The sequence below is a fragment of the Mya arenaria genome, chromosome 11 (assembly GCF_026914265.1).
Source record: "Mya arenaria isolate MELC-2E11 chromosome 11, ASM2691426v1".
In the NCBI taxonomy this organism is placed as follows: domain Eukaryota; kingdom Metazoa; phylum Mollusca; class Bivalvia; order Myida; family Myidae; genus Mya; species Mya arenaria.
Window position 1 is genome coordinate 69,694,893 of NC_069132.1, and position 245,892 is coordinate 69,940,784.

The window sequence follows — 245,892 nt, forward strand, 5'->3', positions numbered from 1 at the left end:
TCATCCTGGTATATGCGCACGCCATGTATCTAACATTCCTCTGTTAAAAATATAATGTACGATGCTCACCAAATCAAATGTTATTTTCATTTTAATTTATTTGGTGTGGAGATACGAAGCAGACACGAGCAATACTCTAACCCTGGACCGTGTCAAGGCAGTTACCTAAATATCTACCGATAACGATAATGTTATATTTGTGAAATGTTTGTTGTTTGGTTGTGTTGTGGGCCTCTCGTTTTGTGTTTTGGCCTTGCTAATTGTGGCTTTAAATATGACCTGGGGTTCAATTTTTGGCTAGTGTGTATGCAGCTGTAGTTGCCATTGTTATATTATTGTTGTGACATTAACCTTGCACTTTAAAATTTGTTATATGTTCGTTGCTTTGATAATAAAAACCGGTGGCTCATGTTATTGCTATCATTTATGAAAGATGTAGTCTATGAGACACATGCATATAGTCAGACATAAAATATAAAGTTCACGCCTTGGACCAAGTTAAGTTAACTTAGCATAATTTGCGAATAAAAGTTTTACTTCCACCCTTCGATAGATGTATGAGATAGAAAGCAAGCGTTAGTTCTTTGGCATATTATTGTGATATTAACCTTGGGCAGGCGTGGTTAAAGCACGTATCAAATGTATGCTGGAATGAATACAATCAATGTTTGATAACAAAACGACTGCGCTGAAAGGGTGTTGGAAATACAGAGATGACATGAAATACAAGGCTCAAACCCTGGACCAAGTATTGTTACCTTGACATTGAGCCGGTATGGTTACAACACAAGTTCTGAATGGTGATTGGACAAAGGCAGTTCTTTTAATGCTCTGGTTTTGATATTAATATGGTGTGGTCAACCCTTGCCCGTAATCAGGATCGGTGTCATTGAATTTGCATTCATGATGGTGTAAATTGTAATATTATTGGTGCTACTGAAATTCCAAAACAAAAGAGAGGGGATAATTATATTGAGAAAAATATTCAGTGGGATTAGTTATTAGAGAGAAGATGTGAGTTCCTAATAGGGATGACAGTGATGAGAAAAAGCAGCTGGACGAGGCTTCTTGTTGTTCTGCTGTTTCAGCTAATGAACTTAACATTACAGAAGCTGCAATAAGCCAAACATGACAATACAGCAGTAAAGGTAATTTAACACATGACAATTACATAGGGTGGTAACATTTGAGACATTTAAGTATGGAGTTTTTAAGTCAGGAACAAATCATCCTTTGCATTCGTAGAGCCTCGAAGGGGATGGCTAGAGATATAATTAGAAGAATGTGGTCACACTGGACTGTATTATGAAACAACTTGAAATAGTAGCATTTTGGAGTAAAGGGATCTTGTAAAAAGACAGTATTATTCTTGTCACCTAAAGCCTTATGCATGAGTCAGTGCACACACTTGCTACAAGACTTGCAGTTTCAGTTGATAAGTTGATAACTTGCATGCACTAACGAAATCTGACAAAATACATTAAACTTATGTTGGACGCTGGATTGAAGAAAGAATTAATGCACCTCATAATATAACTGAAATATAGGCTTACCAACAATAAACAATTTAAACGAGAAGTAAGAAAGATTGAAACAAAAAGGAAAGGCAATAGCAACCCAGAGCATAAGAAATACTGTAAACCAGTAATTAACACGCTCAAGAAAGAATGAGAGTCTTTTGAGTAGAGTGACATTAAGGACATGCTAGAGACTTTACATGCTAAGATTGACATACTAGAAAGAGAGAAGAATAGAGATGAAGAATCTACACGTTAAAATGATGGTATAGTTACATGCTAAGATTGATGTGTTAGAAAGAGAAAAGGATGGAGATGGTAGCAACCAAGATGATGGTATAGCTACATGCTAAGATTGATGTATTAGAAAGAGAGAAGGGTGGAGATGGTAGCAACCAAGATGATGGTATAGCTACATGCTAAGATTGATGTATTAAAAAGAGAGAAGGGTGGAGATGGTAGCAACCAAGATGATGGTATAGCTACATGCTAAGATTGATGTATTAGAAAGAGAAAAGGATGGAGATGGAAGCAACCAAGATGATGGTATAGCTACATGCTAAGATTGATGTATTAGAAAGAGAGAAGGGTGGAGATGATAGCAACCAAACTGATGATGGAATTACCTGCTAAGATTGACATACATGTACTAGAAAGAGCGAAGGATAGAGATGGTAGCAACCAAGACGACAATGAAGATACATACTAAGTTTGAAATACCAGAAAAAGAGAAGGATAAAGATGGTAGCAACTAAGAAGATGATAAAGAATTAAAGATACATGCTAAGATTGACATACACATGGCTTCCGTTAAAGAAAGTATGGAAGTATATTACTCAGAAGAGTACAATAATGTCCATAATTTCGAGAAGAAAACGTCCAAAGTTGAAAGCTTGGAAGTTCAAATATCGTGTCAATATATATCACTATATTATGGTCAAAATTTCAAGCAGTATATTGAGGTAAAATGAATTTTTATAATATAAATCTGGCAATTTAATGTTAACATTTAAAATTTTAATTTAACATACTAATGAAAATATAGTGGGAATAATTATTGAATTCGGCAGACTTAACCTCCCAAATTTCAGTGAAATACTTCCAATAATGATACACAGGAAGTTCATACTCTCAGTTTCAAATTCTTAATGGAAGCCCCGCATGCTAGAAAGAAAAAAGTGAAGAGATGGTAGCAACCAAGATGATGATGGACGAAAGAATATATGCTCTAAAAGGGGAGTCATATCTTCAGGTAAGTATTCGGAGGAAGAGATGTAGGAGCAGTAGTAAGAGGAAAATATTCACTTTTACACAGGAAGTTTATGCCAACTTGCCATCTTAAATTACTTAACCGTCTTAACCATTCTAGTAACTGCAAGAAAAACGGACATTGTAGGCAAAATTGCCCAAAGGATTAGTGCCTAGGCTGTGCGATCGAACCCAGGTACGCAATTTACAGGTTCCAAGTTAGTTGATGAAAGAAATGAGGTTCCTATTTCTTTATATTTCTGCTCTTTTATGGAGGTGTGTCAGTTTACAATGAAAAATTGTCAAACGATGAATTTTAACCCCTTGATCATATTTTAAATATTGGGTGTTCTGATGAGAACACATATTGAGGTTATATCATGTGAAGTTGATATGAGTATGGGCAAAGGCTTACCTCAATCTGTTTTCACATTCTTGTCTTTTTCTTGAATGACAAGATTCTCACTTATCTGTCACCCACACAAGTGACAGTTATTACAAAATTATTCAATTAGCTGTTGAATTATTGCAAACAAAAACTTGAACATATATTTATTTAAAGAGTGGTTTAATCTATCTCATTGTAATGGGTATTAGAAGCATGCCATCAGAGTTAGGTTGGGTCAAAGGGAAGGATGGTTGTATTGTATTTAGACACTTGTCCTTGTAGTTATCATTGTATTTCATGATAGTGTCGGACATCCTGTCAGTGAAAAAATGCGAGGCTGCTACAAGAGCGCTTTTAAACAACCGTGTACCATTATGAAGATCGAGAAAAACACACAACATCATACAATCCGCTATCTTGACCTTGATCTTGACTCCACCCCTCAAAAGTAATCTCTATAGCTCTATAGCTCTTCACATAAGCAACCTACACACCAACTTTCATTACTATACATCAATGCTAGCTTTGGTTTTGGGGCGGAAACTAATGTTTGACGCCCGTTCGCTCAACGACAAACCCATTCTAATAACCTAGTTTGCGTTGAAAACCTCGTTTAAAAGAATAGGGCGTATTTATCACCGTAACTAAGATGAGAAGAAAGATGAACCCAGTAGTGACATCATTGAGAAGATTTGACAGTGATTGTTGGCAATGGATTGTATTGGGATTTGACAGTGATTGTTGGCAATGGGATTGTATTGTTGTTTGTTATCAAATTTTTATTTATACTAGTATCGGTCACCAGATACATTTGTAACTCGTATTATGTAATATTGACTTAATCATAGGTTCATGTTGCTCTCCATTATGAGATAATTGCACGAGGATGTCCATAATGGCATTTAGTACGTGTGCATGTCCTTTTCATTCACTTTGTATTCGTGTCATACTGTTCAGTTATGACAATGCACATAACATATAACTGGTACGTATTTCATCAACAATAATAGTTCTTTAAGTTATTAGCCAGACTAATGTCAGGAATATATTTCTATTGCAAAAGTACCTTAAACATGTCGCTTTTATTGTCTCTAGTCTAATACTTCAGTCCGGATTTCGGTTAACTTCGATTAAAATGAGGGAAGCTCATTTCAAGTTAATTTGTATTTTGAAAACACTTAAACTATTTCTATATTCAATTGACACTTTATATTAGCAAACACATTTTGTTATCTACGACTCCGTTCACTGACAAAAAAGTTATTCCAAAAGAAAAATATCATTCAAATATCCTGGTGCTCACTGACTCCATTTTATAACCTTGCTACATATCTTACCCCCAGCATTATATATTTTCTCACAGATAGACCACAATAATAAACGGACAAACAAATATATTAAAACTAATAGTATATATACAGGACATAGCTACTAAACATCGTCAGATTCCACAAAGCGCTACTTTCTTTTTCATTCTGGACGGTTTCATCTTTAAGGGGAGCTCACTGCGTAGGAGAGCGACGTTTCAATAGAAAACTGTTTACTGCTGTTTATTTTTCTTTGGGTTCAAACAAAATAAGATAGACTCTTCTTTTGGAGGTTGCTGTTAAAAAAAATTTTATTGAGTAGCAGACAGCACAATTTCCCCGTTTTACTCTGTTAATTTTTATTGGGGATAAATGTTCGAGATGATGTGACACATGGATAAAAAGTCGGTAATAAGATTTTTAAAATATTTTTTTTATTATATTATGTAGGTTATTTATCAGTACAGTTCATGTTTTGTATACCGGATTTGACTACACAGATGAATGGTTTCTCGCTTTCTGTCCTAAATCTGATTATTCGAATTATGTTTGCCTTTGGCATTCATTTACATATAAAAAACAAAACACATTTTTGTAAAAGGAATTTATTCAAAATGGTTCAAAAAGTGTTGTTCCGTTAAACAGTTGACACTTTTGGGTTTATAATACAGTCAGTGTATTCAAGGGATTGTTTCAGCGCAGATGTTGGAATGAATTACTGATTTTTTTATTTTTTTTAACAAACTCTGTGCTTTTCAAACATTGCATGCTAGCTTTTTTATATAAAGTTAAAAGGAGCTTTTAAATGGTAGACTGCGAAAGGGGTGAGGCAAAATATACATTGTAAGTGCTCCTATCATTTATTTTTTGTAGTTTTTAGAATGATAAAGTAATGCATGAATATATTTCTCTTGCATTTTTATATGATTTTCAGAATATTGTTTTGATAATTTGTGTCTTAAAAGTATTACAATTCAGGTGCAAATCTGATGACTAAATATAGAATCATAAAATATTATACTTGAGCAGTCATTCAATACAAATTTGATTAATCTGATTTTCTAAAATTGATTAAACAATAAATTTCACATTGAAAGAACTGGAATGTACTATTTTATTTACATCACTTTTTGATGAATTAAATTGGCAAAATATTCATAACTGTAAAGCGTCACTACATAGCGAGCACTTTTTCTATGCTAATCATTTTTGACACCACATCAAAAGTTATTGCACAAGTAATATTAATAAATATATAATGATGTTATGACAAAATTTTGACATCAATTATGATTGCAAACAATTGTATTGTATTTAAATGTGACATCTTGAGTGCAAGACTGCAAGGTAATGCAGAATATTCGTATTGGAATACCCCTCTCAGCTAGTTTTGATATCCTACAGAGATTAATGACCCTTGTAGCGTTGGCCCATAAGGTCATTCAACCAAAATTTATGATCTTTGCTGATCTGGATATATATTTGCTTTGTTCAGTAAAATTAGAATTGTTTGATATTGTTTTTGTTTGTTCAAGAATATTACTTATTGCTGTGGACTTATTTCTGAAATGGGGAATTTGAGAGGCATTATTTTGTCCAAAAGAAAAGGGTCTGTCGCGTATGGAAGTAGCCAGGAACTAAATATGGCAATTTGTGAAGGGTAAAATGCCCCTGCCGCAATGTACATAGTTTAAATTTTCAATATGAAATGTTCAGAGAAAAAAACAACGTTGTTTAGTGCAAAGATAAAATGTTTACTTTGTGTTTATTGTTTACTTTGTAAAAAAAAGTTATCACAATAGTGTCTCATACCGCCATATACAGCTGTTTAAATACCTGTGCACATGTGTTGTATGTAAGAGCTGGGCACTTGCATTTTAAAGTAGCAAATGGTTTAAACATTTCACAATCTTATAGTTTAAATATAACATGAAATGAGTTTGTCGCACAAAATTAAAAAAATAAATACCTAACTAACATGTACTTACTCCTTGCATGTATAAATAAAAATAAAACATTTTGTGTATGTATGACACATGTATCATTTCATGAAACAAAATATTTATAGAAATTAGGCACAATAAAAATAAAGTTGTGGTTCCTATTGCATTTAGACAGGCAATGTACATTGTAAGGAAACTATAATATTTGGAAAATTATTCTTTTGTGTAAAAAGCATGTATATCATGTATGGCCTTCAAATTTTGTGGGCCTGACCAACCTTTACAAATTTTTGCTGAAGACATGGGTCTCAGTCGCGATTTTTTTTGGTTTGGCTATATTGATATACACTATTTTAAGCATATCTAGCACTTTGATGGTGTGTTCTTTTTATCCCCCCGCCTTGAAAAGGCAAGGGGATATAGTAATGGTAGGCGCAATTCGGGTCGTGCGTGCATGCGTCTGCGTCCGTCCGTCCCACATTCATTTCTTTGCATCTCCTCTTCCATTTCGCGATTTCTACCAAACTTTCACAGATTGATGATCATAAAGTGAAGCAGTGCATATTGTCAGGCTTTTGCGATTCGACCATTTTTGAAAGAGTTATAGCCCTTTGTTTATTTTACATTTAAAATTGGTTTCTTCGCAACTCCTTATAAGTTTTTCATGCGCTTTCTACCAATCTTTCACAGATTGATGACTATATAGTGACGCAGGGCATATTGTCGGGCTTTTACCATTCGGCCATTTTTGAAAGAGTTATTGCCCTTTTTTTTACATTTAAAATTGATTTCTTCGCAACTCCTCTTATGTTTTTCATGCGATTTCTACCAAACTTTCACAGATTGATGACTATAAAGTGATGCTGCGCATATTTTCGGGCTTTCACGATTCGACCATTTTTGAAAGAGTTATTGCCCTTTCTTTATTTTACATTTAAAATTGGTTTCTTTGCAACTCCTCTTACGTTTTTTATGGGATTTCTACCAAACTTTTACAGATTGATGACTGTATAGTGATGCAGGGCGTATTGTCGGGCTTATGGATTCGGCCATTTTTGAAAGAGTTATTGCCCTTTCTTTATTCCTGAGAAGCTACTCTTACCATTGATTGGCTTTCGTTACAAAAAATGTCCCCATGAGGCGGGGGATATAGCTGTCTGTGACTGCTCTTGTTACTATTCAAACCATTGACTAGATTTGTGTGATTTCATAGATTAATTCTAAATAAATTAATAAACAATACCTTCAAACATTGTTCATTATTTTATTCTCATAATTTCATCATAATCCACAAATATATAATATGGAATACATAAATTTACTATAAATGAGGATTTACATTTATGATATAATGTTGACATACACATTCCAACAATAATTAACACAATTTACAAGTGTAACGTTTCTTCCCTAGCTAGCTCGGACACGCTACCTTAAATTAAACTATAAACCTATTCTCGGACTGCATTGTCCCAAAAATTAAGTATGAAATTAATATTATATACACGTGATTGACAATGATTGCTTACAAAACCGAATGATTAGAAATAATTGGTATGGTTCAAGAATCAACGTTCAATTATCCCAAAAGCAAGAATGAACAAACAGAAACACTACAACAACTTTGCTATAACTTCAAACAGGACCAGCATACAAAACGCTTTTTCACAAGGTTATTTCTCATTTATATTGTGTTTATAATTATCATCATTGTATTCATATTCAATCTCATCATTTCATCATTTTATAAAGTTTCATGTTTTATCATGTTTTTAGGATCTCAAGATGTTTCATATTTTTAGATTTATGTTAACAGTATTTTATGTACAGTATCTTATAGTTACATAAGTACTGTCTGTGTTTAACCAAATTTCAATACTTTTAATCTCAAAGCAAATTGATTTTACAACTGAAAGGTCTGACTGACCATCTGGCTTTGACAATATGACATTTGTACAAATATTTCATTACTGGTCCAGACAACTATTGTATAACACTATTTAACAATTACTGACAAGTTATTACCTTATTATGCAACAACGTCTGTCTTTTCGAGTATTTATTCTTGGTTTGAACATAGGCCATCAGACTTGAAATATCAACTGTTTGGCTCTCTTCAAACCAGGTAAGAACTTTTCTTATATTATTCTTAAGTAACTTTGTCATGTTTTCTTACATATTGAAATATATAAGTTCTGTTCTTTTATTTTAAGTACAAGTTTTATTTAACATTTAAAGATAAATTATATTTTAAATATTGACTGTTAATATAAGTTTAACAAGTTATGTTCATATATTGTTACAATTAATATTAGTAATGTACTGTTGTTTCATTATCATTTTAATACATTACTGGCATGTAACTCTGGCTAATGAACACATGTATGTTTTAACCAATTCCCTTTTTATTAAGTACCTCTCAACAAAAATGCTAAGCGAGTTTTATCATAAAAGATACTATTTTATAAGTACAATTTATCAGTGTTCATTTACCAGAAACTGCCAATTTAGTCATTATTGTTTTCATGTATATTCACTAATAATGTAAAATAAAGAGACTTGAAATATCAACTGTTTGGCTCTCTTCAAACCAGGTACCCTCCAAACCAAAGCACAAGTGGTCTTAACGACAATAATATATTAATCAGCCAGGACTTTGACATACAGTCAACAATAACAACAACTAACCCACGAACGGCTGAAAACTGGTGAAGAATCCAAAATCATAAAATTGACCACTTGTTGCACATGCTGAGGGTGCCACATACAAGATCACAAGGACCAGTCGAAGACACAAGACGTCCGTTGGTACAAGAACGTGAATCCATTCAAGCTCTCCCATCCAAGGAAGAAAACACTATGGCCGAACGAGGACAAGAAGTAGCCAGGCAAGCCGAGGCAGACCCTGGACTTCAAGCCGGGCCGGAAGGAGCTGCCAGAACACAAGGTAGGCCTCCTTTTAAAGTGGAGTTAGTTGGGAAATATGATCCCACTGTAGATGCTAAAACTTGGGTGGAAAGGTTCGAGTATTTTGGCCGTGTTACTCAAACCGATATGGCATCTCTCGCCAAATTTTTCGGCATGTATCTTGCAATAGGTACTGCCTTTGATTGGTTTACAACATTGTCCGATGACATAAAAAATGATTTTAATACATTAAAAACAAAATTTATACAACGTTTTGGTAAAAAGATAGACAAGGTTCAAACATTAGCTGATTTATTCCACATGAGGCAAAGGTCAAGACAAACAGTTAGGGATTTTATTTATGAGGTGCATACAAAAGCACACACTGCCGACATTTCCCAAGAAAACATTTTAAGTGCAGTGAGTGGTGGATTACTACCACATATTAGGGCTGATTTAAAGCGTAATCCTCCACAAACACTTGAGGGATTAATTGAAACAGCAGAATTATCTGAAAACGCATATGCAATTAATCCACCACAAATAAATTTCTCTGAACAAAGTCTTGCAGAAGTAGTCAAAAACGCAATAGGTAATGTCAACATGGCAGAACTGAAAGAACAAGTTGATATTTTGGCGGCAAATCAAGCAGAAATATGCTCAATAAACAAATACAATCAAAGCAGTAATCAATTCAACAATAGAAACCAATTCAGATACCAAAACGCCACCTCACAACATAACGGAACAACTCATTTCAATCAGGACTCAAGGCACAAAAACTACAACAACTTCTCACCTGCATACAACAACCAATCAGAATGTAGAGCCTGTGGGAAGGCTAAACCTCATACTTTTGCACAGTGCTTTGCAAAAACCAAAGTTTGCCATTTTTGCGGCATTAAAGGCCATATTAAACCTGCCTGCTTGAAATTGAAGCAGCAAAATAGAAAATAGGGATACTCGCCTGCCGGTGGTAAAAGGGGGAACCACATGGATAGGCCAAACGTAAACAAACTACAAAACTCTTCTACAAATAGAACTTTCAAAACAAACAAGATTATTCTAAAGCCTCAAAAGCAACAACACCTTGAGAAAAATGAAAAAATGAATTCAAACACAATTCCATCTATAGCAAATGTGTCAAGTAAAACTTCTTTAAACAGTAATTCTATTGTTGTACAAATAAAAGATGAAGAAATTAAAACTTTAGTAGATTCAGGGAGTAGTTTATGTTGCATTAAGAAATCCCTCTTACAAAAGCTGTGTCCAGATCTGAAATCATTCAATAAAAGCAAATATTCACATGTTAAAGGCATAAGTGGAAGAATGATAAAAGTTGATGGTACTGTAAAATTGACAATCACGATAGGAGACAAGGACTTTGAACATGATTTTCACATTTTTGATGATATTCATCACTCTTTAATCATTGGAATTGATTTTCTCCAAAAACATGAATGTACTCTGAACTTTTCAAAGTCACAATTTGAAACCAACACTGGTGATCGAATAATAGGCTTTCTCTCAACCTTCAAAATTGGTCTAGTAAGACTAACTCAGTCTGTCAATATTGCACCAATGAGCGAATGTCTGGTGCCAGTTAGATTGTCAAAAATTGCTAATGGTGAGGTAGCACTTGTAGAACCAGTGAACTCTTTAACAGATAAGGAGATAGGATTAGCAAAATCTTTGATTAAATCAAAGCATGGTAGAGCTATGTGTAGAATTTTAAATCCTTTTCCATGTCAGAAATATGTTGAAACAGGTACTGTCATTGGCAAATTGGTTCCAATTGATGAAACTTCAATTAGTGCTCCTTTTCAAGAGGATGACAGTAATGACAATCATATCAGGGACAATGACAATGTTGACATTGACAACAATATAGGAGTAAATTCAACCTCTCCAATTGACAGTGATGAAATATTAAAAACTTTAGGAATTTCATTAGAGGACTCTGATGTATCTCAAGACGAAAAATTAAATCTGAAGAATTTTATTGTCCGGAATAGAGATATGTTTGCATTAGACACATCAGAACTAGGGTGCACCAAATTACACGCTCATAAGATAGAAACAGGAGACGCACATCCTCAAAGACAGTATCCTTACAGAGTAGGGCCTGATCAAAAGAAAGAAATTGAGAGTCAAGTCAATGATATGCTAAAACATGACATCATAGAACCTTCAGATTCCTACTGGGCTGCACCTGTCATTCTTTGCAAAAAGAAAGATGGAACATTCCGTTTTGCAATTGACTACAGGAAACTTAATGCAGTTACAGTTCCTCAAAATTATCCTTTGCCTAGGTTTGATGATGTTGTTGATTCGGTGAGCACCAATCAATCAAAAATTTTCTCAGTGCTAGATTTAAAAGCTGGATTTCATCAAATTCAGTTGGACCCTGAAACAAAGCACAAGTCTACTTTCACTTGTCACTTAGGAAACTACAATTTCAAAAGACTTCCCTACGGCCTTCGAAATGCGCCGATTGCATTCCAAAAACTTATGTGTACAGTTCTTAGAGATATCAACTTCAAATTTACATTAGTTTATGTTGATGACATTTTGGTGCATTCTGCCAATGTAAAAGAACATCTAGAACATTTAAAAATTGTCTTTGACCGATTGCGTGAAGCAAATTTAAAGTTGCAACCCAAGAAATGCAAACTTGCTACACATAGGGTAGAGTATCTTGGTCATTTTTTCTCAAGTGCAGGTATTGAAGTCAATCCAAAAATAATTGAATCCGTAAAAACTTTTCCAGTTCCTAAAAATCAGAAACAGGTCAGACAATTTATGGGACTATGTAATTACTACCGCAAGTTCATTCTCAACTTTGCAAAGATAGCTCAGCCTATGTATGAGTTGACAAAACTTGATAATTCTTTTAACTGGAATGATAAGTGTCAGATAGCATTTGATACATTGAAGGACAAACTAACTTCAGCTCCCATACTTATTTTGCCAAACCTTGACAAACCATTCATTGTTTCAACTGATGCCTCGAGTTCAGCTATAGGTTTTGTGTTAGGTCAGGTTGACAACAAAAACAGAGAAAGAGTCATTTCATATGGAGGAAGAACTTTACATAAAAATGAGCAAAATTGGCCAATTTATGAAAAAGAATGTTTAGCATTGGTGGAAGCAATCAAACAATTTCGACCATATTTATCATCATCCAAATTTACAGTTTATACCGACAACTTTGGCGTCAAACACTTTCAAAAACTTAAAGATGTCAGTGGTAGGAAAGGTCGATGGGCAATGTTTTTGCAAGAATACAATTTTGAGATTATTCATAAATCAGGTACAAAGAATGCCAATGCTGATGCATTGAGTCGAAGAGACTATTTGCCTATGAATGAACAAATTGACCATAACTCAATACAGGTGAATTGTTTAGATTCAAAATATTTACAAGCCGAGCTATGTTTTGATGAAACTTCATTAATAGCTGCAATGGATATTGCAGATGACAACGAAGATTTTAAGTCTTTAGATATATCGAGCATGTTCAAAGAAAAAATCGACTTGTCAAAGGATCAGTGGGAATGTCCTGATACGAAACCCATTCTTGCCTATTTGGTAAAAAATGAACTACCTGAAAGTCTTGTTGAAAGTAGGAAGGTCATCATTATGTCAGAGCAATATTTCATACGTGATAAAATTCTCTATCATATCTATGACCCAAGCTTAAAAAGACATAAAAATCAGTCACCTTCATGGGCACAGGTTGTTTTACCTAGGAAGCATAGGTCAAACGTCATGAAATCTTATCACGAACAACACGCTCATTTAGGATTTGAGAAAACATATCTTGCAATTAGGGCAAAATATCACTGGCCAAAAATGTACCGTGACGTAGAAGAACACGTGAGCAGTTGCTTAGAATGTCATAAAGCCAAACGCAACTATGATAACTCGACACCACCATTACATCCAATTCCAGTGCCTCCTCATAGCTTTTATAGAATACATCTTGATATAGTTGGACCACTACCTCCATCGAGTGAAAACAAGTTCAAGTATATACTAGTAGTAGTCGACTCATTTTCAAATTGGTGTGAAAGTTTTCCAATGCGAACTCAGGACTGCTGTTGAAGTTGCAAAGATTTTATTTGAAGAGATCATTTGTAGATATGGAGCTCCTAGGATAATTGTCACAGACCGAGGGTCAAATTTTCTTTCAAAGTTAGTGTCTGCTGTTTGCGAAAGATTTCAAATAACTAGGCACCATACATCTTCATTTCATCCACAAAGTAACTCAGTTGTAGAAAGGGTTAATGGATTCTTAGGACAAGCTCTTAGAACTCTGTGTATGGATAACCAAAACAATTGGGCAGAACTAATACCAGCAATTATGCTAAGTTTCAGGAACGCTGTTTCATCATCAACTGGGTTTACACCTTATCAAGTTTTGTTTGGTAGACATATGAATTTGCCTATTGATATAGCTCTTATTCCTAAGGAAGACTTTGCCTGTAAATGTCAAGGAATTTGTAGACAACCTAAATGAACAGCTGAAGCTTATGAACTTGATTATAAATGCAAACAGATCTGGCCAGCAAATAAAACAAAAAGAATACCATGATAGGAAAGCAAAAGACCCATCTTATGTCAAAGGTCAACAGGTCATGTTAAAAAAGGAAAATGTCAAAGTAGGGCAATGTAGGAAATTGGCACCAAAATATGTAGGTCCATATGAAATTATTGAGTTAGGTCCCAATTACACCTACAAACTGAAACTAGTACACACGGGAAAAATTGTGAAATCATTGGTCAATGCTTCTCGTCTGAAGAAATACCACATCCCATTTGATCGGTATTCAGATGAAAACATTCAAAATGTTAGGGAAAATATTATAGGTCAGACTGGAGACCCTGAAATTGATGTCAGTGGCGATAGTCCAGATGATGATAATGTTCCCACAAACAAAGTAGAGAGAATACTAAGATATTCTCATCAAAATGGAAAGAAATGGTATAGGGTTAAGTTTGAAAACCTTGATAATTCGCACAACAAATGGCTTCTTGCGGATTTAGTCCCAGAAGAGATGCGCAATACCTTTCATTTTACATATACGTCTAAAAATAAAAGACGTAAGACGAAAGTATTTAAATATAGAAAGTGAACTGTCTTATTTTAAACAGTTATTTTAATTTTCAAACCATTTGCCTTTGGTTTGTATATATCATATAATTTATTACACATATGATGTAAGTTCACTACATTAAGCATGGTATTAATAATTTAGTAATCAACTCCCAGAATAACTGTGAATAGGCAGACATAAAAATGTCATATTGTGTAGTTAATACCAGGTTTAAAAATTTGATTGACCAAACATTTCATTATTTATATTTTAAGTAATGAGCAGGCTCATGAAATATAGTGCTAAATGACGTCAAATAATGATATGTAAGCTCAAAATTATTTTGAATATGGGTATTTTCTACTTGCAGGCTATGTCCTGTTTTTCCTGACCTTATGTCTGCTGTGGCCAAATTCACATGGGCTGATGATTGAGACCAGACTAAATTATGGGACTATTTTTAAACCCATGCCTGATTTGTTTAGTTCTTCAGAACATTGGCAACACACTTTTGTCATTGATTTAAAAATACCAAACTTTCAACATGATGATCAACCAAAATGTAAATGTCCTGAAATTGCTGCTGTATCAAAGCATTTAAGTTCAGTTCATAATGATACAATGTTATATGTTGATACGGTTACCAACAATATTTTGGATATGGTTCATGTTAGTGATAAACTACCCTCTCGTCGTAGACGCAGTTTATTACCTTTTGTAGGAAAAATTGCATCAGGTCTTTTTGGTCTGTCAACGTCATCAGATGTTCAGAAAATTGCAAACAATTTAAACGCTTTGCATAAAAATAACGATAAATTAGATGCATCTTTTAAACATCAAATTGATATAATGAGTTCATTTATGGCTACATCTAATGAAAGATTCAATAATGCTATTACTGGTTTGAAAAATAATCATGACATGATTGTTCAAATGGAAAACTCTTTTGAGTCATTTTCAGATAATTTTGAAGAAAAGCAGTCTTGGCTCTTTGCAAAAGTCATTGACCAATCTTACAACTATAACTTTATCAGGAATAACTATCAAAATTTATATTTAGGTTTTATTACATTGCTACAAGGTAAATTATCTCCGCTTCTCATATCACAGTCTGACATGAGCAAAGCATTGAGACTTGTAAAGTATACTTTATTAGCAAATAACCCTAGTTTCAAACTTTTACATCAAAAACCTTCATTTTATTATAACCATGCTGATTTTTCATTACACAAAAGTAATCATGCTATTCTCATAACCGTAAAATTTCCTATTTCGTCATTAGCGCAACCTTTCAAACTGTATGAAATTATTCATTATCCACTACCAATTAATAACACTGTAACACACTCAACTATGATTGAGGATTTGCCAGCATACATTGCCTCCAATGAGCAACACTATATATCTCTACCAAGAAACATACTTTCAGAATGTGACAAAAGCAAGCACTTTACAAACTGTCACATAAATCTTCCAGTAATACCGATTACCAAACCTGATTGTGCACTCTCAATACTAACATCGAAATAAAACATCAGTCAAGAACAACTGCAATTTCAAATTTGTACCAAACGCTCTAAAGCCAACTTTCAGACAACTCAATCAAACTCATTTCCTAGCTGCAAACAATTCTCACACAACAATTCATTGTGGAAAACAAACACATGCTTTGGAAAAATGTCATTTTTGTTTATTCCAAGTTCCATGCAACTGTACAGTTACCACAGACACTGTCATTATACCACAACGAAACACAGGGTGTCATACATATTCAGGCTTCACAACATTACATCCAGTCAACCTTATCATGCTACAACACTTCTTTGATGAAAAAGCAATAGCAGACATACAGCCAAACACCACATTTCCTCAACCACTTAACATTACAATTAAACCATTCCACATCTATGAACATCAATTTCAAAACCTTATTGCCAAAGACAAAGCCAACAACTTGAATCTTGATAAAATGATTTCTGCTGCTAAAGAAGACAAAATAATATATAGTGATTTAGCTGAACCTTTTCTGCAGGACTTTACAACTGACAATGAAACTTCATTTTCTGCTGCAACTGCATTAGCACTTATATCCATAACATTCTCTGTTGCACTGGCCATAGCTATGCTATTTATGTACAAAAAACACAACAAACTTATAACAGCACTGTTACTTGCAAACAACGTTCCAACCGTTACCAGTTCTAAATTACCTTCATTTCACTACACCGACCAACCCGCTATAGCTACAACAACAACACAATCCCCACTTGCACATTTCCATGAACATTTTCTGGAATTTAATGAATATGTCATCTGCACATTGGCAATACTTGTTTTTGTATATTTCATATACAAACGTATCAAACCATTTAGTCGTCCAGTTCTATATCTGGAGATTTCAAATGGAAAACACTGTGTGTTTTGTCCAATTTTGTATTTACCAACATGTGCCAGAAACTGTGTAGCTACTAAATCTACACTTACCCCATCAGTTACCATTAAGTTAGGATTAAGGTCAGAACTCATGATTCAACTGGAATGAATTACACATTCAGGTCACAAACCCGTCCATTCAACTCAATCTACCACATTCAGTCAAACTCAACCCAATCAATGCATATTCTGTTTACCGCATACTAAATAATGAAAACCCTTATACACTGTACTTATGGGTAACACATAATCAGTTTTGCATCCCAATAGAAATAGGAGCGAGTCAGGTCCCATCTGCTCCGATGGAGTCAAATGAGGCAAAACCATTGCTATACCCAAAAATCAGCGAATAAAAAAGAACCAAGCCTATCTATCTACCATCTGTATAATTTTGTGCATTCATTTTAACATCAGACAATGTTCTAACCAATTACATTTTTTCTTTTTATTAATCAGTGTCATTTTTTTTTTCATATTATTATATTTTTAATTTTTTTTTTTTTTATCACAGCCAGTTTTAGCATCGAGTCAATTATAATGTTCTCCACATGAACAAGGAGGCCTAGCCTAAACAACATTTTAATTTTAATATGCATGTATTTAAATAATATGCATTTCAATTAACATTGTTATAGAATATGTGCTGAGTGCTAATGGTATAAGGCCATAGTTCTTAGTCATAGTTTTGTGACATTGTATTCATTACTTATATTCAACATGTTGATTGTTGATACTTGCAGATGGAAATATCTTTATTTCTTCATATGTACATATGTATAAAATTCTTATATTATTATTCTTTTGCATTTAACTCCTCTGCCCTGTAATTCATTTTACTACTACACATGCATTGTGAACTGTGTTCAATGCAGGAGCATTGCTTTACTGGGCCAGAGGATGTTTTCACAAGGTTATTTCTCATTTATATTGTGTTTATAATTATCATCATTGTATTCATATTCAATCTCATCATTTCATCATTTTATAAAGTTTCATGTTTTATCATGTTTTTAGGATCTCAAGATGTTTCATATTTTTAGATTTATGTTAACAGTATTTTATGTACAGTATCTTATAGTTACATAAGTACTGTCTGTGTTTAACCAAATTTCAATACTTTTAATCTCAAAGCAAATTGATTTTACAACTGAAAGGTCTGACTGACCATCTGGCTTTGACAATATGACATTTGTACAAATATTTCATTACTGGTCCAGACAACTATTGTATAACACTATTTAACAATTACTGACAAGTTATTACCTTATTATGCAACAACGTCTGTCTTTTCGAGTATTTATTCTTGGTTTGAACATAGGCCATCAGACTTGAAATATCAACTGTTTGGCTCTCTTCAAACCAGGTAAGAACTTTTCTTATATTATTCTTAAGTAACTTTGTCATGTTTTCTTACATATTGAAATATATAAGTTCTGTTCTTTTATTTTAAGTACAAGTTTTATTTAACATTTAAAGATAAATTATATTTTAAATATTGACTGTTAATATAAGTTTAACAAGTTATGTTCATATATTGTTACAATTAATATTAGTAATGTACTGTTGTTTCATTATCATTTTAATACATTACTGGCATGTAACTCTGGCTAATGAACACATGTATGTTTTAACCAATTCCCTTTTTATTAAGTACCTCTCAACAAAAATGCTAAGCGAGTTTTATCATAAAAGATACTATTTTATAAGTACAATTTATCAGTGTTCATTTACCAGAAACTGCCAATTTAGTCATTATTGTTTTCATGTATATTCACTAATAATGTAAAATAAAGAGACTTGAAATATCAACTGTTTGGCTCTCTTCAAACCAGGTACCCTCCAAACCAAAGCACAAGTGGTCTTAACGACAATAATATATTAATCAGCCAGGACTTTGACATACAGTCAACAATAACAACAACTAACCCACGAACGGCTGAAAGCTTATAAACCAATCACAATATATCAGCGAAACCCACAGTCCTAAATGTATAGCTTTTACGGGGAATCAAACCATTGACCCTGTTCCGTCTGTATCGCAATGATCCAGGCTTACTAAGAGGCCAAAAAGAAACCCCACGGATGTCCGAACCTGGAAACTAGAAGCTGTAGCGCAATGCTTCACTTTAATTCTCCTAGCCTCCAATAGTTCAGAACCCGCCCTAAACAGTACAAAAAGATACTTCAAAGCTTCCCTATATATTAACTTGATGTTCTCACATCGGCGTCGAAACCCGAACTAACTATTTCTATGCATTCCGCTTCTTATATACCCTAACATCACGTGACCAAAATGGAATGGTCCATTTTAACAAACACGATGGGCGAAACCATTATATATAACTAACGTTACAGAGTAGGGGTGTCAAGTTTATCAAACTTACGAAAAAGTAGAAAACTATTAAGAATACAACTTAGTTCGTATTAATTAATTATTTACTAGCTAAATTTAGACATTTAATACTAAAACCATAACATTAGTATTAAATACACGAAATCATCATAAAGAAGTCCTAGCGATAAAGCGAAAATCAAATACTCTACAAAATTTACTAAAACAGAAATGATTATTTTCCGGGCTCCGGACTACATGAATCCATGAACATTACACAAGTAAACTGTATCACCAATTAACCTTGTTCAATTAAAAGTGGCACATGTTTAATATTTCAAATAAATAATATATATTTTATTTAATATTCAAATTTAAACTTTTAAGATGCACTCTTACTCTCAAATAAGGTATCGCGATTAAATCATTTTTTTTAATATTCCAAAAAGGCTGAATAAATGTTGAAAACAATGGTTCTTAAGAAGGACACCAAGTTAATTTGAAAGAAATGAGCATAAAACACGGTATTTCTACCTTATGAGACTAACGTAGACCAAACTAAATCTAGCATTCACCAATCATTTAATATTTTTGTGTTTTCAGTTTTTGAATATATGGTTACAATCTTGTTAGCAGTAATTAATGCTTTTCATAAATGCATTATTTAGTAAGTAGTTAAAGGTTTATCACATTCAAAATTTATGTTTGTTATCCATGTGTATGTATTGATTTTGAATAAGAGTGTGACTTTAAAATTTCATCAGTCGGGTACCCATTACTTTTATAAAAAAGAAGAAGAAATTACCAGGCAAGTTGTTCATGTTTGGGCTAAAAAATTCAGTTCAGTCAGATACCTGTAACTCAGACAAAATTATTTCATTATGGCCTTATCACTTTTACAATTTCAGGCATTTACTGTGTGACATAATCCTTCATGGACACCAAGCGACTTCACAGTGATTCCTTCTCGGTAAGTTTATCCGTATAACATTTTATGATTAAAGGAACTTTTCTTTGGAATTAAAGAATGGATCGCATATTGAGTTCATTATATTAAGTTGAGCTGTTTTGTCATTTAATATGAACGGGTTATTTAGTACTGTGTTTGGATCCGGGAAGGTTGTATTCAACTTGAGTTTACAGGTTAAATTAACCTACTCAAGTTGAATACAATCTTCCTGGATCAAAACACAGTACTAATAAGGCCTAAAAAAATACATTTGGTTCAGGTTACCCGACCCTACCCAGTGGTCAAAATTAGCACAAGCCCGCAAGCCCTGCACTGGTAAAATGTCTTCCGGGCTTGCTCAAATTCTGAATTTTATATAGCAGGGCTTAATCAAACATTTGATGCCAAGCAATTAAGTTTAAGAATTCAGGCTTGTTCATCCAAAAGTCTAATTTTGATGACTACCTACGGACGGAATAGGCGGCGACCCTACCGTTTCTATAGTCACTTTGAAAAAAAATGAAAAACTAAAGAAAAACAATATTTTTTTTTTATTTTTTTTGGTAATTTCTTTTCAATTTGTAGTTGAAAACCTTAAATGCTTATGCAGAAGATAACACCATTATCCAATGATTAAAATGAAATTCTTATATAAAGCCTTAGAAATTAAAAAAAGAAAAAAAAGCCTACCTACCCTTCATATTTTTGAAAAGGATGTAACCATTACCAAACAATTTATTTTTTAGGCCTTACCTGGTTTTTGTAGATTCGGATTTCACAAGTCAAGCCAAGTGAAATCAAAATCAGCCAAAAATATTATGAGAGTCAAATAAGACAAGATCAAAATGCAATACTTATTACCCTTGATTACACACGTTACTTGTTACAATCACTGAAAAACACTTAAATAAATAATAAATTACATTTTAATGATGCACTTTTTTTGTTTTATGACCACATTTTAACGCTGTGCAATGATTATAAGTATCTTCCCTGGCAGAGAGTGTAAGATAGGTTCATCCGACCTGAGCGTAGGGTATTTTGCTGAAACAAGGTTTACCGAGTTTCCGCATTAAAACACCTTTCGCGAGGGTCTGGATGAACCTATCTTACACGAGCGGCTATGGTAGATGCTTTTTCTCCCACCTCAGTTAAACAAAATTAAGTAAAAATGTATTTTTTGCTGGAACTCTTTTGTGCTTAGTGAAAATAATTGCGTACAGATATATATGCGATAATTCGTGGTTGTCATGGATATTCGCGCAGTGATTCAGTGTATGTAAATGGTCTGATCGGTCTTTAAATAGTTCTAAGAAGAGTGAAGCATTTTTCTTGAAATGTGCGTGAAAACTGTTTTCTGGTGACATTTGAAGCGAGAAATGATTAACTAGCGTTCTAAATATTGCCACAAGACAAGGTTTCCATGAAGTGCTACAGACGACAGTTTTCAACAAGGGAGGTAATTACAATGTGGTGACCATTAAAAGAAGTTCCATACGGGCATTTTATCTTCGCCCGTGGGCAAGATAAGAATTTCTAGCATGGTTAAATTAATGGATCTACTTATCTGAGGTGGGAGAAACTTATTATGACATGAGTTCACCAGGGTAGGATAGGGCCATCTTGCGCTAGGTCACAAAAACAGGCAAGTGTATTTGTGATATGTATTGCTTGAAAATTAATGATGCATGTATATATTATAAATATTATATGTGCATTTTTACTTGAATGTAATATCATAATAATTATATAAGAATGATATTAATGGAACTACATGTAGTTTAGTATTAATACCTAACTACATATAGTTCCATTAATAACATTCTTATCAAATGTTACATAATGTTTTCATATGAAATGCATGTATAATGAGCTTTTAACAAACGCCTAATTAAGGAGAAATTAATATACATGTACAAACATGATAATTATGTAATAAGTAAAAGAAAAGATTTTGCAATAATATCTTATTCTTTAAATTGCCTTGGAAAATAAAATCATAATTATAAATGATCGTATGATGTCTGCCCATGATGTGTCGGATTATATTCATTATATGCTTTTTCTATTAAAATATATGGGAACTCACACCAATTTAATTTCACCATTTTTTATATATGATGTTGGTTGTCCAGTTAGTGCAGTGGTTAGGTGACCCAGGTTAGATTCCTAGCATGGGCGCATGTGACTTTTGTTTGTGATCACCAAGCCGAATAAGTGGTTAGGGTACTCCAGTTTCCCCCACAATACAAGACCACACTCTCATATACCATGGTGCCAGCAAGAGTGATTAATATAATATTGTAATTCTTTCTTTCACAATTGATGTAAAATATATGGTTGATTAGTTCAACTACTATATAAAATTTCAGGGTGAGTTCCATCACCAGAAGAAGAAATCATGCCGGGTAACGAGACTAAACATCTTGGTCGGCATTGTCCTGTCAGTTGGGCTGCTGTTGACGGCATTGAACGTGTACGAACTTCAGCAGATGCGCGAGGAACACATGTTACACCGAGATGATCATCCCATAACGATTGTTGAAGGCAGTATGGGCCGAAGTCCAAATAATTCCCCCGTGGTCTGGATACTTGGAAAACATGTGAGTGCTTGATCTCAGAAGTTCAGCTTTATTTACATAATGAAGCTTCGAAACAAGAGAAATTCCTTGTGATTCTTAATAGGTTCCTTCCCGAATTTTTTTAAACATTTAAAATACCAATTTTATATCAATTTATGTATTGGTATCAAAAGCAAGAGGCCTAATTATTCACTTATTTATATTTTAATATTTAATTTATATGCTGTTTAAAATACAGATTCAGTCATTTCACTTGCTTGATACATTTTTGGTATATTTTTAATGATCAAACATTCAGTCAACATGTTTTTATTCCACACAGAATGGCTATTAAACATCTGTTAAGACTGTATTTAAACATCCGTTTTATAGTTTGACAGAATTAGTTCTTTTTTTTAGTATTTTTTTCCATGTGGACGATAATTTATTTCCTCACATATTCACCATGTTTTATTTCTTCACAGATCAACATGTTTATTTTCTCACAGATGAACCATGTTTTATTCCCTGACAGATGGACCATGTTTTATTTCCTCTAACATATAAACCCTGTTTTATTTCATCACATATAGCACATTTTTTATTTCCTCACAGATTGACCATGTTTTATTTCCTCACATATTGACCATGTTTTATTTCCTCACAGATTGACCATGTTTTATTTCCTTACAGATTGACCATGTTTTATTTCCTCACAGATGGAAACTGGCTACCTAACACATGTGAAGACCGTGTTTGAACGCCTCGGTTTCCACGTAACAAATGGTGAAGATGACTGGGATGTGTTGTGGGCTCATGATTACCCGTTTATCACCATGAAACACATCATGACTCGACTACAGCCTCATCAGAGGGTTTGTTTGAGTATTTTTTGATTGCTACATTTAGTGATGTTCCAATACTCGATTTTAATTGAAGATTGATTGATTGGGCCTGAAATTGGCGACAATCATTTGTATTTGGTCAAAATTGATCGTCTATTCAACGAACGAGTTGTTTTTCTTCTTTCCTCTTGTTATTTGCGTTTGGTTAATTTCAGCCAATTTTCTCCTTTGAGTTAATTTACTTATTCAGAAGTGTGCAGTAGTTATCATTAACAATATAACCGAAAGCAACAACAACACTAAATAACTTTAAACAAACACATAACATAAGCATTACCCCCCATAGTTAAAGAAAGCAAGTTATTGAACAAGAATAAAATTACAATTAAGGTGATGTCAAAAACAACTGTTCTATCGATAATCGGTTCCACTCAAATAACCAATTATCAAACTGGAACCAATTACCAACCCTAGAACATAAAATGATGATCTTCAATACTTGAGTTGGGACTGGCAAAATGACTTAATTAAATTGAAGTCTGGGAACAATATAAAATGAAATCGTAACAACGTTTAAATTTACACTTTGTCGCCGTCTTTTCAATGCACATATCATACAATCACTTTATCGAATTAATATTTCTGAGAAGTTACATCATTTATTTCTAAGAGCTTTATCGGCCAGTTTTGGCATAGTTTATTAAAAATTTAGAAGTAAAACTTCAAACCGATTTTATTTGTGACACTAAGCTAAATATATTTATCTGAAATTCTCAATCGATATTTTGATAAAGGCACAGTGTTTAAAGATGGTCCCATTTGTATTCATGTTAAAAGAAATTAACTGAAATAATAATAATAATTTAAAATTTAAATTATGAACGGTATATGCAATTAGACAATACCAGCATAATATTATAATGTGATTGTATCATAAACCATGATAAATGTTTTCCTGAAGTTTCTTTTGAAGTTTGTATAATTTAGGATCCTAAGAAGCAGTTCATATATCAGTTGTCGTATGTCCATCAACACGACGTTTCCTTATTTACTGCCATTGTGATATATAGTGTATGAATTACAATACTTTACTTTTAGACTATGATTAATTTAAAACGTATGCTTTAATGACTTCAGATTAATTCTCTGATGCCTCTGAAAGTTCATACTTAAAATGACATATCTGTCATATTTACCACACACACATACTTAAAGTTGAAGCTAAAAGGTTAATAAGTTGAATAGTTAAAAAAAAAAAGGTTTGCATAATTTTCATGTTATTATAAAAAAGTCAATTTTTTGACTTTGTGTTTGTGTGTGTCCTGTCTGTCTGCCTGTTTTTGAGTATGATTTTTATCTGTGTGTGTATGTGTCTGTCTGTCTGTGTTTGTCTGTGTCTGTGATAAGTAATGAATAGTTTGTGTGGCATTTCCATAAAACCCTATTTTTAGACATGGGTATGTAGCTACATTTTTTTAATATTTTCTATTGCCAGTTAAAAAAAAAGGCTTAAATGTTTGAGAGTGGGAAGGAAACGCCAAACCAACTATTCATCATTTGTGGCCTTACGAGGTAAATTAAACAAAGGCATCTATATTTCAGGTAAATCATTTTCCCGGGTCGGGGTTTATCACCAATAAAGGCCATCTGGCGACCATGCAACTGGAGGCGTTTCCACGATGTTTCAGGGTTCCAAAAGACAAGGAGAAGCTGTTGGAATATGTATGTTTGAATTATGATGAATATATGAAACATTTACATGCAGTGTGCATTTTGCCTGCTCAGTTTGACAACACACATGATGCCACAGCAAAATAAAACTTACCGTAAATGTCCTATTTTTTTTAACAATAAGTTAACATACCAGCCTTTCAATTTTAGATTTATTAGAATTGTAATAGACTAAAACATGCATGCCCCAAATAGACACACCGAGGGTGTTTTTGTAGGTCTATTTTTGGATTCCATGACATGAACATTGTAAACCTTAATGTTTAACTAAAAAAAATCTGATAAATTCTGATGAAAAGCATTCCTATGGCTGCCATTTTAGGGCACCTGCTGACTTCATGCATTAAAGGAAAAAACACACATTTTTGTACTCGATGGCAGTTGTGATAAACATTGCCACATTGCCGAAATGAATATATTAATATATTGAAGCATAAACAATTGATTTACACAGAATGGGATGTTTACAGATACTGCATGATTGTTATTTCATCTTTTTGGCTACAATTTAGAGAATTTTAAATAATTGCTGATGGGGTAAAAGGGTTCTCTTGAAGTGCACGGGGTTCTCAAAAAGACATGCACCCTGCGCGTTTAAAAGGACATATACGGTATTTATTGAAACATGCACCCTGTGCATTTAATAGAACACATACAGTATTTATAGAAACAATAAGCATAGTAAATATACCAGTATTATAAATGACTTTCAATTTTAGATTTAATGGAGAACAATAAAACTTAAATTTAGAAAATTTTAAAAGATTCATTTTACTGATGATTCGATCTAGTATATTTGATTTATAGAAGGCATTTATAATGGGCAATTTGAAATTTATCAAAATAGATTGCCTTTTGGTGACGAAAAACTTTTTTGCTTAGGAAACAATTACAGGTAGTTATTGTTAAAAAAACTTCCAAGAAAATGTTACAGTAATATTCTATATATAAAGTTGAAGGTTATTATAATGCATCAATGATTTCATTAATTAACTTTTACAAACATTTTTTTTTTGTAAGATTTCTGTCAGAATGCCCAAAATCGTAAATTGCAAAATCTGTCAACTAAGTAACAGAAAAGAATAGTGCATTATCTTAGGACAGCTCTAATTGGAATTTATTACATGTTTTAGCAAAGCTTGTGATAATAGTTGTCATGTTGCAAGAAAATATGTCACAAATCTAAACCAGCATGTCTGGACATTTGAGTGATGGTTTTATAATAGTTTGCAACATGTTGTCAAAAGGAAGACCTAGATGTGTCAGGTCATGTCATGCATTGTATAATTAATGTTGTGTTAAAATTACCTAATAAATTAAGGTCTTACTGTACTAAGGAAAAGGTTTTGTCAATGATGAACTGCTATTTAGAGGAAAAAGTTCTTCAACATTAAACTATATGTGGAGAATGGTTTCTTCAATGTTAAACTGAATTTTGCTCTTAAAAATTAAACTAACTGTACTTGGAGAATGGTTATTTCAATGTTAAACAATACTTATGGAATGGTTTAATCAATGTCACTAAATGTTAAACTCCCAATACTTGGAGAATGGTTTCTTCAATGTTAAACTGAAATTGGAGAATGGTTTCTTCAATGTTAAACTTTAAGGAAAGGAACTTTATTAGTTAATTCTACCGTTCCAATCCTTTATCTTATATGTTTGTAACAAATGCTGTATTGTTTTTTTTGCATAATAAATATGTTTAAACTAATGTTAAACTGAAATTGGAGAATGGTTTCTTCAATGTTAAACAATGCTTGGAGAATGGTTTCTTCAATGTTAAACAATGCTTGGAGAATGGTTTTTTCAATGTTAAACAATGCTTGGAGAATGGTTTTTTCAATGTTAAACAATGCTTGGGGAATGGTTTTTTCAATGTTAAACAATGCTTGGGGAATGGTTTTTTCAATGTTAAACAATGCTTGGGGAATTGTTTCTTCAGTGTTAAACAATGCTTGGGGAATTGCTCTTCAGTGTTAAACAATGGTTGGGGAATTGCTCTTCAATGTTAAACAATGGTTGGGGAATTGCTTCTTCAATGTTAAACAATGGTTGGAGAATTGCTTCTTCAATGTTAAACAATGCTTGGGGAATTGCTTCTTCAATGTTAAACAATGCTTGGGGAATTGCTTCTTCAATGTTAAACAATGCTTGGGGAATTGCTTCTTCAATGTTAAACAATGCTTGGGGAATTGTCTCTTCAATGTTAAACAATGCTTGGGGAATTGTCTCTTCAATGTTAAACAATGCTTGGGGAATTGTCTCTTCAATGTTAAACAATGCTTGGAGAATTGCTTCTTCAATGTTAAACAATGCTTGGAGAATTGCTTCTTCAATATTAAACAATGCTTGGAGAATTGCTTCTTCAATGTTAAACATTTTTTTTATGCTTGGAGAATTGCTTCTTCAATGTTAAACAATGCTTGGAGAATTGTTTCTTCAATGTTAAACAATGCTTGGGGAATTGCTTCTTCAATGTTAAACAATGCTTGGAGAATTGTTTCTTCAATGTTAAACAATGCTTGGGGAATTGCTCTTCAATGTTAAACAATGCTTGGGGAATTATTTCTTCAATGTTACCGGTAAACTGAATAAGGGAATGGTTTCTTCAATGTTAAACTGAATTTGGGAATGCAGGTTTCTTCAATGTTGAACATTATACTCGAAGAAATGCTTATTCAATATTAAACTGTACATGGAGAATGGTTTCTTGAATTTTAATTCATGTCTACAATAATAACGTCTTTTGTATTTTTATAAATAACCTGAAAGGAAAAAAACACGTGAACAAACTTACAGCGGAACTGTTTGAATGCAATGTAACATATTGTAATGAAAGTCGAAAGTGATCACTCGATAAGTAATCAATTAGTTAAAGCACTTGAAACAGTTATTATTTGTCCAAGTTGGGATAATTTGGTATTTTCATTCTTATAATATTTTATAGCTCTTTTATATGATACTAAAACATTATTGATAAATATAAATTTGCGCTCATTCTTTTGTTGAATTATTTATTTCTTAGTAAATAGTGTGGCAGGGCAATTGACTTTACTACTAGCATTAAAGAGACTCCGAGAGCGTTCACAGATTGTATGTTGGCAATGATATTTAAAAAGAACAACATTTTTCAAATTCATTTTATTATATGAACAATTAGTAACCAAACCACAACAGGTAAACATGCATTTTATTAATTTGTGGTAAATCTAATACTGAAATAAATTATATTTGAAAAATCTTTGTTTTATGGCAAAATAGAGAACTTACTACAAGTTTATAGCTGTTGCATTCTAAATAATGAGCAAAAAAACACTAAGAGACTTTTGGTGATGTTTGAAATCTGACTCTATAAAACATGAATGAGTCACTTTCATTGAATATTTTTCAAATATGAAAAACACTTATTAAAAGGACTAAAAAATCTTATTTGTTAATTCCCTTACAAAATGCTATATTTGTACGCATTTACTGAGATAAACTGTTGGCCCATTTATTTGGTAAATACATACTGGAACCACTTAAACTAGCTTAGTGATTGATATTATATTTTGTCTACTGAGCCTAATATAAGCCTTTGCTTAAAAATATGGTTACACCTGATTTAAATCAGTTATGGCTAATCCCATTTGAAGCAATATGATTTTGACCACTGAGTATTTTGTAAAATTATTAAAAATAAAAAGTCACTCTTACGATATTAAACCAAATTGAATGAATATGTAACTTTTGACTAACAAATAATTGTCAAATTTCAGGCCAAATCACATCCAGAAACTATGTGGGTCCAGAAAAATAACAACCACCGAGGAGTTCGGATAAAACAGCTGGATGGTTGGTATCAGTTCCATCATGCATGTATAAACTTACACATAGATTTAATATTTAGCATAGAAGAATATATATAAGGCCATTTAAAAAAAAAAAAAATCTGAATTGTTGATAAAAAAAAGATCTTAAATTTTTAGGAATTCACAAATAGTTCATTTTTTTACTCCCTCAACTTTATTTTATTTGTCAACAATTGAAAGAAATATTATGCAAAATACACATAAAACAAAGATTGACTTTCGAAACTGGCCCCAGATTCTATAGTTATCTTATATCTTTGTATGAAGGTAAATGTTAGAAAGCACAATTGTATACTGGGGAAATATGAGTGTAGGATGATATCCCCCCGGATGATTGCCCCCCCAGACATTAGCCCCTAGGACCTTATCCCCCCGGATGATAGCCCTCCCAGACAATAGCCCCCCAAGACAATAGCCCCCCTGCATATATATTAATGACTTTACATATATACACTCTTTTAAATTATTAAAGTAAATAAAACATATAATGTCATTATCGCATTAAGGATTATCACCCTATTAAATAATTAAAAGTCAATGCAAATGATAATTAAAGGTGAGAACTTACTGATCAAAGATTATTAAATAAGTGCTTAGTCAACAAATAACAGAGAAAACAATTAACTTTTAAAATAATAAATGTTTCATTGTAAAATCACATGCTTTTTCCGTTTATTTTTCACTATTCATGATTTTTTTTCATTGATTTATGCCTTTGGGTTGTTTCATTTTATAATAAAAATCATTGTTTTGCAAATTTGCTTAAATAACCTGGTTATAATATGCATTTTAATATTGGGGGGGATATCGTCCTTTTTTCACTAAGACGGGGGCTATCTTCCGGGAGGGCTATGGTCCTAGGGGCTAATGTCTGGGGGGGCAATCATCCGGGGGGGATATTATCCGTACCTCGGGAAATATACAGCCATGTGATGTGCATTAACTAAGTTTCATGGGTGTGTAAGTTTATTTATACTCGCACTCTGGAAAAGACCATTAGGCTTAAGTGCTCTGAAAGGAACATTAGTCAGCATATAAGGTTTTTGGAGCATTATAAGTGCACAGACAGTATGTAACCCTGGTTAGAGCTACCCTGGTACTTTAACGTGCACATGTGTATAACACTGTCACACAGGACCTCCATTTAACATCCCTCCACGAAGAAAATAAGTAATTTTTAAGTGGTGCAGTGGGAAACGAACCTGCAACCCCTGCATTGACAGTCAAGTGTGTTACCACTAGGCCACTGATTCGGCACAGTTTCACATGAACCATGGTTACAGGTCATATTACAGCCTTGCCAAGGGTTATTGTCATTCCATGGCACACTTCACACATCGCCCTCTGTCTTTGGGTCAACCATTTATTGTCCTATTAGCAATACATCTGTATAGATATTGTCACATATAAGCCAGACCTGTTGATTGATTATCATTTGTGCATGCTGCGTTATTATCACAAGTTAACTACTGACTGTCGGCAGTTTATTACCTCTTTCTGGTCAATGTCTATTAGATCTAGTTCCTTGTCAGGAATATTGAAAAAAAGAAAATTGATCACAGTGTCTTTGCATTTCCATGATGTGATGTTGAAATGAATCATTAAGATTAATAATATATATAAATGTACTTGATATCTCAAGGCCTTGGTGCTATTTTTCCTCTCTCTTTTTTTTGACAAATGAGCTTTACCAAAAACATTACAGTGCAGTAAAGTTTTATCTGAAAATATTTTAGGTGGTAAAAAGATCTTAAATTAATTGTTGAAACACCACGAACATCTCAATCAACAAAATTAATTAAAGTAATTAAATGAAGGTAAGGTAAATATGTCTTTCTCAAGTTCATCATCAGAACTCTCCATTTTCTCCCAAGTCTGATCATAATGTTAGCTGAAACATGATTTTACAGCATCACCCATATGACCATAACTTTCGGCAATCACTAAAAAGTACTAGTGATGTCAATGACGGTCATAGCAGTCATAGCGTCCATATCCTGCCATGCAGGGAGTGGGGAGGGGGGAGGTTGTAATTCCGCTATCTTTATAAAATTGTCAAAAATAATAGTGTTTAATTTCTTGAATAAGACTTGGGCTAAACTCTGTTTGGTATAAAATAATGACCATTTCTTACTTAAATCATAGAAAATCAGTTTGCGTTTTTATCACATCACCTTTTAGACATGAAAATTCAGTTTATTCAGGCTTCACTGTATGAAATTGGTACCGAGACTTAACTTATGTAAATTGTTTGTTTTGTTTTTGCAGAGCTTGACTTTGAGTCAGAGGGATCGTTCGTTCAGGAATTTGTTGCCAAACCACTTCTCATTGATAAAAGGTTCGTATATATTTACACATGTATTGTACAAAAAATAATAGAAATATCTGGTGAAAGCTCTTTGGCAATTTGCAGACTGCGCTCTATTTGGGGAGAGCACAAAAAACATCTTTAACCTGTTTTTTTGGTTTAAACAATATTTATTTCGATATAATATTTACAATTAAACCGGATTTTTTAAAAAGCGCTTTTGTAAACAAAATAGCTTAGTTTATTTATGGAATGAGAGTGCGAAACAGTCACCTGGTTTTAACAGCTCATATTACTAATAGATTGAAGGTTTTCTGTGCAAAAGATATCCCACAACAGTGCTGTCCATAAAGCAGCTAAATTCTGGCCACAGGGAGCTTCAAAGGCCTGTCATGTAACATGATGTTGAATTATTACTGGACTTAGAATGCTCTTGATCTAACTGCTTAAAGGTGAATATCCACAATATTACAAGTAATGAGGACAGTCTGATGTATAAACATTCTTTTACCATCACTCACACAAATATATGAGGCCAACGTAGTTAATTTATCTAGAGATATTATTATTAATCAATGGATACAGCTTACTACCAAACAAGGTAATTTACAAACAAATTTATCAGGGCTTCATTAAGTGCTGCAACACTGATCATGGAACTTGTGTATCTGACAGTGAAAACAATGTAAACACAGATTTATATTTTTTTTAATTAATATAAGAGGAATGCCAATCTCAGCAAGATTTGCCTTTAAGGATGGTGCCCATGTTTTATCTGTTAGGCAAACTTAAGTTCTATTATAATTGAATATAACTTACAACATGGTGGTGGATGACACTTATATATTGTTATTTGTTTCTTTTTTGAGGTGTGATTTACTAATGATTAACCTTAAAAGCTAATTGGTAGTTATGTGTCTTTTGATAAAATGGGCTATATGATGGAAAGTATATGTGGCAGGAGGGCTGCAGCAGATGGTTTCCGCTAAGTGATCAGCAATCTAACTTGAGGAGGTTTTGTCTGATCATCACCAAACTTTTGACGCTATATATGGACAGAATATCTTGGCAAAGTTTGATAACCAATGTTACCTCAGTCTCCTCAGAGTTATTGCCCAAAAATTATACAAATTTACTTTGTACCTCTTGCCAGAGGTTTATATTTGAATGTATGACTTCTGGCCCCATTTTCTCCAAACTTCTTAAGCTTAACAGGCTTAAGTAGCCAAAATACATACTTAAATTGGATGTTGATACATGAACAATGGTTTATTGTGATTATCATAAAGATAATTCCTTTCTAAAAAATAAAAACTCTCAAAGAAGTAAATATAACACAAATTAATGAAAAACAAAAATAGTGAGCTAGCTTAATCCTGTTATAAAGGACTTAAGAAGTTTTGAGAAATTGACAACTGGGCTTGTCCCTGTAATTTTCATTGTATTATCAAAAAGCAAACAGTTATAATTATGACCGGCATTTTTTGTTATAATATTGCAGGAAGTTTGACATAGGTGTGTATGTAATCTTGACGAACCTTAATCCATTGAGAGTCTACATCATCAATGATGACGCCTTGTTCAGGTAAGACGTTGTATGGCATTCAATTTATAAAGTGCTGATGTTAAGGTGTTTCCTTAAATTGTAACTTCTGAAAGAGACATTTGATTTAAATTTTGAATCCATAATTTAAAAAATAGTATCAGTGACATTAACAGGTAATAGTTACATCATTAAATTGCAATGGTGTTTTGAAACCTAAAACAATATATTATATTTGTAAAAAAGCCAAGGGAGATAACCAGATTGTCCAAAATCAGAATTTAAACAAACTTTTCAATTATAATACTATCCAAAATAAAGGCATTTTTTTTTAAAGTCGAACAGCCCTTCTACCTAGAATATTTTTGTGTTTGGTATACCGTTACGCAAAACACTTTGAGCATGGATTCATTTCAGAGAAACTAATTTCCCATGTTTTTGCCTTTTTCTAAATCTCAGGTTTTGCCCGGAGGAGTACTACCCCTTTGATAAGAACAATGTGAACAAGTATGTGGTCCACGATTCCTATACTCCCATGTGGAAGGTGGGTTTAATCTTTACAAAGTTTATTCACACTATTATAGAACTTTTTGTTCCAAATATCGACTACTCCATCATTTATTTATTTTTTTTTTACATAAGTACAGTTATATTACATAACAATCATGAAACTCATGAATATTATACAGTTATTGACTATTCAGCCATTGAAAATGATCTGATATTGGCTATATGTGTCTTGATCAAAATGGCTTTCTGCAGTATATATCGCATCATTTTCAATGGCTTGTCAACATGTGTTTTGTTATGGGACAATTTATTATTAAGATGCCAACTCGTGTTTTATCCCATTAGCTCAAAATTTGTTGTATACCAGCTTCATAATCATCTTTATATATCATTACCTGCATCAATGAATTTGAAGAGGAAACAAAGAACCAGCCCGTAAAAACATTGAATTTATTAATAGAATGATGTTCTATATTTAGATTAATATTATATTATCTGTCAGGAGAAATGAGAGACAGTCTATTTATAGAGAATGTAATTAATATGCTTAGCTGATGTTTTTGAAATTTAATATCAATCTTATGACTAGCAATGGCTGACTTAAATAAGGACACACAAATTTGATATATTTTTTTGTTTCTTTTTGTCTAATAAGCTCATTGATGCGATGCACTAAGCCTATTTGTGTGACTGTTTTAAACTCAACTTTTGAATGGTCAGATTATTTCTATTTTAGATTCCTTCTCTGAAATCCATGTACACCGACCAAAAGTACAGTTACAAGGAATCTTTCAACAGGCATATGATAAATTCAGGTATTTTATGGTCTAATACCAGGGTAATTAATTTGTCACCTTTGCAGCATCATTCACACATAGAGATAACTTTGACTGGCAGCATCATGGTTTTCGTTCAGAGGCTGTATTCAATCAGCATCTTAGTGAATATTTTTAACTTAGTGAGAATTTCGTAATTTTTGACATTGATTATTTTAAACTGTTATTGACCCCCTACTTTTCATCAGATTTACTTATATGCATATATTGTTTAGACCATTTTCTTGCTTATTTTCATATTTTTGGTGTACAAACACAGATCTTTTTCTTAAAAATCAAATTAGAAAAAAGGCAATTTTTCACTAAGTTGAAAATTGTTACTAAGATGCATATTGAATACAGCCACAGATCATTAACTTTTGAGCAACTTGGTGTAGAATCCCCATCAAAGTAATTCTATTTGATAATCTGTAAGTCATAATTATGTAAAATGAAAGAAAAACATAGTTAATAACACCATGTAAGCAATGTTACATGGAAAAAATGTTTAATGATGCTCAGGTGTTGATATAGGGCCATGCTGGCTCTCTTAATGTTTATTAAAGAAATGTTTATTTAAATATCCAGTGATACAATAATATTTCTATGCAAAAATTTGCTAGCATTTTTGCTCGTCCATTTTTTTTGAGAATAAAGTCATTATCATTATTGTTGTCCTAGGCTTGAAATAACTTGCAGTGTGGCAATAAGTAAAAAATATTCAAGGTTTTCAAATGAAAACTTGGTACATATGTTGCCAACAGCAAAACAAACTTTGACAGCAATGCCCATAACTCTGGTTTTAATTACTATTGAGTTAAACCCTTTATGGCATAAAAAACATTAGACAAGCATTCGCATTCATTTCTTAGGGCTCTTGTCAGATATTGCTTCTAAAACTGATAATTATTATTAAATTTTCATTTAATGTGTGAATGTAAATACTTCTTATCTTCCAGGTTACAATGTTACAAAAATCTGGAGCGATATTCATGAAACAATCCAGGCAGTGTATCTGAAGAAACAAGCTGTTTTGATACAAGCAGGCACAAAATATAAATCAACAAGGTTTGGATGATTTCAGAATATAAATTAATTGTATTAAATGCCATGATTTTGTACACTTTACATCCAGGCTCTAACCATATTGCTTGCATTATGAATATTTTATGTCTGAAATGTTTTTTGATTTTGTTTTTGAAAAGTTACAGAAATGTTGATATATTATTTACATCTATTATGTTTATTCATGTGTTTTGTACGTAGATGTATTCTATATATATACATGCACATGATTATATTTGTGCATTTTGTATATGAAATAAGTACGTATGTATCATGTACCTGTACATGTATTCTGTATATGAATAATGCCTATGTATCACCTTTATGTATATGTACATGTATATTGCATAATGCTCTAAAAAGGATTTCTATTTAAAGTGTAAATATGGTCTTTAAGGTCTTTAAGGTCAAAAATCCTTTCCTATAATAAGTATTTTATACATTCCAGGAACTTTTTTGAACTGGTGAGGTTTGACTTTGTGTTGGATGAAGACCTGAAACTCTTTCTTATGGAGGTAAAGACTGTGGCCAGTGTTTTAGCCCATTAGGATATTTTGAACATAAAAATACTAAGAAAGCCATGGTTTAAATCACCAGCATGTTGTTTTCCAATGATCAATAATTCAAATTAGACTTCATGTACATTTCATACTTGTTTGTTCAAAATCAAATGAGCACTGTCATAAAATTGAACTTTTTCATGTGTTTCCAGGTGAATATGTCCCCAAACCTCTCCACCAACCATTTCAAGGGGAATAAGCGGCTCTACCAACATGTCATGTATAATGTGCTTAGGGTCTCTAGAGTTGCTTCCCTTGTACATAACCATTTTCACAATAGGTACTTTGATTTTACTTTATAATACAGAGTTTTGTCATTTTTTATGCTCACTGCATTGTCATATTGGAATTTTGGAAGGAGCATCAGGCCATTGTGTTAAATCTTGATTATTGTTAAAGACATAACAGAACAATAGTTTCTCATTATATGCTTGTTAAACCATATAAAAACAAGGTACAGTTGAACCCTCTTGGCTTGAACTCCCTGGGACCGGTGCAAATACCTTTAACCTCGTGTAATTCGAGTAAAGCAAGACAGCTTATCTTCCGTTTTAAGAAATTGGTCCTTTACATTCAGTTTGAGCCAACGAGGAAATCAAGCCAAGCGAGTTTTAGCCAATGGGGTTGGACTGTATATGACGGACTTTGATATCATGCAATTTTTACAAATTGATTATAAACATACATGAATTAATATCACAGTATTTTGGGTATAAGGTTCTTTGTTTTATGTTAACTTTAGTGACAATGATGCTGATGAGATGTTGGCCTCTGACAAGGAAATCACGGTGTTTTCCGAGTGGTGTTCAGCATCAGAGTGTCAAGGGACGACGAAGTGTTCTGTCACGGTAAGGCGCTGTGATTGAGTATAGTCTGCATTTTTTAGCCAAGATTATTGTATGCTCAAAAGAGAGGATAGCTCTTTGATAAAATACAAGCCCTGAGTCTGGACTCCTTAGTCCATATTTGAGGCTAAGACAAATGTGTGAATACGGGCCAACACATGATCTTTATGCTGAAGCAGGAACCATACAAATGAATGATTTTTTTCAATGTATGCTCAGGAGATAGAATAGCTCTTTGATGAAATGCATCAGGATTCTGGTCCCAATATCTTAAATACTTTAAAAGTCAAAACTCAAACTCAATCTCAAGTCATTTACAATATAACATCAAAATTTATTGAAAAAAAAATGTTTTTACACATTTTTTAAACCGCATTCTGTCATTGAATATGTTGATTGAAACCTTTGGTCTAGTTTCCGATGGAAAAATATTCTACAGTCAAAAATGTACTTAAGTACAAATCATTGCCTTTAAACAATTTCTTAAGTATATTTTTTGCTCTAGAATAAGATTTCTTTGAAATATTGTCAAAATCTTTCAAAAACACATTCTATGAGGAAATATGTTTTCAAAAAGTATGAAAAACATTCTAGATATTGAAAAATACAATGCTTTTATGTGGTAAAATGAGTTCAGATTGAGATTTGACTTAAATAATTTTCTGATATATTGGGGCCAGGTGTTTATTGCCCAAGCAGGAACCACTCAAATCAGTGCTTGTGTCTAATATGAAAGCCATTAAGAAGACATTCCAATCTCTGTCTCTGAAAAAAGGGAGCAAGACCTACAGCACTTAATACCACAAAGCCTCTAATAATTATGCATCGATGTAACATATGAACATTAATTTTGATTTATGGCCTCAAAAAAAACCCCTGCTATTTAAAAAATGTAGAGATAGGTTTGCTAAGCAGAATAAAGTTAAAATCATCATCTGAATTGAAATGGATTTGAAGATGTTGCAAACTATGGTCATATATTTTACTGGTCACAATTTAATATTTGTGACAGTGTTTTTTTATCTGTTTTGCAATGTCATTAATAAAGTCTCATGAGAAACCCATTTTCATGTTACAGAAGTGTCGTCTGTGCAGCCACTGTTTGGAGTTGTCTTTGAGGACATCATTGAAGGATGCGTACCTGGAGCATTACAACAAGGGCGGCTGTATGAGAATATTCCCTCCTACAATGGTAAGTCCTTAGTTCTGTTAAGATGCAGGTATTTTATTTGTCTTTGTATCTGATGGCTCAGGAATCTTCCCACCCCCCACCAAGTGATTAACTTAAAAAGGAAACTTGATGCTACTGGTTTCTACTATATTTGTTACAAGTATTGACACCCCAATATGCCTCAAACTTGAAGCGAGGAGAGCCCGTTAAAGAGGTTTTAAAAAAAGCCAGCTTTGCCTCTGGTCACTTTACCCCATTGGAGGCTTAAAACGACCCGTTAAAACCTCTGGGTGAAATGGTTACAACCCTTCAGCTGCTCCGCCAATCACATCCTTCAGTTGTCATTTTTTCATACGGTTCTATAGCAATATTTTTTGCTTTATACAATAAAACTGCTAGAAATATTTCAGACTTTTTCCCTATTAACTTAAAACTTCTTGAAACATTTTGATCTTTATCCCAATTTCTTTATGCAAAAAATCCTAGTTTGACAGGGTTAATTGGCCATTTTTTTTAAATAATTCATAAAACTTAATTGTTTATTTAAAGCTGCACTCTCACAGATTGATTATTTTGACAACTATTTTACTTTTTGTCTTGGAATGAGCAAATTTTTGCGTAAATGTCTGGAATCCAGTGATGAAAGATTGCTGACAAAAGAGCAGATCACAGTTTACCTCTTCTCATTCGAACATTGATGTTTTATGGCGAAAAGCATTACTAAGACTTTAAGAAAAATGATTTTTTTTGCAGTAATTGAAATCTGTTCTAGTGTGAGTTACCTTATATGACTGTTTTGTAGGCATTGTTGCTAAAATCATCTGATTCTAAGGCAGAAAAAAATTAAAAAAGGTTAAACTGTAAATCTGTGAGAGTGCAGCTTAAAGAAAGGATTAATTAGTCTAAACCTTTTGGAGGTACAGCGCACATGTATGCAAATACTGTGATATATTTATAGGCCTGTTAATATATCTGAAGCACAACTATGTGAGTTTTGGATTTCTGAAGAAATTCAGTGTTCTGATTGGCCTGTATATTTCGGTTAGCTGACCAATCTGGGGCTGAGTGGAATCACTGAGGCATGTCTGAGGATAATGATATGATCAGTATTGAATACTGGCCCTGGGGCCGTATTCAATTAGCAACTAAGCTTGGTGGCCATAAACCAAACTCACATGCGCCCAGGCTGGGAATTGAACCCAGGTCGCCTAGGTGAAAAGCGAGTGTGCTAACCACTTTGATAGCCAGACAACCTTTAAATTTGATATTAATTGCCATAGTTCATAAAGTTATATTTTGCATTTTTTATTTAATACCAGGATCGCAGCGCAGCTCTGAAATGGAGTCCAGAAATCGATCCATTCAACCTTCAAAACCTCACTGCCAGAAATAGAGCAATGTACATGTGGTTTATTGGCATGTGCAGAAAGGACCAGTCGTTCTGCTGAGACCTTCAGGGAGAGTTAATTTAAGCATATAAAAAATGTATAAAACGTTTACGCAATATTGAAGAAGTATGATAATTTTTGCATTTAGTTTAAATTGTTTTTGATTTCTTTATACATGTATGTGTTGGAAAAAAATTAGTTCTTTGCTGTGATTGTACAGATGTATTTTAGTCGAAATGCCACATACAGTTTAAGCACCACATATGATTATCCAATTTTTTATACAAAGTTATTTTTCCTTGTCAATTGTTTTTGAAAGCAAGTGTCTTTGATACACCTATTTTTAACGAAAGGTGTGTAGACTTTTGTAGACATGATTTTTTAATTCTATGCAGCAACTTTTAAATAATTGATTTTAAGATATGAATTTTACAATATATATTTTTTTAATTTTGAGTCTGAAAAGACTAGAAATGTTAGTGAAATTTGGCAAAGCAAACACTGAATTAAATTTAAATGTTTCCAACTCAAAATAAATCTTAGATTTTTGATTGTTGTCAATACACATATTTTAATAGCTCAAGTAGCACAACAAAGTAGATCATGTAGGACAATTTTGAAAGCATAATTATACGTGAAATCTGTGAGTGAAAATGAGTCCTGCAGAGGTAGAATTGGCATGTCCATTTCTGCAAAATATTGTGCCTCATTATCAGGCAATAAGATTTAGACCAATATAAAATAATTGCTAAGTTTTCATCCAATCTTTTGTTTTAAATGGTGCCGGAGGTGACATTTTATTTTTATTTTTCTTAGTCATTGGTCGTAACAATTCTCTTTGTTTACAAACAGCTCAGGGCGATACGCAAATATATACCTTAGTTTTTTTATTTGAGTCTATAGATTTTAAGGGGTGACAGAAAAAAGATGGGGCAGGCGGGAATGAAAATCTAGCAATGAATTTATAGTTGCCTTATTTATTTTTTTTAAACTATATCTTATTCAAATTTTACACATTATTCTATTATCCAATTGCTTGTTTAAATTTGGTTTCTGACGATAAAACGGCTGCCTCCATAGGACTCATTTTTATCAGACGCTGTCTCATATGTGTAAACACAGCAGTATAGTGCCGTAGTTGTTAGAATAGTTTCAGATCTCACATTCCTATAATCCAGAGTTGTGATGTTTTTTCGGGTAATTCTTGTCTGTGATTGGTCCTAGCTTTGCAATTTAAAGGGACTCACTCACAATTTTTTTATGAATGCAATGATTTTTATTAACTTTGTTGAAATTGAGTTCTTTTAAAGTGATACTCTTAAATATTAAATGACTGGTGGGTCCTAAAAGATTGACAGTGATCAATGATTGTCTCATGAGGTAGATATACCGTGTTTTCTGCGACTTTTTTTTCAAATTAAACACGGTATCCTTCAAGAACCGTTGTTCCCGATATTTATTCATCCTTTTCCGTACGTCTTATTTTGGAGTACGAGTGCATCTTTAATTTCTTTTATAAACAAACACCCAACACCAAATGCTAGATACGCCCCTGACAAAATTTTGGAATTCGGATATTTACATGAAAAACTTCAGAAACAACAAGTGAAACAACACTTTTTGGCCTTTTTTTTATATCACCTATTAACATCAATAAAGCTCAAGTTTGAAATTTTGAAATATTTTATCTTCGAAATAAGCATTTTTTCACATTAGACATGAAATTAGTTTTTATGTCTGACCCCAGATGTCTTACTTCATAAAACGTGACTGAGTCCCTTAAATTGAAGCTGCATTCTCTGTTGACTTGTCTTGTTTTGTGAAGTCTTTGTTAATTTGTTTCAGCATATCAAAACATTTACCACCTCAGTGTTTGATTGTTTTACATTCATATAAAAGATGATATCTCACTGTTGGATTATGTTTGTGAACAATTTATCATATACTAGATTTTATAGCTCTCATTTCATACAAAACAAAACATGACAAACAGTTATATTAATGTTTTATATATGTACTGTAACCCATAACAATATCATTTTGACTCTAATTTTTAAAGGGACTAGACACCAGATTGACCCAATATTAGCAAATACAGTATTTCGTCAAAACAAGCCTAGAATAATCAATACAAACTACATGTAGTATGAGGCGGATAATACATCATTTTGCATGATTTGAAGAATATTTTGTCGCTGTCACAGCTGAGTTTACCCGTCAAAAAAAAAAAAAGCGCATTCACCAGTTTATAGTGTATATTTAGCATGTGAAAGTCACGTAATTAGTACAGATACATATACAGATGCTATTTTTAAATTTACTGGTATTTTGTGAAGACAAACCCAGTAAATTTCAAATTGGAAAAAAGCTCAAAAACTGTGATACATACCCGGTACATGTGAGTGATGAGATACATCAATAAGTAAAATTCTATGTGTTGTACACAAGTTACTGACAATTCTCTCTTTTTCTTGCATTTGTATCATCTGGTGTCTGGTCTAGTTTACCTACTAAGTTATTGAAATAGGTATTTATTAGCGTTTTTAAATAACAGGTTCTCCAAAGAATATTTGCAGTAATATGGTAATATTTTATCATGATAGCTTTATCCGATGTTACCATTCAGAATGGAGACTAAACTTCATTTTACAATTATTCATTATTGCATTAAAAAAGAAACTCACCTATAATCAAAATATCAAAAAATACTTTTTTCATGTCTTACATTTTATATTTTACAAGATAAAATATCAGATTTTATGTACATTTTTGAATCTCAACATTCTTTGTTTTAATGGCAAACTGCTGTACTAATATATGTTTTTATATGTCTCATTTTGACACTATTTTGTATCTTTATAATATCAATTTGAATTTATCATTCCATTCTGGATGTACCGGTACTTGTGTTTTATGACCGGTTCTTGTGAATAATATTGCAAAGATTCGAGGAATAATTTTTGGTACTAACAGCTTTTGGCTTAGCCCTATGTAATAATAAATACTCTACTTTTTATATAATATATATATATTTATTTATATATATATATATATATATATATATATATAAATGATTTTAAATTTTTTTATCAATGACTTCAAACATTTATTGCACTGGCTTATATTCTTAAGGGTCTGCTGCAAGTCTTCATTTTTAAATCCATTAATATTAATAAATACTTTTTTTGTTACCTTTTTATCATATTTATCAATTTTATTTACATATCACAAATGTATGAGTAAAGCTTATTTCGATTTCAGTTAAACATTTCACATTGTATTACAAATGCCTTTTTTATATTTTGTCATTTCTGTTATAATTATCTGTGTATGCTTTATTTTAAACTCAGATGTTCATATACACATGTATATTGCTTTTTGCCATTTTGAATCATTGTGTTCTGCGCCATATTTTGTTAAATTTACAGTAGTCAAAATTAGCACAAGCCCGCAAGCCCTGCACTGGTGAAATGCTTTCTGGGCATGCTCAAATTCTGGGCTTTATATAGCAGGGCTTGTTCAAAGATGTGATGCCAAGCAGTAGTATATGAATTCGGGCTTGTTCATCCAAGACTAATTTCGATGACTGATTATTACTAATGGATGTTTTTACAATAGATTTGTTTTACATCAACTAAAGCCATGTTGAATTTCAGAAGCTTTAACACTGATGCTTCATTGTCCAAATCTACGCAGTTTATGTTTACTGTTTTATTACAGATTTAATTTAATGCCTCTGACTTCTTCATATATATTTATCTATATTTCGTTTAAGACCAATGTTAGTTTTGTAGACTAAATTTAATTTTATCACTTAAGAATAATGAATTACATTTTTACATGAAGTGAATCTATTAACAATGAAAAGAGTAAGGTAATACTGTTGACTGTGAAAAAATTGTTTTAAAAATGTTTGATTAATATTATGCAAACATATTAATTTTGTTATACATTTGTAATAAAAAAGGAAAATTCATAAGTCCTTTATCTTTGTTTTGTTGTGGAAAATGCTGTTTTATTCTTGTATCCTAACTAAGCTATATAACTGACCTTAACAAATTGAAGGATTTAAAAATAATTTGACACAGATGTTCACATAGGCTGCATGAGCAGGCAGATATGCAGAGTGCATGTTTCAGCAACCTACCTTCAAGGTCAAGGTCAAACTTAGGGGTCAAAGGCTGTTGCTACTTTTATCCATGGTGACGTTGTGTTTTTTCTTGTCCCTGATGAAAGATTGCAATATTACTTGACGAAATATTTTAGCACATTAAGCTAAAGTGAAGCTTGTACTAAGTTCTAGTTCAAGGTCACTTATAGTAGTGTACACATAGGGACATATGACCATTTATTGAGGCAAAAATACATAGCTTTTTATTTGCTATTTTTCCACTTGATTGTGTACTTCTCAAATATGAAGATGCCCTTTCAGCTCTACAGTCTTGAAGCTTATCTTGTTTCAAGTTTGAAGCAATACAGACAGTTATTGATGGATTTTTTTTTACAAAACCTTAAAACTTCATGTGGACACCATTGAAAATGATCGATTCCTAAATCACTTGACTAAGAGTTAAATCATCTCTACCTTGAAATTAAATGTTGATGCTGCTGTTCAATACAAATTTGTTGAATTACTTGATAATCCAGTACCTCCGTTAACTACATATAATATTGTGAAACAGCGCCGAATCATGTGAGATTGGTTAATGGTTTCATATTATAATAAAAACAACTGTCAAAATACTTTGTTAATTTTTATTACAAAATTTATAAATAATCTTAACAATATAGGCTTCAGCAATTGAAGCAGTTTATATACAGTTTATGTTACAAAGCCTCGCAGTGAGAAGAAAAATTCTTATAATTAGTGAAAATAAATATATATAATATATAAGCAGCAATTAAAATATTACAAAAGACGTAAGAAAAGAAAACAAAACATAAAAGTTTGTAGAATTGTGAAATGTAGCTTAAACTGTATAAAATACATGTAGAATTAGGTTCAACAAGAGTTCAACATAGCCAACACTCGTCTATCTGTTTGTTAATTAAACATTTTGGGCATCACTCAACAGTTATTAAATCAAGATATTTGTTTATATGAGCCTTGTACATATGTACCAAGTTTCATGAAAAAACTTCCACAGCAATACGCAGGTTCAGCATTGTTAACAAACTATATTTTGTACCAAGTTTCATAAAAAAACTTCCTCAGAAATACACAAGTTCAGCATGGCTATTGAACTATAATATTTGCAACAAGTTTGAACTTTTATATAAAACAAGTTATAAAACAACAACAATTCCATTAACTTGGCAATAACTTAGCAATAACTTAGCGGAAATTAAAGGCATTGGTGTCTAAAAGTCAGCCTGAATATCACAAGGGCTTTGTCAAAGATATTTAATCTAGCACAAAGTATGAGTTCATCATTAAACATAATATATTATACCTGATTTCTACTTGTACTGGCTCTATTATTATAAATCTCAATAGAATAAATTTATAATAAAAAGGCCGGAGTAGAAAGTTTCTGTACGAGTCTAATTCATACAAAGTACTACATGTGCTAGTATATTTTTTGACTGCATTAAAACATTTATTGTACACTTAATTCTTTCAACTTTGTTTCAAACAGCATTCTTAATTTGAAGATAAAATTTTAATTCTTAAAAATAATTTAAAAGCTGTGAATGAAATAAACACTAGAGTTCAAAGGCTGGCAAAAGTAAAAACCTAGTAAAACTCGCATCAGGCCAGTAGAAAATGGTCATAAATATAGGTTCCTTCATGTATGATTTTTGGTAGACTTTAAATTAGAATATGGAACAAAAGTATTAACACAGAATATGTTGATTGCTCCTCAGCAAAAAACATGTTGACTGTGTTAAATGCTACACTTAAATTTGTTAAATTATTGTAAAATCCCTAAAAAAGAACGAAAGATCATTGTGATATTTAACAGCACAGTGTCAACTGGAAAATGATCTCTAATAGGGGCACTTTTTATTGGTATAGACAGTGATTGCGGTTTGGATCATTGTCTGAAAAAAAAAATCAGTTTACTTAAGCTTTCCAAACCTCTATTCTTTTTGTTCATGAAGCTCAATACCTAGATGCATGTGGATGCTTCACTAAATTACAAAATGACATGGCCTTTTTGACTGTAAGAAAGCGGTTACAAAGGATGGACTAAAACCTACAAAAATATACAAGCCTAAACAAATCGCTGAGCAACAAAACCTTGACAAACAAACAAAATATGTGGACGGATATTCTGTATAATCTAAAACAGTATATAATTATCTTCATTAAATACTTAACTGCAATTTACTATTGATAAACAATAGTGTATCATGGTTGCAATTATTTAATAAATAAAAATAGACAGCTGCTCACAAATACTGAGACATAGGTCATATGATATAATCATAACCAGAAAGCAATGATACAAAAATAAAAAACACACACAAGATGCCCATTTGAATGGAATCAAGGTGCCACTAAAGACACCCTCATTGTATATCATTTGTATATAAATAACAAATTAACCATAGGAGGTAGTATGAGTCAGAGATGGTAAACATTTATTTTTGATATTCTTAAAAGTTTTATACAAAGAAATTATTACTATGTGTGTGTTATATTAATTATATGCTTTCCGGTGGTTTATAGAGATTTATCAGTGAAATAAAAATAATTTCACTCTTTGATCACTGTTTTAAACAGTGAAAATATAAGTTTGATATTTTTTACCGTTTTTGAAATTTTAGCCCGCTTTTATGTCCAAAACAAATTTCAGCACACACTGGGCCTTGACACAATTTCAATGACGTCATTTCCGAAGTGATGCTACATTCGCGTACGTTTTTAAGCATTTTTCTGATAAACTTTAATGAAATGCCATTTTAGATCCTTTATATGCATAATATGCATAATTAATAAAAAGAAAAATTGTCTCAGTGTTAGATAGCAAAATCCTCTTTATATCAAAAATATTTTCACAACTTCTTGTGACTCATACTCCCACCTATGGTCCTAAAATAGACCAATGAAAATACACAGTAATGTAAAATCTTGGACAAACAAATACATGTGGATTTCAATAGATTATTTTGTTAATTGAACATCATAGTTATTTAGGGCAAGCAATCAATGTTAAGCGCATTGTCATTTTCATGGAATGCACACAACATTATTTTCATCAGTCAACGTCAATTTGCATGCCCTTATCAATTAGTATTCAATAACTTGATACAATATGATAGTTCCCATTAAAATATCACAAAATAAAACAATTTTATGTGTGGAGTATACTTCCCACATCTAATTGGCTAATACAAATATCATGTGATCAAATGCTTACCAAATCAAAACAGCAGTTAGATAATGTTCTCTGATTGGCTGCATTCAATGGCTAAAAAGCATTGATTAAAAAAATATACTCTTGGTCCATAACCAAGATTTGGTCTCTATTCTAATATCACAATTATATATATTTGGCACCAAGAATTATAAATTTGTACAATCAAGAGCTGAGAGCATACAGTAAAATATTTGTATGCAGTTCAGCTTTGACGTTTATTGACATAATAATTTGTTAATGCCTGTATTAATCTTATAAACGTTCATGTTTATTTCCCATGTCTATCCACTCCTGTTTTCAATTTGCCATCATGACACCCACCCATCTGAAACATATCTTGTTTCACTGAACACATTTCTTTAACTGAAGACCCCAACCTTTCATGTTCCTTTTCTCATCTCTTATGCCTATTAATTTTAGCTTTTATATCGGAAGCTCTGATTGGTCGAAGTCTTTTAATGGTGTCTTCATCCAAGGTGTTGTGTCGAGGTCTGTGATTGGCTAAATCAGAGTCACATGACGAAATTGAGGAGCTATCTGATTGGTCATCAGGACTATGGTATAGTTCATATGTCCCTCTCAGCACTCCTCCACAGGGTGAGGTGGATCTCTCATTTGGGATGATGTGCTCCCTCGCATACGCAGAATAGGGGCTGTAGGGGCCAGTTTCATCATCCTGCAGACAATCCAGGTTGAGTGACAAGGGCTGAAGTGTAGAATTAGATATATACATAACTATACAACTCATAAATGTATTATCTTAACTTTTAAACAAAACAGGGGGCTAACATATAGCCCTTCATAATTAGGACTCTTAGTTTTGTAAACTGTCATACAGTGGGTGTATATGTGTCCACCTCTCACCCAAGAGGTCATGGGTTCGATCCCCAAAAGGAAAATGTTCTCATGAGTTGTCAAAATTGACAGAACTGGACTCGACCAAGGTGTCCATGGTATTTCTTATTGCAAAACGGGGAAAATGTACAATATACAATATTAACTGTGTTCATATACATTATTAACTGTGTTCAAACAGTTTTACAACAGAAACATTAACATATTGAGAACTGGTTAATAAAACACAGTATATTTTGACATGAAGTTACCAAAAAGAACTGTTAAAATTGGTTTAAACAAATAAAACCCTGTGTTGTCTGCTCCTGCAAGTATGACAAGATTGTCGAGATTTTTTAGATATGAGCTGTCATTATGAAATAATTTGTGTAGCAGATTTCCTTCTATATTTTTCAAATGTCAAAGAGATATAAAAATAGGAGACAATATAACAGACCTCATTTCTCCGTAATGATAACATTTCATTTGTGTTATGCATTTAAAAAGGGGCATTACTTTGCTGGTCCATTAATTGGTACAGTGATAAGTAGTTTCCCTTTGTCAGTAAAAATTAAGTGTATTTATAAATGATTTCGTGAAAAACTGGATTAGTATGCAGAAAACATGTAAATATAGGGAATGAACCATCGGGAACTCCTTGGCCATTTTTATCGAAACAACCTCTATGTATGCCGGTACACCAGTAGAACTAGTTGGTTAAATTTTGAATTATATCATTAATTTAATGTAGTGTTTTAGCTTGTATTTGTTGCTCTGTTTGAATTGATTGCCAGTAAAGTGTATTATTGCAAAGATTTATCTGCAAGTAGATCTTGTAGTAATTCAATTTAGCAGTTAAACTTAATGACTTAACTCATGAGAATCTTAATTACTACGCGATCTACTTGCAGCGGACTTAAAGTATACCGATTTTTGACATTGTAAACCGTACATATACATCCGAGGTTGTTTTCAATAAATCTGGCTGAGGAGCTAGGAATGGGTAATAAACATCATTTCTACGTCAATCATGCCATCTTGAATGCCCTGCTTAAAATGGCAATTTACCGATGAATCTGGTAAGCACTTCACAGGAATTGCCATTTTGAGCAAGGCATTCAAGAAGGCATGAATGCCCCTGAAAGAATTTCAATCCCTAAATAACTTGATGTAACTAACTGTTAACCCATAAAAAATGACATACCCGAGATAAATAGAAGACTGGGTTTTCTGCATTATTCAACAGCCTTGCATCACATCTATACCCACAGGACAAAGATATAAACATGCATGCATAACTACATGCATGATTAAAATAAGGATGTGTCACTACATGTAATTGGGAATTTTAAATGATTATTATGCCCCCCTTCGAAGAAGAGGGGTATATTGCTTTGCACAGGCATGTCGGTATGTCGGTCGGTCGGTCGGTCAGTCGGTAGACCAAAGCTTGTCCGAGTGATAACTCAACAATCCCTGGACGTATGGTCATCAAACTTCACATGAAGGTTGGGGCTGACCAGTAGATGACCCCTATTGGTTTTGGGGGTCATCGGGTCAAAGGTCAAGGTCACAGTGACCTTTAATGGTAAAATAATTTTAAAGCTTGTCCGAGTGATAACTCAACAATGCCTGCACCCATGGCCCTCAAATTTGACATGGAGGCTGGGCCTGACCAGTAGTTGACCCCTATTGTTTTTGGGGGTCATCAGGCCAAAGGTCAAGGTCACAGTGACCTTGAATGGTAAAAGGTTGTCCGAGTGATAACGTGACAATGCCTGCACCCATGGCCCTCAAATTTGACTTGGAGAATTGGCCTGACCAGGAGATGACCCCTATGGTTTTTGGGGGTCATCTGGTCAAAGGTCAAGGTCACAGTGACCTGGAATGGTAAAAGGTTGTCCGAGTGATAACTCAACAATGCCTGCACCCATGGCCCTCAAACTTGATTTGGAGATTGAGCCTGGCCAGAAGATTGTCCCTATTAATTTTAGGGGTCATTGGGCCAAAGGTCAAGGTCACAGTGACCTTGAATGATAAAAGGTTGTCCAAGTGATAACTCAACAATGCCTGCACCCATGGCCCTCAAACTTGACATGGAGGTTGGGCCTGACCAGTAGATGACCCCTATTGATTTTAGGGGTCAAAGGTCAAGGTCACAGTGACCTTGAAAGCAAACTCGACAATTCTTGGACCTATGGTCATCAAACTTGACATGAAGGTTGGGCCTGCCCAGTAGATGACCCCTATCGACTTTGGGGTCATCAGGCCAAGGACAATGTCACAGTAACCTTTAACGCAAAAAAGTTAACAAATCTTCCCCCACTGATTTCTCAACAATGCCTGAACCTATGATCATTAAACTTGACATGGATGTTAAGCCTGACCAGTAGATCACCCTTATTGATTTTAGGATTCATAGAGCCAAAGGTCAAGGTCACAGTGATTTTGAATGGTAAAAGGTTGTCAGAGTGATAACTCAACAATGCCTGAACCCATGGCCTTCAAACTTGACTTGGAGTTGCATCTGACTTGTAGATGACCCCTTATGATTTAAGGGGTCATCAGGTCAAAGGTCAAGGTCACAGTGACCTTGAACGAAAAAAACTTGTCTTGTGATAACTTGGCAATGCCTGCACCCATGGCCCTCAAACTTGACACTTAGGTTTCTGGTGACCAGCTGATGACTCTGGATTTTGAGTTCATAGAGTCAAAGGTCATGACGGTCATAACACACTTTATCCTCACACTTTAATGGTCATAATCTTAAAACAGCAACAAATCAGCTGTCATTTCGGTCCATGCATATTTCATTCAATTGTCCATTTAATCCTGACAACATGGCGCTCAGGGGGGTCATAATGTTTGACAAACATCTCTTGTTGTTAGTTGCTTCGTACTCTAAGGATATTTCTTCTCCTATAACAAGATCAAGCTAAGCTCAGTATTCTTTTAGCTTTTCCTATTCCTTGTAACATAGGTAACATAGACTGTCCTCTACCTTGTTAGTGCTTGTATACCATGTGATAAAATACAGGAAAGGTCATATTTAAAGCAAAATAAGATAACTTTACTATTTTTTACCGTTTAAAAAAACACATAGTGCAGTCTAAAATACATACAGCTCCCCGCCTTCGGTCTTTTACCAGAGTTTGAGAGTAAAGTTCTCAAAACACTTTAACAAACCTTTTCACAAAACCGATACCTGATGGAGCACTGTCAAAACATTGTTTTGGAAACTGACTTGTAAATGTGTTTGAGGAAACTAATCACCTAATCAAACTTCAGTAATAGAACAAAGGCTGGGCTCTTAAAGCGGCAGTCTATGCCTTTTGTTTCATAAAACACTGTTGTCACAACAGGTAGAAATGCCTTCAAGTTCTATATAAACATGAGTGACCGAGACCATTATTTGCTTTTGTGAGTACCAACCGTGTTAAGGCCTTGTTGTGGAGAAGCAGGTACGAGGGCTCCGTGTACCGGGGATGATCCAGGGTCAGTCCTGTAATAATGGAAAAAAAAATCAAACATCTCTTTATAAATTATAATCTATATGTGATATCCAATTATGCTAAAAATTTACTACCCAGTTAATAAATAATCTCTCTTTAAATTCTCATTGAATGCTAATCATAAATTTGGAGTCATTGTTTAGAATTTTAACATAACATGCAAAATTCAATTCTAAAGCTAGTATGACTAAGTAATGTCCTTCATTAGAATGATTTCAGAATCACATAATGAACAATAGGGCAGAGGAGTAAATATCATATCTGTTCGATACTTTTCTTTGCTCTGAGTCGAACAAGAGATATAACGCACCAGTCAATTGTAAGCACTCCCCAGGTCCGGGGGTTTAATGAGGATAGCGGAAGAAACGGGCCATGTTGTAACCTTCCAGGTGGCCCGGCAGTGTGGAGTGAATGCAGTTGTTTCTTTTCACACCGACAATAGTGGGATTGGGCTGTGGCGTTGTGCCAGGAAATTTGAATTCTTTTAACGCGATTTGTCCGTGTTCCATCCAAAATCTTTTTGGAGTTTTACAAAATCTTGTGAGATAATTAAAAAAAGATGGCGCCTCATCCTGATTCTCTCCCAATCTTAAAGGGGTCAATTTCAAACTACAGTATGTCCCCAGGGATGCAGGGGCATTTGGCAGAGATTTTACCAGCAGTTTGTCCCCGCAGGGAGGGGATTAATCTGGGATTGGCTGGACTGAAAGTCAAAGTTCAAGCTTAGTATAATTCCCCAGGCCTGTCCTGTGGGGGTGGAGGCGAGGTTACAACTGACTGGTGCATAATTAACAATTAGTTAATTCTGAGTATTGGGCCAAATGCTATATATGTACATATTGTCTATGGCAACAACTGTACAAAATTGAATTTAAACATCTTGCTTAACTTTTCAGCTCCATTCAAGGTTAAGCCTTTTGCTCGACACCTAAACTGATAAGATGACGCAAAGGCTATGACAATACTTCATTTCTTTTGTCCATAAATCTGAAGTTCCCATAAGGAAAGTCCAAATTTAATATTGTAAATAATTTTAAACTAGATCTCAATTTTTCTGAATTAAGACCCATTTCTTGCAAAAAAATTCACAGTCCCGTGTTAGAACAAAACATTACCGTAAATGACTGGGTATTAGACGCACTTTTTTCCCTCAGATTTTGATGCAAAAAAATGCCTGCGTATAATACCCAGTAACAATTTTTTGAACTTTTTTTCTGATGTCAATTTCAAGCCGAGAGTTTGTTTAGATTTATGTAGAAAGGGATGTTACTCGCGTCATATTGATCGAGTATATACGGGTTAAAACGGCAGTTGAAGATCGGGATACGGTATATCGTAAGACGTTTATAATTTCAACAAAAATATTTTATATTTGGACACCCATAATTATTTCCCAAAATAATTTATTTTGCGTACCTAATTCTCGGACACCCAAAGGACATCAATCATAACTTTCATAGTTACCAAGTTTCACAGACGAAGAATATTGATTTTTATCTTTACACTGCCTGGCTAGATTACCTAACCGTATACACCACTGTGACAATTTAATTAGTTACTACCCATCCTAAACGATTGCCTGTTGAAAAGGAAGTGTGATATATTTATTTGAGGATTAAACAAACAACAAGGGCAATCAAGGGATTAAGAAAACATCGACATGGCATGTTTGTAAAACGATCTGCCAATAAGCTTTCAAACTTGTACCACACTTATAGACTATATGAAGCAATAATCGTACAGTTATACATTAATCCTGCATAGCAATGTCCATGCTCTCCATGAGATCCTCGTGGGCATAACTGTAAGTTATGTGACGTCACACAGTGTGACTCTTTGATCTGAAGCCGATAGAATGTGTTTATTCAGTTCAGTGCATGTATAAAATGGTGTTTTAATTAACTTCATGAAGGATTTACACTTATAGGCGTAATAAATAAGTTTATGACCATTGATTACTACGGATAAATTAATAAGTGGTAAAAAGCAAACATGAAGAAAAAAGGCACGTTAAACAAACATGTAAATAAAATGTAAAAATGATCATTTTCTATGTATTCGGAGAGCGAAAAAAATAATTAATTTATGGTGTCCGAACTCTTGTGAATTACGGTATTCAATATTATTTTGAATAATAAATTGAATTAAACAATAATCAAACTTACATATAAAAAAGCAAAGTTGGGCACTGTCAAAATATTTTTTGCTTAACATAACTTTTCATTCTCGACAGTATGGTTTTAAAGATAACCATCGCCATTTTCACGAAAAGATTTTTTTTTGTCACTGTCAACAAACATGGAGGCTGAAAATGCCGGACGATTTTGACATTTTTTCTATGCGTCTTTTAACCAAAAAAATAGATTAAAAGTTTTTTTCTCGGATTTTTCACAGATTTTTTTCCCTGCGTCTAATACCCCCTATCGTCTTATACCCAGTCATTTACGGTACATCATTAAATCAATAGAGACAGTTTCATTAACAGAATTCTAAATGAATATGGTAGATGCAGTGTTAAATTAAAAAAAAACTACCATTTTTCAATCAAACAAACATAAACAAACAAAACATTTCTAGTACAAAGATATTTATGACATCTCAATATTTCTAATCATCAGCTAGGTGAATTTTATTTTGATAAACAACATACAACAGTTTTAAAGACATAGATTTTTTTTTTTTAAAGCTGCACTCTCACAGATTGAACTTTTTGACAACTTTTTTATTTTTTGTCTTGGAACGAGCCAATTTTTGCGAAAATCCATGGAAACCATGCAGTGAAAATATAAGACTGCTGACAACAAAAATAGATTGCAGATTTTTAAGATTATTTAAGTTCAAAAATTGATATTTTATGCATTTAAAACATTAATTTTGAATTGAAATATGAAAATCTATGATCTGATTTTTTGTCAGCAATCTTATGTGATTGGTTTGCAGATAATTATGCAAAAATTTGCTCTTACCAAGACAAAAAGTAAAAAAGTTGTAAAAATGGTATATCTGTGAGAATGCAGCTTTAATCAGCATTCCTTGTTAAAGAAATCTTGACTAATATATTTTATATATAACTATCTATAAATAGCAAAGACTCCTGACTATTCTATATACACTGAACATTTGTAACTTTGTTGGATTATTAAAGACTATAAATCGGGAGATTGTAATAAAGTTTTGCGATAAATAAGGGAATACATTATATACATTCTGTATACCTGTGAATACCATTTATATATTTTGTAAGAAGAGTAATTCTTATAAAAAAACCTCCCAACAACAACGAGATGCTGATTGCATGAATACAGTTAAAGCTGATGTAGAAAAAACTACGTGCATTTTGTGCGAAAGTTACCTTCTTTTTGCCGAACTAAACAATGTCATATATCTTAAAAAGGGCCTGAAAAGTGCAAATCAAAGTATTGTTGTTCGTGTAACTTGCGTTATTATTTGAATATTATAAAATTGCATGACAAAATTAAAATCCAAACAAAAAGATGAAACCCAGTTAAGACTGTATTTAAAGTAACCCTACATGAGTAGGAAAAGAAGCATTTTATCTCTGTCTAAGCTATTGATAAAGGTAATATATCAAAAACTACAGTTATACAAGTTGAACAAAATACAAAATGGCTGTGTGAATTACTACTGTATTATAGGAAATTGAGATCGGCTTAGTCTATCAGGGATGGTTTTGCAACTTAAAAGAAATCAATCATTTATTAAGTCAATTGTAAAACAAAATTTTAACACACAACTACTGAATTTTAAATGAATCAATTCTGATGAACAGCAATGAAAATACAAAACAATAAAATCTATGTTTTACCTTTGACTGCTTGTGGAGGAGAAGGATGATCGCCTCAAGATATCTTCCATCTGGCCAGACAGAGGCGTGCGTTTCTTGATGTTCTCAATCTCTTTCAAAATTTGTTCGGACTCCTTTGGCGAGAAGATTCTCTCTGAATTGCCCTTGGTATCCAATGCTGGGATGGCTCGTCTAGCCCCTGTCCTTTCTGGTGACCCCTGGTAGCTTCCGTATGGATTAGGTGCTGACCTTGGGTGACCTTGACTGTAACCTGATGGTCTCTCGTCGGGGCTTCTGATATTTGATCCTTGGGGTAACTGGTAAGCATTACATTCTGGTGATGATCTGTTACCCTCTGGGGAATAAGAGCTAGAATCTCCGACATTTGGTGAAAAGCCAAGAGACTGCTGTCTTGCAACTGGTGGTGTTGATTTCAGAAGGGTAGGTGAACATGACCTGCTGTGATGTTTCTCTTCTTCCACTACATCTCTTATTAACTGCCTTCTAAGATCTACAAGATGAGCTCTTTGCTCTCTTGGAGTCATATATCCAGGTGAATATGATGGGCTAGAACTTCTGGAGCCATCTGATCTTGGTGTTACTGCAGGGCTGTTGCCCCTGAGTGGTGTATTCCCTTTGAGAGGAGTATTACCTTTAGTTGGTGTTCCATGTCTTGATCTTTCATAATCCTGTTGTTCTCTCAGCCTCTCAAGTCTGAATGCATCCAATTCAGCTTGTCTTTCATTGTTCCTCAAAGGACTCATTCTAGGAGATGGCCGTGCCCTCACCAGTGTTCTTCCTCTACCTAGTCCAGGTTTTAGCCTTATTCTACACTCTTCAATGTCTTGCTTAGATTTTTTCAGATCTTCTCTATACTTAGCAATATAATCTTTAGCTTTTTGCTCCTCCTTTGGTGAATCAGCTAGCTCATCTGGCAGCATGTTATTTTCTAGATTATCCAACAGCATGTCAGTCTGTCCAATAAAGTAATTTAATTTGGCTTCAAGCAATTCCACTGTTAAACTATTTGGTAGTCCTGCTAAGCCAAGCAAATCCATAATATGCTGACGCTCCTGCTGTAAATCTTCTAAAACAACTTTAAGTTCTTCAGATGACTTTGTATCTATGTTATAACTAGGAGCATTTGATTCCTCATCAATATCATTTACTGGAGATATTTCCTTCTCTTTAAGAGGAGAATCAGGTTCAGTTTGTGTTTCAATTTCTGAAAATTCAACACTCATTTGAGTAGCATCATCAGCAAACCTTGGAGCTGAACTTGCTGGTTTTACATGCGAGGCTTTTATTTTTGGTTCTGTTTGTGGTTGTTCTAAGGATTCAATTGGTTTTTCAATCTTACTAGCTGGATATTTTTGAGTAGCTGGTATTCCAGAAAATGGTCGTCTTGGTGAAAGTACATCAGAAATGGGTTCATTTTCCTGAAGAATTTCAGGGGAAACTGACCTTTCTTCTACTAGCCTCCCAGGAGTTTTAAACTTAGGACTAGTCTCACATTTAATAAAGGGCTTTGTAATATTTGGTCCTCTTTGTCTGGGGTTATCCTGGGAAATTTCTGGCTGTTTATTTTCAATTGGCTCACTTTTCAAAACTGGCAAACTTTCATCTCTTTTATGCCTAACTGGTATTATCTCTTCTTCAAATGGCAGCGATTCATTTATTAGAGTGTTATTTCTGGGTGTTTCAACCTCATCTTCAATAATGTCATCCACTATGCTACCTGTGTCATTGTCACTTCCATCATCATCAATAGGCATTGGATTAATAGCACCTGCTCTGGCAGCAGCTGCCTCTACTGGATCAACAGGAGTTTTGCCTGATGTTATATCTGCTACTTCAGATGATTCAGCTGTGTCCTCACTCTCTGTTCTAGCCCTAGAGTCTGGTCTTCTTTCCCAGACAGATCTTAGTTCATCACCAGCCATTTCCCATTTATGTTCATGAGTTGAACCTGGACTCTTTTTCTCCCCTTTTCCTCTTTTCTTCTTTGAGTTGTCTTCTTTATACGTATTGTTCTCAACAAGCAGGCCAGTATTTGGATCAACTTGAATGCTTATCCTAACAATTTCATTTGGACTATGTGCCCCTGTACTGGATGCTAAACTAGAGTTGATATCATTCTTTCTCTCTTGTTCATCATCAGATCTGATAACATCAGTTGCCTTAGCACTTGCTTCTGATGACAATGAGCGGTCAAGCTCTTTTTCCTCATCAGACCGTACAGTATCATTTGATTTAATTTCATCCTCATCTGACCTAACTGAATCTACTTGCATTTTCTCTTCATCATCAGACCTCAGGTTATCACCAATGTGATGTCCTTCATCTTCACTAGACATGATGGCTTCATTCTCTAAACTGCTTGAGCTCTCTTCAAGTGATGTTTCTGGGTCATTTTTGTTTGGTCCTTGAATCTTTTTCTCTGTTTTCTTGAATTTTCTTTCTGGACTGATGTTATAAGACTGACCTGAAGTTGTATATTCAACAGTAGATTTTTTGTTTGGCATGTTACCAGGTGTTTTGGAAGCTTCTTCAAGAACTCCATCTGGACTAGCACTTATTGCATCAGCTGCTTGGTCTTGTGTTTCAACTGATAAATGCTTTCTGGCCTTAAGAGCTTCCCTTCTTGCAATTCTTTCATCTGAAGCCCTCTTTAGATTTTCCATCAGTCTAGCATGTTCTTTTCTCAGCTCTTCAATCTCTGGCATATTTGGCAATGTAAATCCTGGTAAGTCATTGGTAGCATTAGCAGCTCTTGGAGAAAGTTTAGGTGATGCTTGTTCTGTTTGATCTGATGCTGGTTTTTCAAGCCCAAGATCAGCTACAATCTGTGGTAAGAACTTTCCTGTAAATGGCATCTGGTTAACATTATGTACTTTTTTTGGTCTTACAATTTCTTCTTTGTTTTTGTTATCAGTGTTTGGATTTAAATCTGGTTTGGTGTCCACATGAGCCAATGTTTCATATGGTATGTCTACATGAGGCTCATCATCTTCCTCTCTGTCCCCTTCATAGGACTCTTCAAAACGTTTGTCAAAATTTCTTTCCAGTATTCGAACTCTCTCCAAATCATCTGTTTGTACTCCAGTATCACATAATAATCTTTCTTCTTCCTCTCCATAAATGCCTACAGGCAGCATATCAGATGTGATAATCTCACTTTGTTCTAATGGCTTGATTCTAAAATAAGAATCAACCTGTGTCCCTTCTGCAGAGTGTGCTGGCTTATCTTCTTGCATTTCATTTTCCTGCATTAAGGCATCTTGTTCTTTGTCTGTTTGTAAACCAACAGTAGTTAGATCAGATAATGAAAGTCCAGTCTGAATGCTCATCTCTTGCCAATGTTTGAGAATCACACTTGCTTGACTTTCTTCGGACGAGGTTATTGAAGTGTTGCCTTTATCAACATCTGGCAATTTCTCATTGATTCTTCTTAACAGTTGAGTAGTTTCCATCATTAGTTCGCCTAAATTACACCAATTTCTTTGGCCCTCTGACAATTCTAAGCTGTTTGGGTCCTGAACCCCCAATGCCAAACTGCCCATACTCTGAGCTCTGAATGGAGAGTCCAATGCTGGTAAAATAATCTGATCAGGCTGAAGAACTGTTGAAGAAGGACTACCAATTGTCTGTGATGCATTATCATGGTCACTTGTTTGAATAGCAATGGACACAAGTTCTGGCATCTGGTTAATATTTTCCATTGATGTTCCTCTTTCAACTGATGATGGTTTTGGCATGATAAATTTCTGAACTGTTTCAAGTACTTGCCTGATATGTTCCTGATCATGTATACAATGCGGATCCACTTCACCTTCCGAGCTTGATGAATTTGTACTTGGATGGGAATATTTAAATCTATCTCTTGTTGCAGAATAACCAATGACAAATTCCTCTTCGAACTCTTCAATGGAGGAGGATTTGCTACATATTGATCTCACTATTGCCGATGACTGCTCTTCATCTGATGATCCTGCATCATCTTCGGAAGTTTGATTAGAAATAGAGGCATCAATGTCAGACATTGTTCTTTGAGATAACTGTTCGGTTTGATCTTCATCGGAGTATGCAACTTTTGGTGGGAATATACCACTCTCTGATTCTTGGTCATCATTTACTCCAACTGCAAGCATTCCAGTTGACCTTGAGCGTTGGAGATTTCTAATTGGCATCAACAGTTGTCTGGGCAGGTTGTCTGCTGATACTGATCTCTCTGCTATAGGAAGAACAGATTCATCAATACCAAATCTATGCCTTAGAGGTGCTGAATCCTCTACTTCTGTGTCATGTCTTCTGTTTTGTACAAGACCATCAGATGTGTGACTGTATGTACTCTGAGGTTGTCTATGATCAGAAAGTCCAATGGCTCTTGAACTATGGGAAGGATCACTGCTGGATTTTCCTATTATCTCTTCTATTTCTTCACTTGCAGTGTGAGTAGAAGGTTCGTCATAGTCACTAACTGATTGCATTAAACCAGGTTCATTGTCGTCATCCACAACATCAGATATGACACTTGTACGAGATTTACTGCTCTCGGAGTATGCAGGACCCCTTCCGCTAATGTTAACCTCGCTAGAACTGCAAGCACCTCTGTCATTATCTAAATCTCTATTTGAAGCTGGGTTGCTCCTACTATAATCTCCAATAAACACAAATGTAATACTGTCATTTGAGCAATTTGATGTATCCTGATCTTCAGTAAAATCATCAATATTAGTCTCTGAGAGAGATCTCAAATACTCTCTTGTCTTTTCACCTTGCAAGTTTTCCAGTGACGAAGACCTTTTCCGACCTTGTGCTGTCTCAGAGGGAACATTTATGGTTGGAATAGTGATATCTTGAATGATTTCATTTTGCATATTTTCAAGACTTCCTTGACTCATTTCAACTTCGCCAGGTGAAAGTGGTCTTTCTCCTTCAGAAAGAGAACCATCTGCATCATCAACCTGAGGAGCATTGACATTACTTGGTTTCTGTTTAGGTGATCTAAGTATCTTAGGATTGGAATTCAAATATACTGACAGGCTGTCCAAAGAGGCGCTCCTCTTTATTGGGTAGGGCTTAACAGCAAGGAGAGCACCAACAACTGTATCAGGAAACTTGTTATCCACATTCAAAGCTGGCAAAACTCTGTTAGGTTTTAATGCTTGTGACTGATATTTTACAAACTGATCAGTTGGAATAAGTCCATCGTCATCAAAAACATTACCAGAATCTTTAAACGCTGATTTTGACGAAGGCTGTGCATCAATATCTTGTCTACCATTTATTCTAGTGGGAGAAATATCTAGTCTCATCAATCTGCTGGCATCAGACTGTATAAGTCTTTTATCTGGGTCATACACCCTACTACCTCTAGGTGATAGTGAAGTGGAATTTTCATCTGTGTAGTCTGAGCTGATTGCTGAATCACTCAGGCTTCTGACATGCCTCTGTAATCTTTCAATCTTCTTTTCAATTTCTCGTCTTATATCTTCTGCTTGCCCAGGGAAAGCTTGATTTTGAAAGATGTGATCCACCTTTGACACAGCTGGTGGTGCTGATTGCACAGTTGAAGGTACTGACTCTGTGTTTACTGACACTGTTCGCACATCATTGGGTTGTTTTGGCGATGATGTATGAACTGGAGCTTGCCCAAGGATCGGTGAATCCACAGTCTGTCTAGGTGTTGTTTGAAGCTTGTCATCTTCACAAAAATCTGGTATTACAACATCATCAATATGTTGAGAGGCACTATCTGGGTATGAATAAGCTTGCCTGGGTGATTGCTGTGGAGTTTTGTAATCAGAAGAGCATGAGGAAGTATTACTTTCAGACTGATCCATTGACAAGTACACATCATCTGAAGAGCTCACTGACAATCTATTGTCTTTCTTTGGAGTCATCAGAAGTGAATTGTCAAGGTCAAGTTTTGGTACAGATGATTCCACCTCTGGCTCATGTCTAGCTACTTCTTTTTCTTCAACTGGAGTGTTTTCAAAATTTTCTCCTGATACATTAGCAAAATTTAGATTTTCTCGTGAATCAACAATCTGTGCTTGCTTAACAGTGCTTACACTACTACTATCAGTTTCAATTTCATCTTCCAACGAATAGACTCTTTCAGTATTTTCATGTTCTGAATTTTCTTCTTTGCATAGTAATCCCTTAACACCGTCATCATACAACTGATTATCAGATGTCATAATCTGGCTTTCTAACTCAGGAGGTACAGAATGTTCAGTCCTAGCTGGTGCAGTTAAATAAGTATTGACATCTTGAACATAGCAAATACTTTCTCCTTCTACAGGTAGAATATTAGCAGTCTCATCTGATGGATTGGAAATTTCATTATGCACAGATAAATTCTGACATTGTAGGTCTGGGAGGTCAACAACTTTTGATAAATGCGATGCTCTTGGTGAAATTTCTACACATTCACCATCCTCAGAGTCAGAGGTAAATGAAATAAAACCTTTCCTCCCATCGATTGAGGTAATAGTCCCATAGTCTGATGTACAATCAGATTCATCAAGACCACCAACAGCTTCATCACAGTGATCATTATGGGGTCCATCAGAATAATCCATTACATTATCGGCACTTGGGTAACTGGTGGCTGCTACTACTCCAGAATGTTGTAAATTGCTAGTGGATTTTCTAAATGGAGGATCAGTTTCTTCGGTTTTATTTTCTGATGGCACAACATAATTGACAGTTTCTTCATCCTCCTGTTTTAACTCTTTGAATTGATCACTTTTAACAGCACCATTTTCAACCTCCTTTTCTCTTTCTGAAGAGCTTGTTAATCTGTAGGATTGCTCTCTTACTAAACTGTCATCATTTGGACTTTCAATTCCTGGTTGATAGAATTTAATCTCTTCTGTATGCTTAGTTTTCTTTTTATCTTCAGTTCTTGAAACAGAACTTTCAGTCATATTCACCAATATTCTTTCTGGGATGATACTTGGCTTATTTTGATTTCTAAGAGGATAAGTCTTATATTCTGTCTTTTCTACATTGTACACAATGTCAGTATTGTTTTCATGGACAGTTACTTCGAAAGTCACTGGTCTTTCACCATCAATTTGTTCAACTTGTTGTATCTGTGACTCAGGGAAAGACATGTTCACAACTCTCCCAGTATTATTTGGTGTACTACACTCTGGTCTTGGTATTAGTGTAGCACCTCTACCAGGACTTCTCATATAAACTGAGGCTTGCTGACTTTGTATCTCAGAGAAATCCAATGGAGAAGCACCAGGACTCATTCCCTCAGTTTCCATAACATATGAGAGTTCATCTTGGAAACTAGCCACAGGTCTTAGGTCAGTCTCACTTGTTGACCACATTTCTGTAGGTCCTCTGTCTAAATTGCTTGCAGAAGACGAAATACTTATATTTGACCTTATGCTTGACCTTGGAGTTGGGGTCATACTTCGACTTCTTTCAAGGTCAGTCAAGTTTCTTACAACACCGGCAGAGGAGGTGGAGTTCTGATCGCTTTGTGACCCACTACCTGGACGGTCATTTGAATTCCACAAACTGAGTGGGGATGTGACCATAGTGTACCCATGCTCACAACTGGTATAACTGCCCTCAAGATCTGAGGAATCATGATTCACACTTGAGCTAGCGGCTGGGGCAGATCTAAGTCTTGGATGTGGATCGAAGGTCTGAATGCCAACCGTCCTCCTACCATCTGGACCATCTATGATCTCTGTGACATCTGCCCTTGGTCTGACCTTGCCTAGCAATTGTCCATCCTGTTGCCTTTTCTTTCTATTTGAAATCATTGCCACTTCACTGTTTTCATCAAACACTAAATCATCATCAATATCTTGACTGCCATTTGCAAAACCATTTGTGGCTTTTTCATTACGTTTGTTAAACTTTCCTGCACTGTCTAAAGAGTCATCAGTGTAAATACTGTCATTTTCTGAGCTATCATAATCGTCTGAAGATCGCTTGTTATGGTTTCTGTGCCTGTCTGCAGATTTACTGGAGGGCCTCTTCCGACGCCTCGACCCTGATCCCGGCCTCCCGCTTAAAGTTGTCTGTGTACCTGGAAATAATTAATATAACAGATGATTAATGTTTAAATAAGAAAAGTCATTTACACACTACACTAATAAGTCATTATTTTTTTATACTAATATTCTCATCACATTCTCTTCGTAGTCCTGTATGACAAAATCATAAAGCACAAATTTTTAATGATATTCTTGCTATGAGTGGGTTGTGTAACAGCTTGATAAGCCATAAGGCAATTCAAAATTTATTCTATGTTGATCATCAGGCCCCAATTTCTTGAAACTTCTTAAGCTTAACAGGCTTATGTCGCTTATTTCAATTAGCCAAAATACATACTAATAATGGATTTTGATAAATGAAAAATGGTTTCTTCTAATTAGCATACAGATTGTTCTTATATAATTTCTAAACACTCTTAAAGAAGTAAATATAACGCATACTATAGAACAACAAAAATAGTGAGTTTAGCTTAATCCTGTTATAAGGGACTTAAGAAGTTTTGAGAAATTGGGGCCAGGAACTTGAGTCTATAATGCAATGCAATTTACCCAATAAAAATCATAAAGAATGAATCATATACATTTATGGATTCATTAAAGTTAAAAATTTAACTGTTAATTGTAAATAGGATATATTTCTTGGCTCAAGTTATTGTTGCTTAAACGATCAAACTCTAGAAAATCATATTTCCTTCCTTAATGTATATTATGGTTGAGTTTTTTTTGGTTTTTTTCATATTGCTGGCGAAAAAAAATATCCCCCTCATAACACAAAACATCAGCTAAATTTGGAATGACCTAAATAATCAAAAAGATTGTATGATATAGATACAGAATAATAAGATCAGAAAAATAACAGAAAATACATGAAATATTGCTACAATGAATACTGTTAAACCGTGAACTATATCAATACCTATACTCCTTTGTCTACGTTGGTAAAACAGTAATATCCCACAAACACCAGCAGCAGCTATTGCAACATAAACCCAATGTTGTTGCTTCATTGTTGCTTATATCATGGCTAGAATCTATATCCATCATGCTTGTAAATGCCTGCAGCGAGCGATACCCGTACTTCCATTTATAGGCATTGACTGTTAATTATGTGCAAATCTATCGCATCATTCCAGGTGGTTGCCTTGTCAATACAAGACCCAGCTGATTTATGATGCTGGTATTATTAGCGGACAATTCTTGTCAATAATTCAGATTTCAATGAGACAGGCCACATCGTCCTAGTAACTTTGTTACATTTCTCCTCATTATATTTTCCTTTATTTGAGTTCAAAAAGATAACTCTTATCATCTTATTACGAAAAACGATATCACATCTAAAATTAATGGATATTTTTATCGTAAGTAGATCTACCACAGATCAATATATCGAACATGTTCAGTCTATTAAGTTAAACCCTTTTAAAGCTTCTATTCACTAAATATGCATTTTCAATCTGTAAACCTTCACCGAAAGACAAAAAACTTCAATATACGAAAATGATTCCTTATTGAAGTAGATCCAAATACATCCCTATATCCTTAAGAAATACAAACATTATTCATGAAACATTCAGATACAAAAAAAAAATTCTTTACGAGTCTAGCCATGCAAATATGTTCCACAGTATAATATTACGTCCTTGGCATTGCAGCTTTTTTTGTTTACCCATTACATTTTGTCTGAATGTCTTATAATCCACAGCGAAAACATGTTATCAAGCTTGATAAGTTCATTTCAGTGTTCATTTATAGAAACCATCCCACAACTTCGCCTCACAAGTCCACATACAGTTTCTTAATCAACAGGAAAGAGACATTTAAACTTTAAAAGAATGACCCAACTTGAAGACTTTATTGACATTACTTGCGAACATAAACCAAAAATATCATTTATTGGTCAGATGCATGAGACATTATCATGGTTATACAGAGATTAAAGGTAAAAGCAAATAGAAATAAGGAAACTTAAGCATGTAATGAAACCTTGAGCAATTCATTCAACCTGCTGTTAAATTCTTTAACAGTTAATTCAAATATCTTTCTTATATATTTCAATAACTGCTGAGTTTGTTTTTTTTGGACTACATTACAAGATTAAAGTTTTTTCAAAATAACTGACTATTATCATTCCTATTGAATGTCATTTATTTTTGGCCATAATTGATTGTGAATCGCTTAAAATATCAGCCATTTTTATAAAAATTGTAATGGTATAGTTTGTCAGTGAGTAATGAGTTAATTGCATACAACCAGGTGCTTAAAAAAATAGTATAGTATAGCGTTGTACTGAAATCATGGGCAAATTTCTATAGAGGATCATCCTAATCATGTCAAAGACCTACGATGTCTTTTTGACAGGGTTAGTCGTGAAACAATATGGAACATACGGGGCAAGGGAAAACATTTCCATTGCCATATCGTTTTCTGCGCCCAATTTCGGGTCACGTTCACATTGACAAGTTTCATTTATTCATCGGAGTTGGAAAATTTGGCTACAATATAAAGATTAGTAACCCAATACGGAATAATATGGAGTCACTGCGTCACCAGTCCTGGACCAATGGAGTTGGGTTATTCATGTTGGAGGCGTGATATTATAAGTGAAATATGCACTCTTACTCCCAAATATGATTTACCACAATCTATAATATTGTTTAAATATTCCAAAAAAAAATGAATGAATGAATGTCGAAAACAATGATTCTTATGAGGGATACCATGTTTACTTTGAAAGAAATGAGCATAAAACATGGCATTTTTACCTTATGCATCATGAGACTATAGTTACAGACCCTAGTTAATCTTTTAGCATTCACCAATCATTTAATATTTTTGCGCTTTCTGCTTTTAATTATACAGTTACAATCTTGTTATCAGTAAATAATATTTTCCATAAAATTTAAAATTGCATTATTTAGTAAGAAGTAAAAGGTTGATCAGTCAAAATTGATGTTTGTTATACATGTGTATGTATTGAATTTGGATAAGAGCGTCACTTTAAGGGGTTAGTAGGTGACCAGATATGAGATAATTATAAAGGGCATAGGAAACAATATCGGGTGAGAGCCAAACATGAACCCAAACCAAACTCCGCGCAGTGTTACTTCCCTTGCAGTACAGTAATCACTGCCTTCACAAATATCACGTGATGATAGAAACGGCACGTGATTGCAATTTACAAAATGGACGGAACACCTTTAAAAGAAATTCCAGCAACATGTTTCATTTGTTTAGAAAATAAACGATTTTATTCCATAAAAGGAAAAAATGCAACGGAAGACGAAATCATCCAAAAACTAAGTTCAATATCAGGTAAAAATTTCCGAGATTTCTTTTCCGTACATCCTTCAACACGATATGGACTTTGTAGGGCTTGAATTTGAAAAAAGACCGAACATTTCCGAATGTTTTTTTTAATTGTTATTTTTTTATAAAACATATTATGCCTATCAACTGGCGTAAAGTAATTATTTAAGAAAGGATATAAGAATAAATATATATGATTAAAAAAATGCCATTAAAAGTTTTCATCCAATTTTGGATGAAAATCTTGTGGTGGCAGTGTTACTGTACTGTTTACAAAGGGAAGTAACCCTGCGCGGAGTTTGGAACCCAAACATGGTTTCCTGCCAAAAAGGCTCTTATTGAAACATATTCCCTTATACTGCATGCTATTTATTGTTCTTGAAAATATGGTAAAAAACAGTTTGATCACCAGCAAACCCCATGATAGATGATTAATAGTATGAACTCAAAGCCTTAAAGCCTGAATTGTGTATAATCTCAATTCATTTTGGGGGTGACATAATAACTACTCACTCATTTTTTGGAATGTCTATATCAGATCTGTTACATTGTAACCCCAAACAAAACCTCACGTTGGACTTATTCAAACTGTGATGATATTAATGTTTAAACATATAAAAGCTAAATAAACAGAATTTATCATTATCTATCATCTATCTATATTTCTATACAATTTTAAGGAATTTAAAACAAAAGATAAACATTTGCAAAGGTCACACACCTATAATAAAATACACTTTATTTACCTAATGAACTTTAAAGAATAACCTGACTTTGCACATTTAAAAATGAAGTTCTTCATTGAATCATTCAACTTTATCAGAACAAATATTCCAACAAAAAAACGGCACGAGATTTTTTCTGTGACTAGGAGGTTAAACAATTTTGGGCAGAGCAGGTTTAAGAGATTTGAATGTTTACTTATCACACACAAGGTACAACTTATGTTTGCGTACATTTACAATCTTCCACTGGTAACCGATAATTGAAGAGCCTATGAAATATCTCTTCATGTCATCAGAAAATATTTTGAAAAGCGTTATGAGGGCATGTATGGGACAAAATATTTTCAGGATTCAGAATCTGAGACATAATCTAAGAATCAGGATAAGAATTATTTTAACTACTGCTCCTGCTAGTGATGCTGATTATTGTGTGGCAGATCCACGGTCTAGTGGTAACACACTTAACTGTAAATCCAGGGGGTCGCAGATTCATCTCCCCAACGCACCACTAAACAAATACTCATTGTCTTCTGGGAGAGACTTTAAATGGGGGTCCCATGGTATAGTGCTATACACTTAAGCATGTTAAAGAACCAGGGTAAGCTCTAACCAGGGTTTCATTCTGTCTATACATTTAAGATGCTCCATTAATAAACATAAAATGACTGACAATCTTATCGGAGCACTCACTGAATGGGCAAGGCCCAAGGGCAGGTATAAATAAACTTACACACCACAACCAGACCCCGTATTATTTTGTTATCCTACAAAAAGGGTTAAATGTGTAGTGGAAATATATATACTAAATAAACATATAGCTAAAAAGCATTTTGACCTCAAAAGATTGAAAAACTAGAGATTGCTTTTTTGAAAAAGCGCTTGTCTCCCCTATTGTGTGGTCGTAGCTGAGAAAAAATAAATGATGGACATGAAATTTGTAACTTTGGACTGGAGACAAACCAACAGTGAAGTTTGGTTTATTCGATTATATTAAATAGTGAAGAGAAGAAAGTGTTGTTGATTAATCATGGAAAATGTAAACGAAGTTTGCATTGTATGAAGTTCCTGGGCGCAAGCGTTATTCAATTATTGATCGGAAACCATTTTTCAGCTCACAGTCATCGTGACCATGACCTTTTACCTACTGATCACAACATCAATAGGGATCATCTACATAACCAACTTGCATACCAAGTATTAAGTTCTTGGGTGCAAGTGTTCTTTAGTTACTGAGCGGTAACCATTTCTTCAACTCAAGGTCATGGCAACCTTGACCTTTGACCTACTGATCTCAAAATCAATAGGGGTCATCTACTAGTCATGACCGACTAGCGTACCAAGAATGAAGTTCCTGGGTACAAGCGTTCTTAAGTTATTGAGCAGAAACCATTTTTAAGCTTAAGGTCACCGCCAACGTATCATTTTTTACCTGAAGGTAACCTTGACCTTTGACCTTTTGATCTGAAAATCAGTAGGGGTCATCTTCTAGTCATGAACAACTAGCTTACCAAGTATGAAGTTCCTGAAACCAAAGGATCTTTAGTTATTGAGCGGAAACTTTTTCTTCACTTCAAGGTCATGGCAACCTTGACCTTTGACCTAGTGATCTCAAAATCAATATGGGTCATCTCCTAGTCATGACCAACTAGCATACCAAGTATGAAATTCCTGGTTGCAAGCGTTCTCTAGTTATTGAGCGGAAACAGTTTCTTCACCTCAAGGTCACGGTGACCTTGACCATTGACCTACTGATCTCAAAATCAATAGGAGTCATCTACTAGTCATGAACAACTATGAAGTTCCTGGGTACAAGCTTTCTTTAGTTATTGAGCAGAAATCATTTTTAAGCTTAAGGTCACTGCCAACATAACATTTTTTACCTGAAGGTAACCTTGACCTTTGACCTTTTGATCTCAAAATCAATAGGAGTCATCTAATAGTCATGAACAACTAGCATACCAAGTATGAAGTTCCTGGACCCAAAGGATCTTTAGTTATTGAGTGGAAACCGTTTCTTCACCTCAAGGTCACGTTGACCCTGATCTTTGACCTAGTGACCCCAAATTCAATAGGGGTCATCTACTAGTCATGACCAACTAGCATACCAAGTATGAAGTTCCTGGGTCTAAGAGTTCTATAGTTATTGGGCGGAAACGAAGTGTGACGTACTGACTGACTGACTGACAGACTGATGGACTGACTGACGGACAGGGCAAAAACAATATGTCTCCCCATGAATGGGGGAGACATAAAGATATTACACGCAAATGATTTTTACATGGAAGGTCACCACGACCTTGACTATTGACCTTGTTACCCCCAAAACAATTGGGATCATCTAGAAATCATGACCAACCTCACTTCAAAGTTTGGTGAACCTAGATCAAAGCATTCTCCTGATATTGCACGGAAATATTTTTTTACATTAGAGGTCACAGCGACGTTGACCTTTGACCTTGTGACCCCCCAAAATATAGGAGTTTTCTAAACCTCATGATCAACCTCACTACCAAGTTTGGTGAACCTAGGTCAAACCATTCTCAAGATATTGAGCGGAAATGTTTTTTACATTGGGGGTCGCCGCGACCTTGACCTTTGACCTAGTGACCCCAAAAACAATAGGGATCTTCTACACCTCATGACCAACCTCCCTACCAAGTTTGGTGAACCTAGGTCAAACCGTTCTCAAGATTTTGAGCAGAAATGTTTTTTATATTGGGGGTCGCCGCGACCTTGACCTTTGACCTAGTGACCCCAAAAACAATAGGGATCCTCTACACCTCAAGACCAACCTCCCTACCAAGTTTGGTGATCCTAGGTCATGCGGTTTTCCAGTTATCGATCGGAAACGAAGTGTGACGTACGGACGGACTGACGGACTACCGGACAGGGCAAAAACAATATGTCTCCCCCAGAGAGGGGGAGACATAATAAAAAGCCAAAGATATTAAATTATGTATGATTAAGCTTCATTTTTTGAGAAATGGATTTAATAGGTTAAAGTAATGGACAACAATATTGATAAAAGAATGGATGATATACTAAATGCTTTGTATCTATATATAATACAGCAATTTAGATGATTAAACGTAGATGTTGAAAAAGTACAAAATTGAACAAAAATGATCTACATCAACAACATATATATAATTAAATGCTTTATATAACACTTTCTGCAATAAATGAACCCTATTTGGAACTCTTCCAATTTCAAGCAATCTTAATTTTCTTACAGATATAAAATTTATTTGTTTTCTATTATTTGACCTGTCATCAGATTTGCTGAGCTCTTGAAATTGGCCCAAGAATTTGGCTCAAAATGGTATTAAATATTGATACAAGGCCTGAAGCTCAATGGTTTATGTTGAAGAACTGATTACATGGAGAGTATTGTATGCTTATGATATTTTACATGAAATCTGTACTTTGAGGTCATTTGAAAGTTTAAAGTCTGAACAATTACATAAAGTAATATAAACATTTACAACACTCATCAGGGGCAGTCCCAGGAATTTACATAAAAGGGGAGGGGAGGGGGGGAATAACCTCGAGCATAACCTTTTGACTTGCGCCCCTCCCTCAGAACCGAAATTTATCTAGTATTAAGTGTTGGCACGGGAGTTTGGGGTATTCCACCATAAAATGTTTAACAATTTCTAGTCCGAAATAGTTGATTTTGGGGGTATTTTATTACTCTTTTTCTCCTATATTGAAATAAAAAGTAAACTTGCACAACTTTTTTTTTTTGGGGGGGGTGGGGGGCATTCATGCGATGCATGTTCCATGTGCTTTGATAATTCATAAAATGTCGGGTCACACTAAAGGAATGCATTATGGGACCAACCTTCTACTGCTACTAGTTGGTATTCAAAGGTGGTTCAAATGTATCTTGGCATTACAATAACAGGGTAGCCATAAAGAGATGTAAATATCACATGAAAATTATAGTTCTGTATAATCTTGCATGTTCATGGTCAAAATAGACCCAGTGTACAGCTTAGAATAAACCCTTTCCTGTGCAGAGATGTAGCCAAATCAGGAGCCCCAACCGCTTGAGATTAACAGGAGATGTCTCTAAAAGGACCCCTGCTCCACTATAAGCGCCTCTTTGCCTTAGAAATGAACGCATTAATGATGCCTTATGTGTTTATCAAAGACAATGAAGAAACAAAGAGTAAATCAAGGGCTATAACTTGTATTTAGGTTATTATATATATGGAGTTACGTAACCTAATTGTGTGGTGGCCATGGATATGAACTATGGATGGCCATGAATAAAAGTTACTGTGTGAAGTTTGAAGTCAATTGAATGAACATTATTTAAGATCTATAGTTAAAACCCTAAAACTTTAACCTTTTAATTTCTCAGTCAATCAGGGGCCAACATTTGAATGAGATATGTTACCTAATTTTGTGATGGCCTTGGACAACTGTGTGAAGTATGAAGTCCACTGAATGAACAGTATTGGACTTGCTAAACGTTTTATGTGAAGTATGAAGTGAATTCAATGAACAGTAAAGGAGTTTTATGTTGCCCTAAACTTTAACCAGACACTGGGGCGGGTCAGTGTAGCCCTACTTTTTCTTCTGACAGTCAACTCTTTGTGAATATATATGTAACAGTATATACTTTTACTATAGTAAATTTAATGTGAAACACTGTAAGCAGTTTTCTATGAAATTTGTATAAGGTAATCAATAAACTTTACAACATCAATATAATTTTCTGATCTGTAAAATCATTAAAATGGCGCCTAATAATTGATAAAACCAACCTAATCTTCAAATATCTAAATTTTCAGCTAATGGTCCTCAAATTAAATTGTAAACATGATTCAAATTCCAGAAGTCAAGAAGGGTTCCATTTTAAACTAAAATCACAATATTTATACTCTTACCATTTTGTAAATATATCTCTTTATATATATATATCCAAACTTAACACCGCCGCTAAATTATAATAAAGCCTGAATCTTAATTTCTCGACAATAACAATTAATCAGTTCCAATCAGTGAACACCATAATATCTCCAAGAACACGTTTAACAAAATTTCTCTTGGATGCCATAATAAGCTAATACATTATTGACATCATTATCATGATTCCATCAACGAGCTCAGATAAAGTGTCAACCCTGTCTTTCAAGACATCAGATCAATATGCTAAATCAGGATGTCCAATTAACCCAATTAATAATTAACGATAATCATTCATGTTTACTTTATAGCCCGTTCATGTAGGTAGAGTCATATATTATACTAAATTACTCACAGTTATGACATGAAAAACAAACTTGCGGACCGACGTGCTAATTTTCAACTGCTGATTGAATTAATTTCATTGGCTCAAAACTGGACATTTATATGAATTTTGTTAATTTTTATTTCTTTTCATTTTTATATGAAATATTATAATACAATGTCCTTTGAAATTTTCAAATGCCTGAATTAGTTAAATGAACGAAGAAATGAAAAAGCTTCAAATAGTTTGAGACAAAAGTTTTCTCCCTTGAGTTACATGGGATCTAAACACAAGCTTTCAAAAAAGTGGAAGACAGGGCTTCTCTGCTTTTCTTGGTCAACCAAGGGGTTTAAAATCAACAAATATAAATGCCAGAATGAGAAAATGGGCTTTGCAACAAAATCAAGCATGTGTTCCCAATTTCATGTATCTTTAATGGTTTTCATGTGATAGTCCAATCAAGAGTTTTTTCTCCCACCTCAGATAAGTAGATCCAACAATTTAACCATGCTAGATATTCTTATCGCGCCCACGGGCGAAGATAAAATGCCCGTATGGAACTCCTTTTTAATGGTTACCACATTGTAATTACCTCCCTTGTTGAAGACTGTAGCATCAAGGAAATCCTGTCTTATGGTAATATTTAGAATGCTAATTAATTATTTCTTGCTTCAAATGTCACGATAAAACAGTTTTCAAGCACCATTCAAGAAATAATGCTTCATTCTCTTAAGAATTATTTAAAAAGACTGATTTGACTATTAACATATTCTGAATCACTGCGCGAATTTCCATGACAACCACGTGCTATCGCATATCCATACGCAATTATTTTCACTAAGCACAAAAGAGTTCCAGCAAAAAATACATTTTTACTTAATTTTGTTTAACTCAGGTGGGAGGAAAAGCATCTACCATAGCCGCTTGTGTAAGATAGGTTCATCCCGACCCTCGCGCAGGGTGTTTTGCGGAAAGTTGGTAAACCTCGTTTCCGCAAAACACCCTACGCTCAGGTCGGAATGAACCTATCTTACACTCTCGGCCATGGAAGATACTTATAATCTTGCCTTTTACAATGACAACACCAAAGCTTTTAGACTAAATCCCTGTTTTTAAAGTACCCACCAGGTATCTTTGCCTCGTCAGAATGCTGTCCGAGCCCGTCTGAGTCACCGCCCCGCTGGCTCTGCCGAAGCATGACGCGCTGTCTGGTTGCCCGCCTGGCCGTCGACAACTGTGGACCACTTGGAGGTCTGCAATAACAAATAAAAGATGTAAATATTGCTTACTGGTGAGGTAAACTTGAATGATTTACACATCTTAATTATCATGTTTTAAGGTAAACAAATTTACAGATCTCGTTCAAAGTGGAACTTTTTCTTAACCAACAATTTTTTTTATAGCTAGTGAACTTGAGAATGAAAAAACCTTTTTATATGCCATTACCAGATCCAGTTGTAAGTTTGACATTTGTTTTTTCCTTAATTGAATAACAGTTTTTTTTCAACGTCAAAAGCTTTTGACCTGGACAACAATTATTCTTCAACAATTTAATGACAATGTAAAAGAAATTAAACCTATTGAACTTTTTTATTTGAAACAAATTTACCGAAATTTGTGTTATAAATTTGAAATATATATATGGTCTCTTTTATAATATTTGTCTGATTTAGAGTTCATGAACTAACAGACTTTGAACAGGTTATCCATTTGATGTGCACCCTCCAAATTAATGTAACAATATTGAGAAATATCCGATTGAAACTTAATGGTCTGTAAATACTGAATTTATATCAGAAATTAGTTCTTTACATTCTTTCTGAGCTATAGCAATAAAATATACAGAATATGTATCTGTTGATTCAGAAATCACGGAACTAAAAAAGGGTAAAATTCATGTCAACATTAAGAAGATGGGAATACATGATGTTAATGTGTACTTGACTCTGTAGTAAATACACATACACGAGTTTGAACTTTACCTTTATTATTAAATGTTGGCAAATTAACTTATTATGCTGCTTAAAGCGCCTAGTTTAAGGAATGTTTGGCATGACAATCTCCTGCTAATTGCACTGATGTCACAGTAGGGACAATTTCCTGTTTACTTGTTTATTGGCTCAAAGCCATTTAGTTTTATTATAGAAATGGATTCTATAATAAAACCTCCAAAACTGCACAGCAGGATATTCAGATCAGAGATCTGATAAAACAATTAGGCATAATTGATTAAGATCAATACACAGACATTGTGTATAATACACATTGTTTTTTTTTTTTTGTTTTTTTTTTTGGGGGGGGGGGGGGTCACTTAAAGAAGGATTATAAACTAAGGCCCTTAAATTTAATCCTTTTTTTAAATGTGCCAACATTGGAATTAAGGTTTTGAAACGTGTATGTGAACTTGTTTGTGTAGGTTCCTATTCATGAGTACAGATTTACAATTGTTAGTGAATTTTCACTTTAAAATCATATATTTACACATAATTATTATGTGTCACTTCACTTTAATTTCATGTACTTATTATGCTACTTAATACATTAATCCCTTTTCTCGTGCAGACATTTAGAGGATGGGTAACACGACATTTCTTTGAACTTGTATGTGTAGTTACACAAACTTGAGTAGAGGTTTACCATTGTTGGTGAAGATTCACTTTGAAATCATGTACTTCAATGCTACTTGCATTTCTCTTTTCTCTTGCCGACATTGAGAGGTTTGGAAACATGTATGTGTACTTGTGTGTGTAGCTCTACACATACATGTTAAAGTTGCAGTACAGTTTTACCAGCGTTTGAAAAAAGTCATGGACACGAAGCCTCCCTGACACAGAAATCACCTTCCTGACGTAAACAGAAATCAGGAAGGTGAAATCCTGATATACACAGAAATCAGGAAGGTGAAATCCTGACATACACAGAAATCAGGAAGGTGAAATTCTGACATACACAGAAATCAGGAAGGTGAAATCCTGATATACACAGAAATCAGGAAGGTGAAATCCTGACATACACAGAAATCAGGAAGGTGAAATCCTGACGTACACAGAAATCAGGAAGGTGAAATCCTGACGTACACAGAAATCAGGAAGGTGAAATCCTGACGTACACAGAAATCAGGAAGGTGAAATCCTGACGTACACATAAATCAGGAAGGTGAAATCCTGACATACACATAAATCAGGAAGGTGAAATCCTGACATACACATAAATCAGGAAGGTGAAATCCTGACATACACAGAAATCAGGAAGGTGAAATCCTGACATACACAGAAATCAGGAAGGTGAAATCCTGACATACACAGAAATCACCTTCCTGACGTGCTCTATTGTATGCATGTCATTCTAAACGTCATTTGGAACTTCTCGTCCTGTTTCCATCAAAAACAACCTATAGAAAGTTTACAATGTCAGAAATCTTTACATTTTAACCACACTGTAATTAAGATCGCATAGTAATTTCAATTTAGTAGTTAAACTTATTGAATTTACTCTTAATCTTAATTATTAAATTAAAGCAACAATAAATTCACTTCACTGGCAATAATTTGTTACGAGATACAAAATACACGTTAAAACACTACAATAAATTAAGGCTATCTTATATTTTTTTATGAACTACTTCTTTTGATGTACCGACATATATCCGATGTTGTTTTGGAGGCAAAATGATCGAGGAAGTTAAAATGTCTTAATGTGAACAATGTATCCACCACTGGATGATGTAGTGCCCAAAAAGTAGTCTGCAGGTACACTGCCTGTAGAAGTTATTCGAAACCTCACAATTATAAAGCATTAATGAACTCTAAAACATATTACCTTGATGTAACCACAACTTTAAGAAAAGCATTGTCCCATCCTCCAATTACATCCATTTTTAAAGAAGTATTATTATTGAATTTCCTTTTTATTTTTTAATGCCCCAAGCATTTTCTTGTTTTATTTTACACCCTTATATTTCTGAAGAGCTGGGCTGAAATAATTTACCAAGGCTGTTTGTTTAGAAGGTTTCACTTGTAATTAAAATAAAAGTAAACAAAATCTCATACATTAAAATATTGTCTACACCAATAAATCAATGGCTACACTTCAGAATTTCTACAGGCACACCATAAAATCAAATGTAAATGAGACCGAAAGTTGAAACTGTTCACTTTTTATCTTTATTTAATTGCTGGCCATACAATTGTATCATTAGGTTACAGCCAAACATCAATCAATATGATGATGATGCTGATGGTTGTGGTCCCTTCAAAGATGATATAGCTTCCATTGAAGTAATTTAGAAGGAGATGGTACAATTTGCAGGGCCTGATGATGATGATGATGATGATGATGATGATGATGATTTTAATCACAATGATGATGATGATGATGATGATGATGATGATGATGATGATGATGATGATGAATTTAATGATGATGATGATGATGATGATGATGATGATGATGATGATGATGATGATCATGATGATCATGATGATCATGATGAATTTAATCACAATGATGATGATGATGATGATGATGATGATGATGATGATGATGATGATGATGATGATGATGATGATGACGCTGATGATGATGAATTTAATCACAATGATGATGATGATGATGATGATGATGATGATGATGATGATGATGATGATGATGATGATGATGAATTTAATCACAATGATGATGATGATGATGATGATGATGATGATGATGATGATGATGATGATGATGATGATGATGAATTTAATCACAATGACGATGATGATCATGATGGTGACGATGATGATCATGAGGATTTGCCCCTTGTCTCAGGGGGTGGGGTAAATTTATCCCCATGGGTATTTTATGTCATATAAACATGACATTTGACTTTTAAAAAGTGGAACATTTTTTAGATTTAAACTAGGGAAAAATATTGAAATATTATTGTTATCTATGTTGACAGCAAAAATGCAAAATTTGTGTGGGTAAACAATAACCATAGGTAAACAAACTTTCATGACCTGCAATACATTAAGCCTGTAAGAACAGTTTAAATAAATAATCTCTTTACAGTATTAAATTAAAATTCCCTCCACTTACAATTAAATTACAATCAACATTAATCCGGTATTAATCCACAAAGTAGTATACCAAATCTCCGAGACATAATCCTATGTGGTAATCCCTGTTGTAATTCCCATGATACAAGAATTTTACAAAGGTGTCCTTCTAAGTTTATCATTTAATCTACTTGAGAAGATAATCAATATTCCACCTTTTTTGAATTACACTTGCAAATAAGGTTCATGGATTATGTGCTTGTCAATAATTATTTCAATCATTAAATAAGCTTTTATCTTTACATGTATTTATATTACGTTTCCCTGCATAAAGTGTTGGGTGCTTTTTTTAATTTATCTAATTTATTTAATACTGTAATTTAGAAACATACCCATCATAATATTATTATTATCCCAATAATTTATTGTCTATTAAATATGCAACAATATTAAACCTTACATAAATGTGCCCCTTCTTTGTGTATATAAAGTTGATCGGTCTGTATAAAATCAAGTTTTTATGACGTTAGCGGTCTATATCATGTTTTTGGCCGGCAGGACCTCGCCAAAAATATAATATGAACCACTGACGTCATATTTAAACTGGTGAGTGCGGCTTGCAATTTTATCAACAACTTTTTTTGCTAACGCCTCTGTCCATATACACTTTTGGTGGCTGACTGGCCGGTCCTTTAAATGTCATATGGTATGTAATATTTCTTAAGTATATGCTATTAATATTTCTGAGGCTTCAAAACCTAAAACTATTATTTTGTACATTATTTTTTCAACAAAATTAATTTTCAAGAGGTTCCTTCTTCTTGTGCATGTCAATAACAATCCAAAGAAAATAATAGGTTATTTATTGTTCACGACATTTCACATACATTTTAATCAACCGACCTTATATAATACCAAATAGAATGACCTTATTTCCATGATGATCCTAACAAAAATTATCTTCCAGTCTGTTAATACAAATTTAAGTCATAATATTAAACCGGTCTGGTTAATTAAATTAGGTATATTTTTTTAGTCAGACTGGTTAATCAAATTAAAGTCTTCAGAACACTTTAAGTGTGCCATTCCAAGCACATCTCAATTTCTCACCACTCAATGACAATCTATACAAGTTGGAAAAGATAAAAGGCTAATCAATACATCACAGCTTCCCCATAGGACGTCTGAAATGCTGCAACATCAGGGAAACTGAACAATCAAATATTCCGTCCATTTATGGATTAAATATGCCATAATTACATAAGCAACAGATGGGGCTTTATACAAGAGTTGTCACAGGAATTGAAGAGTGCCCTTAAACAAGAAACTATTAATCAGTACAAAGACACCCATAGGCACATGCCTAAAGAATATTAATAAAGAAAATAGTATATATTTTAATTTGAGTATTTTTCTAAGTGCATATAAAGGAGAGTACGTGTACAACCACCCTCATCCCCCAACCCCCTTCCAAATCCAAGTTTTCTTTATTTCCTAACTGTGAATCCTTATACAGTGAAACAAGAAAGTCTCTGTTTTGTGAGTCTGCATACTTGGTGGTAATCTGCATACTACATTATGTACCCTTGAGCAAGCTGGGTTCACATTAAAAAGCCCCTGAATACCATGAAACAAATTGGGTGTGTGTGTGGGGGGGGGGGGGGGGTGCGGGGGGTTCAGCCTCGTCAAGGCCAGAACATCATAGACTGCACAATGTAGAATATCTTGTTAAATAAATTTTTTATGGAGCCTACCAGTAAATAATAGTGACTACAAAAAAACATGATGAGAAAATTGATGTTACAATAAAAACAACAACAGACAGCAAAGAGTTTACCTTCATATTAGTTCTTTTACTGTGAATCTATTATAATGTGTCCAAGAAACGTGATACAATTATTCACCATATATAATGAAACATGAAACACAATGCCCATAGAGTTGCAAATACTCAGTCCAAGTCTGCAAATGGGACCTTTTCTGTCCACTCTCCAATTCTATTCTCCAAGTTCCAAACTATTCACTTAACACCCATATAAGCCTTCAAAACTTCAACAATGTTCTTGATACAAATTCCTTCAAAACTTGAACCATCGTCTTATCTTAACATAGCATTAACGAAAGCTCGAGATTTTCACAGTTAACAGTAGCTTGGTGAACGTCCAAGAGAACTCTAAACGAAAAGCCTCGTAATATATCACTTGTCTATTATTTCCATTGTAGACTGTGATGTTTATTCACGACTTATTTACCAGTATTCAGAATTCTAATCAATAATGAAATTAAACTTGATTGAAATTCAATGTGACTTTCAAATTCCATATTCTCAGCTGCAACACACCCAATATATCATTTGCATATAAAGCGAGAGATATCATGTTAATGAACATAAAATTCAATTAAAATATCTTCAATGGCGTATATATATTTTGTGAATAAAGTGTAATATATATCCTTATGTCAATGATTCTGTAATAAAATAATAGAACTACTCTAGCGGAAAAATAATGCGAAACGAACTGATCTGATAATCTTGGTTCCAAAGGTGCTTGCAGAGTGCTTGATTAGATTAAATAATAACATTATTGTCAACAGAATTATCGACTTAATTTTTATAATTTTCACGCCAAGTTAGTTGCAACATACCTTCGATAAGGAAAAGAACTCCTTATCCAGACAGAAATTCACTGACACGCTATTTTATCCATAATTATAACAATTGTGACAAAATTTCATTGTTCACCATGCCTAAATTCGATAATTGCTTGCAACGATTTTTGTTTCCAATTTAGAAAAAAAAGAATCTTTCAGCATAAGAAAGCAAGTAGCACTGACCCAAATAATAGCAATATGTGAAATAAATCTTTGAAAAGAAATACCAGTTGTTATTACTTGTCATTAGCGATTTCGAATATTGACATACGACAGGAATGATTGTATTCAGCAGAAACCCCATAACCTTCGATCAAAATCTTCAACACGAGCCGCAATGAAGTTTTTGTCAAAACCCAATATTATCTATCTTACTGATTTTAAGTTTGATAAGGAGGCTTTGTATTTTACAGCCTCAAATGGAAATATGTATTTCAGTTCAATCTATTGTTGGATTAAACCTGAATCGATCTATTGACATAGTTCAGAGGCATCAATCTACAATATGTTGGATTTTCAACAAAAACATCTTAATATCTTTTTTAACAAAGCAATTTCATTTTACAGCTGAAATGAAGTAATACTTTGAAAACTCGGAATGAATTAATACACCTTTACAAAGAAGACTAAAATTTTTGCAAAAGACATTAAAGTGTTCATCTACTTGAAATTTCGATGATCAGTATTTATAGTGTGTAAATAGAATTTTAATGAAGCTTTCATTATTATACCAGATGACATACCGGTATACAAAACTAGTTTTCAGCATGATAATTCATGTCAAAATTATTCTAATAGGCTATCAGCTTTCATTAAGCTTAAAGAAATATAAATCCACAACTTAGATGATCAATTTTTAATATTGACTATTATACTTGAATGTCATCTTGTTTTTACTTTTGTATTTTAAAAGGACTTTAACTCTTCCCTACAATCAAAGCAAATTTTCATCAGGCATTATCTCCCTTGACCTTAAAATGGCGGCAATCTCATACACTTTCAGGAGCAAAATAATAAAGAAAATGAAAACAAAGCTATTTTCTAAGGATTCATCTTAATATGTCTTAACATTTTATTTATTATTTTGTTGAAATCTTTGTTAAAAAAAACTAAATTATAAAACTTTTAATAGTTATTTAGAAGTTTAATACTATATTAAAATATTTTTACTTTACAACAGTATGTGCTTTTGATTTTCATCACATTGTATATGCGTGAGGGCAGTGATAACAGTTCAGCAGGAGAAGTAACCTTTACATGAATTTTTATAATTGAACAGCAAAGGGAAGTAACTGAATCAGCTTTGATAAAATTGGGTAACATCAGACTCCTAATGACACATGTATAAAGTCAATTTACAAATCCAACAATTTTCTAAGTACCTTTCTTTTGAACTTTTTTTTGTCTTGATATTAACTGCTTTATGATCATTTATTGAGTTTAAGGCAAAATTACCATTTAAAAACATATTTTCAGCTTAATAGTTTATATATATAAAATATATAATTATAATATTAAATAGCTAAAGAGATTTCAATTAGTTATATCAAACATGTATACAAAAATGCCCCTTGTTTGCAGCTCTACAACTTACTTTGATGGTAATTTCTCCAGGGCTTCTTGCAGCACCTGCAGTTCTTCATGTGGATCAATGAATGAATCATCAGATGCTTGACTTTCACTGAAATCATCTAGGTCATCTAGAAACTCTGTACTGGTTCCTACTGCAACATCACGGGTCTCTGTCAATGGGCTTCTAACTAATTCAGTTGACAGAGAATTTGTTGGTATTTGAAATATTTCCACTGCCTCATCTTTTGTTGTAACTGTTGTTACTTCACTTCCTATGTTAAAATCGCTGGTCTCTTTCAGTGGGCTGCTAACTAATTCAGTTGACAGGGAATTTGTTGGTATTTGAAATATTTCCACTGCTTCATCTTTTGTTGTAACAGTTGTTACTTCACTTCCTATGTTAAAATCGCTGGTCTCTTTCAGTGATCTGTTTGCTAATTCAGTTGACTGAGAACTTGGCTGGATTTTTAAACTTTCCAATAATTCAGACTCTGTTGTAACATTTGTATCATTGCTGCCGATGTTAACATCATGGGTCTCTATCAGTGTGCTGCTTCCTTCTTCAGTTGACAGGGAACTTGTTGGTATTTGCAATATTTCGACTGCTTCACCTTTTTGTACAATTTTTGTAACTTTGTTTCTAATGTCCACATTGGGGGCCTCTATCAGTGTGCTGCCTTCTTCTTCAGTTGACAGCAGACTTGGTCGTATTTGCAATATTTCAACTGCTTCACCTTTTTTTGCCATTTTTGTAACTTCACTTCCCATGTGCACATTTGGGGTCTCTATAAGTGGGTTGCTTGTTAATTCAGTTGACATTGAACTTGGTGGTATTTGCAATATTTCGACTACTTCACCTTTTGTTGCAATATTTGTAACTTCGTTTCCCCTGTCTATATTGGGAGTCTCTAATTCAGTTGACATTGAACTTGGTGGTATTTGAAATATTTCGACTACTTCACCTTTTGTTGCAATATTTGTAACTTCGTTTCCCCTGTCTATATTGGGAGTCTCTAATTCAGTTGACATTGAACTTGGTGGTATTTGCAATATTTCGACTGCTTCACCTTTTGTTGCAATATTTGTAACTTCGTTTCCCCTGTCTATATTGGGAGTTTCTAATTCAGTTGACATTGAACTTGGTGGTATTTGCAATATTTCGACTGCTTCACCTTTTGTTGCAATATTTGTAACTTCGTTTCCCATGTCTATATTGGGAGTCTCTATAAGTGGGTTGCTTGTTAATTCAGTTGACATTGAACTTGGTGGTATTTGAAATATTTCGACTGCTTCACCTTTTGTTGCAATATTTGTAACATCGTTTCCCATGTCTATATTGGGAGTCTCTATAAGTGGGTTGCTTGTTAATTCAGTTGACATTGAACTTGTTGGTATTTGCAATAATTCAACTGCTTCACCTTCTGTTGCACATTTTGTAACTTCACTTCCCCTAACCACATTGGGGGTCTCTTTCAGTGGGCTGCTTACTAATTCAGTTGACTGAGAACTTGGTGGGATTTTACAGCTACCATTTGTTTCAGCCTTTGTTGTTACATTTGTATTATCCAAAAAACAATTTTGCAGGTCAGGGTTAGAGTCATTTTGATTACTTTCAGGTTTATGAATATAACTTGCATCTCTAACAAATTCAATACTGTCATTATATGTCTTTTGGTTATCTCTTACATCATCATTTTCTGTTTCATTAGAATCTTTGACCATATCTTCAGCAATGTTAACAGAGACTCTATTAATAATACTGTTTGACATCATATTTTCGTGAGAGACATCAAGGACTTCAATATCTTTATCATCATCAACAATCAAGTAACTCTCAGGAGTAAGAGATATGGTTTCTTGCTTGCCTTCATTGTTAATAGGCATTGTCACCATCTCAGCAGCTAATACTTCAGCGACTACATTTGTTTGTTTCTCATTTTTAGCACTTGCAAGTACTTCATTAATGTCATTTACTGAAATTGCATTTTCCTCTGGATCATTTGCATTATGTACTTGTTCAAGTTGTTCTACACCTTCCTTCATGGTTTCTTTTTCACCCAATAAATGAAAACTATTTTGATCAGCATTTTTTGTAAATTGTTCATCACTTTTTGTAAACTCTACCACATTTTCAGCGTTTGTTATACTGGTTTCCCTACCAAGCATATTGTGATTTTCATCTATTATTGTTCTTATATTTCTATTTTCAATTTCTCCATTATGATGGTCCTTTTCACCAGAGACCAGCTCTGAATATGGTTCATTAATTTCTTTTCTGTTTCCTTGGCTAGATATAGTCAAATTTTCACCTTCCTCCATTTTGTGACCTTTTTCCATTTTACCACCATTATCAGCATATATATCTTTTGGAATATCTACCAAGTCACAGGTACTATGTTCAAGGTCAATATCTTGGACTTCTGAGTTTATTTCACATAGTTCAGTTCCATCAACAATGTCTATGTTCGGAAGAGACACAACAGATAGTTTAGAAATTTCTAAGCCTGAAAATGGCTTGAATTTTTTACCAGTCATGGCAGGTGCAGGTCTGGTTTGACACAATTCATGTTCCAATTTAAAGGGAGGATAATCATCCACTGAATCTTCTGACTCTGAATCAGTTCCTTCACTTGCAATATCAATTTGACCGTTAGAAATAATGGACAAATAAGCTGACTTTGAATCCACAGTGCTTAAAGTTTCAGCAGTAATATCATGACAACAAACATCTGATTTTGACAATTTTGAAAGATTAGTAATCCTTTGTCCTTTTAACAAACTAGCTGCACTTTCAGATTTTGACATTACATCAGTATCTGACTTTTCACCTAATGAATCATCTGACATGGACTTATCGACACTAAAGAAATCTGCAGGAAGACTTTGTGTTAGTCTTATATCCCCTTGTTCGTCTAAAGAATCAGCACTGATATCAGAACCAAGGGAATCATCTGAAAAATGACCATCATCCATTGCCTTCTTTGACATCTTTGATTTAATCACAGGTGCATTGGAAACAGCTTCATCTTCATCTGATGCTACAATGTTTTTTCCCTAAATTTGAACTCTCAATAACATCTGCTTCTACTTCTAACTCTCTATTTTTATTCAAATTGTTCTCATCTGATGTTTTAACAGTTTCTGTAGTATGGTTTTCACCAATGTCACCACTTTCTATCCACTGTTCAGAGTCTTCCAAACTTGAAACCATTTCTGATTCATCAAAGGATATAGAGGCACCAAGAAGTGAACTAACATGGCCATCAGTTTTGTTTAGTTCATCAGTGTCCATTTGCTCAGCATAGTCATCAAATGCCTGTGCCATTCCCTGAGAATCTGGAGCAGAATGACACCGGAATTCATCATCATCAAATGTTGCTCTACCTTTCCTCACTCTTTTTTTTACAACAAAAGGAACTGTTCCAAAATCTGCGTTTCTTGGAGACATGGGATCATCTATTTCATCAACAGATTCCGGAACACTTGCAAGACTAGTAGCACTTGTCATCTGTCTAATAGGAGATGCACCAAGTCTACCTAGACCTAACACATTAAACCTGTCTGGAGATTTTGTACCTGATTTTCTTGCCTGAGATTGAGATGGTGATTGAGATGGCGATTTGTTATCATTTTTACCGGTACCTCTGCCTAAAGGTTTTTGATTTTTGTCTTTTTCACTACTCTTTTGGTCAACGCTAGATTTTTTACCTGTAGAAGTATCCGTAATGGGGGCACTTCCAGATCTTTTCTTTGGTTGTATTTCTTTAGCTGGTGACTGGTTCATTCTTTTACTTGTAACTCTTTGAGGAGACTCACTCTTTGCTCTTATATTGTCTCTGAATGCTTTCAATGGACCTTCTCTTGATTTTGGCTCACCCTTATCTCTGGATAGCTTTGTTCTTGGAACAGGAAGAGGTTCCTTTTCCTTAGCTTTAGGAACATATTTAAACTTAGGCTCAGGCGGCCTATATAGTCTGCTTGTTACTTCCTTAGCTTTTGATGACATTTTCAAGTCTTTTTCTATGTCCTGTGCCATTTCATTGTCATGTGATAGTTCTTTGTCTTGAGTTTTTTCTCTGCTTTTGTCATGAGAAATCTTTCCATCTCTGGTCTTTTTAACACCCCTATTATCACTCTGAGTTCTTTCTTCTTTGTTAAAGTCACTCAGTGAACTCTCATGAGATTCTGCACTAGATGACCTTTGAATTTGCCTTGACCTGGGGGAAAATGGAGGCCCCTCAAGATCACCACCCTGAAATTAAGCATTGTATAAGTTAAGGAATATTTCACATCATTCTTTCACCACAAACTCATTTTATCTGTATTCTATTTAGTTTATGCGAAAAACATGATTTTGGGCCGAATCCAGAACAATCACTCTCACTCACACTCAATGAGTTAATCCTCTGTAATCACATAACGGTCGAGATATTTTCGAGTGAAAGGTATATCCATATTCACAGATGTAAGTGAGACTCAAGTGTTTTACGTGAGTGGAACATTTGTGAGTGCTCGGACATTTGTGAGTGCTCGGACATTTGTGAGTAATCGGCTAGGCCACTTGAACCACCCTTGAGGATTGATTGTGAATACGAATTGAATGAGTGTGAGTGGCGGCCTAAATATTCATTTTCTATTAACCAATTGTTTAAAAAAATTACATTCAGAATAATAATTATTTGCCATATCTAACAATAAGGTACTCAAATCTCAAATAAACATATGTTTACAATGTATAACACCACCATGGTCAAACAGATAATCTGATATGATCATGAAAACATACATGTATATGTACTGTATTGGTCACTTGATGAAGTAGAGTGTTAGCGAGGCATGTGAATACGATTAGATTACTTGAGTGTCACTCCCCTTATACCACTCAAGTGATCACTTGAGTGTCCCTTACAGGACTCTGGTTGGAGTGTGAGTAAGAGTGGATGTTCTGCATTCGGCCCTATAACTGAATTTATGAGTTTCAACACTTAATATAGTTGATGTAGTAATAATTACAAGACAAAACAAAAGAGTACCCACCTGAATATCGTGCATACTGGTAGTCTTCTGTGGAGCGAGCCTCAGGGCCGGGTGTTGTAAGTTGGGGTCGAGGAGGGTCATCTCACTTGTCGCGGAGCGGAGGGGGTGGGGCACGTCAGTCTGTACGGATATCAATTCCTCATTCTCCTGGATGTAAACCTCTAGTTGAACCTCTTTGCGATGAAGGTCACGGACATGCTCTGACTGGAAGGAAATATGAAGTAATATCTTAAACCTATGGCAAAAATAGAACAGATTCTTTATTCTGTAAATTGAAGTAATATCAATGTCTGTTGTCATTTTTTTCTGTCCTTTTGTAGTTCTTAAACAAAATTAGTATTAGTATGCTAGTAGTGCATTGTCAGGGATTATTGAAAATTGGATTAATCTTATTGAAGCTCCTTATCAACATAATTTATACACAACAGTGTCTTTCATCTGTTCTTTCATAATAATCTGATAAAAAACAAGTTCTGACAAAAATAAAGATTTTGAAATGCAAATAATATGCATTCATAAATTATACCCTCATTATTCATAATGACTTTTATGACATTTTATGTGGGCACTATACAAGGACAAAACACAAACTAATACATGCATGCACCCAACAGTGCAATGTCATCTAAAACCATCAGAACCTCTAACCTTTTTCTCTTGCTGTGATATGAAAAATAAATGCTTTTTGAATTGAATTTGGATTTGATTGACACACTCAGAAAATATGATGCTAAAAAAGTTACATATGACAAGATATTGCAGACTGTCTCAGTGATTTAACCCCATGTATAAAAGTTATGTACAATATCATAAATCTAAAACTTCCAAAACTTTCTAATGAAAAGTAAAAGCTCAGTAAACATTACATATAGGACATCCCTCATACAACAAGAGATGTTTGTCAAACATTATGCCCCCCCTGAGCGCCATGTTGTCAGGATTATATGGACAATTGAATGCAATATGCATGGACCGAAATGACAGCCGATTTGTTGCTGTTTTAAGATTATGACCATTAAAGTGTGAGGATAAAGAGTGTTATGACCGTCATGACCTTTGACTCTATGAACTCAAAATCCAGAGTCATTAGCTGGTCACCAGAAACCTAAATGTCAAGTTTGAGGGCCATGGGTGCAGGCATTGTCATTTTATCAAAAGACAAGTTTTTTTCGTTCAAGGTCACTGTGACCTTGACCTTTGACCCGATGACCCCTTAAATCATAAGGGGTCATCTACAAGTCAGATGCAACTCCAAGTTAAGTTTGAAGGCCATGGGTTCAGGCATTGTTGAGTTATCACTCGGACAACCTTTTACCATTCAAGATCACTGTGACCTTGACCTTTGGCTCTATGAATCCTAAAATCAATAAGGGTGATCTACTGGTCAGGCTTAACATCCATGTCAAGTTTAATGATCACAGGTTCAGGCATTGTCGAGATATCATTGGGGGAAGATTTGTTAACTTTTTTTGCATTAAAGGTAACTGTGACATTGACCTTGGCCTGATGACCCCCAAAGTCGATAGGGGTCATCTACTTGGCAGGCCCAACCTTCATGTCAAGTTTGATGACCATAGGTCCAAAAATTGTCGAGTTTGCTTTCAAGGTCACTGTGACCTTGACCTTTGACCCCTAAAACCAATAGGGGTCATCTACTGGTCAGGCCCAACCTCCATGTCAAGTTTGAGGGCCATGGGTTCAGGCATTGTTGAGTTATCACTTGGACAACCTTTTATCATTCAAGGTCACTGTGACCTTGACCTTTGGCCCAATGACCCCTAAAATGAATAGGGACAATCTTCTGGCCAGGCTCAACCTCCAAATCAAGTTTGAGGGCCATGGGTGCTGCCATTGTCAAGTTATCACTTGGATAACCTTTTACCATTCCAGGTCACTGTGACCTTGACCTTTGGCCCAATGACCCCTTAAATCAATATGGACCATCTTCTGGCCAGGCCTAACCTCCAAGTCAAGTTTGAGGGCCATGGGTGCAGGCATTGTCGAGTTATCACTCGGACAACCTTTTACCATTCCAGGTCACTGTGACCTTGACCTTTGGCCCAATGACCCCCAAAAACCATAGGGGTCATCTCCTGGTCAGGCCAATTCTCCAAGTCAAGTTTGAGGGCCATGGGTGCACGCATTGTTGAGTTATCAATCGGACAACCTTTTACCATTCAAAGTCACTGTGACCTTGACCTTTGGCCCAATGACCCCCATAAACAATAGGGGTCATCTACTGGTCAGGCCCAACCTCCAAGTCAAGTTTGAGGGCCATGGGTGCAGGCATTGTTGAGTTATCACTCGAACAACCTTTTACCATTCAAGGTCACTGTGACCTTGACCTTTGACCCATTGAGCCCAAAAAACAATAGGGGTCAGCTACTGGTCAGGCCCAACCTCCAAGTCAAGTTTGAGGGCCATGGGTGCAGGCATTGTCACGTTATCACTCGGACAACCTTTTACCATTCAAGGTCACTGTGACCTTGACCTGTGGCCTGATGACCCCCAAAAACAATAGGGGTCATCTACTGGTCAGGCCCATCCTCCATGTCAAGTTTGAGGGCCATGGTTGCAGGCATTGTTGAGTTATCACTCGGACAAGCTTTAAATTATTTTACCATTAAAGGTCACTGTGACCTTGACCTTTGACCCAATGACCCCCAAAATCAATAGGGGTCATCTACAGGTCACGCCCAACCTTCATGTGAAGATTGATGACCATACGTCCAGGAATTGTTGAGTTATCACTCGGACAAGCTTTGGTCTACCGACGGACCGACCGACCGACCGACCGACCGACCGACATGCCTGTGCAAAGCAATATACCCCTCTTCTTCGAAGGGGGGCATAAAAATGTGCTTTTACAATTTCACTTTTGGCTACAATAGTATTTCAGTCTGAAATTGTTCATTTTTTAGTTTCGTTCTAAAATGCCAAGTCAGTAAAAAAAATGTAACACAAAGTGTTTGTCATACCACATCTCCAATACAAGGGGACATACTTGAGGGCCATAGGCATGGTAAGTTCCATGCTAATGGACTGTATTTAAATTGACCGCTATAGTTTCATTACCATAAAGAGATGTCAAATTCGACCATCTGTTTCTTAAGTAAACAATTATAAGTCACAATTTGATACAAAGATCCATTACCATTAACCTAAAAGTTGCCACTGTTTATCCGCGAAAGCCATTTAATTCCTTCCAAATTAATACCCCTGCCCCCCCCCACCCCCCCCTGAAAAAACAAATCATTTAACATGGAGATAAAATAGTGGTCATGAGCAGGAACCTTTACTCTTATAAATTACACTTGTTATAGTGTAAGACCCACGTTTTGAGACCAAAACATTATGTATTAGTCTAAACTTTTTACAACCATTGTGAAACAAGCTATTGCAACATCGTTGTCACAATATTGTGCGAAAGTGTTGTCTTGTGTTGTGGGGGAAAACAGAGAAGCCTAGAAGCCGGGAATCGAAACTGTGTCGCCTTGGTGACAAGCGAGCGCACTACCACTGTGTTAACCAGACAACCGGTATACCTTTTTATAGAATTTTTTTTTTTTTGGGGGGGGGGGGGGACAGGGGGTGGTGTGTCAACAGTCTGGTTATTATATTCAAAGCAAATAGTGCCTATTGAGTATCTTTATCAGGTCATTTAATATGCAGTCAGAAGTGAAGTTGTTGCACTATTTCTTTTTTGGTAATTAAAAAGTACATTTCCTGCTCTAATCTTCACCAAAATTCTATTTTAATATTATCTATATGAGAATATAATTCTAACAGAGTAAACAAGAATTGAAGGAATTCTAGAGGTGTAAATGGGTAAAATGAATCGATAAGTTACTTTAACTACGAAAGTATTTTTCATGAGACCAGGGCCTGGAATTAAGCCAAGTTTATAACAAACAATGTTCAAATATAAAAAAACCCACAAAATTCATTGGGGGAATTCCCATTGTAAACCAGAGGAGTATAATACCTCCAAACTTAAACTATAATTTGAATAGCAGATTTGAAATGATCTATTTTAACATTTATCTTTCGACAATCTTGATTTTCAACACAAGCAGCTCATAATTTTGAATCAGAAAGGAAGTTTAATCAACGCTTGGAATACGAAAGTAAAAATTCATTCACTAGAAGAGATATCAATACAATATACAAATTAAATAAGTTGTAACCACAAACAACTTGTTTTTATAAAGCTCATTTTAAATGGCTTAACTATGGATAGTGATAGGGAGAGTGAGAGACTGTTTTCACTGAGGCTGTCCCGGGTGATGGGGGATATTGGAGTCAACAGCTGGATGATAAGAAGGAGGAGGAGAACACGTTTGAGGATTGAGACTATGTTCAATGTTGGTGGCTCGTTAAATGATATGAATAACACTTATTACACATTTGGCAGTCAGAGTGAGGGCACAACAACGTCTGGGATGGAATCTGATACTGACTTCTTGCGTTGTGATAACAGTGTACATGTGGCTCTTTACTGGGCAACCTGGCAGTATGGAAAGCCAAATCTGCTGGTGTTAAAGAATGAGCTCACTCCTCCTCAACACTGCTACTTACAGAGACTGAGAGATGACTGCCCACTGCCAGCAGTACACGCAGAAGGTCCTGATGATGTGCTAGATAGAGAGGGTCGAGTTTTATTGGCTAATACAAGGGTTCAGTTTCAGGATTTTATACAGAGTTTAAGTGAGTCTGGTGAACTAATCCAACATGGCCCATCAATGTCTCATACTGAAATGCTTGACATTGTCAATGCATACCATTGTAACCAGCTGCCAGAGGAATGCCAGTTCATGTTCCGAAGACCACGCCCTGGACACTGGCCAAGACCTGACACACTAGCCAGGGCCAGGGAGGTTGGAGTCTTCCTAGTGCCACAGGGATACACTGAGAGCCCTTCTAAACAATCAATGTGTAGATCCAAAGCATTCATGATTCCTTCAAAGTTAACCAGTTACCCTTATTCAAAATGGCAGTGGAGGATTTCAACTTCATTGATGGAACGATTGCTAATGTTTGATTTTAGTCCTATTCAAGTGAAAACATACACACTGGTCAAAATAATTAGAAAAACTTTATTCAAGCCTGAGTTTGGGGACAGATTTAGTACTTTTCACATTAAAACTGCAATGATGTTTACAATAGAAAACTATCCAGCTGAGATATGGAGGGAAGACAATATTGTGAAATGTGTGTGTCTACTTTTGAAAACACTAAAACGATGGGTTAAACAGAAACACTTTCCTCACTTTACAAGCTCTGGAGTCAATCTGTTTGTGGGAAAGTTGAACTTGTGGGAGCTTCCAAAACTGTGCAGCATTATTTCACATCTCATCAACACAAAACTGCAGTGTTTATATCGTACTCGTATGGACAATATTGGTTTGAGATTGCTACAGAGCTCTGGTCTTGAAAATATATCATATGAGAATGTTAGTACAAGAACCGAGATCTGTATGGTTGTTCAACAGGAACTACTGATGGAAGAACTTGTTAAGTATACATCAAATATGGACGACTTAATAACTGATAAGTCAGTTGATGACATTGAAAGCCATTTGTTTATTCTACATAGTATGTTAGACTCCCCAAGTGACCTTGAACAGGAAGTAGTTTCTAGGCTGACCCCAATCCTATGCAGCACCCTTGCTTCAATCCTGGCTTCAAGGTGCATCTATCTGGGACAACCAATCACACAGGATATCTTCAACTGGTACCAGCTGTCATTTGACTTAGACCTTATGTCCAGTAGGTTGAAGTTTGCTTCCATGTTGTACTGCAGAGGGCAGTATGAGGAAGCTGCAGAAGTACTGACTTACTGTGAAGGACTGCTGGGGCCAGAAGTGTGGCAGTACTGTGGACATAATGAAAGAAAATGCCAGATACCAAGCACTGAGTTTGGAAACAAGTTGATATTCAACTCAAACACAGAGATGTGGAAGAAATTCACAATGATGTGTATAACCTTCACAAAGGAAGAAATAAACTGTATTCCACAACATCTTGCATTTGAAATGCTGAGAAGTATAGAAGGTGAAGACAGATTACTATTGGACAAGTGGAAGAACAATGTAGTCAGTGACTGTGTCCCATTCCTTTATTACTTACAGCATCTCACATACTGGGAGCTACACCAACCCCAGAGAGCGCAAACAGCGTTACATAACCTATATGAGTATACAATGGGGACGGAACATGGCCACATTGACACACCCCACAACATGCTGGGCCACTGCTATGAACTTCAGAACAGGCTGGACCTGGCGTGGATGTGCTACAACAGATCAATGAAAATCTATGATACAGACAATGTTTCCATTTGGCATGCAGCCAGAATACTTCATCAGTTTTTACAAAGTTGATATAAACATTAATTGAGGTTTTTGATCTGAGCTTCCAAACAGATGGGACCTGGCTTGTATGTGCTACAACAGATCATTTTGAATTTATGACAGATCCCATCTGGCATGTAGCCAGGATACTTCATCAGTTTTTACAAAGCTGATATCCACATTGAAACAGCCTAAACATGATGGGTCACTGATATGAACTTCAGAACAGACAGGACCTGGTCAGGATGTGCTACAACAGATGATTTTGAATTCATGACAGAGTCAATGTCTCCATCTGGGAAGTAGTGAGGACATCAGTTTTATGTGAATTAAAAGACTAAATGCTTATTTTCAATTTCATGTCTCATATTCCTTTTAACCACAAACATACATATACATGTAAATCGAATTTTGTATATAATTATGTGTTTTTTATGATGTATATGGAAATCTTAGTGTGTATATAGTTATGTGTTATTATTATGTATATGGAAATCTTAGTGTGTATATAATTATGTGTTTTTATTATGTATATGGAAATCTTAGTGTGTATATAATTATGTGTTTTTTATGATGTATATGGAAATCTTAGTGTGTATATAATTATGTGTTTTTTATGATGTATATGGAAATCTTAGTGTGTATATAATTATGTGTTTTTTATGATGTATATGGAAATCTTAGTGTGTATATAATTATGTGTTTTTATGATGTATATGGAAATCTTAGTGTGTATATAATTATGTGTTATTATTATGTATATGGAAATCTTAGTGTGTATATAGTTATGTGTTTTTTATGATGTATATGGAAATCTTAGTGTGTATATAATTATGTGTTTTTTATGATGTATATGGAAATCTTAGTGTGTATATAATTATGTGTTTTTTATGATGTATATGGAAATCTTAGTGTGTATATAATTATGTGTTTTTATGATGTATATGGAAATCTTAGTGTGTATATAATTATGTGTTATTATTATGTATATGGAAATCTTAGTGTGTATATAATTATGTGTTTTATTATGTATATGGAAATCTTAGTGTGTATATAATTATGTGTTTTTATTATGTATATGGAAATCTTAGTGTGTATATAATTATGTGTTATTATTATGTATATGGAAATCTTAGTGTGTATATAGTTATGTGTTTTTATTATGTATATGGAAATCTTAATGTGTATATAATTATGTGTTATTATTATGTATATGGAAATCTTAGTGTGTATATAGTTATGTGTTTTTTATGATGTATATGGAAATCTTAGTGTGTATATAATTATGTGTTTTATTATGTATATGGAAATCTTAGTGTGTATATAATTATGTGTTATTATTATGTATATGGAAATCTTAGTGTGTATATAATTATGTGTTTTTATTATGTATATGGAAATCTTAGTGTGTATATAATTATGTGTTTTATTATGTATATGGAAATCTTAGTGTGTATATAATTATGTGTTTTTATTATGTATATGGAAATCTTAGTGTGTATATAATTATGTGTTTTATTATGTATATGGAAATCTTAGTGTGTATATAATTATGTGTTTTATTATGTATATGGAAATCTTAGTGTGTATATAATTATGTGTTTTTATTATGTATATGGAAATCTTAATGTGTATATAATTATGTTTTTTATTCTATGTAAGAAAGAAGAATAAAAAGTGAAAGATACAAAACTTTGCTGAATATTGTTTGCTTAAATCTAAGGAAAGGAATGCTAACTTGGAAATAATTATCTTCCTTGTGGGTAGGTCTTTATGCATGAAGGCAGATGGGGTTAAAATTCTAAACCCATCTTCATCCATAGAGTGAGGAGTTCATATAGTTTATATAGTGTAACCAATTCTAGCGCAACTTCAAATTAAAACAAGACGCCAACGCCATATTAAAGCCGGATTTTTATTTGACGATGAAATTTTGCAAACAGAGGATTTGAGATAGTGACCTAGTATTTTTAGTTTTTGATCTGAGGTGACCCATATTCACAAATGTTTAAGACAACAAGTAAACAAATATTCTGAGCAAGTTTCATAAAGATTTGACAAAAATTAATGAATTTTTATGGCAGTGGAATTCTTTCTCCTAAGGCAGTAACTCTGTAATTAGCTGAAATAGAATTGCAATTCCTATACACTGCACTCCCTCTCATTATGATCTATCACTGTATGAAGTTTTATTAAATTCCATCCAATAGTTTTCAAGTTATGCTCCGGACAAAAAAAGGAAAAAGGGAAATAACTCTGTAATTGGCTGAAAAAGAATTGCGGTTCCTGTACATTACACTTCCTCTCATTATGATCTATCACTGTATGAAGTTTTATTAAATTCCATCCAATAGTTTTCAAGTTATGCTCCGGACATGAAAAAACAAACAAAGGGCAGTAACTCTATAATTAGCTGAAATAGAATTGTGGTTCCTGTACACTGCACTCCCTCTCATTATGATCTATCACTGTATGAAGTTTTATTAAATTCCATCTAATATTTTTAAGTTATGCTCCGGACAAGAAAAAGTAACAAAGGGCACTAACTATGTAATAAGCTGAAATAGAATTGCAGTTCCTTTACACTGCACTCCCTCTTATTATGATCTATCACTTTATGAAGTTTTATTAAATCCCATCCAATAGTTTTTAAGTTATGCTGCGTACAAGAAAAAGTAACACAGAGCAGTAACTCTGTAATAAGCTGAAATAGAGTTATGGTTCTTGTGCACTTCACTTCCTCTCATTATGATCTATCACTGTAAGAAGTTTTATTAAATTCCATCTTATAGTTTTCAAGTTATGCTCCAGACAAGAAAAAGTAACAAAGGGCACTAACTATGTAATAAGCTGAAATAGAATTGTGGTTCCTGTACACTACACTCCCTCTCATTATGATCTATCACTGTATTAAGTTTTATTAAATCCCATCCAATAATTTTTAAGTTATGCTCCGGACAAGAAATAAGTAACAAAGGGCAGTAACTCTATGATAAGCTGAAATAGAGTTATGGTTCTTGTGCACTTCAATTCCTCTCATTGTGCTTTACCATTGTATGAAGTTTTAATAAATTCCATCAAGTAGTTTGCAAGTTAATGTCTGGAAAAAAAATTGACAGCAAAAAAACAAATAACTCAGTAATTAGTTTAGGTAGAGTTATGGTTCTTGAACACTGTACTTCCTCTCACTGTGCTTTACCATTGTATGAAGTTCCAATGAATTCCATCCAGTACTTTTCAAGTTATACTCCGGACAAAAAAAGTAACAAAGGGCAATAACTCAGTAATAAGCAAAAATAGAGTTATGGTTATTGTACACTGCACTTCCTCTCATTATGCTCTACCATTGTATGAAGTTTGATTATCATTGGATAAAAACTCTTGATTTTATTACATAAAATGAAAACTTTAACGCAAAATTGTTAACGCCCGTAGGCCCGCCCGCCCGGTTTTCGCCATTCTATAACACGTAATTTTTTTATGAAAAATCCGGCTAATCAGTATTCTCGTGTTACATTACAGTATTCAATGCATTCACACTACAAAGCCACTTACATTATTTTCCTACATTCATAGATATGCAGACAGGAAAATATCTCACACACAACAAAGGCTTTCAAAACCATATCTTAACATTTACATCCTTAAACTATTGAATACAAAATTTACATTTCACAAAAACTGCACATAAAATATAACAACCTGCAATGTGTCTGATAGCCATGAAAACAACAGGGACAAGATCTGGCCCCAATATCACGAAAATACTTAAGTCAAATCTCAAACTCAGTCTCAACACATTTTACCATATAGCATCAACATTTATTAAAAACACATATGTTTTTTTTTACAGTTTTATAAGCGCATTCTATCATAGAATATGCTGATAAAAGCCTTTGGTCAAATTCCAAGGGAAATATATTCTACAGCCAAAAATGTATTTGAGTACAATTATGTAATTTCTTTATAAAATGCTCTAGTGTATTTTTGCTCAAGAATGAGTTTTCTTTGAAATCTTGACAAAGTCTTTTTATCAACACATTCTATAAGAAAATATGCATCTTAAAAGTATAGAACATGCAAGATTTTGAAGAATATTATGCTTTTATATGGTGAAATGAGTTGAGACTGAGTTTGAGATTTGACTTAAGTATTTTCGTGATATTGGAGCCTGTAGTCAATGGCAATGGCAATGAGTACCTGAGTACTACATCAACTGTCTGAGTGCCCGGGTACTATTTCACTACTCGAAAATTCCAAAAATAAGAAGTATGAGATTCACCAAATGCACAATAAATAGATGACATACAGACAATCTAACAGTACTGGTCCAGTGGCAACAAGACAATGGACAGTTCCTCTAATCCCACACACAAACATACAAACCCCAGAAACATACCACACACAAACATACAAACCCCAGAAACAGACCATACACAATCTTACAAACGCTACAAATGAACCACACACAAATGCTACATACAGACCATGCACAAACAAACATCACAAAGATACCATACCCAAACATACAAACACCACAAACAGTCCACACACACATAAACATACATTCGCACAGGCAAATAATGAAAAAAATAACATTTTACAATTTGATTTCGGAAAAACAAATTCTTATTTTTCACAAGGTTAATCTCAAATTTTCAATATAGCATTTTAAACTGATTTTCAAGGGCCAATAAATATAATACGTAGTGAATTGGGTCAACGAAAATGCTATCATCCATGAATTAAAGAAAAATATTCATTAATGCAAAATGTGCACCAAGAATCAACGTTCTATGTCTAAAACTGTGAGAGTAGCCAAAATAAACAAGGGTAAAAAATAATTCAAGGGCACACAACTCTATGACAAAATGGTGGCACACCACAAAATATATGCCAGGCACTACTCCCTTTCATTGTGGCAATATGTGCACCAAGAATCATCGTTCTATGTCTAAAACTGTGAGAGTAGCCAAAATAAACAAGGGCAAAAAAGAATTCAAGGGCACACAACTCTAAAATGGTGGCACACCACAAAATATATGCCAGGCACTACTCCCTTTCATTGTGGCAATGTGTACCAAGAATCATCGTTCTATGTCTAAAACTGTGAGAGTAGCCAAAATGGACAAGGGCAAAAAAGAATTCAAGGGCACACAACTCTATGACAAAATGGTGGCACACCACAAAATATATGCCAGGCACTACTTCACTACTTGAATATTTATGGGAAAACTTCTTTCGATTACTGGTGTCACAGGTTCAGAAAAGAAAGCAGCCAGTCTGGGGACCAAACCGGGGACCCCCCACTTACAGGCCTGGATTATCCCCTTACATTCTCTCTGACCAGTGTGCAAGTCGGTAGGTTTACATTCTCTCTGCAAACTGGAAGTTTGTCCTTAAATTTCATGACACCAGTACTAGTGCTAATAGTGAACAATTTAACACTGAGAGCATGTTATGATATTGCCAAACATGCAGTGCTGTCATAGTACCAGGTCAGAAAAGGGAACAGTCAGTCCAGGTCTAGAACCTTTAACCCCTTCTTACAAGTCAAGTGATCAAACCACTTAGTCAACTTGCCCCAATAAATCACATACTCCCTGACCTATGCGAGAAAGTACCAGCACACCGGGAAATATCTACATACATTATCCTACTTATGGAACTATTTTACCTGAGTAGTTATATCCTGCAGATGTGCTTTGTCAAGTTCTTTGTATTCTTCCTCCATTTCCTGTATCTTCCTGATTCTAGCCTGGATTTGCTGCTGCGTCTGACCATAGCTGTCTTCTATGTCCTCCTGTTGAAATGCGAGACTTTCCTCCGTCTCACGATACGACATCCTGCGGGAAAATTCCTCCTGATCAAGTTCAGCAAGCTGTTCTTTAGTTGACATCTTTCTGCCCTCTGCAGAATAAATAACATGGAAACAAACTAAATACATGTATTATAATTAATTAACGAGATCAGAAATTGTATTAGATTTAAAGGTTATATTGTAATTAATCACGTGTTATCCATTCTTTTTACATTATTATTGCAGTAAATAGGATCAAGCAATAATAATTGGCAGCATATTATATGTATGTGTATACAGAGATGTATGTGTACATAGAGGAGTGTCAAAAACATTTTTCTTGAGTTTAAAGCTGCACTCTCACAAATTGACAGTTTTGACATGTTTTAAATTGTTAATTAAGCATCAATGCCTTCAATTCAATCATAAAAGATAACTCAAAACAGAACAGATCTCAGTTGTTTAAAAAACTGTTTTCCTGATTTTTACGCAAAAGTTTGCTCATTCCAAGACAAAAAATTAAAAAAAGTTGTCAAAACACAGTTCAGCTGTGAGAGTGCAGCTTTAAATAATAGGAAAAGTTGGTTACTTTTACCTAGGACATGAACTTATTTCTGCAATATTGGATTTGATGGCTTGCATATAGGCATTCATATTGCTAGTATTAATTTGACTAATATAAAAAATACACTTTAAATTATAGAAGACATTACCTCTGAATACTGTCACATCTTTGGCCAAAATCAGCCCATCTTCTTCATCTACCCCCGGGTTAGGCCCCACCCCCATTTCCTTGTGTCCACTGCTTAGCCCATCATCTGACCCCACACAGGTCGTCGTTGTGCACAAGGGATCTGTTTGTATTGATATCGACCCCTGGGACCCCTGTTGTTGTTGTTGTTGTTCTAGTTTTTGCTGTTCACGAAGTTTCTGACGCTCCCCATCTAAATGTTTCTGAACTGAAAGACAGAGCCAAACATTCAGAAACAGATTGCATTTGGACTGTACAAAAACAGAAATAGGTTCTATTACTATTATTGTTACGACACTATTAAATAGCATATGGGAAATTTGAGTCTTCTGTGATCGACAATATACTGACAACGTCTACTTTATTACATGTTTTACAGGTCATGGGATTTTTAAGATGATTTAAGTTTCTCTTAAATCTGAAAATTACTACAGGGGTATTTCTGCTTGTTTCGGTTTCCTTGTAATGAAATTCAAAACATCTCATCTTCAAAATTGAGGCCACAACAAGTTAATCATTTGTTTTACTTTTTTTCCAGAAAAATAAGGAGTGAGCAAGCAAAAACATTTTTTTTAATTTTCAGCAAATCAGTGGCGAAAGCACAAAGCAAAAAAATAATAAAAAAATATATATTTCTAACCAAACATATATAAAAAAGGTTCTCAATTATAAATGAAAGGTTTTGATTGTATTACATAAATATCGCTCTCAATATGGCAATCAGATCCAGTGCTTCACAATCAAGTTTCATTGCCACTGCAACTTAATTACACATATATTGTAAAGACGGCATTCGAGGTGAGTAACTGAGTAACACGCATATATTTAAATACCAAAAAGAACAGTTATTGTATTTATGCCCATCTTAAGTCCAGCCTACTATCACAATAAGCAAAATTAGATAGTTTACGGTTGCCGGATCAGATTTTGTCCAGACACAAGGAAATATATTCTCTAAAAGTTTGCTGATTAGGAATGTATATCATGAAAAAACCTCGAAGTAGACTTCACAGGATTAAATTCTAGGTAAAGAAACTAAGAAAATAGGGGAGATTCAGACGTAAACATGCAGCCAATGAACATTGGGAAATTAATAAATAAAGCGTTTACCGAATTTTATGTGTGGCACATCCATCAAACAATTGATCAACTGGTAGTGGTCTAAATGACATGTATAATGCAAGTACATTTTTAACTTACAAGCCTCCCTCTCCTTTGCAAGACTTTCCCGTGCGAGCTGCAACTCTTCCTTTGCTTTTTCACGTGCACGCTCATTTTCCTCCACAAGTCGTAAAAGCTGATGTTTCTGGTCCTCGATATCCGCACGATGCTGCTCATGCGCTGCGTACATTTCCTCTTCCCGAAGTTGACGAGCCTCTTCTGCACGCTCGTGCTCACTTTTAAGTTGTTCAAGTTCCGTCCTGAAATTGAAATTAATATTTACTTAAAACAAATGACATTTTTACAATAATTAATATATATTCCGATAGTTATAAAAAAAAGAGATTATTATTTGATTTTCAGTGATTAAAATAGATTTATCCATGAAATAAGAACAACTTATGCTAATGTCTTGCTTATATTCACTAGAAGTCTTGCTTATATTCATGTGAAGTCTTGCTTATATTCACTAGAAGTCTTGCTTATATTCATGTGAAGTCTTGCTTATATTCACTAGAAGTCTTGCTTATATTCACTAGAAGTCTTGCTTATATTCATGTGAAGTCTTGCTTATATTCACTAGAAGTCTTGCTTATATTCACGTGAAGTCTTGCTTATATTCACGTGAAGTCTTGCTTATATTCACGTGAAGTCTTGCTTATATTCACTAGAAGTCTTGCTTATATTCATGTGAAGTCTTGCTTATATTCACGTGAAGTCTTGCTTATATTCACTAGAAGTCTTGCTTATATTCATGTGAAGTCTTGCTTATATTCATGCGACTGTGAGTCAAAATGACTTATTTTTATGCTATAATATTTATGTGAAAATATTGCTCATATTCATGTGATAGTCTTAGTTATATTCATGCGACTGTGAGTCAAAATAACTTATATTTATTCTTTAATATTTATGCAATACTAGTGTCTTGCTTATATTCACGTGAAGTCTTACTTATACTTATGCGACTATTAGTCAAAATTACTTATAATTATGCTATAATATGTATGCAATACTAGTGTCTTGCTTATATTCATGGGACTGTGAGTCAAAATTTCTTAGATTTATACTATGATATTAATGCGATAGTCTTGCTTTTATTCTTGTATATTCATGTGAGAGTCTTGCTTATATTTATGGTTTAAAGCTTACGCGACAGTCTGACATTTATTCATGTGACAGTCTTGCTTTCATTCATGTGCCAGTCTTGCTTTCATTCATGTGCCAGTCTTGCTTTTATTCATGTGACAGTCTTGCTTTCATTCATGTGCCAGTCTTGCTTTCATTCATGTGCCAGTCTTGCTTTCATTCATGTGACAGTCTTGCTTTCATTCATGTGACAGTCTTGCTTTTATTCATGTGACAGTCTTGCTTTCATTCATGTGCCAGTCTTGCTTTTATTCATGTGACAGTCTTGCTTTCATTCATGTGACAGTCTTGCTTTTATTCATGTGACAGTCTGACATTTATTCATGTGACAGTCTTGCTTTCATTCATGTGACAGTCTTGCTTTTATTCATGTGACAGTCTGACATTTATTCATGTGACAGTCTTGCTTTCATTCATGTGACAGTCTTGTTTTCATTCATGTGCCAGTCTTGCTTTTATTTATGTGACAGCCTTGCTTATATTCATGTGACAGTCTTGCATATATTCATGTGACAGTCTTGCTTTTATTCATGTGACAGTCTTGCTTATATTGATGCGACAGCCTTGCTTATATTTATGCTATAGACTTGCTTTAATTTAAGCGACTGTGAGGGAGTGTTGCCTAAATTTATGTGAAAGTTTTGCTTTTTATTTATGAGACAGTCTTGCTTGTCTTCATGTGACCATCTATCTTTGATTTATGCGACATGCTTATGTTTATGCTAGCTTGGCTTCATTTGAATGCCAATAATTTCTTTTTCATTATGAAATACATAATTTGTCTATGCTCCTGGAACAAGCCGATACACTAACACAAGAATTGAATTCGTCCAATGTATCCTCCAATTTGGAATTCAGCTTAGAAAACATCCACAAAAATATATTTTTACTGATAAATAGGTCCTTCCACAGCAAGTGATCGTTAAGACACCAGAAAAATATGCCTGGATCTCTGGTTTAATCGATGTCCAAGATTGGTTTTTCCTGGCAATACTTTACTCTTTAAAGGTATGATAGCCTCTCTGTACTGAAAGCTGTTTCTATTATTTCCAACAAGATTGACAGTCCAATTACATAGAATCACAATACACGTTGCAAAAGACATCTTGTATAGAATATTTATCCAATAAAAAATATCAACAAGTGACATTTTTATATTGACTTTTTAAATAACTGCAATGTATATAGATGCTAAACACTTTTCTCATTGTCAATTTTTCAGTAAAAGCTGTTGCAGCAATGTACAGCCGCAGCAACAACAACAACAACAAAGCCAATGGTGACACTAAGTAAACAATTATTGACTTGCTTGATAAAATAAGCTAAATTCATGTCAAATCAAGTCACAATACTTCAGGAAATCACTTTTTAGTCCACATGCAAGTATTTCACATCAATAGGATTTCTAATCTTATCAAAATCTGTTTCATTAAGGTTTTATTTCGACACCAATCACAAAACTTTTCACAGGCGTTTGATAAATTTGAATTAACAGATACCTTTCAATCTTTTACAATGTTATAACAGTCGTTCTGTCAAAGAGCCAATTATAGAATCCTGTTTGCATAAACAAGAAGAGCTAATTGTATACATTCTCTTTTCTCATTTCAAATAAAAATCTAACTGAATTAAAAAAAGACAAAAGATGAACAATAATGTTTTTAATCAAAATCAATAAAGAAATATCCCATGTACCATAGACTGATATACAAGCAGGGTTGTAGCTTGACCAGAATTGACGTGAAGGGTTGGCTGGCTAGTGGGAGGGAGGGGGGGGGGGGCGTTCAGTGTCTTGCTCCAACATGAAATTTTTAAATGCGGGATGCTTTCTACAATATCTTGGTTAAAAATACACTAAAAAACCCTAAAAAATGCATTCCTTTTTCATAAATATCATTCAATTATGTGCTGGCCCTGGTGTATTGTAAGTGCCTAATGGAGCTACACCAGTGACAGTGTCCCAACATTATTGTCAGCTTTGTAGTTTTTGGCTTATCAGCTTGAGTGTAAATATTTACTTAGAACAATACATCTTTTGTCAATTTCTAACCTTGTCTCACCCATATTTGAGATGTTAGCTTAATTCTGTACTCAGTAATGGGCATAAAACTATAATTTCTGTTTCAAAAGTTTACCCAGGTGTTTTAAACAAAACTGAGTAAGTTATCTAATACTTAAGACATTTTCAAAAGAAATATGATCAATATAGTAAATAAACACATAATTTATTATTCAATTTGCATTTCTGCAATATCAACCCTCACAGTTATCAGCTCAGAACATTTGAGTAATTTTAAGATAATTTTCAAAGAAATATGATATCAATATATTAAATAAAATTGATTCAATTTGCATTTCAGTTCTGCACTATCCACTCCGGTTTAGTTCAGAACATTTGAGTATAGGAATCACACTTATTGAATTGATAATGCACCTGAGTCAATTGTAACCAGCCCCCCCCCCTCCCCCACTGGTCTGGGGAATAGCAGGGTCTTTGATTTTTTGTCCAGCCAAGCCCGGGTAAAATACCCACCCTGCAGGGACGAACTGCTGGGTATAATCCCCACCATATGCCCCCGCACCCCAGGTAAGGACCATTCCCAGCTATTTTGGCACAAAGACAAAACCACTGCAAAAACAGCCCATTTCCCCGTCTATCCCCTGTATACCCCGGGACCTTGGGGACTGTGGTTACAATTGACATGTGCATAACAAAATGAAGTTGGTTAAAGTTTATTAGTGTAAATTTACCAAAATATGTTGTTATTTTATTTGCGATGAATGTCATGTACCATTATTATTTTGCTAAATGCTGCTTACAACCCTCCGTATAACCCTTAAACCTGCATAGTGGTCGAGATTATGTTTCATCTACTGGTCCAGCCTCTGTTAAAATCTACTAATTAAAATTATTAACGGCTTTCTGCCAATACAAAATAAATTATATAATACAGCAAATTTGAGAAATACAGTGCCATCCCATTTGACAAAATATAATTTTGACCACTATTATAGTAAATGATAGTTATTCATTTTGCACTAGAACAGTTCTGAAGAAATCATGATTATATTGAGGACAATGGTAATAGGCTTTTAACACTATAATAACTATAATCACTGAATGTGACGCATACTCTTGCCTATCCACTTTTTGAAACAGTATGTGTATTTTAAAAGAGCAAATCACATCAAATGTTGTAAATATATTACATAATCTTCTTTGAGTAATTCCATTAAGGATCAAGCCATCTATTCTATTATTATCTGTCACCGAAAAAAAGCAAAACGAACGCTCACAAAGTGACGAGGGACATATATATATATATATATATATATATATATATATATATATATATATATATATATATATATATATATATATATACATTTATATATCATCCTTAAATACAGGAGCATATACAATTACAACTAAAAAGCACTAAAACTTGAAAGTTAATACCTTAAATATTCAGAGTGTGGTGTAAAATATCGTTATAAATCCTGCTTTTTTACCCGAAAAAATCCAAATATGAATAAAATCTGTTATCTACATGTAAACACTAGACAATATTGGCCTTAGCTCAAACATCCTATCTTTAAACACCTTAAATATCCATTTTAATACCAATAAATGGGCTGGTGGATTTATGATTCCCCACCCTATAACCTACATGGAAGATTCAAAACAAATCCATCTACAAAATTATGAACAAATACAAATGACATAGTTCCCCCATTATGTATGATAACTGAACAAGGCACTATCAGGAATAATCTCTGAGCTGTGAACACTGCTTATAGTAGAAGTCTGTTAGACTGCTGATTTTGCACTTAACTTGGCAGTAATATTGTCTGCCATCAATAGAACAATATGAATTGATAATACTGCAAGACTATAAGAACCCGGTGCCAACTGACTAATTTATCAATGAAACATGCACTAAGAAGTTTAACACTATTAGAAGTTAGTGCAAATTGGAATGAAATGAATTAAACATTTATTCAACAGCTTTGATTTTTGTTTTAAAACGAATAAACAAAACAGTCACCAAACAATTTAATCAGGTTTATAACCAGGCGTACTATGTTTTAAAAGTTCCTGAACAAGAACAACTATGATGACAACAACAAAAAAAAACCCACAAAAAACACCATAACAACAACAATGACCACAATGATGATGGCGGCAACAACAACAAAGATGATGATGACCACAATAACCAGAACAACAACATAAAATTAATGCTAGTACGACAACACCTCATTTTTTTAAATGAGCACTTATGATGTAATGACACTTCAGAGAAAAAACATCAACTTTCCACAAATTTTCCACAAACAGGGTAGACAATTCAATAATAGTTCAGGAGTTACTGTACCTTGCTTGCTCAATCCTCTCTTGTTCACTCTGGTAACGTCGTTCAAGGTCTTGGCTAAAGTCATAAAGTAAAATAACTTAACATAAAACCTGGACACAACAATATATTCAAATTCATGTTAGCTCACCAATTTCCTTGTACATTATACTTGTACTCTTTAAAGCTCGATTATTAAGATAGCTACAAGCTGATATGGTCAGTTTTCTGGACAGAAACCAGTACTGATGTCCCTTTTGACAGCTGCCATATAAACGTACCACTGGTGGGACTCATACCCATGATGTCTTTGGTGAGAAGCAGACAAGTGTTTAACCCGCAGACTACTCTTGTATTCTATCAATTCATATGTGTATGTTAGTTACAAATTTCATGATGCAATGTCATAGAAAACTGGTATTTTTTAAACCTAAATTCAAAACATAATGCTTTTTGACGTTACAATATGCAATTTTTCAACCTATGATACAAAGATAAAGTTAAGTTTTTTTCATCAAGAGAGAGAGAGAGAGAGAGAGATAGAGAGAGAGAGGGAGAAACAGAGGAAGGAAAGGAGAGAGAGAGAGAGAGAGAGAGATAGAGAGAGAGAGGGAGAAACAGAGGAAGGAAAGGAGAGAGAGAGAGAGAGAGAGAGAGAGAGAGAGAGAGAGAGAGAGAGCAAGTTTGTTAAAAATTATTAGAAATAATTAGCATTAGGGTTATAACATGCACTAGCGGATGAAGGTGTCCAAATCCAAGTTTATTTTTAATGTCATTATTGGAGAAATAAAAGTAATACAAAAAGCTCAAAATGCACCATTTCAAACAAGAAATTGTTAAAATCTTCTTGGGGATTTTCAATAAAAATTAAGCTATTTTGGGTGTGTGTTTTTTTCAATCTTAATGATGTTGAAAAATTATTACACTGTACAATATGTTGATCTATTAAGCAAGAATTACTTTTTAAAGTTGCACTATCAGCATGCATAGCTTTACTCTTAATTAAATAAAAATATTTATGCACATCTATGTATGAAAAGCATTAACTACATAATAACGTTTGACTAAAGAAATATAAGGTATAAGGGAGACAAATATATCAAACAAATTTAAATATTGAAACATTACTGATAGAGTTAGTGTTAATTACGTTAATCAAACAGGTTTTGTCTAATAGAATAAGAGCACAAATTGGTATATCTGTTACTCATGGATGTTTTGTCTAACAGAGTAAGCACACATGGAATGCCCCTTTATTTAACTCATGCATCTTTTGACTGACAGACATGTGCCCTTACTCTGACAGTCGAAAGATGCATCATACCATTGGTATGATTGTACTTTACTCATGCATGAGTCAATTTTCACAAACTAAAAATTATTTTTTTATAAAACAATTTGATGCATTTAATATAATACGGTACGGGGCTAGTAGGGGACCCCATATGGGATATATGGGCAGAGCCGCAGAGGAAACCATATCGAATGAGAGCAAAGCTCAAACTCTTATATGGTTTCATGTGCCCGGTATATACCATATCCGGTCGCCTACTAACCCTGAAACGTATGTATCACGTTGACAATCTGTTTAAATGTCTCATTTATTCATCAGAATATTCATTGGAATCGGCGCAATTTTGGTTCAATGTAAATTTGGTGACCCAATATGGAAAATTATGGAGTCACCAATCCTGGACCAAGAGCCTTGCGTAATTTATGTTGGAGGCGTGAGATAGTACTTTATTGTTATATCGGGCTGTTTATGTTGGATGCCTGATATAGTACTTTATTGTTATAGCGAGCTGTTTATGTTGGAGGCGTGAGATAGTACTTTATTGTTATATCGGGCTGTTTATGTTGGATGCCTGATATAGTACTTTATTGTTATAGCGAGCTGTTTATGTTGGAGGCGTGATATAGTACTTTATTGTTATATAGGGCTGTTTATGTTGGAGGCGTGATATAGTACTTTATTGTTATATCGGGCTGTTTATGTTGGAGGCGTGATATAGTACTTTATTGTTATATAGGGCTGTTTATGTTGGAGGCGTGATATAGTACTTTATTGTTATATCGGGCTGTTTATGTTGGAGGCGTGATATAGTACTTTATTGTTATATATGGCTGTTTATGTTGGAGGCGTGATATAGTACTTTATTGTTATATCGGGCTGTTTATGTTGGAGGCGTGATATAGTACTTTATTGTTATATAGGGCTGTTTATGTTGGAGGCGTGATATAATACTTTATTGTTATATAGGGCTGTTTATGTTGGAGGCGTGAGATGGTACTAGGGCTGTTTATGTTGGAGGCGTGATATAGTACTTTATTGTTATATCGGGCTGTTTATGTTGGAGGCGTGATATAGTACTTTATTGTTATATAGGGCTGTTTATGTTGGAGGCGTGATATAGTACTTTATTGTTATATAGGGCTGTTTATGTTGGAGGCGTGATATAGTACTTTATTGTTATATCGGGCTGTTTATGTTGTATGTTGGAGGCGTGAGATGGTACTTTATTGTTATATAGGGCTGTTTATGTTGGAGGCGTGATATAATACTTTATTGTTATATCGGGCTGTTTATGTTGGAGGCGTGAGATGGTACTTTATTGTTATATAGGGCTGTTTATGTTGGAGGCGTGATATAGTACTTTATTGTTATATAGGGCTGTTTATGTTGGAGGCGTGAGATGGTACTTTATTGTTATATAGGGCTGTTTATGTTGGAGGCGTGATATGGTACTTTATTGTTATATAGGGCTGTTTATGTTGGAGGCGTGAGATGGTACTTTATTGTTATATAGGGCTGTTTATGTTGGATGCGTGAGATGGTACTTTATTGTTATATAGGGCTGTTTATGTTGGAGGCGTGAGATGGTACTTTATTGTTATATCGGGCTGTTTATGTTGGAGGCGTGAGATGATACTTTATTGTTATATAGGGCTGTTTATGTTGGAGGCGTGAGATGGTACTTTATTGTTATATAGGGCTGTTTATGTTGGAGGCGTGAGATGGTACTAGGGCTGTTTATGTTGGAGGCGTGAGATGGTACTTTATTGTTATATAGGGCCGTTTATGTTGGAGGCGTGATATAGTTCTTTATTTTTATATATCCTGTCAAATACTTTTTCTATTCTGACATTTTAAAAATAATTTTGATAATTTTTTACTGTGCTGTGCTCCTGTAGAAAATACCAACTGTAAATAGTGTAACGGTTCTATCATCATTTCCCTTCTCACAAATATGTGTTAAATGCACATGTAATGATATAACCAATAATAAATAGTATAGGAAATATTCAGTAAAAAAGAATAGTTCTACAGAATATTACACAAGTTACACTCCACTAAATATGATAAGAGACGCTTACAAAACCAAACAACACTTAATACCCAATACAGCCCCAGCTTTATAAGAAACCGTTCACCAAATATTAATAAAAGCAAAATTATCTACAGAGTACAAAGAACGCCTCCCATGTTAGAAATAGTGAGTGGGGTAAATACTCACCACAAATCTTGGGCAGCATAACTGGGGTTAAACAACAAGAATACAAAGTCATTCACTTTCCTAAAGTAGCATTCATATACTATAAACGAACAATAGAATAGCTCATGGATAAAGACCATGCATCATTATACTAAGAAGCCTAAATTTCAAATTTATTCTTTTAATAGCATGACATGGTCATCTGATCATGAGCTTGAACTCAAATATGGTTTCCTGCGCCCTGTATATCCCATATCGGGTCAACTACTAACCATTTGCAGAGTTTCAATATTAAATGCTTAAATCTTGCAATATCTAAGGCGGAAATTTAACAGGTATGAAATTACCGTAAATGACTGGGTATTAGACGCACTTTTTTCCCTCAGATTTCGATGCAAAAAAATGCCTGCGTATAATACCCAGTAACATTTTTTTTTAAATTTTTTCTGAGGTCAATTTCAAGCCGAGAGTTTGTTTCGATTTATGTAGAAAGGGATGTTACTCGCGTCATATTGACCGAGTATATACGGGTTAAAACGGCATTTGAAGATCGGGATACGGTATATCGTAAGACGTTTATAATTTCAACAAAAATATTTTTCGATTAAAGTTACCGTAATTCACCTAAGAGTTCGGACACTCTAAATATTTGGACACCCATAATTATTTCCCAAAATAATTTATTTTGCGTACCTAATTTTCGGGCACCCAAAGGACATCAATCATAACTTTCATAGTTACCAAGTTTCACAGACGAAGATTATTGATTTTTATCTTTACAATGCCTGGCTAGATTACCTAACCGTATACACCACTGAGACAATTTAATTAGTTACTACCCATCCTAAACGATTTATTGCCTGTTGAAAATGAAGTGTGATATATTTATTTGAGGATTAAACAAACAACAAGGGCAATCAAGGGATTAAGAAAACATCGACATGGCATGTTTGTAAAACGATCTGCCAATAAGCTTTTAAACTTGTACCACACTTATAGACTATATGAAGCAATAATCGTACAGTTATACATTAATCCTGCATAGCAATGTCCATGCTCTCCACAAGATCCTCGTGGGTATAACTGTAAGTTATGTGATGTTACACAGTGTGACTCTTTGATCTGAAGCCGATAGACTGTGTTTATTCAGTTTAGTGCATGTATAAAATGGTGTTTTAATTAACTTCATGAAGGATTTACACTTATAGGCGTAATAAATAAGTTTATGACCATTGATTACTACGGATAAATTAATAAGTGGTAAAAAGCAAACATGAAGAAAAAAGGCAGGTTAAACAAACATGTAAATAAAATGTAAAAATGATAATTTTCTATGTATTTGGAGAGCGAAAAAAATAATTAATTTATGGTGTCCGAACTCTTGTGAATTACGGTATTCAATATGATTTTGAATAATAAATTGAATTAAACAATAATCAAACTTACATATAAAAAAGCAAAGTTGGGCACTGTCAAAATATTTTTTGCATAACATAACTTTTCATTCTCGACAGTATGGTTGTATGGTTTTAAAGATAACCATCGCCATTTTCACGAAAAAAAAAATTTGGGTCACTGTCAACAAACATGGTGGCTGAAAATGCCGGACGATTTTGACATTTTTCTATGCGTCTTTTAACCAAAAACATAGATTAAAAGTTTTTTTCTCGGATTATTCACAGATTTTTTTTCCTGCGTCTAATACCCACCAATCGTCTTATACCCAGTCATTTACGGTAATAGTAATGGTTGTTTCTACTTCATTGATTTTTCTTTTAGAAAAATCCCATAATTTTATTTTTTTAAATTAACAAATACTTCAACAGTAAACTCACTACTACACAAATAATTGATATGATTTAATGTTGGGGAAGAATTTTGGACTATGATACACAACAATGGTAAGATTTACATGTAATGGTAACTTGGATACACAGAAACATAGGTTTGAGAGCATTTCTGTGGTCTATAAAGACATCATGCAATAGTCTGGTTGTATGAATATAAAAGGAACAAAAATGTTATTTTCAGGCCAAAAAAGAAGAATATTGGGATCTGATTACCCAACTGAAACTATTATAAGTCACCACCTTAACATTTTTTTATTTCATTTTTTTGTGGTGGGGGGGAAGGGGGTATAATATTTTAGTCATTTGGAAATGATTAAAAATAATGTCATTATTCCCAAAACACTCATACAGAGTGAAAAATACTATAACATTAATATTATGCTCTATACAGGCATCCATATTAATGACAAATAAATTGTAATACAAAATATTGTTTTTTTGTTCCTTTCATATTCTAAGGAAATATACTGAAAACTATGAAGTCTTACATTACAACATCTGAATAGCGCCGCCGACTGAAAACCAATGTTTACTTTAACATGGTGTAGCCTAAATATGAAACACTGGCGGGAGTTAATCATTAGCTAACAGACAAAACTAGAGCTGTCACAGGAGTGACGAATACCCCCAAATGCCGCCTGGACACAGGAATGGCAAACCATTCCTTTGAATAGAGGCCATAACTCCAAGGTTACTGCACACTGCATCTTCTTTTATCATGCATGTATTGTTTGTCCGGAAACCGTTTTTCTATTTTCGTAACAGTGCACAAAAACCTTTACTCCACTGGCCCCATTTTCAATCACAAGCATTGTCTCCACAGAGGCTGCTTATACAGCAAGTTTCATCACAATATCTCATGCCCAATTAAAGTTATGAAGCAGAAACCATTTTTCTATTTTTAGTAACAGTGACCTTGACCTTGGCACCACCAGCCCCAATATCGAACTTGACCTGTATCTTCTGAAATGTACACCTGTGTACCAAAAAATGTTCAAATCTGTCAAGCCTTTCATGAGTTATCGTCCGGAAACCATTTTTCTATTTTAAGTAACAGTGACCTTGACCCCACCAGCCCCAATATCGTACTTGATCTGTATCTTCTGATGTTACACCTGTGTACCAAAAATTGTTCAAATCCGTTTAGCCTTTCATGAGTTATCGTCCAGAAACCGTTTTTCTATTTTTTAACAGTGACCTTGACCTTGGCCCCACCAGCCCCAATATCGAACTTGACCTGTATCTTCTGATGTTACACCTGTGTACCAAATTTTTTTTCAAATCTGTCAAGCCTTTCATGAGTTATCGTCCGGAAACCGTTATTCTATTTTTAGTAACAGTGACCTTGACCTTGGCCCCACCAGCCCCAATATCGAACTTGACCTGTATCTTCTGATGTTACACCTGTGTACCAAAAATTTTTCAAATCTGTCTAGCCTTTCATGAGTTATCGTCCGGAAATCATGAAAACCGACAGACCGCCCGACCGACCGACAGACAGACAGACCGACCGACAAGCTCACTCCTATATACCCCCTCAAACTTCGTTTGTGGGGGTATAAAAACACGCTGTAATTTTATACATGGATACTGAGTGACTGTATATTCTAATCTAGCAGAGTTCTTTTTATTTAACTGCATCATATGTAATTTTTAAAATGCAAGAAAATTCTTTCTTTAAGTTATCAGATCTTATTATGCTTTCTGTTTTTTTATTTGAATGAGAATGTATTATAATCTTTTAAAGGTAGAAATATCCTGCATTCAAACAACTAATTTATACAGACCACTGTAAACTGTTTAATTAAACAATTTGTTTTAGTATAAATAATTACTTTGGGTATGACCGTGCCAGTTGAGACTGCGGGCTTAGATAGTTTGAGTCATCTCCACCAATGGAGCTGTAGCTGCTCGCCCGAGAGAGCCCGCTGTAGGAGGGGTAGCCTACACCAAGCGTATTGAGGCTGCCTTGACTCTGAAATAGATACAAATCAACTTAACTTGTTTGTAAAACATTAGTGAAGTTGAGTTGCTTTTACTGCAGTGAAAATAACACCAGCAAATATAACGATAAGAATGAGAGGTTTTCTCTTCTTTTAATGCCTCAATCCATACACACATTAGGACTCTGAGCGTTGTTACAAGAGGAAAAAGATATTTCATGGTTCATACAGAATTTCCATTTCAAAATTCCAGTACATTTCCAGGACTTTTCAAGGATAAAATTGATTTTTCCAGGACGTTTTATGCGGTTGAAAGTGTACCATTTTAACATTTAATGACAAAGTATTTATAGTGCATATCCTCAATATTGCAGTTAATATTAACTAACCTTGTAGCTTCAACATTATTATAACCCAGAAACACACAATACAGAGTAAAACAATACATTTATTAACACTTTAATGTTCTTTAACGTATAACATGACACAACAAAATAATCATCATCCGGCATGTCTACAATCAAACAGTCTACAATCTACTTTAAATCACTTTTTCTATTAGAAAGTTCCATGTCCGGAAACATTGTACGGAACAATTTCTCAATATCTTGTGTTAGAATTGTATGAATGATGATTGCAGATGGTATTCAGTGTCCACAAGATCTCAGCATTTTTGGTGTCTGCTTTTAAAACAAATGAGTCAATTGTCATTGGCTTACTTTGACTAGAGGTGGGTGGGGGTGGAATATTCAAACTGGAATCAACATTACTGTTCAAATCTGTGGGTGTTGTTTCATTTTTATTTGATATTGTTCCTTCTTCCTTAAGAAAAGCTATTCCAGTTGATGCCATCGAATCTTTTATTTCTTCGTTCTTATGTTTCGATCCTTGTGCATGCGAGGAAAGGGCACTTTCACCCATGTTACAGACATCAAAATCTTTCAAACAAACAGTACAACGTGCTTTCTTGGGGTCTGTTGTTGATTTTACCCACTTATACTTTTCCATCCATTTGTGTTGAAAGCTACACTTCCTCCCAAACTTCCCCATTGTGACAATTTGTCGACTTAACAATCAAATTTTCGAGTTGGAAGACGCTGTCTGTTCGGCCGCGGCCATCTTGTACAAAAACCGATGACGTAATACGCACCTGCGCACATGATAAATACCGGACCGGACCGTACCGTACCCGGGTCCCCGTATGTCCGAAATTTCTTGCAAATGGCGAAAGTATCGTCAATCTTTTTAGGTTTTTGTCTATTTTCAAGGACATTTGTCAAATTTCAAGGATTTTCAGTTAAATTCAAGTATATTTAAGGCTTTTTTTCAAGGTACCCCTAAATTCAAGTACATTTCAAGGACGAAACCAAATTCCAGGACTTTTCCAGGACTGTGCGAACCATGTATTTGCTGTTCTTACTATTCTTTTTCCATTGCATTTAACAATATATACAACATCTGATTAATATATATGCTTTACAATAAATGAAAATAATTGGAATTTGATATTTTACAATATGTGAAATAAAATTTCCATATATATTTTTGCACAGAATTGCATACTTGTCTGTTTTCCCTGAGTTTGGCAGCCTCAGCAGGATTGTTGAAACGGAAGACCTGATTTCCCCCAAGTATCACATAATCTCCTGAAAACAGGGTAAAATTCAGTGATCTTGCTCAAACTATATACCCGTCTTATAAACGAGTCTAAAAAAATAAACACCAGATCTCATGGGCAAAGTTAGGGTGTCGTCTTATAAGCGGATTGCCTTATAGTCGGGGAAATACGTTAGTTTTTAATTCTAATATTGAAAATTAACATGATTTAATTCACATCACATAAAGTGAAGATTTGTGATTTTTATTACAATAGTTCAAAAGAATAAGCTAAAGTAGTATGTAATCTTTCCAAAAAAAATGAGGTGATTGCAACTTAACATTGAAGATAAATGCTAAGAAAATTACTTATTTTACAACAAATTGTTCTCTACTCAACAAGCTAGAAATTACTTTCCAACTTATGCGTGTTTCTTACCCTGAGAGAGTTTTGTTGGTTGTGTACATTCCTGACCATTGACAGAACACAGGGCCCCCTGGCCGGGCCTCAGTATTACCTCCCCTGTTGCATTCTCTATCGCACAGTGCTCAATCTCTATACCAGGGCCCTCCAAAACTGGAATTGAACAGTGGGGTTTAAACTCTTTTATACAATATAACAAAGTATTTCCATCCATTGTTATATGGACTTCTGCCAGAACCTGATCAGTATAATATATATATAGTTATATTACATTCACAATCAAGTATTATTAGCAGCAAGTCACAGAATTTTGGCTGTTCTATCATGTCAACAACACAGAACAATCAATATGGTGTTAAGCACTTAACACACTCAACACTTAATATCCATCCTTTAAATAAAGATTGCCTTATATAATAACCAAACCACCGACCTATGTCCCTCTGTGCGTCGGCATCCCCTCGACCAACCAACGTCTCTCCCTCCTGAAAAGATTTGCATACTGGCTAAACTGAATTCAATAACCGTTAAAACTGAATCTGAATTTCTTTGCAGTGTTTTATCTATTTTGATTATGTAACGAGAACAAGAGCCCCCCCGGAAGCAACTCGAACACGCGCCTGTTTTTATCACCCAACAATTATTGAAGTCAGAGTTATCAGCTCTCCTAGGTGTGTTTGTGTGTATTGTCTCTGGCAACATTTGTACCAAGTTAAATGTGAATATCTTTAACAGTTCTTGAGTTATGGTTCAGGTTAAAGCTTTAAATTTCATATTGGACTCTAATGGGTTATTATCTGCAGATTCTGAAAACATCCACTCGAGTGGAATAAAACCCTCTGAATCCAAAAGGCAGCATTAATAACCATATTTCATACATGCCATATCCCCCGGCAGGGGAAAAAATCCCCCGGAATTTCGTTATTATTTAATCAGACTTTAACCATGTGACATTCTTGTGTTTAGTTTGAAGCAACCAAAAAATAATACCAACTGAATGTATGTCACTTAATACACATAATTATAACAATTGTATAAGTGAGCTAAGTGCACAAAGGTACTTTTGTGTTATAAAGCATAGTTTTACTCTGTATGATGCAACTTCTTCTGGAAAATCAGTTCCACAGAGTTTATACCTATTGCAAGTTGATTGCATCCCTACAAGAGCAGACAGATGAGAATCAAATCAAATTGTCTTAAAATCTCCATAATTTTGCCCAATATAGAAACAGCTATGTGATTTACTTCTATCAAAATCTGCTGGTATACAGACAAAATTCTTATCTGTCAAATCAGATTCATGATATTTCTTGGAACAATTCAAATTCTACCACCAGTCTGGCAGATCTTATTTGTGGCATATGTTATAACAAATTTCATAAAGATAACAACAATACCATGAACATAATTGTCCAAATTTCTTGAAAAATCTTATGCTTAACATGTTTATTTTATTCAGCAAATTTTACAAAACAATAAACAGTTTATCACGATAATCCTAAACATATCTTTCTTTGAATACACTATTTATACCATAACAAAAATATTATGCCAAATTTTCAGATCATGTTATACCAATTTTAGGACTGTTAAAGAAGTATGTCCAGGAAGATTATTAATACAAATAGTTTAGGGACCCAAATATATTTCAGCTGATCTGTTATAAAACAATGATGATTATACCCGTTGTGTTTTTATAAGCTGAAGAAACACGAAGGTAAAATGTAAGTCGATCCAATAATTATTTTTCTTGAAACAAGAAGCCTAAATACCAGCTATTTCACATACTTTGAGATGAAAGATGACAATGCCAGTGCTGAGAACATCATCGTCCATGCCGACTAGGTACGGGAGTTGAGAGTCGATCATCACCCCCATTGAGCTCGACCGATTGCGTAGTCCTCTGATGCTTAAGTCAGACTCCTGAGGGAAGAGTTTTACAGTATAAGCAACAGACAAGTTCATGTTTGATGGAGAAAAAAATATTGGCATGTTCTTGATGCTCAGTATGTTTTAAAGAATATCTTTATCATCTTACCTGTATTCACAAATACAAAAACAACTACAGGGACAAGCCCACTGGTCGAAAACAAATGTTTACAGGCACAAGGCAAGGTCCCAAATAATAATAAGCCTTTTAAACATTAATGAATTTATCTTTATTGAAGCATTAAAGGTACAAGACACCAGAAGACACCATTGCAAGAAAACAAGAAGAATGTCAACATCTTGAATTACTGCATTTGGTGATTTTGGGACCATCTGGTGTCTAGTCCCTTTAAGATCTAAGTCATTGTCTACTCAATGACCTCAAAACTGTAATACATGAGCATAGCTAGCAAAAATATTAACAAATAATACAGCTACAGTGCTCAATATCTAAGAATTAAGGTTAACTAGAATTCTCGGAATCAGACGTGCCACCAGTGCAGTTCACCATTTTTCAAGTCAAAGTCATCTTGCCCTAATCTAAATGGGAACATGCACTGGCAATGATGTGCATACCAAGTTTGGAGACACTACCACAAGTCATTCAATACTTGTAAGGCCCAAAATGACAGAAGACAAAGCAGACATCAAACTGAGTAATCTCTGTGTCGGCCATGCTTTGAAGGCTTCACAAGGACTACTGTTTTCAAAACATACTGATGTCATCTAATGTCTAGCTATTTATTTTTTCTACTATGAAAAATGGAATGTAAAGCAAATGGATATTTTAGATTCCTGTTGGTGCAAATTTACTGACCTTCATGATATCATGTGTAGAGGACCATTTACCCATCCAGGATTGGATTAGTTGCGCCGCCTACAGTTACCAGAAGCAATATATGATATACACACTAAATGAGGTTATTATGATTAATGAAAATTATATAAATAAACTTAGCTTCAATAAACTTGAAGTTCTGGCAATATTAGGTAAATGGGTGTCCATTTAATTGTGATGAAGAAACAGTACAATCATTTTGGTTGAAGAGACTTAGTAAGATAAAAGACGCTCCACTTCAATGACTAATAACAGATCTTTACAGAAATAGCCCCAAAACTGGTATATATATGGATTTACTCTAAGATTGAATTAAGTTTCTATGATTCAATTCAGTATCTATGATTCAGTTAAGTTCCCGTGATTCAATTAAGTTCCCATGATTCAATCAAGTTACCATGATTTAATTAAGTTACCATGACTCAATTAAGTTCCCATGATTCAATTAAGTATCTATGATTCAATTAAGTTCCCGTGATTCAATTAAGTTCCCATGATTCAATCAAGTTACCATGATTAAATTAAGTTTCCATGACTCAATTTAGTTTCCATGATAAATCAAGTTCCCATGATTCAATCAAGTTCCCATGATTCAATCAAGTTCCCATGATAAATCAAGTTCCCATGATTCAAACAAGTTCCCATGATTCATTTAAGTTTTCCATGATTCAATCAAGTTCCCATGATAAATCAAGTTCCCATGATTCAATCAAGTTCCCATGATAAATCAAGTTCCCATGATTCAATCAAGTTCCCATGATTCAATCAAGTTCCCATGATTCAATCAAGTTCCCATGATAAATCAAGTTCCCATGATTCAAACAAGTTCCCATGATTCATTTAAGTTTTCCATGATTCAATCAAGTTCCCATGATAAATCAAGTTCCCATGATTCAATCAAGTTCCCATGATTCAATCAAGTTCCCATGATTCAATCAAGTTCCCATGATTCAATCAAGTTCCCATGATTCAATCAAGTTCCCATGATAAATCAAGTTCCCATGATTCAATCAAGTTCCCATGATTCAATCAAGTTCCCATGATTCAATTAAGTTTCCCATGATTCAATCAAGTTCCCTTGATAAATCAATTTCCCATGATAAATCAAGTTCCCATGATTCAATCAAATTAAGTTTCGATTCAATTAAGTTCCCATGATTCAATTAAGTTCCCATGATTCAAGTTCCTATGATTCGATTGAGTTCCCATGATTCAATCATTAGTTACCATGATCCAATCAATAATAATTATATAACTGAGCATACCATTCTTATGTCAATGATATAATGCAATCAATATCAGCATTGGTACCAATCTGTAATTGCCTTTTAACTTTGTATATATTTCAGAAGCGCAATTTGACAAAACCATTCCCAATTCAAAATTGCAGAACTTTTTTTTTTAATTCTAGTAAAGCACTAAGTATTGGACAAATGAAGCCTTAAATAAGAACATATATATGGGTGCTTTTCAAAATAATGAGGCTTTTTCTTTTATCTCTCCTAACTTTAATTCCTTTCACTTTTGGAAAGTCTTTTCAGGCTTGTTGAGTTTCAAATGGACGGCTCAATCAGCAAAAAAGTTATGTAAGATTATGTTGCTAAATTTGTCCCCTGTGCACCCAAAAAAGTGTGACATTTTACATGAAGACCTTTATTCAAATGTGTTTTATTTTTTGAAACTGAATGATATAGTATTTTGGTATTGTTTTTTATGTAACTGAATCCTTTCTCATTTTAAAAAACATACTTCAAATAAAAAAATATGTATTAACTTAACCAAATTTTAATGTCATATGACGGACTCCCATTCATTTAAAAAAGAAGATGGAATATTTAATTCACATTGCCCCTCAGAACACTACCATTCCATTTAAGCACTATTTATATTAAATTACTATGTTATTTTAATAACTTTAACCTGTCAGCTTTATATAAATATCATAGTTTTATTATTTCATACATTATTTTGTCCGTAACTCAGATGCATGTCTTATTACTCCAAAATGTCCCCTGTGCACCTTTTTGGTTGTTAGTTGTCAGATTTCTATAATTTCTTCAATAAAATGATATTCTGCTGTATTTCCCAGAAAAGAAAGTTACAACAAATGCAAAAACAGTTTTCAGCCTCTCACATACTGAGATTTGTAGCATCTGCATGGTTTAAAGCAATGACTCCCCTGCTGTGCACCCTGTTTTAGCAGATTTCAATAAAATGTCATAACTGACAAATATGGTGCTATTTCCACACTCTGAGAAGTGTGTATGTTATATTTAGGCATCACTTGATAGTTTAGCAACTTGATGGTAAGTGTGTTATAAATAGTTTTTTTTATTATTTAATTATAAAGCCATGAAATGTTTACTTTTAAAGGTTGATTAAATTAATTTAAATACAGTTTCAATATTGAGGCACATAAGATAACATATATTGTTTAAATATTCTATTTTGATTTTATCATAACAATTAAAAAACATTGAATCAAGTTATTCATGTAATGCTTTTATATGTGCAAGGTATTATATGATTCAATTCAGTGCACAGGGGACATTTTTTTTATAGGGATAGCACATATACCAGATTATAATTCTGTACAGGAAATAAGTACCCTAGTGGAAAAGCTTGTAGTTAAGCTTTCTTTTCCAAAGAGATTACATAGAAAATATGAAAACAAATGAAGAAAAGACTGTTGAAAACATTAACACAATGAAGTCTAGGAAGCGCAGAGAATGACTTAGGAAAGATCAAAAGTTGCAGAAAATGTACGACAGAGATCGAGATACTTAGAGAAAAAGAGCAGAATTTTCCAGGTATTGCTCAAACCCTAAGAAAGAGGACAAATAGATCCTATATATGATTTACAAATAAAAGAAAAGGAGAAACTAAAGAAGCGGAGGCAGAGAAGAAATAAAATGAAGTGAAATGAGGAAACAACAAAAGTCCAGAAAATGACAGACAGAATAAAAGGAGAAAGGTTAAAATGAGAAGGTATAAACACACACAGTCGAAGCAGAATTGGTTCAGAAAAAGCACAACATGCAAAACAACCCCTTCAGAGGGATTCCATGGCATGGGCCTCCACAATTAACCGTCTGGTAAAGAATGCCACACCAAAGTGAAGGTCTTAAAAAAAGTCATGTTGTAGAAAGTTACACAATTGGTGATGTCTGTCAGTCATAGTTACAAGAAAAGTAGGCACACCAACTAAATCAGGAAAAAAATAAAAAGGCAGCTAGTATACACAAGCAATGCTAAGAATATGTGGAGTTGCAAGAAAAGTCTTTGGCAATTTGAGCGCCTAAAAATGGACCGAAGTAAAACCATGTCAAAGCCAGGTGAATTTAAATCCTTGTGGAAACCAAAAGTTGAGAATTTTCTTGAATTTAATTCTTGAATAATGCCTAATAAAATAGATACTATTCTATTGAATAGGATGCCAAAGGCAAAGAGGCATCTTTTAATTTAGACATGTTCACAAAAGTGTTTAATGGTAACAGGTGCATTGAGACCAAAAACTTTATTCCACTCTGTGGACATATTTTATTTCATTGTTTAGAAATTTTGTTTTGTAGGCTCTAATGTAATCTTTCAAACATTTTCAGTATTGTTTCAAGCTTTACTGAAAGTACAGTTCCTCTTCTTGTAAAAATGTTTACCAGGAAAAGTTATTTAGTTACAAAAATAATTACATAATTAAACAAGAGATGTTTGTCAAACATTATGCCCCCCCCCCCCCCTGAGCGCCATGTTGTCAGGATTATATGGAAAATTGAATGAAATATGCATGGACCAAAATGACAGCTGATTTGTTGCTGTTTTAAGATTATGACCATTAAAGTGTGAGGATAAAGTGTGTTATGACCGTCATGACCTTTGACTCTATGAACTCAAAATCCAGAGTCATCAGCTGGTCACCAGAAACCTAAATGTCAAGTTTGAGGGCCATGGGTGCAGGCATTGTCAAGTTATCACAAGTCAAGTTTTTTTCGTTCAAGGTCACTGTGACCTTGACCTTTGACCCGATGACCCCTTAAATCATAAGGGGTCATCTACAAGTCAGATGCAACTCCAAGTCAAGTTTGAAGGCCATGGGTTCAGGCATTGTTGAGTTATCACTCGGACAACCTTTTACCATTCAAGATCACTGTGACCTTGACCTTTGACTCTATGAATCCTAAATCAATAAGGGTGATCTACTGGTCAGGCTAAACATCCATGTCAAGTTTAATGATCATAGGTTCAGGCATTGTTGAGATATCAGTGGGGGAAGATTTGTTAACTTTTTTGCGTTAAAGATTACTGTGACATTGACCTTGGCCTGATGACCCCCAAAGTCGATAGGGGTCATCTACTGGGCAGGCCAAACCTTCATGTCAAGTTTGATGACCATAGGTCCAAGAATTGTCGAGTTTGCTTTCAAGGTCACTGTGACCTTGACCTTTGACCCCTAAAATCAATAGGGGTCATCTACTGGTCAGGCCCAACCTCCATGTCAAGTTTGAGGGCCATGGGTGCAGGCATTGTTGAGTTATCACTTGGACAACCTTTTATCATTCAAGGTCACTGTGACCTTGACCTTTGGCCCAATGACCCCTAAAATTAATAGGGACAATCTTCTGGCTGGGCTCAACCTCCAAATCAAGTTTGAGGGCCATGGGTGCAGCCATTGTCAAGTTATCACTCGGATAACCTTTTACCATTCCAGGTCACTGTGACCTTGACCTTTGGCCCAATGACCCCTTAAATCAATAGGGACCATCTTCTGGCCAGGCCCAACCTCCAAGTCAAGTTTGAGGGCCATAGGTGCAGGCATTGTCGAGTTATCAATTGGACAACCTTTTACCATTCAAGGTCACTGTGACCTTGACCTTTGGCCAGATGACCCCCCAAATCCATAGGGGTCATCTCCTGGTCAGGCCAATTCTCCAAGTCAAGTTTGAGGGCCATGGGTGCAGGCATTGTTGAGTTATCAATCGGACAACCTTTTACCATTCAAGGTCACTGTGAACTTGACCTTTGGCCCAATGACCCCCAAAAACCATAGGGGTCATCTACTGGTCAGGCCCAACCTCCAAGTCAAGTTTGAGGGCCATGGGTGCAGGCATTGTTGAGTTATCACTCGAACAACCTTTTACCATTCAAGGTCACTGTGACCTTGACCTTTGACCCATTGAGCCCAAAAAACAATAGGTGTCAGCTACTGGTCAGGCCCAACCTCCAAGTCAAGTTTGAGGGCCATGGGTGCAGGCATTGTCACGATATCACTCGGACAACCTTTTACCATTCAAGGTCACTGTGACCTTGACCTTTGGCCTGATGACCCCCAAAAACAATAGGGGTCAGCTACTGGTCAGGCCCAACCTCCAAGTCAAGTTTGAGGGCCATGGGTGCAGGCATTGTCACGTTATCACTCGGACAACCTTTTACCATTCAAGGTCACTGTGACCTTGACCTTTGGCCTGATGACCCCCAAAAACAATAGGGGTCATCTACTGATCAGGCCCAACCTTCATGTCAAACTTGAGGGCCATGGGTGCAGGCATTGTTGAGTTATCACTCGGACAAGCTTTAAAATTATTTTACCATTAAAGGTCACTGTGACCTTGACCTTTGACCCGATGACCCCTAAAATCAATAGGGGTCATCTACTGGTCAGGCCCAACCTTCATGTGAAGTTTGATGACCATACGTCCAGGAATTGTTGAGTTATCACTCGGACAAGCTTTGGTCTACCGACGGACCGACCGACCGACATACCGACATGCCTGTGCAAAGCAATATACCCCTCTTCTTTGAAGGGGGGCATAAAATATTACTTGCATTCTGATTTGTCCCCTGTGCACCCTTTCCATTACATAACAAAGTACTAAACATGTATGAATTCTGGTACAAATTTATATTACCATTGATGATATTTTCTTATTTTTGGACTCAATATGAAGTAATAAATGTTATATATGTGATTGTTTGCTGTAAGTTGTTCTCTTAGCCATTATTTTCCATTTGCATCATTACATGCTGTTGAATTTTGAGGAAATTGTTGTGAAAAATGTGATACTGAAGAAATTTTGAGGAATACACTCTATCATATACACTGAAATGTCTTAAGTTGATCACCAATAATTTTTTATTAACATAAAAGTGAATATAAATGCATATTATATTGGCTTTCAATATGTGTCCCCTGTGCACCGAAAAATAGTTCAATTTTGAAATGAAAAATTTGGCAATTGTAAGTTACAATACATTCTTGAAATTTGGTATGTGGTCTATAAAAATGCATCAGGTGAGGTAAATGTAGATTTTTCCCTTATTTGATTCTTGTTTTAATTACAGCAAAAACTTTGTGAGGTAACAATTTATTTTTGGTTTCAAATTTAGAAAAAATGTGTTGATTTTTTTTAAATTTTCTTAAACAACTGAGTTATTATGCACATGACTACACACAGGTACCAATTACTGATTATAAAATTCAGAAAAAGCATCTGATTTATGCTAGGTTCTTGTCATAAGACACTTTTATAAATCAACATATTGTAAGAAATGTTCGCAATATTTGGATTTAAGGTCAAAATATTTTTTGATTTGTATTTCCTGATACTTTCCCAAAGTTATTTCCTTGTAATTTGAAGTATTTACTTTAATGTAAAATAGGTGACAATCATGAAAACTGGGTTTGAATTTTCAACCCGTATGTCACACTTTTGCCTCATTATTTTGAAAAGCACCCATATACAAATGTATGTATGACTTGTTAAGTGCTTTCTTAGGTCTATATAATATAAAAACTACTAATCAAATGAATGAATTAACATCTAACTAGATATTAACATGAATATAATTCAATTGTAAAAGACGCTACTCACCATTTCCTCATTTTCATGGAGCTTCTCCGCTATATCAGCATTGTCTGCTTCTGGAAGACTGACTATTGTCCCGGCCTGCAACAGATACAATAACAATCTGATCAATTTGAAATTTCAGTCAGTATTTTTATACAAGTTGCAACAATATAATTGGTGAAATGTGTTGGTTTTGACTGATGCTGCTGTTGTTGAAGCTACATGTAAGTGAGTATCACAGTTTATGAATTACAATGCTGATCAACCAAAATTGACAACTCAAGAAAGCTTGGGTATTTTATTGCCTTCAAGAATTGAATCAAATCTTGTCAATGACACTTTCTAGTAATGTATTGATGAAATTGTGCTGAATTATGTGAAACAGCAATATTTTTATCGCAAATTTTACATAACTAAAATTGAAAGATAGAAATATTGTTTTCGCACAAAGGATGAAACTAAATGACCTTTAAAGCAGGAAAAATGACACATTTCAATCATATTTTGTTTGAATAATTGACAATAAGTATTGAGTGCAAACAGAATTATAATTCTCATTTAGAATCAAGTGCACATAAATAGATCAGTGATAAACAGTGCATACTAATTGCATCTACAAACTTTCACAACAAAACCTTCTACAAATGTACATATTCACAGCATTCTTCTAAAATAAAAGGTTAACTGGAAAAAAGATACATTTTTTCTTCAATTGTACAATAACTTTTGTAAACAGTAGCATCTCATCTGATATAACACTTGTCTACTCATCACAGTCAGACAAGGGGCATAACCTCCAACAACAATCATTTAAGTCAGAGTTATGGGCCTTGATACAAAAATGTGAACAGTCATCGAAATTAAGACTTTTGGATGAACAAGCCCGAATTCTTATACTATTGCATGGAATCATATTTTTAAACAAGCCCTGCTATATAATATTCAGAATTTGAGTAAGCCCGGAAGACATTTTACCAGTGCAGGGCTGGCGGGCTTGTGCTAATTTCGACCACTGTGTGAACAATTTGTTCCATTTCTAAGTTTTTGTAAATTATTAGAACTTTTTTATTGTTGACACTTATTTAAGTCAGAGCTAGGGAATTTCTTACATGTGTGTGTGAGCACTGATAGAAATGTTTCAAGTGAAAATTTAATGGTTTAAGTTAATAATATTGAATAAAACTAATTAAATGTTATTGAACAAATGACAACAATGGTGATATGACAAATTCATTTGATTTTTTAAAAATAAGAGCAGTTCAGAGTGAAAGCCAGCACTAGTCTGTTGTTGATTTTAGTCAAACTAAGGGCATAACTCAACACTTAATAAATCCAGAGTTATGGGTCTTGCCAAAGATGTGCATACTGTCACTGGACGTAAGATGTAACCAAGTTTCATGTGAACATCTTGAGCAGTTTATGAGTAAAGGCCAAGGTTAAAGTTTTAGCATGCCCTAGTGACAACACAAAGGCTAGTCAATAACTCAATTTTTTGTCATCGAAATTAGACAAGCTAAAAATAATATAAATAATACATTATAACAAACACACAAAAAACAGTTACTGGGTGAGGGCTACATGATATTATGTTCTATAGTGCTACAAAGAGGTTGTTTCCGAATATCTGTTAATACACCCAGGTTATGCAGGAATACCTTTTCTGTGTTTTGGTCCCCTGATAAACTTGGGACATACAAAAATATGTCCCCTATTTCATCATGCTGAAAGTTGCTTGGCTGAAAGGTTTAATATTATTTTGTGCATGAAATATTTCCTAAGACTATGCACAAAATTTTCATAATTATATGTTTTAGTCCCCTCAGTTTCTTAAAATGCTGCCTTCTTTTTTAAGAAAGGAAAATCATACTGACCCTTAAAGATTATTTTAATAATGATTATTCACTGTTAAAATTCTGTCATTAATTAAGGTTTATCAACAAATACACTCAAGTATCTCTTAAAAATATTTACACAATCAGAGGATAAAACTGAGCTACTCTCACTTACAAAAGTATAATTAACAATATCATAAATGGTGATGTTTGTTTCAAGGTGTTTAGCTGACAGATCCATTGCACGGTCTTTTACGCATCATTTAAGCTTGCAATAAGCAAGCAACAAATGCAAAAAGCTCCAACATGAAAGCTTAATAAATTCATTGCACAGTCTTTCATGCATCTTACAAGCTTACAATTAGCAAACAACAAATCAAAAATGTGTGCCAATGGTGATGTTTGTTTCAAGGTTTAACATCTTGACAGTGATAGATCCACAGCATGGTCTTTCTTGCAAGCTTGCAATTAGCAAGCAATATTTGCATAAAGCTCTAACATGAAAGCACAACAGGTTCATTGAATAGTCTTTCATGCATCTTTAAAGCTTAGAAAAAGCAGGCAACAAATGCAAAAAGCTCCAACGTGAAAACTTAATAGATTCATTGCAGTCTTTCATGCATCTTTTAAGCTTGCAATTAGCAAACAACAAATCAAAAATGTGTGCCAATGCACTCTTAGTCTGTAAATATTTAGTTGCTGTTTATTTGTGTACTGTAACTGGCAACCTGTGTACCAAGTTTAATATGAATATACTGAACAGTTAAAAGTTTTGTGCACATTGACAACGATCATAAATACTAACACTAAGGCTATGACATATAACCTTGATCTGTTTTTGTTTTAAAAAATATGTTACAATTGAAACAAACTAACCTTCTGAGCTGATGCCAACATTCCATGGAGTCTTCCAATTTCCTTCCTGAGTTCTCGAATCAGCGCTACATTGCTGTCCTGCGACAGAAAATTATTAAAAAGAATTGACATATTGATTGATTCGTACAGTCACTGTCAGTATAAGCACAACTACATGGATATTTTAGACTGTTTCTGAGTTATAGCCAACAGTAATGTTGTTCTACAATACCTTTGCCGTAAATGCTGAGACATTCATTAATGAGAAAAGAGCTAAGAAAAAGTTATAACCCTTTCAGAGCCAAATTTGTTGTGAAAAGAACGTATTATATTGTCTTATATCAAGTCAAGTCAATATTTGTTTATTGTTGGATATCATGTAACATTTAAAACACAAGCTAAGTAAAGCGTTTCTTTTATCCTCTACATTTCCTAAGCTCTTTACCAACAAAATTATTTAAAACAAATATTAACAGGATTCATCTTAAATAATAAAGCATGTGTAACCAGACCTTAAAATGTTATCTAACGAATAGTTTATATATATATTTATATATAGAGATATATAAAAACATTATCATCATTATTACCTCGTTTATGTGTGGTTTGTTGATGATATTTTTGGCACGCTGGGCGTATCGAAGTGTGCTAATACTTTCACTGTAATACTGGCTGGCAGGAGTAATGGCTAAAAAGTAGGTAAGGGAGGTAATTTCTGGCTATACAAGTTATAGCTTATATGGGTTGCCTCCCTTTTGATATTTAGAAACTGGCTATAAAATCATAATTTTTACCAACATCAAAATAATTGTATATGTGTTCTTTTAAACAATCTTGATTTGGAACAATATATAAAATTTAAGATTAAGTGTTTTTTAAGAGAATGTTAAACAAGTTTCAGACTTAATAAGTTAATGTGTCAACTTTATTACCAGGAATATCATCTTACCCAAAATATCCTTTAATATACCAGTAATGAAAAACAGACAGCTCACTTACTGGCAATCATGATGGTTTTAGCGTTTCCCCCGAGGCTGTCTTTAAGCAACCAAGTAAGGACAGAGTCTCTATATGGAATGTAAGGCATGCGTTGTTTATTTGGTCCTGGGGTGGAGCTAGCCTGGGACTCCCCTCCCCCACTGGCAGAAAAACTCTGGAGTGAGCCCATGTCATCTGTTTCCCAAGACAGGAGTGATCGCTCAGCTGAAATAGAGAGTACTGGTAGTAGAAATAAAATAATCTAGCTTTGTGTAAGTTTGATAAAGTTTGGCACAGTACAAAATTAACTTTCAATGACTTTATTTCAGGCATAGATTTTAGAATGTATGCACAATTATATGACTTTTGATCTTAAAATGTGGCCTTGACCTTGAAGGTCAGCAAATGAGGTCTTTGGTCTGTATAATTGTGGGAAAAATCACTTGAAATTCTCCAGAACAGGACAATTTGTTCTACTTAATGGCAAAAATATTCCAAATTCAAAATAATGTTACAGTTTGGGTGTACTGACTTGCTGATCTGAACTTTTATGAAAGCGGATTGAACAATTCTAAAAGCAACTTAACACTGAGTGACCATTAGTCATTCACAGATGGGACAAAACAATGATATGCTGGATACCATTTGGCCATGTTGTCAACAAACATACAGCATAATACTTTAAAGTTTCACTCTCACAGATTTACCATTTTTACAACTTTTTTATTTTTTGTCTTGGAAAGAGCAAATGTTTGCGTTCATATCTACAAACTAGTGATATAAGATTGCTGGTAAAAGATGTGATCGCAGATTTTCATATTTCCGTTCGAAAATCAATGTTTTATGGCTTAAATGGTTTAAGAAAAAGGCACAAAACACCATTTTTGAACTTAAATATAAAAGTTTGCAATCTAATTTTTTTGTCAGCAGTCTTATATAACGGGTTTCCATGGATTTTTCGCAAAAATTGGCTCATTCCATGATCGAAATTAAAAAAGTTGTCAAAACGTTCAATCTGTGAGAGCTCAGCTTTAAGATCAGAAAATTCACTTTAATATTATGGTACTTTCACAGATTTAATCGGAATTTTAACTTGTTAAGTCAATTTTTCTTTGTAAAATATCTTTATCAATTCTCAGAATATATAACATCATTGTTACTCAGGGATTATGATAAAAACCTGTGAACACCAGATACAACCATTAAAAGGAGGGTCTCTGACTTCTTATAATGTGACTGTTGTCACTTTAAGACATCATAAATGAGAAAACACCTTTATTTACTTTTATTTCCAAATATTTTTATTCGTACATTTTTAAAATACCGTCCATTTATTGTTCTTTGATGGGACCCCACACTTGGGAGTTGAACACTTTGAATATGACACAAACCATTAAACCCATGTGAAAATGACAGTGTTGTAAAATAAAGCCCATTCACTGTCTGTTTAAAATCTTTCAAAAGTAAACAAGTGAAATATTCTGGCAGTTTTCCTGTCTCAGTGACAATGGAATAAATACTTCAAGAGATTTTGACTTATGTCGAAATTATGTAAGTGAACTGCAAAGTATGTTAGACATTTTAGCATTGTAAATATATCCTTGAAAATCTGTAGATATTTTGACTACCAGTAAATCCTACATATTTTCATTAAGGATTTTAACACTAAAAGGTTACAGACATGGACTGAAAATATGAAGTCATTCCATTGTTTATCAATTTCTGTGAACGGAAATTTGGTGGTCTTAAGAAAAAATGGAATTTCAGCACTTTTCCCAAACGATTGAGATCTCTTCTATTGAGAGATATCTTATATAAATGAATTGAAGGCATTGGTAACAAAAACAGCTGATTCTGAGACAAAATGTACAAAAAAAGTGAAAACTATCAATCTGTGAGAGTGCAGCTTTAAAGCATTAGTTAAATACAAAGTGGTCATGAAGACTAAAAGTATTTTTTCTCCATTTCTGTGGGATAACTGTAATGTTATATTTAACATATTTTACTCCCTTTCATAAATGTTTTACTTATGCCCCCTACAGGTCCTCGTTCCAACTCCCTGTTATTAACCCATGACCTTTTTATACATGCCGGATCTATCCCCTTGAGTTTATTACAACGTTTTGTTTAAAAAGTTACATAAATCTGTGCCAATATTGACAAAGTATTTAAGACATGGGTTTGTGGGCTTGGATCTATATAGGGACAGGAATGTATGCCAATTGCTTATCAATTTGTAAGTGTAATTTAGCAAACATGAAGTGTTTACTTAAAAAGTTGATACAATGAGAAATAATTGGACTGTTTCTCACCCAATATTGTACATTACCGCATTAAATTGCTTTTATTAGTACACTATATATAGAGGGGCTTTTAACAGTACAATAACTCCGATCCTCTGCATGATTTTTCACCATGTTAAATGATTGTTTAACTACAACAAGAAAGCCATTGAATGAACACTTTTACGTGCCAATTTGCTTGATTTTTTTGTGAAAGGGGCATTACAAGCAAGTTATTAAAACCAGAGTTATGGGACTTGCTTTACATGTGCACTATTTTCTCTAGCAACATATGTGCCAGGTTCCGTTTGAATGTCTTGAACAGTTTCTAAGTTAAGGTCAATTATGTTAAGGTTTTGCATTTTATTGTGTGAGTGGTATTTTTTTTAAAAAGGTACAAAATATTGTGCAGAATTTTCTCCAGCAACATATGTACCAAGTTTCACTTGAATATCTTCAACAGTTTCTAAGTTATGGTCAAGGTTAAGTTTTTGCATTTAATTGTTGTGTTTTCAATAAAAGGGCATACATCAAAAATCATTCAAATTAGAGTTACAGACCTTGATTCACATGTCAGTATTTTCGGGCAAAATGAATACTGAATTTAATTTAAAACTGAGTCTCATAGACTGGTTGTTTTGACAACTTTTTCTTGGAATGACAATTTGAAATGGAATAGATATTTTGTGTAAATGTCTGGAAACCAGTGATATAAGACTGCTGACAAAAGAGCAGATCATAGTTTTTCATATCTAATTTTGAAAACTGATGTTTTATGGTAAAACACTTTAAGAAAAATGAAATGTTGGCAGATCTGTTGAGTTGTGAGTTATCTTATAGGAATAAATTGAAGGCACTGAAGCCAAAATGAGCTGATTCTAAGACCAAAAAATAAAAAAAGGTTAAAACTGTGAGCATGTGAGAGTGCAGCTTTAAGTTACAGCCAAGGTTAAAACTGTGAGCATGTGAGAGTGCAGCTATAAGTTACAGCCAAGGTTAAAACTGTGAGCATGTGAGAGTGCATCTTTAAGTTACAGCCAAGGTTAAGACTGTGAGCATGTGAGAGTGCAGCTTTAAGTTACAGCCAAGGTCAAGACTGTGAGCATGTGAGAGTGCAGCTTTAAGTTACAGCCAAGGTCAAAACTGTGAGCATGTGAGAGTGCAGCTTTAAGTTACAGCCAAGGTTAAAACTGTGAGCATGTGAGAGTGCAGCTATAAGTTACAGCCAAGGTTAAAACTGTGAGCATGTGAGAGTGCAGCTTTAAGTTACAGCCAAGGTTAAGACTGTGAGCATGTGAGAGTGCAGCTTTAAGTTACAGCCAAGGTCAAGACTGTGAGCATGTGAGAGTGAAGCTTTAAGTTACAGCCAAGGTTAAAACTGTGAGCATGTGAGAGTGCAGCTTTAAGTTACAGCCAAGGTTAAGACTGTGAGCATGTGAGAGTGCAGCTTTAAGTTACAGCCAAGGTTAAAACTGTGAGCATGTGAGAGGGCAGCTTTAAGTTACAGCCAAGGTTAAAACTGTGAGCATGTGAGAGTGCAGCTTTAAGTTACAGCCAAGGTCAAAACTGTGAGCATGTGAGAGTGCAGCTTTAAGTTACAGCCAAGGTTAAAACTGTGAGCATGTGAGAGTGCAGCTTTAAGTTACAGCCAAGGTTAAAACTGTCAGCATGTGAGAGTGCAGCTTTAAGTTACAGCCAAGGTTAAAAAAATGCACTATTCTGAAGAATACAACAACACCAAGAGTATGACAATACCTCAACTTCATTTCTTCACATATCAGATGAGCTGATATATATATCAGGGACTTTTAAATCAACAGGTTCCAAAAGACAAAGACAATCCCTCTCCAAACTTCCTCCACCCAACCCCACCCCAATTACATGTACGCCCTCTCCTCCTATATCCCATCCCCCACCCCTACCCTCCTACTCCAAAAATGAACTCGAATGAAAATAAAACTTCTGCGCCAATTATTTCCTTAGGAAAATGGTTATTAGCTTTAAGGTATATACTTTTGATCTATTCTAAAAATATTTATATTTCAAATACTAATTCTTAAGCCTAAAAAGCGGAAGTGAAGAAATTCAGTATTTTTTTAAATGCTAATATTTTCTACTTAATCACAAGAACCTGATAATAATAACAATAACAACAGGATCTGTATAATTAAGTCTCACTTGAGTCATTCCCTTAATAATCAAACTTATAATGCTTATTTCAAGCCCTTATATATATGCTTAAAAGCCCTCACACAAATTCATTCTTTAACAAAACAATACTCGGAGTGACAATTATACAAAATAAGGTTATTCACTACCATTAAAAATGTATATATATATACAACTCTCTCATTAATAAACGCCTGCTTAACATTTTACAAAGAAATAACTGTATGCTTTTTGTCAATACAAAGTTTCAACAAGATTTCATTTTTCATATTCGCTATCAGATAAATATATAACAGGCAATAAAGAAAGTGATTTATCATGTTTGATGTCACTTCTCATTCCAATATTGTGTTAAAATATACAGGGTACTCAATATCCATTCATAAGCCCTTTACACCCAGGCATGATATTAGCAGTTTGGAATGGAATTATTATCATTTATTACAAGTTATGAAGACATTTCATGGTTTATAATAGATCTCTAGGTTTCTAAAGCTCATTTTTCCATTGAGCCATTAAAAGAATCCAGCCCACTTTTTTACAGACTAGCCGCCTTTATTAGCTTCATGAAAAACCTCCTATGGTATAAAAATACATATTGTCCTAACTTTTTTTATATTTGCTTATTTCATAACATATAAAAAGAGTATGTTAATGAAGAATTAATTAGAACATTAATCATTTTTGTATAGCCTTCTGAACGATTATTATTTATGGAGGGAATGGGCTCCAAATGTCTCCAAGGAGGTGATTATTTCTTCAGCTTTTGTATATCATTCTGACCTACCAGATTCTACTAAACTTAGAGATCAGACACTAATTATCATTTTTAGTTAATAATCTATTCAATATTACGAAATAACTTGGGCTCTTAAAAACATATATTGAACAAATATCGAGTTTGAGAGATGTTTGTTAGACAAAATATGCCCACTAAATGGACTTTTGTTATAAATAGGTGGATAATAAATAAGTTTTCATGAACATCAAGGTTGAGAGAAACATTTCGGGTTTTAATCTGTGAACAAATTTTGGTAAGACTCAGCTCAGCATCACAGGTTATCTTAACCATCATCTACTGTTCATCATAGGGCACCCTACTCCTGAAGTTTTACAGTCTTAAGTGACAAGCCAATCTCTCTGTTGCTGTGCAAACAGGCCAATGTCTACAAACTACCAGACCTAAGGACAGACAGAACATATAAAAGCTCAATGAGAAAACAACTGACAGCTCAATGACAGAACTACTGACAGCTGACACCTCAATGACAGAAAACTGCCAGCTCTATGACAGAACAACACCCATCTTAATGACAAAATAACAGATGGCTCAATGACAGAACTTCTGACAACTCAGTGACAGAACTTCTGACAACTCAATGACAAAACAACTGACAGCTCAATGACAGAAACACCCATCTTAATGACAAAAGAACAGAGGGCTCAATGACAGAACAACTGACCACTCAATGACAGAACAACTGACAACTCAATTACAAAAACAACTGACTGCTCAATGACAGAACAGCTGACAGCTCAATGACAGAACAACACCCCTCTTAATGACAAAACAACTGCCAGCTCAATAATAGAACAATTCCCATATATTAACAACAAAGGAACAGAGGGCTCAACGACAGAACAACAGCCATCTCAATGACAGAACAACACCCATCTCAATGACAAAATAACAGATGACTCAATTACTCAATGACAGAACAACTGACAGATCAATGACAGAACAACTGACAGATCAATGACATACTTACCAACAGTTCAATGATAGAAGGACTGGCAGAACAACTGACAGCTCGATGACGGACCTACCAACAGCTCAATCACGACACAACAGACAGCTATATAACAAAACAACAGACAGCTCAACCTGACAGAACAAATGGCAGCTGAATTTGCAGAGCAACTGACAGAAAGGCTAAACAACAAACTAACAGCTCTTAACGGACAGCGCAACTGATGTCTTGACTTATCTCTGTATTTCAAAAGTTGACATTAAAAGCTTAAAACACCATCTTCTTCTCCCTTCTGTTAACTCTCATTATTTCATGAACTATTCTTTCTTAATGATTGCCAGTCATATTCAGAACTCAAGAGCATTGTAAGTAGTACTTGAAGTAAGAATACCCCCTCTTATAAATTACTAACCTAGAGTTTTGATGACATATCCGAGAGTGACAAGTGACTTGTTGATATTGGCCCCCTCTGTGAGTCGCTTCCTGAAGTCGGGTTTTGAGCTTGGATCTGCACGCTCACTGAAAAATACACCATTACAATATAACAACTAGGTTTGTCTTTTGCATGAAATTTTGAGAAAATGCTTCAATATATGTCCCTTTAAATATACTTTTTACATTAAAGATATTCCACCTGTCACAATGACGTTTAATTCGCATACATTGTGAAAAGACGACATGCTTTCAAAAAATAAAACCAACATTTTTTCTTTCTAATATGGGTTAAATATCTTAAGTAATTGAAATGCAAATGTTTGAACAAAAACTCAATCAAAGCAATTTCACATTCATATTTAAGCATTCGTGTACCTTTACCACATACCAAACTGGCCCTTTGTTACCTAGAACCCCTACTTACACAGGTGTTAAAGGGTACAGAGATATCGCAACATTTCTTTGACAAGTGCTGGCCATTTTAAATATGCTGCCAATTTCACTTTTGTAGCTAAGTAGATTGTATTTATCTGTTTCTGTGTTACCAAGCCACACCATGCTATTTAATATTTCACCCTTGATCCTAATCTGTGGCAATGACAGGCATATCAGAGAGCAAAAACTTGGATGAAGTTGCATTGTTGAAAATCAGAGAAGGTACTTTAAATAATGTGAAGATTTTGACAACTCAAAGTGTTTTAAAACAAGTCAATAAAGTAAATGGGCTTATGGGTTATGAAAGCAAGTGGTAAGTCACATGACTATCTCCCCATACCCTCCTCCCCCAACCACAAAGTAATAAATGATGTTTTTGAAGGAGGTTAAAAAACAGGTAACAGATGCACCGTTGCCAGTGCTATACAAAGTACACTAGCCCCAACCCCATCCCCATTCCTCAACTGGATACAACAATGATAAACTTACCCCCTCCCCCATCCCCAATCCCATTCCTCAACTGGTATACAACACTGACAATCTTACCCCCTCCCCCACCCCATTCCCAGTCCTCAACTGGTATACAACACTGAAAATCCTACCCCCTCCCCCAACCCCATTGCCATTCCTCAACTGGTATAGAACACTGATAATCTTACCCCCACCCCCATCCCCATTCCCATTCCTCAACTGGGTTCAACACTGATACACTAACAACCAGTCCCATTCCTCAACTGGGATACAACACTCATACACAAACCCCCACCCTCATCACCAGTCCTAAAATGGGATACAGCACTCATACACAAACCCCCAGTCCCCTTCCTCAATTGGGATACAACACTCATACACTAACCCCCAGCCCCATCCCCTTTCCTCAATTTGAATACAACACTCATACTCTTACCCCAGCCCCATCCACAGTCCTCAACTGGGAAACAACACTCATACACTTACCCCCAGCCCCATCCCCAGTCCTCAACTGGGATACAACACTCATACACTAACTCCCACCAACTATCCCCAGTCCTCAACTTGAATACAACACTCATACACTAACCCCCAGCCCCATCCCCATTCCTCAACTTGAATACAACACTCATACACTTACCCCCAGCCCCATCCACAGTCCTCAACTGGGAAACAACACTCATACACTTACCCCCAGCCCCATCCCCAGTCCTCAACTGGGATACAACACTCATACACTAACTCCCACCAACTATCCCCAGTCCTCAACTTGAATACAACACTCATACACTAACCCACAGCCCCATCCCCATTCCTCAACTTGAATACAACACTTATACACTTACCCCCAGCCCCATCTCCAGTCCTCAACTGGGATACAACACTCATACACTTACCCCAGCCCCATCCCCTGTCCTCAACTGGGATACAACACTCATACACTAACCCTCAGCCCATCACCAGTCCTCATCTGGGATACAACACTCATACACTAACCCCAGCCCCATCCCCAGTCCTCAACTGGGATACAACACTCATACACTAACCCCCCCCATCTCCAGTCCTTAACTGGGATACAACACTCATACACTAACCCCCAGCCCCATCTCCAGTCCTTAACTGGGATACAACACTCATACACTAACCCCCAGCCCCATCTCCAGTCCTCAACTGGGATACAACACTCATACACTAACCCCCAGCCCCATCTCCAGTCCTTAACTGGGATACAACACTCATACACTAACCCCCAGCCCCATCCCCAGTCCTCAACTGGGATACAACACTCATACACTTACCCCCAGCCCCACCCCCAGTCCTCAACTGGGATACAACACTCATACACTACCCCCCAGCCCCATCCCCAGTCCTCATCTGGGATACAACACTCATACTCTTACCCCAGCCCCATCCACAGTCCTCAACTGGGATACAACACTCATACACTTACCCCAGCCCCATCCCCTGTCCTCAACTGGGATACAACACTCATACACTACCCCCCCCATCTCCAGTCCTTAACTGGGATACAACACTCATACACTAACCCCCAGCCCCATCTCCAGTCCTTAACTGGGATACAACACTCATACACTAACCCCCCCCATGTCCAGTCCTTAACTGGGATACAACACTCATACACTAACCCCCAGCCCCATCCCCAGTCCTCAACTGGGATACAACACTCATACACTTACCCCAGCCCCATCCCTAGTCCTCAACTGAGATACAACACTCATACACTTACCCCAGCCCCATCCCCAGTCCTCAACTGGGATATAACACTCATACACTAACCCCCAACCCATCTCCAGTCCTCAACTGGGATACAACACTGATACACTTACCCCCATGCCCCATCCCGAGTTATCAACTGGGATACACCACTGATACACTAACACCCAGCCCCATCCCCAGTCCTCATCTGGGATACAAAACTCATACACAAACCCCCAGCCCCATCCACAGTCCTCAACTGGGAAACAACACTGATACACTAACCCCCAGCCCAATCCCCAGTCCTCAACTGGGATACAACACTCATACACTAACCCCCAGCCCCATCCACAGTCCTCAACTGGGAAACAACACTGATACACTAACCCCCAGCCCCATCTCCAGTCCTCAACTGGGATACAACACTCATACACTAACCCCCAGCCCCATCCACAGTCCTCAACTGGGAAACAACACTGATACACTAACCCACAGCCCCATCCCCAGTCCTCAACTTGAATACAACACTCATACACTAACCCCCAGCCCCATCTCCAGTCCTCAACTGAGATACAACACTCATACACTTACCCAAGCCCCATCCCCAGTCCTCAACTGGGATACAACACTCATACACTAACCCCCAGCCCCATCTCCAGTCCTCAACTGAGATACAACACTCATACACTTACCCCAGCCCCATCCCCAGTCCTCAACTGGGATACAACACTCATACACTTACCCCAGCCCCATCCCCATTCCTCAACTTGAATACAACACTTATACAATTACCCCAGCCCCATCCCCAGTCCTCAATTGGGATACAACACTCATACACTAACCCCCAGCCCCATCCCCAGTCCTCAACTGGGATACAACACTCATACACTAACCCCCAGCCCCATCCCCAGTCCTTAACTTGAATACAACACTCATACACTAACCCCCAACCCATCCCCAGTCTTCAACTGGGATACAACACTCATACACTAACCCCCAGCCCCATCCCCAGTCCTCAACTGGGATACAACACTCATACACTAACCCCCAGCCCCATCCCCAGTCCTCAACTTGAATACAACACTCATACACTAACCCCCCCCCCATCCCCATTCCTCAACTGGGATACAAGACTGATACACTATCCCCCACCCCATCCCCAGTCCTCATCTGGGATACAACACTGATACACTATCCCCCACCCCATCCCCAGTCCTCAACTGGGATACAACACTGATACACTATCCCCCACCCCATCCCCAGTCCTCATCTGGGATTCAACACTGATACACTATCCCCCACCCCATCCCCAGTCCTCATCTGGGATACAAGACCGATACACTAACCCCCCACCCCCAGTCCTCAACTGGGATACAACACTCATACACTTACCCCAGCCCCATCCCTAGTCCTCAACTGGGATACAACACTCATACACTTACCCCAGCCCCATCCCTAGTCCTCAACTGGGATATAACACTCATACACTAACCCCCAGCCCCATCTCCAGTCCTCAACTGGGATACAACACTGATACACTTACCCCCATGCCCCATCCCGAGTTATCAACTAGGATACTCCACTGATACACTAACCCCCAGCCCCATCCCCAGTCCTCATCTGGGATACAACACTCATACACTTACCCCAGCCCCATCCCCAGTCCTCAACTGGGATACAACACTCATACACTAACTCCCAGCCCCATCCCCAGTCCTCAACTGGGATACAACACTCATACACAAACCCCCAGCCCCATCCACAGTCCTCAACTGGGAAACAACACTGATACACTAACCCCCAGCCCCATCCCCAGTCCTCAACTGGGATACAACACTCATACACTAACCCCCAGCCCCATCCACAGTCCTCAACTGGGAAACAACACTGATACACTAACACCCAGCCCCATCTCCAGTCCTCAACTGGGATACAACACTCATACTCTAACCCCCAGCCCCATCCACAGTCCTCAACTGGGAAACAACACTGATACACTAACCCACAGCCCCATCCCCAGTCCTCAACTTGAATACAACACTCATACACTAACCCCCAGCCCCATCTCCAGTCCTCAACTGAGATACAACACTCATACACTTACCCCAGCCCCATCCCCAGTCCTCAACTGGGATACAACACTCATACACTAACCCCCAGCCCCATCTCCAGTCCTCAACTGAGATACAACACTCATACACTTACCCCAGCCCCATCCCCAGTCCTCAACTGGGATACAACACTCATACACTTACCCCAGCCCCATCCCCATTCCTCAACTTGAATACAACACTTATACAATTACCCCAACCCATCCCCAGTCTTCAACTGGGATACAACACTCATACACTAACCCCCAGCCCCATCCCCAGTCCTCAACTGGGATACAACACTCTTACACTAACCCCCAGCCCCATCCCCAGTCCTCAACTTGAATACAACACTCATACACTAACCCCCTCATCCCCATTCCTCAACTGGGATACAACACTGATACACTATCCCCCACCCCATCCCCAGTCCTCATCTGGGATACAACACTGATACACTATCCCCCATCCCATCCCCAGTCCTCAACTGGGATACAACACTGATACACTATCCCCCACCCCATCCCCAGTCCTCATCTGGGATTCAACACTGATACACTATCCCCCACCCCATCCCCAGTCCTCATCTGGGATACAAGACCGATACACTAACCCCCCACCCCCAGTCCTCAACTGGGATACAATACTAACCCACAACCCCCAGTCCTCAACTGGGGTACAATAATTACCCCCAGCCCCACTCCTCAACTGGGATATGACATGGATACACTTACCCCAACCCCATCCCCAGTCCCCAACTGGGATACAATACTAACCCCCAACCCCATCCCCAGTCCCCAACTGGGATACCATACTAACCCCAACCCCATCCCCAGTCCTCAACTGGGATACAATATTAACCCCAACCCCATCCCCAGTCCTCAACTGGGATACAATACTAACCCCCAACCCCATCCCCAGTCCTTAACTGGGATACAATACTAACCCCCAACCCCATCCCCAGTCCCCAACTGGGATACAATACTAACCCCAACCCCATCCCCAGTCCTCAACTGGGATACAATACTAACCCCCAACCCCATCCCCAGTCCTTAACTGGGATACAATACTAACCCCCAACCCCCATGCAGTCCTCAAATGGAATATAAAATGAATTCCCCTCACACTGAGAAAAATATAGTATTTAATTCTTAAAAGCATCAGAATATTAGATTTCAAAAAAGTAGAAAACACATGTTTGAACTTAGTTCAATAACCTGATTTCACAAATATTGACATCATTTATTGGGGTGAGTATACCCTATCAAAATAAATAAGGCCAAGTATTGAAAGAAAAAGCTCCAACTTCTTGAGACTAATTCAGTATCAGCATTTTTGATTCAACTTTTTCATTTAAAGAGTGTTTACATTTTTGAGTTGTGCCTTTCAAAAAAATTGTTTTCTAACACACAGCTTAGAAAAATAAGCATGAAACGTCTTATTCAAATGTTTAAGAAGACTTCGGCCCACAAAATCACTGAACAAAAAAATCACCGAATGGAAGATATTTTCGAGTACTCCAATACTTTTTTCACTTGAATATTTAGCTATCTTTTAACATGTAAAATATAACTATCATGCATCATTCAGGACTTGACTCTAATCCATATTCAATGTAGGATTCGCAGATGGTAAAACAAATATTTAAGTATTTGCATTTTCAAGAGCCCCAATAAGTTAACTCCTAAGACCATATTACATAAAATATATCATCTACATAAAATCTATTTTATTGAAAACATGGCTGTTATGTCAAAGAGTTATTTAGCCTAACTTTAAATTTAAAATTTATGTTTTCTTTCAAGCACTTAAAATACTTTCTTATCTTTTAATATATATATACCCGTGTACCATATTGATAAAATTCAGGTCAGATTTAAAACTCAGTCTGCAAACTTCAACTTTTAATACTGCAAAACTGAGATAAAATGCTTAGTACAAATATTTTCCCTTATAGTTAATAAAATGTAGGCCATAAATTCATTAAAAAATAGTACTGCATGTAGTGTATACAGTGATTTTTGGTGCAATTTACTGCCTTCTAAAGGCATAAAGCAGCACTTAAACTATCTTGATACAAAGCCATCTTTTATAGCTAGGACAGCGGAATGTCAACCTGCTGAGGAAGGGTTCTGAGTTTGATTCCCACCAGATGCACTCAGCCATTAGCTTTCTTTTATAGCTAGGACAGCGGAAAGTCAACCTGCGGAGGAAGGGTTGTGAGTTTGATTCCCACCAGATGCACTCAGCCATTAGCCATCTTTTATAGCTAGGACAGTGGAAAGTCAACCTGCAGAGGAAGGGTTGTGAGTTTGATTCCCACCAGATGCACTCAGCCATTAGCTATCTTTTATAGCTAAGACAGTGAAAAGTCAACCTGCAGAGAAAGGGTTGAGTTTGATATCCAAGTGAATCTACACCTACATTCATTTTGAAGAACAGACACTATATTGTTTAGATATGAAAACTCGGGTACCTCCAGCCAGATCGACAAGGTTGATTTTGCTGACAATCTCACTGGGACGGTTTTCCTCCAGGCGAGCCTGAAATAAACAACTTACCATTTTAACGATACAACATTTTATAATTTAAATTAATATATTTCATTTATCCAAGTCATTTTTATTTCGCAACTATGATACCTTCCCCCAGAACCCTTTCTTTGCTATAAGCATAAGCTGTCACAGGATCATGGCAAATGCCCCTATTGGACTTTGTCAGACTAAAAATCAATTAATCTGTAAGATTAGCGTAACCTTGACCGTTGAGGGAACAATTATTAAGCTAAGGGTGATAAAATTTCCGATATGCTGTACAGTAATATGAAGTTGTATTGAAATTTGAATAAAATTGAATAAGTAAATTACAGTCGATTAGGAAGACCATGCATTTAAGAGTTAAAAAGATACTCACAAAATCATGTAAAATGGTTGTTACTGTGTGTCTGGGTGTTTGAAGATAAGTTTTGCTCTCAGTACAAAACAAAAAAATTACTTAAAACACTTATACATAAGTATTTCCTTCGATGCTGTGAGAATGATGTTGCATACTCAATATCACTTTAATCCATTGTCTTTATGACAATAATTTAGCTATAAAACATGTGTTTTACATTACGAAAAACTGAAAATAAACTGTAAATTAATACCGTAAAAGAATAACAACGGTGCGTCCTGCTAAATATTCTCGACAAAAAAAATGTTGAAAACAAATGTTAGCTATTTTGCAGTTACTCGAACCAGATTTTGTCTATACACAAGGACAGTTTGCTCAAGAAGAATGTATAGCATGAAAATACTTTCAATAAAAATACAAAGTCGAATTTCCAGGTTAAAATTTTGGTAAAAGAAATTCAGAAAATAGGGTAAATACAGAAGTAATATAAAATCAATGCAACCAAATTAAATATGACCGAGCGCAAATTGTTTTGTTTTTGTTTTTATCAGTTAATAGGTGCGGTGCGGCAAATCCGATGAACAAATGATCAATTTGAAGTTTTATGCAGCAGCAAATATACGAGATTTTTTTTGAAGTGCTAAAGATGGTAATGACACCAAAGCAATAAGGATATCTTCACATCCTTGGCAGGATTAAAGAGCTACAAATGGTGATATTCCTTGTAATTGAAATCATGAAGAACCTGTGTAAAGTTGATGGTAACAATCGCGTGGCTTCGGGAACTCTGGTCATGCATGTACGTCTCTGCTGTGACTCTGAAGGTGAAAAAATAAATAACGGTTTATAAAATCAAAGTTTTGTTTCATCCAAAATCATATTTGGTATGTGATTGAATTAAAATGATTCATTTGAAAGAAACAGAAATAAGGCACTCAGGTTAACCACTAAATGTAAAATTTAACATGAATTTGTGATTCTTTTATCAACTTCATTAAATGCTTGGATCATTTTCATGGTTTCATCTGGTGTCTAGTCCCTTTAAGTGACATTGTCGGCAAAAATGAGTCCACAGTGGAGGGCTGAGTGACTTTTCCAGTGTTTAAAAGGTATGCTGTCTCATAAGCAGTCAAAGCTATTTTTAAATATCTTTCAATTTTCTCTAACTCAATTCATCATATTGTTATTCAGAACAATTGGTTTAATTTCGATGTTTGTTTCAACAGTGAATATTTCCACTGGACTCATTTTCACAGATTTATAAAGCGCACAATTATCGCAAACTTCTCGTCACCTGTGTTCATTTCCCTTCTCCAGTAATGCCTGGATTTCTTCGTTGTTCTTCACACGATGCCATGACAACCCTGAAAAGGCAAAACAAGATTTACACAAATAAGAAACTTAATTCCATGACAGGTTTTCATACTCTATAGCATTAAAATTCATTTTCATACTTGTTTATATCAGAAACCAAGCAAACATTATACATGGTAAGCCTTAATTTATGAAACAGGTTAAGGAGTTTCTTAAAATTGAATAACAGAAAACTTAGGTAATAGTTTGAACTAATTTCATTAAGCTTGATTGTGACAATAGCTGACAGCTTATAGATTCACGCTCAAGTCTGTTTCCTAGGTAGGAACGAGGGACGAGTACTGGTGATAATGGTTGGGAACCCACAACCTCTTGGGTGAGTGTTGGCCACCAAAACCACTAGACCACTCTCACCATTAAAGAATTCTTATTACATTTCAAGTATTTATTTTAGGAAAGAATTGTTCGCAACAAATACAATTTTAAGGCAAAAATGAAAAGAAACATTAGTCTGCAGAGATTTTGAAATAATTTTGCCACAACTATTCCTCTTTTCCGCAAGAAAAAAGCGAATTCTATGGTGTGTTTGTTGGAGAGTTTTTCCCCAAAATACTACCTTTGACATATGGTCCTTCCTTCGGATGTTCCCTGACTTTAAGCGAGTAGTTTTCATTCTGTCGTAGCAGATCGGGCTGGAGAAGGTCCCGTACACGCTCGTTGTAAATCTCAAAGTAGCTGATGTCGATACGACTAGTGACATGGTCATCTCCGCTGTCTTGGATATGCTCAAATAAACCCTGGAACACACAAAATAATTAAAAGATTTTGAAAATCATTATTATAAGTTTTATTTTATTTTTATAAACCACTGCTTTATGTAAATATTTCAAATGTCATCAACACTTATCTTAAGAACCATTAGTGAACAATATGAATGTGTTTTAAACATTGAACCAATTGTTCAGAGCTTTGTTAATATTAATGACGTTGTTAACATCATAATTGTTAACCGTGCGATATTTAATGCTTTTGGAGTTTCATGGATACACGTGTGATCTGCAGTATTCTAAACAAGATTTGACTCAATTGTTTCAGCTGTACTTGCTTTGTATGAACATATGATCACATCATCTACAAGTTAACATTTCAAAGTTAACAACGATCCCATTAACAACGTTGTTAATTTTAACAAAGTGCTGATCAATTGACTCATTATTTATTTAGTTCAAAACTTTTTCAGCAAATTTTGGAAAATATATAAAAGACCATTAATAATATGCAATTAGCTTAAAGATGCACTCTTACTCCCAAATAAGATTTACCACAATTAATAATATTGTTTTAATATTCCAATAAGGATGAATGAATGTCGACAACAATGGTTCTTATGAAGGAAAGTGAGTTTAATTTGAAAGAAATGAGCATAAAACACAGTATTTCTACCTTATGAGACTATAGTAAATCAAAGTAAATCTTTTAGCATTCACCAATCATTTAATATGTTTGCGCTGGACGAGCTATTAAATACACGGTTATCATCTTGTTATAAGTAAGAAATATTTTCCATAAATGCATTATTTAGTTAGTATAGTTAAAGGTTTATCAGTCAAAATTAATGTTTGTTATACATGTGTATGTATTTATTTTGAAATAAGAGTGTTACTTTAAGATTGAAGCTAGAAATAAGATGGCAAAATTCCTTTTAATAAATAATGTAATTTGTTCGATACAGATCAGGTTAATTGCTTCAATTTGACCAGAATAAAGTTCTGTTCATTTCACCCTAAGGCAAAATATTGCTGTAGATAGAAAACAGATCTAAACTTGGTTAACGATAAGTAAAAACTGGAATTTCACTACAAGGCAATTGCTGTAGGTAGGAAACTGATCCAAATTTAGCCCGAATAAATTGAAAGGTGCTAAATAACGAAAATGGCAGATAAAAACTATGTATTGAAAGATTTATTGAAATAGTAATCGCCAATTAGATATCTGTGAAAAATTGAATATGCGAGAGCAAGAGTGATTTAACATTGAAAGGTTTTGTAAACAAACAAGTCAAATCAATTTTCTCTTTTAATACCGTCTCGAACTGATACGATTTAGAACATAATCGGTAAGTTGTGACAAATAGGTGGGTCTTTCGCGACAGTTAAGACCCGGGCTTAATAAAGCTCTTACAGTTGAGGTGACTTTTGACCAAATTTTAACAAGATTTGGTGACCTTAGGGCCTATCACAGATTAGAACTTTAATATTGACTAACATTGCTGACTAATTTAAAAACCACTGACGGTCCAACACAACAAAATGTTACCAAAGTTATCGTAGATAACTGGCTTAAACAAGGATAAGATGCGAGAGAAAATACTAAGAAAATTGGGTAAAAGCCGTCAATTTTATATCAAGTACAAACAAAAATAATTGAATCACTTATTCCAAGTCGATCAAATGAAATATTATTTTGAATATCTACAGCCAATGGGCTTGCCTATCGGCCCCAAATAAGTACCATGCTCAATCATTGCCGTTTTACAACTTTACAGACATGACATCATAATTTAGTTTAGCTCCCCACCCGCTGAAAACATGTTCTAATCTAAGCCAGTTAGAACATCATAGTGTAAAATCATAATGACTAAGAATGGGCTTGATCGCTTCATAACCAGTAAGAACATCATTGTGTAAAATCTTAATGACTAAGAATGGGCTTGATCGCTTCATAACCAGTAAGAACATCATTGTGTAAAATCTTAATGACTAAGAATGGGCTTGATCGCTTCATAGCCAGTTAGAACATCATTGTGTAAAATCTTAATGACTAAGAATGGGCTTGATTGCTTCATAACCAGTAAGAACATCATAGTGTAAAATCATAATGACTAAGAATGGGCTTGATCACTTCATAGTCAGTTAGAACATCATTGTGTAAAATCTTAATGACTAAGAATGGGCTTGATCGCTTCATAGCCAGTTAGAACATCATTGTGTAAAATCTTAATGACTAAGATCGGGCATAATCGCTTTATAGCCAGTAAGATTATCATTGCGTAAAATCTTAATGACTAAGAATGGGCTCGATCGCTTCAATTGTTCCGAACTTCTTAATGAAGATTTTCCGAAGCATCATTTTAAACTTAAGACCTATAGTAAATTGCATACAATGATAATCATATTCAGGGGGAAATAAGTGCGTAATACCTCCAGTAAAATTAGGAAACGTCACTACATGAAGAATGAATTTACCGGTATGTTGGTCAGATCCTAGGAATGTACCCAATATTCATTTCATTTCATTTCTAATATGTTTGTAAATATAAAACGTTTTTTTCAAGAATAACAAATTCACTTAAAATGTTGTAGATTTAATACAGGCATTCAAAAATGTTCAAGACGCATTTTAGACAACATGATTGAAAACTTCCAAGCATTGATGTGTTTTAAATAAGAGAATATATTTTGACCTCCATTAAACACATATAAGGTATGGAACAAAAATCTCCTTTCAACCCCACAGTGTATTACCACTCTTGAATGTTTGTAAATAATTTAAACAAATATTTACATTTAAGTTAAAGTTCTCCACAAATCAAAGGTATTTACAACATCTATATATTTTTGTAGTTTACAGAGCTCAACTTTTCAGAAATCAAAGACAGATTGAAAATTATTCAAACATTAAAGTAAAAAAAAACTTCAAAGATTTGTTTGCGTTTTAAGCAACTTTGTATAAATACAGCTGTGGTAAGATTTATAAACTTCATAAATAAAAACATTCATGTTAATAATAGATAAAAAATAGCTACACTTAAGTTTTTTTTAAATGATTTAACAGACTTCCAGCTTAAAAATATAGGAAAATGCATAATCAGAGTAATTTTATACATTATGAAGCCTGTAATTTGGGTTGATTTTAATCAAATGAACCCTAATACTAAATTATTGAAAACATGAGACCTAAATCAGTCAAAATTTTACCAGGTTTTATTTACAGAAGTAATTCAAACTGACCATTGTTTAAACATTTAAACGTCCTGACTTGCAACCCTCACCGAATTTCAAAACCAAGGGACCCCCATTATAGGTGAAAATTATTGTTCTAATCTTGAAACATTTCGCTTGACAGCTGTATTGTTTCCATATTTGTCTAATATTCCCAATTTGCAGTTTGGTGATAAAATGAGTTAAATTAACCTCATTGAATATGCTACATAGGGCACTAGTTCAAAATTATACCTACGCTGCTAATCGAGAAAACTTTGTATACAAATATTGCCCTGATAGCCGACTTTGAATGGTTGAAATGCTATAATCAAATTCAACTTATTCATTTGATAAATTTTGATCAAAGGTCATCCCATTTTGATTTGTTTGGTAACTTGAAAATATTTGATAAAAATTGTACAAGAAAAACACATATACACCTTTTAAAACCACTATTCCAAAACATAAAACCCTTGGACAGCGTTCTTTTCTACAAGATCTAACAAAATATGTATGTTTCAGGTTTAACAGACTGAACTTACTTTTTCATAGTAAATAAACAGAATAAATAAATCAAAATATAAAAATGATTTTTTGTTTATTTAAAAAAATTGGCTCTGCAAAAGAGACGAAAGTGTAAAACAGTAAAGTTCTAGCCTGCATGTATATAAGCCAAATATAGTTATTAACCTAAAATGCCAAAAAAAATCAATTTACCATCCCATCTCACGAAAAACTTCCTATCCCCCAGTACCAGCCCAATTGTTTGCAGGCTGTTCAACCAGAAAAAAATATAAATATTTTTTAGGACTAATCTATCTTTTTTTTCTCGACAAATGGTAAATGTAAGTATATATATTTAGGATTTTCGCTATACCTTCTACTTAAAATTAATCAAAGGTACTTGACCTTCGCCAACGCCAACATAGAAATGTTCAAGCCCTTGGTAAGATATAAATGTTTCAATCAATGGTTATATGTGTAATTTATTGCAAAATATATTACTGAAGACTTTTCAAAGCGCATCTTATTGACAGGAATGGTATTAGCACAGGTCATTTGTATTCTCCTTTTAATGAAAACGAAGGGTTAAGTCTCTAATATATAATACATATTCTTTTCAATAAAAGATTAAAAGAACCAGCACTTTCTTTAAAAGTATCATATCTGAAAAACCAAGCCTAATTAAGAGAGAGGCAATATTATAACCCCAGTAAAAATGTCAGTGGATCGAATACCAGTGGAATACCACTGTATTCCAGTGGTAATCATAAATACACTTGAATTCCACTGAAATACCAGCGGTAAACGTTTAGTTCACCAAAATTTACCGCTGGTATACCACTGAAATACCATTGGCTAAATACCACCAGCATACCACTGGTATTCCAGTGGTATACTGCAGACATTATTACTGGGGAACCTATCAAATCTTTAAGGGCATGCACCTGCGTGAATACATGGATATTAAAGTATACACTAACCCATGTTATGTTCGAAGGTTATAATAATTGTAAAATACAAACCTCACAAATTCTTGGAATGAGCCCTACGTCACCCTGAAATCAGAAGAAAAAATACACAAATGTAATAAAAGATCAATGTCAAATATAAAACTATATAAATATCAATTTATTAACTTATATATTGTTTTAAGCTTAAATGTGTCTGGGATTACAAGATGGAAGCTAATTCAATTGTTTAGAAATTAAGGTTTCAATATTGTCATTAATTGATTTTATATTAAGTTGGTAATTTAATGTTCAGTGTGTGAGTAAATAGACATTTTCTGCTAAAGGATTAGATTAAAAGTAAGCATTCTATAGGGTCCACTAAAACAATAGGTCTGCAGACTGGCCTAGGCAGTGTCAGTGCCTACTTAATTGTTCGAAAGACCAGAAATGTAACACTCACTATTAAGAAAAGTGTTGATTAAATTAATATTTTGCTTACGAGAAAATTAATGCTCCAATCTCTAAATTGAATAATTGTCATTAAAAGAACCCTTGACTCGATTAATTATTATAAAAGCAATCATGACTTCATTTGATTTGTAAAATAAATAACTTCCTGTATTAACTACAGAAATTCTATCAAATTATAAGGAAAAACCTCTAATTACTTTTACGCAAAAATAGAATTGGTGATTTGTATAACTGACGATCGATTATTGCAAACAGACACCGCGCGATAAAATCAGAAGATGAAATTAAACCTTGCATAACTTTTTTAAGTCCAATATGAAAGGGTTCGATTCAGCCAAATATGAATGTATTTTTACACCCTGGGAATGAATTACAACATCCCCTGCAGATTTATGTTATAAAATCTTGACTTTTCACACTGATGTTTTTGATATACACTTATATTACAACTAATTAACATCCTTTTCCGACATTCTTAAAACATAGTCAATGAATGTTAAGTGCTTAAGGCAAACATGCTTGCCAAAATATGGTTATTAATTCGCGTAAATATGCAAATATATCAAAACCTTTGCAAAAAGTTTCGCTGTTTTTTTCATCGTTTCAATGCATATTAAAGACCCCATAGAATAACTTAAAAACCGAAATATAATTAGTTTGTATATCATTTTAACAAGATTATAAAATTACATTATAATGCCAATATTTTTTTAAAATTGTAACTTCCAAAATTAACGACTGTTCTAAATGTATACCAATTTACTATAAATTGTATTCCAGTGGTTTATAGAGATTTATCAGTGAAATGAAATTTTGTTACACTGAAAATATCAAATTGATTTTTTTCACTGTTTTGAAATTTTAGCCTTATTCTCCTGCGAAAAATGTTCATGAAACTTTTCCAAAATTTTTAAATAAGTTTATGAACTGTGAAAGAATTTTTATGAATTTCATGAACCAAGTATTAAAGTTCATGAACTGTTATTGTGATAATTTATTAGTTCATGAACTTTTGACCAGTTACTTTATAGTTCCAAATCAAACATCAGCACGCCCAGGGAAAACAATTGGCACGTTATACTTACAAGTGTAATTAAATGACTTTTTACTCAAATTTTAGACATTTAATAAAAAAATTGTCTGTTTCAATGTAAGATTGTAATATATTTCATCTCGTGAACTCCAAAAGTAAAAATTTCGGCCACTCGTGAAATATTATCATTTGGTGCTCACTCGGTGAAATACATAACGATCTTACACTGAAACAAACAAATTATCCTCTAAAACACTTTCCATTAGCTGATCAAATAATGTTGCATGGGTAAAGGGTTTCAGAGCCCAGTGATATTCTGGGGGAAACCCCCCTCCCCCTCCTGAGGTTTTATACTCCATAAAATTAACTGTAACATGTAATAATTGTTCTTCTGCAATTAAGCAAAACAGGCACATATTTTGAGCACTGAACATAATAAGAGTCTGGACATTAATACCCTTTTTACACAGAGAGTATGAACTGAGCACTGAACATAATAAGAGTCTGGACATTAATACCCTTTTTACACAGAGAGTATGAACTGAGCACTGAACATAATAAGAGTCTGGACATTAATACCCTTTTTACACAGAGAGTATGAACTGAGCACTGAACATAATAAGAGTCTGGACATTAATACCCTTTTTACACAGAGAGTATGAACTGAGCACTGAACATAATAAGAGTCTGGACATTAATACCCTTTTTACACAGAGAGTATGAACTGAGCACTGAACATAATAAGAGTCTGGACATTAATACCCTTTTTACACATAGAGTATGAACTGAGCACTGAACATAATAAGAGTCTGGACATTAATACCCTTTTTACACAGAGAGTATGAACTGAGCACTGAACATAATAAGAGTCTGGACATTAATACCCTTTTTACACAGAGAGTATGAACTGAGCACTGAACATAATAAGAGTCTGGACATTAATACCCTTTTTACACAGAGAGTATGAACTGAGCACTGAACATAATAAGAGTCTGGACATTAATACCCTTTTTACACAGAGAGTATGAACTGAGCACTGAACATAATAAGAGTCTGGACATTAATACCCTTTTTACTCAGAGAGTATGAACTGAGCACTGAACATAATAAGAGTCTGGACATTAATACCCTTTTTACACAGAGAGTATGAACTGAGCACTGAACATAATAAGAGTCTGGACATTAATACCCTTTTTACTCAGAGAGTATGAACTGAGCACTGAACATAATAAGAGTCTGGACATTAATACCCTTTTTACACAGAGAGTATGAACAGGAACAGCTGCTGAGTTATTTGTGTGTAGCCAGATGCTCCAAGGAGCAACAAAAAGACTTAAAGCAGTGGAAGCACTAACAAGAGAATGATGATACTCCAGCTACAGGTAAAAAATTCATCGAAATTTGGGAGTTTACGCTTAGAAGTGTTACTAAAGGTCAATGGCTGTGAATGTGGCTATTGCTGTCTAGAATGTTTGTTAAAGTCATTTAATTTCAATTGCTCAAAAGTAACGTTTTCTTGTTATTGATGTTGTTGTTGTTGTTGTTGTTGGGGGCCAGGGTCTTTCTTATTGTCATTTTGATTAAAATTTAGAATTTCAATTTTGCCTAGAAATGAGCAAGAATGCTTTGAAAATTATACAGCAAAGATCAATGAATTTTAAAAAGTTTGATTCTTGAAGAATAAACCAAATCTTCCATTCACAAACGCTTTGGGTTATCGAAATCCTTAAATTGAGGGGGGTTGGGGGATTATATCTCACGCTCTTGTACCTTTAACAATATTATGCTCCATTCTGCATGTTTGTTGTCAAAATCACTCATGCCAGTTCCTCGATAAATAACACCAATCAGTGTAAACTGAGTTACTCTGAGCCAATAATTGGTTCCATGTGAATTTTACATGGCACATATTGTTTTCTGCAGGTATTGGAGATAATTGCTCATTTTTTGAACCCAGGCAGACACACAAAAGCACATTTTAAGAAAATTTTGGAATGTTGCTGGTAAATTTCTGATATTAACCTTGAAAACAGATTATTTTCCAACAGAACGTAATTAAAGGGACTAGACACCAGATGGTCCCAAATCGGCAAATACATTATTTCCACAAAAAGAGCCAAAATTGTCAACAGGAGCTAGTATGAGGCCGATAATACATCATTTTTCACGATAAAATGAATTAACTTTGTTGCTGTCTCTCAGCCCATTTTAAAATAAGAGCATAATGGTTTCCCAGATTATAATGTGTAATTTATTTCGCAAGTAAAAGTCACTTTATTAGTACTATGAGATACATTATACTGACTCTAAAGACTGGGCCACATGTTGGTTTGGATAATCGATGTTTTACTTTTTTGCAATTCCATGATTTTTTTTCCAGTTATATTGTAAGCTGACATTATTATACCTAAACAAAACATTCTGTTATTTATACTGTAAGCTGACTTACCGGATATCCCATCATTGTGTGTGTCTTGCCAGAGCCCGTCTGCCCGTACGCGAACACGCAGGCGTTAAACCCGGCCAACGCATTGTGGAGAACCTCTGCACCAAGATCATTGAAGACCTGAAATAGTTTGTAATCACACATTGCCGAGGGTTGAATATTTTAAAGAGAAATTAAACAATACTTTTGGAATTTTATATGAGTACATGTGCGGATTCAGGAATTGATGTTAGAGGGGGCATAACTTAGGGGCGCATCCTTTTGACATGCGCCCCTCTCTCAGAACTGAAAGTATATGGTATAAACTGTTTGCATAGGGATTTGGGATTACTCCATCAAGAAAATTTGAACAATTTGTAGTCGGAAATGATAATGAGCGTATTACTTTTTTTTCTCCGATATTGACATAAAAAGTAAACTTGGACTATTTTAGAGGGGTTGCGCGCCTGGTGAGCCCCCCTCTAAATCAACTAGTAGAGTTGATTAAATGTTATTGTTTTTTACACATTAGCGTGATAAAATCCATTTTGGCAATTTTGTTGCCCGTCCTTTACGGGACTCAGTCATGCCTACCATAGGGTAGAACAGTAAATAAAAGTTAATTTTGTGAAATGTGAACAAAATAGTTGTAACAATGATAAAACGTCATCACATGTCCAAATAAAAGCTGCGCCTTTTACATTTATTGTAGAATGTAACTTAAAGATGAAATGCTCTATTCTGCCGAGAGGCGTACCGTGTCGTTATATAGTAATGCATTTGAAAATGGAATGATTTTAGGCTTAAAATTAAAAAATTCTGTTTAAATAAGTATCTGACAGTTACAGTTTGGGCTTTTGTTCAGCAATTATAGCAAGTCAACTTCATCAATTTTATCAATATTTGAAAATAAAATTAATTATCGTCAGTATAAAATATGTGGACAAGTCTCTTTTTCATATTTTTTTTTTACTAAAAATATATTTACCGAGGACAGTATCCATTCAATGCAGATTAAAACGACAAAATTTGCAAAATGTAAGGGCTAACAATTATATACATTATATATAATTATTGCTGAAGTAATTGTGCATGATTCTGTTTTATTTCATAAAATAGGCTTATTTCCATATACAAAATAATTCCGATCTCTACAAAAAGAATTTCAAGTAAAGCCTTAATTTTAAGCTACACTCACATCCCGGATCAAAAGATATCTCAATCTGGGATGATCATAGGTGAATTTAAGTCTAACAGTTGCAAAACATAGTCACAGACCCAACATTTTTAGGCACCAGTCAACAGATTAATAATCGTTGGAGCAACATGGAGCAACATGGAGCCAACACTGCGGTACCACCACGGCATCCATCCGTGTTCATCTGTCTTTTGCCCATTATTAACTGTGTATGGTCCGGGGTGCTCCAGGGTTGATCCTTGTCCAACACGACATGCCGGATCGCCAAGGATCAACACTTTGTCACTACGGACCCACCCTGTTCCAACAGGGTTGCTTAACACGGACTGTCCTGGACTACCCCAAATTGAAAACTCCTCCTGGACAGTCCCTGACGTCTGAATAGCATTTATTTGTAATTTTAATATTACCAGGGCGGTGTCCCAGACCATCCAGGACCAGTGTCAGACAAGCCCAGATCCAATGCGAATCTTACACACTAAACTGACCCTTAGGATTGGCCAAATTTAAGTCGGGGATGATCCTTAACAGTACGGGAGGTCAATGTGACTGGGGCTTTAAGTGTAGAACAATGATATACAAATAGGTATCCCTTCCGAACAAAAGCTACATTCAACTGACAACAAATTGGTTAATAATTCATCAATAATCACCACTGATCAATTAAATTACAACTGGTAAGCGTGATCTCTGAACACAGTATGATGAAAACCTTCACATGGAAAAGAATAAAATTTCAAACAAGAATACCAAATAATTACAGAAGTCTCATTTTAAAGGCTTTGTAATGACAATACTGAATAGAATATTAAACTGTTTAGGCCATCATTAAAAAAATGTTGGTTTGCTGTGCTCCGACCGACTCATCGAAATAAACCCCAACCCAATCTTTTTTATCGCTACCGCTGCCGTTTTTTGTTTGTTTTGTTTTTAAATTTTTATTTTTTTATTATTTTGTTGTTGTTGTCTCATTTCGTTTCTTTGGGCCAATTTCGCGTTTGGTCCTTTGATGCTCTACAGACCACAACCGTGTTGTACTGCCAATCTGCAAACCCTGCAATGGTTCTCTGGTTGAATTCTCAGTGCTGTTATCTAAAATATGCATGCCCCTTACATCAGACTTAGGGTCATATAGATTTGCCTTTGTCGTCTGTAAAAAAGAAAAAAAATCCCTCCCTTACCTACCCACCCCAAAAATTGTGGGTAGGAGCACCGCAAACCAACATTTTTTTATTGATGGCCTTAATAATACATTTCTGTTCCAACTGAGAATTATGAATCATACTAGGATTGTCATGTTCAATTATGTAATACAATCAATTTTCAATCACATGAAAATATTTATTGATTGAGAATGAGACCAGATATTTTAATGACGTCAAGTTTAAAATTAAGACCTCAATTATTGACGAAAAAGTATCTTTGGTTTTGGGTGTGGTAAATTACAATCACCATATATATATGATAATAAAAACATGTAAAACCCTTTCAAATATGTAATTGTTGTAGTTATAAACGATATTTAAAACATGTGAAAAAAGACATTTTAAACATGCAATTTTCTGTAGACCTTAAGAAGCGCTTAGGAAAACACAATAAACCAGTCTTATTCTGCTCCGTTAATTGTATGACAATGCTCGAACGGTGTTGTTCCTTAAAGTTAAATAAGGGCCGTAACTAAACAACTATACAAACAAGAGTTATGGGCCTTACTATACGTGTGTATTGTCTCTGGCAATATGTGTGCCATTAGTTTAAATATCTTGAACAGTGTTTGTCAAATTATGACCTTAAAGCTTTAGCACAATGATGTGGAAAACGACACGAAGGCTATGACAATATTCTCAACATGTTCTCCAATAAAACTGACTAGCTGAAAATACCATTATAGTTTACCTTAATTGACCCTTATATTTGTACATGAGTGACATTTCCGCCTCATTGTGGTTTTCCGATTATGAAAAAAGTATTGACAGGTCAATCATAAAACAATTTAGTGCTTATCAGCCCGGAAATGCCTCATTAACTTAATGATCACTTTCAACTGGTATTTAAATAAACACTATATTGTATTTCTCTACCTAGTAGCATATATATATATATATTAACAGCAGTTGACTAAACTGCCCTTTAAAAACTCCAAGTGATTCAGAGCCAGAGGTGAGGAGGGGGGAATGAGGGAAAGGACCAGTTTCACTTCAAGAACAATAACAATAAATGGTTGGCCGGGATGGTTTGTGGGGGTAGTGAAATTAGAAAAGAGAGTATTTGCTTGAAACTCTATGGTCGCTGCATTATCGATTATACTGGAAAGGGCATTCATCAAATGTCAATCAAACATAAAATTCCATCACAAGTTGTTTAATCAATTGAAAAGCGTTTTACAGGTAGTACACTTGTTTGTAAGGGTGGCTTTATTTGCACAGCCCACATCAGTTTCCGATATAAGATATAATTTCGAACAGGTTCGTACCAAAATGCCATATCATCGGTAAAAATGAATAAAAAAATGTAATGGTGGTTTTATTATCAAATCTTTAATATTTGTTTTATTTGTTTGACTTTGGATAAGATTTTAATATAAAAGCTTATCAGACGGCGAACACTGAAACTGCAGGAATTTAAAGGCAATGTCAAAGAGAAAGGCTTGACGCCTTTTTAAGTATTTGATTTTCTTATATTGGAACATAACTTAAATACCACTCAGATAAGCCATGGTCCAGAATCTCAGTTTTCAATGATTCAACTCTTCACATTTTCTTGTTGTATATATATATTAAAACTTTAAAAAATTGAGTATAAAATTGGGGTTAATAAAAAAAAAACATTATAACAAAGTAATCCAACTTTAATATATAATTTGAAGAACGTTTTAACACTAATTATAAGCACTAAGTCATCCAATTGACATTTTAAAATAACAACTGAAAAAAACTGGCATTATTTCTGTTTTTTTTTTCTTATAGCCCTGCAGACAATGATTTGGGACTATTTTAATTATATATATATATTTTTATTTAATTTAATTTATTTATTTAATTTTTTGAGGGAGGGGGAGTGGAGGGGGTAAACTCTAGCCTCAATTGTGAGTATAATTATGTTCTTGTTTCCAAAAAATGATATGATTTTTTTCATCTTGATTAATTTCATTATACAAGATCAGAATAAAATAATCCTGTTCAGTACATATATGCATGCCCTTTGAAAGGGAACTAAAATGTTCCTGTGTGTATAAACATTAGAAGCCTAGTGCTAATAGTCCATTTGTATCACCACTTAATGTCTGAGCACTTTGGAAAAAAAAGATAAAATAAGGTTTTCGTTTATAAGGAAAGAATAAAGTTAATCTCCTTGTTATAAAATCAACTCCCAGGAAGTTTTATGAGTAATCTTTATGTTTGACGGAAAAAATAACCATGTTTCTTAAGTATTTCAAGTGGAAGAAGTCTATTTGTAAGATAAAACATTCATATTACCCCATTTATATGAGAAGATGTACCCCAGGGGCAAATACCCACTGGCTGATTTGCCCTTGTAGGTATGGTTGCCCCAGGGGCAAACAGGTGCACATACACACATATACCCATTGGCAGATTAACTCTTGAGGGTATGGTTTTACCAGGGGCAACATGTGCACATACACACATATACCCACTGGCAGATTTACCCTTGAGGGTATGGTTGTCCCAGGGGCAACATGTGCACATACACAGAAAATACCAACTAGCAGATTTGCCCTGTTGGGTATGGTTGCCCTTGCCTATGTGAACATACACACAAATACCCACTCGCAGATTTGTCCTTGTGGGTGTGGTTGCCCCAGGGGCAACATGCACACATACAGACAAATACCAACTGGCAGATTTGCCCTGGTTGGTAAGGTTGCCCCAGGGGCAACATGTGCATATACACAAATACTCACTGGCAGATTTGCCCTTGAGGGTGTGGGTGCCCCAAGGTCAACATGTGCATATACAAACAAATGACCACTGAAAGATTTGCCCTTGTGGGTATGGTTGCCCCCGGGGCAAATGTTGGCCATATAAATGGGGTATATGATATAAAAAAATCCATAAATTTGTCTTTTTTTAGAGTTCAAAACTATGGTTGGTTAAGAACCAATAAGTAACCAGCTTTAAAAACATCAACAGCCAATCTTAGGATAGTCTACTAGTCTAGAAATAGTTTTTTAGTGCAGCTGTTTTACATTCTTTTTTTTTTTTGTTCCATTTAATGCTTCTATCAAAGGTTGACGGGGATTTTCACATAGAACTTGTTCAGATATTACGTAAGTTGTCTAATTGACAGGTAATTAACGGTTTAGGCCTAAAATCTTAATTTTCAGAAATATGAAAATCTACATTCTGATTTTTTGTCAGCAGTCTTGAATCATTGGTTTGCAGATATTTACGCAAAAAATTGATCTTTCCAAGACAAAATAGTAAAAAAAGTTGTAAAATGTTATATCAGTGAGAATGAACATTTAAAGTGTTAATTCTCAGGGGGGGTTGGGGGTTCAGGAACAATATCTAGTCCGAAATGGTGCATTGTAGGTGTATGTTATATATTACTTATAGTGATCATGAACAAGCTTGGGGGGGGGGGGGGGCGAGGGTAGGGGGGGGGGGGGGGGGGGCGCCAGGTCCAATTTTTGTGAAAATCTCTCTTTGAGATTAAAAATGATGTGGAAAAAATATCCTCTGCAATCAAATATGCTTCAAAGATTTCTTTCAATTTTTAATGTCAGTTTTTAAAAAAAAATTGTATCAGTATTATAAGTCTATAATTTTTTTGACTGAAAACTAATATATTGAACATGTCATATGGATCTGTTCCACTAACCTAAAAAAAAGAGCAATATTTCTGTCGCTCTAATAGAATTTTAACCTTAAGTTCAATTTTAACCTCCAAGTTAGATTTATTGTTTTGATTTCAAAAACCTGCTATCAATATTAAACTGAGAGTTTCAAGGCAGTAGATGTATTGGAAACTGCTTGAAAATGTGTGATCATCATGAAATACAATACTATTATACTTTCCCAATAAGATTATTAATAAGAAGATAATCTAAGAATAAAGAATTCAATGGAATAAGACACCTCAACAGTCTTTGAAGTGCAACCCATAGCAGGTTTCTCACACCAGATATTATAGCATCAATGATATCTGGATAAATGTCTTAATAATAATCTAAATAAATAAATTAATCAGATTAAAACTAATAAAATACATTTAAATGGCCTGACATTTCAAATTTTATAGTTTCTTAATGTATGTGAACTGTGGCAGGGGTGGGGATGGGGGGAATTTCTGTATGAAATGTCACATATTTGCTTCATAAACATTAAAAAATGTCTTGATGAAAGTTTTCAATGTTTAACCCTGTTTCACGGTTATACTAAATTGTTCTTGTGGGATATGGAATGGCAGGGATCGGGGTTGAACCGTGATCAGGATGGAGGTCAGGCGAAATGGTTTTCTGAATTTGCTTCACGAAAGAAAGTCACACAAAATTCAATGTTTAAACATCATTCTCATTTGAAAATCTTAGATTTTCTTCAATGGAACCATAAAAACGTTTGTTTTAAGAAAATGACTCATTGTGTCACCAAAATTAGGTTTTTACGACAAATGTTGTTGTTTTTAACTGCGATATACAAGGCTAGACTGCATTAAAATTTACCACAATAAATTCATTCAATAGATCTATGCTTATAGAAGTTTGTATAGCCCATTTCGCACCCCTTATTGCTACAGTTCCTTGCGTAGGTTTTTATGCTACTCTTACTTGTAACACTCACCTGAGCCTGCGATGCGCATGGAGCGTTGCCTTGTACACTGTCGTACACATGGTCGAATGTGAAGTCGCGGGCACGTGCACGAGCTGTATCACCAAACTCTGGAACTCCACGGACCTGAAAAGAGGAAAAAATATTTCATAAGCGAATGAAACCCTACCCAACCCAACCCCTACCAAAACGGATATAAAAAAATACTAGGAATTACATTCACTTACGGAGTATCATTGGGATGAAATATCTACCATATTAAATATTTACTTTGAATTGAAAACAATTGTTCCACTTTCGAAAAATCATTTTGAGAAGTTGTGTACTTTCCACATTTTCTGCTATATATATATATCAATTGCAGAAAAATCTGAATGGCAAAATTTTCCGCAGATGGAGCATTTAAGGGACACATTTTTTTTATTTGTAAATTCAAAGGGTAAAGATGATGCCTGAAATTTGGGATTTCGCCCAATAGTTGGTGACTACATGGATTATGATAATGGGTCAAATTTCACAGACCATTTACGGAGGCATGGTTTATTTGTCAAGTGACTTAAATAGTTTGTAAACAAATTGATTTATCATATCTGTACTTTAAAAGGTAAGGCCATTTAAACATTTAATTCAATATTCTCTAAAGGTGTCAAGTTTCCTTAATTATGAGGTCACAATATGTAAAGAATACCCTTTGAAAAAAAGGCGTGGGGCAAATGCCACCTATTATTTTTCGAGTTTTTAATTCAAATCACTTGGGTTTGAAGTAATATTTCAAAAACCTTCTCAGACTGTCACTCACATGTAGTTCCTTTTAAAAGTATTTTAACCACTTGAAATGTACTCACATTAGAAATTACAGCTATATCTTGGAGTTTCAAATACTCCTTCATAGACTAGCTATCAAGGGCTATTTTAGTCATGGACAATCTATCGAGGGCTATGTGACAAGGACAAGCTATTGAGGGTGTAACCCCATTGAGTACCAAACACTCCTTCATGGACAAGCTATCGAGGGCTATTTTAGTCATGGACAATCTATCCAGGGCTAAGAGACAAGGACAAGCTATTGAGGGTGTAACCCCATTGAGTACCAAACACTCCTTCATTGACAAGCTATCATGGGCTATTTTAGTCATGGACAATCTATCGAGGGCTAAGTGACAAGGACAAGCTATTGAGGGTGTAACCCCATTGAGTACCAAACACTCCTTCATGGACAATCTATCGAGGGCTAATTAAGTCATGGACAAGCTATCGAGGGTGTAACCGCCTTGAGTACCAAATACTCCTTCATGGACTAGCTATTGAGGGCTATTTTAGTCATGGACAATCTATTTAGGGATAAGTCTTGGACATTAGCTATCGAGGGTGTAACCGCCTTGAGTACTAAATACTCCTTCATGAACAAGCTATCGTGGGCTATTTTAGTCATGGACAATCTATCGAGGGCTAAGTCATGGACAAGTTATCGAGGGTGTAACCGCCTTCAGTAACAAATACTCCTTCATGGACAAGCTATCGTGGGCTATTTTAGTCATGGACAATTTATAGAGGGCTAAGTCATGGACAAAATATCGAGGTTGTAACTGCCTTTAGTACCAATTACTCTTTTAAGGACAAGCTATCGAGGGCTATTTTAGTCATGGACAATCTATCAGGGGCTAAGTCATGGACAATTTAAGCTATCAAGGTTGTAACTGCCTTGAATACCATCTACTCCTTCATTGACGAGCTATTGTGGGCTAAGTCATGGACAAGCTATCGAGATGTTTACCGCCTTCAGAACTAAATACTCCTTCATGGACAAGCTATCGAGGGTGTAACCGCCTTGAGTACTAAATACTCATTTTTCTTAGAGTTCTCAATAAGTTTAGGTTGAACTGTCTCAAATGGTAAAATAACCGTCACGCTACAACTTAATCTAATTATAAATAATTCACAAAATATTAACCAGCCAAATCGCAATTTGAGCCGCCTATTTTGACCAGCAGCCGGGTCTTATTGAGTACTCTGTAAAGGATCCTTAGTTACTGCATACCAAATAGGGCGTTTCAATGTCAATAAACAAGTGATTTATCAGTTCTGAGTACTCCGTAAAAGACCCATGAATACTCAGCTTACCCCCCAAAAAAAGTTTCAATCCTAATATATATATATATATATATATATATACACACAGGTGATTTATCAGTTTCGAGTACTCTGTAAAAGACTCTTTAATACTGATAACCAAAAACTGGGGTTTCTGTCAGTGTCAATAAACAAGAACACCAAACACCAAAAGAGGTTTTTATAAACCAAACTGTAATTTTCAAGTTTAATCAAGGCATGTGATGTATATGCACAAATATTTATTGACTCTATTACGTGGGAGATTTAAAGCACATCCATGTTCTTCCCGCCCCATATTAATTTTGTCATATACTTTTGACATATTGCCCAATATGTGAAAACAAAACAAACATGAAAATCCGCAGGTACATTTTAATGCTTAAAAAGATGGTTTAAGGCCATTTTATCAAATAACAAATCTTCCTTAAAACAAACATTTTCACATGATAAACTATTTTATGGTACTTCATCTGTATAAAACTGACCTCCCACTTAAGGCATAGCTCAATTTTATCATTCTGAGCTATCTCAAGTTTTTAATTCAATATTTACCCCGATCCTATATAGGTCTATTACCAGAGTTTGTAAAGCATGAAATCATTAGAAAAACACTTTCAAATGGCGTTAAAGAAGTTATGCAAAGTTGACACCAGTTTTTTTTTCTCATGAAATTATTAAAATACCTTAATATTTTCGATCCGGACTACATTTTCCTTGACCTGAACTATTGCTTGGCTGCCATCCTCTTGTTCTCTGAAACAAAACAAATGAAGAAATATAATTATATTATAAGTTGCGCACATCTGATTACAAACATTTGTTTCGAACTAGATTGTGAGCAATAATGAGTTTTGAGACTTAAGATGCGCTAGCTGAGGTTAGGGCTGGGGGAGCATCCCCGCCCCCAAAAATCATCCAAGTTAACCTTTTAATTCAATACATGCATGAAATCAATACTTAGGAGAAGAAATATATATTAAATATGATCCAAATGCATCACTTTGGACTAAAAATTGATCAAATTTTCTTCAGGGAGTAACCATCACCCCCCCCCCCCCGCTGCCAGCTTTGTAAACCAAATAAATTCAAATAAACTTTAGTTCTCATGGAGGAGACGAGCATGTCAAAAGGATGTCAAATGGTTACGACCCTAAGTTATGCAGCCCCCACTAATGTCAAATCCTGGATATGCCCCAGAAATGAGTCTTATAGTGTGCTGACTGTCAACTTAACCCCTTTATCTGCTTTACCGGAATGCAGTACTAAAAATGAATAAAATATAAAAACATAAACAAACGACTATAATTAAGAATGGTCCCTAATTAAAAGCTGCACTCTCACAGATTCATGTTTTGACAACTTTTTTTATTTTTTGTCTTGGAACGAGCCAATTTTTGCGAAAATCTATGAAAACCAGTTATATAAGACTGCTGACAAAATATTAGATAGCAGATTTTTATATTTTAGTTCAGAAATTGATGTTTTATGCATTTTCTTAAATCGTTAGTAACGTTTTAAACCATAAAACATTAATTTTCGAACGGAAATATGAAAATCTGCGATCTGATCTTTTGTCAGCAATCTTTTGTCACTGGTTTGCAGATATTTAATTACGCAATAAATGTACTTTCCAAGACAAAAAATAAGTTGTAAAAACGGTATATCAGTCAGAGTGCAGCTTTAACGGCAAGATTTCAATATTTCACATATAATTATTATTTGACTCAATTTTTAAGCTATACTTAATACTTGACATTTAATATTTCAGTGGTATAACTTGACTTTCAATATTTGAATTCTCACTATGACCAGCCAATACAACTGTACTAGAATAACAGACACAGTTCTTTTCACAATTACGGCGTTTAAATTACAGAGTCCAAAGAATAGCAAAATGACTAATTGAAAAGCGATATTGACAATCCTGTCCATTTAAATATTTGAATTGTTTGAAACTTTGAAACACAGCACACATGTACAAACCCTTAACTTTCTAACGGAACTATTAATAATACAATCAAGTTTATGAATTCGGAACAGTGAAATTTACCATTAAAAAACATCCTAATTAAACGAATTAAATTGAAAATTACATACAAATATAACTCTCCCAATTTTTTTTAAAAATAACTTATAAGGTTAAATAACTTAATTTTAAAAATATCATACCTTTTAACACACATTTTTTTATTAAATATTGTTCTATAATAATAATAAAAATTAATAATTATAATAATAATAATGTTAAAAAATAGTTTAAATGGATTTTAACATGCAACCAGCATCTTTAAAGGATTTGCACACTCTGTAAAATACACAAGCTTGTTAACAGAATATTTTGTAATAAATGCAGCCAAGTACGTACATACATGTACATACAGAATTGTCCTTATGTGTATGTTTATGTACATCTCGAAATTTCAAGTTGCAAATCTTTTTTTTGCAAATGAGCTAAGTACTTAACTTATGTTTATTTTTCTTAAAGAGATTCACAACAAACATGTATATTCATTCAATCATGTACATGTATACTTTGATGTAAATATCTTATACAGATTTAGCATGCTGTTTTTGAGGCTTGCTGAATAAACCCAGTAGTTAACTTTAAACTTACTTGTTACTTAGTGGTCGAACTCTGACTGCAACACGAATATTTGACATTGCTATCCAGTATCATACATTTTGTAGTTAAAATCCTTGCGAATACACTAAAATATCCATCATTCAAGTATGCCTAAGTTTACACTCTGATTCACAACACACAACTGTCAATATACGCTATAGTACGGTGTAGTATTTAGGCTGCACGCGCGGCTGGGATAAACACATTTATTTTATAGGATTATCCGATACAGAAATGTGATAAAAAATGTCAACATAAACCAATAAACAAGTCAGAAATTAAATTTTTAATTAATATATCGTTTTTACGACTACCAAAAGAAAACTTAACGGAGTTAAAATTCCGATATGTAATTTATGAATTAACCCTTAGGTGGTATAACCCATTATTCTTCCTACATGTGTGTTGGACTGTGCTATGTAAATGGCGGGAAATGCAAATCATCACGTGCATTTCTTGTTAATGATGTCCAGAATAAATAATATTTCAACGAATGATTCCGCTGCACAATAACTATTGATGTTAATAATAATAATTTAATAAGAAAACTTTGATTAAAGTCATTGTTCAAACCCAAACTATAAGTTTAAAGGGACTAGACACCAGATGATACGTTTGCAAGAGAAAATGAAAATTGTCAACAACTTACTTAAAATCGACATTGTTGTGTTCAACTCATTGAATTTTACTCACTAATGTATCACATCGCTTACAATACATGCACAGTTTAAAGGGACTAGACACCAGATGATACGTTTGCAAGAGAAAATGAAAATTGTCAAAAACTTACATAAAATCGACATTGTTGTTTTCAACGCATTAAATTTTACTCACTGATGTATCACATCGTTTACAACACATGCATCTTTCGACGTTTTTGCGCATTTTCCATTTCGAAATTTACTACGGTTGTCTACCACGTAAATCAAAGTAAGTTTTAAAATAGCGTCATTATATTTATCTGAACACATGAACATATATAATTTAAACTGGGAAACCGTTTTGCGCTTTTTAAACGGGGAAACACAGAAGGGAATGTATTAGACGACTTTTGGACCATCAGGTGTCTAGTCCCTTTAATGTCCGGAATGTTATGCATGAGGCCACGGCCATATTAACCATATGTCCGGGATGAGGCTGTTACTCTTCGCCATAAGTACGCGGTATTCAATGGCCTTTTAAGGGGTACTCAGTCTCGGGACGATGGAAGTACGCGGGTACACGGTATTCAATGGCCTTTTAAAGGGTACTCCGTCTCGACACGATGGAAGTACGCGGGTACACGGTATTCAATGGCCTTTTAAGGTGTACTCCGTCTCGGGACGATGGAAGAACGCGGGAACACGGTATTAATGGCCTTTTAAGGGGTACTCCGTCCCGGGACGATGGAAGAACGCGGGAACACGGTATTCAATTGCCTTTTAAGGGGTACTCCGTCTCGGGACGATGGAAGTACTCGGGAACGTCTCTGGACGATGGAAGTACGCGGGTACACGGTATTCAATGGCATTTTAAGGGGTACTCCGTCTCGGGACGATGGAAGTACGCGGGTTCACGGTATTCAATGGCATTTTAAGGGGTACTCCGTCTCGGGACGATATAAGTTCGCGGATACACGGTATTCAATGGCATTTTAAGGGGTACTCCGTCTCGGGACGATATAAGTTCGCGGATACACGGTATTTAATGGCATTTTAAGGGGTACTCCGTCTCGAGATGATGGAAGAACAAATCAAAACAAAATATCGACTGCCCGCGTTCCGCGGAGTTTGTGTTTTCGGCCCTCGGCAGCTAATCAGTCGACCGAAGCATTACGATCGTGAATATATGATACCCTTCGTTGTGGTGGTGGTGCTGCTTATCGCGCTTTCGTTATCGTACTGTCGCGTTTTAATCACCGTACTGATGCGTTTTCACCATCGTTGTTTCGTGATTAAGCGTTTTCATCATCGAGATTCAGATTAACACATTCATAGATGATTGCCCTAACGGCATTCCGTATTGATAATGATAAAACACACACATACAATAAAACGATATTATTTGTGTACAGAAAAACAAACAATCAAATTTATAGCTACATGACCACAACTTTGTATTCATTATCTGGATCAGGAGTAGTGGGGTTGTGGGGAGATGATCGCCCTTGCAACCATATTTTTGTTTCAAGTGAACTGTTTATATCAAAATGGTAAAATGCGAACATTTCACCAGAATGCGCCATGTAAGACTTATAAAGATATAAAGCGTTTTGGTGTGGTCCCATAGAATATCTTTCACAATTTAGAGCCAATGTTTTTGTCTAATGTGGAAGGGGTTGCACGTCCCAAGTTAAACCAGTCAGAGAGACAAGATGCGCCTGTCGGGTGTTCGGGATGATATTTGGTCACTGGTTTCCAACGCGTCAAAGTATGACCAAAATCGCGGCATTTCGTACTTTTCAACGTACAATGTATCCCAACGTACCCGGTACGGGAATGAAATCTCGACTATTTCTCCGGAACCACAAATGATAGGAGGTTGGTTCTGGTCTTGAAATCTAGCACTCTCGATTAACTACGCTACGCCACCGTCGATGCATTTCTGACGTCATTGCGTCACCGTTTCCATCCGCCTACAAGCCTATTTCACACTTTAAATGCAGCGTAAAATGCCTAAACTGGGTTGGGCGGTGACGAAGATATATCAGCAGCCCTGCACTTGCTGCGGCTGGGACCAATTTTGCCATTTAGGGCACGCTCTTACCTACAAGATGCGCCTGTCGTGATGTTCGGGATGATATTTGGTCACCGGTTTCCAACACGTCAAAGTATGACCATCGAGTCATCTCATTTGGCTAATCACTTCTGACCAGACGGATTCCCGGTTTGAAATCGTGGAATCAGCAAAATAAACTAGCATAGCACGAACCATGTTCGTTGATTTGCATGTATTTATAAATATTATATAGTCAGAAAAGAGGTTGAAGCTCTACACAACATTCCTTTTAGTCCGACAGTTCCGATTTTAAATAGCAGTCATTATATACATTAACGCACGCTCATGCTTTTATTATAAATCTTTCCAAAAGTGATAATAGTAAAAAAAAATATTGTATGTTCGACCAAGGTAAAAACAAGGCTGACCCCTGACTCCTTGTTTTCGGACAACTTAATAAACGTCATTCATTTAGCTGTCATGTCAAGGGGATGTTACTACGCCACGCACAAAATTAGTGGACTGTAATCGTATTACGAGTAGTTACCTCCCGTAATTAAAAAACTGACATTGATATTAGTAAACAAACCACTCTTATAAAGTGGAACAAATTCAATATTTGTTTTATTATACTGTTCCTTTAACTGTATGGAATGTTTTGTAATTTGGTAAGGATGTTTTTAAAATCCTATTTATGTAGTTATTCACTTGTCGCTACGTATAAATAATAAACAGTGCCAGTTAGATACAAAAGTCTAAGATAATAGACGTCCAACATATAACTATGGTTAAAAGGTATGATACTATGTTTATTATTCATTTAGAATATAAGATAAACAGTCTGATTAAAATCATATCCTAAATACACTCATGCAGGCACTGAAGATGGAATACTTTACTCAGATTGGATGTTGAAGAACATCTCATGGATGGACTCTCTGACATTGCCGGTTGTGGAGACCTGCTTGTCCAGTTATGTCAACAATCTGATCACACAGTTAGCTGTCACTGAAGCATGCGATGATAGTGCACTGAATGAAGGATTTCTAGACTTCAAATATATCTGTAGTATGCTTCCAGGTAAAAAATAGTTATTCTAAATTCAATTATTAAAAACATTGGAAATCAGACTTGAAGCAAAATCGGTTTGAATGGGCAAAAGAAACTAAGTGTACCTTTTTATGTACCAGAAAGGAATCTTATGAAACTTTGAGAAGTTGTCCACAAGTTAAATTTTGCTCTTAAACATGATTTGATTGGTTAAAAATTGACCAATCAATACACATTTTGGATATCTTTGACCAAACCAAAAACTCAACCATTTTTTTTACAAATGGCTGCTGTAGGCTATAATCAGTATAAGTAATCTTCTTGAACAACTTTAAGGTGAAAAATCAATAAAGTGTTTTAAACGTTGTAAACATTTGCAATATTTCATTGTGTAACAAACTAACACACTGAATTGTAGATTTATAATCACGTACAGGTAACGCAGAGGATGAGCCAAGTGTATACTTTCCAGCCTGTGTGACCAGTTTAGCTCCAATTCTTACATCAGTAGAAAATCTTGTGGGAAAGATTGGTCCGCAGAACTTCCTTGATACTTACCTTCCATATGTTTCCTGGACTGGAAAGCAACAGGTAAGATCGCTGAGCATGGTTATGTTAAGTATGTATAAAATGCCCTTGAGCTTGTATCATTCAGAGATCTTACATGTAGTCTGAACTTTTATTTTTTTAAATTCGTATAAATGTCACAGATGGCAACAGTATATTATTCATGATTTCCTAAACTTATTTAATAATGTTCATGTTCAATCTCTTTTGACAAAAATGACATATAAAAGTATATCCCATTACAAACATGTGGCGTACATTATATAAACATATACAAACGACATACTATGGGCTGAACTTCAATAAATACTGGTATACAGAAAAATTAACGAAAAAGTAACACAAGGATCATTTCAATTTATGGTTTAGATCTACTTATATCGTTATTAAAGCAGATCCCTGGCACTTGAAATTCAGAGGGCATCCCCATTTTGTTCAGCTCATAAAAAGGAGAATTTTTTTAGGGAGAAAACAAAAATATTTTAATTTATGGTACCAGGTTATAATCACATTTTTATTAATTGTATCATTTAAAAGCTGAATGATTACACAATTACATCTTAATTTTTTAAATGTTACAAAAACTCCAAACAATCTATACTTATCTGAATTATATATAGATTTTAAAATGTAGTTTTATTCTATTGTAACAATATCTGTATCAAACAATGCCATGTCAGGTACTGGCGGAAATATGGCGCGACATGTTTACTCATAACCCTGTGGATGAAGTCACTGCCGTGCTGGTCACCTCAGCTGTTCTTGAGAGAGCCCTCGGTGATGTAAGACTGATTAGTAAACTTAATTTTCGTTCTGAGTATTATTTAACAATTCAATTATAAGATGAGATGTACTAAACAATGGGCTGTTTATTCAAGGCTTTGTTAAAGTTACAAAGTGATTAAAAGCATTATTCTTAACTTTAAACGGGAAAAAATTGCTGCATTATAATTCATCTTGTATCCATAATCATCATGTTTATTGTTTGATGTCCAAAGTATATTTTGACTACCGGGTATTTGTTCATATGTTTACTTTCAGGTGTATATGTTGAAAGGGCCAGCCCCGTGTCCGTCCATGCTGAAAGATCTGCTTGTAACAGAGCAGCTTAAGGAAATTCTTGGAGAACACGTGGTAATTTTTTTTACTTAATCAATTACAAATCATACTTTAAGAAATACCATTAAATGTCACCACATAGAAATATAACCTATTGTCAAACCTCCTGGGAATTGCCAATAAACGCATTGTTGTTTTAACGTTACCCAAATGTTCAATGTTTCGAGTAGCCAATAAACAAATGGTGTTTTTACATAATCTAAGTGTTCAAAGTTTTGAATAGGCAATGCGCCTAGATTAACTGTAAGTAAATGTGTTCTTATTTCCAGATGTGCATACTCCGGCTGGTAATGGGTCCTCCAACCTCTCTTAACCTCCGAAATGTTGCATGGCATGGTTTTCCCTTTCCGGGAGAAATACCAGCAAGGTCTGTGAAAATGTCACAATAACATCTGAATATAAAGTTCTCTCAATTTTACCATGATGAATACAGTTTTTTTGGTAATCTATTGCCGTTTGGTCACATAATAGACAAAGTGCTCTTTCGCTGTATTAACGGGTACATACTATTTTACCATGTGAGTTCCAGCAGTAAAACGTTAGTATAAAAAAGATTAATGTGGGTGCTTTCATTGTGAAATATTATACGAATAGAGACATTATAAGTTGTCATTTTAGCTTGTCTGCCCTCTAATAAAGATAAGTGTATTATGCGTATGAATTGAATTATTGTACAAGATAAATGAAAAGAAAGAAAACTCAAATGCTTCAACACACTTGTATGTCTCCAGGTGTATTTGGTTCCTGATACTACTGGTACCCAGCATAGGTCGTGTGTTGGAAGAGAGGCTGGTCCCAGTCCTGATGTTACACCGGGAACCTGTGGTCTTTCCTCGCACCAAACTTATTACAGGTATCTAGCAAGTTTAAGGGACATTTTTTTATTGTAGCACAAAATTCATTTTGGGCATACACTTTTAATGCGAGTATAGAGGATTTTGTAACACAAATAAACATCTTGGATAAACATGTAGAGCAAGTTGAGGGGATTTTTCAACTCAAAACTTATCTCAGGTATACATATAAAGAAAGCAAAGGGAAGTATGTGACCTAAAACTCAAAAACAACTACTCAGGAATACATTAAGTGCAAGTTGGGGTTACTTTGTAACACAAAACTCATCTCGGGTATACATGTAGAGCAAGTTGAGGGGATTTTGTAACAAAAATTTCATCGTGGGTTTACATGTTGAGTAAGTTGAGGGGATTTTGTAACACAGAACTCATTTTGCGTACCCATGTAAATCAAGCTGAGAGTTCTTTATAACATAAACCTTTCTTCAGTATAAATATATAGCAAGTTGAGGGTTCTTTATAACAAAACCTCCTCATCGGTATGCATGTAACTCAAGGTGAGGGTCTTAAAAACATAAAATTCATCATAAATGTGAAGTAAATTGAGGGGTCTGTATAATACAAAACTCACCGTGGGTATACATGTAGAGCAACTTGAGAGGGCTTTGAAACACAAAAATCATTTTTGGTATACATGTAAATCAGATTGAGGGGTCTTAAAATCATAAAACTCATCTTGGGTATACATGTAAATCAAGTTGAGGGGTCTTAAAATCATAAAACTCATCTTGGGTATACATGTAGAGGAAGTAGAGGATACTTTGGAACTCAAAACTCATCTTGGCTATACATGTAGAGCAAGTTCAGTGGACTTTGTAACCCATACTCATCTTGGGTTTACATGCATTGTAAGTTTAGGGGACTTTGTAACATAAAACTCGTCTCAGGTGTACATGTAGGTCAAGTGGAGGGGAACTTGTGATGTGATGGCAGCTGTTATGATTTAGTGATTATGATTTGACCTGTCTGCCATTACTGTAATGGCAGACAGGTCAAATCATAATCACTAAATCATAACAGCTGCCATCACATCTGACCCTTCCGAATGGATCTTGGATGTAAATGAGTTTTTAGTTTTAATTATTGTTTTATTATCTGCCATTCTGTATCAAGCTATTCCTTTTAAAGTGACACTCTTATTCAAAATCAATACTTACACATGTATAACAAACAAAGATTTTGAGTAAACCTGAAACTACTTACTAAATAATGCATTTATGGAAAATATTAATTACTGATAACAAGATTGTAACCATAGATTCGTTAGATGAAAACGCAATATATTAAATGATTAGTGAGTGCTAAACGATTTACTGTGAAATACTAGCAATTGTTTTTATTGTTGAAAGTATTTTTAGTGAGTAAGTGTGCATCTTTAAATGAATTTCAGTAATTTAAATACTTCTCTTGTCCAGTTCTCAAGTACGTGCAGTGGTTAGAACACTCGTTTTTCACCAAGAGTTCACTGGTCAAGTAAAATTCCACCGGATACTCTGGTTTTCCCAACAACACTAGATCACACGCGTTACATCGTGCAAATAGGCGTGAATGCTATAATGCTGTAATTACTTGTTTTAAAATCGTTCTGGTTTTGACTAATAATATACAAAGACACTCTCTCCTTTGTATTTGAGAAATGTTAATGGTGTATTTCAGAGGTTGATATTTTGTCTAGCAAGGACCTCATTGAGGCTGTAAAAGACACCCAATTTTCATCCTGGGACACAAGAATGTTTTGGACAAATATCACCAGTTTATATACGCAAGAAAGGTAAAAGGAATGGGAATTGATCTCCTTGTATTTTATTATGAGCGCTTGGTGCCGAACCTTCTTCATAATAATTATCAAGTCAATAGTTACTCTTCCAAAATAACATCAATATGTACTGTGCAATGTATACCTGGTATTGTTTGAGTTAAAGTAATGATATACTTTTTTTATTTGTATTTTAAACCAATAATCAAGCATTTTTGACTGGAATGGGATATGGAAGGTTTATTCTTGCATACCGGACGTATGTTACGGTCATGTGACCAGTGCTGGAAAAACCCATCTTACATACCTCACTTCTTTTTTCTTTTATTGTATGATTTATGAAAAGTATATTATGCCATTTCAATAAAGCGCATTCAAATATATATGTTAGCAAGACTTTTTATTAAAATTGAAAATAAATAATCGTAAAAAACGCTATTTTAGTTATTTAAAATTACTGCGCTCTATGACGTAAGTGAACAACGTCGCACGCGCTTTTTGGTGTAATTGTACAAAAGTTTGTTTTCTACGTCATTTATTCCACAAATTGATAAATTTAGGTATGCAAGAAAAAATATCAATCATGTTTTTCCGGTCCGTATCGACAGATCCGACCCTCATGCACGCTGCGTGGCCGGTAACTCTGCAAGCCTCGTTACCAATTTTTCTATCTGTACCAAACACATGATAGATACTTATAAGATAAAACTGTATGAATGAAGAATCCTTAAAATGGCTAAAATAATTTAATACCATTATTGTATGTTGGTTCTTTATCTATAAGTATTATTGACTTTGATCAATACTTAAGTTAATGATTAACGTCATGTTCATCTTAGGTATGGTGAATGTACCGCTCTTCTACTCTACTACCTAGAGCAAGGTCTACGGCTTGTGTTTGCTACTGCCAACAACTGCGAGAACAGAATTTTGACTGCTGAGGTATGAACAAACTTAGTTGCATTTATTGGTAGGCCTAAATATATGGTAAAGTTAAGTAGATTCTTTTCCCATTATTATCTTGTTTATTGTTGAAATAAATTTCAATTTATTAAGAGGTTATAGGCATGATTGCCTGGATGCATTAAAACTTGTTGTAGTTATTGTTGCATGCAGACTGTTTGAAACATATGACCAATTCTTTTATATATTTAACATACATTTTTTTTAAACTATTCATCTTTTTCCAGGCAACGACATTATACACTACATTTGATGAGGTAATAGAGAATAACATCTGAACGTATTGTGAGTACTTACTTGTATTGTAACTCGAAACCGTGTACTTGTAATTTGTAAACTGCATTTGGAAGAAGGCAGTAACTCCTACATGTGCATACAGTCATACTTTAAATTTAGTAGTTCCTCTTAATATTCATACTTGTGAACAACTTCCGTATTATAATTATTTCTAAGCATGTGCATATGCGCCCTATTGAGGCACTGTGTGATTCTGGCAAGTGTTATAACATTGGGCCGATTGTTTAGAATTTTGTTAAAGTTAACAACCATATTTATGACATCATTGGTCACTTGAAAAAAGTGAAATATTAAATGACGTTCTCATATCATTGAATACAAACAACTACAGCTGAAAATGAAAAAGTTGTTATAAATATTGTTTAAAAATACAGCAGATCACAAGTGTTTACATTAAACCTTAAGAGCAGTAAAACTTTGGAAGTTAAAAACGATTACGTTAACAATGTTGTTAACTTTAACATAGTTTATTACAATAATCTGTCTACGTTTGAACAAAAATTAATGAATAAATTTTATGTTTCTTTTTCTTATTTTGTTTAGATGTTAGATCCTTTTCTCCCTGATGGGTCTGAAAACCGACTGAGGATGGTTATAGGAGAAGAGATATTGGTAAGAAACACATGATTGCAGTGTTCGGAAACTTGTTTTAAGCTTTGTGGATTTAGGTTGGCTGATCATCCTCTAGTTTAAGTTACAAAATATAAAAAAACACACTTTCCCTTACTTGATGTGCATGTGATGATTTTTTTCTTCTTTTCTCCAAACAGGAAATAATCCTTGACCACCTGACCTACCCGGGCGGCCCTAGGGTGAGGGACCGTTTGAGTCACGGTGAAGCATGCTGGGAAAGGTTTCCATGGCAACTCACACGTAACCTGGCAACTATCTGTGTGGCACTGTCAGCCATGTTTGTAAAGGATGGGAAACATATTCATGTGAGTAACAATCTGTTATTAAGTTAATTTTGTTGTTTTCCCTTTATTGTCTTAATGTACCCTGCGTAGCAGGCAGACTCAGAGTGCTTATGTTGTCATTGTTACCTGCAGCATCATCCACGGAGTCAAACATTCATTACAATCTCTTACCTAAACTTTTCTTCTTCAACTTTAATAATAATACAATCTAAGCAGCAATACTAATTATTGGCATAGAATATCTCGACTGAGTTTGATTACCAATCAGATCATTGTAGGCACTCTAAGAGTTATTACCCTTTAATTGTCAAAAATTTACTAATGAATGGTAACAGTCCTGACAGGAGGTGAAGTTTTTGTTTCAAAGTTCTCATGAAAATAACATGTATCTAGCTGACCTGTAGTGATACAAACCGAACCTCAAACTATTATTATTACATGAAATAATACATGTCAAGTCCTGTTGTAAATCTTGCTAGAAATGTTCATGATCACACAACAACATGAATTTTACAATTAAGGGCTCAATGTGTAGTGCATGTTAGTATATTGTATTTATAACACAATGTTTTGTTTTCAGAACAAATGTGTAACCATACTTCATGAGGATATTAAGTCATACAGTGTCCAGTTTCATAGAATAAGCCTGTTAAAGAAGGAGGTGTGTTTGTTTTTAGTCTTCATTCATATAAGAAAGGCATGCATTGATAATACATTGTAATTTTAACATAGAAGCAGTTTGCATAAATTGAAGACATGTATAAATATTATGTGTATGTTTCAATAGTAAAGTAATAAAAATTGATAAAACAAACAATAATAATAATAATACCAACTGAAACTGTTTTAAATTGCTTTGAATATTTCATTATTTCACTATGGGCTGTAAATAATCTTTTTTGTTAGATATCTACCTTCTTTAAGAAAGCATCTGAGACAGATTCCATGATTTTACTGCAGCCTGACCTTAGTGAAAGGTTTGTATATTTGTTATGTTATTAATATATTAGAACATGAAACTAATTTTTAAATAATGTGAAATGTTACTTACCCATAGACGATAGCTGACTGAAAATTGAATTGTGCTGAGGTCTAGTAGCTGACTGGTTACTTAATGCAGCCTAGGTATAGTAGTTGACTGGTTTCCTTATTTATGCTAAAGTCTAACTAACAGGTAACTTAACTATGCTTAGAACTTGTTGTTGATTTGTTCCTTAACCATGCTAATATCTTGCCTTTGTTTCATCTGGTATTTATTCTGATAAAATCTACCAAGAAACAATTCTATGTTATTTCGACTGCAATTGAAATGTTGCCCAGATAGTTGCATTTACCATCTACAGACAGAAGTGCTTTACACAAAGATAAATACAAATATTTAAAAAACACATTATTATGTTCCAATGCCCCTGACGGATTGAATATTTAAATATCACTGTCAAGGCGTCCATTTGTGTGCGTGCGTCTGTCCTTTCGTTCATTTTTATCATTTAATAATTGATTTGGCAATTTTCAGAAAGCCAAATGATCCTTTCCAGTCTACAGATGAAGCATCTTCACTTGAAGCAAAGCTCAGGGACATCGTTGCTGTTTTTGATGGACATTGGGCATATGTGGGCTCAAAATGGTAGGGAACTTTTCGACTATCATGTTTTTAATTTAAAGCTATTTCACTTCTTTCAATACTATGATAATTTTACGTCTTCTAGTTCTTGCCAATTAAGTTTTCAGGGTGAGTTGTAATTTTACGTTGAAATCGATTTATAGATACAAAAGATACAATGGCTGTCACATATTTTTTTCAGTTTTCAATATTGTGACCTCCATCATTTGAAATCAACAGTTGATGAAATTTTGCAGCAAAAGATACATACCCTGTACAGAAACTCGAAGGTAAATTATATATGTGTAATTCTGGTTTGAAAATTTACATTTGACAAATGTCTTAGGATTTGTTTAAGAACCTGTGTCCACATGGACTTAAATGTGGTAAGTGCATATAATAAACATGCAAATTGAATAATTTCTTCGACAAGGTGCTAAAATATTATTAATGTAGAAAAGGGTTATTCCAACTGTAATTGTATTCAGAACTTTTAAGAATACACAAGAGTCAAACTCCCGAATCTAAACAAAGAACAAAAACGTTTTTAAACCTTACTGGTTAAACTTATTTAGAAGATATGTTCTTGAATGTTACACTACATTTTGATTTTCATTATTTTATTTTATGACGCCATTTTAACTTCGTGCAATGAAACTTTTTACGATACAACGTTAATATGATGGAATACAGACAAGTTTATTTTGGGATTCGTATTGCCGTTATATTTATGATGGGCGTAATTATAATATGTTCCTTGACAGGGTTCCAACTGTGATATTGAAAATGAGGTGCTAACACTGCTGGACCATATAGTAGATGAGTGTTTGCAAGTCATCACTCAGATGCAACAGTTTGCAACAAACAGGCAACAGCAGATGACTCTAAAACAGCTCAGGTCACGGCAGAGAGAGAACTTCAAGAAGTTCCTAGCAAGGTAGCTTAATTAGATAAGCGTTTTATGTCTGAGAGCTGTCGTTGCCACTCATGTTAGTATCATAATACACAAATTAAAACTGTGAGAAAACATTTTTACAACAGGGGCTTGAACCCACGATTGCTGGAACACTAGCATTGAGCACAACTGACTGAGCCAGCCAATCAGCAATATTTCACTCTTTCAGTTGCAAACATAAATCTTAAATAGTACTAGCAATGTGCATATTGATTTGCTGATGCTAACCGAGTGATATCAAATTCTGCAAGAATTCAAATATTACACTAGCTTGAATACTGACAATGAAGCATATTTACGATATGTGTTTCTTGCAGATTTATGATGGGTATATAATCTAAGTTAAATTGAAGCCACGATTTATAATGGTGTCATCTTCAATCCCCATTAATACAATAAATGACAACTTGTGAATTAACATAAGGTTTAAATGTATTTCTATTCCAGTGTACCATCATTGGTTGTGGGGCCGTGCACATGTGTATACATGTGTTGTTGCCAACTATATCAACTTGATGAAATAAAGGCGAGGGAAGGACCTCAATCAAACAACAAATTAATCAAGTAAGAATGTATGGGTATCCATTATGAAAAATAGTATAACAATGCATCGTTCCTGTCACTTGCCTACAATATCTGTTATGACCATAAATACTTTTACCAGAACATGCTTGTTGGCCATGTTACCTGGAACACTAGCATTGAAAGCGATCTTATAAAGATATAAAGTGATTTTTGTTGACAAGTATTAAGTTGAGAATTAACTTGTTAAAAACCCAGTGAACTTGTTGACTGTTCAAACAATTATTAAGATGTATGTAGTGTGTGTCTCCCATTTTTGTCTATCAGGATTTAAACTTGTGCCTCTAATCAGGATCGTTATATTTAGGGTTTTGTTGCTGGGCTTGTTCCTAGATCCCCCATTGTTTGCTTTGTCATATATCTCCACATGGACAGTTACTTTGCAACTAACTTGGCTTTAGATATCTAGACTGTTTTCCTTAGTGGAATGAAAGTCAATATAGAATTAGTTCATCAACCATGCTCTATTTATACCAGGTGTATTGTTCATTCATGTATTTAAAGATTTTCAATTCCATATGTTGCGGTATTACTGGCATTTTCACTTAATCAAAGTCAAAATCGTATACAAAGGGGTTCTTATGTTCAGGATTAATTCTGAAATCAGGATTTAGAGCTTTTTACATCAGACTCTGGTACAATTGTAAGAATAAATTTTGTTCAGACTTTTGCAAAAAATATACGAATTTCCTTGAAATGAATATTAATGACTTTTGAAACTATTTCAAAAGGGGTCTTCTCACCCTTAACCTGCTTTGGGCATTCATCTCTTATATTCATCAAACAGACCCGGCTATTTTTCAGGATTGACAATTGACAAGTGTTAGAAACCCTGAATATGGCCTACAGGGTACCGTTAATTGGTAATGAATAAAGATAAACCTTTGTTAAGATGATATGGAACAGTTTGTTAAGATTTAAAATTTCATTTCCTTTCAGATTCTGGAAGTCTGTGCTGAAGTTGTGTGAGAATTTACGAACATTTACGCACCATGATAAGAACAAATGGACAGAAGGGGAGGAGTTAGTTTCACACTTGACACCTTTTGTAGAATCTATTTTTAAAACCTTTCATTGATTGATATGTGTGTGCATTATGCAAATATGTGTCTTAAAATTATCTGGTAAAGCTATGTTATCTGACATCTTTAGAATGATTTTCATAGCATGGTTAATGGCACAATTCGTTATTAAGGACTATTTCACCGAGGGTAACATAAACACCCATGATGCTACCGTTTCTCTTACACTAGGAGGGTTTGCTGTTAAAAGGACTATATCAATGACCTTATTTCGGTCTAGGGGACCTTATAACGGATAATGATAACTCTTAGTAACGATACCCACCCACCAATAATAAATCAAAACACTTTTTTTTCCGAAAACAGAATTATTTTTGTAGCTTGTGCAATTGCATATAATGTACAGTTTACTGCATTGTTTTTCTCTAATTAGTAGGTACAACAACATTAATATAATCTTCTTTTGCTCCATAAAGTTTTGGTAATTGTATTTTCAGCCCAGCCGGAACAATTTTTCAGTCGGCCGATTGTTTCCCAGTATTCGACACTCCTCGGCCATTTTTATCGACAACAACCTCGGCTGTATGCCAGTACATCAGTAGAAGTAGTTCGTATTTTTTTTAAATTATTTCATGAATTTAATGTAGTGTTATAGCTTGTTTAATTGCCAGTGAAGTGTATTATTGCAAACATGATTTAGATTCCCGAGAGTTAAGTCATTAAAAGTTTATCTGCTGAATTAAATTACTACGCGATCTACTTGCAGCGGACTTAAACATACCGATTTCTAAGAATGTACACCGTCCATATACATCAGAAGTTGTTTTCAATAAAAAGGCCGAGGAGTTCCGAATGCATATCAAACAACTCGAGTGTTAAAATATATAAAAAGCATATATGAAAACAATATTCCCCGTCATCCCTTTTCTTATTTCTTTTTAATAAAAAGGGGATGACGGGGAATATTGTTTTCAATTTAGCGATAGATGCTCAGATGATGCTCTTCAGCTTACTGTAAAGTTAGGACAGGGTGGGGCAATTTGATAGGGGTATATACCGCTACAATAGTGGTGGCAGCCGCACGGAGTTGGGAGGACGGATGGCTGCTTGTTATGGTTGACAGGACCTACAGCATTACCACTTCAACGGGTCTGGGATAAACGACAGTCTCGAAATCTTTGTCGGGAAGCCAATTTGTAGCAGGGGGTTTGATAATACCCAACGCTAATCAGAATACTGTATTATTATCCAGTATATGGAAAAGTTACATAAAATAATAAACATCAGACAGACATGTACACAAAACAATTGATGGTGCAATATAAAATAATACAATACAATACACGAGCCCCGGTCATACAATTTAAAAATACAAATCTGGCTCCATCCATCCAGCTATTACCCAGCAAACAGTATAACATGTATGAACTTCTTAAAAACAACTTATTACAAACTATAACCAAAACATAACATCGGTCCGGTGGTTAATTGCGACGTCGGACTGACATCGTGAATTCGACGTTGATGCAACATTTTGTATTTAAGTCGCCGACGTCGTGACCTAAATCCAACCTTTATCCGACGTTGATCCAATGTAATGTGTTTGTTGCGTAATTAATACAAATGAGTGTGCAACATAATTTGTAAAACAACTCACCAGACTGCTTAAAAGTATGATTAACAAATATATATTGGCTCTATGAAAAACTATAAAATGAAATGATCCGACGAAGCGAACCTTACAGTTTGGCCTCTAATTTAATTTCATCAAATAGGTTGGATAGTTACTTGTACAAAACTTCAATGAAAAACATGATGTAATTGCTGAATGATTGTCTTAAATATAGATACATGCAAATCTTGAACAAAAATTTCTCAGTTATTTAATAAGAACCATACTTTGCATTTTATGCTCTCTTTTTTTTTTATCTAACTTGGTTATTAAAGTAGGTTGGATGTTTGATTATCATTTTATAATGTTGCAATTCAATACATGAAGTCGTTGCTGAGATATTTACCTATGTGTGCTTAAATGCAAAGCTTAAACCAGAATTTCTAAGTTGAATAGTGGAGGCCAATATTAGCATAATATTCAAAATAGAGTTATCTTACTTAATCAAGTTTCAAGTAGTTTTGAGTAAGTGGCTGGACTAAGTTTGCAATTTAAAATATATAAACAAAAGAGATAACTCTGCAATAAAGTGTCCTAAAGGTATAATTATATCTATCTATGTTTTAAGTTTTGAGTACTTTTAGAGTAAGTGCCAGGACAAAATGTACATGATAAAAATGAATAACGGGGATATCTCTGAATGTGTTATAACTCTTGCTATTGGCCTAACTTTAGTTAGTAAATTTGGCTGAAGACATAGAATAATAATAAGAAGAAGAACAACTAGAGAATAATAATGACAAATACAGTTTATCTCCCTTTCAGTCGAAGGTGAGACTTAAATCATTTAAAAATCTACTTCAATATAATATATTAGAGAGTATTAATCTTACAGCGTAAAACTATTAAAATAATTGAACCAATAAGTGTTTTAACTGGTAAAACGAAAATAATAAATCATTGACTAAACTCTTAAGTATTAAATGCATACAAATATTCATTGGGGAAATTTCGCTGAATACAGATCAATATAATACCACTTTAAATTTGTATAGATCGATTTCACCATTTATCTTTTGACAATCATAATAACAAGTACCGATCGGAATAACTTAAACATGGAAGTTTGGATTTCGAGAGTAAACATTAATTGACAAGAGGTATATAATTGTACTAAGGAGAAGTACCACAAACAACTTGATTGCGTAAAACTCATTAACCCCCTCCCCCCACAACAATTCTTAGGATAATAAACTTAACTATGGATAGTGATAGGGAGAGCGAGAGACTGTTTTCCCTACGGTTGTCTCGGGTGATGGGGGATAACGGGGTCAGCAGATGGATGATTGCCAGGAGGAGGAGAACACATTTCATGATGGAGACTATCGAAAATGTTGGTCACTGGTTCAGTGATGTGAATGTAACTAAATACATATTTGGCAGTCAGAGTGAGGCCACAACAGCAACTGGGATGGCATCTGATACTGACCACTTCGAGTGTATTAAGAATGATGAGGTAATCCTTAACTGGAATAACTGGCAATATGGAAATGCAAATCTTCTGGTGTTAAAGGATGAGCTCACTCCTCCTCAACACTGCTACTTGCAGAGACTGAGAAGTGACTGCCCACTAGCAGCAGTACAAACAGAGAGCCCTGATGATGCGCTAGATGGGGAGGGGAGAGTTATACTGACTAATACATCGCTCGAAGTACAGGACATTGTGCAGCGCTTTAGTGAGTCAGGTGAAATAATTCGACATGGCCCATCAATGTCACATGATGAAATGTTTGACAATGTCCGCGTCCACCATTGTGGCCAGCTACCCCAGGAATGCCAGTTTATGTTCCACAGACCACGCCCTGGGCACTGGCCAAGACCTGACACACTAGCCAGGGCCAGGGATGTTGGAGTCTTCCTAGTGCCACAGGGATATACTGAGAGCCCAACTAAGCATTCTATGTGTAGGTCTAAAGCATTAATGGTTCCTTCAAAGTTACCCAGTTACCCTTATTCAAAATGGCAGTGGAGATTTTCAACTACACTGATGGAACGATTTCTAATGTTCGACTTTAGCCATGTTCAGGTGAAAACATATACACTCACCAAAATAATAAGAAAAAATATATCCAAGCCTTTGTACGGAGACAGATTTAGCACTTTTCATATTAAAACTGCAATGATGTTTACAATAGAAAACTATCCAGCTGAGATATGGAGGGAAGACAATATTTTGAAATGTGTATGTCTACTTTTAAAAACAATAAAAAGATGGGTTAAACGGAAACACTGTCCCCACTTTACAATCTCTGGCGTTAATCTGTTTGTGGGAAAGTTGAACTTTTGGGAGCTTCCAAAACTGTGCAGCATGATTTCACATCTCGTCAACACAAAACTGCAGTGTTTGTTCCATACTCATATGGACAATATTGGTTTGAGATTGCTTAAATGCTCAGGTTTTGAGAATGTATCACGGCAGAGTGTGAGCACAAGAACCCAGACCTGTAGTGTTGTTCTACAGAAACTATTGTAAGAAGAAATACGTGACCTTACGCTTGTTTTAGATAGATTGATAACTGATAATTCAGGTGATGACATTAAAAGTCATTTGTTTGTTCTACAGAGTATGTCAGATACCCGAAGTGACCTAGAACAGGATGTAGTTTCTCGGCTGACCCCATTCCTGTGCAGCACCCTTGCCTCCATCCTGGCTTCAAGGTGCATCGATTTGGGTCAAACAATCACACAGGATATCTTTAACTGGTACCAGCTTTAACTGGATTCAGACCTTATGTCCAGTGTGTTGAAGTTTGCCTCCATGTTGTACTGCAGATGGCACTATGAGAGAGCTGCAGAAGTACCGAGTTACTGTGAAGGGCTGCTGGAACAACTAGAATTGTGCCAGTGCTGTGGACATTATGAAAGGGCCTGCCAAGAACCAAGCACCGAGTTTGAGAACAAGTTGATCACCACCTCAAATACAGAAATGCTGAAGAAATACATAATGATTTGTATAACCTTCACAAGAGAAGAAATGAACTGTTTTCCCCAACATCTTACATTTGAAATGTTCAGGGGTATAAAAGGTGAAGACAAACTAGGTACAGCGAAGTGGAAGTACAATGTAGTCACTGATTGTATCCCATTCCTGTACTACTTACAGCATCTCAACTCCAGGGAACTACACCAACCCTGGATAGCACAAATAGCCCTTCATAACCTACACGAGTACACAATGGACACAATGGAGACAGAACATGGCCATATTGACACAGCCTTCAACATGCTGGGTCACTGTTATGAACTTCAGAACAGGCAGGACTTAGCTTGGATGTGCTACATCATCTCAATGGAAATCTATGACAGATGTAATGCGTCAATCTGGCACGCAGCCAGGCTACTTTATCAGTTCTTACAAAGCTGATAGCCATATTGACACCGCCTTGAACATGGTTGACCAATGATATGAACTTCAGATCTGACGGGACCTGGCTTGGATGTGCTACAACAAATTATTTTGATTTCATGACAGAGACAATGTATCCATGTGGCATGCAATTAGGATACTACATCAGTATTTATGTTAGAACCCGAGTCTTCTATTTTCAAATTTTATTTCTCATTTTCCTTTTAACCACAAATATATGTACATGTAAATCTTAGTTTGAATATATGTGTTTTATTTTATGTTAGAAACCAGAATAAATAGGGAAAGATACAAAACTTTTTAGAATTTGTTTGCTTAATCTTTGCAAAGGAATGCTGACACGGAAATAATTATTTTTCTTGTGGACAGGTCTTTCTGTGCATGTGGATAGATCGGGTTAAAATTCTAAACCCATCTTCATCCATGAGTAGAGCAGTCCATATAGTTTATACAGTGTAACCAAGTCTTAGTCAACTTCAAATAAAGAGCAGTATTCTCGTGTTAAATTACAGTATTCAATGTATTCACAATACAAAGTCACTAACATGATTTTCCTACATTCTTATTCAAAACAGATATGATACAGGAAAAAAATTCACATAGAACAATGGCTTTCAAAACTATACCTTTACTTTCACGTTCATAATAATGAAGACTAAATTGACATTCCACAAAAACTACAAATAAAATATAACAACTTGCATCGTGTCTGCTAGCACTGAAAACAACAGGGACAGGATCAGTAGTAAATAGGGATGGCAACGAGTACCTGAGTACTTCATCGATTGTCCGAGTACCCGAATACTATTTCACTACTCGAGTATTCGAAAAAAAATAAGTTTAACAATGACCGAATGCACGATATTCAGACGACATACAAACACCACAATCAGACAACACACTCACATACAATCCCCAAAAACCGACCACATACAAACTTACAAACCATAAAAACAGAACCAGAAATACATGAAACATGATTTTGTCGGCATATTTCCAAATCATTGAGATGTGTTCCATTGTGAGTTATCTTATATATTGGAGTTGAAGGCAATGATATCAAAATCAGCCGATCCTTAGACAAAAACTAAAAGAAATGTCAATCTATGAGAAAGCAGCTTTAACAGTCGTGGCGAAATCCTGAAAGTTCTCACTAGCCCACGGACATGACAGTCATGCGACCGAAATATTCTACAAGTCCGTGCTTAAATTTCATTGTCCGTATGTTTACGGCACCTTAAGCTGAAAATGTTTAACACCCATATATCAGAGAAAGAAACACCAACACATTTGATGTTATCGTTTCCTAAAATCCCAAAACCACAGTTGCACCGGACAACTAAATATTATATGTAAAAAAAAAATGATTTCAAATGAAGTTCCTTTTTCGATTCAATTATAATCAGACTTTACCTTTATTTACTTAAAATGCAAATAAGATTAATCTTTTAGCAGGGGAAATACGAACTGACATGCAAATAAAACGAACTCATCAGATAAAAAGCATATTGATTTATCCCCACTTCCATTGTTTACACGACCCATAATATACTTTGATAAATGTTTATAATGACATCCGCCGGGTACCGTACGTCAGCGCGGAATCCATTTAGGCAATCGAACTAATTTAAACAGATCTTTGGCGTTAACAGTTCATCAACAATTTCGTAAGAGTCATAGGGCTTTTTGCGAGATTGTGCCGGCTCAAATACATAAAAATATCGTTTCAGTTGACTTAAACCAAAAGAAATATCATTCCGTCCTCAGGGAGCCCGATATAGAAAAATAACTCAATCGATTTTCAGGCTTATAAATGTATACGCAATCGGAACTCCTCGGCAAGTATCAAGATATGGCTATCTCGAAGCTTGCCGGAGATGGCCGAGTTGTTACGATTGATAAATACGAAGAGTTACATTCAGAAATGAACCCTCATCGTGCATATAATGAATATTGCGTTGTTCGTTGCGCTGTTGGGTTTTTATGGAATTGAGTCGGGAATTAGTGTAAAAAATCGAATAATACCTGGTTTGTTGACATTTTCATAAAGCACGTGGAATCATCTGCTCGTGACGTACGTTCCTACTATTGAATTAACTACGAAAAAAAAGAAGAAAAAAGTTAAGGCTCTACATCAGTTCCATTCAACTTGGACATTTTCGATTTTAATTAGCATAAGGGATGCATTATCTATATTAATGCAACAGTGATAAAAGCAAAAACAAACAAATAGGTTAAAACTGACTTTCATGTAATAATGATCGGGTAAAGCTAAGAACGAGCTTAAGAATGACCACAACTGTACATTCTTTTGTTTTTGATAAGGGGGTGTAACTACGCCACGTACAAAAAGTGGACTGTAAGCGTGTAACGAGGTGTTACCTCCCGTTATTATAAAACTGACATTGATACTAAAGTAAACAAACAACTCTAAAGTGGAACAGATTCAATATTATTTTGAACATATAACTTAATGAAATGTTTTGCCATTTAATAATGATGTTTCTTAAACACTTAAAATGTAGTTAGTTACTTGTAGCTGCGTATTACTAAACTGTATTATACATTAGTCTAAAATGGTTGACGTTCAATACGGGATTCTTCTAAGATTTCACTGAAGAATGCTCTGTAGACACTGTGTAATCTAGTCCAAATAATAGTACTTTGACAAAAAAATACGATTTTTTATATGGCAAATCCTTCACGACGTTAGGGATTAGAACAATCCCGTATAACATGTATATTCTTTTAGACTACTGTCTGGTGTTGATTACTTTATAATTGTTTATTAAACAATTTTGTATCATTTAAACGGGCTCAAGATATTTCAGTTGTTAAACTTTTTTATTTATCAACCATGGTTTATAGGTCTGTGAGTATATGTATTAGTCATTTACAATATAAGATATAAAATCATATCCTCTAATACTTTCATGCAGGCAATGAAGATGGAGTACTTATATCAAGTGAGATTAATAATTAATAACACTATTGGAAATCAGACTTGAAATAAAATAAGTTTGAATTGGCAAAAGAAAATGAGTGAACTCCATAAACTCCAGCAGAGTATTGTATAAGGCTTTGATAAGTTTTCTTTAGGTTATATTCTGCGCATTAACATTATTTGAGGGGTTAAAAGTTATCGGTTAATAAAAGACCGATCTATACACATTTTTTAACAAATGACTGTTGTAACGTTTCATTGATTTTTCACCTTAAAGTTCTTTAAGAAAGATTACTTGTATACTTAATCAATGAAACGTTATACGTTGTAAACGTTTGCAATATTACATTGTGTGTCGAACTTAAACACTGAATTGTACATTATAATCACGTACAGGTAACGCAGAGGATGAGCCAAGTTTGTACTTTCCTGCCTGCGTGACCAGTTTAGCTCCTATACTTACATCGGTAGAAAATTATGTGGAAGAGATTGGACCACAGAACTTCCTTGATACTTACCTTCCATATGTTTCCTGGACTGGAAAGCAACAGGTAAGATCCCTGAGCACTGTAGTATTAAGCAAGTAGCAAATGCCTTTGGGCCAGTTTCATTCAAGGATCTTACATGAAGTCGTAACTTTTTTTATTTTTTTTTTAAACTTGTATAAATGTCACAAAAGGTAACAGTATGTTATTATTCATGATTTCCTAAACTTATTTCAATTCTGTTCATGTTCAATCTCTTTTGTCAAAAATGTCATATAAAAGCCTATACTATTACACACATAGTGCTTGTGGTATACATGATATTAATATATACAAATGACATACTACGGGCTGTTCAATGTTGAATATGATGAAAATTAAGGAAACTGTAACACAAAGATCACTTCTATTTACGATGAAAGTCTACTTAGATCGTTATTGAAGCAAATCACTAGTACTTTAAATTCAAAATGCATCCCAATACTGTTCAGTCCATATAATAAGTTATTTTTGAGGGAGAAAATTTAAAGATTTTAAACTGGAACCAGGTAATAAAGAATTGTTAATGATTTGTATTATTTAAAGGCTGAATAAGTAAGAAAAAAACCCGGAACAATCTATACTTATCTAAAACTAGATATTTCTAAAATGTATTTTTTTTCCTATTGAAACAAAATCTGTATCAAACAATGCCATGCCAGGTACTGGCGGAAATATGGCGCGACATGTTTACTCATAACCCTTAGGATGAAGTCACTGCCCTGCTGGTCTCCTCAGCTGTTCTTGAGAGAGCTCTCGGGGATGTAAGACTGATAAGTAAACTTAATTTTCTTTCTGAGTATTATTTATCAATAAAATTATTGGATGAGATGTACTAAACAATGGGTCGATTATTAAAGACTTTGTTAACCTTACAAAGGCATTGTTGTTTAAACCTTTAAAGGGTTAATGATGAATCATATATTTAGAAAAAAAAACTTGTATTGTAACTGATACCGTGTACTTGTAGTTTGTATACTGCAATTGAAAGGAGGCAGTAACTCCTACATGTGCAAACGGCCATACTTAAAATTAAGTAGTTCCTCTAAATCGTACTACGAACATAAACAACATCCGTATTTTTGTTATTTTAAAGATATACATGTGCGCCCACTGAGGCACTGTGTGATTCTGACAAGTGTAAAACAATACATTGGGATTGTTTAGAAAATCTTGAAAATTTAGCAACACGATAAATATATCTATAAATGGTGAAATAGTTTAAGATGTACTCATATATTTAAATATATACAAGTACAGCTGAAAAAAGTATTGTTAAAACACATCAGTTCTTACAATTTCAAAACCAGTTAATATATGAACGTAAAAAACGATGGCCTTAACAAAGTTTATAAAAGATGGCTCTATGTGAGAATAACATGATAATCTGTATATGTCTGAACAAACAATACTGGATATTGTGTATGTTTCTTTTTTTGATGCCTAGATGTTAGATACTTTCCTCCTTAAAGGGACAGAAAACCGACACAGGATGGTTATGGGTGAAGATATATTGGTAAGAAACACTTGATTGTAGTGTTCAGTAAACCGTCTCAGGAAAGTTATAGGAGAAAATATATTGGTAAGGAACACTTGATTTCATTGCTCAGAAAACAAACTCAGGATGGTTATAGGTGAAGATATATTTGTAAGGAACACTTGATTTCATTGCTCAGAAAACTAACCCAGGATGGTTATAGGTGAAGATATATTTGTAAGGAACACTTGATTGCATTGCTCAGAAAACCAACCCAGGATGGTCATAGGTGAAGATATATTTGCAAGGAACACTTGATTGCATTGCTCAGAAAACAAACTCAGGATGGTTATAGGTGAAGATATATTTGTAAGGAACACTTGATTTCATTGCTCAGAAAACTAACCCAGGATGGTTATAGGTGAAGATATGTTGGTAAGAAATACTTGATTGCATTGCTCAGAAAACCAACCCAGGATGGTCATAGGTGAAGATATATTTGCAAGGAACACTTGATTGCATTGCTCAGAAAATCAACTCAGGATGGTCATAGGTGATAATATATTTGTAAGGAACACTTGATTGCATTGCTCAGAAAACAAACTCAGGATGGTTATAGGTGAAGATATGTTGGTAAGAAATACTTGATTGCATTGCTCAGAAAACATACTCAGGATGGTTATAGGTGAAGATATATTGGTAAGAAATACTTATTGTAGTTTTCAGAAAACCGTCTCAGGAAAGTTATAGGAGAATATATATTGGTAAGGAACACTTGATTGCATTGCCTTGAAAACCAACTCAGGATGGCTATAGAAAAAGACATAATTGTAAGAAACACTTGATTGTATTGTGCAAAAAACGGACTCAGAAAAATCATCGGAGAAGATATATTGATAAGAAACACTTGATTACATTGCTCAGAAAACTAAGGAACACTTCCTTGCATTGCTTAGAAAACCAACTCAGGATGGTTATATGAGAAGATATGTTGGTAAGGAACACTTTATTGCATTGCTCAGAAAACCAACTCAGGATGGTCATAGGTGAAGATATATTTGTAAGGAACACTTGATTGCATTGCTCAGAAAACAAACTCAGGATGGTTATAGGTGAAGATATGTTGGTAAGAAATACTTGATTGCATTGCTCAGAAAACATACTCAGGATGGTTATAGGTGAAGATATATTGGTTAGAAATACTTATTGTAGTGTTCAGAAAACCGTCTCAGGAAAGTTATAGGAGAATATATATTGGTAAGGAACACTTGATTGCATTGCCTTGAAAACCAACTCAGGATGGCTATAGAAAAAGACATAATTGTAAGAAACACTTGATTGTATTGTGCAAAAAACGGACTCAGAAAAATCATAGGAGAAGATATATTGATAAGAAACACTTGATTACATTGCTCAGAAAACTAAGGAACACTTCCTTGCATTGCTTAGAAAACCAACTCAGGATGGTTATATGAGAAGATATATTGGTAAGGAACACTTTATTGCATTGCTCAGAAAACCAACTTAGGGTGGTTATAGAAGAAGATATATTGGAAAGAAATTTGATTGCATTGTTTAGAAAACCAACTCAGGATGGTTATAAGAGAAGACATATTGGTAAGAAATTTGATTGCATTGCTCTAAAAACCAACTCAGGATGGTTATAGGAGAAGACATATTGGTAGGAAACACTTGATTGGATTGTTCAGAAAACCAACCAAGGATGGTTATAGGAGAATATATATTGGTAAGAAACACTTGATTTCGGTGTAACGAACACTTGGTTAGAGATATGGGGCTGAGGTTGGCGGCTCATCCCCCAGACATATATTAACATCACAAATTGAGCCTTATTCCTTTTGTATTTCGGTAAAATAAAGCTATCAGTACTGGGCTTTATGCTTAGTTTTGACTGGAATTTCTAGAATTTATTAACATGTTATTTTTTATTCCAAACGAACTCTGGGAATAAGGATAGTAGAACTTCCATATTGCTATAGTAATATTAATTAAATAGTTTTATTTACTTCAAAATCTCTATTGCTACTGAGGTTTTTGTATTGTTCATGACTCAGAGCTGCCGATATGTTTTTGCTATTTTTTGAAGAAAATAAAATCCAACCTGGGTCACTCACTGAGATTGCCAACACTACACACTAGTCTGGTATCGATGATAATTTGGTATATTTTATAAGATTTAATTTTCTTTAATAAACTAATTATTAATTCGAGAAAATCATATTGAAAAAGAATGATATCGAACAAATTGACATAAATCAACGTTCACTCAAAACAATATTTTTGTTTTGAGTTCAAGACCGTAATAAATCATAAAAAACTCTCCCTTACATGATGTGCATGTAATTAGTTTTTCTTCTTTTCTCCGAACAGGAGATACTTCTTGACCACCTGACCTACCCGGCTGGCCCGAGGGTTAGGGACAGGTTTAGTCACGGTGAGCCATGCTGGGAAAAGTTTCCATGGCAACTCAAACGTAACCTGGCAACCATCTGTGTGGTTTTGTCAGCCATGTTTGTGAAGGATGGGAAACATTTGCATATGAGTAATGATCCGGTATTAAGTGGACTTAGTATGTTTTGATTTTTTCCTCTATATTGTTTTCGTGTCCACTTCATTACATACAGACATGTAGTGAGTACGACGTCAACATCATCTGGGGCATCATCCAACTCTCTTACTTAAACTGTTCTTCTTCAGTTCTAAACGAATGATATGAAACGGGGCAGCATTGCTTAGTGTTTTAATGTCTCGACTGAGTTGGATAACCAGTCAAATTTCTAGAGGCACTCTAAGAGTTAAGGCCCTTTAAATGTCAAAAATTACCTATTGGTAAGCAACCCTGACAGGAAATTTAGTTTCTTGAACTTTTTATAAAGAGTATAAGTATTTTTACGGGAAGTGATGCAAATTAAATCTCAAACTATTATTATTACATGACAAATAATACATGTCAAGTCCTATTGTAAATCCTGCATGTTAATATCACACAGCATGATTTTTACAATTAAGGGTTCATTAGGTAGTGCATGTGAGAATTTTGTATGTATAACATAATGTTATGTTTCAGAACAAAGCTGTAATAGCACTTCATGGGGATATTAAGTCATACAGAGTCCAGTTTCATAGAATAAGCCTGTTAAAGAAGGAAGTATGTTTGTTTGTGTTTCTTTATATATTGGAGAAAGGCATGCATAAATTGTTATTTTAACATAGAAGCAGTGTGTATAAATTGAAGCCATTTATGAATATTCTGTGTATGTTGCTATAATAAGGAAATAAAAATAGATAAAAACACGATAAAAATATAAAAATTAAACTGTTTTAATTACTTCAAGTATTATATTTTTACTACAGGTTATAAATTAATCTTTTAATGTGTAATGTAATCACTTTATAGATATCTACCTTCTTTAAGAAATCATCTGAGACAGATTCCACGATCTTACTGCAGCCTGACCTCAGTGAAAGGTTTGTATATTTATTATGCTATAAATATATTAGAACAGGAAACTCAGATTAAATACTGTGATATGTTACTTACCTGTGGAAGGTAGCTGGCTGGTTACTTTTTTATACTATTGTAACTAACAGGTTACTTTATTATGCTGAAAGTTTTATCTGACTGTTCTTAATTATGCTGAGGTTTTGTAGCCAACTGGTTTCCTTCGTATGCTGAGGTCTAGTAGCTGGCAGCTAACTGAATTATTCTTAGAGATTTAGAAGCTGACTGGTACCTTAATTATGCTAAAGTCTAATATCTGACAGGTAAGTATGCTAAGAGGTTTACTAGCTGACTGATAACTTAACTATGCTGAGATCTTGTTGTTGATTTGTTCCTTAATCTTGTCTTTGCTTTATCAAAGGCTGGTATTTATTCTGATAAAATCTGCCAAGAAACAATTATGTTATGTTATTTCGACTGCAATTGAAATGTTGCCCAGGTAGTTGCATTTAGCATTTGCAGACAGAAGTGCTTTACGCAAAGATAACAACACATATTTAAAAGAAACATAATTATGTTCCTATGCCCCTGACGGAGTGAATATTTAAATAGCACTGTCAAGGCGTCCATTTGTGTGCGTGCGTCTGTCCTTTCGTTCATCTTTATCATATAATAATTCAATTGCAATTTTTCAGAAAGCCAGACGATCCTTTTTCAGTCTACAGATGAATTATATACCCTTGAAGCAAAACTCAGGGATATCGTTGTTGTTTTAGACCGACATTGGGCATATGTGGGCTTAAAGTGGTAAGGAACTTCCATGTTTTAAATTCAAAGCTATTTCACTTCTTCCAGTACTGGCCCATGAAGTTTTAGCATGGTTTATAGTTTATTGTTGGAATCGATTAATAGATGAAAAAACACTCTGATAAAACTTTTTTTCAGCTTTCAGTATTGTGACCTCCATAACTTGAAATCAACAGTTGATGAAATTTTGCAAGAAAAGATCCATACCCTGTACAGAAACTCAAAGGTAAATTATATATGTATGTGTAATAATATGTATTTAAAAAGTCACATCCGACAAATATTTTATGGCTTATTTAAGAAGTTGTGTCCACATGTTCTGAAATGGGATATGTTCAATATGAAATAAACATAAAATATTTCATGCCAATCACTAGTCCACAGGCAATACATTATGCATGAAATTCGGCCATATCCACTCTGCTGACGTCACTTTATAATGAATATCATTGCTCGATGTTCAAATGGCGCCTTAAAACAAAAACGTGCACCATTAAGGTAGTGAGCCTAATGTGCATCATCTTACACTATGACCAGCTTGACAGTGTCTTAATGTGTATCATTTCCTGGAATCAAAAACAAAATTTAAAGGAAAATAACGTCAAATTACAAATTAAATTAAACTTTAATTACTCTACCATCAAATAATTTTTCAGATGGTATTAAATTTTACCGTAACATCGACGTTTTAAAGAAAATTCAACAAGTTCTAGCAATATTATGAGCTGTTCTTTACTAATAATTAACTTTAACCTTTTAGGAACACTATGCTATAAAAATCAAAATGTTTTACCGTCTTAATTTTAAAATCCCTGTTATTTTTAGCCGGGCCTGTAAGTAATGAAATCTTCAAAGAAGCTAATATTTATGTGTACAAATATTTTTAATTACTTTTTTTATTGGAAATACATATTAACTTCTGTAAAAAGTGTAAGCTAATGAAAAACAAATATTTGTGCTTCTGAGTTGATATGAACCTGTACATTAAAAACCTCAAAAGATTTGTAATCCTGAGCCAGTATTCAATATTGATCTTATTCTTATCCGTATACATGCCTCAGTGATTCCATTCAGCCCATTGTCAGCTTAATATACAGGCCAATCAAAACACTTCTTAGTTTCTAATCTTAATTTTAAAGATGCACTCTTACTCCCAAATATGATTAACCATATTTAATACAATTGTTTTAATTTACCAAAAGAGATTAATAAATGTCGAAAACAATGGTCCTTATGAATCAATCTATGATGGTTATTGAATACGAGCCGTGCTTTTCAACTAAGACTAAAACACTAAAATTGAAGACTTTCAAGTTGAGGTTTTCATTAGGGGTCTGCTACCTTAAAATGAAATATTTTTTTCCAAATAGTGTGTCTTGATTTAAGCCAATAACTTTTATGAGAAAAGGTTTACTAGGTTTATTTTGATCCAGAATATCATATTTGATTCAAGTCGATGTTTGAAGATTTTGAAAAAAATCCACTCGAGTCGAATGCAATCGCCCAGATCAAAACGCAGTATTCATATATACATATTTTATTATATGCTTTCCGGTGATTTATAGAGATTGACACTGAAATAAATTTGATATTTCACTGTTTCAATAAGTAAATTAACACTTTCCTCTGTCTTGAAAGTTTATCCCTCTCTCACTTTCAAAACAAACTTCAGCTTGCACAGGGCTTGGAAGTAAATTAAATGATGTAATTTCCAAAATGAATTTACATTCACATACAATATGGTGTGTTTTCTGAAAAACTACAGTTAACGGTTTTTTATATCCGTACATAAAACAAAGACAACTGTTTGTTTTCAGTGTAAAATCAATATGCCACTTGTGAAATATAAATTTTGGTGTTCACTCGTTGAGATATATTACGCGCTTTCATTCAAACTAACAATAATCCTATACATAGTGAAGCATTTCTGAAATAGGGTGCTTATAGATGCTGCAAAAAGGAGTATTGGTACTGAATTTATATATATGTGAGCTATAGTTTTACAAGGCCAAGTGTGATCAAAACTTACAAAAATCAACAAAAGTCAAACTCCCAAATCAAAAGGCAGTACCAATAACCCCTTTATTTTGTATCGCTACCTGGTATATTGTTTAGAAGACATGTTACATTACGTTTTAATGTTTCAGTGCAAAGATACTTACAGATGTAAGGTCAGCATAGTGGAATACGGACAAGCATAATTTGTGCAGATTTATGATGCGTATAAATATAATATATTTTGTTTCCTCCGCAGCGTTCCAATTATGATATTGAAAACGAGGTGTTAACACTGCTTGACCATATAGTGGATGAGTGTTTGCAAGTCATTGCTCAGATACAACAGTTTGCCACCAACAGGCAACAACAATTGACGCTAAAACAGCTCAGGTCACGGCAGAGAGATAACTTCAAGAAGTTCTTAGCAAGGTACCTAAGAATAAATATTTCAATAATAATAATAATAATAATAATGTATGAAGTATTACTTCTCAAATTAGTATTCAGGTTAAAAAGGTAGACCAGTGAGGAAAAGTTCTCTTAATTACGGTTTGAACCAATGATTGCTGGAACAGTGGCACGGAGCACTATTGACAAAGCGAGCCAATCATCTAAATGTGCGCACTGTTTTAAGTTCTGGAAAAGTTTCTGCAATATAAGGAAAATCTAAGCAAGGATTTTAAGAAAATGAAAATTGTTTCATTAATTATTACCATACCATAACAAAGAAATATACCGTATACATAAATGAAAAACTATCATAGGTTTAAATGCATTTTTATTCCAGTGTACCATCATTGCTGTTGGGGCCATGTACATGTGTATATCTGTGTTGTTGGCAACTGTATCACCTTGATGGAATAAAGACGAGAGAAGGACCTCAATCTAACAGCAAATTATTCAAGTAAGGAACTGCATAATTTTATCGAAATATTTGTGTCATCAGTATCCATCAGGATTTACTATTATAAGTTCATGACCTTAATGTATCTGACCTTATACTTTTGTTCAAAATGAGATAAATGAAAGTGCTCTAAAACTGTTATCATGAAAGGGATGGTGGTTACTAACTTTATTAATTTTGAAAACAAGCTATATAGTGCCATTAAACCGGGTTTATGTTTATGTAAAATTTTTGCTTCTGAGCTTGTTTCTGTAGTTTTTCGCATTAATATTGTATCAAGTGTGAATAAATTTAAATTGACATGATTTGTGATGTTCATAAGCCAAAAAAGCACTCTTGTCTTAATTGTGATTCAGGGTTTGTAAAACTCATTCAGTCACTCTTATTCAGAAACAAGTCACATTGTTGCGCACATTTGTCTAGCCTTGGCTATATTTCCAAACCTATTTGAGATATTCAAAGTGAAACCCATAGATTTTCTAATAAAACAGTTGCACAAAAACACTTTACAACTTGCCACAAAAGGTCAGAATTTTCTTACGAAACTTGGTACACACATTACCAATGACACAATGCAGCAGCACATATATAGCAAGGCCCATAACTTTCGATTTTATCATTTTTGAGTGTTCCTGTTGTTTGGCTGAAACTGGAACATGAAAAATAGTGTTCAAAGCTTTTATTTTGTATCTTGGCCATAACTAAAAACATCGATCTTCACATGAAAACTTTGTGCATATGTAACAAGTGACAAACCATACATGTAAGATGGTCCATTTCTCCCATTTTTATATTTGTCAGGTTATGCCTTTCGATGTTTCTAAAAAAGGTTGTGCAAAATGCAAATCATTGGCCAAAACTTAAAAGCCTTTCAAGATGTTTACATAAAACATAGAACACCGAAAAGAAGTAAAAGTAGATAGAATTTTATCAAGATTGTTTTCAGTTGGTACTTTTTACCAACTTAATATCACAAATTTAGTTCAAATGAGCAATCAAACTTGTATTTAATTTCCGGTATATATAAGCATGTTATTCTTTATTTGTCCATTTTTTTTATTGTTTAACCTATTTGAATATTTGTTTCTACCATCTCTGTCCTTACAGATTCTGGAAAAGTGTGATGCAGATTTGTGAAAATTTACGCGCCATGACAAAAACAAATGGACAGAAGGGGCAGAGTTAGTGTACCAACTGTATGATTGCATCAGATCTAATTTGAAACAATGCTTTGATTGATATTTCGTTTATGGCATGCAAATAAATGATTTAATCAATTGTTATAAGTGTGTAGCTCATAGGGTTGTAGTATTGTTGTTTTTCTTTATCACATGGCAAAGGTTTTATTAAACTATGATTACGTGTATTGAAAAAAGCTTTTATGTTCATACGAAGGCATTACTTTCACATTTATATAACTTGTGAACAGATATTGATGAAACATAAATGAAGTGTAACTAGATCAAAAGTGCAGTTATGCTCGCAGAAGCTTGTTTATACAATTTGCATAAGCCTAGTTTTCATTAGTAATGAAGGGGAAAACATACCTGGAAATCATGTTTACCCTTGTAAGAGTTATCATAATCACAATGGAACTTGTGCAAAATGTATCTTTATAAGACCTAGATCAAGTTGATTATATGTTATGTTCGGTCATAATAAAGTAACCAGATCAAATAGCAACAGATCAAAACACTCCACATTAGCAGTGAAAAAGCTTGTAAGAGTATTCTCCTTTGTCAATTGGCCTCGAATCTGGATACCTGCCAGCAGTTGAAGCAACAACTAGAATAAAATTCAAACTGTTATTCTCTGAAAATCCATATAAACGTTTTACTAGGATCAAATAATTGTAATGTGTATACTTATGATAATGAACTTTTTGGAAACCACTTGTTCAATGAGTGACAAAAAAAAGTTCAATTGATTAAAACAAATTTATTTCACCTTTCTTAACTATTTCTGGTGATAAAAATAGATTGAGTGGTTGCATTAATTGATTTTATTTTCTGAAGACACTATTGTTTTCTCAGAAAAACAAGTTAACAAACATTGGCTTTTTACTCTTTTTTTCTCATGTATATATTTTGATATCAACGGAGTTGAAAGTAAAGATGATTAAGAAATCCCCTATTTTTTCTTGAATGTTACAAGGTTTTGAATATATTCTGGTGAGATACCATACATACATTTGTTAGTTTCAATAGCAATGTATCTTACCATACCCTGCTCTAATGTAATTGAACTATATGGAGAATATTTTCGTAAGTTGAGGTGTAACCACATAACAATTTTTAAAGCTCTGTATTGAATCTTTTCCGATTTTTCTGTGTTGGTCTTGCTACAAAAATGGCAAACGACAGGACAGTAGTTGGAGATTTAAAGATAATAAGCTAAGTTTTGGTTGTCTATTCTTTGCTTAGTCTTTGAAGAATACTCAATTGCTTAGCTGCTTTTTTTGCACATTTTAGAAATCTGGGCATCAAAATTTAATACACTTTCTACCTCAACACCTAAAAGTTTCACTTCATCTTCACAAACAATGGTGGTATTAAGTATGTTAAATTGTTTTATTTCTTTAACAGACCTTGAGCCAACTGAAATTTTTCAGGGTTAGCTTGCATTTGATTGGAAATAAACCACTTTCAAAATGTTACTTTCCTCTTCAAGAGTGGCATTATTGATAAAGTAGAAGATATCGTCTAGGAAGATGTTGAAAACTTAAGGCCCTTACATTGATCCTTCTGGTACGCCTTTCAGGGTGGAGTCCCACTCACTGGTAATTTGACTAAATTTGACACGTTGCTTTCTGTTTTAAGGTACAATATAGCTCTGCATAAGTTTACATGCTGGATGAGATGAGATCATGGGGCAGGCAGTCGAATGCTTTTGAGAGGTCCATTAGAACTGCGCCTACATATTTGTTCTCATCAAGAGCTTTTTCCAGTCTTTGACCAGCCTTAACAGGGTAGTTTGACACCCAAATGTTGTTCTGAATGCCACCATGAAAGGATGAAAAATGTTAACAAAATGTTATCAAAATGACTAATCAGTTGCTCACAGCTAAAAATAGATGTGTAATCAATTGTTGATATGCATTCTTATGCAAATTCAGACCAGAATAGCGTACTTGATATTATGAATAACAAAATTAACGATGTCATCCCAGTAACTGTTCTAGGCAAACGTTCCGAAGTATTCATAATAATCAAAATATCTACAAATTGTTGATGGCTAACAAAAAGTAACTTCTTTCTGTGTTTTCCATTTTTGTACAACCAACAATTGATTTTATTATCTATTATCGAATATCCCAAAGCCGCCACAATTCACCATCGCACGACACTTACCTTCTGATATAGTTCACCTATAACGCCTGGGCGATTTAACTTTCGTGCCAAAATACAATGTGACAACATGACAGAGCTATTGAGTCCAATAAGTGCGAACACCAAATCATTTCGAAGCTTTAATTTCTTCCTATTCTAATGGAATTCGGTCAGAATATTTTCCTAAATGAAAACATTGTTTAAGTGAAGTGAGTAAAATGTCTTTGTCTTGCACTCACTATTTCAAGTATCCACTAGCAATTCGTTGTGTTATACCTCCAGTTCTTGGAAAATAATTCACCTTTAAGTCAAATACAACTCAGCAATTCGTTAACACATAACATCTTAACCTAAGATAGATGAAAGGTAATTTTTGATGTTATATATCGTGTCTGTTTACAAAGTATTTCCACTCCTTTAATTGTAGTGACAGTTCTCAGATTTTTGACTTATTGGGCCGCGGATTATCAGCTACTGATAGTGCAAGGAAACAATGTAGTAAATCAAGTTGGGTGAACAGAGGAAAGTATTTGATAGTATACGGGTGCATATAAATCTCATTCATTTTGCTTTCACCGGAAACTTAAAATTTAGTTAATTATATATATAGAAAGTAACAGTGACGCATTTATTAATGGATCAAATCGAATGAAGGTTGACATGGATGCTGTTTGATACAGTTTCTTTTTCTTGTCAGCGTTAGGAAACAAAGTGCTTTAAAATACTTTTTGAATAACCTCTGGGGTGTTGTAAAAATATTTTAGATTTGTTTGTAAAGTTCATAGTCAGTGCATCGATCAGTTTTAAGGAAATTGGATTTAAAAAATAAACAAAGGACAGACATGGTTTAAAGTAGTAAAGCATATGCCTTTAAGGCCTAGTTTAAGCCTTCTATAGGTGACCCCCCCCACCCCAATCGGTGTATAGTACACAACCTCTGTGTATTGATCTTAATCTAATTGCCTGGTGCCTTCTTATCAGATCTCCAATCTGAGACTCATGCTATGCAGTTATGGAGGTTTCATTTAAATATTGGACCCTAAATGGCCCTTAGCCAATAAACCAATATGTAGGAAATTGGCTCCTACTGTGACACCAGTGCAATTAGCAGAAGATGCATGACAGGGGATTGTCATGCCAAACATTCCTTAATCTAGGCATTTAAAAGAAATACTAATTTATGTTAAGATCAAGCCCGATTCCAAAGGCTGACGCATTTCGTCACGCTTCATTCATGAACGCCTAGAAACGGATTGCATCAGCTGTGGGTTGGGTAATATTGCTTATACTATACTCCTATGTTCCCTGTACATAACATTATTTCATGCTCATGAGTTTGCATATTAAAATATCAACGACGTCCGTCCGTTCGTCCGTCCTTCATTTCCTTGCGTGTAATTCCGGTCTTCGGGCTGTCACTTTGTATGGTGCAAAGTGCGATTTTAAAACAACCATCCACATAAATTATGTATACCTATAAGGGCGACGTGTCGTGTGCAAGACCCACGTCCCCCAATCGAAATTCAAGGTCACACTTGGAGGTTAATCATTATTATTGATTTTTGCATATATGCACATATAGAATAAGTTGCCGTGTTCGGTCTGTTACTTTGAAGGTGTGATTGCTTATCTATGCACATACATTATAGGTTGTTGTGTATGGGTTGTAACTTTATCGTATTCTAGAGTGATTTTGAAAGAACATTGCACAAGTGTTTGCTTCAAAAAGGCTACGTGTTGTTAACAATTAACAATTTAAGGTACATGTACCTACCTCGATGATCAAGATCAAGGTCACACTAAGATATGAATAGTTATAGAATGCTGGATATATGCACATGAGTATAGGTGGCCGTGTCTGTTCTGTAACCTTGGCACGCTTTGTTAAATTTCAAAATGACCTGACACATGTGGTCGACACAAGGTAACATGTCGCATGCAAGACAACCGTCCCTACCTCGAAGATAGATGGCCTTGTCCGAGTCGTAACGTTGTAGTGTTCGGCAAATACAGGTGACGCGTCGAGCGCAGGGCCCTTGTCCCTACCTCGGAGAGAAATGTCTCATACACATGTATATAGGTCTATCTGCACATATAGTATAAGTGCATTGCAGTGACAAGGATATAACTTTGTTATACACAGGGACAAATAACATTCACCACGTGTTCACGGTGCAGGTTACCTGTGATATAAAAAAAAGTCAATAGCAAAGAGGTTGCCCGTGCCGCTGTGAAACCGAAAATAGGGTGTTTTATTGAATTTTACATATATTTTTAACAAATTATTGCAATTTGTTTGAATATGATATATAAATGAATACATGTAATGTGTATGGTGTGTACATACTCAAACCAGTGGTTCATTTAAGCTCGCAGAAGATGCAGTGGCGGTGGGCGAGGCAAGACATCGATATTGTGTAGCTTATTTTGGAGTTGCAGTAATTGGAAAGTGGGCACATTACAAAAAAGATATATCCATAACATTCTAGTGTTCCGTGGTATACTTCTTTTGCACATGACATACCTCCTTTCATCAGTAGAATGAACATTTACTGGATTGTTGTCCATCGCCGTTTTGTTTTCAGCAGAGAATGACCGGTGCATGTGCAAAAAGGGTACCGTTTCAGTAGATTTCGCAAAGAGGGTACCGATATGGATACGCACCGTGGTGTTGGGCACACAAAGTAAATGTGTCGCGCAGAAGATCCAACTCCCTACCTTGAATGCCAATGTCATGTTTAAAATATACTCATGATGGAAATCTGCGTATATGCACACGGGTAAAACACAATAAAGGGAACAGTAGTGTTGCACTTGGGGCTGAAAAATGAAGGTGCCTTATTTGACAAAAAAAGTATTTTTTTTCATTTTGTACTATGTTTAAAGTTTAAGAAACTAAATTATCAAGTAGATTGCTATGCGGGAAATGATGTTTTGCCTATGTTTTACAAATTGCTCTTCAAGAGCTGGTTACGGACTCTACACAGGGATATAACATCAACTAAAGTACTTTAAACTATGCTATTGTTTATCATTTTTACATTTAAGTTAATATATTTTTATATTTGAACTGATATAAAACAAAAACGACGAACAACAATTATTATTTACTTCTCTTTATCGTTACAATATTGTTCTTGCAAAAATATTGACAAAAATACCATTATTCAACTCTTCTCAAGATTTCAATTATTACCTTTAGACACTATAATTTATCAAAACATATAATTAAATAAAAAAATGTTTCATCAGACTCAGTACTGAGTATGTTAATTTAAATTTTGAAAATGAAAATGCATCAAATTCGGTTACGGATACTACATTAAAAAGCCACTAAGGGAAACATGTATATTATTCGTTAATATGCACTGAACTGTACTTATTTTAGCAGAACATTATGAAATTTTTATGTAAGAAGATCAAATTTCGGTTTATCTGTAGTTTTGCAAAAGCAAATTTAAAATATGCAGATAAAAGTAAGAAAATTATAATAAACTATCTGTTTTGATATGAGTCATACATTCATAAATATACACCTATTTCTATAGGAACAAACATGCAAACTATAAGTAAATGTTCTTTTTTTGAACACAGAAAAGCATTAACATAGATATAAATCAGTTCATGTTCTGGTTACGGACATTACACTTTTTCCAATAGCAGAAATAAACATATTTATAGTCTTTCAACAACTTTTGTGAAATGTCCTCTAGTTCCTCAGGATTGAAAGCAAAGTGTGTCCGGTTGTCTCTAATTGATGGCTCGGATATCGAAGCAATCATCTTATCATCATCTTCCCAAGATGTGTCTTGTTTGTCTGGCCAAATGAGTGTATTTCCACTTTTGTTCATGTAATTAACAATCCTTGTTCAACATACCTATTTTTTCATATACTATATATGTGATGCACTTTGCTTTTTGTGGAGTTTTGTGCTGTTGTTCCATGTTTCTTGTTTGTGATTTTTTTGTGTGTTTTTTTTGTTCAGTAAATCTATGTGTTTGGCCTTTACCCTTTGCCATTAAACAGGGTTTATGTTTAAACGTTTGGCTACTGGGCTTGTTTCTGTAGTTTTTCACATAAGTATTGCTTTTTCTGCTTCCTGTCGTAGCTTATCCCTAGTTGTTTTCTTTCTTTCTCTATCTTTTTTCTTTATTTCTTCATCTTTTTCTGTATCAAGCTTTTGCTTTTCTCTGCACCTTTTAACCTTTTCTGCATTCTTTTGCCTTTTAAGTTCAGTGTCTACTTTAGTTTTGCTTGTTGGAGTAGATATCAAATCCATTTGTAAAAGGTATGATTATCTATATCATCAATGTAACATAATTGCTAAAGCAATCTTGAGTCATTGTACACACATAGAAAGTGTTAACGAACAGCAAATAGACAGAGTGATTATTTAATAGAACATTGGTAGGTGCCTAATTCATGTTAGTGTATTCAAAAATATTCGTAAGGCTTTTTTGCTTAAAGTAAGTTTCTAATGTTTGGCTTTTTTCTAATGTTTGGCTTTTAAGTGTTTTCAAAGACAATAACAAATGATATGTTAATTCTTTTTTTCATTAATAACTTGATGTGATTTTTTTTATATATCTGTGTATATGTAGTTTCATTTAGTGTCCGTAACCTTCACTTCATTCTTTAGAATCAACTATGTATTTGAAAATATTCTGAGACCATATTTGGAATGGGTATACTGTTTGATTATTTGATACTAAAGCTGATGAAATATATCTGCAATAAGTGGCTGATTCTTATAAAATACTGTAATATGTATCAATGAAACACATATTTAAGAAACAAAACTACCATTTTGACAAAATACCACTTTAGAACTATGTGTCAATGTTGTTCTTAGAATTGGTTACTTTACATGGAAGATGTAACAGAACGTTATATTTTGCCTATTCTACAGCAGAAATATAAATTTAGTTTTATACTAATTTGCTTACGGACTCTACTTAAATGATCATGATGAAAGAAGGAAAATAAACTTACCTTTATTTACTGACAAACTGGAAAACGTTGGTGTGTTTTTATTCAGGAAACATATTCAGGTGCTAAATGAACAAATTTATAACGTATCACTTCATTAGATCATCTTTGACTATGCTATTCACAATGATGCTACAGAGGAGAAGAAATGGTGTTTATAGATATGATGCAGTCAGGGAATTTCATTGCTTGCATCATCAAAGCATATGTTTAAAACAAACATCTGATGTTATAATTAATGAAAATAATACTTTAAAACATGATGATTGATTTTAAGTGGAGCAAAAAAATAAAATAAAAACTTGTGTTTTTTAAGGTTACGGACACTACATGTTTTTTGTAGAGTCCGTAACCATATTATTTAGTTGACCACTTTATTATAGAAAAAAAATAATGTCAAAGGTATTTTCTGTAGTCTGTGTGTGTCATGACTAAATAATAATTTGATGTGAAGCCTATCTAGACAATTAAATCCACTGAATTTTACTGGGTTACGGACTCTACTATTTTTCAGAAAAGGTATTTTGTCCATTTAAAAAAACGTGAAAAAAAGCATTTTGCTACAAACACTATGAAATGCTTTTCCATGTTGATGAACTTTATCATAGTAGTATAATTCTATCAAAAAAACTAGTTGTATTATGATGTTTTTTTTTATCCTGTAACAAACAGGAGAAATTCAAGAATTCATTTGCATAACATACTACCACATAATCAGTATTCGTCATATCTTCCACATTTCTTAACCAATTTTAACAAACCAAACATCAAAATAATCCTTGATAATTGTACTTTCTGTTGAATTTACCAAATGAACACTTGTAAAAAAAATAAAGAAGTAGTATCAATAGGGAAAAGGGTGAACTTTTAAGTGCAACAGCATAACGCAAAAAGAGCCATTTTAGAGGTATGTTTCATGTTGAATCTCGGAAAACGTAATTGCAAAGGTGCTGAAATTTTGGCATGAGTTGATCAAACATTAACAAATGATTGAACATGAGATTTACTGATGTAGGACAACAGTAAATATAAAATAACTTCACATAACAATCAGTTATTGCAAACGCTCCCATGTTGTGTTTTACCCGATAGTATATGTGATTGTTAAGGGTTTATAGATCACCTGCTTATTCACAACCACTTTCATAAATATTTGCATTTTACCTTTTAAAGAAGTGTTTAATACGTTTGTTGTGTTCATGTGTAAGTACTATACATAACACTTATAAGTGTACGCGCAAGAATGTTCTTACGGTGTGTGTAAGGAATGAAGCGTACTTGAAATGCTAGCAGATCTCAAAAATATGCACAAGTCCGATTAGGGAGAAAAGCTCCTGGCACCACAGTTCGCACACTATTGAAATGAAATCGTAGACAACCTGCAGTTCAAGGCTTCATACACGGTACCACATTCTGGGATTTTCGAACTATGTCCGTTTAATAATATATTGTGAACTTGATAAACAATCAACCATACGCACGTGTATAGAATTAAACAGAAGGCACAGCACTCACTCAGCGAGGGGTGAATGCGAAATTGTTTTAAGTGACATTAAATAAAGAAGCAGAAAAAACTTTTTGCTTCCATCCCTCAAGCTGCACCACGGAAATGTCGACAGCTCATTTTCTTTCCACCACCGATAACGGTGGTGGAGCTGGCGTTTAGTGGTCATGTTATGGTAAAACCTTAAAAATAGCCGGGGGTCTGTTTGAGTATGAGGTATCCATGCCAAAAGAAGGGGAAAGAGGCTTAGACCCCTTTAAATTGAATTGTTGTCATATATTTTCATTTCAAGGTACTTCCTTCTGATCTTGATGCAAATGTCAGAGCAAAAAGAAATCTTTAAAAGTTTGCAATAGTCTTTAAAAGGTAAAAAGCTCTTAGTCATTATTTCAGAATAAATTCAGAACCCCGTGTATGCATAAAGTTAATGTTAGCTCTCCATTCCATTGATATTTCCGGCACTTCAGGATCATCCGTCACTTAGTTAGAGTGGCATCCGGGCAATTCTATAAAAATTACCGAAACGCTGTCACTCGACATCGAATCTGAGAATTAAATGAAAGAAAAAGAAATATGCCAATATGTGGTAGCCTTCATATATGGTTATAAACCCTTTAAAGATAACCACAATAGAAATACTAAATATCTAAGTTTGTTCTGCTGTTTTTACAACTTCATCTATGCAGCTATGCCAAAATATGCGTGTCACTCAAAGGGGGTACTTTGACTCCGGAACAAATAATACAATTAATTGTCGCATAAATGCATTTATTTTTCTACTATATACCATTGTAAGGTTTAAATCATTAAAATAAAAATGCGTATACAACCCAAAGAACCAATACATTTTAAGAAAATTATGAACTTGTGTTGTAACTAAAAAAACTGTCATTACCGCAACAGACCAATATTTTTAAATGAAAATTCATGATAGGCAGCATTTCACATGTTTTGCCTACGTCATCAATACCTGTGATTGGCGCGAAAAGTTTTGGCGCGGGGTGAAGTTTAAATGAAATGGCCGAACAGTTCCAGATCGTCGGTATGTTTACATTTTTGCAACCGTATGTTTTTAAAGCATCATTACCGAACGTCATATTACAAATGCAAAATGGCCTTTACTATATATTAAGCTTTTTGTATTGAAATCATGTGAGTTAATCATCATATTCAACAACGTTTACAGTGCACACTCTAGTTCATGTAGACGCTTTATGAAAAATATTATTAAAACATCATTACCGAAATGTTCATTACCACAACGTATAAAACGTTGCGGTAATGACAAGGGCGTTTCGGAAATGACAATTAAGTGTTTAACAACTTCTTTAAATATAAGATTATTAACTTTATTTATATATTAGACAAATAAATCAATTGCAATCATAAAACTTAACTTTTAAACTTAAAGGTTTTCATAACGTGATTTTGAACATTGCGGAAACTGAACTCCCATTAGTTTAACTTTCTTTGCAAAAAATACTACAACTTTGATAAGTTTGTAAACATTCTTAATAAATATGGTCTTAAAAATATAATGCATTGAATATGAGGTGTCAATGCATTTAAACATTATTACACAAAGCAATTAAATACTTACCATTTGTTAAATTGGTGCAATGTACACATACTAACAAAGAATTAAAACATGTTTGTAACGTTTCGGTAATGACGAAAATTAGAAGTATTGCGCTTTGTTCTTCCAGAAACACAGGAACGTATTGACAGTGTAAGAAATTTAATCACCAGTCTAGATAATCAAATCGCCCGCACCGAAAGGCTCATTAACCAAGTGCAAATAAGTGACTCGGTCACCGTAAGAGAGGAACTTGAATCCTTAAAAAGTACGGTCGAAGCAAAGAAAGAGCAACGTGATTTGTTTATGCGACAGATTGAACAATGGCTCTTACTTCTGGAGAACGATCAGCGCTGTGGCGTAAGAGGCAAAGGGAAAACGAGACCAAACACGAGGAGTACAAAAGGAAAGAAAGGGAAAGATAGAAAAAAAGAAAAGCGCTCGGGCAACTTAAACCAATAAAAGATCTAACAGAAAGAGAAAAACGTCAAAAGCGTCGGAATTGGAAAACACACGCAAAGAACAAAAGAGATAAAGACAAAAGTATTAAAACTGCCTTAGCATCTATCTGCACGCCACCAAACTCACCCGAAGGGTTGCAACCAATTCCACAACAACAACAACAGCAACAATGTAATAAAGTTAGGGGGCGACGAAAGAAGAATTTGAATCGATCTAGAGCGTAAAGAGCACAGTTCAGGTTGAAAATAGAACTAAACAAAGAGCGACGCTTGAAAAATAAGTATAAAACTAGATATTATAGGCTGATTAGGTCCCAGAAAGAGGATGACGTAGAAGAAACTGTTAAAAATATCATGTCATCTCAGAAAACAATGAAATCAACATTGACACTTTACTGTCTCCTTGTCAATAACTTGCGAACAAAATATGCTTCATCCAACCGCAAAACAAAACAAATAATGAAAAGTCTTGTATTAAGAGAGTCTATGCTGAGGAAATATTAAGTGAAAAGTTATACGGGCAAAGCAACAGGGATTTCTATGAGAGAAATAAGAACAAGAGAGAACTAAGGAGAACTATTGAAAGTTTCTTTACAAGAGATGACAACTCCAGATTTAAGGCAGGTAAAAAGTCCACTAGAACAAAAAGAAAGAGAAAAATGCAAGTAAGATTACTCAATGACACTATTGCCAACCTTCACCAAAAATACCTTTTTGAAAATAAATCAAAAATTAGTTACAGCCTATTTGCACGCTTGAAACCGTTTTGGGTTATTCAAGCAAGCGAAAAAGATCGACAAACGTGTCTTTGTAAAGTCCATGAAAACCCTTTAATGAAATTAAACAAGCTCAACTTTGAAAAAGCTATTGAACACAGGGATCTGAGAAAACTTATAAAGGACATAACTTGTAATGATCGGCAAAAATCATGTATGTACCGAACCTGCGATAGATGCAAAGACAACAAAATCAAGACATGCACTGACAACGCCAACATTAACTCTGGAAAAATAGTAACTTGGAAGGTCTGGAAGTCAAGACGAATCGAGAGAAAGGATCCAAAAAATGATACAGGAATCTCAAAGACGAACATTACAGTTAGAGAACCAGAAACTGGAACGATTTCAACATTGGTTGACGAATTGCAAACAGACATTGAACGTTTAGCAAGGCATGAATTTAATATTGCACACCAGTATATCACACTAAAGAAATTGAAAGAAACATGCAAAGATGACGAGTTAATAATGCACGTAGATTTCTCAGAAAACTATCAATCAAAATTAACAGAAGAAATCCAAAGCATGCATTTTGGCGGGTCAAAACGGCAAATTTCTATACACACAGGAGTTGCATATGTCCACAACAAAACTATTTCGTTTGCCACGATTTCAGACACACTTAGTCATGCCCCTCCCGCAATATGGGCCCACCTTCAACCAATCATTTTGAATTTGAAAGACACATATCCAAGGCTTAAGAAATTACACATGATTTCGGACGGACCAACCACTCAGTATCGCTGTAAAAACAATTTTTTATCTATTTGCAACAAAACTCTTTGACCTTGGCTTCTCGGAAGGTGGTTCCTGGAACTTCATGGAGGCGGGGCACGGTAAAGGAGCCCCGGATGGTGTGGGGGCTGCACTGAAAAGAAACGCGGACGCGCTTGTCAACACACATGACCGTGACGTCATCTGCGCAGCTGACCTCGTCGATGGTAAACTGCAATACTTATAATAAATAAACGAACGACCTGCACTGTCATTAAGACGTCCATTAAGTTCTTTAATTTAAATTTTCACTTTTAATGACAATTTATTCTAATTCACATATAATTATATATCCATACCAATACAATTACTATTGTAGTAAACATTAACTAAAACGAATATTAATTATTATGAACAAAATGAATTGAAAAATAACTATGATTTAAAAACCTTATTGTTAATGGGTAAGAATTATTTAATGTATTACTTTAAATCTTCTTTTCAATTACTTGACGTTTCAGTTAAATATTGTGCTAAGATGAATAATAATCATATTATTCTTAAGTCTTAAGATATATGCATTGTATGCACAGTTATTGCGTTTACTACAATGTATTTGTCTGTATTATAGGATTACAGCTGCAAAAAAGTACCATTCTTGCAGTCGAAGTGAAAGAAAACGATGTAATATTACAAGAGCAAACCATTCCGTTAGCTGTCAGCCCAGTTCCACAAACTATGAAGCTACACCACGTATTAAAACTATGATTTAATATTTGATATTTTAAGTACTTAACTTACATTCATGCATATACACTTTTATGTATTTCTAGGTCTTTATAATATATTTGTAAAATATAAATGATAAAATATAACACAATCATATTATGATTTTATCGCATGTTAAAATTTGCCTACAAGTTAGTTTAAAATAACATATTATTATAAAAACACGAGCATGCATGTTTACAGATTACTTGCAAAGAGAAAGGAGTTGTATCATCCAGGGTCCTGAGCTGTTTCTGTTCAGAGAATTGTCCTGTTACGATCCTGTCACTACAAGATTTGATGTCAATGTAATCACAAAAATATCTTTGTTAACTTTATACAGCGACTACTTATTTAAAAAACATGTATTGTTTAAAGATGCAAATGTTGGTCTGTCATGAAATTGTGCTAATAATACCTTGTTAGTAAAATTATCAAGCTAAATGTATATGGTACAGTTACTACCTTGCAGATGCATGAAAGTTCAATGACAGAGGGTACAACAGTGTCCATGCTTCCGGAGTCAGTGTCGAATAAGGTACCTTATCAATATGAAGTTCACATACATATATTCTCGCGAGTCCGGTACTTAAAAGAGCATACCCAGTACACTACATGTTTAATAAAAATTCAATATAATTTTTATTGAAAACCTATCACCACCAATTAATGCGCATTTGATAATGGCATACATTAAGGGTATAGATATAAGATTTATATTATTTTCATTGAATAACTTAAATTTTCAATCATTTATAAACAGGATAGTGTGCTGGTCGTTCCTGTGTCTTTGGACGAATCTCTCATCGACCGTTTTTGTGTTGTGGATTATGACGGCCGTCCATATCCAGGGAAAATCGTCGATGTCGATGACAACAATATTGAAGTTTCCGCCATGCATTGTATTGGTGACAACATATTTTTTTGGCCTCTTACCCCAGATGTTATTTGGTATGAGGGAGTTAAAGTGGTCACCTTGCTCAATAATGAACCAAGCCTTGTAACCACAAGGCACCGTGCTATTGACAAGACTGTTTGGGAAGCAATAGTGAAAAAGATGGAACTTTAATACATGTATATGTTATACGTACAATGTAGTTTTGAATACGAGTTTCCCGCTCACATAGAAGCGGTTATTTTTGGTTTTAAACAGTTCATGGCATTTAATCGTTTGTGTTCAGAGTTAATGTGTTTAAATCGTCAATGTCACAGACTTACATTAATGCCAAGAGAATGCTGCGTCTACCTACATTGATAAATCCCATTATATTAAGACATGAGTTTAATTGTATATACATATGTTGTGTGAAATCGTTATTGAAATGGGAAGTTGAGCATTGTTTATTTGTTATTTTTTTGTTCTTTAACGTTCAAATTTTATGCAAAATAAAAACGTGAACACAAGTTTAAATCTTCCCATAATCTCATGTTTATTGCCACAAAGATTTCTAATTAAAAATTATGCCACTTACCTGTCATTACCGAAACAGTATGTCATTACCACAACGATGCTGTTTTTTGATAATTATATTGCAAACAATTCGATCGCTCACGTTACAATTAAGTATTCTTGTTAAACAAGGAAAATGACATTAGTAATGATAAACCTAATAGCACTAGCATAGATGATTGTTTAAAAAAAAATACAATTTGTTAACAATCTTGTTGCGGTAATGACTTCCGTAAAATAAGCATTGTCTGTTTATTAAATATAACGAACTATCAAATAAAACAAATGAATCTGGTCTAATTCATAGGTACGGTGTTCCGTTAGGTCCAGCGCGGTTTCGCGCTGTCGTCCTAAGGGCGAAATCGCGAAAACACGATACCTTGACGCGAAAACACGATGGGATAAAGCGAAAACACGATAAGAGATCGCGAAAACACGATGCGAAAAATATCGCGTTATCGCGCTATTAATATCGTGTTTTCGCGTTTTCGCCTCCGCAGTCAGTAGGGCGAAAACGAGAAAACGCGATATCAATGGCGCGAAAACGCGATATTTTTAGCATCGTGTTTTCACGATCTCTTATCGTGTTTTCGCGTTTTCGCCCTCTCAACCGCGAAGGCGAAAGCGCGAAAACACGATGTTTTTATATCGCACTTTTGTCTTCCGGTTGGACATGCGTAAACCACAACAACAAGAGAGATGGCGTCTGAAGACGAGACACGTTAGTGTGATATTTATGTATACTTTGTTTGATCCATTGGCAAACTAATGGATTAAGCTGTTAAATTGTGCTTAGTATTAAGGTAGATCATAATAGTTTGAGATGAACCCGAACGCCAAATTCGGAGCAGGAAAATGAAATATTCATTGTGCTTAGGAAAACCGATTTCGAAAGTGAAAGTAGAACTGTCATTGACAGTGTCAAACACAAAAGAAATTGCTCTTTTTTTGCACGACGCTATTATCATTGCGGTTAAACACTCGGACAACCTGGCTAAGTATATTACACATGTAGTAGAAGCTTTATGCAGTAAATATTTTGTTTGGGCGCATTTTATTTGTTTACACGTGACATGACCTAGTTTGAGTACATGCATGTCAGATCTGTACAAAGTCTCAAACTTCCGTTCAGTTTGTTGTCAATATTTTTCTCCAAATTGTGATCATGTGTGCAATATACTTATCTAGGTAGTTTGCATCATCAGATGTGTGTAATTAGTTAATATGCAGTGCTGTTGTCCTCGAGGGGGTAGGGGCGGGGGGGGGGGGCTGCTCTATATGACATCACCGAATCTGTATAAATCTGTGATGAAATATACGAACTTGCGTCTGGATAGACCCTGTTTTTCAGTGCTGCCAATATTTGAATAGGTTGTATTTTCACTGTGAAAATATAAATATTTCGGTCACTTTTCCAATTTAAAATACATGTATATAAATGGGATGCATTGTCACGGAAAAATAAATGAATGGGGTCTATTTTCAGGCTTCAAATATATGAAAGGGTCTTGTTGCAAAGAAATGATATGTAAATTAGGACTGGAGTTTGTTTTCTGTTTCACTTTGTAAACAATCAGGGGTTGAAATAAACTTATTTTGCAACTAGTGAAAATTGCAAGTGGTAAGTTTTCCAAGTAGCAAAATAGTATTTTAACTAGAAATTTTAAATTTTCACATTGAATTCAAAGTTCTTTGCAGCACTTTTGCATGATTTTACATTTCAAGAACAATGAAAACCAACATTGTTAAAAAAGTGATGTCTCAATTCGTCTGTACGTAAAAGATCAGTGTCAATTCCGTCGAATTTTGTACTAGCAAAATATTGCTTGTTGCAGCATTTTCAACTGGCAATTTTCAAAATCAACTAGCAAATTGCCAGTAAACATTCTTTATTTCAACCCCAGACAGGGTTTTTTCTCACTTTGAGGGGTATGGGCCCCGACTGTTCATTTTAGGAAAAAACAGTGTGAAATTAGACATATTTTGGAACAAAGTTTAGAGCTAGGGAACAAGAAGCCTAGGGTAAAAGTCAATTTTAGGGGAAAAGAGCATGATTTTAAAGAAATATTCTGAGGGGAAGACACCTTATACAGGTCGCTACAATATAAAGAAAAAAAAGCTCTGCCCGACAATATCTGAATAGGACGTGTTTCCGATGTCTTTGTAACAAATATGTGAAGGGATATGTTTTCCAAAGAAAGATTTAGAATGGGGTGCTTTTTGAAAAATCCTGACGCACGTCCATATCAAAGTAACATTTAATAATGTTACATTTTCCTTTGCACATTTGATTCATTAAAAATGAACAGAGTATGTTCATATCATTTTCTTTTTTTCAGACAAATTGGTACCTGCCACATTTGGTAAATTATTGTCTTTCATCACAGGATCAGACATTATACCATACCTAGGATTTCAAAAAAAAATGAAATAAGTTCTTCACCGAACAGGGACGCTTGCCAAATGTGTCGACCTGCAGTTTGGAGCTGTGGATTGGATGCAGAGAAACTAAGAGAAATCATGATTCGTTGTCTTAAGGAATCATGTGGCTTTCTGAAAGTATGAAGCGTTTTCTTTGCATGTCGGATTTATACAGTTAGATGAAAGATTATTTGCCTTATTCAAGTGGACTTGGTTTGTTACACTGGAATAGTGTATCCAGATATACGTGGTACAAGATTACTGGTGACTTAAGTTCAGCATGGTCAAGCTGTATTGTATGGGATACATATATAAAATATGTGTATTGGATGGTATATATGCATTTTTGGTAAACATATGGTTTACATGTACTGTATGACTACCATTTGTTTACATGATGCATTTGTACATTTGGAAGTGGTAAATTTGTTTGTTACAAGATAGAAGAATATTTTTTGGATATGACAAGTGATTCTGCTTTGTTCATTGCATGGAAAAGATATGTTTATATGTTGAATTTGTTTAATCTCATGACATCTATTCTTTATGGCATTTTACAAAGAATTTTAGTGTTCTGGTTGAAAGGCAAAAGTCAATACTGCAACGTGTTAGTTATGTATAGTTTGAAATCGTCTAATGGGTTTTGTAACCTATATACTAGTATGTGGTTGTTTTATGTAAAAAAGACAGACAATTTTATCATGCGTTGAACCGAAAATATTTTTAAAAAATATAACATAGGCCGAAAACCGGCAATGTTGAGAACTGTTTAGGATACCTTATTAACTCCACATTACCTGTCTACACTTGTTAGTTGATCTTACAAGATACCTAGGATATTATTTGATTAAAATCTAAAAGAAACAAGAAAAACTGTGATACAAAGTATCACAGCGGAGCCACAAACCCAGCTGATAAAAAAAACAAATTGAAGACAACAGTGCAAAAGAAGGACGGTTTTCACCGACTTTTCGAGTTTGTTAAATAAGACTTATAAATTTTAACGATATTCAGGTCCGCATGTGCAATAGATCAGAAATCTTAACCATATGAAAATTCCTGTCTCAACAAAAGAGCAAAAATGCTGGCATAACTTTCTAGAATGTTACGAACCTCCAGTAAAAACTTAAAAATGTAGATTAAAATCAAACAACAAACGTGTAAAATATAGCTGGGCACGAAGTTTCATGTTGAAATGAAACGGTGACTACCAAATGTATTTTAATGTGCACTCTTCTGTAACTACTTCAAAGTGCACTTCACTGTGAATATTTCAAAGTGCACTCCAGTAAATATTAAATGTTGTACAGCCGTATTCTTTTTGTATCGGCTTTAACGATAGTCTTGTTAAAGTTTATTTCATTGTGTTTAGTTTGTTTCAAAGTTATTTTAAATGCTTTTAATCTATCAGTTTGAGAACGTTGTTTGGTTGATTTTTAAGGGAATACAGATTTACGATACACGAATTTTTTTTCAATGCCTGAAGTTCTGAAGTAAAGTAAATGATGTACAGATGTGTACTTAACCATTTATTCAATGACGTTGTATATTGAAACAAAATACAGTGCTAAAATATATACACAGATGGATTGAAAAAGTCACATGTACAAAGAAACATTATCAAGTACTCATAGACGTTATTTGAAAGACATTAAACTGTAGAATTACAAGCCAAACATTTTAGACATACAATTTTAACCTTATTATCAACTTAAAGCAACTGAATACAAATTTGCATTCATAAAAAAGTTTCATTATATAAAGGAACAATATTATGAAAATTTATTTCTGATACACTAATCATACACCAAACAGACACCAACACTTCTAAGCATACATTATTCACCCATCATACAGCAGTATATTAAATTCTGTTCTTACATGTTCACTGCAGTTCACTAAAAGGATGTCTCAAAATTATTATTCAAATTTCCTGAAATAGAATATTTTGAGACTTTTCTGGAAGATTCCTCTAGATTCAGAATTTCTTACATGTAATGGAAGGTTGTTTCAGTTTGTTTCAATGCAAGGTTTAGTTTGTTTCAAAGTTATTTTAAATGCTTTTCTATGGTGGCATAAAACTGCCACATCTTAACTATCAGGTTTCGTGAAAACTTTCATGAAAATAATTAAGGTTTTTACGTTAATAATGGAGGATTTCATGAAAACAGAAAATTATCACTTAAATATCTTAACACGAAATTATGCCAGTTAGTGCTTTGAACTGACACGACTTTACGAAAAAATTCGTGAAAAGTTTCGCGAAAATAATTAAAATATCACGAAACCAGATAATTAGGGTTAAGGTTAACCCTAACCCTAACCCTTTCATGAAAAGTTATTTGGTATCATGAAAACTTTAACTGTTATGTTGTGGCAGTTTGAAGCAGTAACTAGCAAATTTTCATTTCAAGATATTTATCTTGCATTCATGAAATATTTATCTGTTTTCATGATTTTTTTTTTTACTTTTCGCGAAAACCGAAATTGTTTTCGTGATAGTTTTCATGAAACCTAATAATTAAGTGGTGGCAGTTTTATGCCGCCATACCACTTTTCATCAGTCAGTTACAGAACTTTGTTTGGTTGTTTTAAACGGAAATACAGATTTACGATACACGAATTGTTGCTTTTTTCTAGGCTTGCCTTGTAGGCGCCGACGTAACACCCAAAGGTCACTATAGTGTTGAGCCTATGATGCCGTTTTGCTTTAAAGCAGCAGTTAGCCTAAGATGCACAGCTACAAAGGTGTTGCTCTGAACACGTGTGTCGCCTGCTGTGGCATGTTTCTCCTTTTTCGTTTTATCACTATTTCCAAAAAAAGTTCGCCATGACCTTGACCTTTGACCTACTGACCCCAAAATCAATAAGGTTCTTTTCATGACCAACCATCCTACCACGTTTCAGTATCCTAGGCCATTGCATCGTTGAGTTATTGAGCAAAAACGATGATGTGACGACGACGACACCGACGACGACGCCGGACAAAGTGATACCTATGACATTGGGTCTGCCATGCTACGCATTGTCGAACCCTTAGTTAAAAGGTACATACCTTCTTTTGATACATATCATTTGGCACATTGTACCACTGAACCCTTGCGAATAATTCAGGGTATGGGATCACGTGATTATGTAATGATAGAATTTGGATGCCATACACGGATGCAGATGTACTGATACCGAAATACACTAAGCTAAAACACGTGTGTTATAGGTCACCAGAGTGTGTGCATCATTGTATACTAGACGATTACGAACGATATTCAAATCATGGCACCAGGGTCAAATTGGCCTCACCCCAGGGGTCACTTAGTGCTATAATTAGAAAAACTTGTCTTCTTATTGTTTAAATGCAGTGAGCTACATTTTTTCAGGTAAGCGCAGGACCAGTTGGTCCTCTTGTTTATTTATTGCTTGGCGTTTGTTTTTTCAGATAAATCCAAGTCTGGAGCTGTTTTATGCTGTTTCTTTGGGTATATCTCTTTAATCTTAAACGTCCTACTTAGTCCAAACACCTCAAATAGTGTAGGGGCGATGATTATAATGTTCATTTCTGAAGTGTTTGAACGAAGTAGAAAGTTTTAGCCAAAAAGAGATATATCGTCAGAAACAGCATACAAATAGCTCCAGACTGGGACATGTCTGAAAGAAATAAAAAAAAACGCCAAGCAACAAAAATACGACTTTTACCTCTGTGTTTTTTGGTATCTGTATCTGTGCATTTTAATCACGTGATCCCATATCCTGGAATAGAATCCAGTCATATACAGGAGGAGAATATTTGATGTTCGACCTTAAACAGGTGATATTCCTAGACAGAAGACAAAAAAGATCCGGTTTTCAGATTTAATGAACTAGAATTTTCTAATTAAAATTTATCATTGCTCTGCTAAATCCATAGTTGTGCGTCAGTGTTTTAACGTATGCATATACTGTTTTATATGTTTAAAATATTTCATCATTTAATCGTCTTTACACATTATATAAACCGTTAAGCAAAATATCTCAAGATCTCTTGAAGAGAACACGTATCAAAAAACGGAAGAACATGGAAGTCGTCAAGACTTTGATACTTCATTAATCACACGGAACTGAACGTATAAAACGGTCCTTTTCACATCAATACTATAACAAGTCAACATCTTTAGTTTTTCAAAGTAAAGGACGTGGAAAAAAACATGATAAGAAGACGAGACCGCCTCACTGCCAGTGAATCTTTTAAACGATTGCCTATAATCGAATGTCATTTCTGCTCAAGCAGTTAGTCAAGTTTACTTTTTAACCAGATAAGCAAGTCGATAGCTTCAGCTGATGTTTCTGGCATAAGCATTCCATCCAGTTGCATCATTTGAAGAAATCTTGCGTCTAGTTCTTCCTCTATTCCAGTGCTAGATGGAACGTCGCAATAAGCACCCAGGCACTCGCAGTCTGCCCATCAACTGGAAATTTGTAGTCAAAATTTCCTGTCCGGAAAAAGATAGATGGATAGCATTAAAGATTACTAGCATTAAAATAAGATAAACACCTGTAAATAGCTTTCTCAACACATTTCTCGTCGCATTTACGTTTACTGTGTAATAATTCCGCGCACATGACGTAATGTTACTGGAGTGTTGATAGAGACATTCTTATTTTCCCTTTAAAAGTCCAAGGCATTCCCTGCACTTTCAGTTTATTTTACCCACGTATTTCAGAAAATATGCAGTTGATGGAAATGTCAATTTGTAATGTCGCTTATTTAAGGTACTAGATATCTATGGTACTACTTGCAGGCGCAATTTTATATTGTGGTAAGTAGAACATAATACGTTACGAACTCTGGGAAATTTATTTATAGTAACATTTTTTTCTTTACGAAGGGCGAACACAGAACAATTGCTGGCTGGAATTGTTGGGCAATACTAAATATAGTTCAGTTTTGACCCGTGAGCTATGACCTCTTAGACGATTCCATCCTTACAAGTTATAGATGGTTGATACACCCTTATGCAATTGTAACAAGTTTATCAAATTTTGCAGGCGGTAATGTAAAAGACCAAGAAATTGACCATCTTGGGTTCAAATCCCATTATATGTGCTGTATTTATAGAACAACGAACCCCAATTCTTGTTTATTTAAATACTGACATCTGTTTTCGCATATTTTTTTATCAAATTTGTTAACGTCTGATGTCACGTCTATTCTCCAGTCCAGTCACTTTTCCTACGTACTTGCTCCATTTATTGTATGTTCGGAACATTTGCCGGGTTATTGCACACAAAATCTGTGTTTCTTTTCAGAGGAGTTTTTTTCCGATTGTTAAGCTAATTTGACCTTTTTCTGCACTGTGTGAATACAGGTATACATTTTCTACACTACAATAACAAGTGCAATATAAATACTCAAAATGTGTGTATGTCCAAGAATCCACATTTCTCATCTGACTCAGACGTGTACATTTGTTTACTGTGACCATAATTGAAATTCGCTTACCATATAATTCTGGACACAAATATAAAATGTCAGGCTTTCCACAAGGTGTTCCTTCTCGTGTCTGCCTCCTAATATAATGTGCATTCCACTCTGTTCGTACTAAGTCCAATTCCTGCTGAATAAGTTGCATAAAGCAGAATCTAACGCACCTTCTGAAAGAAGAAACAAAGACGAAAAAGTGTATGACTGAGAAAAAGTTAATGCAAAAAATGAAATATGCATGTATTGTCCCCAGCAAATGACATAAGGCTATAAATACATGTACAAAATAAGTTATTTCTGTCCATTAAAGTTATTTATGTAAACCCTATTTTTAGCTTGTGCGGATCCAGCGGCATCCACCCCAGTCGACTGTCCAACGAACATATTTATTTTACAACGATTGCAAAGCAAGTTTTCACAACTAATTGGAAGTACTCTCGTTGGCACCGATATTACGCGAGATTGTTGTCCTAAGGTGTGGGGGAAACCGGATGGCCCGGAGAATCCCACCTTTCTGGTATGTTGACCACCAAGCAAAGCCACATACGCCCAGGCCAGGAATCGAACACGGGACGCATTGAGAAGCAAGTGTTTTACCACTGCGCTAACCGGACATCTTTCAGGCGGGGGAAAAATTAAAAATAAGTAAGGTAATAACCGGTGGACGCCGCCAATGTTGAAAATAAAACTTAACCTTACAGCAATCACTTACATATGAATAGCATCTGCTGTTGAGAAAATCCCTTGCTCCTCCATTTGACAAAATTTATCTTTCCATGTCGCTATGCACCTTTGATGCAACTGTCGCCACCAATACTCTATCCTGCGAAAATAAGGAAACAATAATGTATATGCACGTTCAACTTGGAGACGTCAAATCCTTCCAATCCTTGTTTTAAACAACTGTTTATTCCGGTTTGTTTGTTTGCTTGCTTGTTTGTTTGAATGGAGTTTAATCCGCTTTCAATTATTTCAGTCATATCACGGCGGTCAGTTAATACTTATTTCCTGGGCAGGCTTAGACAGTCGAATCAGTTTACCAGTACTAGATACTGAATTATTCAAGTAACTGACAACATTCTTTGCAGTAGAATGTTTTTGGCTAATCTCACGCATTTCAATAAAACCCGTCGAAACGCAATGAATGGGATCAAAACCACCCTCCTGCTGGAATCTTGAGTTTCAAAGATTCCAATTGTTAAAGTCAAATAAATAAATAATAAATAAATTTCAAATATGCATGATTGGTCAGAAATGAAAGGCTTTTTAGACCTATATTATATAGGTCTTTGTGAAAGGTGATAGGTGTAATTTTATACATACATAAGAAATATGTCGTAAAACATAATAATATAAGAGAATGACAACATTAATAAGAGCACGCTACTTTCCGCACGGTTTTCGTGCTTTTCTCGTATTCTTGATCTCCCGTATTGTCCTTCATCAGGTTTGACGTATTCGCTTACTTTAATTATTAGTAAATACTAGTAGGCATCATAACTTATTCTACGATGGTGTTTTGTACATATTGATGTGAATTGTGTAATGTATTCCAAACAAACTCACTAAAGAAGAAGTTAAATCACATGTAATGGAAAATAGAGGCGAAAAAAGCACAAAAATATACACGGTTTTATTAATGACATCATCCTCCAATAGTATGATGTTAAATGACATAATGACATAATTTTGTTCCAATAGTATGATGTTAAATGACATAATTTTGTTTGTATAGCTATAAAACTTACACCCATCACCTTTCATTTCAGACCAATCATGCCTATTTATATTTTGTTTTGACAAAGTCATTACCGTTTGTTCAGTGGACATATATATTCTGGGACACCCTGTATAAGCAACAGCAACATGAAAACACAATCGCAAATTTCATGACAAATTATACGAAAATATTTAGTATTTTGACTCTGGATTAAGACCACTCCAAATGCCAATTAAAAGGGAACAAATAGAGTTCTTTATAGCGAAGTTTCACTGGCATAACAAATATGGAACACATAAACTGATGCAACCCTCTGACGCATTTAAGATATAAATATAGCATGTTGGATATATTAAGCAGAAAATTCAATATGCCTATTATCTCGTTATAATTTGTTTCAGTGTTACATGGTACAGAGCAGCAATACAAACCTCCCTATCATTATTCCATACTTTGTTCTCAGCCTACTTGCCATGGCCCGACAGCCAAGATTTCCACCTGTACCCTGCACTTCAGTCTGAATAATACATATTTAAAAAAATCTTTACTCATTAAGTAGTGATGGGCCGAAAGTCGGCGAAAGTCGATTAATTGTCAACTGGAACTCAGAAACACCGATCGGCGACGAAAAACTGCCTGGATCGATTAATCGAAGATTTTCCCCCATTCATTTAACAGCCTCGGGTTGCACCTTTAGCGACTCATCCCTTTGTATATGTTCATTTTTTTCGCCTGATTGCTTTGGAGTACCTTCATTAGTGCGTGTTTGGACCACTAGAATACATACCCTATCAACAGAGTAGCTTTCAGTATTATAATAACAATTCATGTCCAGGAGTTTGTAGGTACTATGTCCATTTTCCTGGTATTTTGAAAGTCGCCGACATATTCGATTAATAAGTCGACTGTCTTGTCTTAATAATCGATGTTGAAAATCCAGCCGACTGCCCATCACTATCATTAAGCCAACTAAACGCAAAGTTGCAAGTGTTAGTACTAGTTATCACTCAGGTTCGGATAACGATAGCAGAGTTATGCAAATATCCGAACGGTATCTGTTCACCTCGGATCTCATTGTCCAACATATAGATATTTAAATTGGAATCAAAACTGGTAATCATTGGCAGTATGCTCTGACAACATTTGCCCATTTGGCTTCAACATTAACCCATTCAGAGGTGCGGGCACACCTCGGGTTTGAATAACCTAGAGGGATGTTATATATAAACTCGATCATCATCATCAGTCCTTCAGTGAACGTCGAGAGCAGTCAACGATGCAATGTCTTCTGCAAAGATGAAATAATTATAAAAATAGTTATCTACGGGGTTCCAGCTAGAAACAGCACCCTGAGAAATATACAAGTCATCGGTCTGAAGCTCAACTGAGGACCAAGAATGTCGGAGGCTCAACCAATGACCTTGTAGTTTTCCAGAATCTTCATCTACCAGACCAAGAGCATCATCTAATCATCTTGCTAGTCTCAGGTTATCGTATATCTCGAAGCTGCTTTATGCCAGTACATCATAGACCTGTTTGTGATACAAAAGTCTCGTATATCAGCCTTCAGGTAGACAGGTCCAGAGCCAAATCGCTGATAGGTACTGAGCTGTGTGTCTCATAACACACACGTTCGAAGCTATATCTCTCTCCCTCGGAACAATAATAGGAGACAAGTCTCCGATCTCTGGCTAGTCCCTTTTTGTGAAAGGTCTTGAGATCATACTATACTCCCAAACCCTATAAGACTCAAACCTAAATACATTATATTCAGTTAAGTGATTCTTTTGTAAGAAGCCAAGCAGCTAGCTTTGGCTAATCATTTCTTTTGATTGATCACCATCCACCCATAGTAGCGGATCAACATCCACCCATAGTAGCGGATCAACATCCACCCATAGTAGCGGATCAACATCCACCCATAGTAGCGGATCAACATCCACCCATAGTAGCGGAACAACATCCACCTATAGTAGCGGATCAACATCCACCCATAGTAGTGGATCAACATCCACCCATAGTAGGGGATCACCGTCCACCCATAGTAGTGGATCAACATCCACCCATAGTAGCGGATCACCGTCCACCCATCGTAGTGGATCAACATCCACCCATAGTAGCGGATCACCGTCCACCCATAGTAGTGGATCAACATCCACCCATAGTAGCGGATCAACGTCCACCCATAGTAGTGAATCACCGTCCACACATAGTAGTGGATCACCGTCCACCCATAGTAGTGGATCACCGTCCACCCATAGTAGTGGATCACCGTCCACCCATAGTAGAGGATCACCATCCACCCATAGTAGTGGATCACCATCCACCCATAGTAGTGGATCAACGTCCACCCATAGTAGCGGATCACCATCCACCCATAGTAGTGGATCACCGTCCACCCATAGTAGCGGATCAACATCCACCCATAGTAGCGGATCAACATCCACCCATAGTAGCGGATCACCATCCACCCATAGTAGCGGATCAACATCCGCCCAAGGTAGCGGATCAACATCCACCCATAGTAGCGGATCAACATCCACCCATAGTAGTGGATCAACATCCACCCATAGTAGTCGATCAACATCCATCCATAGTAGTGGATCACCATCCACCCATATTAGTGGATCACCATCCACCCATAGTAGCGGATCAACATCCACCCATAGTAGCGGATCAACACCCACCATAGTAGGGGATCAACATCCACCCATAGTAGCGGATCACCATCCACCCATAGTAGTGGATCACCATCCACCATAGTAGCGGATCAACATCCACCCATAGTAGTGGATCACCATCAACCCATAGTAGTGGATCAACATCCACCCATAGTAGTGGATCACCATCCACCCATAGCAGTGGATCAACATCCACCCATAGTAGCGGATCACCATCCACCCATAGTAGCGGATCACCATCCACCCATAGTAGTGGATCACCATCCACCCATAGTAGCGGATCAACATCCACCCATAGTAGTGGATCAACATCCACCCATAGTAGTGGATCAACATCCACCCATAGTAGCGGATCAACATCCACCCATAGCAGTGGATCAACATCCACCCATAGTAGCGGATCACCATCCACCCATAGTAGCGGATCACCATCCACCCATAGTAGTGGATCACCATCCACCCATAGTAGCGGATCAACATCCACCCATAGTAGTGGATCAACATCCACCCATAGTAGCGGATCAACATCCACCCATAGTAGCGGATCACCATCCACCCATAGTAGCGGATCAACATCCACCCATAGTAGCGGATCACCATCCACCCATAGTAGCGGATCAACATCCACCCATAGTAGCGGATCACCATCCACCCATAGTAGTGGATCAACATCCACCCATAGTAGCGGATCACCATCCACCCATAGTAGTGGATCAACATCCACCTATAGTAGCGGATCAACATCCACCCATAGTAGCGGATCACCATCCACCCATAGTAGCGGATCAACATCCACCCATAGTAGCGGATCACCATGCACCCATAGTAGCGGATCAACATCCACCCATAGTAGCGGATCACCATCCACCCATAGTAGTGGATCACCATCCACCCATAGTAGCGGATCAACATCCACCCATAGTAGTGGATCACCATCCACCCATAGTAGTGGATCACCATCCACCCATAGTAGTGGATCAACATCCACCCATAGTAGCGGATCAACATCCACCCATAGTAGTGGATCACCATCCACCCATAGTAGCGGATCAACATCCACCCATAGTAGTGGATCAACATCCACCCATAGTAGCGGATCACCATCCACCCATAGTAGTGGATCACCATCCACCCATAGTAGCGGATCACCATCCACCCATAGTAGTGGATCACCATCCACCCATAGTAGCGGATCAACATCCACCCATAGTAGCGGATCAACATCCACCCATAGTAGTGGATCACCATCCACCCATAGTAGTGGATCACCATCCACCCATAGTAGTGGATCATCTACCACTGACAGTGGCTCATACCACATCGACATATTTTATTATTTTCAACGCCCAATCATTTGTCTAATCACCAGCAGAAAGCATCTACCAAAGTAAATATTCATATATCATTATTATTCAGTTCTGTGCGTCTCAAGCAACAAGACGTAACATCCAGATTAAAAGTCTAGGAAAATGAACTGATATAAATATCTACCAAAAGAGCTGCTTGAACGATAGCAGGATCCCAGTTTGGCCCCTTTTTTAGTCCCAGTCTTTTACAGTGGCGTTTTAGTTGTCGATAGCTGGAATGACAAAAGAATGTCAAATACATGCGTCGCGCTAGTAAAAAAAAATCAACATCACAGGTGAGTAGACTAATGTAAGGAGGTGGGTTCGATCTTACGATCTTTACTTCGTTTGCTGACGAGTCGAGTTCTTGTTTCCGGTAGACTGACAGCTGTTATACATGTATATTTAACAATAATGTCAGCAATGATAACAGATGCAACAAAAGCATGATTTTTTTTTTTTTGGGGGGGGGGGAGGGGGGCGTAAGGGACTATGTTCCAGATTGACTTGCTATCCTAGGTGACCACCCAAGATAAAATGCGAACAAAGCCAATTTTCACTTAAGTCAACATTTAAGTGTGAGTTTCAACGTGTCATATAATTACTTGTGTAAAATTTTAAGTCAAAGGTCATGTTGCTCTGTATGTTCCTAATGCTTGTTGTGAAATTCCAATTTTTATCGATTTTTGATTGTTTTGATTGTTTACATAATAAATTCAGCAAATAATACTATTTTAAAAAACATTTCTGCAGTTTCAATTTGACTAAGGCTGTTTCATCAAAATACAACTGGCACGCCCCTGTACATTTACAAAGGCATTCTAACGTTATAGTTATCGTGTTACAACCCTAAAGGTAACAACTGCACTAAAGGTAAAACCTTGCACTAAGGGTAACAATTTTGCGCAACCAAAGGTAACAACCTGCACTAAAGGTAACTTTGTCAGTGACACCAAAGGTAACACTCTGCGACACCAATGGTAACACATTTTACACCTGCACTAAAGGTAACTGGTCTCTGCACTAAAGGTAATTGAAACGACCTCCAATTTGTGTTTGCAAATCCTAGATTTCGCAAACTCAAGTACCCTTTAAATACGGTGTAATCGAATATTGGCCTATACATTAGTTAGAAGGCTTCATTAAGGTATGATTTTGGTGTTTTTTGTTTGCGAAATGTTTTTGGAAGTTTGTCTAATTGACCCGCCAACTTCGGGCCCCAGCGGGGTTTTCGCAGAAAAACACGGGGTTTTTCACTATCCCGCGGGATTTTTCTCCCGTTTTTCAAAAGCTGGGGAAAAATCCCGCGGGGTTTCAATAATACACGATTCAAGTTATTTTAGCTCAAAACAACATCTTATATCAAAAGGAGCATTATGCTTCGACACCGGAAGTGAAATAACGCGAAACAAAAAAAACCCGCTTTTCAATACGGGGTTTTTCTCCTGCGGGATAAAACTCCAAGATTTTACCGATAATGCAAAATCCGTAAAAACCCCACTTCTAAGCTAGTATATTATTGTTATGATGTTAATTATCACTTGTTTAAGGATTTTGAAATACTTGCTTTTTATTAAAAGAACAATAGAAATTTTATGAATGTTTTTACGGTAGAAAAACCCAGCAAAACCTGTTTTGACTATTTATGATTTAAACGCGATTATTGCACTTCATTTAAAGCAAAAACAAATGTTACTACATATGTATCTTATATGTTTAATATAACAACCATGTTAGTTATGTAAATGATATTATTAAAGGTAATTTAACTAATTTCGAAACTTATGAAATAGTGTAATGTAACCTTTTAAAAAAAATCTTCCTTTTTTAACCGTCTTTAAAAATACTGCAGGAATGAAAATTATACGTGACATTAAAGAGTTGTAGCGTTAAAAAGATGATATTGCTTAAAATTGTTTAATTATTGGTACTTGAATCTGACTTTAAACCGGTTTAACACAAACATACAATTACAATAATCAATACCAGGGTACATGTATCATGCTGGAAAATTACGAATGTGTCAGACGAATTATTTTGTTTTTCATAGAAGATAAACAAAATCATCGAGCTTTGCAGAACGATGAATCAGAATGACTGAATGACACTAAGTTTTGCAAAATGGATATATCCCTAACTTCCATGGTAAGTCATATATATTTTATTCTATTGCATTTTTGTGTGGCTTGTTGAATATGTTACTTTATGTATCAGCTAAGAACACAGGTAGATCTACTTGACACAAACAATTTTAATAAGAATATCTTAATACACTTATCCCATATATAAGGCGATTATTGATTATGTGACTTGCACCTGTGGCTAAGAAGTTACAGGACAACTCTTGGTGATGCACCAGTCAGTTGTAACTGCCCCCCCCCCCCCCCCCCCAGTCCAGGGAATGGCAGGGACTTTGACTTTCGGTCCAGCTAAGCCCGGGCAAAGGCCCATTTTCCCCAGCTAACCCCGGTATACACCCAGTCTCGGGTAATCACGGCCTCCCCAGTTCCGGAGAATAGAGGGGACTTTGACTTTCTGTCCAGCCAAGCCCGGGTAAAATCCTTGTCCTACAGGGACGAATTGCCGGTAAAATCCCTGCCAAATGATCCCGTACCCCAAGGACCCTAGGTAAGGCCTCCGGTAATCACAGCCTTCCCAGGTCCGGAGAAAAGCGGGGACTTTGGCTTTCTGTCAAGCCAAGCCCAGGTAAAATCCTTGTCCTGCGGGGACAAACTGCCGATAAAATCCCTGCCAAATGATCCCGTACCCCAAGTAGTCCAAATAATTGTACGTTGACAGATTTTTTTATGATTTTTGATATGGCAAATCCTTAATGTACAAATTGTTTTGTACCAAAAGTGGGTAGTTGTTCCGGGTTAAAGCATATTGCGTCCATTAAATATCATAAAAACAAGTAATATTACCAGATTATGTTATTTTATATTAGTTCCGTACACAAAAAATAAGTATCCAACGAATAATTATGAGTTTGACGGTCTATCTCGAAGCTTGTCGGATGTGGCCTACTTATTACGATTGTGTCGAGTTGTTCCGTTTGGCATAATTGTTGTCTGTGTCAGTCAACTTTCATTTTATTGGAAAGGTAAATGTGTTTTAATGCATTTAATGCTTGTTTTGTGCAAAATAATTTCTTTTACATGTATGGTAAATTATGAATATAAACCTTAATGATCAATTTCAACCATAAAATACTGCACTTAATACAATTTCAATATTTTTCAAACACCTCTGGTTTTTACACAAACCCGTTTAGACATTAGGGATTGGAAGAAAACCCGTATAACACGTCTATTATTTTAGACTTGTACCCCAAGGACCCTAGGTAAGGCCTCTGGTATTCATGGCCTCCCCACTCTCCTAAAAAAACGGTGAGAAAAAACAACATTATTATTAAAAGTATTTATTCTTTTCATGAAAGTCTTTTGCCTGTAATTGCGCATTCAACATCCTAATGCAATATAAACTGTCATGATCTGCCCCCAGATTTCAGATTTAGTAAGCTTCTTATGACACAGACAACAGTTTTGCCTATATATGATCTGCAGGTTGGCGCATGATTATTATATATTAATGGCATATTTAGCTGACTGCAGTGGTCAAAATTGACACCAGCCCAAATTTTATTTAGCAGGGCTTGATAAAAAAATTAATGCCAAGCATTAGTGTTAGAAGTCGGGCTTGTACCTTCAAAAGTCTAATTGGATGACTGACTCAGTATGTGCATGTTTTGACATATTTTTGTTACTGTTTGGACTTTCTGGTAGCATAGTTGTGCTTGTTAGATGTAAATTCTTCCCTCAGAAAAAATCTATCCATGGTGTGTGTTTTTCCATGTAAATTTCATTATAACTATAACTATAGTAAATGTCACTGTTATATTGGTCTAAATAACTGTTTCAAAGATGTGATTACTTTCAATGTACCTGTCCTCAGAATTATTAATTTGTAAGTTGTATACATGAATGTAATGTCTGTTCGTGAATAACTGTTCCCATGGGATGTATCTCTTCATTGTACTAAATGTCCTTATAACTCTTACTATAGTATATGTCAGTGTAATGTTCGTCCTTGAATAACTGACCCCATGGCACGTGTCTTTGTAATGTACCATACATTTTAGAATGACTATTATGATTATTACTATATATTGAAAGTCAAATGTAATGTCCGTCCCTGAATAAATGTCACTATAGTGTCATTTTTTGTTATAAAGTACATTTTAGAATAACTATTTATACTATATTGTATGTAATTGTAATGCTTGTCCCTGAATAACTGTCCCCATGGTGAGATTCTTTGTAGGTACATTTGAGAATACCAATTTCTGGAGTGTGTGTCAATGTTATGTCCGTCCCTGAATAACTGTCACCATTGGGTGTGTCATTACAATGTACATGTCAGAATTACTATTACTATAGTATAATGTCATTTAGTCAATGTATGTTTGTCCCTGAATAACTGTCCCAATGGTTCAATTCTATGTAAAGTAAATGTCAGGATAATTATTAGTATATGGTTATTGTCAAGTGTGATGTCTGTCCATAAATAAGTCTCCTCATGGTGTGTGTCTTTGCAATGTTCATGTAAGAATAACTATAACTATAGTGTGTGTCAATTAAGTCTAGTCAATGTAACATCTGTCCCTGAATAACTCAGTCCTCATGGCGCTTGTCTTAAAATGTTAATATGTCAAAATAACTAGTACTTATAAAAGTGTATACATCAATGTAATGTCCGTCCCTGAATAACTGTCCCCATGGCATTTGTTGTTACAATGATAATGGCAGAATAACTATTCCTATAATGTATGTCAATGAAATGTCTATCCCTGAAATCCCTGTCCCCATGGTGTGTGTCTTTACAATTTTCATATCAGAATAACTATTTTATAGTGTATGTCAATGTAATGTCCGTCCCTTATTAACTGTCCCCATGGGGTATGTCTTTGCAATGTTCATAAATTTCAGAATAACTATTTCTATATAGTGTATGTCAATTTAGTGTGACAGGCCCTGATTAACTTTCCCCATAGTGTGTGTCTTTCAGGGTTCGACACTAACAGTAGTCCGGTAGTCCGAGACTACCAGATTTATGGTCGGACTACAAGACATTTTAAGTCAATAGTCCGTCGGACTACTAGAAGAAAGTAAATATCACATCAGTTTAATTGAGCATAAAATCTTTATTACGCTTAAACTTGTGTAAAACGTGATGTCAAGAAGCCGATTATCACCGGTAAACACTCATTGTAAAGCTTGCCGAAGATGGCCGAGCAGTTCCGGACAACATGGACTGTTAACCGAATTTCGAGCGCATTTCGTATAGCCTTTCGATTAATGTTTAAACCAGTCAGTAGAATGTCTTTATTTAGAAAGGGAAAAAACCCTTTTCACACTCTATGATGTGTTTTAATCGTCAGACATGTGCACCTCTGCTTAAATGTCAGCAAGGTAGATTTGGGTCCAAGTGGCAGATTTTCTAAATCCCTTGCATTTTCAGTCAAAACAATGAAAGATACGATGCAGATAAACACTTGACGGTTGTTACTATTTTTAAATTTTCTGAAAATACAACATGATTATTATGGTTTAGGGTATTGCCAAATGTCGGTGTTTATTTAAAGCAAACAGAAGGAACATTATGTCTGGCTTATGAAATCTTTTAAACTGGCTTTTAGAAGAACAGCTGATAAGTTAATCATACTGCCAAAACAGGTGCAGTGTAAGTGCAGACGATGACAGAGTTGTGTGCTTTAATTTTCGCGCCAAAATGTAACATTTTATACATTGAAGCTAGGGCCAATAACAATTGACACCACGCCGATAGCGATAAGGCTACACCTACAGTGTCACATGACCTCTTAATTAAGGACCTCCGACAAATACCCAGAAGCAGACGATAATAATACAAAAGTTATAAATGACAATCAGATAAAAAATGCATGGAACATGGTAAAACATAGCAATAAAACCAAGTATAACATTAAATAAGTTCATTATTATTAATTGTATGCAATGTATAACTCAGGTAGAATAATGTCTAGACTTTAAAATATTTTTTTTCTAAATAACATCGGAATTTTGTTACAGTACAATAACAGTCTCTATTTTAAAACTCAAATAAAGGGAAACAAAACATGTATTAATTTCCTATCCGAAAATCAACAAAAAAAGATGTTTGTATAGATCCATTGTCAAAACTCAATGGATTTCGCTGTTTTTCTTCCTTTTTCGATTCAGAATCACCTGTTTTATACAAGTGTAATGCATTATTATCATTATTTATATAACTACCTTATTGTTTCTCTCAATGAATAATTTTCCGTTTTAAATGAATTGCAAAACTGTTCTAACAATCAGCATAGAAATTTTGAAACGACCATAGTCATTATACATGCAAAGGTTTTTACTTTGATTTGCGTCATTTTAAAATATGATTTTGTTTTATCTATACGTATATACTTTTTGTGACCTTAAGCTATATATCAGATATTCAATTAAATTTAATAAAAAATGTAACTCTCATAAATTGAGGTGTCTTTTTCACTAATATGTCAAACAAACTTAAATGCAAATGTATATGCCTCAGTTTTAAAACTTTTCGCACAATAAGGAGACAAATTTCAAAATCAAACTAATCGCAAGATATCATCAATATTGTACACTAATTCTCATAATGATATTTCTTATTTTAAGGCTATTAAAACGGAAATATACGTATATTATGTACGTTTACATTAAGACATTTTGAGAATTGAATTAGTCTTACTAAACAGTCCCTTGTTATCAATTATAATTTTAGCAGCATAAAGGGAAAATGTCAGTATTTCGGATTTCTTAAACTGTCTTTACTATCTCTCAATTATGAGACATAATTTGTGTTAAATATATATAACAGCGTAATTACACTACTGTTGATATGTGAGGATTGTCGGAGGTCATGGCGGATAGCAACGGCAACTGATAAGCCCTGCCTAATCTGGACGCTAGTTTGAGTGACAGGCAGCGTCATGTTAATTGTTATCTTACTCCCATACAAAAAATAATTAATAACACTTTCGGAATTTATTTCATCATGTTTTTTTAAGTATTATATGATATGTTGTTTAGATTAACAAAGAATACTGAATAGTTGGATGCCAATAATCAAATATTGCTTATCAGTAGGATGTCTGTCATTTGTGCCATAACTTAGCAACGATCTCAGTCGAGGTGTTTTAGTGGCAAGTGATTTATTGCAACATTTTCCTGAAAGTGACAGATTATGGGGTATTTTAGCATGGTTTTTAGATTTTTAATCTGAGGTATTTTAGCATAGTTTTTAGCATTTTTTTGGTTTTAAAATTAAATTTAAAGGCCAAAAATTGTTTTGAAGAATGTGGAAATTTTAAGATTGAGACAGATAAAAATCATGACCAATCAAAGGGTTATACTGACAATGTTCTAAGAAGGCTAAGTCTCACAAAACACTGAAGGAATCCGTTGCAGGCTTGCATTTTTATGGACTACCAGAGTTTTTGCTGGACTACCCAGATTTGGGATCCAGGAGTCCGAGGGACTACCTTGTGAAAAATGTTAGTGTCTAACCCTGTCTTTGCAATGTTCATTTCAGAATTACTATTTCTATAGTGGTGTTAATGTAATGTCCGTCCCTGATTAACTGTCCCCATGTAGGGATTCTATGTAAAGTACACATCAGGATAATTAATTACTGTATTCTATATCAGTGTTATGTCTGTCCCTAATTAAGTCACCTTAAGGGTGTCTGGTGTGTGTCTTTGCAATGTTCATGTCTGAAATACTATTAGTATAGTGTATGTCAATGTAATGTCCGTCCCTTATTAACTGTCCCCATGGGGTATGTCTTTGCAATGTTCATAAATTTCAGAATAACTATTTCTTTATAGTGTATGTCAATTTAGTGTGACAGGCCCTGATTAACTTTCCCCATAGTGTGTGTCTTTGCAATGTTCATTTCAGAATTACTATTTCTATAGTGGTGTTAATGTAATGTCCGTCCCTGATTAACTGTCCCCATGTAGGGATTCTATGTAAAGTACACATCAGGATAATTAATTACTGTATTCTATATCAGTGTTATGTCTGTCCCTAATTAAGTCACCCTAAGGGTGTCTGGTGTGTGTCTTTGCAATGTTCATGTCTGAAATACTATTAGTATAGTGTATGTAAATGTAATGTCCGTCCCAGAGTATTACTGTCACCATGTAGCAATTCTGTGTAAAGTACATGTCAGGATAACTAATTACTATATAATTGTATGCCAATGTTATATCCCTAAATAAGTCTCCCCATGGATGCACCAGTCAATTGTATCCACGCTCCCCCCCCCCCACCCAGGTCCGGGGGTATACCGGGGATAGCCGGAGAAAAGGGCCATGTTTTTACTTTCCAGGTGGTCCCACAGGGCCGGGTGACCGCGGTGGTTTTGTCATAGGGCCAAATTAAGCCAAGATTGGGCCTTATATAGAGTCTCTGGGGTGCGGGGGCATTTGGCCGGGGTTTAACCATCAGTTCATCCCCGCAGGGCGGGGATTTTACCCGGGGTCGGCTGGACCGAAAATCAAAGTCCCGGCTATTCCCCGGACCTGGGGGGGCTGTGGTTACAATGACTGGTGAATTATAATGTCAGTCCCTAAATAAGTCTTCCCATTGGCGTGACTGTCATGGTAATGTACATGTACCGGTAATTATTACTTTAGTATATTATTTTAAAACTAACAGTAGGATGTCAAAATGACTTAATTAATTACACCATGATAAATGATAATATATCATGAGTGGATGGTACTCTGAAATTGCAGAGCTTAATATTATTTTTTTTAGTTGAAAGATTTTACTATTGTTAAAGTGACTGGTCAATAAACAGAATTTATGATGAAATGGGTTTCATTTTCCTACAGCCTTGGCGAAACAAAATAATCCGCTGAGTTCTCTCCATTCCTTGAAGCTGTCAAATAAGTTCACATTTGGATTATATATATCTTAATATATATGTCTAATGTCTACACTCATGCACAATATTTTGCTAAGAATTGGGCGCAAGTCTGCTAACGCGTTCACAGGGGGTACTTTGAATGACTGGGGAATAGCACAGTAGCGCCCCTAGTGTGCCTCCTTGTTTTCAGTTCCTACTGAAAGATTACTGTTGGTCAGCCTTAGAGTATTTGAGGTTGGCTGATGTAGTTTTTTCAACAGTCAGAGACTTCTGTTCAGGATTTCCACTCCTTTATTCTAAGAATAGTGTTCCTTTTAAATCAGCGATAACAAATAACACAATTGCAATTGCAAATCCAGTATGATTTAAGTCTATTTCATGTATAGTTATATGAATTTTTCATATGTGGCAGGTCTATTTTAGAAGTCTTTTGTTTATAATTGTCTCTGTGGCTGCATTTATGCCACTCTGATCCTGTTGTTGTTGAGATAATGAAGATAAAATTCTCTATTAACAAAAAGTCCACAATTAGAAAATAGTAGGAGAGAACATAATTAAACTTTTCCAAAAAAAAAATCTTAATCAAGATATGGAAAGGGCCCTTATAATAACCTAATTAAACTTAAAATTAAAAACAAAAAGTAAGACTTGTTAATTACTCTAAAATCTAGGTGTTAGATGACATTAAAGCTGCACTCTCACAGATATATATACCATTTTGACAACTTTTTTTTTTTTGTCTTGGAAAGAGCAAATTTCTGCCTAGATATCTGCAAATAAATTTATGATTGCTGACAAAATCAGATCGTAGATTTTCACATTTTTCTGTTTGAAAAATTGATGTTTTTTAAGGAAAATGCATATTATATCATTTTTGGATTTTTTGTTAGTTTTATTTATATAACTGGTTCCATGGATTTTTGCAAAAATTGGCTGGTTCCAAGGCAAACAATAAAAAGTTGTCAAAACGTTCAATCTGTGAGAGTGCAGCTTTAAGTGCACTGTACAAAGAAAGCTGGTAAAAATAATGAATAAACACTTAAAGCAAAATTATGTTTAAACTGGGACCAATAATATGTTATCTTACTCCCAGGTTTAAACAATTGCATATAATAACAATAATTATAGTTTTGTCTGGCTTTTCTTACACAAATAGAAACTAATTTTTTAATCAAACAAAAGACATTAAAACTGCATATCCAGAATATCCTTGAAATAATATCAAAATGCCAAAATAAAATGTACCAAAAAAAACAAAAAAATCTGAATTAAATAACAATTAGCCACTTTAGCAAAATGGAGAATTATACATTTAAGATATTCACATAAAATTCACCTCAATTTTTCCTTTCCATATGATTATATATATTTCTTATTTTTTTCCCTCTTTGCTATTAGCCTATAAATCAACATGACCATAAGCAATTATTTTAATCAATTCTGTGAAATGCTATGAAATTGAAGTTCAATTCTAAATTGACAGTCATGTATCTCTTCCAATATTATAAGGATTTATATTTTAAGCATAATTAAGGAATATGTATTTTGATCAATTAAAGTGCATAACTGCAGATTATGTTTATTATCTTAAATAAATTATAAGCCTATTCATAATCATATTTATAGCACCATTTTCAGAATAATGATTGTCACATTAACCAGGCTTTCCCTGTATAAAACTGTCATTCATAAAGAACATTAAAAGGCAATTTTAACTCAGCCAATCAGATGTCAAAAACAGTGAAAGGGGCAATGTCAAGTCCAGTGAAAGGGGCGGAGCTAAGATAAATACGGACATGAAATGTAGATGGATCTTACCAACTGAGGAACTATTTTGATTTTCCTCATTTGCTTGTAATAAAAATTAAACTTTTATATTGATACAAATTTATCAATATATTATTGAATATAAAAGTGAATTATAAAAGCAAAATAATGACACCAAACATGACACATCTTGCATAAAGATTCGCATTTTGATAAACTTCCTGGAATTGTTATAATCAAAATACCTTGCACCAATATATCAAATCCTACTCCCACACAATGCAATGTAATAAAGTAAAAATATATACAGTATGCAGCAAAACTGTCTTCAAATTAAATCCTTGATTAGGCGAAACAAATATTCTTAGTTTCTACTAACATCCCCCAAAAAAGGGTAGATAGGTAGGCATTACTTTTTTTTGGACGACCATAATTCTTTAGCAAACTGACCTGTATCAGGGTATTATTTTAGGTCTCTGAAAAAACGCATTTTGATCAAAACGCCAAAAAAAAATAGGAAGAAAAAAATAAATTCAGATGGGTGTAAACAAAGATTTGTATAGGCCTTATGATGTCCATGTTATCATATCAGTGATCAAAATAATCACAAGCCCACAAGCCCTGCAAATGTTAAGTTCTTTCTTGGCTGTCAGGGGCCCAGGGCCCACTTCAACTCTTGATTTATGGTAGGTTCTGTTGAAAGTGTTTGAAGCAAAATACTAGTTTAAAAATATTGGCTTTGAAGGTCTCCATAGTAACACTTCTAAACCTAACAAATGGAGTGAATTAGAGGGTTAATTGGGGGTAATAAAACACATCTTGATAGTGACAATTTAAGTTTTAATCTTTCAAGTGGTGGTTCAACTAAGGAGGGATATATATATATATATATATATATATATATATATATATATATATATATATATATATATATATATATATATATCCTGTAACATTCTAAACTTTAGCATAAAATGTTAACTTAAATTTAATAAGAAAAAATATAATTAAAATGTGAAACTTTTTTGTCATTTAAAAAAACTTGTCACAGCTTCACATTCTCTTATTTTTAAGGCCTTCGACATATTTGAGTGGGATCCTGAAACAACCTCTGACACAACAACTTAATTTACAAGAACAACCCTGCGTATAAGAACTACAATACTTCTGACAAAAACAAACAAAAGCAACTCCAGATTTATGAACAATTCTGATTACTAAACTGAACACCAACCCCATCTTCAAGAACAACAACTTCAACCCCACAACATCAACACTTCCTGCAGGGACAACTACAAAAACATCGGCTTCAAGAACAAATTCATCCTAAACACAAACATCAGCAACAACAGCTACCCGAATAAAACTACTCGAACTACAAGAACACCAGCAACACACTCTTTAAGAACACCAGCATCATCATCTTCTTCTAGACTTGCAAATGCAACAAACACCAAAGACAAAGTTGAATGGTATGTATATATGAATGCAAAGTTTTGACATACACATGTATAAGATATAGTTATTTGTCTTATTCCATAAATATGACCTACTCATTAGAACGTCATTGATTAAATTATGTAATTGAATAAAACTAAACAATCAATTTGCTATCATGGATTCTTTAAGTCAATGAGCATATGACTTTTTTTATTGTCTTTTTATTTTGTTAATGTCTCAAAAAACATTATTGAAGTATTCAACAATATATTTTGAATAGGCTTTTTTTATTGAAGATTATGTTCTGACATGCAACATAACCTACTTTATTTGTGTGCATTGTAGCCATAAACTTAAAGGGACTAGACACCAGGTTGGCAAGTACAGTATTTCTTCAAAATAAGCCTAGAACTGTCGATGTGATCATTTAGAAGGCTGATAATACAAAAGGGTTATTAGTACTGTGTTTTGATCCGGGAGGTTGTATTTAACTTGAGTGGATTTTTACAGATTCGGATTTCACAAGGCACAAGCCTCCCGGATCAAAACGCCATACTAATAACCCTTTTATTATATATATACATTACTAATTTACTTGTTACATCACTTAAAAGCCACATGTTTTCATAATAAATGTCATTTTAAAGGGTCTGTCTCACAGACGATGAAATAGCGAAAAAAACAAATTGTCGAAAAATGACATAAACTTGGCATCGATGTGTACAATGCATTGAAACGTACTAATTGAAGTACCACATAGTTTACAATTTATTTAAGTTATTAGCAGTTACTTAGTATTTTTCCATTAAAAAAGATTACTGGGTATGTGTTCAAGGTAGAATTCATTCAATCATGCGTGATTGGCTAGAAGGTGTTATCACGTGAAGTTGGACTTCAATTTTTGCGACGCGGGTTTGACCCGTTCTCCCACACAATCTTTTTTTTTTTACATTTTGGTACTTTTTTTACAATTATGACATCAAAGCGTAACACATTCTATTAGATAATTGTCCTGAGATTCGTTACAGAAAAAACTTTTTTGTGCAAATCTGTGACACAGTCCCTTTAAGGACACATTATTTTGTTTTATGACATCATTTTAACATCACGCAATGACACTTGTAAAGTTGTTATGACGTGACGTCACAAGAGTTGAAAACGGCTGTAGTGCACTAGAGTGGAATACAGACTACTTTTTTTGCGATATGTATGTGTGGATAAATGATGGGTATATAATAAATAATTTTACATGATTAAAATAAACAGAGCAATCATTTGACTATCTCATTTGGGTTTCATTGTGTAAAAATAGTGAATTAAGTTTTCCAAGTTTATATTATATCCATTTATGAATACAGATAAATATACTGATGCTTTTTTAAACTTACTGGGATATTATATGTGGTAAACACACCCCAGAAAGTTTCATATCGACAATATGTGCAAAAGCTGTGAAATTATGTGTCTTAAGCAATGTTATATAGCTATTAAAGTAAGATTAAAAGTTATACACTAGTACTAGTATATCAATTGTATGTAAGTTTTTGACAGTTATCTATTTTTTTTGCAATTGTATCATCTGGTGTCTAGTCCCTTTAATAAACTCTGTTTGAATTAAATTCATACATTATTGAAAAAAATGACAAGCAGCAATTGTCATCACTTGATTGTTATCCTTGCCTTGGGGTTAAGTTTTGCGTTCAGGTCAGTTACATGAAAACTATCAAAGTTGTCACTTTGAAACTTGGGGAACTTGTACATCTTATACCCTTCTTCACATTATTCCCTAAAGATATTGAGTCTCACCTGTTTTAAGGGTAAAAAACGTGAATTTTGGTTGATTTTGAGAAATGGACACTAAGCTTCTTCATAGAAAATGAAAGGATTATGCCTTCAATATATCAAACTCATTTAGAAGGGAATGGGGAGGATGGGGGATATTTTAGTATTTGTGGACTATAGTCTAATTATTTTAAGTTTAATAAAATAATGTGCTTAGAAGGCGGCTTACAAGCAAACTATCAGAGCTATCACTTTTAAACATTGGAATATTCACTTTCAAATGTACAATATGAAATAAATTTACAATAAAAGGATATAATCAGACGAGCGTTCAGAACCCGCAGGTGGTGCTCTTGTCATATGCCAAATGTGCTGGTATAAACAAGCGCCATTTTTGTGTGAAATTAAAATTTTCCTTTCTAAAATTGCAGGCTAACTTCAATGGAGAGGACAGAGTAATGGCAAAAAGACGATCATTTTAAATAGAGGAGGAAGAGGGATATGTAAAGAGTGTTCTGAGGCCAGGATATCAGCAGTGCGTTCAGTCAGGCGAGCGTTTTGTATCTCTGTTGCAACGCAGCGCATATTCGTTAAGCGGAAACCAAACAGCAAACGTTCGCCGCAAACATCTTTCATCTTTACTGAACGCGTTGCAGATTCACGATTGGGGAGGGGGGGGGGGGGGGGGGGTGGGGGGGGGGGGGGGGGGGGGGGGGGGGATACATGTGTATAAATATATATATATGGTAGGAACTGTTTGCCTTGTCAACTGTGACTTAAATATTTAGTTCTTGTGTCAGCCTGTGCTTATCTCAAATATTAAATGACATTTTTTTGGTTTGTTTGATAGACATGATAATTATATAACTATTAAATATAAATGGCAACAATTATAGATAAAACATTGTAACTCAGGTTAACTTTATAATAGATAATTAATTGTTTATATGCAATATATATTAAAGGATGCATATTTCTTTTATTCTTGAATCTATTTTTTGTGTTGTTTTTTTCATATATCGAAAATATTTTTCATGAATGTGGGTTTTTAATTCTTTGTCAGTCTCAGAAGAATTAAACAACTTGTGTTGAATTTATTTGCTAGACTGAAACTAGGCTGTTAATATTGGTCAGACTAATTGAATCAGAGAATAATATGTACAGCTAATCGGATTACTGACCAATAGAGTGAATTTAGTCAATGATGTATGACCCTAAGATTAAGATTGACTTAAAGCTGCACTCTCACAGATTGAAGTGAACTTCTTTATTTTTTGGCTTGGAAAGAGCCAATTTATGCGGAAATGCATGAACAATAGTGTCATAAGACTGCATACTTTCTTATTTAAGTTCAAGAAGTGATGTTGAATGCCATTACATTAATTTTCGAATAGAAATCTACAAATCTGCGATCTGATCTTTTGTCAGCAGTCTGATTTGCAAAAAAGAATGTAGAAATTTGCTCATTTAAGACAAAAAAATAGAACAGCTGTCAAAACCGTAAATCTGTGAGTGTGCAGCTTATTTGCATATTTTGAACTTATGTTTCTTCATTCGTTTTTTTCATTTTTAAAGTTATTATCAATTTAGATCTTAGAATATTGTTTTTATATTGATTTATAAATATATAACAGTATTATACTAATATCAAAGTAAATTTGTACTGGCCAATTTTAAATGGACAGTTAAAGCTGTACACTCACAGATATACAATTTTTACAACTCTTATATTTTTGTCTTGGAAAAAGCACATTTTTGCGTAAATATCTGTAAACCATTGATAAAAGATTGCTGCCAAAATATCAAATTGCGGACTTTCATATTTATGTTTGAAAATTAATGTTTTATTGCATGAGACATCAATTTTTGAACTGAAATATAAAGATCTACAATCTAATTTTTCAGCAGTCTTATTTAACTGTTTTCTATGGAATTTCGAAAACTATGGCTCCAAAACAAAAAATAAAAAAATTGTCAAACGTTCAATTTGTGAGAGTGCAGCTTTAATAAATGGTTAAATGTTGTTGTTTTTTAATTCTGATTTTTATAATAAGTTGATGATCGCCATGTATCATTGATAAAACATGTAAAAAAAAAAAAACCTTGTTTATTTTCCAACGCTGTTTTGCATTTAAATTTGCTCTCCAAAAACTTCTGATATGTGGTTTTAAAATGTGTGTTCATCCTTTATTCAGCTAGTGGATGGAATTCATTAAACTCCTGTATTCAGTACACCATGCAGCTCTTCCAATTGTTTGAATGCAATTATTTCACTGAATCTGATAATAGAGGGACCGGACTCAAGATTCTACATTGCAAGAAAAAGTGAAAATTGTCAAAATTTATCATCAAACTGTTATGTTTCAACAGTGTACAGTGCACTGAATCTTACTTATGTAATCATATAAGTCGAAATTAACTCACTTTGTCTACCATGTAAATCGAAGTAAATTTAGAAATAGCAATCATGTATTTATCTGTATATATGTTTATGTGACCTTTACATGCTTAAAGTAGATATGATAATACTAATAAACGGGAAAATCATTATGTGCTATTTTTTAAAGATTACTTGTCTCAGAGAGAGAGACAGTGATGAAATCTTTTAAACACATTAAATGATGTAATATCAGTCTCATAATAATTGGTATTGATTCAGCTAGGCTTGTTTTGAGGTAATATTGAATATCTTGTTTTTGGATCATCTGGTGTCCCAAGTCCCTTTAATGTATGTCTGGGTGGGAATCAGCCACCGGGGTCAGCCACCGGGGCTGAGTAGGCGACAATGCTAGTGCATTGTCTATCATGGGTTTAATCCCCTTATTGAACAGTCCCTTATCCATACTGTTTTACCAACCCTTTAACATTCAGTATAAAACATTGTGGACACAGGGTATAGATTACAAAAGTATTACATTAGTATTAAATGGGTTGTGTCACTTGTGTGTGTGTCTATGGGGGAAAGATTTTTGTTAAGCAAAAAAAAAATTGTAGTCATTAATGGTATTTTAACTGGACAATAAAATAATTATAGATAATTATTAAAGCTGCACTCTCACACATTGAACGTTTTGACAACTTCTTTAATTTTTGTCATGGAACCTGAAAGTGCATTCAAGACTGCTGACAAAAAAATAGTCACAGATTTTTTCTTTATAAGTTAAAATTTTATGTTTCATGCATTTTTCTTGAACCGTAAGAAACGGTTTATAGAGATAAAAGATAAGTTTTCTGACTGAAATTTAAAAATCTGCTATCATATATTTTGACAGCAGTTTTTAACCACTGGTTTCAAGATACCAATAATGGGTAATTCGAAGACAAAAAATAAAAAATCTGTTAAAACGGCAAAACTGTGAGAGTGCAGCTTTAAAATGTTAAGTGGCAGTGAAGGGGAGTGGGGTTTGGGGTTAGTTATCCATTATTTAAACGAAATTACATATCACTTGGTAGTTCTTAAATGAAATTTTAAAGTCTTAAATGAAAGTGATCATGTAGACAATAAATAAACTGGAAGACCACTGATGGCTATAACGGCTGTATATCGACGATGCCGACGGTTACAAACAACTAATTATTAAAATCTGATTTTTTTTTATTAAAAACACATGTTAACTTAATATTATTGACTCAATATAAATATGTAAAACAACTTCACTTCCTTAACAACATCCAACCGCTGGAAATTGAAATGGCTTTTGTCGGTGTTTTTTTTTTCGTTAAATAGCATTCCTGATTTTTGCTGGGTTTTTCTCCCGTAAAATATGCATTAAATTAATAGATTTCTCAAATGAAAGAAATGACTCTAGAATAGTCATTCAAATTAGTATTTACATTAAAGTAATGTATAAAATCTCAAAAACATAAAGCTTGAATTGATTTCTTTTTTTGCTAAAATGTAGGAATTTTATCCCGCAGGAGAAAAACCCCGTACTAAAAAGCGGGTTTTTTTGTTTCGCGTTATTTCACTTCCGGTGTCGAAGCATAATGTTTCTTTTGATATAAGATGTTGTTTTGAGCTAAAATAATTTGAATCGTGTATTATTGAAACCCCGCGGGATTTTTCCCCAGCTCTTGAAAAACGGGAGAAAAATCCCGCGGGAGTGTGAAAAACCCCGTGTTTTTATGCAAAAACCCCGCTGGGGCCCGAAGTTGGTGGGTCAATTAGACAAACTTCCAAAAACATTTCGCAAACAAAAAACACCAAAATCACACCTTAATGAAGCCTTCTAACTAAATTATAGGTCAGTATTCGATTACAGCGTATTTAAAGGGTACTTGAGTTTGCGAAATCTAGGATTTGCAAACACAAATTGGAGGTCGTTTTGACTTAAAACTAGTTGCATGATATATGCATTATATTATGCTGCCATTTGATATGTTCCCTGATACATTTTTGTACTGTTATTTCATAACAAGTGGCAGCATTGATATTTTTTTACTTGTGTGTTTTACAGTGTAAATTTATTTCTCCTACTTTCACATACAATGTTTGCGCTTATGACCATTCGAAGAATAAGGAAAGGTATCCTGTTTAACACGGCGTCGGCATTGGTGTCGGTGTCAGCTTTTCCGTCACATCATGATTAAGTTGTTCATACCAGTCCAATTTATCTCTTAAATTTTAAAGACATGGCATTAAAGCTTTAAGTACTTGTTCACTATTATGACACCCATCAGTCAGCTACAACAAAAACAGTCAGCTACAGGAAAATCACAGACACGAGGCATACCACCACCCCAGACCTGAAACACACACATATACAGGCAAGACAACACAAAGACAATGGAGCACACGCATACACAAAGACACCCCTACCCAAACCAAAGAGTAATTGATATGCACTTGGGGTCTCCGCCTTGGAGCAGGGTTGTTACCTTTAGTGCAGGTTGTAACCTTTGGTGTCGCAAAAGTGTTACTTTTTGTGCAGGATGTTACCTTTAGTGCAGATGTTACCTTTAGGGTTGCTACAATCGTAACGTCATTGACTTTATCCTTATGTTTACATTATGCAGACATGTATACAACATGTAAACGGCTTAGAAAGTACGTGATATATGCGTGCAGTTCAACTACGCCTTGATCATTAGATGTATAGATGTATAACTTACCTTAAAATAATATTTTGTTTAACTTCTAGGAAGGTCAGCGTTTCAGTTAATGAAAAACCGGCTGAAAAGTACTCCCTGATACGCGAGTCTAATTCGTCTTCCATGTTTACGCATGTCCAAACGGAAGGCGAAAGTGCGATATTAAAATATCGTGTTTTCGCCTTCGCGGTCAGTAGGGCGAAAACGCGAAAACACGATACATGATCGCGAAAACACGATGCAAAAAATATCGCGTTTTCGCGCTATTAATTTCGTGTTTTCGCGTTTTCGCCCTATTGACCGCGAAGGCGAAAACACGAAAACACGATGGGAGATCGAGGGCGAATACGCGAAACCACGATATTAATAGCGCGAAAACGCGATAATTTTCGCATCGTGTTTTCGCGATCTTGTATCGTGTTTTCGCGTCAATGCATCGTGTTTTCGCGATTTCGCCCTCACGGCGACAGCGCGAAACCACGATGGCCCTAACGGAATTCCGTACATAGGCATAAAGACCATTTGTAAAGCCTGATTTGTATTAGTGTACATTTTAAAGATATTATCTTTGATTATATTGGCGTTGCGGTAATGACTTCAATCTTTGGGTCATATTGTTTCAAACACACTGTGATGTAAATATGGCAGATTTATGCGCGGACATGTTAATAATCTGACAGTAGAATGTCCGTAGAGTGCACATAGAAGTTAAAAGAAGCTGGCCTAAACGCAAGATGAACTGTGTTAAGCTAGCCTGTACATGTAGATTGGCAAATTTTATAGAATTACCCATCCCTTGTTACAAAGCTATGCTACTCATATGGTTGGATATGGGACCTTGGTTATCTTGAATATGATCAAATGT

The 245,892-nt window shown here is 34.7% G+C and overlaps 3 protein-coding genes and 1 pseudogene across 8 annotated transcripts; 3 read left to right on the forward strand and 1 right to left on the reverse strand.

Moving 5' to 3' along the window:
* The first annotated feature begins 4,733 nt into the window (after positions 1-4,733).
* Positions 4,734-43,292, forward strand: LOC128209454 (probable tubulin polyglutamylase ttll-15). 3 transcript variants are annotated; one of them, XM_052913480.1, is made up of 16 exons: positions 4,734-4,868; positions 20,083-20,144; positions 22,496-22,726; positions 23,404-23,559; positions 25,132-25,251; positions 29,022-29,097; positions 31,383-31,452; positions 32,924-33,007; positions 33,425-33,509; positions 34,212-34,290; positions 35,250-35,358; positions 35,804-35,870; positions 36,068-36,195; positions 36,658-36,763; positions 37,839-37,952; positions 39,251-43,292. In XM_052913480.1, exons 2-16 carry the CDS (start codon positions 20,109-20,111, stop codon positions 39,377-39,379), a joined length of 1,590 nt encoding a protein of 529 aa, XP_052769440.1. In that variant the 5' UTR covers positions 4,734-4,868; positions 20,083-20,108; the 3' UTR covers positions 39,380-43,292. The 3 variants fall into 3 exon arrangements, with proteins under 3 accessions (XP_052769440.1, XP_052769441.1, XP_052769442.1); XM_052913481.1 differs by having other exon boundaries at positions 4,778-4,864; XM_052913482.1 differs by lacking the exon at positions 4,734-4,868 and adding an exon at positions 4,996-5,303.
* Positions 43,293-44,066: 774 nt separating this feature from the next.
* Positions 44,067-165,359, reverse strand: LOC128208736 (uncharacterized). Its single transcript, XM_052912284.1, has 33 exons — positions 165,228-165,359; positions 163,297-163,366; positions 160,514-160,627; positions 153,539-153,655; positions 149,658-149,690; positions 144,765-144,945; positions 144,129-144,198; positions 143,580-143,652; positions 142,408-142,482; positions 135,205-135,307; positions 128,612-128,815; positions 128,203-128,300; positions 127,634-127,711; positions 124,950-125,024; positions 118,063-118,122; positions 117,105-117,239; positions 115,750-115,801; positions 115,332-115,469; positions 114,860-114,942; positions 113,189-113,328; positions 109,525-109,545; positions 106,034-106,087; positions 100,545-100,765; positions 99,307-99,552; positions 98,471-98,703; positions 86,441-86,644; positions 84,455-85,655; positions 81,426-84,423; positions 73,269-73,396; positions 54,859-62,902; positions 54,385-54,429; positions 50,953-51,022; positions 44,067-47,392 (listed from the first exon to the last, which is right to left on the reverse strand). The coding sequence occupies exons 1-33, from the start codon at positions 165,272-165,274 to the stop codon at positions 47,081-47,083; spliced, it is 15,723 nt and encodes a 5,240-aa protein (XP_052768244.1). The 5' UTR covers positions 165,275-165,359; the 3' UTR covers positions 44,067-47,080.
* A 3,155-nt stretch (positions 165,360-168,514) lies between these two features.
* On the forward strand, positions 168,515-189,927 carry LOC128209588 (endoplasmic reticulum membrane-associated RNA degradation protein-like). 4 transcript variants are annotated; one of them, XR_008257029.1, is made up of 23 exons: positions 168,515-168,601; positions 168,810-169,013; positions 169,420-169,574; positions 170,231-170,332; positions 170,592-170,684; positions 170,939-171,036; positions 171,401-171,522; positions 173,180-173,294; positions 174,119-174,221; positions 174,470-174,499; positions 175,083-175,151; positions 175,310-175,477; positions 176,037-176,117; positions 176,363-176,433; positions 176,973-177,083; positions 177,262-177,349; positions 177,824-177,996; positions 178,462-178,578; positions 179,536-179,619; positions 180,116-180,225; positions 187,998-188,152; positions 188,788-188,889; positions 189,573-189,641. XR_008257029.1 is itself a non-coding variant. In XM_052913679.1 (22 exons), the coding sequence occupies exons 2-22, from the start codon at positions 168,842-168,844 to the stop codon at positions 188,962-188,964; spliced, it is 2,349 nt and encodes a 782-aa protein (XP_052769639.1). In that variant the 5' UTR covers positions 168,515-168,601; positions 168,810-168,841; the 3' UTR covers positions 188,965-189,927. The 4 variants fall into 4 exon arrangements, 3 of the variants coding, with proteins under 3 accessions (XP_052769639.1, XP_052769640.1, XP_052769641.1); XM_052913679.1 differs by having other exon boundaries at positions 188,833-189,927; XM_052913680.1 differs by lacking the exon at positions 189,573-189,641 and having other exon boundaries at positions 188,788-188,927.
* Positions 189,928-208,496: 18,569 nt separating this feature from the next.
* Positions 208,497-211,964, forward strand: LOC128208737 (uncharacterized; annotated as a pseudogene).
* Positions 211,965-245,892: the final 33,928 nt, after the last annotated feature.

Bases quoted from the DNA above. Each gene is read 5' to 3' on its own strand.
- LOC128209454 (XM_052913480.1), top strand. From the start codon at position 20,109: ATGGACACCAAGCGACTTCACAGTGATTCCTTCTCG. The intron at 25,252-29,021 runs GTATGTTTGAAT...GTCAAATTTCAG, and splicing joins AGGAGAAGCTGTTGGAATAT to GCCAAATCACATCCAGAAAC. The intron at 33,008-33,424 runs GTAAGACGTTGT...TCTAAATCTCAG, and splicing joins AATGATGACGCCTTGTTCAG to GTTTTGCCCGGAGGAGTACT.
- LOC128208736 (XM_052912284.1), bottom strand. From the start codon at position 165,274: ATGTCAAATATTCGTGTTGCAGTCAGAGTTCGACCACTAAGTAACAA. The intron at 128,816-135,204 runs GTTAGTAATTTA...TCTCTATTTCAG, and splicing joins ATATGTCATCAAAACTCTAG to CTGAGCGATCACTCCTGTCT. The intron at 117,240-118,062 runs GTCAGTAAATTT...CTCTTCCCTCAG, and splicing joins CTACACATGATATCATGAAG to GAGTCTGACTTAAGCATCAG.
- LOC128209588 (XM_052913679.1), top strand. From the start codon at position 168,842: ATGTTGAAGAACATCTCATGGATGGACTCTCTGACATTGCCGGTTGTG. The intron at 177,997-178,461 runs GTAGCTTAATTA...TTTCTATTCCAG, and splicing joins TTCAAGAAGTTCCTAGCAAG to TGTACCATCATTGGTTGTGG. The intron at 188,153-188,832 runs GTAAGATCCCTG...CATAACCCTTAG, and splicing joins CCTGGACTGGAAAGCAACAG to GATGAAGTCACTGCCCTGCT.